At 36.7% G+C, this 222,387-nt stretch overlaps 17 protein-coding genes across 23 annotated transcripts; 9 read left to right on the top strand and 8 right to left on the bottom strand.

Annotated features, from left to right (window-relative positions):
• Window positions 1-2,121: 2,121 nt before the first annotated feature.
• LOC146167606 (E3 ubiquitin-protein ligase RNF25-like) lies at window positions 2,122-5,673 on the bottom strand. Of its 2 annotated transcripts, none has more exons than XM_083389319.1 (7): window positions 5,449-5,673; window positions 5,306-5,377; window positions 5,126-5,228; window positions 4,827-5,036; window positions 3,905-4,144; window positions 2,997-3,125; window positions 2,122-2,764 (listed from the first exon to the last, which is right to left on the bottom strand). In XM_083389319.1, exons 1-7 carry the CDS (start codon window positions 5,475-5,477, stop codon window positions 2,258-2,260), a joined length of 1,290 nt encoding a protein of 429 aa, XP_083245445.1. In that variant the 5' UTR covers window positions 5,478-5,673; the 3' UTR covers window positions 2,122-2,257. The 2 variants fall into 2 exon arrangements, with proteins under 2 accessions (XP_083245445.1, XP_083245446.1); XM_083389320.1 differs by having other exon boundaries at window positions 4,944-5,036.
• Window positions 5,674-29,102: 23,429 nt separating this feature from the next.
• LOC146167604 (sodium channel protein type 4 subunit alpha B-like) lies at window positions 29,103-72,721 on the bottom strand. Its single transcript, XM_083386113.1, has 32 exons — window positions 72,647-72,721; window positions 70,662-70,778; window positions 69,403-69,521; window positions 68,417-68,515; window positions 67,505-67,633; window positions 66,298-66,410; window positions 65,554-65,746; window positions 64,374-64,520; window positions 60,887-61,198; window positions 59,166-59,323; window positions 58,259-58,416; window positions 57,568-57,701; window positions 56,875-57,058; window positions 55,935-56,129; window positions 55,197-55,373; window positions 41,720-41,908; window positions 40,314-40,439; window positions 39,828-39,962; window positions 39,244-39,411; window positions 38,471-38,692; window positions 37,919-38,092; window positions 37,560-37,688; window positions 37,054-37,229; window positions 36,564-36,723; window positions 35,318-35,551; window positions 34,850-35,045; window positions 33,132-33,281; window positions 32,259-32,578; window positions 31,648-31,793; window positions 31,135-31,297; window positions 30,587-30,749; window positions 29,103-29,980 (listed from the first exon to the last, which is right to left on the bottom strand). Exons 1-32 carry the CDS (start codon window positions 72,719-72,721, stop codon window positions 29,103-29,105), a joined length of 6,039 nt encoding a protein of 2,012 aa, XP_083242239.1.
• Window positions 42,981-53,209, top strand: LOC146167605 (DC-STAMP domain-containing protein 2-like). Its single transcript, XM_083391327.1, has 11 exons — window positions 42,981-43,165; window positions 43,604-43,891; window positions 44,241-44,454; window positions 45,631-45,837; window positions 46,557-46,756; window positions 47,720-47,866; window positions 48,350-48,649; window positions 48,981-49,243; window positions 50,901-51,010; window positions 51,554-51,714; window positions 52,861-53,209. Exons 1-11 carry the CDS (start codon window positions 42,981-42,983, stop codon window positions 53,207-53,209), a joined length of 2,424 nt encoding a protein of 807 aa, XP_083247453.1.
• Window positions 72,722-80,263: 7,542 nt separating the features above from the next.
• On the bottom strand, window positions 80,264-88,958 carry LOC146167603 (netrin-G1-like). Its single transcript, XM_083390749.1, has 10 exons — window positions 88,911-88,958; window positions 87,922-88,046; window positions 87,180-87,360; window positions 86,681-86,816; window positions 86,135-86,288; window positions 84,481-84,677; window positions 83,392-83,567; window positions 81,860-82,120; window positions 80,752-80,889; window positions 80,264-80,628 (listed from the first exon to the last, which is right to left on the bottom strand). Exons 2-10 carry the CDS (start codon window positions 88,042-88,044, stop codon window positions 80,354-80,356), a joined length of 1,641 nt encoding a protein of 546 aa, XP_083246875.1. The 5' UTR covers window positions 88,045-88,046; window positions 88,911-88,958; the 3' UTR covers window positions 80,264-80,353.
• Window positions 88,959-93,585: 4,627 nt separating this feature from the next.
• On the bottom strand, window positions 93,586-103,733 carry LOC146167602 (phospholipase ABHD3-like). The gene is made up of 8 exons (XM_083384280.1): window positions 101,852-103,733; window positions 101,582-101,751; window positions 100,947-101,166; window positions 100,388-100,500; window positions 99,816-99,989; window positions 98,592-98,681; window positions 95,726-95,853; window positions 93,586-94,178 (listed from the first exon to the last, which is right to left on the bottom strand). The coding sequence occupies exons 1-8, from the start codon at window positions 101,927-101,929 to the stop codon at window positions 94,006-94,008; spliced, it is 1,146 nt and encodes a 381-aa protein (XP_083240406.1). The 5' UTR covers window positions 101,930-103,733; the 3' UTR covers window positions 93,586-94,005.
• A 4,343-nt stretch (window positions 103,734-108,076) lies between these two features.
• Window positions 108,077-111,614, top strand: LOC146167601 (uncharacterized). The gene is made up of 3 exons (XM_083389126.1): window positions 108,077-108,320; window positions 108,967-109,143; window positions 110,235-111,614. Exons 1-3 carry the CDS (start codon window positions 108,230-108,232, stop codon window positions 110,537-110,539), a joined length of 573 nt encoding a protein of 190 aa, XP_083245252.1. The 5' UTR covers window positions 108,077-108,229; the 3' UTR covers window positions 110,540-111,614.
• Window positions 111,615-114,459: 2,845 nt separating this feature from the next.
• Window positions 114,460-120,239, top strand: LOC146167600 (uncharacterized). Its single transcript, XM_083389125.1, has 5 exons — window positions 114,460-114,629; window positions 116,119-116,295; window positions 116,371-116,465; window positions 116,726-116,842; window positions 118,815-120,239. The coding sequence occupies exons 1-5, from the start codon at window positions 114,548-114,550 to the stop codon at window positions 118,926-118,928; spliced, it is 585 nt and encodes a 194-aa protein (XP_083245251.1). The 5' UTR covers window positions 114,460-114,547; the 3' UTR covers window positions 118,929-120,239.
• Window positions 120,240-120,313: 74 nt separating this feature from the next.
• Window positions 120,314-128,242, bottom strand: LOC146167599 (tubulin-specific chaperone E-like). Its single transcript, XM_083388778.1, has 13 exons — window positions 128,223-128,242; window positions 127,046-127,133; window positions 126,637-126,721; window positions 126,153-126,344; window positions 126,003-126,091; window positions 125,510-125,712; window positions 125,121-125,296; window positions 124,731-124,839; window positions 124,206-124,355; window positions 123,554-123,707; window positions 122,938-123,003; window positions 122,010-122,161; window positions 120,314-121,413 (listed from the first exon to the last, which is right to left on the bottom strand). Exons 2-13 carry the CDS (start codon window positions 127,131-127,133, stop codon window positions 121,213-121,215), a joined length of 1,665 nt encoding a protein of 554 aa, XP_083244904.1. The 5' UTR covers window positions 128,223-128,242; the 3' UTR covers window positions 120,314-121,212.
• An 18,121-nt stretch (window positions 128,243-146,363) lies between these two features.
• On the top strand, window positions 146,364-147,968 carry LOC146167598 (ciliary microtubule inner protein 6-like). The gene is made up of 5 exons (XM_083388813.1): window positions 146,364-146,462; window positions 146,573-146,749; window positions 147,161-147,372; window positions 147,450-147,565; window positions 147,635-147,968. Exons 1-5 carry the CDS (start codon window positions 146,404-146,406, stop codon window positions 147,857-147,859), a joined length of 789 nt encoding a protein of 262 aa, XP_083244939.1. The 5' UTR covers window positions 146,364-146,403; the 3' UTR covers window positions 147,860-147,968.
• A 5-nt stretch (window positions 147,969-147,973) lies between these two features.
• On the bottom strand, window positions 147,974-149,939 carry LOC146167597 (NADP-dependent oxidoreductase domain-containing protein 1-like). Its single transcript, XM_083388812.1, has 6 exons — window positions 149,628-149,939; window positions 149,374-149,573; window positions 149,132-149,312; window positions 148,866-149,029; window positions 148,353-148,554; window positions 147,974-148,220 (listed from the first exon to the last, which is right to left on the bottom strand). Exons 1-6 carry the CDS (start codon window positions 149,837-149,839, stop codon window positions 148,082-148,084), a joined length of 1,098 nt encoding a protein of 365 aa, XP_083244938.1. The 5' UTR covers window positions 149,840-149,939; the 3' UTR covers window positions 147,974-148,081.
• Window positions 149,940-154,139: 4,200 nt separating this feature from the next.
• On the top strand, window positions 154,140-158,292 carry LOC146167596 (ceramide kinase-like). Its single transcript, XM_083380607.1, has 3 exons — window positions 154,140-154,661; window positions 155,220-156,617; window positions 157,044-158,292. Exons 2-3 carry the CDS (start codon window positions 155,220-155,222, stop codon window positions 157,479-157,481), a joined length of 1,836 nt encoding a protein of 611 aa, XP_083236733.1. The 5' UTR covers window positions 154,140-154,661; the 3' UTR covers window positions 157,482-158,292.
• Window positions 158,293-162,182: 3,890 nt separating this feature from the next.
• LOC146167595 (uncharacterized) lies at window positions 162,183-177,271 on the bottom strand. Of its 3 annotated transcripts, none has more exons than XM_083381335.1 (16): window positions 177,138-177,271; window positions 176,295-176,543; window positions 175,445-175,604; window positions 173,720-174,884; window positions 173,107-173,291; window positions 171,100-171,905; window positions 170,840-170,887; window positions 170,482-170,543; window positions 169,732-170,136; window positions 168,491-168,605; window positions 168,213-168,355; window positions 166,162-167,182; window positions 165,661-165,980; window positions 165,266-165,400; window positions 164,129-164,751; window positions 162,183-164,015 (listed from the first exon to the last, which is right to left on the bottom strand). In XM_083381335.1, the coding sequence occupies exons 2-16, from the start codon at window positions 176,518-176,520 to the stop codon at window positions 163,781-163,783; spliced, it is 5,649 nt and encodes a 1,882-aa protein (XP_083237461.1). In that variant the 5' UTR covers window positions 176,521-176,543; window positions 177,138-177,271; the 3' UTR covers window positions 162,183-163,780. The 3 variants fall into 3 exon arrangements, with proteins under 3 accessions (XP_083237461.1, XP_083237474.1, XP_083237469.1); XM_083381348.1 differs by having other exon boundaries at window positions 168,273-168,355; XM_083381343.1 differs by having other exon boundaries at window positions 176,295-176,559; window positions 177,138-177,222.
• Window positions 177,272-187,291: 10,020 nt separating this feature from the next.
• LOC146167594 (structural maintenance of chromosomes protein 6-like) lies at window positions 187,292-190,538 on the top strand. The gene has a single exon (XM_083380870.1). The coding sequence runs from the start codon at window positions 187,333-187,335 to the stop codon at window positions 190,525-190,527; it is 3,195 nt and encodes a 1,064-aa protein (XP_083236996.1). The 5' UTR covers window positions 187,292-187,332; the 3' UTR covers window positions 190,528-190,538.
• Window positions 190,539-190,891: 353 nt separating this feature from the next.
• LOC146167593 (EF-hand calcium-binding domain-containing protein 11-like) lies at window positions 190,892-191,399 on the top strand. The gene has a single exon (XM_083380899.1). The coding sequence runs from the start codon at window positions 190,909-190,911 to the stop codon at window positions 191,386-191,388; it is 480 nt and encodes a 159-aa protein (XP_083237025.1). The 5' UTR covers window positions 190,892-190,908; the 3' UTR covers window positions 191,389-191,399.
• A 261-nt stretch (window positions 191,400-191,660) lies between these two features.
• On the top strand, window positions 191,661-197,103 carry LOC146167592 (UPF0764 protein C16orf89 homolog). Of its 2 annotated transcripts, XM_083380881.1 has the most exons (8): window positions 191,661-191,916; window positions 192,179-192,332; window positions 192,390-192,493; window positions 192,877-193,046; window positions 193,133-193,295; window positions 193,716-193,872; window positions 193,955-194,001; window positions 196,550-197,103. In XM_083380881.1, exons 1-8 carry the CDS (start codon window positions 191,661-191,663, stop codon window positions 196,813-196,815), a joined length of 1,317 nt encoding a protein of 438 aa, XP_083237007.1. In that variant the 3' UTR covers window positions 196,816-197,103. The 2 variants fall into 2 exon arrangements, with proteins under 2 accessions (XP_083237007.1, XP_083237015.1); XM_083380889.1 differs by lacking the exon at window positions 191,661-191,916 and having other exon boundaries at window positions 191,985-192,332.
• Window positions 197,104-200,067: 2,964 nt separating this feature from the next.
• LOC146167591 (FERM domain-containing protein 8-like) lies at window positions 200,068-209,714 on the bottom strand. Of its 3 annotated transcripts, XM_083388773.1 has the most exons (11): window positions 208,572-209,714; window positions 208,349-208,450; window positions 207,847-207,966; window positions 207,588-207,687; window positions 205,467-205,643; window positions 205,010-205,145; window positions 204,410-204,565; window positions 203,694-203,784; window positions 203,153-203,296; window positions 202,435-202,461; window positions 201,169-201,304 (listed from the first exon to the last, which is right to left on the bottom strand). In XM_083388773.1, exons 1-10 carry the CDS (start codon window positions 208,738-208,740, stop codon window positions 202,448-202,450), a joined length of 1,209 nt encoding a protein of 402 aa, XP_083244899.1. In that variant the 5' UTR covers window positions 208,741-209,714; the 3' UTR covers window positions 201,169-201,304; window positions 202,435-202,447. The 3 variants fall into 3 exon arrangements, with proteins under 3 accessions (XP_083244897.1, XP_083244898.1, XP_083244899.1); XM_083388771.1 differs by lacking the exon at window positions 202,435-202,461 and having other exon boundaries at window positions 200,068-201,304; XM_083388772.1 differs by lacking the exon at window positions 202,435-202,461 and having other exon boundaries at window positions 200,068-201,304; window positions 203,153-203,293.
• A 3,175-nt stretch (window positions 209,715-212,889) lies between these two features.
• LOC146167590 (D-glutamate cyclase, mitochondrial-like) lies at window positions 212,890-220,366 on the top strand. The gene is made up of 6 exons (XM_083388885.1): window positions 212,890-213,234; window positions 213,782-214,063; window positions 214,930-215,400; window positions 218,514-218,984; window positions 219,047-219,195; window positions 219,786-220,366. Exons 1-6 carry the CDS (start codon window positions 212,922-212,924, stop codon window positions 219,945-219,947), a joined length of 1,848 nt encoding a protein of 615 aa, XP_083245011.1. The 5' UTR covers window positions 212,890-212,921; the 3' UTR covers window positions 219,948-220,366.
• The last annotated feature ends 2,021 nt before the right edge of the window (window positions 220,367-222,387 follow it).

Raw genomic sequence — 222,387 nt, 5'->3', positions numbered from 1 at the left:
CTAAATTGCTGCAAAACAATGCATATATTCGTCAAACAGTCCTCAAACAGTCCAAAGGCCAAACGGCTCGACTCCCTGCTTTTACTACGATTCCGTTAATTTAAAACGTGCATGGAACTTTCTAAATCTAAAGTGTAGGCCTAAGGCATGCCCCACATACACATTGCACAGTACCAAATTTTGATACTGTTAAGGCGACAAAATGTAAGTTGTAAAAGGGTAATAGCAAATAGTGAAATATGTATTGCGGGTGGATCAAATTATGACCCCCATATGAGTGGATTACAGAATAATTACCTTAATTTACTTGCGTAAATAGGTAAATTACAAGCTGTAGAGTAGGAGCCGGGCTCGGGACTCGACAAAGTTTAATATTTGGCCGGAGTCGGACTAGGTTGTTTTAAGCGACTCCGCGGCCCTGATTTTTAAACGCAACCTAACAATTCCAGGGGTTACAACCATGTGCGCCCGCACGGGGGGCAAGGGGGGAACTTGCCCCCCCCCCCCCTAGAATTTCCAAATTCGTTTATTAGTATTATATATAGGTGTAATATGTATTACTTCTGAAGGTTAAAAGTATTAGACATTATCCATTGCCCCCAGTGGCGTATCCAGGTGGGCGGGAGTTCTTACCCCATTTTTGTAAGTGATATTATTGTTTTTTGTTCGTTTTTGTCATGGTTTAACAAACTGTTCGAGGCGGCGTGCTTTTTAAGTAACTGGGTCACGCGTCTTAATCTAATGCGAAACCAAAATCTAGCGCAAAACGCCGTTTTTCGTCTTTTGTTTGGTCGACCGTAAACGCTGGAAGTTTTTCTCTTTCGTTATTTGTTTAGGTTGACTATGATTAGCAAGTGTGTAATCGACAATTGACAACGCTAAGTCAAACCTTCTTTCTTATTTTCTCGCTAAAAATCGAGTTATACGCAGTATGTTCCTCGCTGTTCGGTCTCTGCGCTAATATCCGATGTTGGTGTAACATGGACATTTGTTTAACTGAAGCAGATTCTTAAAAGGAGGTATAATGGTGACTGTCATGCGCGTTTCAAAGTCTCCATTTTTAAGTAATGATGGTTAACGCAAAAGTATGCTCTCTAGGCATACTCTAAGACCACGTGCTAAGTTTGCAATGGACACAACTATTTCCCCTCAACCGCAGCTTGTAATTTAGCTGACTTGGCACACAGCTCGGCGCAGATGTTGCGCTAATCGTGGCATAATAACACCCGGAAAAAACGATCTTCGTTTAGTATTGCAGGTGGTGAAAGACGTGCTTGTAATTTAGCGCTCGTTCCGTTCATGGAACTTGAAACCTGCGCTGCTGGAAAAGTCGAATTACGTGTGATTCTACCACAATTAATCACACATATTTCACTGTCTTGGTTGTTTTTTTGCCTGAAGTTAATTATTGTACACCGTGATTTCGCAGCTGACGCCTGACAGGATTGTCGACGACGCACGTGGTCGCTTTTGCTGGACGCATTTCGCGGTTTGTGATTAGTTTTTTTTATCACGTCTTGCAATTACCATTGTATAACGTCATACTGTCACTGTTTTATGACGTCATTTTTGATTAACGTCAGACGAAAAATAGGGGAATTCCCTAAGTTGAAAATTATGGATCCCCCTTTTTGATTTTTTGGTTACGCCCCTGATTGCCCCCCCTCGAAAATTTTCTGCGGGCGCCCCTGAGTACTACTGAAGTTCGACAAAAAGGTGTTTTCTTAAAAAAACCTAATGTATATGCTTACTGCTTATTCGTATAGTGCAGGGCTATTCAACTGGCGGAAAACGGTCCGAATGCGGGCCTTTTTAATGTTGAATCCAGACCTTATCTGTCTCAGTATTCGGCTTAGCACTGCGTTTTAATCAGTTTTTTCTTAGCATACTATTGCTGCTGTTTATTGAAATCCCCCAGAGCCATCTAGCCTTTTCGGCAAACGTATTGCTAAATTTTCTTGTTTTGCCTGTTACCGGTTGGATTGTGTAGTGCGCCTTAAACTTATGTGAGAAACTTTGTAGAAGTCACAGCCAATTTTACTCTTAAAATTGCGTTTCTATTTTGTGTTAAGTTTTGTTTTGTTATTGGTGTTTTTTTTTTAAATAAATACAGAATTCACTTGAATAGTAACATTTAATTAATTAAATCTAGCATATCCACTCAAAAAATATAAATCATTTTTTGCCACAGGTAGTAGACATTTGCGCAATTCACCAAAATAATAAATAAATCACCAAAAAAGAACAAAAACATTTATCATCTAGGTGTGCTTCGATGTTCGAATTTATTTTCTGTTAATCCCTTGTGAGAATTAGATTTAGGGGACTGGCAGTTTGTTAAATTTACGCCATCTTTTGAAGTAGTTTGGCTCTTTGCGTGGGACGACTTAAAATGAAAGCGCGGTTTAGCGATAACCGCTCCACCATTGGATGGACCGCGTGAGGTCTCGCCTTGCGAATTGTCCATCTCTGTCTGTTGATCGCGTGGTTGACCTCTATACCTCGGTCGCCGATTGTAATTTCTGGGCGGCCTGGTATTAGTTCTGCTGTTGTGGTAATTGGGTTTTGCACTAGGCAAATAATGCGGATGTCGCCTTGAGCCACTATTTGTGGCTGCGTTTGTCGATTGGGGCTCTAGCCCGCTTTTCGATGGTAATTGTTTTGTCGTAGAGGTGTTTCTGTGATCTTGCTTCGCCGCTCTCGCTTGTTCCTGTTTAGCTTTTTCTAATTCTTTCTGGCTGGAAGCGGCATATGCTTGTTCAATCTGCAATACCGATAGTAAAATTTTACGTACCTGATTTAAATTTAGAAAAGCAAATATTTTAGATTAGAACCTAGATTACGTTTGCTCGTATTAAACAAAACAGAACAGAACATGCCGCAATCTTTGGCATTACTTTTGGCCTTTGGACGTTTATAGAATAGGAAACATTAAAGAGAAAAATGACCAAACTGCAGGATTTTTATAGTGCGACATTTAGTGCCTCATCACCCACAGAGGAAAGAAGGTGCTTGTTTTTCTCTGCTTCTTGATCTATTAAGCCTCCATGTTTTTTTTGGTGTCTGAAGATTTGGCGCATCCTGTCTACTTCCCTTTTTAATGTGGACCAGTTGATGTCAATTGGCTAAAACAAAACACAAAAAGAGATTAATATTGCACAGATTTTGCCTGTGTTTTCAAAAGTAAGACGAATCAGTAGAAAACATTAACACATTGAACAGTGACCTAAAATATAAAAATAACTTAAAATTTGTACAATTAATTTATAACTTAATTTAAAATAAGTTTAATATAAATACATGGTCGCCAAGTTTTGGGTGCTCCGAGCACCACTGGCAAAAACTTGGAAGTGCTTAGCCCCCCTTTTAATATATTTTGCTGTAAAATACTTTATATATTAATTTGATGCTTGCAATTAGTCATTTTACCATTGTTTATCTGACACAATTCAACAAAATATGATCTTAGAAAATACAAGTAGTTTGGGTTATTAATTCAAACATTTAAAGTTACACACCACTGGCAAAAACTTGGAAGTGCTTAGCCCCCCTTTTAATATCTTTTGCTGTAAAATACTTTATATATTAATTTGATGCTTGCAATTAGTCATTTTACCATTGTTTATCTGACACAATTCAACAAAATATGATCTTAGAAAATACAAGTAGTTTGGGTTATTAATTCAAACATTTAAAGTTACATAATAAAGCCTATTGTGTCAAAATACAACAATGAGACCATCCAGTAGTGAAACTATTTCATACAACAGTTGAATAGGTAACTCATTTTTTCAGCGGGCATTTCATGACATACTTATTGAAAATTTTGAGCACACTTATGAAAAACTAAAGTCGGTATCTACGTAAATATATAAACTGTTCATGCTGACAAAACACAACCTACCTCTGAATCCAGTGGTTCCTGTGCTTGTTTTAAAGCATCCATATCAAATCCAATTTGTAATCTACACACAGGACATGGTACCTCCTTGACAACCATTGTATTGTTGGCAGGCTTTTGAATATGATGTTGAACTCCCCCAGGAGTTTGCTTATTTTGTTTCAAGAAGTTCTGCACATACTGATACATGCAGTACGAATGCATATAGTGAAAACATTCCGTTTTTACAAAGTCATCAAGTTCCTGAAGATTTAAATTTGATATATTATAAATACTTGCATGAGTCTGTATGAAATAATGTATGCCATGGTAATGTAGCCAATCTAATTATCACCACCATTATTTTGTTTAAATGAGTAAAATTTTAATATGGAAATGTAGTGTTTTTCAAGGTGCTAGGCTTCTTCTGCATTGGAAATGCCTACTAAGTAAGTTAACTATTTTAAGGAAAAACTTGGTAGTACTGCACGGCATAGCTGAATTTTCTCCCTTTGGTATACGATTTGTGACAATACTATGTGGTATTGGCTCCCATGTCAATATAAAACAATCCTTTCCGAAATGATTACTAGAGATAGACCGATATATCGGTATCGGTAAATGTAGGCCGATACTTTTTCCAATATTTTAGTACAAAAATATGATATAATTTTTGTACAACAAACAACTTCAAATTTTTTGTCAAAAACATTTTGGTTTTTAGCATTACACCAAGTTAATATGCAAAATAATTGTTTAATAATTAATAAAGGTATATAAATTAAAACAGTAATAGGAATTTATTTTCAATTAATTCAAGTTTTAAACATTTCCCAGGTATACAAAAAAAACGGTATCGGTATCGGGTATCGGTTGAAAAATTGTAGAAAATCGGGTATCGGCATCGGCCAAAAAATGGATATTTCGGTTGATCTCTAATCATTACCATGAATGATGAAAGGCATATTGGACAAGGCGTGCAAGGCAAATTATTGCTTGTGAGATCGTCTTGCACCATTTGAATTAAGTTATACAGAACAGTATCTCCCTGTGACTCGCTCACATAGTCTTCCATTTCTGTTTTCAATTTGACCAATCTTGCATCTGACAAGCCACGAGATGTTACAAAAACGATGTTTAATGGGTGCAATGGGTACTAAACAAAATTTATTTGATTAGTCATTGTACATAGAAAATTTATGGTAGATTACTACATCTAATATTTCAGCTAATTCATAATTTTACCTCTAAGGGAATGTCAAATCGTAGTTGAAGCTTAACATATTGAATGTTCACATCGTTAGCTGTTGCAGGAAATAGAGTAATTTGAACTGAATCAATGTTACCACTGAAAATAGAACCAAACACACACATTTCCTGTGATTTTGATTTGTTGCATCGTTGTTTTTGTCAACAAAAACTCACCTCAGATTTCTTTCAGCTAGAATCTCTTCTTCAAATATAGATTTTAAAACCATAAATTCGTCTTCAATGGGTCTGTAAAATATGAATTTTTGTTTATTATATAAAATGAGGTATAAATTCAAAATCTTGTAAACGAGACTAACCGTTCTTCTTCTTCTTCCATATTAATCATGCCAAGTTTACCAAGAGGCTTACAAATAGTTGACTGACCATTCGTTAAAAAAAAACAATTAGCTTTGTTCAACGAAGAATAAATGGTCCAATGGATCAGATAAAATCATGTTGACCAGTAACATGATGAGCAAGTACTACAGCAGTGTACATGCACCAAATGCAAAGCGGGACATAACATTATATTTAAGTGTTAACAAAACCCTGTTATAAAAGATAAGAACTTGTTTTATCCCTGGCATCTCATGTGTATTGTTTTTAACATCTGTTTGGCATAAAGATATATATCATAGTCAAACATCTAATCTAAAAAACTATTATTCTATTTCTTCGTTTAATATTCGTTTTTTACAGTCGGTTTGCATTTCATGGCACTTCACACTGAGATCTCAGGTGTGTAGCACCAAATTTTGGTCTTAGGGTAAAAATCCTCCCACAATTTAGCTTTTTTACAATTAATTAAGTGCGCAATACGAATGCAGATGTGCAAACAAATTTTTTTGGTAAAAATATTGGGTGAGCAGCAACTGCCACGGAGACTGGTTCTACTGTAAGTGTATGTATTCTATTTTAAACAACTAACTAATGCTCATAACAAAATAATTCCTTTTGTGACCAATCTCAAGAATCTTCAAATGTTTTATTTTAAGTAAACAATATTTGTGGTAATATTAAACCCCCCAATTTTGAGTGCCACATTAAATAATGTAATTATTGTAAATAAGTAGTCCCATGTTTAATAAAGGGGCACTGGTTTGGAAGACTACCACAGATTTGAAACAAATTAATAAATCAATGCAGATTATTTGGGTTAGGGTAACGATTAGTGTTTACATGAGTGTGGGTATTATTATTTAATAATATTGCTTAATCTACCAAATAATGTTCATTGTGGTAGGATTCTAGACCAGCGCCATTCAAGGTATTTATTAGGGAATTAATTTCTGTTGGCTCTAATGTTTATTAAAATAAATTCTGCCTCAGAGTTGTGATATCATCATTGGCAAAAAGTAATTTGGTTTTAAAGTTTTAGTACATTAATGATAATGTTAAACAAATTTGGTGTCATTAGTGGGAAATGTATTTTTTGTTGGTTTGCACAGAGGCAGAGGAGCAACTCTGATTGAAAACTATTGTTCTTCATGTTAAATCGAAGAAATGGTATGTTGTCGTCACTGTTGCTATACGCTCAAGCAACTAGCTGTGCAAAGCAATAAAACAAACACACCAACTAAATATTTAAAAGTGTTTGGACCACTTTCAGAAATGTTGTCAATGCATCACGTTGCAAAATACGCTGTAAGAAGTATATGTGGTTTTAATAAAACATTTCTCAAGTTTTATTAACTAACACACTTCTGTTAATAGTCGTTGGGTTTAAACGAACATGACATCTTTAACATGTCCGTCCTAGGACCAACTTCAATATAAAGTGAAACACTTAACTTCAGAAAATGAGAAAAGCGACGTATAACCATAGAATACTAATAACAGTAAAAGTAATTTACGGAATATGGAAGAAGTGGAAAAAGAGGTAAAAAAATGCATTGGTATTTTACTTAATTAAAAATGATTGAGTTGATATAAAACAAATTGAAACAATTCAATTATGCCACGTTTCTACTTGTATTTGTTTTGTGTGAAAAAAACTTGAAACCGGCATTAAAATAGTACATTAAACACAAACTGACATATTCTGTATATATAATATAATATTGGAATAAATACCACATCAGGTAATTCAATTTTTTTTTAAATAATTTTTTTAATCCAAGTATAGACTGTCGCTGCTGGACGATAGCGAATCTTGAAAGAAGATATCGTCGTTCAAAATATATTAAAACTAAGCAAAACTTTTAATGTAGTTAGAGAACTTACGAATCATCGGTTATAGTGTAGAGATGTGTTACCATTATTGTAAACAAGTCGTTTTAAAATGACTGAAGTTCCAGTCATGTCGTTCGTTAAGTAACTAAAGTCAAATCTTTTGAATAAATCACACGTCAAGTCCCTATCAAGTCATAGTTATAGCAATTCAATTCCAAGTCAAGCCCTTGTCATTAAAATAAACTTTAAACTATCAAAATTATTGAACTTGCTCGATGACGAGCAAGATCTCAACTAAAAAATGCCAAAGACGCAACATATATAGTACACAGATTGCATTTCAAGCAAGTTGGTTGATTATCAGTTCTCATTAATGTATTTGCCTGATGAATCACCTACTTCTCCAATGGGGATTGTCGGGTTCTGAATACAAGTCCACGCAGTTTGGTTGGCTGGCCGCCAGCATGCCGGCAAGCACAACCGCTCACTGTATTAACTAGACAAGACTGGTGTATATTCGCATAACGCTTTTGCCTATACAAGTGAGAATTTGCATGAACAACAAAAGGGCGACACGGAAAAGCGGAAATGATCCAGAACCCGGAGCCTTTCTGTCAGCCGGGAACTGTGACAGCAACTTGTTCACACAGGTGAATTACTTTTATCTGTAACGGAAATATGTGTCACGATATAACATTAATCATGGGTGAAACAGCCAAATGCTTTCAACATCAAAAAATATTTTATCACATTTTTTTAAATATAAGTAGGCCTAGGAGTTAGATTTTGCAATAAAAATATGCAGTTTTGGATGTTGTGAACATGCATTATGTAACTCATATGGGCCGCGATTCGTATTTTGCCCAAGTCAACTCTATATTTGATTGTGGATTGTCCCAAGGTTGCAACACACCTAGATGTTGTTTCAGGATTATGGTACAAGCTTTCCCAAATTTATTCGAACAGCTTTTTTTCATGTCACATCAAGTGATATGCTTGGTCTGTTTTTATAGCGTCATAAACTTTAACCGCGTATATCTAGCTATTGATTAACATATAGTGGTAACAGACCAACGTGGAGAGGTGCAGGGGTCTAACGTTTCAAGAAAGATAATAATATAATAAACAGAATAAAAAAACATGATGAAGTTGTTATTGAAGAAGCGCCGAAGTCCGACCTTCTTCAGATTTGCAAACTTCAGTATGATTCAACAGCTAAAATTGCACAGGACATTTTTCGAGAAGAGATCGTGAAAAGTTTAGCTCATCAGGTGATTTTACAGTAAAGTAGCGAGACAATAAAAATATTCGCAGAAATCGAGATAAAATATCACGTTTATTCAGTATGTGGCAAAACGTCATGGAACTTTGATGTTATGTGGCAATATAAATAGAGTAAAAAAAAGTTCAAAAAATGTTTTAAGCGTAAGTTTACGGTAAATCAAAACAAATACAGCCAAATGAATTGCATATGCAATACTCTAGTTTATCAACTGAAAAGTAAATTGCTATTTGTTGAGATATCTTAAAATAATTAAAGCTATATAGTGGTATGAGATTTACTTTAATTTTAACCATAAACTTTATTTTTAGTAGGAATGTCAAATATTATGGAAAACAAGGCAATACCTCATTTCAAGTGGTAATATCAGTACTCGTCTGACACTTTGGCAAACTTTGGCTTACATACAAGGATAACTTTGAAGTTTTCAGTTCACAAATTTTAATTATTTAACGATATTTTTGACGTGATTTGTAAAATATCGGGTATCGCTATAGGAACAAATACTGTATCGGATGTCTCTAATTAAGAGCGATAAATTTTCAAAGAAAGTGCATTTTTGAAAAGTTGAGCAATTAATTGCCATGTCTGTCTTTTAAAAGGCAATATTTCGTATTTCTTTATAGGTTGCGTTTGTAGCTGTATCTACTGCAGCGACGTGTTGCATTAAGTGCAACAACATCTTAGCATATTGCTCGTGTTTCGCATCAATTTCTGTGTTCTTATGGCTGTCCACTTACATTGTTCGTAAGCTAAGTTCTTTAAGTGTTCTCAAAGGTTTAAGTCTTTAAGTGTTATTCTCTCAAGGTATGTATAGTGATAACTGTCAACCTAACTTTTGACGTATTTGGTCTAATAAGACGCAATGATTAAAAAGTATTGATGAAAAAACAATTTTCAGGTTAGTTTATGTAGTGCTTTATAATAGTTAAATCAAGACTCGAAATTTACCCCCTCCTCTCATCAAAAAAACGCATTCTCCAAATTTGACCAAAGTTTACACTTAAGCTGTTTCGACGCTCTCTCCTGTGTTATGATTATTTTAGTATAAAAACACTACCTGTATACACTTCAGATAAATTCTATAATAAAAAACAGTGAATTACATGAGCTTTATTATGGCTATGAATTTTATAATTCGGGGAGGGGGTGATAGTTTCGATAAATTGTACCAAGGGGTGTGGCCAAAAAAGTTTAAGAGCCCGCGATTTAGCATATCTGGTTTGTATATTTCTCCTTTTGCCAATTAATAACTCTATCGTTTATAAGACTGTGGCTACATACTAATACAAATTAAAGCCAATGAAACACCAGCAGGTGAATGAATCTTATGTTTATGTCAGTTCGTCTTGACTTCTGTCATTTTCTAAACAAGGACTTGGTACTGTTCTTGTATTACCGGTACGCAAACTTTTGACGAAGATATATTGTTTCGAAGCACTGTCGGTTTTGGTTGGCGATGGTAAAAACAAATACGGAGAAAGAACAGTTGAAGGTTGTGCCGGGTTGGGATTTCACAGGTCTGAAAAGGTCGGCGTTTCGATCGAGGATGAGTTTGACACTAGTCTCGAAATTAAGGTAAGACTCCCCCACGCATGTAGTCATTGTGATATAATTTTTTGGACATATTTTCTGTAATGCAAAGATAGAAACAGTTTAGGTGATTTAACAAACTTTATGGTTTCTGAACAACGAAACTTTGTCACGTCGGGGGCTTCAAAAAATATTATTTTGCAGAAACTTGTGGTCAGAAAAGTCTACAGAAGAAAGGGTATCGCAAAACGCCTCACAAAAACTGCCTTTAAATTTACTTAACAGCAGTACTGCAGCAGTCAGGACATCAAGGGAGTTCTGCTATATTGGTACTACTACATTTCCACTTTCATTGCTGGCTTCTATAAAGGCTTGGGATTTAAACCCAACCGCTGTATCGAAGCCACTAGGCGTACACGCCTCTACACTTATCGTGTTGTTTCAGCTTTCAAATTGTTTCCTAATTCCAACTAAGGTATTGTGCTGTTGGTCACGGCTCCTAAAATTTCCAATATTGCCTCGTGGCTTCCCCCTAGATTAGGGTTGCCATTTTTAAACGGGTTAAATCCCTGATACATTCAGAACAGATTAGATAACCTAAGTCAATGACTTGATTTAAATGCACTTAAGTTACTGTTTTCAAATGACATGACTTGACTTAAGTCGTCTAGGTAAAATGACTAGACGACCTAACTCAGGGTTCGGGAACCTTTTCAGCTCAAGGAGCCATATAAGGCAAATATTCGTGGTTGTATTTTCATGAGAGCCATATAATACTTTTTAACATCTAGTTATAAGTTTGGCAAGTAATTTCTTCATTAAGTTAGTTAAACCATAGCAAAAAATAAATTTTGGGGGGGAAGTATGGCTTCGTGCCACTGGAGCTAAATGACGTAATATTTTACTTGTTTGTCAATTAGGACAAGCTTTTAGGACGGTATCTTGAAATACGATTGCTAGCATATAAAACAAACGAACACAGTCTTCCTGATTGCAACGGCATATTCCGAAGAATAGGAATCGCTAAACCTAACGGAAACCGCTATTGAGTTTGCACAGCAGCAGAACAGCATCAAGGGGATTGCCATCAAAAAGGGACCTAATATTTGATGATCTTAAGGGTGAGAGGCTGTAACGCCCAAAAAGGCTAGCTAACATAAGGGCATGATGCTATTGCCACCAATCAAAGGACATACAAAACATTTCTGTGGGTGTTTGTGTCTCACTACAAACTGTCATCCTTAATGTAACACCGATATAAACTCATAAACGAATACCACGTTGTGTTTGGGGCAATATTCCTTGAATTTAACCTTCAGATCTTCTGGAAAAGGTTCATAAATCAAAAAAGTCAGCAGTAACTTTACCTTTTAGTCTAGTTTTAAAAATTCGAGTTGTTCAAAAATACCTCCTCACTCAGACACCAATATAATGTTTGATATATGTTATTACTTTTAACGTTATTAAGCTTTATTTAGAATAGCATGAGTTCTGACGGTATTGTTCTGCTCAGCTAAAGTTCTGTTAATCTTGAATATATTATAAAACTGTATTATTAATTTGTACATTTATGGCTAACCAAACAAGTTAGCGAATAAACTTGCAGACAACAGAACAATGCGGTACAGTATAGTAGCTTAAGTAGTAAAATTTCCAGGCTTTTGTAAAGCGCAATTTGCCTTTGGGCCACACCAGTCGTCGGAGTCGCAATACGTTCAGGAAAACGTGGCTGACAGAGATTAGAAGTGCTAACGCTGTTTTACCCCCGGCCGGCGCCTTACGACGTCTAAACATTTCGCACGAGAATGAACTTTATTTTAACGTATTTTGATTTTACATTGTAGCGTTAAAAAATATTGGAAAATACGCTACAGGCATCAATATATAGGGCAGAAAATTAGCAAATGCTCGCCCCCCAAAAAAATTAATTGATTAAAAATTTAGAGGAGTGGTTTTCAAACTTCTCCCTATAAAGTTAGAGTTTTATTTAGATAATTTAAGTCTAATTCCGTTGACGTAGATATTTTTACGTATTTGGCTTTATTAACTCGTTGTCTTAAATAATTAGCCTAGCTAAAACTAAAAAAAAGAAAACACACAGTTTATAAAAAAAATCAGCATATTTTTCACTTTTTAGAAAGGACAACCTTGTCGAAAATCAAGAGGTGCTGTTGCTTAATTTATGACAAACATTAGGAAAAGGTTTTTAATTGTAGTTTATTTCCTGAAATATTCCGCCGCGATACCCTCTTTCGATGACACGCAAATATTTTTGTGTGTGTACAAAAAAACACCGTAGGGGTATATCTAAGTTCTAATTAGACTTAAAGTGGAAAATAGATTAACCATGTTTTCTCTCAACATGCAAACATAAAAATGGAAGTCTTTAGTACTGTAATAGTTGTGTATGTAGCGGGCCCAGGCATCGATTCGCTTATTTTCTTATCACATACTTTCCTTGGAGCAAATTATACCTCTAGATTTCCCTTGGCTTTTAAGCGAGATTCTTCGTTCGAATTTGTTATGTAGAGAATCCACAATGAGACAATTATTTGTCCACGCTAATTAAATAGTATTCAGCATTACGCTTTATTTACAACAGATTCCACTAAAACAACTCCCTAACCAAACCAGATCTGACCTAATGGCTACGGTATTTAACAAAGTTTCATAACTAATTTATGTAAAAGGCAGTGTGGTTTGTTTAATTATAAACTTTATATAGTGCCACCTGATTACCCTAGAACTAATTTGTGAATTCCTAAAGCTCAATTTTTTAGCCCCTGCAAAACAATGATATATCCTCATGCAAAATACTTTACATTTCTGTTGATGTGTACGATTTCAGGTAGTATTTCCACATAAATTCCAACAGTCAGTTACCGTAACTGAAAAACATTTTATCTTTCCCCCCAATCTGTATACAAACTTATCTTTTCAGTGGGTATTTTGTGTAGCCACACTTAGCTCCGAATTTCTAGAACCTCTGTCAGCAGTCGACCAACTTTTAGCGTTCTATTTTATTTTATATACAAAAGCGCTTTAAACAAAAGCAGAAAATTTATACCAAGACCCATCTTATTTGTACTTTATCGGGTTAGTTTATTGAACACATAAATTCAATACTAATTAAATTAACTATTGCAAAATTTGGTGTACCAGTCACCCAGTATCTGCCATGATTGACTTATTTCTGCAATAAACAAGAAACATATCGGAGCAATTTATTTATCCATTAAACTTAAAGCATTGAAAGAAAGCCTTTAGGTCAGATGTGCAATGAGAAACACAAACAAAATTTGCGTTTTTTATTAAAAATGATCTGTTTACTTGGTAAGCTCATAAAACATGGTTAAATCACAAAAGCATGAAGTGTATGTCAATAAAAAAACTTAAAATCGGTTGTTTAGTTGACATAAAGGAGTTAAGCTAAAACATAGCGTTGTTTTAATAGCAAGTGCAAAAATTTGCACATTTTATTGAAGTGAGATTTGCTCGCTCGTTAATCCCTCGCTAAAACGAGCTCGTTAATTTAGCGTGCGAGTTCATAATGGCGCCCCAGATGGCGAAGGTTAATCTTTCGTGGCGTAGCTCTAGAACATTTTACTTTAAACAAGCAAATTTATAAAACGGCGGGAAGTCTATTGACAGCTTGAGCGACATACGACCGCAGGCAAAGCTTGAGCGGCGCAAACCTTTGATAACACACAACAAAACAAATTCCAGGAACTCTACAAATTTGTAGTACATTTTGATATGTGATGTGCTCAATAGAATACAAGTCAATTTCCGGTCCGACGTGAGGGAATTAATTATAGCAGTTTGGCGATGCACATATTTTACTATGGCTCGGGCGGTGTCGTACTGAACATTTTGATTACAGCAGTGAAATGTATTTTATACTATTTGTTCAGTTTAAATATTCCTGAACAACTGGCAGTGTCGCGATCGTGACCAGTGGTATTATAGGTGTACTTTCTGCCCGAATTCCATTTTGAAATGAATTGTTCGTTTTGTATAAAAGGCTTTAGCTGTTTAATCGCATACATTCCAACTTTTTTGAAAAGTTCCAGGCCCCATTATTAATTAATATTTTGTTCGCGCTGCTAGGAAAATAAAAGAGCCTTGTGTCTTTTGTTCTGCATATTTATTCGTGCTTGATACTAACACAAACAAAAATATTGCGCCAAGCTATATTGTTATCAGTCAGTGCTTGCCAACGAATGCTTCGCTACTCAAACAAGGCGCAAAATGTTAAAACATTGGCGGTGCACAGACAATTTCAATGCCGTAAATATCGCTGTTTTTAAATTTAATGCTTTTTTGACAATTTAATGCTTTTTTGGCATTTTATTAAGTTTTTTGTTTTTGCATTTTTTCAAGTTGTTTTTTCTCATCAAATAAAACGAGCGTAAATTGGTTCTACAATTGGGAAGCGGAACTCGAGAAACATTCAATACATGCGCGCCTGAAATGTCCTTCGCAGTGAACAGTACCCGAGAATCCTTAATTAATAAATCGAATCTCAATCTCTTCTAAAGGCTTTCGTTGTACTTCTTTTGTACTATTCAACATTAAAAACTAAAGCATAGTGGGTCGTAAGATGTTCACCAACTTGCGATTAGGGTCGCACTCAAAAATAATTTAAGCCACTGTCATAAATTAATGCACATGACATTTAAGCTGTCAATAACCGAGGTAAGGAAATACGTAACGCAGCTAAACACAAACATATTTCAGCAAACCGAAAAAGGAAGTGATCGATACGAAGGAAAATATAAAATAATTTTTAACAGCACTCACATTATTGCATTACCTTTTAACAATATTATGAAAACGGGATATAAGTCTATGATGTAACAGTGATAGCAAAGCATAGCCATAGGCGAACATAATGTAGCGTGCAAATAGGAAAGCTGGAACTCGGTTCTATTGAAGGCAATTTATTTTCGTGCGTTGGTTAAATTGTTGTTAAAAGTGACTAAAATCAAATTTTGACAAATATTATAACTAAAAATAACATGAGACTACTTCAATTAAATAAAACCAAATTGGACTATTAAACCTCGTCTCAGGGAATAAAACCAGTGACTATAAAAAAATAAAACAATGAAACAGTTTAACGTGGTTATTGAAGAAGCAAAGAAGTCCGACCTTCCACAGATTTACACATTGCATTATGATTCAACAATTGAAATTGCGAAGGATATTTTTCAAAAAGTTTTAATCAAAAATGTGGCTTATCAGGTAATTTATAAATCAAAATAGAAGGTAAGATGAACTTCAATCGGAAAGCTGAAAACATATCTAGTTTATTTTTTTGAAATTATCTTTATGGCTCGTATCATCTCGATGCTTTTATCCAAACGCTGTACTAAACCATTCGGCCTCGCAATTTTTTAACATTGATAATTTGCACCCAAACGGAAGTTGGCTTGGATTTGACTTGCTTCAATATTGAATTGACCAAGTCTTGACTTGTTATTTATTTAAAAAAATTGATATTTAAAAAGACTTGACCTGGACTTAAAAAGATGGATGATTTTGGCCACAGATTTATATAAAACTCTGGTTTTCTCTGTAACGTTAAGTTCGAGAGTTAAAACATTTCCAAAAGTCAACAAAAATAAAAATAACGATCATTCAATCAACAAGTACATAATGGGCAATCAATCAAGAGTAGTCAAAAATAATCCAACAAGAAAATAGAAAGAAATCGAATCGTTTAAAGGTATTTTTCACTGGTAGTTATGCCAAAATTTGCTTAGCGTTAATTATTACCTTCAGTTTGTTCTTAACATGCTATTTTTTAATAAATTTACGTTTCAAGATAGAAAAATATCTTTGATCATAAATCATGACTGAAATTCCAATACCAATTGGCATCGGATCGGCACAGATACCGCCCTCGTATCGCAGTAGTTTTTCTTAGAAAAGCCACTTACTTAGAACGTAGCTTTACTGGATGTGTTAGTAAAAATAATGGGCAACACCTGGTAGAGTTTACGTTGGGGCATCAACTGACGACGTTTGCCCTGTGAGCAAAAATAGCAAAAAGGCGTTTTTCGTTTTTTGTGCATCCTGATCATTATTATTCGATTCTAAAAATACTAATGCTCCTTTACTTATTTGGCAGGAATTTTATGAACATTTGCGCCAACTGTTACAAAATAGTTGTTTGACTACGCCAAACATATATAGGCCTATGCCATAATCGCAAAATGTTTTTTGAATTTTAGTTGTGGAATGCAACTCTTTCATAATATACATTTTGCCACTTATCCCAATCCATGTAAATTATCCTGACCTCCGAACTCTTTCGTGCTCTCCACTATATAGGCATTTTAAGTTCTTTTTTTTTCAGAGATGTGTAAGCCTAATCGGTATCAAATTTTGCCTCCTAACAAATAAAATAATTATTTTATTCATGTATAGGTTGCGGTTGCGGTTATGTCTACTGCAGGGACGTGGTACTTTGGAACAAACAACGTCTTCCAACAATGCCTGTGTTTTGCAGCGATTTTCATGCTGTTATGGATGTCCATTTACTTTCTTTGTAAGTGTACCTTTTTTAATTGTGATTACCTTACGCATCGTAACACGACATGTTGGGTAGTTATTACTACTACTCTGCAGAATTCTACAGAATTCTAGAGATCAAGGAAACGATTTGTAAAAATCGATTTCCACGGTTGATATATATTGGTTAGGGTTGTTCAGATTTGGAAAATTTGAAAAGTTTACCTAATCGAAGTTTTTCCCATGGTTTGGACATTCAAAATAGGATTGATAAAAAAAAATTAAATTTGGGTCATGATTTCGCCCTCCTCAAAGCCCCCAAAGTTTAGTAGTCAAATCATCAAAATATGGGAATTCCCCTATAGCGAAAACTTGCTAAAGTGGCTCTATTGTAACTAAACGATGACAAATAGTATTGTAAAATGTTATTTGTGCTATATTAATGACGAATGTACATATACAACTCAATAAAGCTTTGCAAATTAGCTAAATAAAAACATTATTTTTTGCAATGATTGATTTTTTTTAAGTCTGAAAATTATCACCGGTGTTCTACGACTTGCAGGAGGCTAGCGTGCTGCTGTGCATCATCAGTGATGTTTGCTGAGTAATCAGTGTTTAACTTGACCGTTCTCTCAGTAACATCATTAACAACTTGATATTTTTTAAGTTTTCCTCAACTTGGCAGTCTTTATCTTGCGTCCAGTTACAAACTGGATGCCTCAGCAAGTTGCAATTAACGCCCAGAAAGAAAAACAAGAAACCAGGACTTCTAGCTGACTAATTTTTTATTTCTGGTGCGGCCTGTTTCTTTTCAACGCATCACTGGCAACCCCAGGCGAAATTTCCTTTGCTTTGGTGAATCCAAAGTTTTCTTGCCAATGCCGCTTTTTTTTCGTCCATAGTAGGGTGTTAACTGAACGCAGAAAACAATACAGTTTCTTCATTTAGGTACCAATGATCAACTTCAGCAGCTTTGTTGTAGGCAACTTATTGAATGCTCTTTCATGGTTTGCCAAAATTTTGATCATTTATTAGAGCATCGGAACCAATACCTGTTTTTACCAAAGCTGAAACATAAAACAAGGCAATGTACCGGTTGATGCGCTGGAGCTGGTTTACAAAATCTCGTTCGTAGCTTATCTGTTCCATCCACATATTTTGGCAGTATAGGAGCTGGCTCACTTATCGAGCACTACGTGTAGCACCAGGTTTGCCAAACAATGTTCATGTGGACGTAGCATATAGGCTACGAACGAGATTTTGTAAACCAGCTGCCGCGCATCAACCAGTTTATTGCCTTGTTTTATGTTTCAGCTTTGGTAAAAACAGGTATTGGTTCCGATGCTTTAATAAATACCTGATAATTTGCAAACCATGAAAGAGTGTTCAAAATATGACAACCAGGCGGCATAGGTTGCCTACAACAAGCTACTGAAGTTCATCATTGGTACATAAATGAATAAACTGTATTATTTTCTATGTTCAGTTAACACCTTACTATGGACGAAGATAGGAAAGCGGCATTGGCAAGAAAAACTTTGGATAGCCAAGTAAATATCGCCTGAGTTCAAAACGAAACAGGAAGAACCAGAATTGAAAAAATTAGTCAGCTAGAAGTCCTGGTTTCTTGTTTCTTTTCTGGGCGTTGATTGCAACTTGCTGAGGCATCCAGTTTGTAACTGGACGCAACATAAAGACTGCCAAGTTGCGGAATACTTTGAAAATACCAAATTGTTAATGATGTTACTGAGAGAACGGTCAAGTTAAACACTGATTACTCAGCAAACATCACTGATGATGCACAGCAGCACGCTAGCCTCCTGCAAGTCGTAGAACACCGGTGATAGTTTTCAGACTTTAAAAAATCAATCATTGCAAAAAAAATGTTTTTATTTAGCCAATTTGCAATGCTTTATTGTGTTGTATGTGCATATTCGTCATTAATATAGTACAAATAACATTTTACAATACTATTTGTCATCGTTTGGTTACAATAGAGCCAATTTAGCAAGTTTTCGCAATAGGGGAATTCCCATATTTTGATGATTTAACTGCTAAACTTTGGGGGCTTTGAGGAGGGCGAAATCATAACCCAAATTTAATTTTTTTGTCAATCGTATTTTTAAGGTCCAAACCATGGGAAAAACTTCGATTAGCAAAACTTTTCAAAACTTTTCAAAATCTGAACACCAATATTATTGGTGCATTAAACATTATTTCTCCAGAGGTTAAGGTAATTAATTTCAGGTCCCGTCGCCTAAAATTCTACTCTCTTTATAACAGGGGTTCTCAATCTTTTTTATACCGTGGCCCCCTTTGAAAATTCTGAGAAATCAATGGCCCCCTATTTTTTTGTCAAACTTTTGAAAAAATTAAGAAAGGTCATTATAATTAAAAACTGGTTTATACAGTAACCGGTAGTTAGAGTGATAAAATGAATAATGTGGTACTTGGTTGTGATTTCCAAGAATAAATCTCAAAATTATAACAGGAAAACTTGCCCACAAAGTTTATCGCTGGCCGCCAAACTACATCTGTTGTTTTTTCATTTTGCTGTTCTGCAACGCTATAGTAGTTTGTTCAAATTACTCTTTCTGTATTAGTTCGTCTTGATATCTATCATTTCCTATACGACGACTTGTTGATCTTCATGAAATATCGAAACTTTAAACAAGCGTACATTGCGCCCAAGCAATGTCGGTTTTGGGTGGCAGTTGTGAAGTCCGATACGGGAGAAAGAACAGTGGTTGGCACAGCAGGGTTGGGTTTTCACTGGTCAGGAATAGTGGATGTTTTGACCAAGGACCAGTTTGATACCAGTATCGAATTCAAAGTAAGACACAATTGGCGTAAAATTTCGATGGATTTAAGTCCACGTTTAGTAAAATTTTTGTTTAATATGTTGCGTGAAACTTCAAAAAAGCTGTGTATAATTGTTTTTTCTTATGTCGGAAATGAGAAAGTAGAATTGATTAAACAGAATAAAGTAATTAACAACAGGGCTGCGGAGTCGGATAAAAATAACCCGACTTCCGAGTCGGACTCCGGCCATAAATTACACCCGAGTCCGACTCCCGAGTCCCAAATCCGACTCCGGCCAAATGTCAGATTTCGTCGAGTCCCGAGTCCAGCTCTTATTCTACAGCCTGTACTTTACCCATTTACGCAACTAAATTAAGGTGGATTTTCTGCAATCCACACATATTGGTGTCATAAATGATCCACCCGCATTACATGGTTTAAAAATATTTCACCATTTGCTATCACACTTTTACAACTTACATTTTGCCGCCTTAACATTTTTAAAATTTTATACTGCGCATGCGCACGTCGGACTCGGGACTTGGGTAGTTTTACGCGGTCTTATCGAGTCCCGAATCCGATTCCAGCAAAATAAACCAACTCCGTCGAGTCCCCAGTCCCGAGTCCGACTCCGACTCCGCAGCCCTGATTAACAATATGGAACAATATAACGATAAGGGATGTCTGATAAATGACATTTTATTCCGATAGGGATATTCTAGATAAGCGATCCGGTTCAATGCCAAATAACGTCATTACTGTGCTACATTAAGCAAAACAGGGGAAATTAGAACGCTCAAGGCAAATTTTGGATAATTTTATCACAATTTGCTTGGACTTTAAAAATTTTGAATAACTAATATTTTCAACAAATTAGCCTTTTAAGGTCGACATTACTCTTACACATCATTGCCGAAATTGTCATATTCATTTTATATAGGACCACCCTAGTATCGAGTAACGATACTGCCACTTGACATCAGAAAACGTATTCGATAATATTATCAGGCATCCCTATTAATATTAAAACTAAACATATTTTTCGTGGTGTCCCTACGGTTTTAAATTTAATTGTTTGTGAACATCAAAAAATCATTGTGGCGGGAATACCAGTATAACAAAGCTATTGTCTTACAGAAACTTGTGGTTAGACAAGATCACAGGAGAATGGGAATCGCTAAACTCCTCACCGAAACCGCCATTGAGTTTGCACTGCAGAACAGCAACGAATTGGGCATAAAAAGCGTTGTGCTAAACTGGTACTGTGTTTCCCCTTTTATGGCTCGCTTCTACCATGACTTAGGCTTTGAGCCAATCGGAATAGTGGATGCTTATGGTCCGACTCGCCTCTTTTCTTATCGTTTGGTATCGGCCTTAAAGCTGATTTCATATAATTCGGATTAAAGCGGTATGTTTTCGCACCTGAAACCAAATCGAACTGAGCAAGTAATGAAAGTTCGTTGTTTCGCTATTAAAATGATATTATTCACGAGGAAACTTACACAACAAATATAAAACATTGTTAAAACATTTTAAGTTGTCATTGAAGACGCCCAGAAGTCCGACCTGCAAATTACTGCGTTATGACGCAACAGTTGAAGTAGCGCGCGAAATGTTTTGAAAAGAAATTGTCAAAAATGTGTCTTATCAGGAGATTTTAAAGCTTGATGGTCATTACAGCACTTTTCTATAATTGGTCTCGAAAATCCGACAGTATGTAGGCTACTAGTTTTTAAACTTTTATTTCCTGTAACTTTGCTTAGATTCAAACATAATGCCAAAGGCATTCCCTCAAAGGTCTAACTGTTTCGAGTTTTTTAGTGTCACGTAGTTTGTATTAAACTGCCATACGTCGTTTTTTGTCAAATAATCGTACGGATGTCATAATTACGGCAATTAGGGGTCGCGTTAAACTGCATTCTATTTTTTATGATATGTAATAGGCAATTAATGGTAAATGAATATTGTCAATTGCCAATAACACATTTACGAACACTTGTATATGCGGTGCTCCTAAAATTTCCGTTTTTCTGTCTTGTTTGCAAATGGCGGAGGGCCTATTAGCCGTGGGTCCCGTGGGTCCGGTGGCATCAATAAACTAAATACCAGTGTTGTAATGACTTAAGTCAATGACTTGACTTAAGTGCACTTAAGTCACTGTTTTTAAATGACTTGACTTGACTTGACTGGACTTGACTTGACTTGACTTGACTTGACTTGACTGGACTGGACTTGACTTGACTTGACTTAAGTCTTTTGGGCAAAATGACTTGACTTGATTTAAGTCTTTTGGGCAAATGACTTGACTTGACTTAGTCATTTGGACAAATGACTTGGGTTAAAATAAATTGTTTTCATTAAGCAATTACTCGTAAAATTGCGTTATTTGTTCTAATCTTTGCACATAAAACAATTTGCTTGCTATGTGTTCCGTTTATGTTATTTTTTACTTGAGTTATTGCTCATAATCGAAGGAGTTTGCCAGTTTTCATAATTTAAAGTTTTATTTTTGTGACAAGGGCTTGACTTGAAGTTGACTTGCTCTCACTTTGACTTGACTGGGACTTGACTTGTTATTTATTCAAAAAGACTTGACTTGGACTTGAGTTATTTTACGAATAACTTGACTGGGGCTTAAGTCATTTCAAAATGACTTGTTTACAACACTGGTTTACGTCACAATGGCCTAAAATCGATGTGATCTTTAGTGCGATAAAGCAGGGAAATGGGCATTCTATATTACAAGTAAGCACGTGTGTTTATGTGCGACTGAGAAACCAAGCTAAAAGCGAAACTTATGGTTAACACTTCTAGGTATCGGCTGAAACGCGTCCAAGTATATTCCAAAATAGGGAACACAGTTTTGTGTGTTCGTGACAGTTCATTTTTTACATAGGGTTATTTCGAAACTGATAACTGTAAACTGTTAAGGTGGAATAGCATATGTTGGCATATTTTCCATGACCCCTATGAGTGGATTGTGAATATCCATCTTATTATAGTTACGTAAGTCGGTGAAATACAGGTTGTAGAGTCTGAGCCGGACTCGCGACTAGATGAAATTACACACTTTTAGAGTCGGGTTGCTTTTATCCGACTCCGGAGGTTGCTAGTGCAAAACCAAACATAGAAAAATGTTTGGCACGCGAGTTGTTGATATTTTGACATTATTCATAAACTGGCACACTGCATACGAAAGGTTGCCGACCCCAGGTATATGTCGTGTATCCATCATCCATAAATATATCAGATTTTTTTTACATTTTTTTATCTCTGAAAAGTGCTTAAAACCAAAATTAACAAAAAATGACAGTTTTGCCCCCCTAAAAACTACCCCTTAGAACCTAGGCAAAATTGTTTATATTAGAAACAACTTTGGGAGGGTATTTAACAGTTGTGAAAATTTCATGTTCCAACTATGTTTTTTTCCTTGTCAAAAGTGAGCCACAAAAAAATTGACTGAAAAAAAAATAAACTAGATAGGGTGTGCGGTTTTTGTATATTTTTCCAGGGGGTATAGCGCGGCTCTACTATATTATATCAGGGGGTATAGTGCGGTTGTACTATATTATACCAGGGGGGTATAGCGCAGTTCCACTATACTTTAGCAGGGTGTTATTCTTTGGTTATTCTATATTCTTTCAATGGGTCTTATTTGTCAGTGTCCATATACTCCCAATGTTGTGCTTCCAGTTTCGGTGCTTTAGCAGGCAAAAGCGGATGTGGCCCGAAGTTGCGTGTTATAGGTTGGACATGGTGCACTTTTACAAGATTGATTGCCAGTGGTCTATATATAAATTTGGCTGCGAAGCAAACCTATAAACTTGTCTTTATAATTGAAAATATTTGACAATTTTTTCTTGCACCCCTATACGCCTCTAATTGGGGACAAAAATCAATAGTGTGATGTGTTCGATTTAGTTCTTTACAGCTATCTACTCTAATCTAGCGGCAGAAAACCTTCAATACAGAATTTGTTCATATCGCTTGCCTTATTCTGGCCGCGAAGCGGCTGGCTCCCTGCTGTGCTTTTTTTGTCCAGCGCGTGCAACATCCATTGTGCAAAGTGTCTCGTCTTAGTAATTAACTTATTGCTCTTACAAAACAACATATTTTACCGCCGCAAGTCTAAATAAAAAATCTGCCAGGCGGTGTACACCACTTTGTTTGCAATTTTTTTTCCATCAAAAAATCACTTTAATTTCTATATTTTTGGTTAATTATTTTCCCCCATGGGTTAATTATTTTGAGTTGAAGGTCAAAATTTTGCTGTTAAGCAACCTATAATTTGTCTTTATAATTGAAAACTATTTAACAATGTTTTCTTTAGTTTTTTAGACACCTCTAAACACAAAAATGGCCGAATTTTAATTTTGCCCCCCTAAAATACTCCCCTATTTTCAAGAGGTAAAATGTTTATTTTAACATCAGCTTTAAATGGTTCTCTAACATTTGTGAAATTTTCAGATTTTTATGTCATTTCCTTCTTGTGTAAATATATTATTGAAATTTCCTAAAGTGTTGTGCATTTTGACCCCCCGGATAAACAGTTCAGGGCTAATGTTTAAAATTTTGTTCTTTAGCATTGTATCCTTCATCCATATATATATCAGATTTTTTTTACATTTTTTCATCTCTGAAAAGTGCCGAAAACCAAAATTAACAAAAAATGACAGTTTTACCCCCCTAAAAACCACCCCTTAGAACCTAGGCAATATTTTTTTTTCGGGCCACATAATAATTCGGACAAAAACAACATGTGTCCAAAAAAAATTTTTTTTTTTCGGGCCACATAATAATTCAGACAAAAACAACATGTGTCCAAAAAAAAATTTTTTTTTTCGGGCCACATAATAATTCGGACAAAAACAACATGTGTCCAAAAAAAATTTTTTTTTTTCGGGCCACATAACAATGCTTGTCGGCCAACAATTTAACGTTGTCGTCAATTTACATTCAAAAATTAAATTGTTACTGCCTGCAACATAAAAAATATTAAATTGTTACTGCCTGCAACGAGAGAAATTTTGTAACTTTTTAGTTTAAAGAGCAAAGTAAACCTTTCCTTGCAAAACACTGTTCTAAATTAGGGAAATCATGCTGGCCAAGAAAACAGTAAACGTAGCAATGATTTACACTTAAGCGAGGCGGCGACTGTTACGTTAGGACAACTTTCCCGGCATCTGTACAGCATATTGATAAGTAAACAGGAGGCGAAAAATCTAACACGTGTCGCAGTGTCAGCAAATTTGAGCGTACTTTGCAGATTACCTATGTTTGATAAAGCAATTTTTATTGCAATATAATATGCTTTAGATTTATTACAGCGGGCCGCATCAGAGCATTTAGAAAAAAAATCCAGGTAATTTGTCTATAGAATCTTAAAACATCGGATAATGTTAGCATATGGAACGATAGATGTTGGCTTCAGGGTTTCTAGAGAAGGGTTGTCCTATAGATCAGGGGTCGGGAGCCTTCCGACTTAGGGGACAAAAAAAGCCGAAAGTTTTCGGTTGTAAGTTTCATGTTTTCTATTTTTCAATATCTATACTTTAGGTTGGCAAAAATAGTAATTTAAATTTAACGCTTTAAAAATAAGCGCAAAAAATGCACTGGCCAAGTTTGCTAAAGTTTGATTTCGTGGCGCAAAGGTACGAACAGGGCCTTTTGTATGCAAAAGGCTTTCATCATACGGCTAACAGCCAAGAAAAGACAAACAGGATTCGCGCGAAGCCAGGAAAATTTTACTATTATACTTAAAAAGTAGAGTTTTAATGGGGTCATGGCTGCGTGCAGTTTTATTATATGATAGCGTATATATGTATCTGCGAGCAAGACTAAAACATGAAAAGAGCCATATAGGCTATGGCTCGCGAGCCATAGGCTCCCGACCCCTGTCCTAGATGGAACGTTGCCTGAGTCGGGGCATCCGATTACATCGACGTGCCATTATGAATAGCGGCAAAAGATGCTTATAATTTGGCGGTTGGCGTAAAATTGGACAAGTTTTTCTCCTTTTATTTTTTTTTATTTTTATGCTTTTTAGTTTTTGTTAAAGTTGTATAAAATTCTATTTTTAGTAATATATGGCTAATTTACTACGTTTAATTATACAAGTTATTTTATTAGTGTGTCTTCTACCTATGAACAACAACCAGTATGTGTTATTTATATAGTGATGAATACTGCGTAAGATAAATTAAATGCTTGGCATTTTTTATGCATGATTTATTCCCTCGGAAGATTTCGCCCAGCTTAATATCATTCGAATTTGTCTGTTCGTCGGCGTGAATAATAAATTATAACATGTGCAAAAAAATAAATTATGTCGGTCGCCCCGCAAACTGTACCAAATCAGGTTTGACGGTAAATCACAGTAAACTGTAAATATTGAGATACGTTTCAGTTGTTTTATATTCGCGTCGTATTTTTCATATTATGTTCAAAGGCAAGCGCGTGCAATGTTGCCCACTTTATTTTCGAACCTTATTAAATGTTTAATTAGGTACCTAATACGAATTATTCCTGTTATCAACTCTTCTGTTTTTTGAAAAGGAATGTATATTTTAGCGTTGTACTGACAGGATAAAAAACAGTTTAAAATGTCGATGACGTCTTAATATAACAGTGGCAAAACTCGAAAAATCCCAGTCAAAATTTGTGGGTGCCCCTTTATTAGGGATAGTTTAGCCTTATGAAATTTCGAAAGGACCACAAAGCGCACTCGAGCCAGTGTACTTTCCGGCGTATACACGGCGACAATGGAACCGCTTCGCTGCCTGAACCTCGCGACGTCGGTGAGAGGCGGCGCTCAATTGTGGCCAGGACACTCGCGGTCAATCTAAACTAACTCGTCCAACGGCCCAAGGCTCCTGGATCAAAGTCGCCCGCCGCCCGTCGAGTGGCGCTCGATCACTGCTCGCGAGTCTTTTGTGTCGCCGGGGAATGTTGTTTTAACTGGACGCCGTATTTCGGTGAGCGGTACCAAAGTCAAATGCCAAGTCGGGACTGTTCCAGTCGGAACGAAACAATCCGTTCCTGGTGGCTGTAAATGGTCATAGGATTTAGATTTGATTTTTTTACGAATAGATGACGAGGAAAACGCAGACAAACTGTCGTGAGAAAAATAAGCGCAAAGCCAATGGCACTGGACGTGTCACTCGAGGTCGGTTATATATCGCCGCACAAAGGAGTGGCAGCCGATCAGACCGAGGCAATAATGCTTGTGTAAACAGATAATATGGTTCCGGATCACACCTGCGGATCAATAGACCGGCAACAATACACGACGTTGTGTGGGTTTTTTCGACTTTAATAACATTTGGATTACGTGCGAATAGCGTCCTGTTTATGGTGTGCGATTTCTAAATAGAGGAAGCATTCGGACAAGTTTCTAACAGTCTTAGTGGCCTATATAAATATAAGTGTATTGCTTCTGACAGGTTGTGTATTTTAAAACAAAAGCCATGTTTCCTCCCATAAAACCTCCACCCAGGATATCGATAAAAAAGGAAAGAACTGAGGCTAGAAGTGATTCAAACTGCGAATTTAAAAAGTTGCATTTCACACTCAAGCACAACAAACGGGATTTAAGGTAAACGTAATTTAATTAACTTAAACCTATTTTATCAAAATAGATAATTTACTGTATTTCCTTTATTGGGTATACATCATGCGATGTTTTTTATTGGTGCAAAAGTAGCTAGCAGCTATCATAAAGCTTCACCATACCCGTGAAACTACTTGCGAATTGGGTGGTTCGATTAGAGGAGCATCGTAGTATGCACTACTAAGATGTGTAACCTCGGTTTATCTAATTTTTCGAATGAGTTACTTGAAAACATGAACGCAAGTATAGAGAAAGAAACCTAAATTTACGCCACTAAAAGATATACGTCCAAGGATGACGCATACAATAAAACTGTCCAGATCATAGTTATATGATTTCGAAAAACAATTTTCTTATAGAGGTATTGGAAGTTCAAGCGTTTTAAAAGCTTCATCTAACCAAAAAATTACATTAAAAGGCAAAGCAGTTTATTAAACACCCGAAATACTATTTTATATCTTCACAATGGTGGGCGTATCCATTCCGTCGCCGACTGATAACGTTAGCAACAGCAAGCAATGTACCATTTTGCATCGTCAGGTTTTTTCAGCCGAAGCAAATCGTCGAGTGCGACATGTTCCTGAGCGACCACACGGTGGCGCACAACGACCCGCGCGTCCTGGAAGCGTTCGAGGCGATGACGCGCGTCCGCCAGCGGACTGGCTTCGACTCGACCCTGGTTCGGGACAAGGTCTGGGCCAGCAAGACCGCGAAAGACCTGAGCGCCGGCCTGGCCAACCTAGATCGCATCGACAGCCATCGTAAGCTGTTCGACAGCGAGTACAAGAGGAAAATAAACGCGGAGCGCTCGTCAATGCAACAACGAATGGACCGCGCTCGTTCCCTTCCCTCGCTTAGCAGAAAGCAGCGCTCGAAGAGTCCATCAGCAACTGGACCGCTGGCGAGAGAGCAAAGCCGCTTGCGACAGTGCTTCAGCAACCTGGATGCGTACGTGTCATCGCTGGAAAGCCAGGGTGGGTTTTTGAATTGCGAATTACAGGAGAAAGCCGACTGTCCGTTCGAGGATCAGGTAACGCCGGAATGTTCGTCAGATCAGAAAGGCGACGATGATGGAATAACGTTTCAATGCAGTCCGGAGGCGGGCAACGTGATTGAAATGCACAGAAAACGTTTCGTCAGAAGGCACAGCATACACACCTCTATAAATCTAACGTTGCCCACCAGAAAAACGTCATTCAAGGTTCGACATTCGTCCGACAATGAGTTTCCGACTTTACACGAGGAAACAATGGAAGATCTTTTCTAACTGTACTTTAAATAGACGGCCGATTTTATTTTTTGACTTAAATATATACTTTGACATGATTTATTATTGTTTTCTGTTGACCATTTATTGAAAAAATAAACTTTTATCCTGTGTAATTTAAAAAACTAAATCGCATTTCATTGACTGCCGTGAAACCACAGATTTGTTTTATTGATTTGAAAAGTGTTAATTTGCTGTTTTACACTTACGTCAGCTCGCGATTTTGGCAGCCTTAAAGTCAAGTCAACCTAGAAGTTGTCGAAGATTATTACCAGTTGATTTGGGGAAATAACCATTTCTGAGATCTTTTAAACCAAAAATGTGATTGGCAATTGCTTACATTTCTTATTGTAATATATATCCAGTTCTAGAACAAAATGCGAAAATTTCAATAAAAATACTAAAGCCATTTTATTAGATAAAAATAAAAAAATAAATAACTTGTATTCTTACACTGATGATGGCATGAGGTAGCTATTGATGAAACTTTTGTAAACAATGTCGATCTTATCGAATATAATGGCTTTATTATTTTTACTGAAATTACTAAAAAAAAAGAAAATATATATTATACGTGTTTTGTGTTCCAAACTCTTTAAAGTTATATATAGGAACTGATCTCCAGCTTTAATGCAGAGAGTACACGAACCACCGCGTTTGTCGGAGGTAAGGAACAAATCGTTCTTATTAAGAGCGCAAGGTGAACGGGACACAACGAAGAGGCCATTTGATTTGAGTAATAAAAAGTAAAAGGTATATACGAATCGCTGCGAAGGGGACGTCATTATCTGACGGCGTCGGTGGCATGCGGGTGCTCGGCGTCGGAGGTCGGCATTTCGATTACCACGTCGCCAGAAATGGAGCGCGGACTCGCGGCAAATTTGTGCCGTTTGTTTGGGAGCAAACCAGTCCTTGGCGAACCGCAACGCGCAAGCGGCCGATGCGACCGAATTGCTAGCAGCGGTGATTTGGGCGATGGCGGATTCGTTGAGTTCGCCTTGTTTTCCGACTCGACTTTAGAAAAGTCGGCGCTCAGCGATAACGAGTCCTGCTGGTTGCTGTTAACCGGCTCACCTATCGGGAGAGGGCGTCTGCTGTTTAGCTCCGATAGTTCGCCAACTCTCGTAACGCCCGCTGCGCGTCTTTTGCTGAACTTGCACCTGTCCAGCGAATTCGTGTACAACTCGCCACCAAGGAAGGGGTTGTCCTCGCTCGCAAAGGCGATGCTTTCCGAGTCGCGAGACGACGTTATAACGAGCGTGGCTCGACGACAGAGTCCGCTGTTTGAGGAGAGCGTCACCTCTGGCTCTCTCTCGTGATGAACGTCGGCCCTGGTTATATTGCAGCTATTGTTTTCGGCCTTATCCACGCCAATTTCATCCGAGTTATGTAGCGACGGTTCGTTTGTCGCCAGCCCGGTTTGCGAAAGGTTCAACATCAACGGAACGTTGAACAGGTTGTCCTTGACCAGTTTGGCGAGCCGACGCACGCCAACAGCAACGCCCAGGCCTTCCAAGTATCCGTCGTTTTTCTGCTTCAGACGCTCTATGTACTCGTGGGTGTCCGTCACCCAGTTCGTGTTGTAGGGCTCCTTCATTTTGCTTTTGCGGCTGTAGTACGCCTTCAGGTCTTCCTCCATATCGCTGGAGCAACCATCCGACCCTTCAATAAAAAGCAAATAAGGAAATAGAACTGTGATAGGTCACGCAAACCATGATTTTCATTTGTTTTTCATTTTTTTTACAATCGCGATTTTTACTGCAAACTTGCCATAAGCAAAATTCATAATAAGAACCGGCCTATCAGACTCCACCATTAATAAAAATAAAAAATAAATGTAATAATATGTAGAAGTTTCGATATTATTGCTTTTAAAAAGAACATTGACATGTTAACCAACTAATTTGGGGTCGTAAAAAAACAAAATTTTGTTTTTTTTAGAATATTTTTTAAATATTTTCTATAACAGGCAATGGAATGTGTATAGCTAATTTTAAAGTAGTTCTCAAATTTATTGTTTTTATTGTTCATGAAAAACCTGGTAGGCCTATATGTGAGCTGTGTATTGTAGACAAACGCTGCTGCGTTGGAGTTGTTTATAAATATGCTGTTGCTACCAGGCATAGTATATTTAAAATAGGTTCTTCTGGCATATATTTCTTCAACCAAAGTTGCAGTTGTTCATCGTTTATTTGAATTTTTCACGAAACTTAAAAATATCGTGCCCGAAAGCGGGGCCACGAATACTCAAAGTAAAGTGCAGCGTACCAAGTATTTTCTTGATAAGGGCAGACGCGACGTCGACCAATTGCAACTCGTGTCCCTCGCACATAGGAATCCGCATCGAGGCGATTTGAGTCTTGTTGGGTTTGCGCATTTGAATCGGTCGGTCGATTATATGCAAGAGGTTGCTCAATTGGTCGACGGTGAGCTGCAAATACAATATGATTAAAGTTAAGCAAAGAAGCAACACGGCTGGAGTAAGACGAGTAAAATATAGTAACCGCTTTTGGTAACTACAAAGATATTTTTGTTCAACACCTGTTTGGTTGGCAGTTGGCAATTTCAAAACATGATTTTAAAACAGCAACGTTTGGATTGAAAAATCTTAAATTAAGGAAACTTGAAAAGCAAATGTAGCATTAAGGCCCGTTTACACTACAGCTGCGCTGGGCTTATAGAAAAGCGTAATTTGCATTTAATTTCTATTGTGGCGAGCGTTTTACGCTATAACTATGCCTTAAATTGTCGTGCTCTCGAAAATTTGCAGCACAATCAATTTTTAAACGTTGTTGATTTTTTTGGCATCCCACTACCTTTCCGTTTCCGCTTTTATCAAATCGTTGCCACATATCGAAGAAATGCTCGAAGTCGTCGGCGGTCAGAGCCTCTTCGTTGTCTTTCGTTGCAAGGTCAAAGTTTTCCAGGATGATCGCGATGTACATATTCGTGACGATCACAAATGTTATCAGCAAATAGCTGCAAAGTTATATTTTAGTTATACAATATTGATAACTACTGTCTGTCGTAAAACTCAATCTTAACAGGAAAGGTTTTCTTGAGGTAAGTGAAATTAGTGAACAACTATAAGGATCAATTGAGTTAAAATGATAAACATTATTCACACATGTCGTTTTTTGTTGATGTAAAAAAAAATCTCTTCTTAAACTACTCAATGAAAGATACACACACATATATGTGTTCAACAACTGTAATCCAGCCCTTCTGAATCCCTTTTTAACCATCGATTACGGCTTGCGTGTCATTACGGCGATGTCTTTCGGTGTACACATCTTAATCTAGGTATAAGTTTTGCTATAGTTTACCACCTTATAAAATAGAAGTAACCGACGAAGGTGGAGTTCATGCAAGTTCGTTTCTCCCCGGGCAGTAATCCTGGGTTACATTCCGGGTCCGGACCATCAGTGTACAAAGTAGGCTCCATAAAGCCGTCCCACCCGGCAGAAGTCGACATCTGAACTCAAGGAGATTGGAAATTAACATAAAAAAAGGTTTCGATGTTATTTAGACAAACAGAAGGATAAATTCTTGGCGAGTAGCATTTCTTGACACGGGTGGTGGTTTTGTCGTTTTTTGCTGCCTTCTGCACGTGTTTTAAGCAAATCGACACTCTTTGTAGTTTAAAGCAGCACCTCAAAGACTTTTTAGCCTAAAACCTTTTGTCAAGCCTTTCACTTTACGTAACCTGAAATTTGACAGTGATAAACAAAACATTAATCGTTGTCTTTCTTGTGATGTTCATCTTAAGGTAATGCTTAACTCAATGATGAGGATTTGTGTTTTGCATAGGTTTGCCATCAGTATATACTCAAAAGTGTTCAATTCTTAAAGATGTATCTCTATATAGATGTTTTCACAAACAAACTGCAACCAAATGGTTAAGGTCACACGAAAACCATATTATTACCATATGCCATACCTGGAATAAAAGCAGAAACGTGTTCGGGAAGGTTTCGAAGTTAAGCACGTCGTTCAGTGCTCCCTTCTTCTCCACGTTACTGAACTGCGACATGCCGAAGATGGCGTATATGAACATAAAGAGGAACAGAAGGCTTCCAACATTGAAGAGAGCCGGAGCGGAGAGCATGAGAGCGAAGAGCAACGTCCGGATGCCGCTCGCTACTCTTGCGATGCGCAGGATCCTGGCGATACGGATCATCCGCAGCATCGGTAACCATGGCGACGTAGGCACGCTGACCGGGCCGTCGGTCTGCTGGATCGCGAGGGTGATGACGTTCGCTATTGAACAAAGTTCAACGCTATTTTACATCACAGATCACAAATAAAGAAATTATTGTTATTGTAAATATATAAACACGAAAATTTATTTTTAAAATAAACAATTGGATGACAGGAACATCCAGGGAATTTTTTACAGCAAGTTACATTTAAAATTGGAATTATTTATGTTGCCCAGCTCCCTTAGGTAGGCCTAAGGCATACAGTACATACATTGGCTATTGGACATTGGGCTATGAATTTTCGCTCAGTGTTCATAGAATTCTTAAATTGCACCACTCTCAAGTGAAGGTTGCGGGTAGCGTTTGGGCTCGGCTGGTTACGGTTCTAGTAATATTGAAAGTAATTTCCTCGGATTTGCGTTGTTGCAATGATGTATCACTATTTAATTTAATATGTTAGCCTGGTAAATATTCTCCTAAAACTATGTTTTGAAATTACAATTCCGTTAGAAACTATAAACAGTTTAACTAAGACTTATAGCTTTATTTAAGACCAAGACTTTATGCAGAAAAACACATCCATTAAAAGCTAAAAAAACATTTTGTCGTACCAAGAAGCGACCCAAAGATAACAAGAAAGTCAAAGATATTCCATGCCACGAAGAAGTAAGACATCCCCATGGCGACAATGCGCAGAAGAATCTCTATCGTGAATATTCCAAGGAACACATAGCTTATAATTTGCAAGGCATCGATCTCTTCTGCAGACACAAGGACACATATTAACATCAGCGTCAAAATATATATATTAAAAGTTAACTCTATAAAGTTTATAGTTTATAGTATAAGCGATATGTGGTGTTCCTAAGGCGACTTCTTATGAAATCACGTATTGACGTAACTGTGTGACGTCGCGTTATGAATCAACCATGACGTCATCCTTGAAAAAAATGTTATGCCCTTCCCAGAAAAAAATCTTCAATATCCACCTGCCGCCTATTTTGTAATACCCCCTATAGTAAATAGATCTTTCAAAACGTATCCCTATAATCCAACGGTGTCCAACCTGCGGCCGTCGATGAATAATGGTGCGGCCGTTAACACGTATTTTAATAAGCAAGTGTTGGCGGCCGTGACCGTGCTGGCATGCGGTAATGGTTGATATGCTGAATGCAGATTATAATTTTTTACGGCTTTAGGGATTGGGGGTAAATCAGTGAGCTAAGCTCTTTCGCTGTGCGCTAAAAAACTTGATTTCATTGATTAATTGATGCACAAAGAAATCAGTGTATGACAGGGGTCGGCAACCTACGGCCCGCCGACCGGATCGGCTAGCCAATGCAATTTATCCGGCCCGCGGCTTATTTGGACAAACTAGACACGAGTCCATTACAAATACTTTTTGACTATTTTAACTAGTCAAGTGCGTAAAATTTTTCGCGCTTCGCGCGAATCATATTTCTACGTACGGTTCGTTTACGTTTTGAAGCTGTCTTTCAAAGTACATCAGCGCTTCTTTACCGTTGAACAGTGGAAAGCTGACAAGTGGGTTGCGGACAAACGGAAAACGTATTCAAAAATATTGGGCATATAAGCTATGAGCATTAGAGCAGGGTGGATCCAGAGAGGGCACCTAACCATGCCCCCTAAAAATATTATTTTTGACAAATTTCAATGCAAACACTATTTTTCGCGCTTTGCGCGAACTTCTTCTATCTGTCTTTATGGTATTTTAGTCCCTTTGAAGTAAATTCGTTAATATCAAAAGTGCTATTTATATCATGGCATATTCCGCTGCATTACAAATAAAATCAAATTCTTACATAAATGCTTGATTGCTTGTGTTTATAGCAATATGCGATTATTTTATGTGCCTAAGCTCATTTCGATTAAATTAAAAGTTTTGCCAAATCTAAACGTAATAAACTGCCAAATCAAAACGTAATAAACGCATTTTTTTCGCGCTTCGCGCGATTAATCTGCATTTAGGTTCCATATTTTCCTACCTTTATTAGACTACAAAACGTCTTTTTAAGATTAATTATGTTATGACGTCGCGATTTGACAACTGTTTGAGTCGTCCCTAAAAAAATTTAACTTGCGGCCGTGAGGAAAAGAAGACTGTCAATGCGGCCGTCAAGAGCTGAAAGGTTGACACCCCTGCCCTATACAATCAGTAGTTTACATGTTCAAAGAAGAATAGTTAACGTAAATATTCCAGCCGTGGAGTTTATTACACAATTGCTGAGTGCTTAAAACAATAAAAAAACACAAAAATTGTTCTACCATGAAGGCAAGTTTTTAGGTTTCCGTTTCTAAACCTACTTACTTGCAGACATTCCTTCGTACTCCAAAGCCATGGCCACCAAATTAAGAATGGTGATGACCATGACGCCAAGTTCAAACTTGTCACTGGTGACGTGCAAGTACAGTTTCTCCCTCCATTGGGCTTTAGGCACCGGGATAAGCTTCTTGGGAAGCTTCGCCTTCAACTTCTTCATGGCGCTGTAGAACTTCTTCTGATTCTGTATTAAAAAGTACGTTTAGAAGAATGGTTATAGATCGTATTAGGAATTAGGTTGTACTAAACATATTGCTGCAAAACATAAATAATCAGAACACAATTGAAAGTTTAGTGGCAACAGCAACATTTCTTGTTTCTTTGGTCGTCAACTAATTCTTGACAACAAAAGGCCAGATAATTCGACCTAACAAGATTTGGTAAAGTTAAGTGTTACAGGGTAGGTTTTGAAATGCACGTAAATTCCCACTTCAAAGCACCTTTGGCAAAACTTACGTCAGTAAGGAAAAGCTCTGCGCCGGCGTATTTAAACTTGTTTTTTTGCTGGTTGAAGTTATCGATTACGACCGAGATGAACAGGTTGAGAGTGAAGAAGGCGCCGAAGATGATAAAGGCCACAAAGAAGTAGTACATGGCAACGTTGTTGTCTCTGATTGGTTGCTCGCCGATATTGCTTGGCGAGTCGACGGCGGCGTACATTATCGGCATCCAACCTTTGAACGTTGCCACCTGGTGGTAAACAACACAATATAGTGTTGTAAACAAGTCATTTTAAAATGACTTAAGTCCCAGTGAAGTGATATGTGAAATAACTCAAGTCCAAGTCAAGTCTTTTTACAGCAATTCATCTCCAAGTCAAACCACTAATATAATAATAAAACGATAACCCAATAAGTAGGTAAACTGAACCGATTATATAAGCAATAATTCAACTAAAAAATAACAAAAAACAACATGTAGCAATTTAATCGTTTTATGTGCAAAAATTCAATTTTATAATTAAATGCTAATTGAAAACCCTTAATTTCAAACCAAGTTATTTGACTCAATGACTTAAGTCCGAGTAAAGTTATTTGTCCAAAAGAATTAATTCAACTAAAGTCATTTTACCAAAACGACTTAAGTCAAGTCAGGTCATTTGAAAACAGTGACCTAAGTACACTTAAGTCAAGTCATTCACTTAAGTCAACACTGCAACACAAAACATAAGAGTAATGAAACATCGAATCCAAAAAATTTTCGTCTATACAAAACTGTTAGCAGCAAATATTCGCCAATTTATCGTCGATGAACAATCCAATACTATACGAACGTCTTGAAAACACATCTACGAAAACTGCAAGATCAACCGATTAAAATGTTAAATTAATGTCATGTATTGGTTTAATACAGTGGTTCTCAACCGGGGTGCCGCGGCACCCTGGGGTGCCATTTCTAATGCCCAAGGGTGCCGAAAGATATTTAAGATTCTTTAAGAATCTGATTTTTGCTCAACTCTTACAAATTTTAGTGTAAGATTGGAGTGGAATAAATCTAATTCTAACTTCCTATGCTGTGCAGAGTTAATGTGTGTTGTTCCAGTTCCGTTTGTTGTGACATTCTAGTGATTTACCTACGGAAAGATCTTGTAGAGGTGCCGCAATCTATTTATGATTTCTGAGGGGTGCCGCAAGCCATAAAAGGCTGAGAACCACTGGTTTAGTGTCAATTCATGAGGAATTGTTTAAAAAAATAAATTTACCTGAAGAAGAGACACATATGCGATGAACACGTTGTCGAAATTGACTTCCAGGTTTTTCCAGTGAACTTTATTCCCAGTGAGCTGAGCCAGGCACTCGCAGTCCTGTCTGTTGGTGACGTTTATTGGAGGCATCTCATAGTGCTTTTTTAGGTCTGGCCAGCTGTGGAAAATTTTCAGATATTCGTAATATTTTTAGTAGTTTAAGTGGATTTCCCGAGAGATTTAAGTGACATTCCCGGTTTTAAAGTGGCTTTCCCGAAAAAAGGGGCCCTAATCGTTTAGTATAGTGATAGTCCCTGGTTATGCATTCATTGTGTGCGAACATTTCTTTAATATCCCAAGTAGAATAACATAAACGTTTAAGGGCTGCTCTATTTTAAAATTCCACAATATTAAAACTGTCGCCTATATGTTTCGTTTTTCATTCCAGAAAAACATTAAATTGGTAGCCTACATCTTTATCGGTGATTGTTTTGGCTCGTTTACTAACGTTTCAAAGTCTTTGGGGTGCCAGACTTTTTCGCCGGTCTCTCGCCACTGACACGATGACATCTTGCCAGCGAAGAAGTTTACCCCCATGATGGCAAATATAAGCCAGAAGATGAGACAAATCACGAACACGTTCACGATAGACGGGATAGAACGGAACAAGGCATCGGTGACAACCTGTCAGATAACAAATCATTGCCAGATCATTATGAAAACTATTAGCATATTTCAAAAAAATATGGTCAAAGTCAAGCTACTTTACCAAAACAACTTAAGTCAAGACAAGTCATTTGAAAACAGTGACTTAAGTGCACTTAGTCAAGTCATTGACTTAAGTCATTACAGCACTGTCAATTGCAATTTTTTTGATAGGTTAAGTCCTTAAGAGAAAGTAAAAACGTAAAATGAGGTCCAGTTGGGATATGAAAACGGCTTTATATAGGTCCAGTAATTACTTCATCGCGCAACAAATAACTTAGCCACAAGACTAAACAGCAACGGCTGTACCTTTATTCCTTGGAACCGTGACATTGCACGAAGAGGCCGAAAGGCGCGCAAACTTCGCAGCACACGGAGAAATGAAAGATCAGCTGGACTTGTCGCTACTATTTCGAGCGATAACGAAATCAAGGAGACCTGTATACAAAGGAATTGGTTCTACGATTCAATACACATCATTAAAAACCCATAAAGGTTCACCGGCAAAGGGCATGCAAATTGAAAATGTGAGATGTTCAAGAAGCTATTTCTTTGTGTGTTTTTATAATTTAGAAAAAGCATATAGCGGCTTTTGTTTCAACATAATAAAACTTGGTATTAATAAAATATATATTTATTATTTTTAGTTTCAGATAGAAGAATCTTACCAGCACAATAAAAAAGTCCAGAAGACACCAGCCGTTGGTGAAATACTTCTTGAAACCCAATCCGATCCATTTCATTATCATTTCGATAAAGAAGATTGCAGTGAAAATCCGATCAAAAATCATTAGCACAAATTTCAAGGTCGGTTTAGTTGGCAAATAGACGTCATCAAAAACCTTGAAATTTAAAATAAAAGTTTTTTTGGTAGATTTTTGTTTTAATTCGAAGTAACACAACTTAACATCTCCATGACCTAAACGAGAAACCTTCTAGAACTATTGAAGCGTCTGCTCTTATATTGAATGTTTTGGTGTATACGTATAGCTTTAATATATAATTATTTCGTAAAAAGTTCTTTTTTCCAATCAATTATTCTTTTTTTTTCACATTAAAAAACAGGCTATTAATGTTTAAGTTGGAACATTTGTGCCTGTCTAGTTGTCATTTTAAAAATAATGTGTCACTGAAGAGAAAAACAACCCTCAAATCCTACATGGGCCAGATCTTACACTACAACCACTCTTGTGATTTGATTGACCAAGCACGCCACCTACCAGTGCACCGCTGCTGAGGAAAATTACGAAAATGATGAAGGTCTCAAAGACGGTGTGCTGCACTACCATGTTCATAGTGGCGCGGACAGCTTTCCACCTTCTGGCAAAGGCGCCGCAGGGTTGACGCCGGCAAAACTTGCCTAGTAGGGACGCCCATGCCACGTTGCCTGAATGCTTGGCGCTGCTCGTGCTCTCCGTCCGCGTCGACACGGTATTCGAGTGCTAAAGTAAGAAGCATGACAGCATGTATGAAAAATAAAAGCGCCAGAAAATAAATATTAAATATTTGAAAACCTATTAAAGCTCTTGTTTACTTAAAAACATATTTAAAAAAAAATTTTCTAAAAAAAAATTTAGGAAATTAACTGATGTAAGCCAAATTTTTATCTAATAACTTCTTCCCGTGCCAAAGTTTCGCAACCATTTTTCTTTCTAATTTTAAAAGCGCTTTTATACAAAAAAATAAAAACAGTATAGTGTTATAATAAGTAATTGTTTGTTGTCGTAATTGCTGGGATTGTTTTATATTGTGAATAAACAATGACAATAGCTGACAACTTGAACCAGACCCGCGCAACCACTGTAATAAAATTTGGGTAAAACTGAAAAACGAGTGGCACAATACACAAGTTATAATTTAATGTGGATGTAATGCAGAATTTCAACAATTTATTGGTGGTACATTTCTGATACATTCCTTACTTGAACCGTATATATAAGCATTTATATGTTTATAAATGGAATCCGGCACATTGTTTTACTGAGTAACTTACGTTGTTGGCGCCATTGTCCACTTGTGTAGTCGGGCCTTTTTCGAAGTCAGACGAGGTTCCGTTCGTATGACTTCGCTCTACTTCACTCTCTTTCCGCGAGTCGCAGCCATCGCCAAGGATGTCTTCCAGGCCTCCCAAAGATGAATGCCTTTTCCGCGGTATCTTGGTCTGCAAATAGCAGTCGTTAAAGCCTAAGTGTGTTATGCAGTTAACATAGCTGATCGAAAAGCTTAAACGAGACTATAAAAGTTTGGTTTTTCATACATTGAACCAAGATAGTTGACAATACGTTAATTATTACGGGATACCATATGGAAATGTACTATCATTCTCAGACCTTACAGATATGCAGAATTACGTGTTGTATTTAGGCTACATGTAATTTCTAACTAAATTATTTTAAGTGCTTTCAAAATAGGTAAATTTGTTTTTAGGACATATATTGTACAAAATTACGCATTTCTTCTCCTTTCTGTGAAAGTGTTGGCTGCCCATATTGATAATAATATTGGCTTTTAATAGTAGTGATTATAAGCTGAGTAATATTGGTTTACAAATAACAAACAAATCATTCTTAGAGGTACCGAGTTTGAGTTGCTGTTTTTGTCGCTTTGGTGATTTCCATTTGATGGTTTTACTTCGGAATGAACTTTGACGGATTCGCTCTTCACCGGCGCCACTTTACTACTTTTCTTGTTTGACGCCATTTTTGGAAGTGCCTGTAGGTTTTGGTATTTCAGTAAATGATAAATCAGCTTATTTTTTCACACAATGTTTAATTTTTTGCGGCTGCAGGTAGTTTTCTTTTTTTTTTCTTCGTCGAATAGGACTTTAATCTACATATCTGCCGCTATATAAGGCTGGTAGTGAGGTTGTTTTAATTTATATTATTACTTAAATAAACATAAGTAAATTTGAGTAAAACGGTTTATATTATAATTTTTTGAGCTGCTGGTATACGCGGCTAAAAAGGCTCAGATAATTACAGGCTATAGTGTAACATATCGTTAAGTTGTAACCCTTTTACATGGTTAATCAGCAATACGAAGTCGCAGGCGTTCAACACTCACCTTCTTGCCCACGTGTTTAATCGACGAAAGAAATTGCTTGGCACTCTTTCGCTTTTTGCTGCTGCCACTGTTTAACGCTTCGCTACTGAACGAGTTCAAAAGCAAGGCAAGGAAAAGGTTAAGAACCTGTAACACCGCAACTTTGTTAGTTCTTCAACTCTCACATGGACTGACGAACGCGCAAATACCCAACAGCATCTTTATTCGCAATAATAGTGAGTTCAGTTGGTCAAAAATCATTAAAACGGTAAAGTTTGGACAACGGAAAGTAAACTACCTATCGCCATCGGTCAGAACGCTTTATATTAGAATCGTCCAAGTTTTTAAACATTTAGGCATACGACCTTATAATATTTCAACCCTGTACTTTAAATTTTCTAGATAAAGTTGGGACCCAAATTTAAACGCTTAGGAATAACTGATTTAAACAGGTGCATGGGTCAAGGTCTGGGCCAATTTGACTGTTTCATACGAGAGCGTTATTATCGAACGATGTCAATGGAACATCGATTGCGGATCGTTTTAGTTAAATTAGGCAGGACGCCAGCCATAAGTCAGAAAACCCGGGGACTGATAGCAGGGGCGGATCCAAAATTTTATGCAAAAGGACCATCGATATTTTTGGAGATATCATACAATTTCGTTATCACCTAACGTAATTTAAAAATAGTGGCCCTCAACATTTGTGTCCGTTAGGACTCAAAAAAGCAACTAAAATCGAATAAAAATTTAGGATACATTAATAGAACGCGCCAAAGCGGAAAAAATAGTTTGTTTGGTTTAAATAGAATTATTTTAACTTTTAGGATGCGACACGCTGACACAAAAAAAAGAATTCTCCATTTTTCGTATTGTAATAGATTTTTTCCTAAACTTGCCTTGATTCTCTCAAAAACATAGACTCCGTCGTAAGTCGAAACACTGCTGAAAAGTTTTTTTCTTGACCTACTGTTTGCGCGACCTCATAATTTCTTTGCGATTTCTTGGCGGTGTTTTGCTTCGGGCATTGCGATTCCCTTTTATTATAGCTGTTTTTCTTTTGCAATTTTAACTTCACTATTGGTTTACACCTGGACTGTACTGCATTGCAATTCTGTTATTGGTTTTTTAGACTTGTTAGTAGTTTTATATTCATATATATCTTCGGTATTTTCGTTGTGTTTGCAGAAATTAGCAGAACTGATGATGCGTTTTTGCGTAACTATATAGTATTATGCTTTTGTTGAATAAAGTTGTTTTAGATCTTTTTTACAACCTTTGTGGTTTTGTTCGGACTGCTGAAAAGTCTAACAAAATATAACATGGAACGATGGCTATTTGTTGGTAAGTAAAAATTTAATCGAAAACTCATAATTCGTACTATAATTTTCCATAGGTAATTGTGCCTGTGTTAAAAATGTACCTACCACCAAGTTTCCCACGATAACAACGCCGAGGAAAATGAAGATGCAGACTGGAAATAAGCCCACGCTTCCCTCCTCGGTAACCGAATGCATACAACGCCACATGCTCTGAATCCACTCACCGCATTGAATACGGAAAACCACTAGAAATGCGTGGGCGAAGTCGTTCATGTGCCATCTCAAGGGTATTCCCTGAGCAAAAATAAAAGCATACTTTAAGGCAAGCCAACGGTTGTTATCAAAGGGTCCACAGGCCACCATATGCGTGACCGTATAACTATACAATCTGTTCAGTAAGTGCTCTGCACTTGGGGGGCCCAGAACAGAAGCGCTCACGTATTACTAGATTTCAATGTAAAATTATAAGGTTAAAAGTTTGGTAACTTGTTAATATTGCATTTAGAATATACACGTAGAATTTCAAACTCTTTCGCACCCGTTTCAAACTATTTTGCCCAAATGAAACTTCAATGTAAATATTGAAAATATCAGTTTTACTATTCGTAATTATTACTTTTTCACGGTTTTGTTGCAATATATCTTTTTCAAGTCTTACTAAATATTATTAAACTTGGGCGACCCCAGTGCCAGCACCAGGCGAGCCAACCTCCAAACCATATTTTTTGCCAAATTTAATAGTATGTTAAAACTTTCTTTTCTACAATTTTTTTCATCATTTTAAGAACTCGTTCTTTCTCGCTTAGAGCGATTAACCTGGGATTTACTTTAAATTGGCGGACGAATTTTGTCAGAAAGCCCGTTTTTTAAAGGATCCGTGTCGAAAAACGGGGCTTCCAATATAAAAATAAATTTTACTGCATTACAGTAGTTTGAAACTTTTAAGCAACGACTACAAAGCTAAAAATTAATCAAAAAAACACCTCCGAAGTAACGTCGGTATTATTTTACGAAGTATAATTTGAGTTTAAATAACTTACTTTATTAAAATGGTTGCGTAACAAACATAAAATTGGCTTTTTCTACTCTTACTGACAACAATCTGACAAAACGTTAAGGTGAAACTCGACGAGAAACAAAAGTCATTGTTTACCAGTCATTCCTATATTTATGGCGTCACATAAACAATAGGGGTTGTTTGGTTGTACAATAGCAGTATAGTTAGTACTTAGTAGTATAGTATAATATAGTTTGCATTTTTCTTTTATCGTAAAACAACTGAGCTAACAATACGATTATTAATATAATAGTGATAAGTTTTGGGCCGAGCATTTAAAGTTGTAAGTTACTGTTGAACAGACAAGTAATGCAAAATTTTCACAACGCTTTGCTTGATGGACACGAAAAAGTATCTGATGTACTGGGTACAATTGGAACTGCAAAAGGCAACACTGATGAAGTTTTGCACCATTACCGTGGGGGCCAGCTGGGTGTACCTGAAGACTCGACCTCTTCTACATGGTCTACTGACAGCGATAAAGAAATTAAAAAGTTTGAAAAATTCATTATTTCGGAAGTTAAGCTATATATTGCTTCTTGTATAGTTCTTCAATTAGGCTGTTTTACGTTAAGCTATTTAACACTTTTTGTATAGTTGTGCAATATCTAAGGTATGTTTGTCAGACTTTTGATGCTTTGCAAACATACACAACCTATCACGGCCGCAGGGTTTCTCCACCAAGTCCCTAGGCCCCACGGGTGCCAGAGCGGCCATTAACCGGACCACAAGCAAAAAATATTGTAATAGTTTTATCATGACTTCCGGTTGACCTTCATTGTGGCGTTCAGTAATGCATTTTTATGAAACGTGAATAGCAGGTCCTTAAATTTAGAAAACTAAGAAAAGGGTTTAAAAACAATCTTCATTGTCTATTTCTAATCTCCTAAAACTGTTCCAATACCTTATTTGGAACTTGAACAGTTTTGCAGGCGCCTTTTGCTGAAGAAAAGGTCATGGGGCGAGCAGACTGAAGAAGAAGACCACGATGCGAAACACAACGAACATCTCCTAACGCTGTTTAGCCGCTTTATGGTCGGCCTGGCCTTGAGTCAGGGCTTCTACTTGTTGCTGACATTTCACAGCAAATGGAAGCCTGAAAAGGCTATTTGGTCGACCGGCATTATTGGCTTTCCAATAGCACTTGGAATGGCCTTCTCAAAAACCGTCCGTGTTATCGTCTACTTGCTCTTGCCTTCGTTCTGCACTGCCAAAGGCAGGTGGGTCAGTCAGTCGTATTACTTGACTCGTTTGTATGCTAGTTGTGTTAATAACTAAGTCCTCCCAATACCAAACAACACCTCCAGAACGGCTCGGATAAAGAGAAAGTCGGAAATATTAAAGTTAAGTTGTTACATTTTTTTGGTAGAAGGAAAACTCATGGCTAAATAAAGCAGCGTGTTTTTAGGCTAAATTTGCCACTGTAAGGGCTAAAATCCAAACTCACATCCAGATGATTTGTTAGGCCAGTGTCTTTCTCTGAAGCGCTGCGCGAAACCTAATGCCGCCGGTTGATTCAAAGCCTCAATATGCATAACTGCGCCTATCAACAACAATATTTTTTCGCAGGACAGTGATTCTGGCCTTCTGCCTGATGCTGGTGCTGACCGGGCCGAGCGAGAACATCGCGCACAACTACCGACAGATCTCCAGTTCGCTAACCTGCGGCGATGAGCTGGGTTACAATATGACCCAAGGCCTGCGCGCCCTGGTCCACGATGGCCAGAACGCCATTCTGTCAACCATGGAAGACACCGTCGACGCGATTATCGACGCGGTCGAGGTAGGGAGCTGTCTCGACCCAGAATTTACCCTACGACAGGGTTTTTTAAACTGGGGACCATGGACCCCTTGGGGGTACATTAACTAGTATTAGGGGGTACATGAAGGCCTAATGGAACTATTAGAGTACTATTTAAGCAATCAATTGTTTAAAGAAAAGAGTAGGCTATAGTCAAAAATATAACGCTTTTGCACTGAATATAAAACTGAAATATACTAAGACTTCATTTGATTTCACAATTTTTGACCGGAAACAGCAAACACTAGTTTGCCTATTTGTATTATGACGTAAATTTACGACGTCATCTCCGGTAAAAAAAGTTTAAGAACCCCTGCCCTACAACAATAAGCGCCATTGGTGCACAGGACCTTTCTTTTCAAGTTCTCCCGCCTCGTATTAATGTTTAACACAGCGTGATTTAAGATTGCCAACATCTGGGACAACAGTAGCCTATAGCTTACGAATTGTTTGCGGGATACCCAAAGAAGAAACTCTACGCCAAACTCCAAAACCTCCCAATAGTACGCCAACTTAAAAAAATTGAAATCCCTAAAAATAAATACATTTCTCGTGTCACAGATTACGACGTGACGAGCCACATTCGACCTGTAGGCCTGTTTCCAACGAACTTTGTTTCAAATTATTAGGTTTCAGTCACCGCACTTTTTTTTCATAAATGGCCGGATAACTGTAAGGATTGACGATCGTTGGACGGGTATAAAATGTTGTGGCTTTAATAATAAACGTAAATGTAAAAAAAAGATTGGCCAAAATTACCCGTATAGGTAATCGAAACGTCGGCGCTGAATACGTATTTGTCAGAAGAACCCCTTCATAATTATTATAAAATCGTCGTTTCGTTTAAAAAATTTAATAAAAATTTAGCTTGCATAAATCATTTTCCGTTTAATAAACGACTTTTTACATTGGAAACAAAGCCGCAGGCAGGATAAATCTAACTGCTGGCTGGCCGGATGAGGCCGTGGGTCGTAATTTGGTAATCTCTGCCGTAAAGGAAAGTTTATTAGATTGCTTGAGAAAGGCCTACGGAAACATGTCGCGTTGACCAATTACTAGTTAAACAAATCTGCACAAGATTTAGGCCTGTAAAGTTTATAGTATTTTGTGGCTAGGGGTTCGTAATGCTAATGACGCGCTTCTTCTGTGATCTCACAGACCGCCCAGGACGCGTTTAAGTATTTCGCCAAGAAGCTGCAATCTCTCGCCGGAGTCGTCAAACGTTTCAACAAGTTCATCCGGAACATGGGCAGTGTGTGTAACGACAAGCTGGGCGCCTTTCTGTGCATCGTGCCCAACTTTGTTTCAAAGCAGGCGAAAAAGCTTATTACAGATCCGCTAAAGAACGCAATGAAACGCATCAGGGTAAGCCCAGTGCTATATATATTCTATTCCACTATTGCGAAACGATTTGAAAAGTGATTTTTTCAAGAAGAAAAGTGGAAGTATTTTATACTTGAGATTGTTCCATTTCTCTGGCTTTGGCAGTAAACGCGCTAAGGTTTTGTTTAGTTCAGTACTGTAGGTCCGCAAATCAGTTATTTATTTTAGGCAACTTTTGTGTAAAGTCTAAGTCAAAACGAAAACCTTACCCACAGTTTTGTCTGCTTCTTAACGAATAAGCGCCTTTTTTACGTTTCCAGCGGCAATGTAATAAAAACAAAAGCAAGCGAAATGTTTGCGGTATAGTTGGTAATAAACCTCCCAAAAGGTAATTTGCCATTTTTATGGCGGTGTTATTATCATTATATGATGTTGTCTTCGAAGAAGCAAATTGTGGTATCCATCCCTCTTTTGCTTTAATTTTTTAATGCTTAATTAAATTCAAATTACTAGATTATTCTTATGTTTTATGCTTATTAATTGATTGCAGGTCATAACTAAAAAATACAAATTGATAAGTTGAAAGCTGAAGAGTTCTTAGGGATAACGACCGTATAAACTATGAAGGGTAAACACTGTGGGCGTATAGAAGAAACAATAAGCCCATTCACAACTTTGCGTAATGTTCTGTTGAGGTTTTAAACAAATTCCTATCAACATTTACGTGCTGTCTGCGTCACGGCAAATACTTCCTGGCGTAGGAAGAATTCAATTTCACCATGAGCTACTCCCACGAGTTCAAGTACGACGTGAACGCTTCAAAAACATCACAGCAGATCACGGACGACATCATGAGAGAAGTGAAGGCAAGCGTTTCCGGTATCACGGACTTTTTCAATTGGGTGCGCTTTGCGATGGCCTTCTCGACTCTTTTTGTCATTTTGAAGGCGGCCAAGTACAGGTTGGTACCGATGTGTATGTGTCACTGCTTACGTTAACCTTTTTAGCAAGGAAAGACAAAACTATGATTGTGATCATATTTATTGATTGTCTATTTTTTCTAATATTATGGCGTAACTGTTTCCACAGTTCTATGCGTTTCCAGCAACTATAATATTTCGCAGGGTTGCGGTTGTGCCTGTGTAAAGTTTCTCCTTTTTTGCAAAACCAATATCAAATTGCTTGACGTCCAAAACACGATAAAATAAAAACTTCAAAATCGAAAACAACAACTTAGTTCAACAACCAAGCCTTGCCCTTTCCGAAATATTGCGTTATGTCCGTTATATAAACAATGCTATTTTACAACAAAACTCAAATGTACAAAATTACGAATATATACACAACACTCCGCAACACAATGTACAATACTAAAACACTAGACGTTTCATCCGCAGGTTTTCCCTTGGGATTTGTCGTCTTTTAATCGAAATTTAAGGCGCGACCGTAATTAAGGGCGACGGGCATTCCGGCATGCCAATTTGTGCCTGTCACACTTAGGGATGTCCGTTTTTTGTACCCACGCCAGGTATTTCGGGATAAAATTACGACCGTTCGATCTGATACCGAATATGTAACCTACTGTAATAAATATCAAAATTGATTAATTTAATACGTGAAAGTGCAATATTTCAGGTTGTTAAGTCGAAAGTTGTTTTAACGGAAGAAACCTTTTCTTAAAAAGAAGAAAACCTTGCGTTATTTCGCAAACCATGGTTGAAATAAACAAATAAATTTGCTACCGGGTCGGCACCGATACCAGCCTGGTATCGGACAAGAACCAATTCCACCACCTGGCATCAGGTATCGGATATGATCCGACATAATTGGACCTACCAAGCCACCAACCCCATATTTGAACAACACGTTTGAAGACTGTCTTAAATTAGACGGACAAAAAAGATCGCTTGTTGATTTACGTAAGGTACAAGTACCTGACGAAGATCGAGTTCGACAACTGCTACATCACCGAAGAGTTCGATAAGCTGGACAACCGGCGAAGGAGAAGGGGCAAGTTAGGGGTTCTTCCGCTCAGAGCACGAGAAAACTCAATATACGTCAAGCCCACCAGGTTAGACCGTAAATTCGGATAGAAATCCAGTTGGCAGTCTCGACCCTACTATTTCTAATTGCTATCTCGACAGAACGTGTATAGTTGCCTAATAAAAGCTCACTAGAATTTTAGGTACCTTTTATGTTATTAATTTCCTAATTTTATTTCCTATAATTTTTAATTTCCTATAAGTTTACATTTAAGGTAGAAATCGCCGCGATGAATCACTAAATGGCTAAAAATCTTTTGTTATTATATTCTCGAACCAGTTAATCTTAATACCTTATTTTTGTAAATTCTCCTAATTGTGGCGGAGGGCGTATACCGTACAAAAAGTGACAATTTGAGATTCGAGTAAAACTAATCCTGAAAAAAATGTGGAAAATTGCACAGGAAAAGTATATCTGATAACTAAAAAAATAAACTTTCGCACAAAAGACTGGTTATTAATAAGATAAGACTATAGATTATAGGTGTTTTTCCTGTATTGTTTTCGCGCAGAATCTGGATGTCACGGCCCGAGTTGAAGAAATTTACCAAGGGCCTGGTGTCAATCACCTTCAACCTCGGCTACACGCTGGCCGTTATCTTCGTCGATTATAACCTGTGGTGGTTGCTGCGCGAAGTAACAGTGACCCTCTCACTGCGAAGACAGGCGCGCTCAGTAATAGGCCAGGCGTTGGGCGACGGTTTTTCCAAAGTGGTTGGTTCGGTGGCCGGCAGCGAGCAGGCCGGTGAAATAGCGGCCACCATAGTCGGACTCTCGGTGAGCGGCTTCGGCTTCGTAACGCTCATTTACAGGTGAGAGCTGATGTTACTTTTTGGGTGTTGTTTGTTTTATTTCTTGATGCCTGGCGGTTATGTTGCAACTGTTCAATGTAGTGATGCCCAGAAGAAACATCAAGCTCATACAGAAGTATATGTAATGGAGTGGTGTAACATTGCATCAAGATTTCAACAAATTCTGTTTCGACATTTACGTATAACCCCGTTTTAAATTCCTTGTTTAAAGCAGATAATTAGAAAACCTAAACGACCGAGCGAAGTTTTTCGAACTCAAGTTGCTCCATGCCGACGCCTATACAACGCTGGATAAGCTTTTGTCCTCATGTCGGCGGTTTTGTATTACCAGGGCGATCGCGTCCGGCATCCAGCGACTGGCCAACGCAGAAGGCTACGACTTCTCGATCGACAAGTGCCTGCCAAAGCCGCGCGCACCCGACTACGCCATGTACCTCTTCATCCTCGCCCTGTACCTGCTGTTGTACGTCATATGCCTGACTGAGGCTTACATCCTGCGGAGTCGGAGACGCATCATGGCCACTTTCCATCCGAGGAGGGAGCGAGCGAGGATTCTGTTCCTACGCACCAAGATCCTGGCGAAACGCGGCATAGGTAGGTCGAAGGAAGAACGCGAAGGCCACGGGTGGAGACAGTGTTCCCTCTAGGGAAGGGGTTCTTAACCTTGGTGGTACGACGCACCAAAGCAGGGGGTCCGACATGCAGTGTGAACTTATATAGTAAGACTACCCGAGTCTCGAGTCCGACAGTCTCTTTCGCAGTACCCAATTAGGAACCGATAAAGCCGCACACTGTTTATCATAAATGTGGAATATTTTCAACCCACGCCATGTTGTTTTTGTGTAAAACTCTTATAAGTGGATTGCTGTATATCAACCCCGTTTTTTTCATCCACCCGATGTTTTAATAGTGTAATACAGGTATGTACAGTCGACGAATTTGGCCATTTTGTGTTTGACAAGTTTGTATTTTCACCCGGAGAGTTGTTTTTATCCGACTCCGCAGATCCGGTTTCCTAAGTGAGCAACTGCGAAAAATTAAAAATCGTAAAACTTTTTTTAAACTTTGAACGTTTGATTAGTTAACCTTTCTGCTTAATCGGCGTCTTTGCTTTTAGGATTCTTATATAACAAACGTTAAATGCGTTTTATTTCTGTGAACATGCAGAATATATGTGATTGGTGGAATCATTCCTGCGTTTACACACTTGAACGTTTGGGTTTTAAATACAAAGCGCATATTGTGTAATTTCACATTTGCCGCGGCTCATCTTTTGAATGGGTCAAAGAAAAAAGTCGTAAGTCGTAAGGAACTTTTCCGGGTCGCAGTTCAGTTTAAACTTTAGGCCGAACGCGGATCGATTGCATCTCGCCGTTCATTCATATTTCATTGAGGCCCGAAAGCAGCAGCGGATTTTGTGTCGCCGATTTCTGATACACCCTAAGGAGGAAGGTGTATAGTTCAACTTTTGTCTTTATTTTTTGTTTAAAAACAGTGTAGTTCTCAAACAAGGTTCATTTGAATGCATTTTGAAAGGTCAAGCATATAAAGTATTTTTTGGGACTCCCTTTTCACTTCAGTTCAAAAAATAGGAATGGTTAAAAACAGAAACAAATTTTTAATATGATTTTAAATAATTGCTGAGGCTATCACGATTCGCGCTTTTATTGCGATAGTAACATTTTCTAATGAAATTACTGTATGTGTTTGGGTGGGGCTGGATTTTCTCTAGGAATCCTTTTTTATTTCTGTCTTACATAATAGCTTGGAAAAATTACTAAATTATCCATTTATCGAGCACGTGTATCTTTTTTGCACTGTGAGTCACGTAATAAATCATTAAGGTATATTTATTTTAAAAACTTTCAAAAACATTACTTACTTGTTTTAAAAAAAATCGTGAGATCAATTCAAACAAAAAAGAGCACATTTTATTTAGGGGTGAAATTTTAACCAGTTCGAAAACTACATATTCATATAAATAACTCAAAGTAAGCAATGTGGGTTTCTTAAACGTACGACACAACTTATTACTAAAATGTACTTATGATTACGTCACAATGAATTGACTTTTCATGGCTGCTAAAATGCTTGCAATTTCAAAGCGGTTATACTCTCTTCGTATTGACAAGTTTACAGGTTATGTTTTTCTAAAAGGCGAATTAAGTATTAACAGCCGTTAAAGTTGTAACCGAGACAAAAAAAGGTCGAGAACCACTGCACTATTATCCGACTATTATCATTTTTACAGTGGGTGAAAGCGGAATTATGAATGCTGTAAAACAAGCTGCTCTCAAGATGCAGAAAAGCAAGGCTGAAGACGAATATCGTTTTCTTGCGCACTACGCCAATAGTCAAGGGGTACGTTAAATATTAAGTGCCTTAGATATATGTTAGGCGGATAAGCGCGGCTAGTTTAAATTTGATCAGGATAATTTGATTTGTATGTCTTGACTTTTATTTAAAAAATAGTTCTCGACACATTTATTTTTTTGCTGCAGTATGTTCTTAAAACATAACCCGAAAAACCTTAAAACATCAATATTTACTTGACCGTGCTTTAAAAGAATATTTCAAAAATGAGTTTTGACGTTTTAGGCAGTGGTTCTCCAGTGTGCAGCGAAACTTTGTAAGTCACTTTTTGTGTTACAAAAAAGCATGTATACAAGCGTGCAAGACTAAACGCACACTATCCTTTATAAAAACTGATCATGTTATGGTATTTACCTATTTCCTAGCCGTGTATTAGTGACGATGGTCATGTTATGATATTATGGTTTAGGAAGTAGGAACTTTGCCGCGATGCCAAAAACGTTCTTGAACTACTGCTCTACGCAATCGTGGAAGTTTAGAAGTAGACTATAGTAAAGTGATACAATGTACAATTATTTGTAACTTGGACAGGTCTGCGGCTTCATCGCTCGCATTCTGACCGGACGGACCAAGTACCGATGCGACATATGCAAGTTGGCCGGCGGAGTCAAGCACAGGAACTTATTCAAACGATGCCCCACCTTCGGCTGCACCGGCGTCTACTGCATCGAGTGCTACAGTGACTTGCATAAGTGGGTGATGCAATTTTTATTTTGCAATTTTAGTGTGTTTATGTGTAACATAAATCACGTAAATTTGATCAAATTACATAGCAAGCGTTTTGTCGTAAAAGGTTGTCATCACAGCTTCGATGATATTTTACGTGAAATGACACTATAGGAAACATCGCGCAGATTTTTTTACCGAAATTTCTCGTTAATGCCGGTAAACATCTGCAATAAGTAATATACCTTCACAGCACAACTTATCTGCCAGTAACTTGCTTGCTTTTTAAAAAAATATTTAGATGCAACGTTTAGCCTCAGTCTATAGCAGAGGCGTAGTTAAGGGGGGCGGTGGGGTACGTATGTCCCCGGGCGCCAAGGTACAGGGGCGCCAAAATGAGGCTTACAAATGCCAAAATGAGGTTGCTCCTTCTTGAAACAAGGTTCTATTAAAATATGAATTGTTTTGACGTATAAAGTGAGATAAAATATGTTAATGTAATAGTAAATGTTATTAAACATTTAGGAGGGGTGCCCATTTTATATTTTGCCCCAGGGCGCAAATTACGCTGGCTACTCCGCTGGTCTATAGACTTTCATTTTATTCTCAATTAAGACTAGTCCAAACACGCGTCTCTGCCCGCTATTTCGACTCCTGCCTTATATATACTGCAGGACTGCAGGGGTGTCCAACTCAAACATGCCTGCGTGCCAATTTTAATCCTATAAATTCTTCCTGTGCCCAAGTTTATTGACTAATTCTTTCTAATAATAAAAGCGTTTTTTTACTAATAATAATAACGTGTAGTAGCAGTGCGCATCACTGCATCTAAGTGTCCGTCGGTGAGTTGAATTTTGCTTTTTGTTTTTTTCACACCAAACCTAATAGTTATGTGAATGCTAGCCTTCGCTACAATATGATTTTATAGTATTACAAGTAATTGTTGTTTATCGTGATTGCCGCGATTGTTTTATATTGTGAATAAACAATGACAATTTACTGTATAAAAATTGAAGTATTTTTTGACAATTGGCTGAATAACAAAATAAGTATTTTAGAGGGGCTTGCGTGCCATTTTTAGGTCGCATGCCACATTTGGCACGCGTGTCGCTTGTTGCACACCCCTGATATAGTGTTACGCGTCCCAAGCAAAAAAACACTGCTCTTCGCAGGTTCTGCATCAAATGCCTGATAAAAGAGAGCGTCGTGATCAAGGAGCGTCGTCGCGCGAGCAAAGACGCGGGAAGAGCGACTGGTGAGAGGAGAGGATCGGTTGCCGAGGCGCTGATCGACTCGAGCGGCATCTCCGACTCTTCCGAAGACAGATCATCTTCCTCGGAGGAAGAAGAAGAAGAACAAGGTGGTGATGAGGAGGCGAGGGTCGGGCGCAGATCGAGAAGGGTGAGGTTTCGCGACAAAGTAGAAACTAGGTACTTGTCGTTGACGGGAAGTGGCTCGGAAGAGGAAGAGGAGGTAAATGATATGGAGGAGGAATCCAGCGTTTCCCTGGACAGCATGTGAGTCAAGGGAATTACTCGCGCCCCATATAAGCGGTAGATCGCGATTGTTTTCGAGAAAAATAATCGTTTCGATGCCGAACGTCATGTTTTAATTATTAATTGATGCTGTACTCGCTCGTCTTTTAAAAGCCTTTTGAAATCGCACCCATCTTAATTCATGTTATATTTTAGTCCTTTCAACTGAGTGGTTCTCTAACTTTGTCTGATCGCGTACCACTTAATGGCTGTTTACTTTCGCTGGTATATATTAATTGGTATGAAAAAAAACATTTTGCTTTTTCCAGCGTTTAGTAAAGCTTGACGATTTTACATTATAAATTTTTTAAAGTTGCAAAGTGACAAAATATTCTGCCCAAATATATCCCAACCTGCCATTTTGCTCAAAAAGCTGCTCGAATTCCATCTGTAAAGCCCTAGTGTACCACCATACATGTACGATAGTTTAAGAACCACTCGTCAAATACCCAAACCTTACGGATGAAAACTACAGCGTCGCATGTAGACACCGAATAACCATTTACAATATTCTTTTCATTATTCTATTTGTTTACGTAGTTTGGGTCAAATATATGGCGATGTACAAATAAACAATCAATGCGTTCTATTTGCAACTTTCTTTATTTAGGAGGACTTTTTAAGAGGAGAAGTCAGAATTTACCAAATCGACAAAACTTTTTTTAACATAGACTGGTTGGTCGGTCTTTGGCGCAACCGTATTTGAACACTGCTATCTTTTTTAAAATAGCCTAATTTTCTTTACCGATATAATTGGTTTTGTCTCCACCGTTGCAAAGAGAGGCGAATGATAAAAAAGCGAAACACTTTATTCAATATTATACTTATGTAAAAATTGATTATAAACATCCTAAGCTGTATGCAAGTGATATTTCATTCAGTCCTCTGTCTAAAAGTATCACGCCCTATCTATAATGTACAACTATTGGTTTAGACACTCACGTTCTACGAAACACTTAATAATACATCAAGTTATAACCCTAAAATAACGGGACATCGCCAGCTATTTATGTTGGCTTCAAAGTTCCTGCTGGCAACCTCGAAGGCATTTACTGGAGCAAAGTCAAGCAAGCGATTCGCTTAACGGCCTTCTTCGTCCGTCAATTATTAACAGGCGTCCTCGGCCGGCCAAACTCGTGGTAGAAGGGGCGGAGAAGTCATCAATATTCAGTAGGCGCGCTAAGGGGGCCAATCGTGCTTTTAGGGTATCGTTTGTCGTGAATACGATACAACTGGAATTAGATGCGCCCGCGGTGGATTTCACGCGCGTTTTAACGTTTTTAGATCACGGGCAGTTCGCTTAACCTTCTAAAAGAGCTATTCTTCTTTAGCACATGCGCAGAAATTTGGATTACTTTTTTTCAACATTTGGACCAGCGAGTATATTTTTGGAGTATCATATTGTAACCAGGCCAATGCAAATACATAGCTGTATTCTAAAAAACTAACATAACAACAAACAAAGCAATCTTTCTACCACACATTGTAGACCTAACCCACGCACTAGAATTTGAATTAAAAAACTATTGATGACTTATCGAATTGTAATTACGAAAAGGTACACAGGCGTAGAATGTCGCAACCTGCTGACGTCATTACCAAAGTCTATTCAAAGGTTAATAATTTTATGGTAGTATAGATACAAACAATCATGGCATGTTAACTTTAACAACGTGGATTATGGCTTTAGCACGGACGAAAGAAGGCACGTAAATCCAGTGTAAAGCTTACACTTGATGATACACGCTACGTTGCGTGACAAAACAAACAAATTTAAACTTGAAAAAAGTACACAGGCTGCAAAAGTTAAGTCCAATTGTGGAGGCTTGCTAAAAGTCTTACAATTAAAGAGTTCTGGCAATACGAGCTCGATTGTTAATTTTCCATTATGCAGTTTCATTATTTATAAGAAGGGTGCGAGGTCGTGCGTTAACGGCCTGATGCATGAATCACAGCCATAAGCGAGGACTCACCTGGTGCCTGTCCATGTAGAACTGCGGGCCAACGGTTTGCATTCCGGCCAGTGCAAATATAACCAGGACGATAAGCAGCACCAAGGTCAAATATCCGACCTTGCTCAGCGAGTCGCCGATCATCTGCATCAGTTTGCTCAGTGTTGGCCACGATCTTGCCAGTTTCAGGATACGAACCTGGCCAAAGGGACAAGCATAGTGTTTGTACACAACACAACGGAGCGGTAAATTACAGTGACATTGCGATTCTAAGGAAATTTCCCACGATAACTGGGCTATCGCGGCGGCCACCTTGCTTTACACAACAAACAACTATTTGATGCAGTTCGACGGCTTTCGTCGATATCAACTTTCCAATGTAGGCAAAATTGTCTTCAAAGTTGAAAAGCGTTTTTCCAAATAAGAGCAGCTCATGAATTCGACTTTTCAAATGTGTTATACCATTAAGTTATAACACAGTTCGACGGATTTGCATTAACAACTTGCCATTTGGCTACCAAACACGGCATGGGCAAGGTACGTGACCGATTGAAACTATGCACTCCAAATTGCTAAACACTTTGTATTTAGATGTACAATGAACAATATATTAATGTTATCACATTAAAAACTAAGGATTTATACGCGCCATTTTTTTTTTCTTAATGCAAGCACAAATCGACCTTAGATTTTTAGTATGCAGTAGCACTAAGCTGTATAATGGGAACATTAGTTTTTCAAGCACATCTTCAGGCTTACCAGTCGAATAAGGCGAAATGTTCTGAGCACCGATAACCCTTGCATGCCGGGAAGATTGTCAAAAATGAAGACCTCCATCAGGCTAAGTGTGACCACTACGAAGTCAAAGATGTTCCAGCTCACGTTGAAATAGTTGTACGGGGACAAGGCGAAGATTTTAAGTACCATTTCGACGGTGAAAAGCATCGTGAATACCTACACAAGCAGGGATTTTATTAATGCAAACATAATAATACTTACATTTTTAATTCTTATGCGGTAAAACTGCGTTTTGAAACTTTTACTGTCGAACCGTTTGATTTGTGTTTAGGTGTAGCCCAATACTACGCATGCAGGTAAACAGAAGTAAAGTCCAAGTCTCACAGCCCAAACCTAAGCTACTCAATTAGTTTAAGCAAATTACTTCCGTTTGTTATTTTACAATAATGCAAATGCAAATCTTTAAAGCTAAAACCAATTTGTTTTTCTTCAATCAGCGTGGTTCTGTTTGGGGGAAGGTCTAATAACTTTATACTATGTCTTATAAAATTTCGTTATTATCAACGCGTAAGTAACACAAACATTTTTGTTGTAGGTACGGTAACTATAGTCTCTTTATGGCTTATTGCAAAAATATGTAGGCTATGGCTTATTGCCAAAAAAGTACCCCTAAAGTTCCATTCAACTACAAGTTATGTTTAAAATTATTCATCTACTTTTGAAACAAAGGTCGCTTTCAGTTTATGAATGGACACAATATTTACACAATGTCGAGTTATCTTTATTAAAAAAAAAAGTTTTTTTTATCTTAAAACAAAGAAAACAAACGTGCAAATGTCATGGTGCTCATTAGTTTTTAGGGTGGCCGTTTCTGATGAAGATGTGCATTTTTTAAAGACGTTTCTACCACCATAGGTAAAACAAAGTGCATATATATATATATAGGTTTATATTTACGTACGATGTTGGAAGTGGCGAGAACGTTTTGCCAGGCTTCGTCGATTGGTTGACGGTCTAGCGCCATAAAAAGCGTGTTGAGCACCACCAAGGTGACCGTGATCATCTCCGATACTGAATTGGCGAAAAACTCCTGCAACTTCTCACGTATTCTGCACACAAGACTGCCGCCCACACAACATGACCACCTGGGTGAGAGGTGAAATCATAAAAATCCTGGTATGGAATATCAGAATAAATAAATTTCTAAGACTAGAAATTTGCTTTCATGGTGTTCATTGAAAGTGTATAGGATTATTTCACTCGTATTTGATATTCACGTTTTGCTCCAGATATTTCTGTTTTGTTGAGAAGAAAAGACAATACCAAACGAAACAGGAATATTTTATACCTTATTTAGTTACCGGTGTGTTTTTCATTTACCTCTGGTCGAATAAAGCATTTAAAAAATCCAATACAGCAATTCATAACAAGCAAAAAAAACATCTCTGCTTTTTGCGCAAAAGTGTTGCCTTTTTTCTCACGCAAGTATGTTTGACAAATGCCATTAGACAGAAAACAACGGAGATTATGATTTGGGGACAAATACCTTATCAATTGTGAAACGGAAAGTCCGTGAAAATATTGATTTGGAAGCAACGCAAATTTAACACAGCTAGCAAAATTATTGCCGAAAGCAAAAGACCGCAAAACTCACTGAAGGAAAATCTCCCGAAATGAATCGTAGCAAGTGCAACTGTCGAAACAGCTTTTGGCTCTTTGCATTCTCTGCGACTGCTTTGTGATGTCACTGGTGGTGCGCGCAGCATTTCTACGTTTTGTAAGAATTTCCTGAAAAAAGCACGCAATGAATTATATGATTTCATCCATCAAAATTATCACATTTTCTCGTTTGCTTGATCGACCGAATGTGGCACAATGTTTACCTATCACTTGAAATCCACTTTCGACGTGTGGCAAATCGGATGCGATACACTATTTGTGGTTTTGTACGATGGCCAATATTCGTCCAAGCATGAAACGCAACCAGGAAAAAATATTTCGCCAATGTTTTATTTCCCCTTATCTAGAACCAATCCCTTTTAATTTTAACAGATTAATTGACCAATATTGGTTTGTTCGCGGTATTGTAGACTATATACTGCAGTTTCCATCAAACCATGCAATATCAGCTTACATTTCCGTCACACAACCTTTTTCAACAACAAGTTTTCTTTAAACATCTAAAAATACTTACAAAAATACGCATTTGAGTTTAGCAAGCCCGCTGTGTTCTATTAAGCAGTATAAACATACAAAAGTCATTGTTGAGATTTTTATAGCGCACCTTGTTCCCCTTTGAACACAATTCATCCTATAAAAAGAATAAAAGTTGGAAGTTAACTTACTTTTTCACTAAGCAATTCTCTCTTTTCCTCTTCCAACGCGTCGGCAACGTCTTTGCGTTGGCTGTCGTAGGCCGATGCGACCACGGCGAGAATAAGGTTGACGAGGTAGTAGGAGCCGAGAAAAATTACCACGATAAAAAAGAAAAACGCGGCTTGACCTGCCAAAATTTTGTTGCAAACATGACTGGTATTATTGTCAGGTAGTTGTATGGCATACAACACGCAAGTTCGGGGTTCAGGAATTATTGAAAATTCAGTCACTATACGTCTGCGATATGTCGTTGCTTTATTTGCAAAATTTTGCACCGAATTTTGCAACCTAATTGAACGCATGAACTATGGCAGTGGTCGGCAAACTGTGGACCGCGGCCTAAATGTGGGCCGCAGAGCCATTTCTAGTGGGCCGCGAGCTACTATCGTTAAGTTTTATCATGTAGTCGTGGGACCTTTGACTGATAGCCGAACATTTATTGTACCGTACTAAATTTTATAAGTAAGTGCGTGTTGCGTAACTTTGTGACGTAATTCAAAAATTTTCTATGCCGCAAACCCGAACAAAAATCCTGAATCATCCCCTGTTTTCGTTGTGGTTTTACGTAGTGGGCCTATAATAGCCCTGGAAAGAGTATTTTGGGCCGTGACGAAAAAAGTTTGCCGACCACTGATCTATGGCGACCATCCTTTGGGAAACTTCTTGTGTTTGCAACTCTACCATTGGCAAAATGGATGATTGTTAATTAGAAAATCTACCAGGACACGACCAAGCCCATACCTTCCAAAAAAAATATTAACATGACTATATGCGAAGACCCCCCTAACGTCGTTTGATTTATCACATCTACCGCCTAGGATGTTTCCACCACTTAGAAGACAAGCGGAGCGGCAATGACCAAACGACCCGACTCACCATTGGTTTCCATGATTTGTAGATAGAGCTCCTCCCAGTTGTCCTGCAGCGAAAGGCGAAACACGGAGAGAAAGGCGTAGAGAAAATTGTCGAAACTCGTGTAGCCGAAATTGGGGTTGCTGCCGGCGCGAATACACGTGGTGTACGATGGGCATTTTCTGCGGATCAAATTGAATGAATGCAACGTAAAATAACTGCTAGAACAACGCTAACATTATATTTCTTGAGGGAAAGGTAGTGAAAGACAAGAAATAACATGCAGTGCGCAACTTCTCTAATACTTTTCCAACTGTTTTCTTTTTTTCTGTTTTGTGACACGCCAATACTAACGTTTAAAATAACTTAAACTTTATAAACCTTTGAAACGTAAATAAAAGTGCTGATCAATGCGATCCTCCTTTTCGGGTCACACAATGTAATTTTAAGAATAAATACAAAGTCCACTGTTTCATGTTGTAAAGGAGGGATAGGCAATTAATTTTTTACCATGAGACGCATGACAAGCATAAAATGTTGTGGCGGGCCGTGTAAAAAAGAGAACCGTAAATGCACACAATATGACGTCATACTGTAAGGCTGTAAAACGATTAAACTTAAATAACCTCTAAATGAGTTGGAAGTTGTCCGTAAAGGTGCAACTAGTGTTTAATTATCAAAAAGGCGACAAGGCGTCGCACGAAGCGTTAAGCCAAAGCGGCCACAAAAAACACAAATGCGTTTCGCGTATTTCGGGTTTGTTCGGATGTGTGACTTACGATGCAATCGCCATACTGCAAAGACGGTATGTATCGGGCGAAACACGAAAAGTTACATTATGAAAATTAGATTAAAAGTTGTAAATCACGATGTTATAAGAGATTGGAAAATGGGTCGTTTTACTGAGTTTTGTTTGTATTGTAAGGACGGATTACATTTGATCGAAGCGCAAAAAATACATTTAATAACATTAATTTTTTTTTAATTTTGTTTGAAACAATGCCACGGTACAGGGTCGCTTTTTGTCTGTAAAAATGCCAAAAATACCACCAAAAATGTATAATTCGCGCGAAGCTCGATAACAATTCCCACGTAAATATTTCGAAAAGGCAAAAAGTAGAGTTTAACGGGTTCATGACTGGATCAACAACTGACAAGAGTGGCGTATATATATGTTACAAGCAAACCAATAAAATGTCGCGGTTATGTCAACGTATGTGCCTTACTAATTTTATGATGCCATGTTTCTGAATAGTGAACATAGTGAACAATTTTTCGATAGTTTTGGAAAAACTAAAATTTACAGACGTGTTTCACAAAATTAGAGCAGAAACTACAAAAAATTTGTTTAAGGAAAACAACCCGCGGGCAGCATGAAATTCCTTGCGTGCCTATGTTGCCCAGGTCTGTTCTAGAGATTAATTTTTTTTTCCAGCCCTAATTTCATTTCTAAAGCATTACAAAATGTCTAATTCGGGCAGCGAAGTTATATAGAATAATGATGGGAGAAAAGTCGTGAGTTTGTTTGTATCTCTACTCACACGAGTTTATGCTCTGCCTTCCATGCAATGAAATGGACCAACTGTTTTGGTAAGCACTCTCGAACTAGCCGATGTACATTTTAATGTGAAGTAGAAGGGCTTTAATTCGATGGCTCTTATCACTAGTCTATACGACATCAAGGGGAACGGTGATTATAACGTGCGCTTAAACGGTTTTAAAGTAAAAAGAAGCACTCCACTCACACGGCAGTGCTTCTGTTGCCGCACAAGCGATAGATGTCGCCCATCTTGAGGAAGTGGCCAGCTTCCTGCGAAATCCAACTCGTCCACAAGAACTCGTATCCTGTCGGGCGGAATCGGGAAAATTCGTGGACCCGAAATGTCCAGTCCGAGCGGTTTCTAGCTTGACCGTCGCAACCGGGTTCGTCCAATGGCGTTGGAGTTTCGTCATTGCGAGATGCGTTGCCGGCCGATATTCGGGTGGGGGGCGCCACCCTTACACCCCTGGCCACGATCGAGTCACTGCCTCCATGGATAGGAACACTCCACGGCTCACTAAAAAAAAACACCAAATACCCAATTAAGGTCACAGCTATTAATTGATATCGCATTCCCCTAATTGTGAAACAAAAGATAATTATATGTATTAATCCCCTTCTTTCGGACCGGGAATAATACTTGGAATTAGATGGGGAAAGTATCAGATATCGACTATATATATGTGTCTCGGGTAAACACACCCTGTCGGTATCTTAAGCAAACAGTTAGCGCTTTTTTTAATCGACCAAAATGAATTTAACATTTTTAAGCCGGCAGCGACGCGAAATAATTAGGTCAAACGAAAATCAACATGAAATCCGGGGAAATCACGAGGTGGATATGTATACTGACATTTTCTGTATGCCAATGTGAACTCCCAGTATGCTCAAAATATCGGTTTACATCCGCTTGAAACATAGATAAACAAGGGTCACTAATAGCGACACTCCAAAATTGGATAAAGCAATTCTCCAGCGTTCTTGTGAATACAAACCAGCGCTGATTGCCTGTTGCATCAGATCAAAATTTACCGAAACACAGAAACCAAAACTGAAGTGCAAGAAATCCCTAAAAAATTCTATATAAGCTTCCTACACCGTAACGGCGACATGACATTCTTTAATTTCCAATTAACGGTATCAAGCAAGTTTAAGAAGAAAATTGAAACAGCACTAATCTATTGCCGGATCAACCAAGAAAAATATTAACAAGAAAAGCAAAAATGAATTCAACAGTTTTAGGTGCATTTTTGATCGTCACAACTGTATTCTACCTAACGTTTGCAGCTCCGGCCGGTTGCCCAATACGAGGTGTTCATCTAAAGGCAACCCGAAGAAGTACATACAAAAGAAATATAAGGAATTCGCTGAGAGAAATGATGAAAGAAATCGGATACAAGGAGGGCGTCACCACGGTAAACTAAAAGAGAGTACATATAATAGAGAATCTATCACTCTTTAATATTTAATTATTTTAACGCATTCGACATGAGTGTTAGACACGAAAGGGGACTTGCCTCTGCTGTATTGTTTTGCGAGAACCCATAGAGACAAACTTTATTTCTAGTAAAACAAATAAACGAAGTAATTAGAAAGCAGGGACTACTTCTGAAACATAACATTTTTGACTAAACTAGAAAGTAGTTCTAAACAAATTTTTAAATATTAATCTATTTTTTATTTAAAAACTATATTGTGTCAATGGTAAGCGCTAAAGTTTAACCATAAACAGACAAGTTCAACTTTTTTGCAACAAATAAAAAATACAGAACAATATGTCACTAGAATCTTAAAACGACGATTGTGTAATGTTTTTTAGTGGAAGTAGTCGATTTTATACGCGGTTTTAACGCTAACAAAGAAGAACAAAAAAGAAAACCGCAGGTTTACATATTTTTGCAGCAAATTCCCCATGACGCTTCTCAATCAATCTCCGATCTGTGGTTAGACGCAGAAGAAAAGAAATTAATAAGACGATGTGGAAATGTGGCAGTGAAAGCTGTGGAATTGTACAGACTTATCCTTTGGTTCCAAGCGGCTGGTAACAATACTAAGGTATAATTACAAGTTTTTTCTTTATTTCATTGAAAACTCTAGCACTGAAACAAAAGCTGCCGTGAAACAATTCCTCCGCTAATTTTGTACTTGGTATCCTAGAGTGAATTCACGTGCTTATCTATAGATTTCAGGATCGACAAGCTAAAATTACTAAACTGTTACAGCAACACTCTTTTTTACTTTCAGGGCACAGTCATTACTTGCTCAGGACACCAACCACAAGGCAGTCATTCAGGAATGCCGGTAAGTTTTAATTCCAGTTATAGAAACAGATATAAGCAAAAAATATACTTTACACAGCCATTCCTTTTGGCAGATTTGTGATCCAGCAAATCTTCAACTCGACTGTACGACAAAACTAGAAGCTGTAGTGTTTGAGATGCTTCGATCGGTTGCGTTTCACAGAATGTATATAACCAATGACGTAAGTACAGTTAAAAAGACAGTAATCCAATGACGCAAGTCAATGAAATTAAGTCACAGTTTTTAAATGTACGAACTTGACTTAAGTCTTTTGGCAAAATTACTTGACTAAAGTTAAGTCGTTTAGACAAATGATATGACCTGGACCGCAAATAAATAAATTTTGCCATAAAAGTGTTATTAATCTTGTGCTTTATGTATGGTCCAGATGACAAAATAAGTATCATAGGAAAAAAAATTCTATAATGTTTGAAGTTCTTTTGTGCGCTTTATCTGAACAGCTTTCCTTAGACGGAAAAGCAGCGATCGCCTAAAACCATGCCCCTGAGTTCGATTCAAACTTAAACACCTGATTTTAAATGACTGTAGTTTCTAAATTGTGGGAAGTTTAAAGACAGCAGGTCCGAGTATACGAAGGTTAACAGCATCTGTGACTATAATATTATCTACGTATTTTTCGCACGCTGCAGACAATATTAGGCTGTGAACACATATGGATGTTAGTGTTTAATAGATCTTTAATTTGTGAAAATACGCAGTTATTTTAAAAGTTTTATTGATATAGTTTTGGCGAACAGGATATCGGTAGAGGCTGTACGAAACTTATGTATTAGGGGAATATCTAAACGTTTAAGGTTCACTAGATTAAACAATACAATATATCCGCGGGTCACCGGAAAGGATGACGCTAAACACAGGCTATGGACCACTTATACCAGGTAATCTTGGTGATAAATAAAAATGCATCATTTATTTGTTTTAGGAAATTGCGATGATAATGAAACAATCTTTTGGAAGTTACTTGTATATTCAAGTTCCCAGCGCTCCAACACTTGGATGCGCCATGTTTGATGACCGAATACTTAACCATATTCAAGAATGGTAAATGTGAAAAAAGTGTTTAATATTATTTATTGGAATACAACTTTTTTTTCTTCTTTTATTTATTTTCTCATTCTTATTTATGTATTTATTTGTAACCATTTAGATATAGCAGAAAGCTTTCGTTATCTTGATTCATGCTTTTATATCTTCTGTGATTTTCGCATTGTTGCAGATTTTGCTGTTAATTTGCAATAAAAATGCATAGATGGCCAAGGTATTCTTGTTATAAAAAGTTGGTTTTATACTTTGAATTCAACAAAATTTAAAAATATACTTAAAATGCGGTATTTTAGGGTATCCAAGTATAGGTTTAGACTTTGACTTACTTTAAAAGTGTGTCGTTGGGTTTATCTTTAGGCAGCTGCGAAAACAAAAAAAGCATTTCCTCGCGAACAGTTTCGCCAAAGTTTTCAGAAATCACGTTGTCGTAGTGTTGTAAAGAACACAGAATTTGCTCGGATTTGGTCCAATTTCTACAAGAAGAAATACAATAACAAATAAGCTCGGTAAATCTTTGTTGACTTAATTTAAACATTAGGTCAAAATTTGTCAAACTTTTTCAAAATCAAAATCGTTTACAAAATTAACAAAAACTGTAGTGAAGATTGTAAAAATGTCGTTCAGTTTAATCTTTATCAAATTTGATTTCGAATTACACCAAACAACATTTTAACATAAATGTATCTTTATTGGAATATAGCCTATAACTGTATACACAAGCCTGCAGAATTAACCACACACGCCTGGTTTATCGCATTATTAGGTTCAGTTCGAACATCGGTTTGGCTTCAGATAGTTTGTTATTTCAACAAATGCTTTGAACAGTATTTGCCGCGTCTTTTGCGATTCTTTTTAGCTTGTATTTTAACGAAAATGTTTGCTCAACAATTTTCAAAAAATATCAACTAAGCATTTTTAAGAGTTTTGCGTAAACCCTACAAAATAACTGGTGTGCACCGGTCGTCAGAAACATTAGAAACAAATGCCTGGCGATGCTGAGACATTAATGTAGTACTTAAAACAGCAATACGTCGTTTAAATTAATGTATTCTTAATAGGACAAAATGTTTCAAAAATAAAATTTAGGTCTAAAATTGTCTAAATTTTTACAGGTAGAAGGTTATCAAATTTTGGTCAGAAATAATCGCTCTAATAATAAAAGTTTGTCAACACCACCAAAACAATGAGTCGCGCAAACGTTCTGCAATTTTAATGGAAAATAAACATTTAGCACCAAATTAATAAAACAAAAGCAAGCACTTTAATTGTCTCTATAGCAAACTGCAAGGTGCAATAACAATAACGTCGCTTTATAAGCCTGTAAAAGGGTCTACGTTTTTAGAAAAGAAATAGGGTTTGTCATTCTAACTCTAGGATCGCATAGTTTCGTATTTCGAAATAGATCAGACCTCGGTTTACAGCTGCACACCGCTGATTCAGTCAACGCACTTATCGTGATTTACACGTCGTTGTATATATGCCCTTTACAAGGGGCGTTTAAATCACCTGGCGTGCTGGATGCATTTGGGCGGCGGCGGCAGTTCCCAGGGCGGCAGCAAGACGCACTTGTGCTGCAGCGTGCCGCGGAACACCTGGATCCCGATGAGCGAAAACATTGAGAAGCCGAGAAGGCTGAGCAGCATTACGTCCTTTAGCGCTTTGGTCGATGCCACCAGAGCTGAGACGATCGTACGGAGACCTCAGTCGAAATAAAACGATCCAGGTAATTTACGGGTGAACCGCGCACCATATTGTAGCCGGTTTATCACCGAAGTTGCGTCTTATTGTTGCCAGTTTATCACCGAAGTTCCGTCTTATTGTTGCCAGTTTATCACCGAAGTTTTATAATAGCTTCACTCCCAAAGCGTTTTTTTTGGGTGCTATAAACGGACCAACTCTATATGCCTGGCGGATGGGATTCCTTTCACATCGACGTTTTAATGATTTGCCGGTCGCGCGCTAAGTTCTGTTAAAGTCGCGTCACGAATTATTGTTTGTGTTAAATCCAGGGACACATCTGGTTTATATTTTGGACAACATGTTGACGTTTAAAGACATATATTTCACTAAAAACGCAATAAATGTTTTATACACCAAACAGGCTTGTTTAGAAAGTTTCCCACTCCATCTGTTCAACAAGTGGAATACCAACAATTATTAAAATAAATTTAATTTACCAGGCTAGTAATGACGCCCTGTGTTTGGGTGCATACCGGCATACGTACGTTAAACACAGTCTCTCAGAATTACCTGGTATAACAGAAACAGTCTTGAACACTCGCAGAACTCTTATCGCACGTAAAAACGTCAGGCTGCTCAGTTTCCCTGAGTTTTCAGTCTGCGCCATAACGATCAGGACGTACCTAAAAAATCATGTGTTTCAAAACTTGGTCATAGGCAAGGTTTTGTCAGGGGGGAATTTCAAGATACTTATGATTTAAATTTGAACAAACAATGTTGTGTTTTACAGTTTTCCGCCCGATACGAAGTTTAAAAAAAATCTTGTGTTTTGACACTTTGCCGCCTGATACGAAATTTGAAAAAGATGTTGTGTTTTTACCATTTTGCCGCCTGATACGTATGGCATAAAGCTAACGGGCTGCAACGATAGTTCTTCGGAGCATTTGCGCTCAGATCGTGCGCACTTAAAGTCGAGAGGCTGAAATAGATTCGGCAAGAGTCGGCGGAAAGCGGCAGCGACCGAAAAGTGAGAAATAAATTATTAACGTTTCTCCAAATCGCTCTGGGCAAAGAATCGGACAAGACGCCCGCGAGCGCAATCGACGTTTGTACGCGACTATATCCGCGCGGTGTCGTGTTCCCAAAGTTCGAGCCGGAGCGAGTCGAAAACTGTGACAAACGAGTATCAATATTTCATCAAGACAAAGGTTACTCTTGTGGCATGTATTCGATGCCGTTTGCTTAAAGATATGCGCGAAAGCTGCAAAACGTTTTTTGGCTGATTTTTCTGTCCTTTGCGCGTGGTGTCGAGGCAATGGGTGTAATAGCTTCCTGCAATATTAGCAGTTTTGCTGTTTTATAGGAATTTAGTGTCCACAAATGACAGCCAGGACCCTAAAATGCGAACGACTAACTGAGTGATAGTTTAAAATTAAATAAACTTGTACATGTTTACTTTTAAACCTGACAACTCACATTTAAACAACAGGTTATTGCTTTATTGAAATAACAAAAAGCAAGTACAATCTTTTTGGCCTTGAGCCATGAATATGCCTAATATCAATTGGCGTAACGTAAGGTCCCCATTATTCTATTAAGATAATTGAACAAAAATATTTAAAAAAAATGTTAATAAACCTACACAAAGATTGCACAATTCATAAACAAGGTTTTTCCAACGTCTACTTTCTATGTTTTTTAACCAAATCAGTGAAATTTCCAGTGCAACATTACAAGTTCACCCAAAATAAAGCCCCTCGAGTATACTATTACTCACGCTGCGACAATAACAACAAAGTCGATCCAGTTCCAAGGGTCCCGTAAATAGCTGAAGGAGTGCATGACAAAACCGCGGCCAGCTATTTTTACGACCATTTCCACTGTGTAGATAGCTGTGAAGACGTTTCTGCAAAGACCAGAGAGAGTTAAAACACGCGCACCTGCTGATATGCGTAAGTTTACTCCGATTTAGTTTAATTCTTTGAAAGCGTTATCAACAGCAAAGTCGGCATTTAATTTAACCATTTACCGAAACTGACATGCCCAAAAGGTTGATGTATATACCTGAAAGCAGTTATTCATTCAAGACATATTGAAGGTAGTGTGATAATGTGCGATTTTAATTGTGTCCATTTGAGTTTAAATCAAGGATTAAGTAATTCTTATTAACGTTTTGACGTTGTTTTGCTTATGGAAAGCTTGACTCTAAAGTCATATTTAAGATACCGTATGTTAACCTTTGTAAAATTGTTTCATACAAACAATGCCAAAGTTCTGAACGTTTTTAGATTATTTTTGTTTTCAGGAAATATAGGGCCTTTGTATCCCGAATCATTTCAGCGTTCTTTACGAAAAAATACCGATAAAGTTATAAGTAAATCAACAATAACAGCTAACAGTTCTACGATACGCTATAGCATTACTCCGATGTTGAATATTTCTTTCAAAACATTTGCAATGTGTAAAAAGGTAAAAACTACACAAATTTGTCTTAAAACTATATTCAAACAAAGCCAAATGCAAAACATTAAAAATACTATATTTTTTATATATGAACTAACAAATATGTCTCTGGTTGTTGGAAAAGGTTTCCTAACTGCCCCTGATAAAAACTTCATTTAGCATTGTATTTACAGTTAGTTAGCAAATAAATAATCATTAACTTAAATCAAGTAAAAAATCTACTCACTCGACATAATCTTCAGACCATTTGTATTTGTTATTCCCGTTGATGATCATGACAAGGCAATTGAGAAGAATTGTGATGATCACAATTCCGTTAAACCACGTAAAAGTCAGGTATAGGAAAGACAAAATTCTCACATTAAAGAAAAATAATATCGAAAGTTCCAAAAGCCAGTGTTGTAAACAAGTCATTTTGAAATGACTAAGGTCGAAGTTAAGTCATTTGTAAAATAGTTTTAATATTGTTTAAAACCCGTCTTATTTGAAACAGAGCAAGTCAATTCCCAGTCCAAGTCATCAGTGGTTCAAGTCAAGTTCCAGTCTACACATTAATAGAGCAAGTCAATTCCAAGTCAAGTCATTGACATGAAATTACCGTTAAACTATTATTACATTTGGTAAAATCATCCCATTATTTGCAATTACCAATTAAAAACACCATGACTTAACATGTAGCGAGCAAATTGTTTTACCTGCAAAAATTAGGATTCATAATCCGACAAAAATAATGAAAACACTTACTTTTTATTTGACTAAATGACTTTAGTCCAAGAAAAGTCTTTCGTTTAACAGACTATATTAAGTTAATTCGTTCTACCCAAAATATTTAAGTCAAGTCATTTGAAAACAGTGGTTTAAGTTCACCAATTTCAGGTCAATGACTTAAGTTAATACAACACTGCCAACAATCATTAGGTCCTGTTTGGCCATATTTAAATTTTTGGTTTTCATTACTGAAAAATTAATATAAATAAAACACTTAGTCTAACAGCCAGTTGCCTCTAATACCTAAACCATGTCAAATAATTTGCTAAAGTTTTAAGATAATTAAAATAATTTTGCCCAGAAAACGTAAGTCAGTCAAGTAATGTGATACCACTGATTTAAAAGCACTTGATTAGATTCATTGTCTTAAGTCACTACAACACTACAATGATGTTAATTTGTGCCCTAATCAGAAAATGTTGTTTGAAACAGACGAAAGGATATTTGTTAATGAGCAGTTTGATGAAGCCCATCCGTAATTTGCTGTTGCGGCCGAACAAAAACAAGGATTTTTCATCGCTAAAACGGTAAATTAGTCGGTCACTGTTGAGTACCAGGAACGTCTAGAAACAGAGTAATGTTAAGATAGAGTTAATTTAAAATAAAAAAGTAAAAATATAATAACACGCCATTTGTAAGTTTCACATAGACGTTGAAACTTAACTATGCAGAACTACCGCGGCAATGACAAAAAACGGTTGTTTACAGCTTGCAAAGGGTGCAGGCAAGGCAAAGTATACCTATACTATACAATATTCCATTTACTGCAGCTTTCAGGAAACAAAGGAAATGTTATCTATAGTGCCCAATCAGGCGATAAATAATGCAGTATGACGGTGCCAGCGACCAATCGTCTAGTTGGGAAACGCCTTTACTATCCTTCATTGCAATTCCAATTTAAAAACCAACACACGCAATGTCAAGAAGCTTTTTACGGGATTGCAAGGTAGCCGTGAGACAATAGCAGGGACGCCGGAGAGGGGGGCGCGGGGGGCCCCCTCCTGCCCTTTGCTAAGGGGGCAGGCAAGGGGGGGAGTGCCCTTTTCATGAAAAATGATATATTGCTTTCACAACGTAAAATATTATTCGACGGAAATCATAAAGCAGTGTTGTACATGCATTTTTTTATAAGAAACTTGGCCCAAGCCGAGAACTAAAAGTTTCTTAAATTTTCTATTGTTGTCTATTTTTGGTACCATTTTAAGCCAATCTAGAGGGCGTGGCCGCCAAAATTTTTCCGGGAGAGTACCCCCGGACTCCCCAATATTTCGGCTCGCTACGCTCGCCTGCGGTCTATGTTGCCCTTACCAAAAAAGTCGCCCCCCTTGCCCTGAAATCGCTCCGGCGTACCTGGACAATAGGGCGACTTTAATGAAATAGTAAACGAATTACGACTAAAAACTGAACCCGTCTTTTTACGGCGAGACACATATCTTGTGGTTTGCGGAGACTTAAAATTGGGACGTAGTAATCTAAAATTCTAAACGACCGTTAAATGCACCTTTGTCATATTTATTAAACAGTTCTTCATTAAACTTTCATTATCTAGTGGGAAAGAAACTGTACGAATCACAAATTATGGGCCTATAGCTAATTTTTACAACTGATTGAAAAACGATAAGAGTTAATATTTTTGTAAATATTACAAATTGAATTTTTATAAGTTACCATCATTTGACTACACAGATAAGGTAGAAACGTGCCTTTTTGTCTTTGTAGAAGGGGTCGGGATCGTTGATGGCTGTCAGGACCTTCTCTGGGGAACTGGAATAACCGATTGTGAGCCGTCGTTGCTCCTTAAGTCTTGCCAACGGCATCAGCTGAAAGAAAACAAACACTCTTCTTTCTAAGTCTGAACAGTCTTAACACGAAAGGCCATCGAAATCAATCGAACGGCAGCAAGCGCATTCGGGTGTTCACACACAGCCAAAGTGTATCGTAAATTGGGTAAATTGAAATTTTCCGGGCTTGTATGTGAGCCGTAATAACATTAAAAACAGTGTAAGATAAAAACCAGTGTAAAAAAAGTCGGAACTGTCTGAAAAGGTAAAGGAATTCACTTGCGGTAAACCGTTCCGCTAAAAAATGTTGTTTCTTCGTCTGCTTATCTAATTATTTCGCAGCCAGTATATATTTTTGTTATCAATTCGTTAGTCGCAACCTTCAAGAATGTATTTAGACTAAAATTTCAGTGGCATATTAGACGAATTTTTTATGTGTTTTAAGGCAAGAAAATTTTGATACGTTCACCCCAGCGAAAAACAGGTATAACTTTATAACAAAACAGCAATGAAGGAAAATACTTTGAACATGAGTCACAAACAGCAAGAAACATCACGGCATGCTACAACACTATAAAGGTTGCAAAAGTCAAAGTCCTCAATAATCTTCGCATGCCATAACATGAAATGTAACTATAGTTCTAATTGGTGAAAGCATAAACCAGTGGTTCTTAACCTTTTTTCGCTGCGACACACGTACGAAGCGCTGCGAAACACGTACGAAAAGTATAAATTTCATGATATGGGCCATGTCTCCGCAATGCTTACTTATTTTTTTATTTGGGAGAAATTCCGCTCATAACCAATCGTAATAAGTCCAACCATGTGACTCACTGCAGTCGGTGACCATATTAGGGTCGCGCCCTATGGATTGAGAAACACTGCCATAAACTTTTCATACAAAATTTCATCATCGATTATTCAAACTCATCAACTACCGGATATCTCAAACTGTTGAAGCAGTCAAAACTATCGTTTTTTCACGTCTTTGCAGGACACAAACAAACGCCGATTCGTTGCGGTTTTAAAATCGAGAAACGAAATTTCTGTGCGAAAAATCGCGCGCGAAAGTCGCAGTGACGGTAATATGGATTAGTCGTCAGGGCAGCGCCAAAGCAGCGGGCCGGCTGATCGAAACTACTTTGCTATTGCCGAAACAAATAACGATCCCTGTACGATTTCGTCCGAGGCTCCAAATGCAGCTTGCCGCTTTCGTGTTTAACGAGGGACTGACGCGCAATATTGGCTAATTAGCCGACCCTTTGGGTCAGACACATTGGGATATAGCTTAAACACGAGGAAAGGCGGATTGTACGGTTCCGGTTCTACAAATTTATTTCCATGTTGGGTTAAAATCAAAATAACGGTATGCCCAAATCTTAAAGGCCGGTTCGAATCATTGTCGCCTTATGTTAGTGATATTATTTAGCGCACCAATGCAGCTAAGAACTGTTAAAAATATTATAATACCATGCCGCAATCGGTCATTTAACTGTATCTTTCTATCGCCGAAAACCTTCAGTTGGTAAGTTAACTCAGCACGACCATGGTAAGAGGCGGATACCAGATCGAAACAGATTTCGGATATGAATTATCTGTTCAGCTAACTCGAAGTAATGCCAATTAACTCACGATGACGTGTTGCACGACGTTCACAACTGGCTTATACCACGTAAGATATACAGAAAACAACTTGCTTGGTGTCGTCACAACAACTATACAGACGCCGCTCAGTGCCATGCAAATTTTGTGTTTGTGAAATCAATAAAATATCGCGATAAGCGACAGCGTCCAGTTTGGAAAAGGTCCTTGATGAACACTTCCCTTCGCATTATGCATTTAGCCTAAATTCCCGTTGACGTAAACAGCAAGTCTGTGGCGGTTTCATTGTGCACCTAAAAGTATACCTTTCCAGATGTAGAAACGTCAGTCTGCTGCACTTTCACTTCTGCTTGCATCTTTCTTCCTCTGATCATCGCCATTTTGAGATCTTCTTGATATCAGTACACGTGAAATTTAGTACAAAATAGTTTACGATCCGAAATTAGGCAAGTTTACAGTCAGACGTCACTGACTTGAAGTTGGCAGTCTCTTCGATTGACTTAGGCATAACGTTTCTTGACTCTTTAATGGCCTAGACTTTTTTAGAACCAGCTGTGTAAAACGTGTATTACGTGGAAAATAGAAAAGTTTATCGCCTCAACATTAGCGAATGGTGGCCATGGTAAGCATTGTTGAGCAGTAACTTTATACCAAACTATAAGAGTAACAAGGCAGCCTGTCAATGGATAAAACACGTTGTTCATCAGACGTTTGACGAAAATGTAATAAATACTTTAAGCCATATAAAAATAAATAATTTAAGCTGTGCAGAGTATATTGACAGTGTAATGGCATCTGCAAAAATCAGACAGTGTTTTTAAAGATAGGTATGTGTCTTATACGACCCACGAAAATGTAAGGGTTGAACTTTGTAGTTTTTGCTGGACTATACATTTATTAAGCTACAAGACAAGACACTTCTACCCGATTGACGGATATTTAGAAATGACACAGACGACAAATCAAATCGAATTGCATCGAGGCCGCTTATCAAAAGCATTTGACAATGCGCAATGCAACGGCCGAATACTTTTCCCAGCAGCAGAACAAATCGAGGGCTGCTTCCGTACGGTAAATGGCCCCGGGGTCGAGTGGAAGCGTTCAGTTTTCACTCAAGAGTTTTCGTTTTATTTGATTTCCATCGATCGCGTCCCAATACTTTTTCCGTCCAACGCGCGGGGGCCCCCCGTACGAATTATAAAAAAAGCTTTTCGCCGCCCGGACAACAACAACAGCAGCCATCATATCCCGTATACGGCAAGTTGCTTTTAAGCAAACTTTCCTGGTCCGTTAGTGTGTTGGCCGTTGCGAGTCGACAAACAGGTTAACGCAGCGATTCAAAACCTTTTATGGCTTACGGCACCCCTAAAAAATAATAAATAGATTTTCGGCACCCCGACTGGAATTTTCGTTTAGTATTTTACTGAAATGTCACTATAATGTGAACTAAAACAACACAATTAACTGGGAAAATGTTATTTAACATCACGGTCTCTAATCGTATACAAAGAGTTGTAACAAGAAGCTTACCAGTTAAACAAAAATCAGATTCCTAAAAATTCACAAAGACCTATCGGCACCCTTGAGCATTAGAAATGGCACGCCAGCAGGGCGCCGTGGCACCCCGGTTGAGAACCACTGGGTTAACGTCTTGCACCGGTCGGGTACACACAACGGTGAATTCGTCGGTTTTCAAAAAGTAATATCATACGCGATATGCGCGATTAAGGGGCGCTCTTACAATCGCGTCCAGCGTCAGCGCGGCAGTCGTCAATCGAGTTTCTATCGATTGGGATGTCGGCCGACCAGCAATCGAACTTCATGCTAAACGACTCGGTTTTTCAGGCCGCCGACCCCGTTGCTTATTCCGACAATGGACATTATAAGCAATAAACCATAAGTAACAACCGCGACTTGAACGTAGCAAGCGACCGCTGCTAGTTTGCACCCACAGGATTTTTTAGCTCGCGTTATATTTATAAGTTTTCATGCATTTCTACAGAACGAAATGTATTTTTTTCCAAACATTATGTACATAGTTAGTCAATTAACGACCGAGACGGCTTCATTATTATCCACACAAAACAACCACAAAATAAAAGTATAATAAATAACTGTCTGACAATTTTATATTCGGAAAACGTACTCTTGATTAAAAATCAATCGCCACATTAAAATAGCCCACAGAATAATAAAACAACGAACATTAATAACCAAGTATTTCAGTTAAGTCAAGTGTAAATTTTGGGGTGAACTCACCAAATCTTAGAATGATAATGTTTAATGATTTCGTAGTACTATAAAAATTGGCTTTTGTATCGAAAGAAAGTTTTAAAAAGAACATTCTTCCCTCGGCTATAATATCACAAAACGCTGCGCCACACTAATCTAATAAAACACGTAACAAAATATCAGGAGAGCGATTAACAAACGTATGAATTAACAGCTTGTAACTGAAGAAACATATTGAACTTGGGATTTCAAATTAAAACCGTCTTATCAAATAGAAACAAAAGCAGCAAAGCGCTAGGTAGTACATCGGTAACCAGCAGTGCATGTCTTTATACCAAAGGGTTAGTAAAATATTGTTGTATTAGGTTAGGTTTTGTTTACCAAAAAACAATTTAGGGAGTGGCGTATCGTCTATGATTACCAGAAGCCCAAACTGCAACATAACTACCAACTATATAAACACTTTCGCCATGTCCTTAAAACACTCAAACCCTAATAAAAAGAGCGTTTTCGGTTTTTTTGAAGAACATTTACACTTTCGGTATAAACTTAGTCGCGGGAGCACAAAATAATGCAAAGATCTTATAAAACATTAAGTAACTCTGAAAGTCTGTCAACTTTGAACATAAACTCATTGGAGACACCTCAATTATTTTATTCAGAATTACTTACTATACAAAGCGTAATTTGTGAATTCATTTAAACAATAGTAACATCTGTCTACTAAACTATACAATAAATTTATTTACCAAATATTGTAACACATAACTAAAATACCAAAAAACGCACATAACGCAAGGAGTGTTGGCGACACTTTTTTGTCGAAATTTCGGCCCAGACGCACACAAGTGTTCGAAAATAATTCACAGCTCGCTTGCCTAGTCTCGCGAAAGTTTCTCCTGGTTAAACATCACAAATCCAAAAACTGAACTGGGACACACGGAACTAGGAATACGCGCTGCTAAGAAACGGAAGGCGCAAATCGCTCCGTCGCTATTCGGCTACCTTCAGACACGATGCGCAACGAAAATTCGACGCTCTGCACTGTCGCTCACTGCACACTGCTTGGACAGTCTTTGAGACGGGCGTCTGGCGTTGATACGCCGCCGCAGCAGCCAACGACAAAGCGCCTTTCAAGCACTTCGAGGCAACAGCATAAAAAATTGATATCGCGACATACCTGCTCCTGAATATTTCACGCAAGGCGACAATTCACGGGAAAAAGTAAAAATCACAAAACGGTCGCACGTACAGTACTTGAGGCGGCAACCTGAAAGCAAGCCAACTCCTTTTTAACAAATGACCAAGTCGATTCTTATCTGCAAATGCAACCCAAAATTTGGCCACAACTGCTGGGAAATTCTACGTTGAAGGCGCGAGTGCCGAATTACACCTGCAGCTTTCTAAATACCTAAATTACTTTTCGTCTGCGTCGTGCGCCAAGGCGTCGTGCAACAGTTTGCCATCGGGGAATTGCGGTCGATAAGTTCGTTCATTTACTAACAGCGATGAATAGATAATCCTGACGCATTAGCAAAGAATAGCTTCCTGCAATAACAGCCGTATTACCGGACTCGGTTGTTCTTAAAAACGATATGCCACCTGCCATCTAAAAATGTTAGTACCATCGCAAACATTGGGTACATTAAAATGATGCAAGTGAAAAGTACGTCATTTTACTCTCCGAAGTCTGTCAGTAGGAGACAGCTGATGTATTATTCTTGTTTAATTAGAAATCCACGATAAAACAATTTGTGCCAAAAGAGATTTACTTGGGAAGTTACGCAAAAATCTTATGATGAAAAACCTTTTCAATCGGTCCGAAGTTGTATATGCGAACATTTTGTGCACAACATTTTTAAATAGTAAATCATCTCTTCTAGTCCCATGTTATTTCGTATGTGTAGGCTAATAGCAAAGAAAAAAAAATGGATTGCCAAGGTCTGAAAAATGGATGGCCAAGGCAGCCAAATAAGTAAAACACCAAATATTACAGAGCATAACATCATGAATGTAATGTAATAACGATTTGCGGAATGAATATGTGATTAATCTTTACAGAATGTGTTTTTTTGCCTATTGGCCTTTTATCTGGCAATAATTCTACTACCCTAGGAATTATTTTCATGATTTAATTTTATTCTAATTTCAGGTTGAGACTATTGTTTTAAAGGCTTAAAGCATCTCCTAAAAACGGAATGTTTTAGAAGATAAGATTGGCTTTTTTGCGTTGAGCTGCGCTGCCTGCTATAGATCCACCGCAACAAATTCTCAACGAATGAACAACCGTTGCAAATAAGATAGCGTCTCTTCAAAAAACTATATTTTGTTTTATACGAAAGTCAATATCTGTAAAAATCCTTTTTATACAGATTTATGTAGAATATCTAATAGTCATCTCGCTTTTTTATTCCTAGTTTAACTCTATGATTCACCGCTAAGTTACTTCGTATAGAAAGCAACTTTGAACGCCTTCAGTCCAACTTACAACAATAAACGGGTTTCACCTCCTTAAAAAGTGCTTTGTGGAGTTTTACAAGCCTGGCACAAAACACTGACTCACATCTGCCAGAACAACCACTGCATTTTTCTCCGATAGTCGCGTTACCGATAGTCCCGTCCAAGTTCATTTTACGATAAACATGTTGGCCAGTGTCAGATGGGTTTACAATTTTGTTTAAGAAGGGCTTATAATAATATCTATACGTTACGTCAAAAACGAGAACCTGGATTGTTTTAAAGTAGAACCGGTTCTACAGAAATGCACTGTTTCAAGTTAACCTCACCAAATTGTTTTTGTACAAAAAGATTGCCAACAAGCGTAAAATATTATTCTAAATAGAGTAAAGGAAAATTAACCTTAGGAAGGAACATTTGTTTGACAAATGCATGTTTTATAATTTAAATCGTAATTTGACAAGACATTGTTTGCAGACGATAGCCAGGGAGTTATAACGTTGTTCAGGGGATAACAAAACTCAACTTAAGAAACAAAAAAAACATGGTAATGGTCGTAGTGTTTCCTGTTATTTATAAGCACCAGGGTGAAAGTAGAATTTTTTTCTTATATTTTTTTATATCAAATTTTCAATGCATGAAAAAGGTTCAGAAATGTCGTTACAAAGTTGGCCTCAATCAAGTATAAGTCTGGGAAACCTGAGATAATCGTTAAAAGTCGTGCACGAATATGTAACTAAAATCGTTGTTTAAATAAAATCAAGGATTTTACGGGATAGCATAGTAAAAAGCAACATTTTTTGAAACATTTTAAAATTTTATTGCCGGGGCGGCGTACCTGAAAAATTATTTTTACCAGAACGGCCGTTGTGGATTGTTCTGGCTTACTCTCACTACTGATAGGCACGTTTTCCTTTTAAATACGCTAAATTTTGTGTAGACTACACTGAACAACATCTGTAGTAGTTCTATCAATTTCACGTTTTCCCTTTAAATAAGCTATATTTTGTATAGACTACACTGAACAGCATCTGTAGTAGATCCATAAATTTCACGTTTTCCTTTTAAATACGCTATATTTTGTGTAGACTACACTGAACAGCATCTGTAGTAAATCCATAAATTTCACGTTTTCCTGTTAAACGCTATATTTTGTGTAGACTACACTGAACAGCATCTGTAGTAGTTTCATAAATTTGTAGGCTTTTACAGAGTTTAATATTGAAAGTTCAGATAATGGTTAGAGAAACATATTGCAACTGCGTTATACCGTCGTAATATTATACGAAGTTTATTTGGTTATAAAAAAACTTCACTGGATTTAGAGTTGTATTCCAAACTCACATTTTACCACTGGAAAGTGTAAACATGTTCGAGGATTACAGCATGCACTTAAAATAGTTTTTACTATGTTGTTAATTAATATAAAGTCTAACAAAGTTGCAACAGAGATTGCCTATTATTTTGTATAGTGTCTTGTCCAAAATCCTCATTTTTTAGATTTAAGGGGTACAACACATTCACATTATTTAAACATGCTTTAACATAACTTTTCGAATCAGTACACTGCCATGCAATTTACTCCCTATAGTAAACAGAATAATTTTGTGTTTGGATTTCGCCAGAGAACGTGTTTTTGAGGTTATTATAAATTCGACTCACACTTCCGTTGATACAGTGGGTTTAAGTTTGAACCCACAGAAATGTGACTAAACTTTTTAAACCAACAAAAAATATGATTCTAACATACCAGGATAAACTTTTAGTAATTATGTTTAAAATTAAGGCCTTACCTTTGCAAACAAATCACTTGAACTTCAGGTACTTCACTGCAGAATTCCGCTATATCTTTGCTTTGAACCAATTTAATAGTTAATATAGAAAACATTTCAGTGCAATGCAAGTTTAGAATTATAAACGGTCGGCGTGGCCGTCGAAATCAAAAAGAATGCAAGGCCTAAATCATCAATTTGCCCTTTGGAAGAAAGTGCTTTGTCTATACCATGACGAGTTTATAGATCGTTGTAATAAGCCACGACTAACGCGGACCCCACACAAGACTAAACAAGCGTGTCGCAAGTTTTGAAACGGATGGCTTCCACAATTCGGGGCGCAGGTATTTTGAGGGTTGCAGAAGATAAAAGTGTTAGTATCGCAACCTGGCAAGAACATGGCTGATGACGTTATTCGTTGTATAAGTGACACTTAATGGACTGGGATCAGGCGTGTCAGAAACGAATTCTTTGTTAAAATTATACTTTTCCTAAAAGCCTTAAAAAAATATGTAACTCAAAAAAATATGTTACGGATATAACGACGAATTTTTCCTTGTTGTGATCGCTTGGTAATCTACGTTAAAACACGAACGTTTCCCTGTGATTTAATTGGGGTCAGTTACATAACCATGTGCAACAAAAATATATTTTTTTAAAAGGAAACCGTCAGCTAAAACGACCAATCAGCTATTGCGTTATATGTCATTAAATTACGATCGATCTAATTTCGCTAATTGTTTGATACGTTCGTATTTAACCCCATTAGAGCGGTGCATTACTGGGAAATCCCGATTTTCCTGAGAAAATTAGTGGTTTGGCATGATGTAACACGGTGGGTTTACAATGATGTAACGTGTAATTTAACGTGACTTCTATACAGGAACTTGATTTAAAGATTTTTGGTGAATGATATAAAAAACTGAGATTTTGCATCCCGATTTCGTGTTACGCCTCTTAAACTTAGATATAATTATTTTTATACCCGCAAGCTGGATCATGGTTGGTGATATTTTCTAAATCCTTGGATTCACTATACTGGTTAAACTAAAAATAGCTGTTAGCCCAGAAACGATAAATATCTATTATAAAAAGAAGCACATAATAGATTAATCTATTATCTTAATTGTTGTGGTTGCGGAATGTTTTCCATGAAGTACTTAATCGATTACCATATATTAACTTTCTTGAGAAGAATGTAGGCTATACCTCCAATACACACTTACCTTTATTTTCTTAGTGAAAAATATAACGCATTCATATTAAGCGAAAGCTTCAACAGTCTGCTGGTCGGTATGAATTTCTTTCCATTGTCATCCAGAGAAAAGGCAAATAAATATAAATTATTGGTTACAGGTTCAATGACACTTTAACGAATTTAATAAAGTAACAACATACATATGAAAAAAATACGCTAATAGAACGCGATAAACATTAGTAGACCACAGGTTCCAGAAACGAAATAAAAAAAATCAGGACTGAACTAGCGTAGGCACATAGCGACGTAAAGCGGCGACAAGCAATATGAAAAACAAGTCGGTGAAATCAGTGTCAGTGGACAAACAAAAAAATGTGGAGCAAAGTCAAGAGACAAAGCGGACAAATGTTTAACGGCAAAAGGATATTTGTCCCACCACCTGGGGGATCTACATCATCTTTCATTCGTTTAGACGTTCCTTGCACGTTTGTATCCATAAAGGTGCAATTTCCCCGTTTATACTTGGAGCAGATGCACCACTGGGTGGCAGTTACGCTACACATCGTTTCCTTGAAGGGAAATTCCCTACAGCGCTCAACAAACGTTTCCAAGCATTCGCGCTCCAAAGCTGCAAGTAACAAATAATATTATGGAGAAATGGTCTGCATATAAGTAGTATAAACAAGTCCGTTTAACCTAAAATCGAGCAAAAAAACACATATAACTGGGCTCGCCAAACATTCGAACTTACGGAAGCAAATATTGTCGACCATATAAAGTCCCTCCACACACTGATCGCACATCTTTCCTCTGAAGCCGACCTTGCAGTGACATTGACCGTTGGCGCTGCACCAGCGACTGTACGAACCGAATTTGCTACAGTTGCAGGCTGTACAGTAAATAATAGCGCAATTAAGATTCTACAATCGTATAATATACATAACTGAATATCAGCTACATTAACAACTGAAATATAGGGTAGTATAAGCTTTAACATGGAAGCTTTATGTTTGTAAAATTTAGACATAAATCCAAACCAGGTTAGTTCCTAAACTGACGGTATCTCGTCTGAAGATTGCACCAAACGTGAACCGATGTTAATTCTCTTATCGGCCGTTGGAAATTATATAATTACTGTTATTGTAGTTAAAGTAAAAGTGATTTTAAGACAAAATAGTTTTAACAATTTGTTTAAAAATCTACATTAGTTTTTACAGTTTTGCCAGGTGTGGTAAACAAATATCGTTTTTTTCTTAAAGGCTGCTTAAAAGGGTAAACAAAAAATTAAGTGTCGAGAACCACTGATATGGCATATTTTGTGCGGTAGCAGTGAAAAAACATCTTGTAGTGTTGCAAAATAAATATCGAAAAAATTTCGAGGTCGCCAAGTCAACATACATTGCGTTAAACACATAAAATACGTATAGGCCTGGTTGATGTGCCAGGAAGAATAGTCGATATTGTAAATAAGTTGTTCTTTAACCTGGTACATGTACACCTATAGTCACCGAGCAACGCGAATGGCCTATAACGCTCTTGTGGTGAGGTTTAAATAACTTTATTTTACATTGCAACACTAAATCCATCTATAATTATGGATTATACCTCGGATTGGTTTATTTAATGTATTGCGTCTAAAGCGCAAACATGGGATCCTCCTGACACTAGGTGGTACTTATTGGTAGCAATAAAACACTATAGGTGGTACGCGGGCGGAAAAGGTTAAGAACCAATGTTTTATATCAAGGATCCGCAAAACGGGGTTCTTAGATTAATTTCTCATAATTATACTCAAAAAATACTGTAATTCGGCAAAACAAAATTAGTGCCGACTGGCAAGTCTTCACGTTTTCACTGGCCTTTGCAAACTTTGGGGCTGTCCAAGCTCAGCGTCGGGTCCTTGTAGTAAGTCTGTCGACAGCTGTGGCAGTTCTGTCCCTCGGTGTTGTGCCGGCAGTCGACGCACGCTATCCCAAAACCCGGGATGGCCTCACATCGGTCGCTGTGGCGATTGCAGCGACACGGTTCCGGGAAGGTGGTGGACGGTATCCTGTCGTTCGGGTAGTGACGCCCCTCGCGTAAAACCTTGTCGCGATACCACTTGGAGTAGTAGGAAAGGCCTGCGAGGATAAGCGACATTGCGTAATTATGTCATTGTCGAGATATTGGTAAAATAACCCATGTCGAATTTTATTCATTTTAAGAAAATAGTGAGACAATTTCCAGTCCAAAACGTTACTTACTTAAAACAAGCCTAAGTCAGTGTCATAACAAGTAAGGACAGAATATTAATATACTACATTTATATTTTTTATTTGGAAAACCGATGTAATCTTTTAATTAACAGCGTTATTTTACATCGTAATAACAATAAAGAAAGTAAATATCAAGCGAATTGTATTATGCGTAAAAATTATTAGTCAATTCTCCCGTTTTACCAGAAAGACTTACGTCAAGTCCTCTCATATTAAATCAGTGATTAAAGAGCATCTAAGCAAAGCTATTAGGCGAAGTAGAGATGTACTATTCTAAATTGTAAATTGATCTTCCGACAAAAATTATTATTGAGAATTTTACTTGATTTTTACTTTGTTTTTTTTTATTTGCCTGATATATATATATATATTTCATTTGCCCATAGTTGCAATAATATTGCCCCTGAAGTTGGTACTTAAAATTTTGTCGGAAGAACAATTTTACAATTAAATCAATGCCTGGCAGCAACTATATATTCATTCCTACTATATTCTAAAACATTGCGATCTAAAGAACATGGCACCCTTGACTTTCGAGTTTCTTTCGACCCTAGCCTCCTATAGTAAAAAACTGAACCATCAGCCCGTTTACCTTTATTACATCTGGGGCATGAAAATAACTTATTTCTAAAGACGTTTTATAGTTTTGTCGCAATCGAAATATTTCTCACAAATGAGAGAAATTTATATCGAAACGTCTCATTTAATATAATATATAATAGGCCCGGCTTTATTCAAAATATATTACGAATGTTTTAAGCTGAAACACTTTTCGGGAGTAAGGAATCGCAGACAGTAAAATGTAAAACAAAGATTTTTGCTTTCGTATCAGATGATCTTATTACTGTTTATAAAGACAGGTATAAAACATAAAATCATTTCCTTTTCCAGAAATATATATTTCGCCTTATAAATGGGCATCATCAGTTTCTTAACTCGAATGAGATTAAATTAATTATTTTATGTTTTATACCTGTTTTTTATAAATAGTCTTACGATCACGATAGTTTTAATTTTTTTTAAATATTGATTTTTGACAAGAGTCATTGTTAGAATATAAATTAAAGAACGACCACTTCATAAAGCAAATACCGGTACGGTTGGAAGGTAATTGCGCAATTGATCGAAACACCTACATGGGTTAGCATCGCCGAGGACTCTGTTAGCCGAGTATATACCGGGCTTCCACTTCTCGATCCAGAAGAGCGGTTGGCACTTCTGACATTCGCTGCCGAACGTGTTGTGTTCGCATTTGCACTTGGCCGTTTTCTTGCCGTACTTGCACGAGCTCGCATGCCCGTTGCATTGGCATCTGATAACAATAACATACGTCAAAGGTTTTGCCAAGGTATAGCTTTTATTGCTTAAATGATATTTTATGAAGTAGGACTACTTTGTTTATCGCTAGCGTTTTTGACGAACGTTTGTTAATATTTTATTACCTTTGTTCTATTTCTTAAAAGGAATTTCGAGTCACACTTATGATCATGCATCTATATTCAGGATCACTAAATCACCGAGATCGCATGACTCACACCAAAACTCAACCCTATTTAGTCCCACCCCTAATCCAACCCGCTAATCCACGTCTATCTTCACCCTTCACCCCAACTCATTTCAGTGATAACAACACTATAATTATGGTATGCATAATTTACTGTTTGTCACGTGGAGCAAGTAACTGCCGGCTAAAAAAAGCTCTTACGTAGATGTTTTATTCACAACACCTCTACATATCAGACTCTGCCTGCGGTCCGTTGCATTAAAAATCAACTATACGTTCACGTAAAAGTAACCATATATCTTAATAAACACATCACGACCGTTCTTCGGAAAACTTGTTTTAGAGAAACTGTTTTTCATCAGAAAACAATTTAACCTATCGGCATACTTTACTACATAGGTTGTCAAACTGTGCCTCGATTCAATTTTCCAATTACGGCAATTAAGTTCAAACCGACGTGCTGCATTTGATTGTGGTGCGTCGCAAGTCCAAAAAACTTTGATAATGAATTGCAAAGCCAAAAAAGTCGCGTAGATCGAAATCATCTTAAATAAGACGTTTAGATACGAGCTCGTACCACCTTCAGTTAATATATTAATTTATGTGTGAATTCAGGTAATTCACTATCAAGCCACCATACAGATCTGTGCGTAATGTACCCAACTACCCATATAAAAAACTGCTTTAATATACATAGATATTACGGCAGAAAGTAATATACCTCGCTGATATTTCGATCTTCCTTATTCCGTAGTGTTCGGATCTGCGAATGTACTGCGCAGCCAAGAGGTCCTCGGATAAGGACGAAGATGAAGTGTTGATGATGGCGGGACTGAGGAGTCGGATACGAAGGTTAGTGATCTCAAGAAAGCTCTTCAGTCCGTTCGTGTCGTTCCACAGATCCGTGCACATCTCTTTCTGCAAATTTGAAAGCGCTAGTTAGTTCTTGCTGGTAATTTTAATGAATATACTCATATGAACTTGTTTTGTTAAATTGTTTTCAAAGTTGTTTATATCTCAACTCGCTTATAAAGTGTGACGTTCGGAGGTATCTTTTAATGAACTTTTGGTGGTGCATTTTAACTTGTCCCTGGAAAAGTACACGTTGTTCACATACATCCATAATTTATGCCGTGTGAATAGAACATAAGTATAGTCGCATTTAGACAAAATAATTCGACATACACAACATATATTAAAAAGTTCAATCCAAATTTAAGCGATGGTAATTTTAATAATAAGACCAAACGTTTTTTCAGAGTTGTTATAGGATTGCACCTGATATTTTAACCTACTGCCTGATTTGTAATTTCTTTCGTGACGTCTGCTGTAAATTGCCGGCGTGAAATATTGATTGGCTTTGCGTATCATTTTACTTCGTACTTTATTGTATGTTTTTTTCTGGTGCGAACTTGACTAAACTACGCTCGTAGATAAGAAGATCAATTTACGAAATTGCGGTTCAACCCACGACACTTACCTCATCAACACAATGTAAAAGTGTCGAAGCACGCAATACTACTATTCGTTTTTACCGAGCAAAATGGCTCTTGGCAAATCGGATTTAGTAATTTTGTTTTGTTTTAACCATGAAGCCATAAAAACCCTACAAAACTAGTTTTTCGTGAAAAAACATACACAAAACATTTTCTGGTTTAGCTTGCCAAACTTTCAATATTTGCAAAAGCTTCTTCATTTGTTAATTTTTTATTTGTTGCACTTAATTTTGTTATTAGGGATATGACGTGGCAACTAATAAAGTCGGAAAAACACAGCATTTGCACAGTTTATTACAAGACAAGATCAGTTTTGGTCAGGGCTGCGGAGTCGGTTTCACGAGTCCGACGCCAAAAAAATAAAGCGGAAGGCCGGAGGCATAGAAAGACCTAGGTAAAATATTGTGCATAAATTTTTTTTTTTTGCAAAACTGATGTATTTCTATTTTCATTTCGTGTTGAGACTCAGTCCAACACATGCATGTCGTTTAAACCTCGTTAGGTTAGAAGTTGGTCTACCTCGTTTTCCAGCGTTGCAAAAATGTTATTTTGAATTACCTCAATTTTCCGAGCAACACTTTACATCGCAACACTGAAAACTAAACAAGTATAGCAAGTAAACTGTTTTAGTCGTGAAATGTATGCAAATAATTTAATTTACATAAATTTATTTCATTAAACAATAGATTTCACCCCAAGTCATTTGCCAAAATGCATTAAATCCGAATAAATCCGCAACTTGACGTGTTATTTAAAACAGTATATTAAGTACACTTATGAATGGAGTCATTACAACTGTAGTCTACGCAAGAGCCTGATTTCTACTCCTTTTTTGCGGCCAGTTATTGTATTGACGAGTTTTGGATGCAGCCATCTTACCTTTCGCATTCCGATAGACGTGAGTGCGTTGAGTCGCCGAACGACCGCCACCGGGAGCATACCGCTCATGTCCCACCGAAAGTTAGAGCTGTAATCCTCGGAGCAGAAAGGAGAAAGGGCTTCCTTGACAGTCGTGAACACCTTGTTAATCGGCCTAAATAACAATAGGTTCCTTCAGAATATTACCAAACATTACGACAAAAATAAGGTAAAAACTTTATGCTGGAAAACGTTTTGACGCATCAATCAGATAGTTGGGCATGCGATATAACCAATGATACTTTGCAACGAAAAATGTAGGATTGCAATGTAGTTTTATTCTACACGTCATGGGTTCAAAACAATAAAATTCCTTTATAGAAAACAAATACCGTACCTTATGTTACAAGGCCTGTCCGTTAGTATGAATATTATCCAAGTTTAAGGCATATGGCTGGTTTATGTCCCGCTTCTAATTATAATATTTTCCTGAGTATATTTGTCATTTCAAATGTCAATGTTCGTGTTGTGAAACAAAACTGAACAAAGTGCAACAAGCCCACTCACGTTTTTGGCATTCCGAAGCGGCGCCGGCAGTCATCAGCGAAGTATTCCATCGGGGTCCAGGTCTTTCCGAAGTCCGCGGACTTCTCAACGAGTGTCACCTGAGGTCGCCCGTCGAAAAAGTCGATCTTGATGTCATCTGCGTCAAACAAATCTCGACAGGTTTTAATTTTTAATGCGGCCCGACGATGGGGCGCGACGTACTATACGTGTGTATCAGAAATCTGCAAGTGCAAATGTGGGAGGCTTGTTAACGCAGAATATAGTGTAGCCACATATCAACTGTCATGTTTTGCACTAAGCCGATTTATTTTTTCTATTTTAAAAGATTGATAGTTGCATAAGACTGCTGATAACTTATAATTAGTTTCAGACCATATTTTTCAAATTTGATAGAAGTTGCTTTTTGATCTTTGGTTTATCAAGAATAGAATAACAACCCCTTTAGATACTCTAAAAAAAAGAAAAAATCCCATTTCAATAGAAGTTTCGTGAAACGTACCTGTAAGTAAAAACACCTTGGGCAACGTCAGTGTAATGTTGACTGACAGTGGTTCATTTGGCGGTCCAGGCCACGGAACACTCTGCCACCAGGTCCATTTGATTCCGTCGATCATGTGACTTGGCTCGTGGCTCATATCTTCACGCTCGGCGTCACACGTCATGCATGAGAAGCGATTCTTCTGCGGAAAAGTGTTCGTTTAGTTGGATTTCTTCACTGAGGTGTTATTAAACTCATTTGATATATGTGTGTTTGTTATGTGAGTTTACAGTTTTAACTTGCTATACAGTCACTTACACATCCTCGTTTGTTATATTGAGATTCATTTCAACCACAAACAAGTGCAGTTATTAAATACATAAACGATAAACTTTAAACAATGCCAAAATAATAAACTATTATAAGTTGGTTTTGTTTACTCTCATATTCCAAACTAAAAACAGGATAATTTGTTAAAGGAAAAACAAGGGTTATATGCTTTAAATAAACCCAAACAGTAAAGAGTTAGAAATCGGATGCGTAAACGTCTGAGAATGGAATAAAATCGACTTGCTATTTCTGATAAAATTATTATGTGATTTATAATGAAAGTGTTAGGTATTAATAAGCAAAAGTTGAAGCAATTTATTTTTCCCGAAATAATTATAGTTAAAACGAGCATACAGCGACCCGTAAAACAACAACGGGTTATTGATTATAATCAAAGGTCATTAGGTAAGTAGGCTAACACAACATGCATCACCAGACTGCAAAACTGGACTTCAGGCGATCGGCAAGTCGCGTTCACAGGGGATACCGCGATTGTACCCAGGGGCGCCACGTCACGACCATCATTTCGAGGCTCGCAAGCCACCGGTCGTAACATATCTATGGAAATAAAACACCGCTTGAATTTTGGTTAACGTTTATAACTAAATTAGTAATAACATAAGCCTAAGCAGAGCGCATACAACATTTCTTTCAATTGTACAGAAATTAAGTCGAAGGCTTCTGTTAAAATTCTAAACGTTAACACAACACCGAATACCGATTTTACACAAAAGTTTGATTACTGTTACGGTCACCAATGGAACACAGTTAAATTTAAAGAAGTGCATTTCAAAGAACACATTGGTCCTTTCAACTTTCTTGTATTTATTATCTGTGATTTTTTCTACGTGAATAAACATGTTGCCTAGCAAAGTTAGCTCACATTTAATAGAGGTCGATAAATAAGAAGTCTAGTCCATGGGTTCTCAACGGGTGGGCCATGGCCCACTGGTGGGCCACAGAGCTTTTGGAAAATTGTAAAGTTTGTGAAAATTTTAGTTTTATTTGTTTAATTCGTTAGTTCGTTTTACAGCAGACTCTAAAGCTTCGCTTTGACAGCGTTATGTGTAGGTTATTATAAAATATTCTACATTGTTGATATTTTATAAGTTATTCTTGATTTCTAACACACTTCAGTTATGTAACCAATTTAAGCAGAACTTTAGGAAGTGAGCCACGAACAATTTTCAAAACAAAAGTGGACCACGACAATAAAAAGGTTGAGAACCCCTGGTCTAGTCGAAGTACATATCATCGTTACAGCACAAAATATGTGTTTAGATTGGAGAAATCGGCTGTACAAAATAAAAATGTGAACCACTGTAACAGCGCCGGATATCAATTTTATAAAGTCTATTATTATTTTATGTTAACATTCACCATTACTTCGCATGCAGTGCAACGAGCAGTCGTTAAACATACCAGAGTTTGTGCTTTTCCCAGCTCGTGGGTCGTGGCATTTGTGGTGAAGGCATTGAACAAGCTGTGCATCAGATAAATAATAAGGATAGGTAACACACGCAACAAGCACTAACGCCAACATTTTTTTAAACAGGGGATAGGTTATCCGCCTCTAACAATAACGTAAAATTTTTTTGTTGCAATGCTGTAAACACAAATTATTACACCGTTAAAATAATTATTTAGCTTTCAAAATAGGGTTGACTATTTCAACAGCAAAATTCTATTTAAGATAACTCAAAAGCACAAATTATACAATCACTGCAAAGTCGAACAACAAGAGAGCCATTGGCTCATCATATTGGGCGGATAACGGAATCATTTTTATGATATTATGTGTGGTCAACCACATGGATTTTACATTTAGGCTTCATTGAACTGCTTTACGGATTACACATAATAAACCATAAGGTACCTATAAACTTTATTTGGTGAATAAATTAAAACATGGGTTGGATAGGACTTGGTGCGGTAATCTTCGGGGATTCAAAAGTTGGATAACATTTATTTTAACTGTAGTGATCAGCACCGTGCGACTACCCACTAGCGCCAACTTAAAAATGTATAGAGCTCGTGGGTCCGAATATCTTTCCGGTTTAAATGCATGTTGTGCCATGAGTACGTATTCTGTAAGCATTAGTCAGTGCGATAATAACTCGACAAGATAGATGTTAAACAATACACGCGTAAGCCATGACATCTGGAGCACGACGGTGAGGCACGTTTGCATTTATATACAATGAAATTGGATCGGCGATAATAACCTTCTTTATATGGCAAAAATAGACAAAACGTAAAACATATATACTGCAATGCCATAAATCAATGTTCGTAAGTTCAATAACTTGTAAAACGGTATAAATGGCTTATACCCTTTCGTCGACCATTATAGGTAGGTAGGCTATAACTGAATGGAATTGGAGACTCTTGTTTTACAGAAAAATCGCACAGGATATACGACTGTGCGACATTATTGTCTTAAATTTAGATAACTGTTTCCATAGTTATTTTTATAAATCACAAACATATAAGGTCGGCGACTCTCTGTTCATGCTCTATCCGGGTCTATTCACCATATTCATTTCTACCTATGGCTTGGCTTATAGGGCGGACGACGCAGCAAGGTGCCGTAATCCTTTTCCAATTTTGACCGGCCCACTATTCGCGCCGCATGTATGCCTACATATGTTCGTCGCCGTATATGTTCGGGAATGTTATAGATGCGATCTCCTGGCGCCAGTATCAATAATTCACGAGTCGAAAGAGGGGCGAACAACAAGCAACAAAGGCGGCACCCCTCTACCACAGCCGCGGGCAACGCATTACTAATTTATCACAATATAAACATCGTCGTAATGATAAAACAACGACGTGTGCCTGAGCGGCCTCGGTCGCTTTCTGGGGATGCACAGATACGCGGACGAGCATTCCTAATCCGATTTGGACCCTATTATCTTTGCCGCTTGATCGCCTGCGCTAAATCCAACCAGAAAGGCAAAAAGAACAAAAAAGCCCTTTAGGCTAAGCGAAATCCCGAGAATCAGCTAACTGTAAGGCAAACTTTCCTTCATGAGAGCCGTATATTCACAGCGGATATCTGGCGAAATTTTCATACTGCCGGATGCTTAAGAGCCTTTCCGGATGTTAAAATACGAATCACATAAATATTTTCACATCTTATCAATTTTAATTCCGCTCACGTCATTAATATTGAAGCTGTTCTTTTTTCTATAGGTTTTTCTTCCGTGTCTGTGCTCCCTTAACTTTTATAACCGCGAAAACCTGTGACAATGTGTAACAAGCAATTCTTAGGTATTTATACTGGTGGGCGTATTGTGGACTTGTTAACGCAAGCCTAAAAAAGGCAATTGAACTACGTCTTACATTTAATGGCGCTTCGTGTATTCAAGGAATAAACTTTAAAATCATTACATTTTGCGGGATTCACTTTAACAAATTTGGTTTGATAATGGAAAATATCCTTTATTTTGGTGCATGGCTATTTTCGGTATTACAGGCTTGTAAAATATTTATCGTTTTCTTATCACTAACAATTAAACAGGCTTGCCAAGAAACATGGTTTAATTTCTGAATTAGATATGAAAGAGATATCGTTGGACATATATCCATTGCATGACGGCCTGCGCTATACCATTAAGTAATTTGTTCAACGTATAGGTTTTGTCTATTCTTACACATTCAGCGACAAACAAACAAATTGGTAAATGGACATACTAAATAAAGTGGTGATGCAAACTGTAATATACGAAATCTTCAGAAATTACAACAGTAGATTTTTTTGTAACTGAGTTGCTTAACAAAATGCGTTGTGAATATTTTTATTCGGATTTTTAATCACAAAACCGTATAGTTTTAAATTTAGTTTTTAAACGTTGGAACAGACAGAAGAGTAGTGTGGGCTACCAAACGAGTACCTCCGTATCATGTTGATGATACCGGTGATTGTCAAACTTTTTGAACCAGGCCTTACTTCCGTTTTCAAAAAAAGTCAGGCTCTATATAACTTATACACGCCATGCATAGGAACTTGTTTTTGCTCAGTCACTACAAAAACATATATGTCCACCAAAATGTTGCCAGGCCCTACCGGTCTCCCAATTTGGGAACCACTGTTTAAGACTGAATTCCGCATAACTTTAAGTTTGTAATTATACAGAATGGGGCAAAACAACCATTGTTAGACTTGATAGACAGCGCCATCTTTTACAATGGGACAACTCTAATGTGCTAACCTGTATTGGACAACTCTAATGTGCTAACCTGTTTATCAGACACCCTTTTTTTACTTTAACCATAAAACAACAAAAGAGCGATATACGAACTTTGCAAATCCTTCTAAATAGGAACGTAATTAATTTGCGAGCACCTATAAAACCTAGCGTTTGATTAAATATTTCTACATCACCTTTCTTGTGTTTCTACGTAACCTTTCTTGACTGACTAAACTTTGCGTTTAAACAAACACGAAATTAAGTCGTTTTTGAGCAGAAAACATTCCCGAATATATACGAAAGGCATAAATTCCTTCGATAGGCAGACTGTCGCTGACTCGCACAGCCTTGTTCTCCAGAAGGGCACCATGTCGTAAAGCGGCCTGCACAATTTGACGACGTCAGATGCCCTGATTTATTGTAGCTGACGAACTTTCAGCGTTCCACGGGGAAATACGTACGGCGCCCATTGCGGGGCTCCCGCTGGGTTAATTTAGCCAGCCGCATAATTACGATTCTTTCAGGGCAATTGGGACAGCGATGATGTTACAGGTTTCCTATAATTTATTAATATGAGGGGACAACGGCGGCGAGCGGCGTGAATCTTGATCCGCTATGAAAAAAACTCCCCGTAACATTTGTTTCGAGCATTGAAATGAAATTGCCATACTTGCGATTCGGGAATACCGCCTACACATCACGTTATGAATAATACGTGACGCAAAGCGGTAAAATAACCAGTCGGCAACGTCAGAATTTTTAATGTGCCGTAAATGATAAATACATCATAGAATAACAATTGCTAATGTCACAGAAGAAAAATTCTCTTCTGTCATGAGATAGCGGCCTATACATTGAGTTTGAGTTTCGAACTATAATTAATTTGTCAGAAAGTGTCCAATTTTTTTCATTATTACGGAAGTAGTCTTTTCTAAGCAGGATAGAAAAATGAGGCAAGCGATACTTTTTTTTGAAAAATCACTTGCCTTAGTCCAATGTTAAATGTAGCATTCACCACCACACACTATATGAGGGCTTGAAAATCTTCTCGTTTTTTACGTTGACTATCTATTTTACTGTGATAAAAAATAAGCGTAGTTTAGGTGTCTTTTTTAGCTCAGGGGTCCGCCCAAAAGTTTCACAGCCATAAAGCCAATGTTTATTGTTCCTTTTTATAGAATGTTATGCTAGAGCTAGACAATGTTTCAGATTAATAGAACCATCGCACAGACAGCGCTTGCACATTATGCAAAAGTTGTTTGATATCTTATCAGCATCCATAACACATTAAAGTTGTTCGGTATCTCACAATTACAAATTGGATTAGGGTAAGATAAAATATATGTGCAAAATCTACACAAACTATCAGGTGAAAAATAAGTCGTCATAACGAACGGCCACGGTCCTGAAGCTGCAAATATCGTGAGCCCGATGAACAAAACAGCAAGACATTGAAAGTTTTGATTTGAGTGAGAAGTATTTATATCTAGCCTATGTTAATTGCAGCTTTGGGACAAAAAAGATGAAAATTTCACAGATACGCCACTATGCAAAACGTAAAGTCGTAACTTAACATAACCAATCTTAACGACACCTAATGTTCTCGAACGAACTTGTGCGCCAAAAAGTACTTGGAAAGAATATATTTTTCGTGTCGGCACAACTTAATACTAAATAAGCTAATACAGTGTTTTAGTAAGTCTTCGCGTCCCCTTGGTATCCCTTTCTGTGCGACGACATTTAAGAACCCCTGTTGTAGCCTTTGTATAGGACGCTTTATTATAAAATTAAAGTGTATATTGTTGCAGGAGAACAGAGATTTTATATACATTACACTAGCTAACCTAAATTTCAATCAGATTACTAGGTGAGGTATATGCAAATGGGAAAACAGTCTGGTTATAAAGTACTTTATTTGGCATAAACGGATAAATTATTGAAGCAAGAAGCAAATTTTAACGGCAAGGAATTACTCCAACACGTCATATAACAATAACACTGCACTGAAACAAACCAAAGAAAGCAAGAAGAAATAAGTGTCAATTGTGAGGAACTTAAGAATGGCTAAATTATAAATTTAGTGGATGTAGTGCTTAACACAAAACATACACAGCTGAACAGAGAGCAAGTTACGCTTCATTTATAGGGTACAACTTACAAGCAATTCATAACTACTGCAGAGATTGAGACAATCAAAGCTTGGGCAAAATGCACCAAAAGCGATAATTTGAATCACCTACGTGGTGGCTATTACGTAACTAATTTCAGTCGGCCATAGAAAGAAAACCCAATAAAAACGAGTGAAAAAAAACAAAAATAAAAAACTATGGTAACTCATCAGCATGCGAAAAAACGGCCTGCATGTAGTCCCCCATGACGTCAACAAAGTAGGGATTTGCAAAGGGGTTGAGTCCTTGCAGATGACCCACGTGGCCCCCGCCGTGGGTGACCCCAAGTGCTACGTAGTCGGTTTGTGCGATCGCTTCGGCAGGAACACCTGAATTTTTGAAAAGGTTTTCGTGGGATCAAAACGATGCGAGTTTATTTTTTTTTAAATTTAGCTCTAAACATAAAACGTATACCTATAGCAGTGGTCAGCAAACTGTGGGCCGCGGTCCCAAATGTGGGCCGCAAAGCCATTTTTAGTGGGCCGCGGGTTACTTTTGAATAGCTTAGTGTTATAATGTAGTTGCGGGCCGCGTAATAGTCGTATATTCATTGCACTTTATTTTACAAATTGGTGTGGCATAGAATTTTTGAACTCGCTCAGCTTGGAAAGGCCCACGTGCCAAATGTGGTCCTGGGAGCCTGTCGAACTATATTTGGGCCAAGTTAAACTGTATGTAATTGAAAAAGTTTTGGCGCTTCGCGCGTATATTTTTCGTTTTTTGTCTATTTTACATTATGATATGGCAGTGTTTTGGGCACCAAGACACCGTGTTTTATTTAACCTTAAAATCAAATATCCTGAATCCGCCACTTTTTTGTAGTGTTTTACGTAGTGGGCCTTCAATATCGATGTCTAAACGTTTTCAACAAGTTAGATGCCTAACGTTTCAACAAGTTATCAAGTTGAAAATAAAAAAATGAAATAGGCTGCTAAACTGAGTACTGCCATCAATGCATCTAAGTTGCAATGACCCTAAATCAAAAAGCGACTTTAAGACCAACGCAGTTCATTTCAAAAGACCATTTGTTTAATTTATTATTTAGTAAACTTGCACATGTAACCATCTAGGCTTCGAGAAGGGTCTCATAGCACAAGTTAACCCTTTTGCCATGTCTCACTCCTGCTTAAAACCTGGGGTTATTTTTTCTGTGCAAACACCAACTCCATTCGACAATTACTTTCCTAATCGTAATAAATGTGCATTTTGAAGCAGAAGCGAAATGAAATAAGGGTGCAAAATCCCCTCAATAATTCATCGCAAGCCATCTTTTAAAAATAAACTTCCTGTTTGGCAACGCTGGCCACCAGGTGTCAAATGTCAATCAATCCGTGATAGCCACGATAAAGTCCTAATGGGGTCAAGCGAGGGACATAGTCAACCTACAATTCAATACAAAATATGTGGGATTAAAAAACAACAAAAAATAGTGTTGCTTAACATGACGGTACTTAGAGAAAGTAAAAGCAAATAGCGAAAATTGGTTCCATGCGAATTGGAAGCTATTAAGGTAAGCTGATTTTCTATGTAACCGTTGTTCTGCTGACTTTTGCAATTTACAGCCGGTTAACAAAGGAAAACGAGTATAGTACTTTTAAATGATTAGCATTTTACGATTAATTTTAAAAATAAAACACGGTATTTCAAATAAAAAATCAAGTGAAATGTGACGTAAGATATATAACACTTTTCGTTGTTGCGCTACTGTTAATTGACATAACTAATTTTATGTATCGAGTATGTTCTGTTCTAAAGAGCTACAATATCTACAGTACTCAAATAAGTTATAAAATCGTCACGCCCTGGCATTGGATAATTCTCCCCTTCTGTTACAAGTGTCCTACCTATGTAGACCTAAAATGATTAAAATGCTTACTCTCGATCGGTATAAAGGCGTCGTCGTCGGCGCAAAGGCAGAGCGTTGGAGTTCGAAAGGAGTGCAGGAACTTAGGTGTAATAACACTGTCGCTGTAGTAGTGGTCCACTGTCTCGTACCCGAACACTCTAAAAGGCAATTGGAACAGTTTCGTGAAAAAATTAAGAAATGCATGTGCTTCTACAGGGTTGTATGGCAGATAAGTGAGACTAAGGTAAAATCCGATTATGTGGTTGACAATTTTATATAATACATATATATATATATATAATGTTATGCTCTTCATCTGTATGTTAGTTAAAACAAACCACCTGTCAAAATCATAAATCGTCTTTATTGGGAGGGTGTGTCACACGAAAACCCTCGGTATAACAAATTTGCTTGTGTCTTCTTTTTAAAGATTAACAGTAAATACTTTACTTTTGCCGGTAAACCGACATACTTTCAGTTTGCCAGATTTGATCATATCACTTTTTTGGCTAAATATATATTTTAAATCGGCCACTTTATACATAAAAACCCTATTTAGCCCGGGTAACGCGGCACATTTCGTCTATAGCTATGGATAAATTAAATTGAAATAGACGGTAATTTTCGGCAAAGCGCATTAGAGAATACGGAGGCCTTCCCCGGGGTTTCAACTTTTCGCCGAAAGGTTTCCATCGGTCACAGGGACACTGGCAGGGGGCAAACAAAAGTGCTTGTTCCGCGAACAGAATGAAATATGCAGCAACGATCGGCGACAGAAATCGGCGTCGGTAGTCTGGGGGGTCGGACGCTCGCGAAACGTGACTAACGGCTTAATTACATGCATAATTCAGGCGGCTGGGTTAGAATTGCCGCACTTGCGACCGTCTAGTCAGGTTTTTTTAAAGGTTTTAACGCGATTTTTGCCCAGCGCAACGGGGACCGGGTTCGGGGTTCGGGGTTCGGGGTTCGGGGTTCGGGGTTCGGGGTTCGGGGTTCGGGGTTCGGGGTTAACGGCAAGGGTTGACGCCTTTGTAAAGGTAAGGGTAAAGAGTCCGCCTTGGACTACTTCCAGAGGCGGACACAAAATATAGTCCAGGCTAACAGATATGGGCCGTATGCACGGTTGTACTACAGAGCATGGGCATTAACCCCTATCTAAACTGACTCAATAAACTCCATTTACCTTGATTATTCGGTTAACAAAGGAAACACTAAGGCGGTAAATTCGGGAAAACATTCACCATATTATTGGCATTTTGTGATTTTTTTATTTTGTATAAAATTTAGTCTTGGCAAGTAAAAAAGTAAAAAGCACGAATGTCCGTTTTTGTTTTTTCGAATGCTATTCAACAAAGCCCTCTGTTCTCTTATCAGCTATTGCAAGAGGGTACTATTTTTAGGTCTTCGACCGGCTTTAGAAATTTTAGGAAGTCAGCAAAACCGCAAAATCAGACGATAAGGGAATGTAACACAAAAAGAAAAGTCGCTTCTTTTTCTCTTGTCTGCCTAGGATATTTGCTGATGTTTCTATTGTCGATCGACATAAATTTCGTAGGTGTGCCGCCGAATTGTTTTAGCTCTCTTGGTGTGCCGCAAGTGGAAAAAGATTGCGGAGCACTGGCCTACATCAATGAGTTAAAATCGAATGTTCAACAAAATTAGAAACAAATTAAATCGATTTATTTATATGTGCTTCAGTGCTTGTACTGTATCTTAGTAGCAGCCCATAATGTATTCGATTTTAAAAAGTTAAATTAACATAGAAGATCCTCGATTAAAACATAAACGAAGTTATGGGGACAAATAAATGTACAGATTAGCGAAACGTAGTCGTAAAGAGTCGTACTAAATGCGTATAGTTATAGATTCTTTCGACAGAAACATAATTCTACGTACACAACTGCTATAGGTAAAAAAAGATCGTTAATTGTCTGATAGTATGGCACGATCTCAACACGGTCGATTTTAGTAAGAAATTAATGGAGTTTTCTCAGGTGAGCCTTGGAACAGATTAGGTCTAATCTAATATCCCAACACCCGGCATCTAGTTCTACAACGCGCCACAGACAGGGTAACCTTCGGTTAAACGCAATAAACTCGGCGGTGGAACGAACTTCGTAATGCGATTGTCAAGCGTAACTCGTTAGCCCTAACGGAATCGCGGGATCGATAATTAAATACGAGTTTTGTGTCACGATTCAATTCGTTCGGGTCGGGGTTACTCCGACATGACATCACACAACCTGTCACCTACGCGTGTTCGCGGGTCGAAAGTCATAGGCCCTCGTCAGGTAAGACTAATATTACGTAATCTGATAAACGAGATAAATACGGATTGTTAAAAATTTACGCTTTTTCAATGCTAATGCCTAGCCTCTTATAATACGGAGCTCAGACGAGGTAAAATTTGCAACATTATCTATTTCACGGTTTTACCCGTCTTATGTAAGGTCGTATTTTAGGGTAAAATGTTACTTTTGAGAAGTTGGAGTTAACATTTCAAAAACCAAACAAATTTAAAATACTTACTTAAGTGAAAAACAGCAAACGTTTTTCACTTAACACGCATGAGAATGGGTGTTAGACTAACCGAAAATTCTAAGCAGAAGAAGTCACAAATACAGTGGAACACTAAACTTAGGTTTACATCCGCTAAAATTAATTAGGTACATTGCGCTATGCAGGATACCAAAATGGAGTTATGAATCATGCTTAGACTAAAAAGTCAAGTCAAGTCGATGGTACTTTATCCCATTAGAAAACAAGGTTTTTCCAGTTTCTTGAATATTGTCTAAGCTTACAACCCCTGATCGCCATTTTAACGCGTTTTCCGGCATAGGTAAAACATCAAGGCAGTTATGGGTGAAAAATCGTGGCTCATAGTACGAGCGCTTACTTAGACGTGAAATGCATGTCAAACTCTCTGATGCTACTTGAACGTCTCAATCTCGGACCGTCAACCACACCGGTGAACTTGTCAGCCGATCTGTAAAAAGAACAAATATAAGTTACAGAAATATCAGTGAGGGTCTACAATCGAAAAATTGTCATGCAGTGACTATAGTGTGTTTGTAAGGTCGGGGCTAAGGTGCGTACCTTAGACAAAATTCCTTTAGCAAATATTAGACATGTCGTTTGTTTTGGTGTCGACAAATACAAGTCCCAAGCGTTTGGACTTCGAACGACGAAATGCGTCATAATCCTAACCACAGGTAGGAAAAATACAAAGGTTAAACCAGTGGTTCTCAACCGGAGTGCCATTTTTAATGCTAAAGGGTGCCAGGAGATATTTGAGAATATTTAATAATCTGATTTATTATTTCTTACAACTTTTTTGTAAAGATTAAAGTGGAATAAATCCAATTATATCAAATGCTTTTAAAAAATTATTACACAGTATAGCTCGAAGTGCACGAATATGATTACACAGTATAGCTCAAGTGCACGAATATGACCTACAGGAAACATCCGATGTTTGCTCAGTCAACAGAAAGAATATCGCTACGTCTCTACTATTTGCTGCCTAATCGTGACTAAGGGTTGTTAGCGACACAGAGTAAATTCCTATTGTTACTTACACAGAAAAATTTTTCACAGAAATATAAAATAAATACAAGCCACTTTTTCAAAATACGCTTAATATATATATATGAATATATATAGTGGCTAAAATGTTTATTCCCAAATCCCAATAGAACAGAGAAAAAACAGGGGTTTGAAAAAAATCATTTCTGTGACACTATTCGTCGACTTTAAGACATCAAAAAATATGTTTCACAGATTATCTGGGAGCGAAGGTCATGACTTTAATTCAGAATCGATTCGTCAGAAAGAAGAATTATTTAAAGCGTACGAACACATTCAAAAAAGAAAAAAAAAAATTTCGATCAAGGTAAAACTGCGTCGAAAGCCGTGACAAGATTCCGTCGAATCGTTCAGCGGCCAAGGTCAAAAGGTTACATAACATTAGCAGCAGGATATTTCGTTCGCGTCAGTCTATTGTACAGCGCGATAATGCACGGTTATTAATCGATTTGCTGTCGCTCGCGTTCGCCCCAACTCCCCGATATCAACAAACCGAGCAACCAACGGCGGCAGTTGTGGCGCTTGGCTCACTTACCGGCTATAAATCCTCTTCAGCTCCTTGGTGATGGAGATGTTGTAGAGAAGCCAGGAGTCCCACTTTTCGAGGTTGGCCGAGCTGTTGACCGTGTCGAAAGGGCACGCGTAAATGAAGGCTGCGTGTAGCTTGCTTTGTGCGCCGCTGAGCGCCAGGTAACGACTCAAGATCAGGCTGCAATGTTGGATTGCGCCATTACACGATAATAATTGCCTCGGTGAAACTAAATAATTTAAGTTACCGAATAGGAGGCAAATACTTTACTTACACTAAGATATTCATCCAGTTAAAATTCCTATTTATCCTGTTAGGGAAAATGCCAGGTAAACAACCGCCAACGCATACTGTTTGTAATCGTTAGGTTTCATTGATTAAACCTTAGCTGCTTGCCTGTAGGGTTCAATGGTTTACAATATATGTAATGTTTTAGTGATAATTTCATCAAAACATTGTTGCTTTGATAGTGGTCAAGTTCAAATAAATCGAGTTATTATATTTAAATATTTCCAATTTTGCAACAGCCGACGTTATCTAGTTTAAACATTTAAGTTCAGGCAGTATATTTTACCGACCTTCCCATTGAAACAGATGCAGCAGCTATGGGGCGATTGGGAAATCTCTCTCGTAGCGTGCTAATGGTCAGCGCAAAATCGTTGCAATCAGCAGCGCAGAAAGCTTTGGCGGTCTAAACAAGAAAAGGGGCAATGTTGGATAGGTAATATAGTTCTCTAGTCTAGGATTTTACAGACGTAGGCTAAAAAAAAAATTAAAAAAAACTACGTACGATAAAAAATGAACTTTTTATACTCTTGGTAATATTTCGACTTGATCCGTCGTTTTTTGCAGCAGAATTCTTACGTTTATTTTTTTCTATTAGGTTTTATCAATAAAAATAATATGCCTTTTCGCATTAAATTAGGTAATATTCTACACTGTAACTTTAAAAGTTCGGTCTCACAGGTACATAGTCCGCATAAAACACGTGGGGTGTTGGTAATATTCCAAAGGTATAAGTTTAAAACTTCAGTCTCACAAGTACATAGTCCGCAAAAAACATGTGGGGTGACTGCATGCACAACTCGTAGCCCTGGACTTTCTACAAGGTTACGTGGGCTCGTTGACAGAACGTACCAAGCACGGCACGTCGATGCCACGATTCACCATCACCACTGCGTCAAAGCCACGTTCCAGCAGCTCGGCCACCATCTTTTGTATGTAGCCAGAGTCGGAATGTGATGTCAGACCTGGAAATATGATCACTAGCGGCTGCGTGTCTTTGTCTCTTGACTGGTCCGGCGAAAAAGCCCAATGCAGGGAAAACTGTCCGCCATCAGGGGTCGCTATTGACTCTCTGGAGCAATACAAAAAAGGCGGTTGCTTTGTAGAGCACAACGATTAAGACACAAATACGTAAACCGCTAAAAACGCTGTTAAATAAATAATAGTTTGATTAAATTTGCTGTTGCCGCCAGGCTTAATATATTAAAGAGATGATATTCGCCCTTGTGTTTAATTCCTGATAAAAAAATTCTGTACTTTCCTGATAAATAATTTCTGTTCAGAAATTCTGTACATCAGAAATTAAACAGGAAATTGAACTTCTTATCAGTAAACAAAAGTTTTTCTAATAGTGCTTTAATTTTCACCACAATTATAGCAAAATTTAAAAACATGAGTATTAGAAATAGCTATGGCAATTAAATTGGATATTGAAAAACAGCTTAACATTTTGAAAACCAAAATTGAACATATATATTATATAATACCTTTTGGCATATGCAACCTTTTCATAATGGGGCATTAATGCTGCGAAAATGGTTTGAAATCTTCCCCCTGGGATAGGAAAAAATGACCAAAAACGCTCATCTAAAGATGAAACATGTGCTTCAAGAAATGAAGAAAATTTGGAATTTTTCTTTTTGTAGACAAGTGGCTTCTGTTGTTTAAAAAAATAAAGCATAATGAAAACAAAGGTAAACTAAAATAATGCCATTACTATTCAAAGAAAAAAACAAAAATTACATATCATGTCTTACCTTTCCATAGCTCATGAAATAGTATCCACAGTAAATAATGAATGAAGACAACAGAGTTATAGAAACTGATAAAGCCATTTTATTCCACTGTCAAGCAAATAGCCAACACCATATATAAAGCCCTATACGCACTCGCACAACACCAACTTTCTGTTAAAGGAAATGCAGTTACAGCATGATTTCAGGGTTTGCACATACTGTTCCAGTGTTTGGTAAAACAAGAAAACCAACTTTTGGTTGGGGGTATAACACATATTATGTTAAATTTAAAAGATTGCATCTGTCAATGCCTTGGCACTTTATTCAGGTTTATTTTGGCAACAATGTAAATTTTTTGGTTAAATATATAACACGTCTTTAAATGCAGGTATCACATGGATCAAATAACAAACTTGAGGTTAAATGGTTCTTGAACTGTTACTAGTTATTTAGTAAAATCAGTTACATATTCATTTAAAATAGAGAAAACCCAAAGCACAATTTAGGTTGGCTATAAATCTACATTAGTCAACCAAAGGCTCCACTTGAGAGTTAACAGTCACGTTTTTTGAAATAGGAGACGTATTTAAAGCAATTGGTGGACTTTGGTATTTAGAAGAGCCATCAATTTCAAGCTTTAACTTTTTCGGAGGTTTTACATTGATGTCTTTTGGGGTGATTGATCTTCTTCTGAAGGACTTAAAATCTAATAAACCAGAGTCACTCTTGTCATCTAGCAAAAACTTGAGTTTTGCCGATTTGAATTTGTCACCGTGGAAATGCAGTTTGTTCAAAAGAACTTGACGCTTGCGTAGCTGCCGTTTTATGACCTTGTCTAGTTGCAGAATATGTTCTGTTGTATTTTGGTTTTCCAGCTGGAGCTCTCCACACTTCTTTTGTAATAAGCTGCATTTTAGTTCAAAATACTTTTCCCTTGTTTCCTGGTCCATTGAGGCTGATTAAGCACCTATTAACAATAAAATTGTGGTGAATTATAACCATTACACGCTTTTCAATTTTTTATAAATTCTAAAAATTAAGGTTTTAATGGCACCAGTATAACATGGACCCTGATTGCATTCCACTGGCTTTCCGCCAGAGATCTTTTGTGTGGAATGCTTGCCCAAAATCATGCCAGTGACGTCATTTTGGAGAGGAATATCACCAGTCTAGTGAATTTACCAAACAAATTACCGTTTTTGGCGTAGGATTTTAGCGGAAGAATTTGGCGCAAATCTTTGTGGGCGCAAATTATGGAATGCAGTCAGGGCATGGAGTAAATTTAATGAATTGCTAAGTTTAGTTACTGGGTATGATGTTTACTATGTTAAAGGTAAAAAACACTATGAAAACGATCCATTCCAGATATTAACTTTAGAATTGTTCGTTAAACTTGGTTATTGGGTGGTTGAACTTTGTGTTGTGTAAAAATTTTATGAGCATCGGTCAAAAAGTCTCCTAGATTTTACCAAAACTGTAAATCATAAACTTGACGTTTAACCTCAACAAACAAAACTACAATTTGATTATGGGCGCTGGTCTAGAATCCTGCCACAGCGCTGAAACGATTATTAAAGCAATCCACAATATTTGGGTTCGGGTGGATCAAGTTATATTATTTAATATTATTGCTTAACTTACCCAAACGCTAACCTGCACCCCAACTTAAGTAATTTTCGATGTTGATCGGATTCTAGACAATTGCCCGCAATATTGTAAACGTTAACGAGAGCAGAACAGAGCTAAGTTAATCTTTTTGACACTCCGAATCACCTAATTTACTCTTCTTCATGTTATGAAACACGATTACTAACTACTGTATTTACAATCATACCACAAATGTTGATTACTACAAAGTATAAACTTTGTACTCGCAACAGGGTCCAGCTTTAAAATTTAGATTGCCAGAAAATGTGTTAAATTGTTTGCCTCTGTTGTTTCTCGGGGCACTTGTGCAATGACCCATAACTAGATTGGCAATCTCATAATTTATATTTACACGAGCGTGATTCAACTATATCTTGTCGCGGGCCAAGAAAAACAATTCGTTTTATGTTATGAAGCGTAGAGGGATAGTTGGGAGCTATAAGAAGGCTGCTGACCCTATAGACGAGGGCCGACGGCTGCCTAAGTCTCTTACAAGTTCTTAATCCGACTCCAAAGGAGCAGGCCGCTAGAATACCTGTCCTTAACTTCTTGTACTCTAAGCAAAGACAATCCACTCAGTAGATAGTTGCTCATAGAGTATATTCACAAATCTCAGAAACACACGATAAACAGAGCGGTGATTCAAGCCGCTATTAGTAAGACGTATAAAATAGAATGAATTGTCAAATGCGGAAAAGCAATTCGCTAGGTGCGGCGGTCACACGTCAGTGGACAATGGTCACGTGTATAGTGACGTAAAAGTAGGCTATATGCTACAGAATTCCCCTTCCAATGAACAAGCCAGACGTAGGAAGGGTTGTTCATTAATTGGAAAAGAGATCTGGAAGATTGATATTAGGATTTGGTTTGGGTGCATGTCCAAAAGCTGTGGGACATGAAGAGAAATAGCATGTAAAAATGGCGAGCGAAAAACAAGCGTGGCGTTGTAAGAAAACAACACGAAGCCGGTTCCGTTCCTCCAAAATAATCCTTTGACGCTAGGTCGTCTTTAAGGTCGCACGCTGCCGGTGCGGGGAATGTGAAGGAATCCTGGGCTGTTCGTACGAGAGGATCTTTCCGGGGGCCGTTGAAAGGGCGATGTATCTTATTCGGGGAGAGACGATTGACTGTCGTCTCTCTAATTGTCGAGATTTTTAGTCCGTTTTTTCTGAGACTTGCCTGCTTTTGATTGCAATGTTCTGTCTTCAGATATCTTCCGAAGAACAAGGAGGTCACCAGTGAAGCGTAGAGGGATAGTTGGGAGCTATAAGAAGGCTGCTGACCCTATAGACGAGGGCCGACGGCTGCCTAAGTCTCTTACAAGTTCTTAATCCGACTCCAAAGGAGCAGGCCGCTAGAATACCTGTCCTTAACTTCTTGTACTCTAAGCAAAGACAATCCACTCAGTAGATAGTTGCTCATAGAGTATATTCACAAATCTCAGAAACACACGATAAACAGAGCGGTGATTCAAGCCGCTATTAGTAAGACGTATAAAATAGAATGAATTGTCAAATGCGGAAAAGCAATTCGCTAGGTGCGGCGGTCACACGTCAGTGGACAATGGTCACGTGTATAGTGACGTAAAAGTAGGCTATATGCTACAGTTAAGGGCCAATGATGCAAGGACGAAATCACGATTTTGATTTGAAGGGCTTGAGGGCATCAAAATTAGGGAGTCGAACCGTTTGACCTTTCCAGTTCAGTTCGGTTCGGGTTCAAGGAGTTTTCCAGAATACGCTTTAATTCCGGTTTCGGTTCGGAGCAAATCAAGAGTTTCGGTTCAGCTCCGGTTGACCATTGTTATTTAAAAATTGGATCATAAGTTCCGATTCGGATAAAACAGAAGTTTCGTTAAATCTATAAAAAATTAGAATAATAAATTGTAGGGTTTCGTGAAGTGCCGTATTAAAAGCAAGCAGCTTATTATCAAAATATCTGTAAAAAATAAAAGCAACGTTTTATTTATTAAATATTTATTTTTTTTATGGAATTTCGAACATGTCATAACTTGACTTTGCCAATACAACTTGTGACGTCATGTTGAAGTGAAACGCTTTTTTGAAAGGTTCGAGTTCGGTTAAGGTTCATGTCCTTTCAAAATATTTGGTTCAGTGCCGGTTCGGCTCTTTAAAATATTATAAAAAACGGTTCAGGTTCGGTTACGGTTTGGGAAAATATCGAAGTTCTGGTTTGGATTTAGTTCGACTCTTGCGCAACAACGGGGGGTGGTGGGCATCAACCTTGGGCGGCATTATGAACAGTTCCTCGCTCGCAAAGTTAAAGAGCTCATTTCAGCGAGAGATTAACGAGCGATTTTACAAGGTTGAACAGGGTGCCGAAAAATATTTTAAATTGTTGGCTCTATTAGTAATTTTCTTGACACAATTTTCGGTGTACAATAAAAGTGTCAAAAATTAAACAATGTTTTGTCAACCTTGTCGCACAGCTAATGTGCTGTTTCAATCTCGCTATTGTAACGTTACAGTTAACCACTCAGCAAAAATATGAGCAAGGGTGCTGCGAACTATTTATCATTTCTGTACGATACCCCAAGTCAAAAAGGTTGCGAAACACTGGCTTAAGCCAATATAAGGTTTGCCCTAAAATATCAGCGTTGGTACGGTTTAACTTCCCAAGATAGAAAACTTTGGAAATCTTAGCGCGCAAAGTTCAATGAGGTTAAATTGTTCAAGTCCAGAATACGACAAGACGCACAGCGTTTCTTAATTTGGTAGAAAAGATATTTTTCACGTCATCTGCAGGTTAATATCAGACTATAGCTTACATTTTATCAAAAATTAATACATCAGTGAACCAAACGTAGCCTATAGTTTTTGCCACCTTGGCTTAAATGATGTACTTATACGCCTTACGTCACGTGCATAGATTCTGGTAAAGGGATGGCCTATTTCGATTTTTTAATTTGAGTAATATGGTTTATGCTTAATATTGAACTTCAGTTAAAACAGTCAGCGTTTGTAAACAAAGTAACACATACGGATTCCATGAAATGACAAACTTGGTCACGTTTCTTTTTCCGCCACGCCAACGTACGTCATAGGCACGAATTTGGAGAGTGTCGCATATCCATTCCAGTCGTTCAAAAATGAAAAAAAAACACCAGTTAATACAGGAAGTCAGTGCGCAAACTCGCTTAGCCCTCATAACCGTGTGACAATTGCCATAACGTGTAAGCCAAAAATTACAATAACGTTCACGCATATACGCCGTTTGTACCTGGCATCGTCTGCATTAAACAGTCGAGAAACTCAGGACTGGGAAAGATAGCGATATAATTTCGTAAAATTAAAACTGAAATTTGTCAAAACATGGCGTTACTTTAATTTTTACGTTCCTCATTCTAAGGCAACAGTGTGACGCTAGGCAGGTACGATAAACAAGGAAAAAATGAAAATAAAGCTTAACTGCGCGCGCGCCAAAAGAGGGATTAAAGAAAAACGTAATAACGCATAGTGCCCGAGGATATGTGTATTCTTTTCATTGCGAGGTCCATGGTATGAACTGTTTCTATTTGCATGCGCTAATTGCAAGTAGCACTGACAATCAATAGCAGGTGGACTGAGTCAGAGCGTGCGTAAGCAATATTCGCCATGCTGCCCAGGACAGTAGGCCTACCTAATTCGGTTACTGTAGAAAGTTTGATGAATCTCACTTTCAGACAGTTTAGCGAGTTCCTTATTACTAGGAACTTGAAAAAACTTTATTGTCAGTTCGAATTCAGTGTAGCCTACTATACCGTATAGTGTCCCGCTGAACATTCACGTAAAATTTTAAAGACTTTACATTTGCAAATGTTGGTAAATAGAATACTGCATACACGTTTCTGGTGCTGCGTTGAGTGGGGGTAGATTTATGGCGGCATGCCAACTCATATTTACCACTTTACGTAGGACAATATGCAGTGGTGCAATGGAAGGTTGTTGGTTTCTGTTTATATATTGGCTTCTATTGCGTTCGCCAACGGTCGAGCACTTCGACAGCAAAACACTTATCGAAGTTGATTCAGGTATATGCTGTCTGATTTTGTGGTTAGTAAACTTGTTCTGGCGTATGTTGTACACGGCCGGGTATTTGCAGACGAAAAGTAGTTTGAAAGCAATGAGATAAATTTTTTAGCTCGATGGCGCATAAGGAATGTTGAGCTCCAGCGGTATGAGCCAAAGCAAAAGCGAAACATCATGTTATGTTAATCAAAAAATAGAGTTGTGTCCAACGGCCATAGTTATATATGATGTATATTAAATTAACAATAATTAGGAATGTCAATTTTAAGTGGAATTAGAAATAAAGACAGATAAAGTGGCAGAAATATTAAAGCTTGCTTACAACTATTGCCATTTAAGAAATGTCGCGTGTACCTCAATATTATGCAGTGCGTGTCTTATTGAATGCTACAGCACAAACAACTAATAAATGACTAATAAATGTTGTTGTCGCATTGTTGTAGGTCGACGACTGAAGTGACGTATGGTGCGCTCAAAAGATTGTTAATGTGACGCAACAAAACAAGACGTAAACAAATTTGGGCATTTGCAAGTATTGCAAAAAATATATCTAAGTTATTTATAGGTTTTCTCAAAGATTATTAGGCAATACAATTTCTTGTGTTTCAAGGCGACATATAGCTGCATTCAGCTTTAATTTATCCGTGTCAGTATAAAGCAGTCTTCATTGACGGTTAACCAGACTGCAACGAAAAGAATTAGCCAGTGGCCTCTGTCTGCAGCCATGGGGGCGATAGCCACCAAACTGGAGAAACTGTTTAAAAGCTTCGACGCGGAACCCGTGAGAGTTCTTATGCTTGGACTGGACGCAGCAGGTGACCAGCACGTAAACGCAGTGTTTTCATATCAATAGAAAAATGTAGGTCGGAGAATCTATTAAAGGTAAAATAAATTGATCAATTCCGACCCGAACTGGTATGGCGCGTAGACAATTACATTTAAGGACTTGTCGTACGTAGCCTAACTGTGGAATAATCGAGTGGGTGAAAGAGTTTATTATTATTTAATAAACCATTTCCAAAAACATATATCTGGTTCCCAAATTTTCATTCTAATGTACAGTTCAAAAAAAACTTATTGAATGCATTGTTATACCTGATGACCCCATTTGTCTTACAATGAAATATACGCGTCCTTCAACTAAAAAGTTTAGACTTTAGTATTTGGTTTTAGTTTGAAAGCGCACCACTTTGCGAAAAACTGATTTCATGGCCCAAACATTTAAGTATGAAGAAAACATATAAAGAAATCGATGTTGGTTTCAGTTTGTTACAAAATAAAACATTTTTTAATGTGTAGGCCTACATGTAACTATTTGCAGTAATGCCTCTACTTAATGTAGGCAGTATTATTTACCCATTTGCATTATTTATTTCAGTTTTTAAGGGGTTTTGCGTGGTAAACAACTTTAGGCGAAACCATATTTCGCATTCAAACGTAAAAAATATAATTCCGTTGCAGGTAAAACTACCATACTCTACAAACTAAAGCTTAACCAAGTTGTGAAGACCATTCCAACGATCGGCTTCAACGTTGAAACGATCAGTCCTTGTAAGGGCCTCACCTTCACTGTGTGGGACGTGGGAGGCCAGACCAAGCTACGGCAGCTATGGAGGCATTATTATCAAGGAGCCGGAGGTAGGGTGGGATCACGAGTTGTGAAATAAATACGTCGTTGAGTTAATGTTGATTGTAATTTTGCATATCGAATTGGCGCCGGCCAAATTAAATATGGCCGAAGAATATTTCTCTAAAAATGTTTTCGCCTTATCATACTTGATTTACAACAAACAAATCAAAATAGAACCACTGCTGGCGGTGTACCACACCATTTGAGACTACAGGCCAGATTTTAAGGTAATAGTTTGCGCATCATAGACGCCATGGGAAATATCTGAAACTTTCTATTGGCAATTTTTTTATGCTCCTGAGGATAGTGACCTCTGCATTGATAAACTAATAGTTCGACGTTTTAGCTATTCTAATTTAAAATGACATTACCACATTTTTACTTAGTAGAGGACAGATTTAAAATGTACTCGCTGCAACAAGTTTAAGTTAACTTAACAATGCAAGGTATATTTGCAAAAAACAGACAACAGGTAACCCGTTCGTATCCGGACGTGTTGAGTGTAACCTTTCTGGCTTAAAAAGTGACTCATTTTTAGATCGGAAACTTCTGTAGGTAATTTATTTCTTTTTTAGGTGTGGTTTTAAGCTAAATCGTTTTTCAGGATACATAACATTATACGTTCAGCGGTAAAATATTATTTTCGATGCAATGTTTACCTAATTGTGTTTTAATATGGTTACCAGTTTAAAATAATTTCTCAAAATATTTTAAGAGAATGTGAACATTGGGCAGCCTGTAGGCTAATCCTTAACGTAAATCCTTTAACAACAGATTGGGTATGTTTACCATTAGGCTCGAATCCTCCATTAGTGTGGAGCTGATGATGAACGCTTTTAGCAAGGGCATTTAATATTATCCCTAGTGGTGACAATGCATAAACAACACACAACACATATTTTTATAATTCGGTTCAAACAATATGTTCGAACTGAGAAAAGTTGCCATTCGGGTCTACCGATCAAAATTAATAAGACGTTAAATGGTGTTCGAACAACCACGGCTAAAAACATTAGCAAAGCCTATAATTTATACTAACGTACTGCCACCAAGACCTGGACAGCTAACTACACCGGATATATCTGTGTTTACCTATCAGGTCTCATCTTCGTAGTTGACAGCGCCGACCAGTCGCGCTTTTGTGAGGCCAAGGACGAGTTATTCAGCATAATCTCCAACACCGAGATGGCCCGCATCCCGATTCTAGTGCTGGCCAACAAGCAGGACATGGAAATTGCGTCGCCAATCGATTCACTCATTCACCAGTTGCAACTGGGGGACATACCCGCATGGCAAAAATGGAACATTCAGGGTTGTTCTGCCAAGAAAGGCGAGGGCATCATGGAAGGTCTTCAGTCCTTCTCAAGGATGGTGAAAGAGTATCAAAAACAGAACAAAACATAGTCGCCCTGCTTTTTTCTTGTTGTCACTGCACCGCGCATAAAAGATAAATTCTGGCGTTTTGAGTTAAAGGGGCGCGAGGCTGTTTTAACGGTTCTTTAAAACATAAGTAATGGTTACACAGTAATTTATGTAAATATAAGTCAATCAGTTTTGTGCAAGTAACCTTGTTGTAGCAGAACTGTGTGACGGGGAGAAAGATAACCAGCACCGATGGCATTAAACAAGTAACGAAAACGACTTAAATATGACACAAACGACATATATAGGCTTACATTGTACCCCTTACAGGCCTACAAAAAAAACTCTTCTCGCCATAAAAGTTGATGCCATACTATCGCTACTGGTAAACGAGACTACAAAGTTGTTACGGCCTTAAAATAAGCTTACTATTATACTTTAATAATAATTGGTATTATTGCTGTTTGCCGTTGAAGAAAACTTGTTTTGTAATGACGACTGTTTATCGTATTGTAAAAACTTATTTATGTTTTTATGCTCAATTGATTGATTATATGTACGTGGAAATAGGCACTTTTGCGATTAGGGTCTGATATTTGAGGTGTAACAGAAAAAAATATAAGAAGGAAACCCACCCCGTGTCGTAATATTCGCTGCAATCTGCTTAACTGGCAGCATGAGTTGTTAACTACTGGAACTGCTTTTGATAAAACGTTTGTTGAATTTTTGTCTAACACGTTCTTACTCGACGTTTCATATGGATGGAACTTTTAAAAACCAAAAATCTTTGCCTATACCTGATTTTAATAACTAAGGTGTCGATACATAGTTAAAAACCCAAAGTTCATTTTACCTATACGTTACATTTATTATAGTTATTAATAGAAAACTGTACCAAGCGTTATATTTTGTACAAATGTCGTTCACTCTTTATAATGCCCAATATTTGTTAATATTGTTTTTATTTATTGTTTTAATTGTCTTTAATGGCAACTGGATTTTTAAAATTTAGACTGAGTATTTATTCATAGAGCATTGCATCCATGGGGAAAGCAATGTCTGCGTTTATGAAATATTTATTCATTATGAAATATTTTACGTTTAAATGCGATGTCATGTGGAGTTTAAACCACACTCTGCGGTAAAACATATTAGCTTAACAAAATTACGTTTAATCCTTTTGGCCTCATTTAACATAATGTTTAGGTTGGCGTAGTTTAAGTTAGCCTAATTCGGTCAATAGAACAACTTTAGAACAAGGGTGTTCACACAATAAGGTAGTGCCTGTCGAATATGCACCCATTTATCGCCGTTGCACCATTTTATTAGCTGACAATGCACGACGTCACAACAGTGTGACGCATTTGAACTGCCAGAAACCGTTCACAACGAGACGTAACTTCACAGTAATGTAAAGACGGAAGATTTTTAGAGGGGTTCTTCTGTACTATGACGTTTGCCCATTGAGGAAAGCGCACCAGCAACACAAGGAAGTTTGTCTACTCCAAGCTATAGTTTATTTAGTGAGGTTATATTTAAGTAAATTGAGATATGTGGAAAGAAAAATAACCAGCAACTGCGTACATAAAAAGTAATTTGTGCATCAGAAATGTTGCGGTTCATAACCTTAATACGCGATTGCATTATTTAGGCAGAACTTTGTATCCTAAAAAAAAGGAAATTACCAGAAAAAACTTATAAGCGATTTGTAGTTGCCATAGTTAATTTTTTTTCAATAAAATATTAGTAATCATCGTCAAAAATCAATAGAATGCAAACAAACGGCCAGAGCGATAAAAATGCTACAAAAAAGTATGTCATTAAGCAATCAGTAGGCCTACTGTGGAACTGTGTATTGTAGTGGTTCGCAAACTTTCTTACACGGTACAGCGTCGGTACACCAAGGTGCCTTAAGAGATTTTTAGGTATGCCACGCATTTTTTCGGTAATACATACGAGCCTATCAGTATTGCACGCAACAGGCGAGACTTATAACCGCAGTTTCGAACCGTTCCGGCTTACTTTCACTATCGGTTTTAATATGGGTAAGAGAAAAATGTTTATATTAAAAAAATACAATAAGAGGAAAATCATAGACGACCTCCCTTTACAAGTTTACAACAATATATATCCGTACATTGTTGCCTTCGGAAATACAAGCATGTATCTTAACTTCGGCTACCGTACACTTCGTTTGGAACAAAGCAAGTGAAAGTTTATTCAATTTTTTATCTAATTTAAAATAAAGCAATTCTTATTTGCCAAATCCGTTTTGGAAAGTTAGAATTGCCTAACTTGATAATTATAAATACATATCCTATTTTAAATAGATGTTAAGTAAACAATATTTTAAGCTTTGTTTGCTTAATAAGAAAAAAACAAGGACGCCAAACTATAAATGTTTATTCTTTCAAACAATAATAATTAAAATTTTTACCTCTGTATAGAAAACAATTAACAAAATAAAGAAATTTGGAGTAGATTTTTAGATCAGAAAAAGGTTATTTCGTTGAAATTTATTATAGGAAGTTTCCAGAAGTGTCAAATGTTATCTATTGGCGCGGTAAACCTTTTTAAATAAAAACGGACTTTGTTGTGCAAATGTGTTTTGGATTGATTGCAAACTAAAGTTTTTGAAATAAACTAAGCAATAGTTTATAAAGCTGGCGTGATTTTAATTTTTTTTTCAGGCCTTTCCCGGTACAACAGACTGAAACATAATTGACCCTGGCAAAGTTTATCTGGATATGTTATAATTCGTCGCGTAAACCTAACATCAGCGTTTCAAAAAAATAAATGTCCCTACTAAAGCCACTCAGTGTGTGCGCTACCGTGTCTCCCAGTTTATTTCTCGGCCGTTGTTGATGGTGCTTTAGCTTAGCGTGACGTGCCCAATCGAACACTAGAAGAAGCCTGATTGCGCCTTAGTCATTGGATTACTGCAAGCGTCCAGATGAATATGAGGTACCGGCATAGACGTAGCCCGACTTGCGGTGTAGATGGCAGTTTTGCGAATGGATGACTGAACGTATTATTGCGTTTCCGGTACGAACGTTTGTTCTGTCATCAATAAAGCCAGTCGTGTCCTTTGCACCTAAATAGATATGTTGATTATTTGTCGCGTGGTGGTCGCATTCTGTTGTCAATTACATGTGAAAGTGAGGAAGTGCATTATTACAAAGCTTAAAATATCTTTGAAATAGGATAAGTTATCTAACAGTAAAAATTAACGATAGATAGAAACCTATTAAGACCATCAATACAAAACCAGTGTGTAACCAACGACGTTAAGCTTGGAAGAATGGGCCATATTCATTTGATTTACGCAAGTATTTTAAAGAAGTGCTATAGGATCCAACATCGTGCGAAACTATGTCATAACGACTCATGTCACAAACAGTACGCATTCGTGGAGCATTTTGCTTTTGTGACGGTGGGTCCTGAACAGTCCCTACACGTTTTGTTCACAGAAAAGGCATTGTAAATCGAAAGAGTTCGAAACTAAGACTCCTGCTGTTACACATAGTCAATAGCTTGGTGTCGAACTGGTGCACAGCATTCGGTCAATCGACGGATGTCAAGTTCTTTTGTTGTCGCTTCCGCCTCATAAGAGACAAATAACTTTGAACCCTTGGCGATTTTGTTTAGCTTTCAGAAAGAAGCGTGGAAGCCTAATTCTTTAGATGAGGTTTTCCAAATACTATACGCTATCATAACACGCTTTTACCGTAAACTAATTGGTGCTTAGAAATTTCCACGGCGATAATACAAATGGTAGACGTATTAAGTTATCTAACGCTTCGTTTTTAGTGGTACAGCCGTCAGTCCTGTAAATATATTGCAAGGATAATTTTTATAAGTTATAATAACTTATGCAAGTTTTCGTAATAGTTTTCTGTCAGACCAAGGCCAAGGAATTTTTGAAACATTAGATATCTACTGTTTTCACAGGTAAATAGGAAGTATAAAATAAGTGGAAAGTCCATAATTTCTTCTTATTGCTGAAATCTGTCTGCTGAATTAGGCTATTACGGATAAAACACTTGGAACATGGGTGCTCTACTCGGAAAACTGCTTCCAACGAATAAGGGTGAACCAATACGAGTCTGTATGCTGGGACTTGACGCAGCAGGTATTTACTAAAACGTTATTAGCGCGTTCATTTCTCTCAATATGACCATTTTGCCTAACCAACTATAACCCAGATTTGGTTTTCCGAACCACGATGCAGGTTACAAATCGGACAGAAAAGTAGCTAGCCTACCCTACATATTATGATGCTAATTTTGTTGTCCGGACATCACGCTAATTCCCGTCAAGTATTCCTTTCCTTGGAGAGCGGAAATCTGTGTGTTTACAGCAAGGAAAAAGAAATATATACAATGTAAAGAAGTCTTAACAAATAATATTCAAAATTCGCCGGTATTATTTGTTTGCTAATCTTGACAGAGGCTTCCGCACCGCAGTCATATTTTTCGTGAAAGTATAATGCTTTTGTGGTTACACATAATTATTCCGTTAGTCACGACGCCTACTCATATTCTATTATTTGCGGAATGCTTTAGCCAATTTAACAAAAAGGGGTATCAAATATAATAACGTATAAAACGGTGACTTTAAAATATTGTCTAAAGAAAAACTTGGTGCAACCATCTTCCCAATTTGTATATTAATAACAATGTGTTGTCATTCCGCTTGATAAACCAGCTTTCGTAATTCGTACATTTTAATACGTCTATTAACTTGATGAAGCCTACTAAACACACAGATGCCATCGTATAGGGGGCGTAAGCCGTGGTCATGCTCTTAGCACTAACATAGTAAGTTTACGATTGGTAGACAACCCCTTGTCACTGATAACGTCAGTAGGTCACTATATAGTACTCGCTGCGCAAATGCATTGTGGTGTGAAAGCGTCGCATAAACATCCGACCGACGCAATTCGTGAATAATTCACATAACGATGTCATCTAATCCACGGCCAATTTTAACAGATAACTGTGCAAAGATATGAACACCTTTGTTTCACTCTCGTTTAATCCTAAATTAATCGACTTTTAAAAGATGGAGTGACTTCATTTTATCATCATATTTATTAAACGCACTTGACGAACTATAAAAGTTACTGTTTTAAAAATTACATTTCACAGCAAATTTTTACATTCGAAGTTAATCAATTTGAAATTCACGTGTAAATTTCCGATGTTCACCTGCAATTGGGGATGTTCGATACTTAACAATTTTAATCCGATACCGATACCCGATAAATTGGACAAAAACTTTCAGGATGAGATACCAAATGATGTCTTCGATATAATAAAACAAGCAAAATGGATAAAATTAAATTGTTTAAAGGCGATGTTATTAGGTTAGTTACCTCTATAGTTGTTAACCTGATATTATTTAAAAAAATGTGTGTTTCAAGATAAAAATCGCTGATTGGATGACAAAACCAGGTTGAATTTTTTATGTTCATTTGGTAGCGGATTGGTACCGACACCACCCTAGTATCGGACGAGAATCGATACTACAACTTAGCGGGTGTCGGCTCCTATCAGACATTAAAATATCCGTAAAACTTATAATCATTTTAGCCTAAATTCTGTTTTGCACCGTGACAGGCAAGACCACAGTTCTACAGCGGCTCAAGCTAAAGGAATGTACTCGTACGCTTCCCACCATCGGCTTCAACGTTGAGACGGTGACGCCCTGCAAGGGTCTTACACTCACCATTTGGGATATTGGCGGTCAGGACAAGATCCGGCAACTCTGGAAACATTACTACACGACGACCGAAGGTGAAAAGCTCGCATAACCACGACATTGATGCTTTTCAACCTTTTGCATATATTCGTTGCTTTTTCGTTTTGTAGGTATAATATACGTCGTCGACAGCGCCGATTCGAGTCGTTTTGGAGAAGCGGCGAGTGAACTTAACGCAATCTTAAACGAGGAGGGAATGAAGAAGGTATTGCGAATCACAATTCTACTTTTCATTATTTTTAAGTTAGCATTTGCAAGTCTAGTTGTGTGTTAAAATCGTTCATACCGGCATTCGCTAACTTTAAAGTTAAGTATCACTAGAAAGGGTATAGTCAAATTAAAGTAGGTTGTGTCGTATTGAATATAATAGGCTTCGTGAGAATTTAGAAAGCGTCAGCTAAATATAAACCAATAGAACCTCTACTTAAACGTTGACACGTAAAACTGATTTTTGCGCTTGGTTAGATACCGATCGTGGTGCTTGCGAACAAGCAAGACCTTCCCGGCGCCATTAGCGTGAAGGAAATGGAAGGCGTTTTACAGCTCAACGATCTCCCGCCTGAGCACAACTGGCATATACAGGTGTGGACATTGGAACTTTCAGCTGTTTTTGTTTGCAAACAGGCTGTAGCTATGCTTAATGTTCGAAAGTCGATGTTAAATTTATTTGAAACAATACCTTTTTAAAAATGAAGGGTTAACGTTAAACAACATTAGTCAAACTTCATATCTTACTAAAGATATTGATTATAATCATCATTTTAATTTTTTTAACACCATGTAATCTAAGAAATCGCTTAATTTTCATTAGACCTAAATAACTATTTTTTTCAAAACTAATGAAAATTATGAATAACAAATATAAAAACTGCAAGTATTTTACCGGACATTCAAAACACTTATTCTGCAGTGGTACAATTGTTGGCATAATTGCATGTCAAGCCAATTCGGAAATGTCACATCAAGATAAACAGAGCATGAATTTTTAACAGCGTTTACACACACTTAAACATCAATTAGGTTTTGTTTGAAAATACTGGGACAAAATTTGTGCTATGTTTTATCTATACAGTAACATTTAAGTTAAGTTCGCACAAGTTTAAGTTCGCAAAAAATTATCTCATAATCCATAGGTTCATATTTGTAGCAATTTACTAAAAGGCTATTTACAATTAGTAAAATGTGTCAATGAAAGTTATTCCGATTTGAACCTAATGCACCGAAAGCCATCCCAGACTTACCGAATCTGTCGATCAATGCAAGCAATTCGCAGGCTATAAAAACAACTACCCTGCAGTGCGGTTCGAACTCACGACCTCCGGTCACACCTGGACTGCGCTCTACCAACGATTTGAATCTACCTGACTTAAATATACCAATTAAGTAAAACTTTTCTGATTTGAGGAACTTGTCAGTCAATTAAATTCATCTCATTGAGGTTGTTTATCAGGTTACTTCAAAGTTTCACAACGGTGGCCCCCCGCCCCGGTACCCTGTGGGACACAGAGCAGCTTTTGGAGGCCACTAGCGTATACTATTTTAATTATTAGCCAGTTAAACTCTAATTTATGGTTTTCATTTTGACCTTAGAGGGACTCCAGCCATACGACAGAAATTAGAAACAGCAACGTCGAAATAAATCAGAATTCGAAAAAATACCAAAACGGCCCAAAAGGGCCTAGACAACCTATTACCTAACTTCAAACCCAACCCTTAACTTCATCAATAACTGCCCTTTAATAACTTCGACACTAACGAAAATTCTCACACCCCACCCACCAATGAATAACCCCAAAATGGGTAAACCTACCGGTGCCCCAACGGCGCCTCCAAAACGAGGGCGTAGCCTACCTATGGTTTCTGTCCATTTAAGCCTTATTTAGATGAATTTATACTATAGGTTTATTTCGACATGTTTAGGTCTTATTCAAACGATTTCGGATCTTATTCTGTCGTTGATATATTACTGCGTTGGTTTAAATACTGTGTTAATATAGATTATTATACTTTAGTTGCTTTGTAGGTTTATTGTGTATTCTCCCCTTAGACACTTGTCTTGTTACATTCTATAACATATTTTTCTGAAAGGTAAACAGGGGGGAACAGAGCAGATAAAAAGGGCCACTACTCATGAACGGTTAATAACCACTAGTTTACAGTATCAATCTCGTTAAATTAGCCCCAATCAAATAAGCGTTTTTGATATGTGTCTTAAGTTACGTAATGAAACGCATTACACTGTAGTTATAACGCAGAACCATTAAGTTCGCTATCACCGGAAGCAGTGTTGCTGTAACTTATCGTCATATAGTATAGTTACTGTAAATGGCGAGTGGCTATAGTAAAATTTATATTTTCTAAATTTCTAGTTGGCAAGTGTATATAAACTATATGACAAACATATTTTATTTCAGGAAAATGAGTATCAAATTATACATTCGTCACCAGGCATAAAAGATTAGGTTATGCTTGCCTGGTCATTACGACTGCTATATAGTTGTGTATGTTTTTGGAAAGAGTTTACTGAATTGATAAGCGATTAACTTACTTATAGGCCTGCTGTGCCATCAAGGGTGTCGGGATTTTCGAAGCCATGACGACGCTATCAAAGTTCATCAAAAAGCACAACGTAACGAACGGCAAAAAGCAAACAGACGCTGGGACGTGAAGTTTCCAACGAGATGTTTTACAAGGATGTTTTTTTGAGGAACTGGGGGCGGATAGAATCAGATCAGAAGCGATACAGCCTAAACTTTAAGTAGTAAATTCCCCTTATTCGTTTACTATTCCCTCCTTTTTAACTATTTGTTCGAAAGGATTTTTTCAGATTATAAATATTTTAATATTATATATTTGTTATATAAACTGTTGCTACCAGGCATAGTAATATAAATCAGAAAACAGCTCTAGAGGCAAAACGTTATCGCTAATTATTTTCCTATCGTTTCTTCGCGTGTTTTCCGTTTACTGTACGAGCGTTCAGTGTCATTCACCCTGACGAAGGCGGCTTGCATAGGTTGCCGAAACGTTGGTAAAGAATTAAAATTACCAGAGGAGCTGTTTTTTGATTTGTATTATATATTTGTTGTTATGTACTCATTCCGTAAACGTTTCACTGTATTGTGTTCGACAATTGATGTGTCTATTAAACTACGTTTAATCGTGAAGTGCAACATATAAACGCATAAGAAGTATGCCTACGCGTCCTGGTTTTGGAACCGAATCCTGATGGTGTGACGTTTAACCTATGCGTCACACAAAACAAGAGACAAGTATTTTAACTTTCAAAGAGCACGGGACTGCTGTTTCGACACCGAAGCACTGTCAACAGTTTCTTCCGTTTGGCAAAGGGCCATATATTGCCTGAGGACAGTTGGTGTTAGCGGAAAACTGAAGGAAGCATCGACGCACGTGCGTTTACTTTCCAGTTTCGCCACAACAACAGATTACTTGCACAACGATTCCAGGCACAAACGCGAGTCCTGCGTGTCAGCACATACCACGTTGCATCACGAGACGCGTAACACACGGGGGAAGCCTGAATCAACCCGGGCTGAGTCACAAGTGAATTGGAGCTTTGCCTATGCTGGTGGTGCGAGAGTTCATGCGTTCTACGCTGACGTGCTCCCAACCACGCACCTTACCACCGGCAGTCATCGACATGCAGTTATTGACAACTGTGCCAACAGTGAGTAAACAGCGCCTAAGAAGAAAATGCGTAAGCCACAGTTTTTAATTGAGGTCGCCGTATTTAAAATGCCATTTTGCGTGTTCTAATAGCTACTATATGTTGTACAAATCTAACCTACTTCAAATGCACGACCCTCACGCTTGTTATTCTCTAGCAAATCCCAACATTTCGCTTTTTTGCTAGCTTTTTGTCCAAATGAGAAAACTATATTGTTGTCATACGTAAAACTTTGTTAACACGGAATAATATTCTATCATTTGTTGTAATCAGTAAAAGTTGTCACAAAAACAGCCAAGTAAGCTGAGAAAGCTTGACGCGCAAGCCTGCCAAGTAAAACGCGATATTTTTTTAGATTGATTTTATTAAAAATGTAATTGCATTGGCTACAATAGAATTACCAATCAATCTTCGCACAGAAGAGTATTGTATTCGATAGGGGAAATATTGGCTAAAAAAGTAGGACCAACATTGGTTAAAATGCAAGTACGACAAAATAGAAAGCAAACACGCATATGAAGAGATGGCGATCAAGGTTTGTCCGATTCAGGGCTGGTGTGATTACTAATTTTGATTACCTAAATGAACAGTATAAGCGGTATATGTATCTGATAATGGAAGATATCCGTAAAGCACTTAAACTGCAGAGCAGCAGCGTTCGAATTACAGTTTACAGCTGGAAGGGGATAAACAATTATATTTGTCAACAAACGACAAGGCGAAAGAAACACCGAAAACCATAAGTTGGGCCATATATACAATTTTTACAAAACTCTCCAGCGCAATACAAGAGTAATGAAAATCAAACACAGCCCTCCTCTGAATTAATCTAGAACAGTGCTTCTCAACCGTTTCAACGTGTCGACCCACTTTGACAAACCTTTTGAGTCACGGCCCACTTTCACCAGCCTTTCTTAAATTGCGTTCCACTTTCATTAAAAATTTAATTTAGGCCTACAATGTAAGATGTGTAGAAGGAAACAATAAAACCACAGATACAAACGGTGAATTTTTAACACTAAAACGGCTTTCAGTATGAAGGAATTGATGAAACTTATAATAACCAGTAACAACAAAATAAATTATATTTTTGACCAAGATGTGTTCTATATGATGCAACAAAAATAGAAATAGTTGCACGGCTCACCTATATGAGCTTCACATTACACCGGTTGAAAAGTACAAGTCTACTAGACTGTTCGACGTTTGCTTTGCAAGGTCATTTTATCATTTGTGAGCATGAGAAAACCGCAACAATTATTGCCTAAACATTAGAAAGCAGCTTTTTTACGATGACTTGGCGACGTTGTTCTGCGGGAAACATTCGCAGGTTGCGTTGGTGCGCGATGTACTGCATGCGATCGAACTTGGTGAGCTCCATAATTTCGATCGTGTCTCCCGGCTCGATCGAAATGTCGTGCAGAGTCTCGAAGTCGCGGTCCATCGAAATCACGTGGTCGGGGATCTAAGGGCGATTGGCGGTTTACAAAAACACGGTCCGCGGCATTCGAGAAAACAATAGTTTTGTAATGTGCATCTTTTATCCAAGACTTTCGAAACCCTTAATTTTTTTATCGTTTAAAACTATTTTGAGCTAAAAAATGCTGTCTTGGCAAGCTTTGATTTGTCCGTAATATAAATTGTCATGTCAAGTGATTTCTCAACTGTACTGGAGCATAAAATATTTGGTGGAACTTGGGTGCAAGAGGCGGCACAAAACGTGAAAGTTTAAGTGTCGCCGTAACGATTTGTTCATTTTGTTTCTTAAATTTCATGTATGAGGCAGCACTGATTGATTGCACAATCTTATATTTGTAAATATATTTCAGCATAAAAACGCAATAAAAACAACGTTACCGCTTTTTTAATAGTCTTTAACTTTCATATTTGCGAAGCGGCGACACGCAATAACACAAATCCTGTAGTTAGCGGCCATCGGTCTGATAATAACAGACTTTCATGTGGACAATAGGCAACCAATCTCGCGAAGACGCTTTTTTTATCAGTCAACTAATCAGAGCAATACCGGCATCAAGAACGTGATCGAAAAACCTCACTCACGAGTTTGCTGATGTATACAAGTTTCATCTTTCGCACGTCAACTTTGGCAATGCGTTGCGCAAGCATCTTGACGTTACCAACGGTCATCGTGAGTGGAAGACGTCGAGAGACCGGCTTAAAGTCCGGTCTGTCCGCCACTCTGAAGCTGACCTCTACAAAAACAACATCATTGCTAGGGTTGTCCTACTGTTATAGCATCGGCTCTCGTCGGTGCCGAACTGATAGGCAATATAGCCATTTGCGATTAAACGCATCGAAAATAGCTAATTGTAAATACAGGTCCCGGCTTGACCGGAGGTCATGAGTTCGAACCTCACTGCAGGCTAGTTGTTTTTCTGGTCTGCTCTGCTTGCATCATTGATCGGTGAGTCTGCAATGGCTTTTCGGTGTAAATACAGTATGTCAATTATATACTTAAGTCTAACCGAACCTTTAGAGCAAAATTACAAGTTGGCCTAATAAAACAAAAGAAAAAAAGTGACCTTTGTACCTGTTAATTTTTTTGATTTTGCTATTTTGACTATACCCTTGCCTTACGTCAGTTTTTCCATTTTCCGCGCCTTGAACATTAATACTCGCATAACTATAAAATTATAGATTCACTTACAGTCTTACAGCATATCAAGTACACTCGTGGATAAATACACAACATACCAGGTTTGAAACGAAGTCTCTATATCTGTTATAATACTGTTTACTGGTGTTGATTACAGTTTACTACACAAAACAATAAGTAAGTAGTACTCGAATTTGTTAAACTTGACTTTTGTTAAACTTTGTTTGGTCCCTAAAGAACACAACAGTTCTATAGGTTAAAGCCTTTAATGAATTTACGGCCTTGATACTGTACAACGTGTTACGTATACCTTTGACTATCGGTTTCAGTTTTAAAAAACTAAAGACACAATCACTTTAGCAAGCTTCTTACCAACAAGGTTGCCTTTGAGCGCCGTCGATTTACGAATGAGTTCGTGGTCCGCTGGAGCACCGTACTCTGCAAAGACACGAATCTAGAGATGGTAATTTTGGGCTGAATAAGGGGTTTATTCTATCATAAGGGTAATATTTTAAATATATTGTGACAAACCTATTTTAAAATAAATACACTGTTGCTGCCAGGCATTGTATTAATTATAAGCGGTTCTTCTGTTACATAGTTTTAAAACACGTGCCGACCATGACATTTTTTGGCTGCATAATTTTTTTCGTTAAGTTGCCAATTCTTTTCCGTGATGGAAGATACCTGAACAGGATTTTAACAAGTCGGCATGTGGAACAAAATATGTTTGTCAAAGGAATCATTTCTATTTGATATGTTGAAAGTTCTATGTTTTTTTTTTTTGCAAGCCAAAAATCCAAAGGAGCGCTACTATAAAATACTTAAATATGGAAGTGGCTGTTCAAAATGAAATATTATCCAAGTACGGGTTTCTCTTTTCTTTCCAGAAACTTTTGATAATTTTTGTTACCGTTATTTATTTTTACCTGCAGACGCGACGAGATAACATATATTGGTATTTTAGCGAATTGAAAACCTAACGCACCGGCCACAAGTTCCATGTAGCGCGGATGCTGGAGGAGAAATTCCTCCGACGGATTGTTTTTCTCGGGATCTTGATCTCCCCCGGCATCCTTCCACTGGAGTCCGTACTTCTTGAGGTAGTCCAGCTCGCAACTGCAGCGCTCTCTCTCCGTCACCTTCAAAAAGACAGTTTTGGGACACTTAGATACGAATTATAAACATATCTTCTTTTGGGCAAAGTAAACGAGTTGCAGCAGCGAAGAGCGCATCGCCGATAAAACAAAGAACCGATGAAAAATGTAACAAAATAAAATGCACTTATAGTTTAGAGTAAACAAAATCTGAACTATAAAATCTAAAGGACATTCAATGGATTCTGTGTTTTTTTCGGTAGGTTTTCTATTTTTTAGTTTTTTTTTTGAAAAATGTAATTTCATTTTTATTGAGAATGTCATTTTTGGTTTTGGTGTTTGGTTTTAATTTCCCTTCGCTTACTCTGTGTCGCTAGTGTAATTGGACGATTAAAGAAAACCAGTCCTACTTTCCATTAGCTGCTATTTGCAGGAGAAAAGTAAAGATAGAAAGAGAGAATGTGTACTCTACTTATACGACAACCTTTAGTTGCCTCAAACGCAAGCGTATTAAAGAACAAGCAAAGGGGCTGATATAAAAACCTCGTTGGCGTTGAAGCGAGCAAGGCGCCCGATTTTGCCGATAGCGGCCTCGCGAATGTCTTCCAACGATTCTTTCTTGTGAATCAGGTTGTTGCGGAACCTTAGCTCATTCAGGCTGGGCAGCTTGTTGAGCTCGTCGAAAACCCGATGCTACAAAGAGGGAACAGTGTAAAATGGAAATCCGCCGTCGGGCGACTTTGGCAAAAAAGAAACAATGCTCTAGCTTTGCAAAATCAGGTCGAGTGGTTCTCGGCTTGCAAATAACGCGTTCGGTTCACTTTTGGGCGAATTTGATCCTTCTATTGATTTTTTGTGAGTTTTTTAGCGACATAAATTCACGCACGTGGCATTTAACGCGTTGTCTCTTTTCGGACGGAACCCTGCTGTCTTGCGATGTTTTTTAATTATTTTCGCATTAAAATTTGTCCGCGTAATAAAGGTTGGTCCATATTCGGGGGTATTTAAATTATATACATTTTCGGATGTTTGTTCCCAAAAATTTCAACTCATAAATGTTTTGCTTACCGTTTCGAACAGATTTTCGGCCAGTGCGATGTACTTCAGTGTGACAAATTCATCACTCACGAGTTCTACTTTCGATAAACCGCATTGAGAAAGATGGAGTTCTGTTAAACTGTCAAAAATACACAGATATGTGTGGTATTAAAATCAGTTTGAGTGGCTATCTAATGTAATACCTCTTGTGGAAAAAGCATTAGGAAAATCAGATGGTGGTCTAAACAACGTCAGACGAATAGTATTTAGTAGTGCAGTGATACAAATTACTAGTTTAGACATTTTCATGAACTTCTTGACCTCTGTTAAATGACTGTTCTTGCATTTACAGCATTCATAAAACGTGATAACTTGTTTCAATTAGAGTAAATTTATGATCCAAACTTATTTTACTCTTACTTTGGTAGCCCTGAAATACATCTTATATGTTCCCAATGTTTAATATTATTTCCACATAAATTTAAAAACTGTAATTTTCGAAAGATTGTCTCAGGTGGGACTCTCATGTCCGTGATGTTGTTCTGTTCCAAATGCAGCTGTTCAATGTTTGGCCATAGCTCAGCACATTTTAACACCTGAAATAATAAGATACATGAAAGTTTATCGGTAATGTTCCGTGAAAGTCTGTTTAAAATATCGCTTTAAAAACTTTAACTTTACATCTTTAAAAATAATAATTTGAAATTTCGTTTAAAAGGCCAAAATGTGTATTATATATAATAATTTTATGTTCATGTATCAAACCAAATTGTTCTTTTAAAAATTAGACACAGTGCTACTGCACTAACCTCATTCCATGTTAGATCACATTTATTGAGAACTAAAGTTTTGACGGAGGAAAAGGCTTTTACATATTGAAGGCAATCCTTGCTAAATGCCAACATGTTTTCTCCAATATTAAGAATTTGCAAATGCGGCAACTCATCGGCAATATGGCATACAGTCAACCAAGATGACAGTAAATTTTTGGAAAGGTTCAGTTCAACAATGTCTAAAATATAAAAATTCAAGTTTTGTTTTTAATGCAAAACCTTAAAAAATATAGCAAATTAACAAAACAAGGCCAGAGCATTTGCCATTGTTCTTAATTCTTTGTGGTTATAGTTTATGCTTCCTACGTTTGGTAAACATGTGTTATTACATCACTGAACACCATTCATGTTAAAAATAGACTTATTTTGTAACCTTACTATTTTACCAATCATATAACTCTAGCATAGTAAATAATTGAACTTCGGTATATTTAAATTGAATATTTGTACACAACTAAAATAAACATACTTGGCGTCATTTGGTTTAGCTCTCCGGGAGGCCCCATTGAAGATATTGATTGACCTCTTAAAATGACATCGCGGAGCTTAATAAGTTCGCTTAAAAACATACAAAATTAGTACTAAAGACCAACAGTAACATATTTCAGTAAATCTTTACCTGGCCTGCAGCAAGTTTTTCTCCAATGCTATTGCCTCAACCTTTTTCTGACCAGATTGTGTTGCAATATACATATAATCGTCCCCAGAAGACACATTGTACGATGCAAGGTACTTATCCTTAATAGCCTCACAAAGTGATATTCCAAGATTAATTTTAGTTCTTCTTACAAAAGATCCTCCAGTAGGATGTCTACAGATAATACTCAATATGTCAAAAGTACATTATTTTTGATTGTTTTTTTTTTGTAATCAAAGAGTGTTGTTTTAATGTTACATATTATCCTGTGAGTTATTATTTTTGGATTTTAAATGCTACCTTTTCATTAAAATTGATAGATGGTATTTCACATCAAAAAGTTCTCTTTAATACTAAAATATTAATAAATAATGGGAACAGTCTAGACTCTAGAAGCAAGATGTCATTAGATGTCCCCTACTACAAAAACTAAAGATCTAATTTTAAAGTATGCTTAAAGCCACACCTGCAGGTAAAGTATGTTATGCCATTTTTCGATCCATCATGCTTTCCACGATCCTCTTCATCCCACTCTAAGCCAATCCATTCCCCTTTAGCAACAAATAATTAATTTGTGTTGTAGAACAGTAGTTCTTAACTTGGGGTCTGTATTTCTCATACCTATTTAACCAACTGTATAAAACATTATGTTCCATTTAGAGACATAACACTAAAAAATAGGTTAAAAATTTTTTTTTTTTTGATCTGGTTACTGTTAAAAGGGCACCAAAAGATATTTAGGGCCAGGAGTCTTATTTCTTACTTTGTCAATCACAAAAAAAACACACAAAAAAAAATAATTAAATTTCTCTATTTCTTTCCCCTAAAGGTTTTTGCATAGAACATAAACATTTGCATAGAACATACACAATTACCTTGGCTTGGAGGAACTAGACCAATGAACTTCACTGTCCCAATTGAATAGTCTACTACAACACGAGTTCCAACATTGAATTCTGCCATCTAAAACAAGTCTTGATTTGTTAATCCACTAAATATGCAACAATTGAAATTAGGCTTGAAAAAGAGCAGATACCGCTCGCCAAGATTGACAACTTTGGATATTGTGCAAAAATGTGTGGCTATATAAAGCTACTGCTAAATTCTGTGTTGCTGTAAAAAGTTATTTCTAAAACTGTGCAGCGGTTAATAAAGTACTACTGAAAACCTTAAACTAGAATCAATTTTTGCACGCTTAATCAACTTTGGGGCCTGAAAGCTTTCAACAGTACAATTTTTGGCAGTGGTCCAGAATCCTTTTTACATGTACGAATCAATTAATCAAAAAACACAATTGCAATAAATAAATAAATATGGTAGAATAATAATACTTGACCCATGCAAACACAAACCCTAAAATACACCCTAACCCAAAAAATGTTAGCAATACAAACCCCTGGAAAAAAGGTGGTAGGATTCTACACCAGTGTCCAATCTTTTAACAAATTGCGCCTCCGCAGAAATTTCCAATCTGTCAACTTACTACAAGTCCGCGTTTTTTTTTAGGAAGAAACAATATTTATCTTTTTTTTTTGTTAATATAATGCTAAAAATCAACTCCTTTGTGGGCCATGGTGGTTACGACTTGTGCTTTAATTTTGTAGCTTAGTTTGACTTTTATTTCATTAAACTTGGCCTCGTTTAAGTGGATAATCAGGCGCTCTTTAACTATGTACGTGAAAAGTTATGCAAAAAACAAAACAAAAGAATACCGCATACCACAACGCATGTTGTTTGGGTTAGGGTGCGGGTTAGCGTTTGGTTGAGGGTGGGTCAAGTATTATTATGTTTATTATTAATAATAACTTGACCCACCCTCAACCAAACGCTAACCCGCACCCTAACCCAAACAATATGCGTTGTGGTTTGCAGAATTTGAAGGAAGTTTTTTTTTTATTAATTTTTACGTACAATAGTGAAAGAGCGCCGATAATCAATCCATGGTTAAAATTGAAATATTGTTAAAGTGTTTTATCATAACTCGATAAGTTTAGATACTTTTTTAAATATTTACGGAATCTGTCACACAAATCGTGGATCTTCAGACATTACCTTCGGTTTGTTACACTTGACAAGGACACCCGATCCGACTCGTTTAGGTCGCTTCAAGCCGTCTTATAATTTCACTTCTGCGGCCTTAAAGCAGTCCCGTGGATGTCCACTGACCCACTGGTGGGTAAACTTGCCTGCTTTATGCAAAGAGCTTATTCCACTCGGTTCATAGCACTCACGAATCTTCGTGAATGTGATTTACTGGCAAGCGGCTATAGAGAAACGCAATATTTTGCTTTTTTATTACACAAAGGTAACGATTTCACCCGAGAATGATGCAAAGATGAACTACTTAAGTAATAATGAATAAAAACAGCAAAAATATATTTAGTTTACGAATAACTAGGAAATACGAAAATGTAGAATTTTTAATATTTTTTTAAAACTTATACTCTCGTATAAGGGGACTCCCCATTGTAGCGACCGTAAAGCTAAAAAACTTCAATTCAGCTTAAAAAGTTGTCTTTCTGTCAGCACGGTTTTAAAAATTATGAAAAAAGGCAAAAAGTAATTACCTGATCAGTTAACATTTCCTGTCAGCTATGTTTTAGTCATGATAAAGTGTATTATATTCGGCCCTGAGGGTGTCATGTAGCCTGCAGAGCCACTGTCTGTACAAGTAGCTTTCCCTGTTATTGCATTGCAGCAATAATATATTGTTGAAAATGTTAGGCGCAATCTAACCTATACAAGATGGTTGCTTACTAGTCTTTACTACCGTTTTGGGCAGCCTAATGTATAGTAAAGGGCTTTGTTACTCAAATAACGCTATACCTGCAGAACGAGTCTGTGACCCGACTACCGCCAACATTCGGTCACATTTTTATTAGTATTAAACTGTTTTCACTAGTCTGGACCTATCACTTATCAAGAAACACAGCCGTTTAAGCAATCATTTTTTGTGGCTTGTCTAGTTGCCCAGGTCTAAACATGTAGCGAGCCAACATATTTGTAATTGTAACTTGTGCGCTGTGCGTAAATAGACCAAATCTTAGTTTAAAACTGTCCTGGCATATTTCGTTTTCCCCCGAACCAAAGTCAGCAACTGACTAGCTTACCCGCCATCGCCCTTGTCCCGTATGAAAAATATGACAGATTTTGATGAAATCTTGCGATTGCACTGCCAGAAAATTTGGGGTGACCTGATGCAACTAAGGTCAAAACTGCACCCGCCAATATAATTTGTTGAAAAACTGCTATTATATTCATTTTCAAGGGTTGAAGGTCTAGTCCAGTGTTTCTTAACCTTTTGACTTGGTGGCACACCTAAAGACGTATGAAAACGTGGCGGCGCACCTTGTGAGCGAAGCGAGCGAGAATTTTTTTAGGTGTACCCGGTATTTCTCTTACTGCTATTTTTCAAATATTGTTTAATAGTTGCATATCTTTAAAGGGACTCCAGTGTTTAAGACTGAAAACGTTATTTTGTCCATTTAAGTCTTATTCCGATTAATTTTGAACTTATTTTGACATGTTTAGGTCTTATCTAGACTATTTTAGATCTTATTCTGTTGTGGTTATTACTGCGAATATGGCGTTATTTTTTCGGGGTTTTAATAGGCCAACTATGGAAGCCTGTTATAGATTAATTATATGATTTAGATATTGCTGCTTTGTAGGCTTATTGAGTTTTCCACTTGAAAGCCTTGTGAAATCAATGAGCTAAGTTAATTGGAAAGTAAAAAATATGTTTTATATAATAGGACCTACATTATTTTTTCTTTTTGCTTGTGGCGCACCTGGCAGCCTTCCATGGCGCACCAGTGCGCCGGGCGCACCGGTTGAGAAACGCTGGTCTAGTCTGTTAAAAATAATTGTGGGTGCACTTGTCATACTTTCCATGATGGACTCTTGTGCTATAATATAGTTTAACACAGCTACTGGAAATACACCCAACCATACACAACAATCATATTGCAATACTTGCGAGACATGTTCTTGCTGCACTGTGAACTGTATTTATTAAAAGCAGAGCTATGCTGAATTTTTTGAATTTACATATTTTCAAGAACCTGACTATCGCTACACTGACAATATGCACTTTAAAACACTGAGGCAGTTTCTTCAGTTTTGATCTTTTTTGTGTTGGCTCATGGACTGCCTCCTTAAACGACTCTTGATAACTTTCACATTCACTGTAATGTGTTTTAAAAAATGGTGTGCTTAGGAGTATTTTTTTACTTTTGCTCATTGTAGCATCATAGTGCCACCATGCTATACATCCCCCAAAATCTATACTGCATTAAACTGTTTATGCCCCAAATGCTGTGCATACTATCGTATGTTGAGCTGTGTGACTTATAAATGCTACAAAGTAAATTTTTATTAAATGAAACTATAAACTTTTTGCACTAAACGTCTAATTATTAGTATTAAGTGTTTTATGACAAAAACTCTGTGATATAATTCGCTTCATGTACTGGGCCTTTAAAAGCTCTTGAAAGAGCATTTTGGGCAGCGACAAAAAAGTTTGTAGGCCACTGCTTAAAGAACATTGTACCCAAGTTGGAAAGTTTGCCTTATCTTATGCAGTTGCACTTTGTGCATTTTATGGAAATTTACTGTGGAATCAGATTAACTCCACAATCACAATATAAAACCCCTAGTACAGTTTTCAGTTGAACTTTATCTAAACTAGACAAATTGCATTTGTAAGGTTATTACAGCCTATTCTGTTCTCCAGGACAGGTGCACACCCCAATTAGTAAATTATAGAAAAAGATTTAGTTGAGGTTGGATTCCAAACTATAATAAACATTAAACCAGGGGTGTCCAACTCAAACATGCCGGCGTGCCAATTTTTATCTTATAACTTCTTCCCGTGCCAAAGTATCGTAACCGAACCAATTCTTTTAAATCATAAAAGCGTTTTTTTACCAATAATCAGAACGTTTATTTAAACATGAAAAATAACTATCTAGTAGAAAGGCGCAGCCCTACATCAAAGTGTCTCTCGGTGAGCTGACTTTTGTTTCTTTACACCAAGCTATATAATATATGTGAATGCTAGCCTCCACACAGTATAATGTTACTATATCAAAAGTAATTGTTGGTTGTTGTGATTGCCGCGATTGTTTTATATTGTGAACAAACAATGGCAATTGGTTGTATAACAAACTTAGTATTTTCTGAAAATTGGCTCTATAACTTTGGAGCATAATGGTTGGAGGTTGTAGTAAGACGTAATAAGAATATCAAAGGCCATACAGAAGTAGGTATCATTTTGGACGTTTCGAATAACTCTTTATTCATTTTCAACATCATAACAAATTGAGCATAACAAATTGAGGCTCTATAACAAATTGAGCTTTTTTGTCAATTGGCTAAATAACAATTTTAGTGTTTTTTGGGCAGGGCCATGAAATGCTGACTGAAAACAACACATTTAACGGTTACTAATACTATTTTACCTTGCCAATCCTGTCTTCGACATGTAACTTGGTGTCATTACAATTTTATTTTAATCACATGTGATAACTATGCAGTGCAAAGCAATTTAGTAGAGTCAGAGCTTTATTATTCATGATATACTTTTAAAAAGGCAATACAGCAATCAACCGCAAAACTATTTGCTAACATTTATATTAATATCATGAAATTAAAACAAATATTCAACATTATAAACAACTGACATTTCAAAAAGTTGTATAAATTGTAGTCCATAACTACCAACAAAAAATATCATAACAGAAACACCTGGTTGTTGCCCAAACTTATTTTTTTGTTTATTTAATGAGTGCGGTGCAGCACAATGAGCTCTTTACAAAGGGGGGGAACTGTTGTATTGTATTTAAGTTTTGCTACAGCTGATCTGGTTAATCAGCTGAATATGATGCTGAAAAGAACATGTTTCTATTTGCCATTAATATCTTATTATCACTGGGTAAATACACTGTAAAGTAACCTTTGTTAACCTCGAGTAACCCCACGCAAATATTATTATTAGGCGAAGATTAACAGCAAATAATTAGAAAAATGCTGGTGTCGCAGTACATGGCTACCTTTATAGCAAGTACAGTAATTGTTTCGCCACTGCTACAGACCTTTATTCAAACTTGCCATTTGCGTATGTACAATTAGGAGCAACTCTTTGCACTCCAAGCTCAACCTATACTTCAAGCTAAAAACTATATTGGTTCCAACCATCAAATACAGCAAAATTAGATACAATATAAGCTTAAAGATTCTCTATTAAATATTGAATATCCCTATGTTTAACCCACTCTTCAGCTAAGCATAATGGGTGCAACAAATTCAGTATGCAATTTCATTAATATTTTAAATTGCGTATGTACAATTGAGGCAATTCTTTGCTGTAAAACTTGAACTATATTGGTTTCAACATCCAAAACAGAGAAATTAGATACAATATAAATTTGGATTTGAATCTTAAGATCCTTTCCAACTGTTTAGATAATCGTAATAGGTGCAACAAATGCCCATCAACAATTTCATTAATATTTTAATTACTTTTTGATAAACTGTCCAATACAAATCAGTTATTTTTTCGGGTTTACAAATCTCTTTAATGCATAGGTGATATTTTAGTTATATCTAAATAACAAACAGCTATGAAAATGCCTCAGAAAAACAAGACGCTGGTTATTTTAGAAAAATGTTGTTGGAAATATCTCTTATTGCAAGACAGAATCACAATTAGGTTTAATGTTACTTTATACCACTGGATTCTAAATAAAAAATTATATGTAATTTTTTGTACTGACATTATTTGAGACTACTAAATTATTTTCCCTGGATTTTTACACATTTTCAGCAAAGATGTACAGTGTAATTTATACTTATGTCTTATCGATAGAGAAGTATTTCAACCAGCACCTCTGCTAAACTATATATTGCCCTTCAAACTTCATGAGCATTTTAAGGCATTTTGCTAATAAAGTGTATCTGTACTGGTACGACATTCTCGATTACTAGATAATATTGGTATTTTGGAGTTCTAACAACCTGTTTATATTTGTGTCATTAATTGGAAAATACCAATCAAATTTTAACTACACTTCTGTTTTAATTTTTACATATTTTTAATAAACAAATCCTATTAGAATGTTGACTAAAAAAACAACATGACTAGGCATTTGTTTAAAGAATTGCTTTGCCTGTATTAAAATTGGGGTTTGAAGGCATAGATAGATTTAAACAAAAAAATCAGCTTCCAGACATTTTGTTAGATAACAGGAATCCTAGTTCCTTTTTTCATCTTTAGGAAAAATTAATTACAAATTGGTCACTTGCTTAAATCCTATAGATGACATGTGGAACAGTTTAACATTAGTTTTTTAATCAGGATTGTTTTTCTTTAATTTGTTTTTTAGAATTCAGCAATAGTCTATCAAAATGTAAAGTTGCTTTTCTCTGAAGAACTGATACCAAATGATAAACATGATATTATTATGCTACATGTTATGATAAACCAGATGAGATGAATATTGAGGATACATCATTGTAAAATAATTGATCAATCAATACAAACAGGTGTTTAAAATTAAAATGACTAAGTTTCATATTTCATAAAACTGTGAATTTCAGTGTTGAAATTATAATGCCTAAAATAAAGCTAATGATGTTTTCTAACTACCTATTCTGTTTATATATTTGCATATACATTCAATGGGTATCTTACAATCCTACAGTTTGTTGTAACTTAGTAATGCTAAGAGGGATTTTGCTACCAATAGCACTTTCACAATTTATTTTTCAGTTTTAGTCAGATATTGACGTTAAAGTTTGCCCACCATATACTTTAATATTTACTGCCAGATAATAACAACTTCTGTATATATGTATGTACAGAGCAACTTGAGGGATTCCAATGTCAGCTTAACAAAGACAACCGATTTCAAGTTAAGCACAACACGCTTTCTCGCAAACTAATGTTGCTTGATTAAAGATTTATTCAAGCGTTTCAAGAATGTTACATGGTTCTCTATGGGCTTTGATTTTGTTTAAGCCAACTACAACCTCTAGTTTGTGTTCCAAGCTCATAGACTAATTTGTTAAAAAACTAATATGTTTCAAAAAAGGAATAATTTGTCACTCGCATTACAAGTGCATGTATGTTTAGTTTATGCGTTTATTTTTGTACATTATTTTTCATTTTTGCTACATGACGTTAATTAATTAATATTTTCAATAGTGCATGATGTTTTTAAGGGGTTAAATAGCAATTGTACGAATTCGTCAACGGTTTGTTAAGTTGAACAAAGCTTAACTACCACTTATTTACCCAAATTGACATCCCTATTCCAACCCTCAACCTAACCCTTATAGTTTTATAAACAAACAGATCAGTGCCCAATCTTCCCATTGCTCTCTAAGCTAAATATTTTGATGTTTTGATTTCAACGTAAGGGTATTTTGGTTGGTATTATTTGTTTTTATTGCTATTTTTGGGCTAATGGTGCTTGTTCTTGCTTTTCTATTACGCTGTGGAATAAGCTTAACTGCCATATGTATTTCTTCTTCCATTTGTGTCTCTTACTCACTAATTGGCTCACACTTTTGTTAAGAATTGCAACTTTCTCATTGACAATTTAGAACAAACTACTATGCCATGTAAAAAGTATCTGTTTTGTGTTGCTTTTGGGTGATATTGTTTATTTTTTTCCGTATTAATCTGTTTTGTAACGTTCTACTCTGAAACGGTTATCAATTTGGGGCGGCCTTCATTTTAAACGTCATTTTGAATATGCTTCCGTGTAAAAAAACAAATACTTTTCAAGTTATTCACTAACTTGATCGATTAATATTGTCATAAATCGTCATCTCTTGTCGTATAACGTGCCAAGAGTAAAATTTGATTGTGCTTAATAATATGAAATAAACAAAACAGTTGTTAATGAAAGGCGATTTTAATGCTGTTAACAAGTCATTTAGAAATGTAGTCCCAGTCAAATCAAGAAAACCATTACGTGGTAAATAACGTGGTATTACAAAAAAATATTTCAAGAATGTTCTTAAATAAAAAAGTCTGGTATTTTTGACTAAAACGCTAAAATGTCAAGTCTTCAAAAACTAAAACTTGAGTGCATTTTATCATAGGAATACAATGTTGAGGAAAAAACAGCTGTTGTGTTATGTAGTAATCAAGTGACCTTGCGGGCAACAATTAAGTTTTGCGAGCCAAGTTTAAAAACGACTTGGATAACTTATTGTTATCTAATATACTTTTAAGAAAAGCAAAGAATTTAGTGTAAAGCAGGTTTAGTTACGTTATTTTGAAATAGAAGGTAAAAATGTAACAAATCACATGTTTTTTTCCGCTTTTGTGTAACGTGCACGACGGAAAAATTTTATCTATCTGCATCTATGCTTATTCCTTACATATTTGTGTTGGTGTTTTACCAATTTTTATTAAGAATGGTTTAATCTTGCTTTAAAATAAATCCGTCGTATGCTTGGTCAGCTGTGTTGTAGTGTTTCAGTGCAGACGACGTTTAATACGCCCTCGCAAATTGTACAAACGACCTTGTTATTGCGGTGAATTCTATCGCTACCTTGCGGATTACATAATTCTGTGATTTTGTCAATTTATATAAAATGTTTAAATCGAATTTTATGCCTAAGCCTCGACAGATATAATTAAGACAGATGTACAACGTGCTAAAATATCAAAATTTTTATCGATTAGGCCTAAATTTTACCTCAGTAAATATTGTAAGGTTTTATAACAACAGGAGCCTAAAATGCATAGCTCTGCTGTATTACTTGGGTTATCTCGACATTTTTTTTAAATAAGATAATCTTAGTGGTACAACAGTGAGAAAAATGATTGAGATGAACTTTCACAAGAGATACAAACATTTTGAGACCGAGATAAACACTTAATTAGTATTAACGTATTTGAAAATCGACGCATTATTTTTATGATCAAAATATAGATTCCGAGTTTAAATCATTTACTTCCGAAACAAGGTGAACATTTTAAGATCGACACTGATCAGAAAATAAGTTTTGATATCCACCTACTATAACTTCATAATCGAAATACAGATTTCGAGTTTAAATCATTTACTTCACAAGCGAGATGAATATTTCAAGATCGACACTGATCGAAATATAAGTTTTGATGTCGACTTATTAACTCCACAAACGAGATGAATATTTCAAGATCGACACTGATCGAAATATAAGTTTTGATGTCGAATTATTACTTACTCCGCGATCGAAATATAGATTTCGAGTTTGACTTATTTACTTCACAAACGAGACGAATGTTTCAAGATCGTCACTGATCGAAATATAAGTTTTGATATCGACTTATTAACTCCACAAACGAGATGAATATTTCAAGATCGACACTGATCGAAATATAAGTTTTGATATCGGCTTATCAACGTTGCAATAGAAAAATATATTTCGAGTTTGCTTCATAATCGAGATAGCAATTTTGAGTTTGACTTATTAGCTCCACGATCGGGACCAACCTTCGAACGATTACATTAAGAATAAGATCAACATGTTTACTTTATGATCGAGATGTTTTAATATCGTCATACATACTAAGTAGCGGTAAATATTAAAGAACAATCTGTTTTTTTCCTGTAAAAATAGTTATATTTTCATAAAAAAATGAAATGTTTAAGATGATTGTTTTAGAAGATGGCACAAACTCGTAATCTGTATTTCGATTATGAAGTTAATAGGTGAATATCAAAACTTATATTCCGATCAGTGTCGATCTTGAAATGTTAGTCTCATTTCGGAAGTAAATGAGTCAAACACGAAATCTGCATTTCGATCGCGAAGTTCTAAGTCGATATCGAAGCTTATATTCCGATCAGTGTCGATCTTGAAATATCCATCAAGTTTCTGAAGGAAATAAGTCAAACACGAAATCTGTATTTCGATTATGAAGTTAATAGGTGGATATCAAAACTTATATTCCGATCAGTGTCGATCTTGAAATGTTAGTCTCATTTCGGTAGTAAATGAGTCAAACACGAAATCTGCATTTCGATCGCGAAGTTCTAAGTCGATATCGAAGCTTATATTCCGATCAGTGTCGATCTTGAAATATCCATCAAGTTGTTTCTGAAGGAAATAAGTCAAACACGAAATCTGCATTTCGATCGCGAAGTTCTAAGTCGATATCGAAGCTTATATTCCGATCAGTGTCGATCTTGAAATATCCATCAAGTTTCTGAAGGAAATAAGTCAAACACGAAATCTGTATTTCGATTATGAAGTTAATAGGTGGATATCAAAACTTATATTCCGATCAGTGTCGATCTTGAAATGTTAGTCTCATTTCGGTAGTAAATAAGTCAAACCCGAAATCTGTATTTTGATCGCGAAGTTCTAAGTCGATATCGAAGCTTATATTCCGATCAGTGTCGATCTTGAAATATCCATCAAGTTTCTGAAGGAAATAAGTCAAACACGAAATCTGCATTTCGATCGCGAAGTTCTAAGTCGATATCGAAGCTTATATTCCGATCAGTGTCGATCTTGAAATATCCATCAAGTTTCTGAAGGAAATAAGTCAAACACGAAATCTGCATTTCGATCGCGAAGTTCTAAGTCGATATCGAAGCTTATATTCCGATCAGTGTCGATCTTGAAATGTCCATCTAGTTTCTGAAGTAAATAAGTCAAACCCGAAATCTGTATTTTGATTGCGAAGTTACTAAGTCGATATCGAAGCTTATATTCCGATCAGTGTCGATCTTGAAATATCCATCTACTTTCCAAAGGAAATGAATCAAACACGAAATCTGTTTTCCGATCAATGTCGATATTGAAATGTTCCTCTCGTTTCGGAAGTAAATGATTTAAACTCGGAATCTATATTTCGATCGTGAAAACAATGCGTCGATTTTTAAATGTTTGTCACGTTTGCGAAGTAAATATTCAACCCTTTAATAGTGAATCAAATGAAATGACCTTAATTGTTCGGGCCGTTTTTAATGCAATAAACTAAACTTACAATCTGTATCACGATTCAAGAATTGGATATTGAGATTAAAATATTATATGTCCATTGTAAAGCGAACACGTTAATACTAATTAAGTGTTTATCTCGGTCTCAAAATGTTTGTATCTCTTGTGATAGTTCATCTCAATCATTTTTTCCACTAATGTAACACTTAGATTATCTTATTTAAAAAAAAATGTCGAGATAAACCAAGCAATACAGCAGAGCTATACATTTTAGGCTCCTGTTGTTATAAAACCTTACAATATTTTTTGTTATAAAACGGAACCTAGAACATTTTTGAGGTAAAATTTAGGCCTAATCGATAAAAACTTCGATATTTTAGGACGTTGTACATCTGTCCTAATTATATCTGTTGGAGCTTAGGCATAAAATTCCACTAAAATATTTTATATAAATTGACGAAATCGCAGAATTATGTAATCCGCAAGGTGGCGATAGAATTCACCGCAATAACAAGGTCGTTTGTACAATTGGCAAAGGCGAATTAAACGTCGTCTGCACTGAAACACCACAACCCAGCTGACCGGATTTGTTTCAAAACAAGATTAAACCATTCTTAATAAAAATTGGTAAAACACCAGTGCAAATATCCAAATTAATAGGCATAGATGTAGAGTGATGAATTTTTTCCATCGTGTACGTTAAACAAAAGCGGAAAAAATATGTGATATGTTAAATTTTAACACTATATTTTAAAAGAACGTGACTAAACCTGCTTTACACTGAATTCTTTGCTTTTATTAAAAGTGAATTAGATAACAATAAGTTATCGAAGTCGTTTTTAAACTTGGCTCGCACAACTTAATTGTTGCCCACAAGGTCACAAGATCACTACACTACACAACATGGAGCTGTTTTTTCCTCAACAATGTATTTCTATGATAAAGTGCACTTAAATTTTAGTTTTTTTGTAATAACACGTTATTTAGTAATATTTTGTAATAACACGTTATTTACCACGTAATAGTTTTCTTGATTTAACTAGCACTACATTTCTAAATAACTTGGTAACAGCATTAAAATCGTATTTTATTAACAACTGTTTTGTTTATTTCATATTATTAGGCACAATCAAATTTTACTCTTGGCAAGTTATACTACGCAGGAGATGACGATTTATGACAATATTAATCGATCAAGTTAATGACTACGGTCAAAAGTATTTGTTTTTTTGCACAGAAGCATATTCAAAACAATGTTAAAAAGAAGGCCGCCCTACATTGATAACTGTTTTTTACCATTTCAGAGTAGAACGTTAAAAACACAGACAAATACGGAAAAAATAAACAATATTACCCAAAAGCAACACAAAACAGATACTTTTCACATGGCATAGTAGTTTGTTCTAAATTGACGAAAAGAAAGTTGCAATTCTTAACAAAAGTGTGAGCCAATTAGTGAGTAAGAGTCACAAATCTAAGTAGAAAAACATAAACCAATGACAGATGAGCTTATTATTACACAGCGTAATAGAAAAGCGTAACGAGAATAAGCACCATTAGCGCAAAATAGCAATAAAATAACGTTTTTATGAAACCCAAATGTAATCCTACGACGGAGTAGACCGTGGCCAACCGGAATACCCTTACATTGAAATCAAAACATCAAAATATTTAGCTTAGAGAGCAATGGAACGATTGGGCACTGGTCTGTTTGTTTATCAAACTAAGGGTTAGGTTAAAGTGTCGTTTGGAATAGGGATATCGGGGTAAATAAGTGGTGGTTAACCTTTGTTCAACTTAACAAACCGTTAACGAATTCGTACAATTGCTATTTAACCCCTTAAAAACATCATGCACTATTGGAAATTTTAATTAATTAACGTCATGTAGCAAAAATGAAAAACAATGTATAAAAACAAACGCATAACTAAACATACTTGCACTTGTAATAGGAGTGACAAATTATGGCGGTTTTAAACAAATTAGTTTTTTTAACAAATTGGCCAATGAGTTTGGAACACAAACTAGAGGTTGTAGTTGGCTTTAAACAAAATCAAAGCCCATAGAGAACTATGTAGCATTCTTGGAACGTTTGAGTAAATCTTTAATCAAGCAACATTAGTGTTGAAAATCCTGTTGTGTTTAACTTACAAGCAGTTGTCTTTGTGTAGTTGACTTTGGAAAGTAGCTCTGTGTATATATATACATAAGTTGTTAATATCTGACAGTAAATATCAAAGTATATAGTGTGCAAAGGTTTCAATATCTGACTAAAACTGTAAAATAAATAGTTCAAGTGCTAGTCGTAGCAAAATCCCTCTTACCGTTACTAAGTTACAACAAACTGTAGGACTGTAAGATACCCATTGAATGTATATGTAAATTTATAAACAGAATAGGTAGTTTGAAAATACCATTTGCTTTATTTTAGTCAACACTGAAATTCCCTGTTTTATGAAATATGAAATTTGTCATTTTAATTTTAAAATACCTGTTTACATTGATCAATCAATTCTTTTACAATGATGTATCCTCAATATTCATCTCATCTGTTTTTTTATAACATGTAGTATAATAATAGCATGTTCATCATTTGGTATCATTCTTTTCAGAGAAAAGCAACTGTACATTTTGATAGACTATTGCTGAAATCTAAAAAACAAATTAAAGAAAAACAATCCTAATTAAAAAACTAATGTTAAACTGTTCCACATGTCATCTATAGGATTTAAGCAAGTAACCAATTTGTAATTAATTTTTCCTAAAGCTAAAAAAATGAACTAGGATTCCTGTTATCTAACAAAATGTCTGGAAGCTGATTTTTTTGTTTAAATCTATGCCTTCAAACCCAAATTTTAATACAGGCAAAGCAATTCTTTAAACAAATGCCTAGTCATGTTGTTTTTTTTAGTCAACATTCTAATAGGATTTGTTTATTAAAAATATGTATAAATTAAAACAGAAGTGTAGTTAAAATTTGATTGGTATTTTCCAATTAATGACACAAATATAAACAGGTTGTTAGAACTCCAAAATACCTATATTATCTAGTAATTGAGAATGTTGTACCAGTACAGATACACTTTATTAGCAAAATGCCTCAAAATGCTCATGAAGTTTGAAGGACAATACATAGTTTAGCAGAAGTGCTGGTTGAAATACTTAAAGTTATCTATCGATAAGAAATAAGTATAAAGTACACTGTACATCTTTGCTGATAATGTGTAAAAATCCAGGGAAAATAATTTAGTAGTCTCAAATATTGTCAGTACAAAAAATTACATATAATTTTTTATTTAGAATCCAGCGGTATAAAGTAACATTAAACATAATTGTGATTCTGTCTTGCAATAAGAGATATTTCCAACAACATTTTTCTAAAATAACCAGCGTCTTGTTTTTCTGAGGCATTTTCATAGCTGTTTGTTATTTAGATATAACTAAAATATCACCTATGCATTAAAGAGATCTGTAAACCCGAAAAAATAACTGATTTGTAATGGACATTTTATCAAAAAGTAATCGCCCTACATATAACTAATACCAAAAAATGTATTAAATCCTATGGAATGTAATCAAATACTAATCATTCTTATAATAATTTGTTTAATTTTAGTATATTTAAAATATTAATGAAATTGCTGATGGACATTTGTTGCACCTATTACGATTATCTGAACAGTTGGTTAAACAAAGGGATATTCAATATTTAATAAAGGATCTTAAGATTCAAATCCAAATTTATATTGTATCTAATTTCGCTGTTTTGGATTGTTGAAACCAATATAGTTCAAGTTTTACAGCAAAAAATTGCCTCAATTGTACATACGCAATTTAAAATATTAATGAAATTGCAGACTGAATTTGTTGCACCCATTATGCTTAGCTGAAGAGTGGGTTAAACATAGGGATATTCAATATTTAATAGAGAATCTTTAAGCTTATATTGTATCTAATTTTGCTGTATTTGATGGTTGGAACCAATATAGTTTTTAGCTTGAAGTATAGGTTGAGTTTGGAGTGCAAAGAGTTGCTCCTAATTGTACATACGCAAGTGGCAAGTTTGAATAAAGGTCTGTAGCAGTGGCGAAACAATTACTGTACTTGCTATAAAGGTAGCCATGTACTGCGACACCAGCGTTTTTCTAATTATTTGCTGTTAACCTTCGCCTAATAATAATATTTGCGTGGGGTTACTCGAGGTTAACAAAGGTTACTTTACCCAGTGATAATAAGATATTAATGGCAAATAGTAACATGTTCTTTTCAGCATCATATTCAGCTGATTAACCAGATCAGTTGTAGCAAAACTTAAATACAATACAACAGTTCCCCCCCTTTGTAAAGAGCTCATTGTGTTGCACCGCACTCATTAAATAAACAAAAAATTAAGTTTGGGCAACAACCAGGTGTTTCTGTTATGATATTTTTTGTTGGTAGTTATGGACTACAATTTATACAACTTTTTGAAATGTCAGTTGTTTATAATGTTGAATATTTGTTTTAATTTCATGATATTAATATAAATGTTAGCAAATAGTTTTGCGGTTGAATGCTGTATTGCCTTTTTAAAAGTATATCGTGAATAATAAAGCTCTGACTCTACTATATTGCTAGTATTAGTAACCGTTAAATGTGTTGTTTTCAGTCAGCATTTCATGGCACATTTGGTCAAGACCTCAGGTGAGTGGCATCAAATTTTCAGTTGGGCCAAGGTTTAATGCAGGGGTGTCCAGCAAGCGGCACTCAGGCCAAATGTGGCACGTGACCTAATAAAAAATGGCACGCAAGCCCTGCCCAAAAAACACTAAAATTGTTATTTAGCCAATTGACAAAAAAGCTCAATTTGTTATAGAGCCAATTTTCAGAAAATATTAAGTTTGTTATACAACCAATTGCCATTGTTTGTTCACAATATAAAACAATCGCGGCAATCACGACAACCAACAATTACTTTTGATATAGTAACATTATACTGTGTGGAGGCTAGCATTCACATAATATTATATAGCTTGGTGTAAAGAAACAAAAGTCAGCTCACCGAGAGACACTTTGATGTAGGGATGCGCCTTTCTACTAGATAGTTATTTTCAAGTTTAAATAAACGTTCTGATTATTGGTAAAAAAGCGCTTTTATGATTAAAAAGAATTGGTTCGGTTACGATACTTTGGCACGGGAAGAAGTTATAAGATAAAAATTGGCACGCTTTGGCACGGGAAGAAGTTATAAGATAAAAATTTGGCATGTTTGAGTTGGACACCCCTGGTTTAATGTTTATTAAAGTTCTGAATCCAACCACAACTAAATCTTTTTCTATAATTCACTAATTTGGGTGTGCACCTGTCCTGGAGAACAGAATAGGCTGTAATAACCTTACAAATGCAATTTGTCTAGTTTAGATAAAGTTCAACTGAAAACTGTACTAGGGGTTTTATATTGTGATTGTGGAGTTAATCTGATTCCACAGTAAATTTCCATAAAATGCACAAAGTGCAACTGCATAAGATAAGGCAAACTTTCCAACTTGGGTACAATGTTCTTTAAGCAGTGGCCTACAAACTTTTTTGTCGCTGCCCAAAATGCTCTTTCAAGAGCTTTTAAAGGCCCAGCACATTAAGCGAATTATATCACAGAGTTTTTGTCATAAAACACTTAATACTAATAATTAGACATTTAGTGCAAAAAGTTTATAGTTTCATTTAATAAAAATTTACTTTGTAGCATTTATAAGTCACACAGCTCAACATACGATAGTATGCACAGCATTTGGGGCATAAACAGTTTAATGCAGTATAGATTTTGGGGGATGTATAGCACGGTGGCACTATGATGCTACAATGAGCAAAAGTAAAAAAATACTCCTAAGCACACCATTTTTTAAAACATTACAAGCACACCATTTTTTTTAAACATTACAGATTACAGTGTAAGCACACCATTTTTTAAAACATTACAGTGAATGTGAAAGTTATCAAGAGTCGTTTAAGGAGGCAGTCCATGAGCCAACACAAAAAAGATCAAAACGGAAGAAACTGCCTCAGTGTTTTAAAGTGCATATTGTCAGTGTAGCGATAGTCAGGTTCTTGAAAATATGTAAATTTAAAAAATTCAGCATAGCTCTGCTTTTAATAAATACAGTTCACAGTGCAGCAAGAACATGTCTCGCAAGTATTGCAATATGATTGTTGTGTATGGTTGGGTGTATTTCCAGTAGCTGTGTTAAACTATATTATAGCACAAGAGTCCATCATGGAAAGTATGACAAGTGCACCCACAATTATTTTTAACAGACTAGACCAGTGTTTCTCAACCGGTGCGCCCGGCGTTTTCAGTCTTAAACACTGGAGTCCCTTTAAAGATATGCAACTATTAAACAATATTTGAAAAATTGCAGTAAAAGAAATACCGGGTACACCTAAAAAAATTCTCGCACGCTTCGCTCACAAGGTGCGCCGCCACGTTTTCATATAGGTGTGCCACCAAGTCAAAAGGTTAAGAAACACTGGACTAGACCTTCAACCCTTGAAAATGAATATAATAGCATAATAGCAGTTTTTCAACAAATTATATTGGCGAGTGCAGTTTTGACCTTAGTTGCATCAGGTCACCCCAAATTTTCTGGCAGTGCAATCGCACGATTTCATCACAATCTGTCATATTTTCCATACGGGACAAGGGCGATGGCGGGTAAGCTAGTCAGTTGCTGACTTTGGTTCGGGGGAAAACGAAATATGCCAGGACAGTTTTAAACTAAGATTTGGTCTATTTACGCACAGCGCACAAGTTATAATTACAAATATGTTGGCTCGCTACATGTTTAGACCTGGGCAACTAGACAAGCCACAAAAAATGATTGCTTAAACGACTGTGTTTCTTGATAAGTGATAGGTCCAGACTAGTGAAAACAGTTAAATACTAATAAAAATGTGACCGAATGTTAGCGGTAGTCGGGTCACAGACTCGTTCTGCAGGTATAGCGTTATTTGAGTAACAAAGCCCTTTACTATACGTTAGGCTGCCCAAAACGGTAGTAAAGACTAGTAAGCAACCATCTTCTATAGGTTAGATTGCGCCTAACATTTTCAACAATATATTATTGCTGCAATGCAATAACAGGGAAAGCTACGTGTACAGGCAGTGGCTCTGCAGGCTACATGACACCCTCAGGGCCGAATATAATACACTTTATCATGACTAAAACATAGCTGACAGGAAATGTTAACTGATCAGGTAATTACTTTTTGCCTTTTTTCATAATTTTTAAAACCGTGCTGACAGAAAGACAACTTTTTAAGCTGAATTGAAGTTTTTTAGTGTTACGGTCGCTACAATGGGGAGTCCCCTTATACGAGAGTATAAGTTTTAAAAAAAATATTAAAAATTCTACATTTTCGTATTTCCTAGTTATTCGTAAACTAAATATATTTTTGCTGTTTTTATTCGTTATTACTTAAGCAGTTCATCTTTGCATCATTCTCGGGTGAAATCGTTACCTTTGTGTAATAAAAAAGCAAAATATTGCGTTTCTCTATAGCCGCTTGCCAGTAAATCACATTCACGAAGATTCGTGAGTGCTGTGAACCGAGTGGAATAAGCTGTTGGCATAAAGCAGGCAAGTTTACCCACCAGTGGGTCAGTGGACATCCACGGGACTGCTTTAAGGCCGAAGAAGTGAAATTATAAGACGGCTTGAAGCGACCCAAACGAGTCGGATCGGGTGACAAGGAGGTGCTTCATCAGTATCACAAAAAAGTAAACAAATAAAAAACCCAGGGTTTCTCAAGCGTATCAATATTTCGCGTAAAACGTAATACTTGTAAAATATAAAGGTAAAAGATAATCTCTTTGGGTAAAACCAAAGATAATTTACAGTACACTATAGTATAGTATCCTTGGTAAAGCTATAATAAACAGCGTAAATAAATACGGATATGTCAGCATTTTGACTGTTTTACAACCAAATTTAATTGTATTGTTATTTATTTATTATGCTTAAGCTTTGGCTTAAGTAAAGGATTCCGTGAAACTCACCAAAATAATATGCGAAAACTTAAACACTATATAGTACAATTCAACTAGAATAGCAACTTGAATTTTTTGTTATAATTTTATCTGCATTTAAAAATAACGTCATAAATCGAGCAAAAAAACTTTTTCGTTTAAGAAAAACCTTTTTCATTTCGCCACAAGGGGACTTTACCACTTTGTATCCAATGGATACAGAGAAGCGTCTCCTTGAGCGTGGACTGCCGCCACATATAAAGATACTCGATACGCAATATGAATCAAACAATGGAAATCTACATGGCAAGGAAAAAGCGCGTCCCAGGGTACTACAAGTAAGTTACCGTTTACTCGATCAAAGTTGTATTTAGAGAATTTTAGAATAGGCCTAATATTTGGGAGGTTGATACTTGATAGTACATTGAACAGAAACATAATATTTCAGTCCTGATTCAAACCGAATTTTTGACTGTGGTGTAACCGATGACTCTCTGGGTGATTCTCGCTTAAACAAGGCCCACATCGAGAGGAAGAGAGACCCTCCACCGCCCCATCCCAGAGAGCCAGAAAGAAGAAACTGTCCGCATCCCTGGCATAGCCGCTTTTTGCGTCATAATGTACGGTAAGTTCTTTTCCTATTTTGGTCATCGATAAAATTGACCATATTTAGTAAAATTCAAATAAAATCAAACAAATAACGAAACAGAATAGTCTAGCAATTCAGGTCGGACACTATCAAAATATCTTAAAAAATATGTATATAAATATATATATGCTTTGCGACGTTGTCAGAAGCCTTTATCTTAATTTGAATCATTAGTTTTGCTAGACTATTCTGCTGTTACTGATTTATCAGGAATTAAGTTACACATTAATATTGCAAGGGTCAAGGTGATTTCCAATATACCATATTCAGTGTAACAAACAAATAACAGCAAATAAATTGATAACCTATTAATTAACTATGTTGTATAAATGAATTTTCATCTTTTTTTCTGTTTTGATTAATCTAATATTTTCTACATTGATAAAGAATTTTGAATGAACCAATCTGTTCCATTGCAACAACTGAGACTGATACAGAGCAAAATGATTGGTGGCCATCTGACGTTGGTGAGGCACCATTGGTGAAACCCCCATTCACTAAATGCACTACCCAAAGATCTGACTACCAAGCTAGTAAACCACTAAAAAGAACTTCCAGGCACACAAGCAATCCAAAAGTTAACCCTGCCTCTGGAATATGTAAGTACTGGATGGTGTGTTAATACAAAAACAAACAAATTAGCCTGAAATTAACACCTGCTTTAATTTAACTCCAGTACCAGTCACCACACCTAAAAAAGAAAAAGATCCTGGTGACATTTTGTTGGAAAAAATATCATACACACACAACTTTGATAGTCGTTCTGATCCCAGTGAGCCTATCAGAGGAAAGGTGAGTTAGATTTTTAGGGAAAAAAACACTACTTTTTACATTCAATGAACTATTTATTTTAAATTTTAGCTTCACGGAAGTTTTGTATGGGACAATGTAATAACAAATCCAGCTGGAAAGCAAGTCATTGCTTCACCATGGACAAAACGTGACATTACAAATTCTGGAACCTTAGTAACATGTCCTTCAAATAAAGAAAACAATATTGATACAACAGATGCTCCTATAAAGAATACTTCAACAGCAGAACCCAGTACCATTCCAGCTATCAATGGGCTTCCACCTCCTCAATAAAATCAATTGCATTTTTTGTTTATATAATGTGTGCAATTAATATTAAAATTACCTGCATATTTTTTTATCACAAATCCTTCCAAAAGTAACATTTCGTTTTTTTCCTTCTTTTTTTATACCAAATAAACATTTGCACCCCTTACAGTGATACAGAGCAATAAAAACATCTTTAGGAAAAAAGAATTTAAAAAAAGAATTCAGCGAAAAATAAAAACACAGCAGTTATTGTAGGGTGTTAAATGTTGCAAGGTACTTTTTAATCAGCATCGCATGTAAAGCTCCCTCTGTTGTTGATTGTAAAAATGTAGTAAATGGAGTGTCTTGAGTTGCAATGTGAAATAAGTCAAAGACTGGAAGGTTGCTAAAAAAGCAAAATCAGTTACTATAAATTTGTAACGTAACATAATATGCAATTTTTAAGATACCAACCTAAATTTTGCTATTACGACAAAAGTTACACAATACAAGATGGAAAAAACTAAGCTTGTCCTACCCCTTTTCCACATAGTTTGCAGATTCTTCATCAAGGAAATGTTTCCAAGAAAAACTTGACTTGTCAGCATTAGACTTTGCAAGAAAAACAATGTTTAAAAGCTCTAAAGTTTCTTCAACGGTGACACCCAATGATGGGCACATATTAAGTGCAGCATAAACTACTGTTTCAAAAGTTTTTAAACTTGACCATACTGGACTACCTGAAACACAAATAAGTTAAACTGTAATGAATATTAATATTCAACCACAAAGAGCTGAGAAGAATAAACTAAAAATAAATCTAAAGTAAAAGGGTTGAAGAAATATGATATAGAACAGTGGTTTCCAACCTTTGATGGCTAAGGGCACTGCCATAAACAATAAAAAATAGTGTGAAGAATGTACTTTAAGTGATTTACCGTAATTTTACTTTAAGCGATACTGAAACAACGCAATCAACTCCATAAGGAAACAACATCCTGGTTGGGAAACACCAATATATAATATACCAAAGTAATAATGCTTAACATACCTATTTTTGATTCCGGGCTAAGAGGACATGTAAGCAATGCAATGTTGGGCATCTTAAGTGAATTAACTACATCATTTCCAATGCACCACAGTTTTGTTGAGTTCTTTAATGACCATGTGAAGTCCATTTTTGCAATGTTGGTGTGTTGTAAAGTTTGGCGAAGTCTTAAAAGACCAAAAACAGGTCAATAAACATACTTATAAACAATCATATTGTATTAAAAAAGACACACACTTTAATGTAAGTTTATGTTTAAGAATGATTACCTAGAAATCGATAAGCCAGTAACAAAGCTATACAACAGGCAATCAGCTGATATATATCCAGCTATTTCTTCAGCAATAGAAGGTACATGTGATGGAAGGCAGCAAAGAAACACAATGTTTGATGTTGCTACCACCTCCTTATTGTCATGTAAACAAACCAACCCTGCCTTTTGAAAATGTTCTACAACAAAAAATATATAATTAATCAAGTGGGGTCCAATGTTGTTAATGTAAACTTGTACCTAGAACATGTGGTCTTCGAGTTGAAATGATAATTTCCTGTGGTCTGATGTCAGCAAATGTTAGGAGAGAAGTAACTATCTGTTTTCCCAGCCTTCCACACCCAATAAAACCCACTTTGATAGGGTTTCTTGGAGCTGATTGATTTAAAAATTTGATTGTTTTTTGATTTATAGGATTTCGAATTTGAGAAAGAACTTGTCTGTAAAACCAAGCTTTGTTTTTAGGTTTTAAATAAATTAAAGATTTATCTTACCTTAATTCATTAAGTGCTGCAACAATAAAAGTGGCATGTGCACATGAGGACACTGTGAATGCATGATATCGTGTCCGTAGTGCAAGGTAATGTTTTTCCTGTGTTGACAAGGCGTGCTCAAAACTCAAGGTTGACAAATTTTCTGTGATATCATTGGCGTTTTTGTTGGGTGAAGAAAGCTCATGTATGCTTAGTCTGCGGTGTAAACTCATTATGTACGTCAACTTAAACTTGTTATATTGTCGTTAACAACTCTCAGTTCACAACAGGATAATAACATTTAATAACCGGTAATAAGATAACTTCTTTAGTTAGCTAGGTAAAGTTTCGATGTCCATAAAAATACGTCAAGCTTGCGATCATATAATAAAAAAGATTTCGTCCGTAATAGTTATATCTAAGATCACAAAAATAGTTTAAACCTTTATTAAAAATAACCAATTAAAATGTTTTCTTTTTCGATTTTTGTTTAGTAAATAAATTTTTACAACATAAGAATAGAAGTATTCTTATTTAGTGCTTTTAAAATCCTTGCTGTGGTGATGTAAATTTATTATCTGCCAAGTAGATCTGCGCTGTTACATTCCACTCGTTGCTTTGGCAACTAAGTAGATCATTACTGTTTCAAAAATAGATGTAATTTCTTGGTATTCTACTCCCAATTTTCACAATAATATATATGTTTTGTACGTCGCAAGCTGACAAAGTGTAACTCGATTTTAACTTATTTACTTATCTATAGTTTATTTTGTTATTTCATTATTGTACTGTGTATTCAGTATTAATAAGCTCTTAGGAGTAGATTTACATTTAAATATCGTAAGTTATAAAAACTTTATTTTTATGGATTACACAGCCGTTGCAAGTTGGATCCCGTTCCACTGCAATAGTCTAACACGTAATGTTTACTCATCTGTGAAGAAACCTATTCAACCTTGTCGAATCATTAAAAACAAGAAAAAAACAAAGAGTAGCTCCAATGAATGTTGACGACCTTACTGCATGCCTATTGTTAGGTTAGTAGTTCTAGCGAGGCCTTTTCTTGGTGTCTGACTGGTTAAGGATGTGTAGTTAAATTGTTTAAAAATGGCACAAGTTAAACATCAGGCGCTTGTCTAGATCCTACCACACATTCAAATAAATAATAGTGCAACGCACAATATTTGGGTTAGGGTGTCGGTTATTGTTTGGGTCCGGGTTGGTGAATTAAATTACGTTTTTTATTACACTGGTCTAAAATCCTACCACAGCGTCCAAACAATTATTTTGGAGGTTAGGATTAGGGTTCCTCTTTTTTTTACCGGATTTTTTCACTCCCGGGAAACGGGATTGAAAAATGAAACTTCCCGGGAATCCCGGGATCCCGACGAAAAAATTATGCATAAAATTACGTCATTTTAAGGTTTGTATTTTTTTTATTTTAGCTCCAAACATTTAATTAAGCTCATTTATGGGCGTTCTTTCACTTATGTACGTGGAAAGTTATGCAAAAGAAAGAAATACCGCTTACCACAACGCATATTGTTTGGGTTAAGGTGCGGGTTAGCGTTGGGTGAGGGTGGGTCAAGTAATATCATGTTTATTATTAATAATAACGCTTGACCCACCCTCACCCAAACGCTAACCCACATTCTAACCTAAATAATTTGCGTTGTGGTAAGCGGTATTTAAAGACCGTTTTTTTTTATTAATTTATACGCGCCAGACCTCCTCTAATACGAGTCAGGACCCTTATTTGTGCATGCATGACGCATTTTGTTGTTAGAATAAATTGAATTAGGTTTTTCCGCTGGTAAGCGCAAATAATACTACTCAGGCAACGAATTATAATTATTGTTTAATAATTATGATAAACCCAAACGCTAACTTGCGCAACCCCAATAATGTGCATTGTAGTAGGATTTTAAAACAGTGCCAAATATTTGTTTAAACTATCTATGTAAATGGCCGTATTTGTCTAACTCTAAATAGAGGAATGAGGTGGCACTGTGTAAAGACAAATTGTATTGAGTTATAGACAAGCTTCCACACAACCCTGCTTCATCATGTCAAAGTATAAATGAAGCACGGTTATGCGAAAGCTTGTCGATAACTCAATACAATTTGTCTTCATGCTAGGGTTCCTCTTGTTCCTGGATTTTTCCACTCCGGGAAACGGGATTGAAAAATAAAAATTCCTGGGAATCCCCGTATTACCGACAAAAAAAAATATTCCTAAAATTATGTCATTATGACGTTTAAAATTATTTTATATTAGCTTCAAAGATTTAATTAAGCTCATTTATGTTCTGTAGTCTTGCTTCTGCAATCTTACAAGACCTTCTCGTATTAAAGTCAGCACCCTTGTTTGTTTTTATTTAAAAAAAACACTATTTTTTGGTAGAATGAATTTAATCAATTTTTTTTCCGCTGATAAGCGCAAATAAAGCAAGTTTTGCTATGTTGCCAAATACACTGGATTAAAACAAAAATATTCCGGGATTCGGGATGATTAATTCGCAGGAAATCCCGGGAATTTCCTGTTGCAACATTCCTGGAGAGGAACCCTAAGTGCAACCTCATTCTCTTTGGTTTAAAAACTAGTGGACTTTATATGAGACTGGTGGTTAAATAGCATGATATCTAAGAAATATGTTATATTTTTTGCGATAGTTTACCCAGAATCTATTTGAGTGATGTTTGTATGGTATCCACTAATTGTAAAAACTAGAATATATTTTTTAACCTATATACTAATTTATGACAAACTAAACTAGAAGACCGTTGCATACGTTTTGATTTCAAAACAACAATTAAATGCAAATTTTTTGTCAAGATATTTATATGTTATAAAAGGGGCAATTATGTTTTGACCCATTAGAAATACATTGATTTAAAAAGCATATTGTTGTTTGAAATATATACTGCATTAATGTCTTAGCGTCATCAACCACACGTTTTTATGTAGGTCAAACATAAATCAGTTATTTTTGGGGGTTTATACAAAACTCATGAAAATGCTGAGTTGGTATTTTTGTTATTTGAAAAAGACAAATAAACAAGACGCTTTTTTTTAGAAAAAATGTTGTGTAAGCAGTTGAAATGCAACGTAAAAGCAAGTTCAGAAAATTAACAAAGACTTAGTTATCGAAATAGGAAATGTGATAATTGCAAATCACAAACGAAAAAAGACAGCAAATGCTGTTCAATACATTTGTTCAAATCAGAGATAAACAAAAATGCAAAAACGAAATTCGAGCTCAATCTAATGTGATAAATTAGGCCTGGGTGGTTAATTTGACAAGGTTGTGTAAACTGTATATTGCTCTAGAGCAGGGATAGGGTTGTAAAGGGGTGGAAAGTTTCCGGGAATTTTGGAAACTTTCCGGGAATTTAGAAGGACCCGGGAATAATGGGAATATTGGAAATTTTTAAATTTGGCAGTTATTATGTTTAAAACATTTGTTAAATATTTTATTAATTATTAAAAACCTATCTTGAGCATTTCTAGACGAGCAGAAGGAGATGCTATCCGGCAGCAACTAGTACAGGGGTCGGCAACCTTTTTCTAGTCGCGGGCCTAAACCAAACTAGAAAGATCTCTGCGGACCGCACAATAAGTTAACTAAGAAATGTGTTATTAAAATGTTAGAACAACTGTAAATCAGGCGGGTATCGTGTTTTTGCACTTAAAGACATGTTTAATTACATTTAAGGAGGCAGTAAAGTGTTGGCGCAAAGCGCTAAAAGAAAAAAGCGTTTGTTTGGTTAAAATTAGAGTCCACACGTCGTCATCCATACTACTAATGAAAAGTGTAATGAAACTACTTTGAAGAAACGCGATAACTTTATTGGTTAGTCTAATTCAATATTTGCTAAGTTTTTAAAAGTCTGGGCCTGGCGAGCCAAGTGAGCACGTTTTTTTTGGTATACCGGTATTTCTTTCCAGTTTTTATTACGCTGCCGAAAATAATAAAATGTTTAAAAAAAGACAAAAAAATGTAAATACGTTTTCCGTTTGTTCGTGACGCACTTGTCAGCTTTCCACGCCGCAACGATAAAGAAGCTTTAATCTATTGAAATGACATTACAAAATGTAAACCAACCGGATGTATGAAGATCATTTGGAAAATTTTTCGAACTTACGTAGTTAAAATAGTCAAAAAGTATGTGAAATAGACTCGTGTCTATTTTGTCAAATAGGCGGCGGGCCGGATGAATTACTTTGACGGGCCGTAGGTTGCCGACTCCTGAACTAGTACAACGACTTTGTAACTCACAAAACAACAAATGTTAAAGATTTAGCTACCGTAAGCTGGGGATATTTTGGCCCAAACTGGTCAGTGTTGTTTTCACAGTATAAGGCCATTATTTTCCTGTTTCAATATTAAACTAAGATTGTTTTAAAAGTTTCCGAAAATTTCCCAAAATCTCTGTTAATTCCCAAAATTTCCATGGAAAGTTTCCGCTCTGAAAATTCCCGGTAATTTTGCAACCCTAAGCAGGGATGTCGAACACGCGACCCGCCTGATGTTTATGTGCGGCCCACCACTCAATCTCACTTTCAGTAGCCTTTATTTAAAACAATTGTTTCTACTAACATCAAAAGGTCTAGTAGAACGCGCAGTATTTGAATTAGGCCTAATCTTATATTCCCAGCATTGTTAAGCAAGATGTTTGTTTTTGCGGACCATTTTAAGGAAATATATCAGCACAAAGATGTTGTACCATGGTATGATACAGCATGTAAATGTAAACTCAAGTTTTTCGCGCCATAAGGCCGAGATTTACTTGGATATTTGCCATAAAGCTGAGATTTACTTAGATATTTACGTAGCAGCTTAGAAATGACAAAATAACCATAAGTTGCACATTTTATGAAAAATGTTCCATAAGTTGCACATTTTATGAAAAATGTTCAAGTACTTTCTGAGATATTGCACTTTGAAATTGTTTTTTTGACACTAGGTGGCGATATGTATTTTGTGTTTTTGGTAATATCTCACCCATTTCCTATTCGATTTCTACAGTTTTAGGCCATTTTTGAAGCTTAAGGTAAAGCTAAACTATTTATACTTGTAATTTACAGAATTACCCAATAAATTTGTATTTAGAATGTAGTAAACAAAATTATATCTTTTAAGGTTTATAACAAAAAAATCACATCTTAAATAAATGACAAAATAACCATAAGTTTCACATTTTATAAAAATTGTTCAAGTACTTTCTGACATATCGCACTTTAAATTGGCATGATTTGTCACTAGGTGGCGATATGTATTTTATGTTTTTGGTAATATCTCACCCATTTTCTGTTCGATTTCTACAATCCTACCAAATGTTACTACAAAACAAAAATGCTCTTACATTTTAAAAAAGATTTTTTTTAAGATGAGATTTTTGTGTTATGGACCCTTAAAATGTAACAAATGTTTATTGTGTTGTTTTACACAACTTTTGTTTTTATTATGGTCCTAAATTTTTGGTTTACCTAGATCATGAATTGTGTGTAAAGGTTTTTGTCATTCATTATATTGTTAAATTTAGAGAAAAAGGTAATGTTTCCATTGGTGATTTTTTGGTAAAATATTCTTTACAATCTTTGCTTTTTAGATGAATGAAGTTTTTACTTTACCCCAACCTGATGGTTCAATAGAATTCCTAGGAAGCAAAGGTGTCTTCACATTGTCTGTAAAAGATGACCATTTTTATATTACCTGCCTCAAGAAGCTAAACCCACTCAACCCAAGGCCAATTGTATCATTCAATCAAACTTTTCATCTTAAAAATGTCATTTCATCAACGGTGTATACTTCTGAGTGGCGGGTAGCCAGCAAAACAGAATCACTCAGTTCAGCAAACCTTACAAGTTTGCTGCATTCTGTAACTGCCAAATGTCATCTTCTCAAAATTAATTTTGGGCTGAAAACAAAAGGTCATTTGTGGAAGCTACAGTATTTAAAACTACGTTCCATAAGTTTTTTTGATTGCCGCAAGTGGTCAGAATATCTCAATCAAACATTAGAATTGTACCTTAAAAAGCAAAAATGTCAACGACCAAAATGTTTACTTGTTTTTGTCAATCCATTTGGTGGAAGGCACAAAGCAAAGCAAGTACACAAGGAAACTGTTACTCCAATTTTCGACATTGCAAATGTTAAGCAACATGTTATAATCACAAAATTCCAAAACCATGCTAAAGAGTACATTGAGAATGAAGACATTTCACAATATGATGGTATAATAGCAGTTGGGGGTGATGGCATGATTAATGAAATATTTAATGGTGTAGTTATTCAAGCCCAAAAGCAGGAAGGAATCCAAATGGACAAAGCTGTAGATCTTGCAGAGTTGCCCACCTTTGTAAAACCTAATATAAAGATTGGGGTCATACCAGCTGGTTCTACAAATTGTTTGAGCTATGTGACCCAAGGAATTGATGATGCCGAAACTGCTGCACTGCACATAGTTTTAGGTGATGACAACCCTTTGGATCTCTGTTCCATCTACGACAGCCAGGGCATGTTTCAGAGATTTTCATGTTCAATGACTTCCTTTGGGTTCTATGGCAACGTTTTAAAGGTCAGTGAACGAATGCGACAACTTGGTCCAAGTAGGTATGACGTGGCAGGAATCCATGCCTTCATGAACTTGCAGTCATACAACATGGAAGTGAACTATCTGCCCACTTATGAACACAACTTTATGGATGTGTCTACTGCAGATCGTGCATGTTGTCGATTTCCCTGCAAGACCTGTAACCAGAAAGATGATGAGTGTTCTTTAAATAGAGCAAATGATTTGTCTTCTGTTGAAAGTAGGTCACAGCCAGATTTCCATTCAGAATCAGCCTTCACTATTGAGGTCAACTCTAACAACATGTGCAGTGAAGGATTTGTATCCAGTACCAACTCTAATGGTGATCAATTGGGCTCAGAGGGATTAACATGTGACCAACTAAGCATGCCAACAACAAGTACCCAGTTTTCGGAAACCTCCAAAGGCTGGAAGGTAGAAATAAATTAATTTAAACTAAATTTAGAAATAGGTAAAAAATCATCACTATTTTTTTGCATAACTGATAGTCATATTGGTAGGCTACAAACATGGCTTAAAATAACGAAAAATGTTGTGTTTCGAAAATGTTTGCTTAACATGAATCATAACAGGATTAAAAAATGGTTTGCTAATACAAAATTTGCTGTCCTTTTGGAGGCTTGTTTGGATCAATAGTTCACTTCCATTCTGCTATTTATAGACATGCCAGCAGTAGAAAATGTCTTAATGAGCCTTAGTGCTGTTATGAATAATAAGGGCTGCTGAGTCAGTAAATAGTATCAAACCAGGGTATAGCACGCCACATCCTTTGTTTTGCACTCTGATCAGCACTGCGCGCGCAACTTGCAAATAACAAACATCGTCTTTTGTTTGACGCAGGTCGCAAGGGGCAAGTTCATCATGCTCAACTCGGCGCTCATGTCGTGCTCGTGCGCCAAGTGCCCGCGCGGACTTTCGCCGAGCGCGCATCTGGCCGACGGCAACATAGACCTAATCATGGTGCGCGATTGCCCCAGGGCCGACTTCATCCGCTACATGCTAGCGCACGTAGGTAAGGCCGACCGCTTCCAGTTCCCCTTCGTCGAAGCCCACCGGGTCAAGGCCTTCCGGTGCGTTGCGTTGCCAGATCCACCCACAACCGTCGCCAGTGGCGACTGCAGTTCGCCCAAGTCTGCCGACCAGTCGCAGCCCAGCGACGCCGGTGATTCTGCAGGCTGCTGGAATACGGACGGCGAGCTGGTCAGCGATCCCAACATTTCACTTTTCGTTCACCGGGGCTTGGTTCGCTTGTTTGCTCGAGGCGTGGAGCCTAAGTGATTGTGACAGACCTCGTTTGTTGTTTGGCTGCTGGTGTAGCGTCGAAAAATAGCCTAGAAATCTGTTTGCTTTACCTGGAGAGGAGAAAACTCCGCTTACTTGTTGTTTTGCCCTTCAATCCGCGTCCTGATCAAACGACCAGCGCGCGTTCAAGCCAGCATCATTCCTCGGCCAATTCAAAATTACATAAAGCGTTTTTTTATATTGTGCGGCATCATGTAAATGTTCAGCATTTTAAAAGTCGTTGGTGCTTCTTTTGCGTTGTACAAAGAACGATTTGTTTACTACAGCAGACTACCACATCGTAAGTTCAAACATTCCGATTTTCCGATCAACCAAAACACATTACTGTACTGTAAATTTAACAAAAGCAAAAAAACAAAGGGCAATAAGACATTCAGAACGTGAGACTTGCTTTAATCGTTAACTAATCGCAATACAGAATGCAAATGTTTTGTGCCCGTGCGTAGAAATGCAATTTGAATGTGTTTGACCTTTTTTCAGTTTCTACTGTGTAAAATGCGCGTGTTGTACCTTGTTTTGAGTTTACCAGTAATTCCATTGTAACTGTGGCCTATCAATGCACTGCCTGGGCAGTCGCACTTGTTGTGTGATGCCCGTGGCTTTTATCGTGATACTATAGTTTCCATATTACCCTGCGTATATTACCGTCAAGTTTAGTTTTGTTGTTCACGTTTCACAGAACCGTGTGTATAGCGTGGCAGTCTACTGCGTTTGCCTAACCGTCCTATTGCAATCGACCGCTCACACGTTTATTGCACTTTGATTTACCAGAACACGATGGGATATACATGCACTTTCTGTTTGCAAATGGCGAAAGAGTTAACTGTGCCACCTTACGAAGCAAGAGTTGAGTGTTTGCCTTTAGAGGCGTGTGTAGGTTTGTGTCGCAATTATACAACGAGTCGCATTTACTAACTGGCATGTTAGACCGTTGACCCAGGACCGCATAAACCAGATTGCCACATAAGGGATACGTTATCGAGTTTGGCCTTGAAACATTAAGTATAGGTAAATCGACGATCCTCATATCAGAACAGGTAATGGTAGTCACATTTGACTGAAAGGTCAATTAAAAGAGGTGGCCTCAGGCAACATAGCGTCATAACCTAATTTGATTCTAACTCAACTAACGTAAGCGACAAGTGTGTCTATTTTTGTTTAGGTGATAATTCTCAGGTGATTAAGTACTGATTGGATAAGCAATGTTGTAACGAATGAAAGTTACCTCCCATAAGATATATAAACCAACATTAAGAGGCTCGATCTACGTATTTCAGTAGTTATGTCTTAACTCCGTTCTACAGTTAAATCACACATTGCCAAATAAGGGTATCTAAACGTGTCACTGTTGCGTGTGTTTAATCCGACCGACAGCTGCTGCTGAACAGCGATTGTAATATTTTTCATCGACCAAGCCAAACCAACCTACTTGAAATAGGAACCAACGTAAATGCCATTTTAGGATTATGTTTTGACTGACACAAAAAATATTGCCCAGGGAATCCTAGTATCAGTATAGAAACAAAGAATTGTGCTCTGTATTTCTTTCTGTTAACATGCTATAATCCTTACCCGGGACGGCCCTCACAGCAGTAGGTTACTTTGTTAAGGACACATGATTGCTTTATTGGCGTTTTGTTGCCGATCCTACACCAAATTAATACACGGATCAAGATGTGATTTGCGATTAATCACAACGATTTTTCAGGGTGTCGAACCGGAACTTTATGAACCGGTTTTGGGTCAATTCTTTCCGAACCATTACCGAACCTGAACCGGTTTTTATAAGATTTTAAGGAGCCGAACCGGAACTGAACCGAATAATTTGAAAGTATCTGAACCTTAACCGAACCCGAACCTGTAAACAAAAGCGGTACGCTCCAGCATGACGTCACAACTTTTACAAAGTCAAGTTACGCCATGTTCGAAATTTTATGAAAAAAATATGAATATTGAATAAAAAAATCGTTCATTTTTTATTTTTTAGATATTTCAATATTGAGCTTCTGTTTTTTTAATAAGTCACGGAACTTATTAAATGACTTACAATTCAAAGATTGTTCCCTACATTTATCGACCCACATTTTGAGATTTAACGCAAATTATATTGTATCTGAACCGGAACTTTATGAACCGGTTTCGAAATAACGATGTTAGAACCGGAGCTGAACCGGAACTTTTAAATTACTCCGAACCGAAACCGGAACTGAACCGGATTCCGAAAAAATCCTTGAACCCGAACCGAACCTGAACCAGAAAAGTCAAACGGTTCGACTCCCTGCGATTTTTCATTGAAAGATATTTTTTCAAATATACAGTAGTAGGTTAACAACCGCAGGCTATCTAAATTTCTTAGGACTAATGGAAATTGTGACTTAATAACCGGATCATTTTTTCAAACGTTTTAATTTAATATATTGCGCTTATTTTATAATAACGCCGTTGAGGATCGTACAGGAACGCGATACTTTTTGTCCCAAATACTCGGTATAGGTATCGAAATAAAATGTCAAGTATCAGACATCTCTAATATAGGCTCAAGCTTTTGAACCAAAATCAAGACAGCTTTTGTATTAAAAGTAACGTCCCTCCAACCTTAAACTAACAAAATTAACGAAATGTATGATGCTCTGCAGGTTACTTTTTATGACGTCACACTTAGATATAACTTTGTGACGTCACATTTTGACGTAACTTTGTTTCTTCACGTTATGACGTAACTTAATTCATGCCCCCAAAACAGAAATCCTAGATCCGCGCCTGGTGATTGGCATTAGAAATGTAGCCTCTGTTAATTCGTCAGTGACATTATTGACCTCTAACCAAGAGAGAAATTCGAATGTTTTTCTTTTTGGAACGCATGAACATTTTAGTTATGACGTGCCTTTATATATGGATTCGATTAGAACTGTCGATTTGAACACATGGGACTGGTGGACTGGAATGACTCTTTAAACCAGGGGTGGGCAACCGCGGGCCGCATGAGAAACTTGAATTTTGTGGCGGGCCGTGTCTAAATAGGATCTCAAATGAACGCAATATGACCTCATTTTTGGCTTTTGAGGCTTTAAGCTACCGATGTGTTACTTGCGGTACATTAGCCATATTGCAAAGACGGAATACACTCGACCGATGCGCAAAAAATATATAAAAGGTTAAGTTTGTTAGACTTTAGTTGGATAGAGTGCCACAGTGCAGAATACGCTTTTTGTCAGTAAAGATTGCAAAAAAATGTTTTTCAAGCAATTCGACTTCGACAAAGTTTTATAAACCTTTTATAAACCAATATCTCATTCCATAAATTCAGTACCCTACACTTATTATGAAAAACAATTTACACAGTTAGTGGGCTGGAGGGGCAGTTTGAAGTTAGTCGAACTACCAAGATTATCTGTACCCAGAAAGACTCATTGAGGTTGTGAGCACGAAATAAATTTCTTATATGCAAATTTGTTGCAAAATGAACCAAAACTAAGTAGCCTAACCGTGCTTTGCTTTCCGTTCACCCGTTTCAAATCGTGCAAATCTGTCCAAAAACACAATGCTGATTGATTCAAATAGCATTAGGTCACATTGTGTGACTGTGAATGTTTAAAATGTATTTAAAGTTTTCATATGATGAAACATACACTAAAAAAAACTTTTGATATTCCTAAACCTGTCCTATATCATCTAAATTATAGCTTAGACACATTATACCAGACTAGTCATAGCCAATGGCGGATCCCAGGGAAATCATGGCCATACCCTCCAAACTGTTTTTTAGCCGATTTTAACTACGTAAATGCAAAAATTTATATTTTTAACTACGCAAATGCTAAATTTTGCGAACATGGATTACGTTTCTAGTAGGCCTATGTATAAGCCAATTTTATAAAGTCCGTGTAGCACAAAGACGCCGTGTGCCTTAAAAAAAGTTTGGGCAACCTAAACCATATAAAGGTGCTTTGCATTTTATGTGATTCGACAACATTTTTGTACTAGCAGAATTGAAACGTCATATTTTAAATGAAGGGATTGGACCCTTAACTTGTTTCTATATACTTAATTTGTTGCACACCAACGTTTTTAATTTTCTAAATCTAGTTCGTATTTTTAGGGTTGTACATCCCAAGATTAAAACGGAAAAGCTTGTCAAGAAAAAAATATTTAGTAAGTCGTATAAATAAATATTTTATTCTTTGGCATGATTTTGTAAGAGTTTTCCAGCTATTTAAAAAAATGGGAGACATGCGTCTTACTAAATGCGCACAATTTCCTATGACGACACAAAAAGTAATAAAGCGATGCGCGCCAATTAAATCACATCCGGTAATTAGTTTTGTTAATGTTTAACTTACCTTTTTATCGATTGGCCGCCACTACACAATGACCAATAATGCAAAGATACAGCCGAAGTGTCAACTACTGCTATCAGTAACACAGCGACACTTGTTTTTTTGCGCGGTTTAAGTGCCAATCATTGATTTGTCGTTTATTGTGCTTTTCTTATGCATGGGAACAACTGTCAGGATGAAATGACATAACTATCCCACGATTTCTGCAGAGAAAAAACAACCAGTCTTAGGATCATCTTTTTGAAACAGGTATGTTGAACGATGAACAGAATACCTGATATCAACATCTGCTAAACTATTATTTTCCACAAAAAAGAGCGTTCTATATACTGCTCACGCGCATCGCAGATTTATTTTAAGACATAGTCTCTGAAAAAACGCAAAAACGAACGAAGAACCGGGCGGACATGTTACAAGGGACTGCGTTTGCATTTAATAATATAACGTGGTTTGGCTGAATGAACTTAAATATAAGCACCTGGTCGAAAGACGACATTTGCTGGAAGGCAAGAGGTTAAACAGTCACGGTGGATAGCCGATGATTTGCAATAGATGCTAAATAGTATGGAAACGACATGATATATATGACGGGGGTATTTTATCAGTCAGTGGCCGGTGACAACCGGAAAGGACTCTTCCTTCGTCTCTGTCGAGTTGTTTGCACCGAATTTTATAAACGCTTGTAGAAAAACGACGCAGCAAAAAACAGCGGCACGTAGAATATATAAAAAGGAGAGAAACGTTTCGTTCGAGGTGTGCTCCGTGGCACCGTGAGGCGGAACACTTTGGACAGACAGCGGCCGACGCAAAGGCGCAAGGTCCAGAAAGACAACAGCAACGGCGGGCGAGAAAACAGTTCGTGTGCTCATTTGCGAAAAAGCTCCGCGCAAAGGGAAGATACAAAAACGGAAAAGCGGTAATCGCCGCTTTTCGCGCAAACGTACAAACGAAAGAAGTGGAGAACACTAAGGAAAAAATAGCGATGCAACTGATGACGCGCTTTCTGTCGAAAAGAAACGACGAGAAACACTTTATCGCTGAACGTTCAGTAAGTACATAATAGGTTAGTGCAAGAAAAACGACTTCGACGGCTTTATAGCAGGGAGAGAAAAAGGCGAGCACCAAAAAAAAAGAAAACAACCAGGAAAAAAACAACACGACTCTTTTTGCTCAGGCGAGATGCGCGCGGTAACAATGTGGGGCGGGGGCGCAGTGGAAACGGCGAAGACGATTTATTATAGAATAATAGAATAAGTAATAATAATAATAGTAATAATAATAATATGTATAAAAAAGTTGAAAGGGCGACAGCAACGATTGGGAAACAAGGATGATGCTGCTGTTGTGAGATAGAAAGGAACGTGTGCGCGATGCGATGCGTCTCTTCGAAAATACAGCGCGACAAACGGATGTGCACCATGACGCAATAAGGGAGGAGTAGAAGGACTCGACAGCAACAGTGGATGACAGCGGATCGCTCAACCGGTGGAGGAATATCGATAAATGGCGGACGACGCCCGCTACGTGTGACAACCGACAGCGGGTTTGTAAAAAAGGAAACGGTGCGATGCAATACTCATTTTTACTGCGGTAGAATTAAGAAACGGTTATAAGTTTCCTGGTCGCATTCTGAGACACACAGAAGGCGCGGTGATTTTCAATCAGGTTTGTTTTTAGAGATATCTAATTTTAAAGTTCTACCTTTGTCAACAAAAATCGAAATGCAATAGCCTCGTAGTTCAACGATGTATATCGTACGAGCAGGGAGTAATGATTGACAACCAACGCCTTAAGTGTTATGCAGGCGTGTTTGGCATACGCCGACCAGAGAACGAATACGTCAACAGATCACCAAAAAAAGACTTTGTGAAAATGAACGAGACACATGGAACTAAATTTCTTGCCTCCGGGCGACGTATTTTTCTGCAGTCGACCGAATCACATCAACGTCCGGCCGCCTGAGTAGCCCGAATGCATACCAGGACCAGGGCCACTGTTCATCATGGGCGGCCTGCCAGACATGTGGTACATGTAGGACTCCGGGGGGTAGTTCGGGGGATTCGACGGCCCGAAGTTTCCCGGAACACCCATGGGGCGCATGGAGGGGTTTCCGGGATACGCGCCGCTGCCGGGCGTCGCTGGTCTATGACTCATTCCACTGCTATTAGGATACCTGCAATAAAGTATTTTGATATTTTTAGATGTGATTAAACAATGCCAAGTCTGATACTTTAAGTAGGAAAGGGGTATTGTTAATTATGCTTTAAAAATCGAACTTAGACCAACCTTGGCATTGGAGGTTGCATCGCAGTTGGACTCCTGCCAGGTTGCGGCTGATTACTTGCACCAGGGTCAGCCTGGCTTGTTTCCTGGCCACCCCGGTCATTCGGCGGGAAATACGACAAAGTTTCCGAGGGTTTTTCCCTTGGAATTATATGAGTCAGATCGAATTCGGGAATCCTTCGTATTCCGCCGGGCATCATTTGCATATTGCCCGGCGGACCGGCCATCGCGCTATTGTGCGGCATGTAATTCCGCATGTCCATTTCGGGATTAGGCCCCATCATGCCTTGTTGGGAAGGCTGCATCGAAGGCGACATACAAATGGATGGATGTGATGGAGGTCTGTGATAATCACCCATGTAACCGTCGCCAGGGTGAGGACCCATTTGCCTCGGACCCGCTGATCTGGGACCTGCTATACCGGGATCGTACCCTGGCGGGGCACCCCCGGGGGGCATTTGGGACATCATTTGCCGAGCAGGCGTCCGGATCATGGTTGGACCCATTGTACTCGGCATCATTGCCCCAGGGTCAGCGTTGGGGTTGTGCGTGAGTGGGGGAGGCTCATGGGAGAGAATCGTGTTTCCATTCAAGTGTGACAGTGGTGGTGGACTGGTGTCTTTTATCTGCAGATGTATACTTATCATTAGGCAGGGTGGTTAAGCTAAAATCTTCACTACTTATTGATACAGGTGTTTAGGTGGGCAATGACTTCATTTTATGTGCAAAAATACTTTAGATTTGTTAATATAAAAACAAATATCTCTGTAATGATGCTTATTTCAAGTTACAATCTTCATATTAGCATCAATTTCGTTTTTGTTGGGCTATTTAAAAGGTCTGCCCATGAAGACCAAAAAGTAGAGAAAAAATTAATTGTTAATGAATTTAGTAATTGTTTGTGATATTACTGTGACAATCTCGTCTACTTGAAAATACAGTTAGTCTACACAGTGTCACTTGTTTTTAGTTTTTTAAAAAATTGTGTTTTATTTGTCGAATTTCGTATTTTCTAAGACTTGACTCTCTCGTTAATAAGGACGCATTTTATATTGCTCCTAAAAATGATTGCATGTTTTTAGTGTTATAAAATTGTACTTTGTTCACTGTTCAGCAATGGTATTTAATTTAATGACTTACGGCATCCTGATAGAGCGGCGAGGGCATAGAAAGTGGAAAGGAACTCATTTTATGCATCATCTCAGTAATGGCAGACTGTGGCCTTGGACCTTGATTAGGCATCATAACTCCAGCGCTAGATGGTGTTCTTGGGGGCTGTAACAAAATAATTTTTTTTTTTTTTTTAAACCAGACAAAGATTTCTAACTGAACGCAATGTCTACATTTGACATAATGCATTTCCAACTAAATTAAATACCCCAGTATGTTGAGAAACCTTGATGGTTTATCAGGTAAATTGGGTTAATTTTTGCATAATATAATACCAACAAATGACTGCCTTTCCTGAAATAAAACTTCGATTGAGTTTACGTATATTAAATATATATCAATTTTATACAGCAATAAAAACTTACAGCCATAGATGCTGGAGGAACCCAGTCAGGATTTGGGCCTTGTTCTGAGGATAGCGGGCCACTAGGTGGCATCATATTGGGATGATCAACACTCAATTGATGTTGCATGGGCCCAGGCCCGGGTCCACCAGGCCCCATTCCCAAGAACTGCGCCCCGCCAGGAGAATTGTTGTTCATGGGTGATCGGGGCACCGAGTTGGGGTGAGGTGAAACCTGAGGTAGACTGGCCGGTCCGAACTCGTTGTGCATGAATGGCGGCTGGGACCCAGGGCCCATAATGGCGGGGTTGGCCATTCCGGGTGACAAAAGGGGGTGACGGGCTGCGGGAAATATGTTCAACATGTAAATCACTGCTTTGATGAATGTTTGAGGGAATAGAATATAGAATAATTTGACATTAACACCAATAAAGCAAAATCAAGTAAAGCAAATATGTAAATACATTTATTCAGCAATTAAGTTTAAAACAACCTACTAAGCAAGAAAATTGTATTAGTTTACCTCCGGCATATGACAATGGAGACCTTGGAACAGTCGAGGCATTTATTTTAAGGTCAGGCGGTCTTGGTTCACCTCTTCTTTCCATGGCATCCACCATATTGCCAGTGGGTCGCTCTTGTGGCATGCTGCCCAATGGATTGCTCGGTGGCCTCATTTCTTGCGACACATAGGTAGAAGCCATGGAGTGGGGTGCCATACCAGGAATAGGGGAGTCTGTGTAGTTTGGCAAGGGGTGGGGGAAATTGGGACCAGCCATGGCGGGGTTGGCCATCCGCAGTCCCGGGTCCATGCCTGGGGTCAACCGAGACTCCTCCATGGGCGGGCCGCCAGGTACTGGACCACCTGATGACATCATCATCCCAGGTCCAATAGGCATGTGCGACGGGGAAACAGTTTCAGACATGTGTGACAGTCTACCCCCAGGGCCGGGTGGAACGGGTCCAATGCCACTGTATTGGGACCATTCGGGACCCATTGGCACATCAGGATTATTCATGTCAAAAGGAACATTTCCGCCTTGCCCTGCGTGCATTCCGTCAGTTCGATATAGGCTGGCTTTTTCCTTAAGCTTCTCCGAAAACGGGTAGGCCTCATTGGAATGACTCATGTGTTGCGGCATCCTGGTCACCGGTGGCCGTTGTCCTTTTGACCCAACCATTACACCACCAGGTGGCATTCCACCACCTGGATACATTGGCATTCTCACACCAGCTCCACCTGGGCCTATGTAACCGCGGGGCGTTCGCACATAGCGAGGTACAGGAGCACCACCATCATAGGGCATGCGCACGGGGTTGTTTGGACGTATTGCCATGTGGTGGGGAAAACGCGGATTGATCATCTCGTGACCAGGGCCCATGGGCATATTCGGGTCCCTCATGCCCGGCCCTGGCCCAGGACCCATCCACATGGGGTTGTTGCCACCTGGGTGGTATGGTGGTGGTGAAGCCAGATCCACACCTTGACCATCTGGCTTCATGTGATGAATGTGGCGGATTTGCTTCTTGTGTTCATTGTACGCCTGCAAAAAAAGAAAGTCAGAAATATTTTAAATTGTTTACACCATTAAAATTAACAGCATGCATTCCTTAGTTTTTTTTATTATTAAAATCCAGTTGTTTGTAGCACGATAGCAGGTTTTTAAACTTGTATTACCAGAACAAAATCTTTATAAAATAAACCTAGCTATTTTTTGTCTGCAATTAATACTGTTAGACAGGTATAATGGCCAGAAACACTTTAAATCAAGCAGCTGGTTAATAAAGACTGACGATTGCGGGCCTATAACCGCAAGGATTACAGATAACGCCCTACATTACAACATTTGGTTTTGACCCTATTTAACTTACTTATAAAACACAAAAATGCTAAAAAAATGATTTACAAAGTTGTCATCAAAATTTATCTTGGATTTAAATGTAAAGAATTAAGTTCTCTAATTGGGCGAATTGTGGTAACAAACTATGCCGATGGTCGGAGCAATGGAACTGATGGACTGTATCTGGGCAGCAGGCCAGTTTTGGTGACCTTAAAATTTTTTGCCAGAAAATTTTGGGCCAACCCAATTTAGAAAACGATGGAGTATAATACAATACAACCATTCAGTAAAACAACACTTGTTAGCACATCAACATGCATTACAAACAAAATCCAAGGAGTTGAGTTAGTTGTAAAGAATTTCATTGACAGCTATTAATGAAGGAAAGAGGATGCACAATATTAAAAATGCCATTCATGTTTAACATGAATTATGAGAAATTGAATTTTTTTTACAGTACCAACAGCTAACAAAACAAATGTTTTGTTAGTGACTAAAGAATTTAAAACAAGGAATTTTTTATCATACCATTCTTACATGGCAAACATTTATATTTATACATATATATTTGAATACAATAAATTCAAATATATAGCAAATGAAGTATGAAGAAGTAAAATATTTTGTGATATTTTCATGTAAAACGTCAGTTTTCCCAAATTATTATTGTGCACCTCAGAATGGGGTTATGGGGTTAATTTGTGGCTTGTACGTGAGCATTTAACCCACGTACTTGGACAAGTCGTAACCACTCCTTGGAGGGGTCCTGAGGCCCCACTGATTGGGCACTCACTGGGTTATTTTTCTGGAACTCTTGTAGATGGCGCGTCATTTCATAATGATCCTGTCCACGGTTGTTTGCTGGTGGCATTTGAGCTAAAGAATAAATATATATATTTGAACAATCAAGATGGGCAAATGGTACATATGGCTTGCTATCAGCAGTAAACTTAAGTTACTGGGAAATATTGTATTTTATTTAATGTAATTCACATTTAGTTAGTTTTTTACCAGGATTGGGGATTGAGTCTTGGCCAAGAAATATATTTCCGATTGTCTTGATTTTATTAAGGGAATCTTGTCTATGTCGCATCTGTTCTTCCGTTAGGGTTTCTTCTGTTGCGTTCTATTTGAAATAGTAAAGCGGTAAAGACATAGTGTTAAAACACCTAACACAATGTAAATCCGTGAAAAAAGAGCAGTTGACATGATATATACTTTGCCATGGACATAAATATTTTCTTACTAAATTAGTTGAAGTTAAATGAATCGGTAAAAGAAGGTGCAAAACAATGAGCCGGGCGCCCATTTTTTAAATCTATGGCAAGAGTTGATTCTTTATAACTAGGGCGAATATTTTTTGACCTAAAAAATAGGACATTTTGACCTGTTAGAAATACATTGATTTAAATCAGCTAGGCGACATTAATCACGCGTTTTTTATACCATATATTGCTCTAATAAAGATATAATACGGTTAAAATGACTTTGAACACAAATCAAAACTAAATTTTTTTGATAAAATTGTACGATAAATTTCAAAACAACTGAACGACGAATTTCAAAAAGCTGACTATATATTTTTTTTAGGCATGGTAAGTTTTTTACTTTAATAGGAAGGTGACAATGTATATATATATTACAATGTAAATTAATCCTTTAAAGGCAAACTTAATACGTTTGTAAAAAAACGTTTATCAACATTTAGTATGGATAGGCACAAATATAAAAAATAGGATATTGCTATCAGTTCAAAAAATTGATAATGGTCGCTCTCTAATTTTAAACCCCTTACATTTGCATTCAAACTTTTTTTAATGTAATAAAATAAATATATTGGCGATGGTGTATTAATTTTAATGAAAATTTGTGAAGCCCTTTTGCTTTGTGCAATACAAGTCCAACAAACTTTTGCAAAGGCATTGCAAAAAAATTTGGGAACAAAGCATAACTAACGATCTAGGCTATTTTTAGAGGTGGCCAAGTCGTAACGCTCAACAAATCATGAAACAAACTAGTACAATTATGTTAGACAATTTTTATATGGTAATTGAAAGACATATTAATGATTATGTTAAAATCTGAGCAAATAAGAACAGTCAAAATTATTATTATTTTACCAAAAGGTGATAAGTATATATACCAAAAGGTGATAAGTATATACTTTTCACTGGATTTAAAAATTGCCAATATAAATGATTCAGCTAAAGTCTCACGTTTTAGATTTTCACCAAATAAGTAAAAATACTAACTTGTTTAGAAACAGGGGGTGATGGCTTGGCAATATTAGAATCGCCTGAAGCTTCAAATTCAGCCTTGTTTTGAGTTGAATCTTTGCTTTTTCCATTTTCTCTTGCAGAACGAGGACTAGTAAGGTTGGCTTCAGACTTCAGATGGTGCCCAGGCATTTGAGGGTTTTGTGGATGTCCCATGAATGCTTGAGAGTTTCCTCTTGCCACACCAGAGCGTGTTGGATGTCCATCTTGAGGTTGCATCTTGGTATTTGGAAGACTTGAAATGTTCGATGGCATTAGGCGGCAATTTCGTTGAGACGTTTGGTGATATGAGACCATGGTTGGGGCCTTGCCCTGCGATATCATTGAAGCTGCTGCATTGGCAACTTCCGAATTGAAAATGTAGACTAGTTGGTTGTTTGCCTGAAAAGTGTTGTATATAACGGAAATTACAAAAATGAGGACATTTGTTACATTAGATAAATGCTTAGAATTTGTGGATTTTTATTAACAATTACCCAATGAAAAGATAGTGAAAAAGACTTGGCACTATGTACAATCTACTTATAGGCTAAAGACGGTGATTTTTAAATGTTATACTAAATTTATATAGTATTTGTAAAACAGAATTCCTTCAGTAATTTTGGTTTTTAATCAGTAGCCTGCAAATCAACATAAAATCATATATTATTTTGAGAGATTGTTTCTAATTGGTTGATGCACATAAAGAATACATTAAATTACATTGACATGCTTTAATATATTTACCTGTGTTTCATTTACACTGTTGGATCTTGAATTTGATTTTGATTCTGTAGATGTCTTTTTACCTGTGTTGAATTTTGTGATTAACTGAATATAGGCAAAAATGTTGAATATGTTAATTTAGTTGCAATCCACACTGATTTATTTTCACAGCAGACACCTATATTTATACAAGGCATTGGTATCACTGGTATTTTAGTCACAGACAAGAAGTTGGGCAGTATGATAAATCCAATCACTGGTACCCTAAGGCTAGCAATTACATGGCTTGCGCAGGGCTTTTGGTTATTTTTACAAGCCAATAATTTTGTGGGCGTGGATAATTGAAATTTCTTCACCATTCTAAAAAAGTGCCACTTACTGTCATCCTTGGACCTGCTTTTCCTACGTTTCGACTTGGGACCAGATTCTGTAAAAATGGTACACATAAGTCATGGAACTTCTTTAAGTTTAATTAGTGAAGAAAAGGATAAGTTAGATATGTGAACTAAAGAGGATTTGGATATTTAAAAGCTAGCTTTCATTTATTAATTTATCATCAAAGGTTTTTCACAGAGTCAGACTATTAATAGTTAAAAAACACATATAATTTTTTTCAATTAGAAATAAAATTTGTCTTACGTTTTTCACCGTCTTTAGAATCAACAGATTGTCCTCTTTCCCTTTTATTGCTTCTTTTTAATGAAGTAGTAGTATTGCTAGCAGAGCTATCTGCACTTACAGAGCGCATTTTGTCGGATTGGATTGAAGGTGACTGCGGAGGTAACATAGTTCTTGACATTGGCGACAAAGATACAGGAAAGTCATTATTGGACATTTGTGGCATTCCCTGGTATGAGTTGGGTGGGCCCATGTTGTTATTGTTATTTTTTGTCATGGAGCCTATTCCGTGGCTAGTTGGAAAGGCTTCTGGAATGGAATTTACAGTGCTCTGAAGACCTGTCATGGGGTTCATTGGTCTATGAGCGTACGATGGGCCCATTTGGCCTCTGGGGCTTTTGTTTCCCTCAGGTGGGGGCATCATACTACCAGGTGACGGCCCCTGCCATGGTGGACCCTGTCCAAATGGAACATTGCCAGGACCGGGGTGGTGATGTGGGGACATTCTTGGGTCATATGGCATATTTGTTCTGGGCCCATCCATAAACGCTCCCGGGTGCATGCCTGGGTGATCATAGCCCATCATAGGGTGGGGTTGGCCACCGTATGGGTGATTCCTTGGATGAAATACGGGACTTCGTTGGTACATGTTGCTGTTGTTGCCTGTGGGAGAGGTAAGTCGATTGAATTGGGAGGAGGGTAAGTTTTGGACTGGGCCTGTGGAGCTGTTGGGCATCACTTGGCCAGGTTGTGGGATGTTGGGGTTGAATGAGGTAGTTGTCGCAACATATTGGGAAGAATCTACAGGCTGCCCCATCTTCTTTAACCTTCATAAAAGAGAAGATACAATTTAACTATAATATAAATAAAAACAAATAGCAATCATGATTGGCTTTGTATTATAAACAATTTAGCCAATACAGAAATGTTATAGTTTTGTATATATACTGTAAAAAACACATTCTATGCCTTGTTTTTAAATTTGAATATTTACTCAAAATAATGAGCGGTCATTGGGGGGCCACGGGCATAACTCTCTAGCTAGGTTGTAGTGTTGCAAAACCCAACTATCCAAGTGTCATTATTTTCAAACTTTGCCAGTTTCAAATAGAAATGGAATCCAATTCTAACTGTTTATATATCTGAAAATTATTATGGAAAGTTTACGCTTAATTTTACATACGCAAGTGGCAAGTTTGGATTAATGCTGCCTATCGTTGTGCTGGTGAAATAATTACTGTGCCACTTTGTGTAGCCATATAGTTAGCACTTTTTGTGGGGTTAGTGTTTTATAGGGTGACCAAATACTTGTCAATACCCCTTGCCAAATTATTAAATATCTATCAAATGCTATTGGGCGAGTAACTAATTTGAAATGCCAGGTGCATAAATTTTTTTATTTTTTTAAAGGGCGTTAAGTTACAAAAGAAACTTTCCATCGTAAAATTGCACAAAGTGCGCTACAGTGTTACTCAAGGTTAACTTTAGGCCAATATTCAGCAAGATAATACCTCACGTAATTGTAATAGTAACGCATTACTGGCAGTGGTATAGCTTTCTATTCTTTGCAGCACATTATTTGACTGCCAATTAACATATCAAATTTATAATGAAGTAGAACTAAAAAATAACATTGTTTAGCATTGCACTCACTATATGGGAAAAAATAGGTTTGGCAACAATGTGGCAGTTGTTTATAATGTTAATAATTTGTAATTTAAATTTTCGATTACATTATACATATGTTTGATACCAGTACACAAAACATATATGTTAATTAGAAACGAAGAATTGCTTTTAATCCCACAAAAAATAAATGTCAAACAATTATTTCAAAAATATTAGGATTTAATATTCTGGATTCGTTACAATGCTAGGCATTTTTATTAGCTGGGGACACAAGGGTTGAGAGACTTTTTAAGGTGGCCACATAGTATAAAAAGTTAAGAATCAGTGGCCATGTGTTTTTAATATATATGTTTGTTGCGATTCAATCCAAAAGTTGAAAATTTAGAAGCTATCTTTTACCTATCAGTGTCTGTAACACCAAGGATGTCTTGAAGATGTGATCTCATCCCAGATCCAGGTGCACCGGCTCCAGAAAATGACACCGATGTCGAAGACATGGTCGAGGAGTTTTGGGTTGACTGAAAAGATTGCCCGCTGCTACCAGATGGAAATACATCGCTTCCAAATGATCCAGCGTTAGGAGCCTACAGGAGACATTTTGTCAGTGTCTGCATCCTGTTTACCAAGTTATGGATATATATATATATATCCTAAATGTTGAGAAAATATTTAACCAATATGCTTTGTTGTTCTATTAAATAACTATAGCAGAACTTTGAACCTCGCACAAAATCTATAAATTTTCCAAAACTTAATATCTTATTTAGTTAAAAAAATATTTTAGTTTAGTTTAGTTAAGACTGTACATTTTGGTAGTCCACAACATATAACATCATTATAGTTAATCTGGTGTAATAACTAGTTTTAGAATGAACTTGCATTCAAAATCCAGTATTATAAAACTTCATGAATTCTTATTTTTTAACAGATAATTGGAAACAGATTTTTGAAAACTTGTATTCGTTTTACTTTACTACATAGTAGAAAGCTTGGAAAACCCAACAGTCCTTACCAGGGTGGAAGAAGTGGATGGTAGTGTTGTGGGAACAGAGTTTACAGCAGTGGTTACAATACTGGTGGTAGGTGAGGTAGAGACTGCAACAGAAACAGCTGTTGATGGAGATATTACTCTGCTAGCATCCCCTGTAGAAAAACTCTCACTTGATGCATTAAAATCCGTGCTGTTGCTCATCAGCATTGCTGAATTGTCCTCGAACACGTTTGCATCGGTGCCCAGGTCTGGCAAGTCTGATTCTGCCGAAACAGAGTTCAAGGTCTGTCTGACGTCTTCTGCAGATAGATTAAGAGCCTTTTGGCCAATGTCTGCGGGTCCATTGTCATCATCGGGAAACTGGAAGTCTCCATCTAGGTTAAGCTCCAATTTCTCTGTTGGAATACTTTCCCCAGCATTTATGGCAGTAGGATTTTCTGTCTTGTCGATATGACTTTGCTCTGTGACATCTGTTAGCGTACCAAGGGCATCAACAATGGCTCGATCGTCATCAAATTGCGTAAAATGCATTGTGCTTTCTATGTTCATCTGACAGACGCTCCTTCCAGGTGAAGTTGTAGTCCGTGCGCTTTGACTGTCCCCTGGCAGTGATGTTGTTCCATCAGTATGTGTAACATCGTCAGCAACTTCACTACAGCGGCTCAAGTCGGAAATGCTATTGCTTGATGATGTTCGACTCAGGTGATTACTTATATGGGATGGTGCAATGCTAGAGGCAGGAGTGGCAGGCCCAATGTCTTGAGCTAGGCCTGTTTTGTTTTTACCTCTGCTGATCGCACCTGGGGTAAGTGCGTTTTCACTTGAGGATGGTGATGGGTAAGACAGTGATGGCGATTGATAACCCGCCTGGTTTCTCCCACTTGAATCACTAAAAAAATCCCCTCTTGGACTTTGATGGAGGTTGGATTTTTCTGGACCCTTCATGTTTTTGAAAGAATTTGTTGGGCTGAAGCCGCCAGGACATTCAACTGAGTTGTGCCGTCGCGCCATAAAGGTATTTCTTTTGTTAGGATTTCTTAGGCTTTGGTTTCTATCGCCTGATGCAACATGGTTAGCTGGTAAAGACTTCTCAGAACGATTAGCCAAAATTTCCTTCCTTGAGGAAGGGGTGTTTCCTTTCATTTCATTTGGACTGGGCAATCGCAAATAAGGGCTGTTTGTGTGCCTAAAAGAAATACATAGTTGTAAAACAATCAATTTTTCTATTTGTTGAAACATAATTTAACAGAGTAATAAAACAGATAGCTGTTAAAAATGCAAAAAAAAAGCTAGATTTGTCAATAAATGTAATTTTTGCATGTCAATGTATTTAATGGAAAGGGAAACTTTCTTATTAGTTTTGAGACATTTTTAGCAAATTATTTTTTCATTTATAATAAAATTATTTATTCAACAATCAGTTTTATATTTAAACTGTATAAAAACATTAAATTCAACGAGAGCCTCTTGTTCCATCCTGATTTACTTAAATTTGCAGTAAAAGTAGAAAAAATATAGAAAGCAATTTTGAAGCAACTATAACAAAGTTACACTATATAAGTACAGCAAATCAAATGTAAATATGACAATATTTAATATATTATAGCTTCAAGTCAGGTTTGAACAACAAACAATTTTATCATGTAAATCGGTGGTTTCATTAATTTCTAGAAATTAATGTTTGCTACATTAAAAAACTATTGAACCTCTACCAAAATAATTTTTGGAGCAAAATATGCTCTGTACCTTGTTTCACTTGGTACATTTGTATTGGGTTTACTACCATCGCGCTTTGAAAGGACAGCGTTGCTCAGGGGTGGAATACATGGTGCCGTGCTGATAGGTGGGGAAGATGATAGAGCAGGAAAGCCACTTGCGTGAATACTTGGAATGCTTGCCGATTGACCTTTGGCACAAATAAACACAATTGCATTCCATCCTGTGGCGGTTGGATTAATATTGTTAGACAACCATGCAGGGTATTATAAACAAACATTTCTTAATGGCAATAAAGAAGAAAATGACTTTTACAGATTTGATCCTGTTGATCAGGGTTGTGGTAGGAAATAAACTGAACCCTAGAGATAGACATCGGTAAATGTAGGCCACTACTTTTGCTGATATTTTAGTACGAAAATATGATATACTTTTACTGTACAACAAACAACTTGCCCATCTTTTGATTAAAAAAATTTGGGTGTAGCATCGCGCCAAGTTAATTTGCTCAATAATACTTTAATAGGTAATAAAGATATATAAACTAAAACATTATTCGGATTTTATTTTTAATTAATTCAAGTTTATATAAAAAAAAAAAAAAACGGTCCAAAAAAGTGATATCGGTCGCTCTCTCTTGAACACAAAAATAAATATGTTATTATATAAAAATAAGTCCATTTAAAAGTTTATTTTAAGTGAAAATATTACATTTCAGCAACTTGTAGTAAAATGGTTAATTTCTATTAAGACAAAGTCATCAGTCACTTCTAACATCCACTGAGTCATTGTATGGCCATTAGTCACTAAAACTCTACCATATAAAAATAACACTAATATTCCACTATTAGTATTTCAACATAGTTCAGTAATTTCTAACCTTTCTTTGACAGTAACTCGTCTGATTTCGAATCTGCACTATAAAATGGAGATGCGCTTCTTCTGCCATTGTTGTTAATCATAGAATGGGTACTTTTTGTGCAATTGTTAAAGTTGGTGTTCCCTGGAGAAGATCCTAAAGAGTTACCACCTTTTAACTTCGACCCAGATCCAGTGTTAGCCTTTCCAATTACAGAAGACACAGATTTCAAGTGGTTTGTATCCATAGCAGATTACTTTGTCCCTCCACCTGTGAAAGAAAACAACTGCCATATAAATAAAACAGAAAGTCTGTGGAGAATGTTTTTTTTCCATTTTGTGAATTAGGTTCATGATATAAATAGTGGGTCATAATAAATATTTGATTTGTGTCATGGAAAATTTAGGCACAGGTATAATTTAAACTGTGCTTTTGAAAAATAAATAATCAAAAATATTGTAGGAATATTTTCATGGTGTATACATCTTATAAAAAGTTTTCGAGGACTACCTTGCCCTTACGTTTGTTACCTCAGCTTTACATGCTATTATAGTACAACTAACAATTTGGATTAAGCATTTATTAAACCACTGACAATTAGGGAGTTTAAATCTAATGGTTGTATGTACAACAAGCCAAGATGTGTTAGTTTTACATGCTAGAAACCGTTAAACAATCCCTATAGGCAACAAAAGAAAATGTTTACTGAAAAATGCCAGAAAAGAAAAGTATGATATATTGTTTATAATGGACAAATTTTTAATTTCTATATACAGCAATACTCTCAGTGTGAATAAATACACAATATAAAATTAAGTTAAATTTAATTTAAAAACGTAGACAAACATAAGATAAAATATTTACTTTTTACAAGGCCTGTGATGTTTGCCACGACCATGCAACTGAATGGAAGTTTTGTTCATCCATGGTAAATGCTAAATAGTTCAACATAACACAATGGGTCATTTCTTATTTAATCTACCATGATCAGCAAAAACCTGCAAAATAAATTTTAAAACTTGTCTTCTAGACCTAATGAAATTACCTATGCCAACAATAAATTAATCCTCAAAGCGGCTAGGCTGGTACAGTAAACAACACTTAATGCGGCATGTCTTTCGCATGGAAACTAATTTTTTAAAGCCAATATTGGACAGAAGTCCTTGTTTCTCGCGCCGTTGTACCACGGCCACTACCTCTGCTTTATACACGCCTCTTGGCCGAACGAAACACGCGACGAATCGCTTGGCAGCGATCAGATATTCGCCAAGACCGAACGTAAGTCGTGGTGTCCCTCGCGCCAGAACAAAACAACAGCTCTAACAGTGTCCAATTCGCTTAACACAATGGACAGCGAAGCGTTTTCAACCAGCGAGCGAGCGAGCGAGCGGCGGCGGCGACTCTATGCTGGCGCGCGCACTCGATCGCACACACACACGCGAATGAGCGCGATTTGCCGCCGCGAGAAAGGCAAGTAAGGCGAGAGCGACCTGTGCGCTGCTGTGTGTGCAGACGACGGGAGGGCGAGAGCATGGAGAGAGAGGGGGGAGAGTCGCTGGATGACAATAGCAAAGACAAAAGACGGCAGAGGGAAAAACGCGCAAGGTACAACTCTCGGCGACCGACCGAAAACGGCGGGTAACACGTTCGCGAAGAGCAAGTACATCGGCAATCAACCGAGCAGCACACGGCGACAGCATTTTTTTCGCAACTTTTTCCCGAAAAGTTACATCACCTTGGCACGATGCCGTCTCTTGCCTGAAAACAGTGCAATCGAATCGGACCCTAAGCTTCGCACTGACTTAGCGGCAGCGCCTCAGTGAACAAAAAACACACATCCCTGTCGTGAGGGAAACACAACAGAAGGTGACCGATGTGGATTTCCAAATTTAGAAAGGCTAACTTGGGAATTGGAGGGACGGAGGGCGTGCGTCACACTAGCATCACGTCGCATATCGAAAACAGCTTTTCTTCATCGAGTAACGTCGCGCCTCTAACTGTGACGTCTTGTGACGAGGAAGGGAGTTTTAAATTGCGCAACGACTAAACTTGGAAATTAACCTATTAACACATTTGTTGTTTGGATAAATTTTAAAAATCAATCACTGAGTAAATATATCATTGAGTCGTTTGGTTCAGTTATGGGTGACCGTTTTTCTAAACCTGAATAAGTAAGAAGCGCTTTTTTATTATTTGTTCAAAAAATCATAAAAATGTCATTCGGGCGTGTCTAAACTTTGTAGCACGTTATAAAATCACAATATTCGTTCAAGGTATACTAAATAGTCTTGTCACTTGTCTATAATAAAAAATAGTAACATGGAAATAAACATTTATAAAAAAAATGTAAGTTACATTGCACATCGTTATTTATTGCACCCTTGGATCAATAAACAATTCCTGTGTATTTAAAAGTGTACTAGCAGAAATTAGATTGGTGCCAATAGTTTGACGAGCTGCAAAATACTCAAACAACATCAAAGTGTGCTAATCACCAATCACTTTCCGTAAGCGAGTCGAGAAGGGAATGAAGAAGCCAGACAATCATTGAATATTGAGGCTAATCACATCCGACGACACAAATCGGATAAGTCTCTTACCAGCTACTTGATGCTGCAACCCGGGCCTGTCCCATTATCGCACCTCGGCGAAATATTGGGCTATTAATTTAAACATCGTTTACCTTGGCGGCATCGACGTGCTTCTGTTTTATGGCAGTTTCCAAACCGGGCGTAAAACGTTTTTGGCACGTCAGAACATTGCGCGCCTATCTTTCGCAGCGCCGGTTAATAATTGACTGTCTCGGGATTCCTTGGACAAGGCAAATATCTATTATATTGCCTGACATTCCTCCAACATGGAAAGTACATAATTATTATAACGAGAAAAACAAACAGTACTGCAGCGAGTGACAAAGCGCGCGGTATTTGCTTTGCGCAGGGCAAACGTGATATGGTGGGCTATGGGCTGGGGGCAAGCAACCTAACGACGAAGAAAAGTAAGACCCGGCCTGGCTCCCCGTTACAAACTCTGCAAACACTTTGTCCACTTTTAAACACCACGAGGTAGAAAACTAACGGTTATCATGCGCCCTGTTCGATCGCTGTTTGTCGACCGCCCCTTTCCTTGGCTGCACCCATTCAAAAGGTAAATAATTTGCTGCTCAGGGGGGACGGGCCACCGGTTTAAAGTCGACAGAAACTTTTCACGGCTAGACATTTCAACTGTCGCCAATACACTTCCGAAATTTTGCGCGGCAACAAAACAGCGCGAAAACGACATCCCAATAAAGCAAAATACGCCAGTTAAACACTTTTACGACTTAACAAACGCTGCCATATTAAGAATAACTGCGAGTTTTCTGTAGCGCGTCACCAAGAACCTGCCCGTCGCATCCCGGGAGAATTATATCACAAGAAAAATCAATACCAATGTAAAGAAAGCAAAGACATTTGTGTTGCATAAAACATTAGGTCCAGTGGCGACCACGCCGTCGACGTCACAGAGTGAGTTGTGCTTCCGCGCTCATTTTTAATTCCTCATTACTTTCAAGCGTTTAAAAAACGACAAACATCGACATTTTCTTTGGTTTTGTGTATTCTGTTGCGAATGTGGAGTAATGTCACAGAATACCTTTCTAACTATTACTTTTACAACTATGTGGTAAAACGAAAGTCTGAATTGTTATAAACCACTTTGGAGAACAAATTAATAAAATTGTTTTCAAATCAACATTTGAGTGTACCACGTGTTCTTATATATCTCAGATACACAACTACAATTAAGATCGCTTATTACTTGATCCGACAACATTCCAGTTTGCAACCGTGCTAATTAAACACGCGGTTATGGAAAGACACCAACTCGAATCTGACACATCTCGGGGGAAACATTTATCTTTACCGATCTGCTGATTAAGCTTGCCGTGAAGCGACTGCTATTGCCCTGCTAGCAAGCACTAGACGCGCCAACTGCTCGTCTCCTTTGATTGACGGCGTCAATCAGGTTCGATATGTGTACGCCGGCCTCTCCAGGCATCAATCGGCACCCATTATTGCGAAGCAGTCCAAAGCTCTGGCGGCACGCGCGCCTCGATTTTTGCCGCTTTGAATCGCAGCGATAGCAAACTGCCCAAACACAAATCAAGATTCGCTAACACACCCTGAGCACAACGCTAACAACGAGGCGTTCCAAATCATTACGATCTGATGTTTCATGTCTGCTTACGACAACACACGCCTCTCGGGGACACCTTTTAAAAGACGACTATCGGCAAAGACAAAACAGGTTGCGCGTGTTAAAGCGACACAAAACTTACATAGCGAGAAACCTAGGCCGTGTCGCCGACGTCGCTGAGGCGTGACCGGACAGCAAACGGACGGCAGCTATTCAAAAAGGCGAAAAAAATCTTTTGCTAATAACGCGCGGCCCGCGAGAGCGAACCGACGATGCGTGCATAGTAAGTAAACCTGGCGGCGGGCGGGAGGGCATAATTGTAATCAAAAGAATGAAGTCGACATAAAGAGGTAGACGACAGCAGGAATCGAGCGCGGTCGCGCCTGGGAAAAAGAAACGGGCAAGTCAAAAAAGTTCGAGTCGCATCGCAGGAGCAAGTCGCCGCACGCATCCATACGCGCACATATACAACCATTCTTGCCCGCCGTCGTCGCCGCCGCCGGTGGCTCGCGCGCCCCAGAAAGGCACACACAAGCGCCTGGGAAAGAGAGAGAGAGCGCGCGCGCGTGCGAGGAATCAAGCTAAGACTTGCTCCCCAAAGCGGTAGCAAAAACAATCAATGCTAGAAGAGCGGAGTCAACCCTCGCGCCGGCCTTTCTCTCGCTGAGGGCAAACCCGACCGAATGGGAACACACCGGCCTTGGACAGTTGCTTGCGAATGCGTAACTGGTTTCAATGAGGCATCTCCCCTCCCGAGCGCCGCGCCACCGAGCTCCTTGCCCTTTTTTCGACGGCATTGCTCAGCGGCGTTGGAGACAGTCGCGCTTTGTTGGCCATTCCATTCTCGCTAGTTTCGTTTCTTTTCCCTTAGCGGGTTTTGCGCGTGTCTCTCCCTCTGCTTGGAAATCGAAGATAATTTCAACAATCACGGCGTGAAAAGACCGTAATCCGTAATTCGACACCCCTCTTTAAAAAGGAAAACGCGTTGTTTTGCGGGAGAAAACCGAGGTACAAGGGTATTTGGCTGAAATTTTCGGTTTTCGCAATCGACTTGCATTTAAACATTTCTTTCCAAAAGATCTAAATTTTGTCGCCTCAGAAATGTGGAAAGGTTGCAAGCGAGAAATGCGGCGCCTCACCTAGCAACCGCAAAATTCGAATTTCTGCATGTGTTTTGATGGCGCTCCTGCAATAACCACCGCGCGTAGCCTGAAGCAACGCCGCCAGTTAGCAGACAGCCTGAAGCCCACTCATGCGGTTCGCGCTACGTTAATGTGGAAACACCGCGAAAAGAAGCAGTGTGCGCAAGACAAGCACGATAGACAGGACTGTGGCGTCCTTTCGCAATAAAACGTCTTGGAAGAAATGTCTGTGGCGCCGCACTCTATCCATGTACACTTTTCTCTGCCGACAATGCTGCCAGCCCCCTAACCAGCAGCATCGATTTGTACTAAGCGAGTGGGCACAGTATTTAAATCGGATACACAACACACGTGATCAGGAATCAACGCTCAAACAAAGCGGATTTGATTGTAACACTGTAACTGAAGTATCCAGGCGATCATACAGAGGACAAGCGTTCTGGGAGTGTTACACATTGTTTTAACAGCCAGTCAAAAGAAAGGTTGTGTTTTGAGCGGGTGCCCATAGAAAACACTTTGCCAGGATGCCAATACATCTTACAAGTACTACAACTAACACATGTACTGAATTAATACAATTTCAGAATTGTTGTTATAAAAATTTCTTCAACATTCAAACAATCAATTTATTAAAAAAAAATAACATCATCAATGAAGAAAGTATTACACAATATTAATTTATTAAAAAAAATAACAGCATCAATGAATTGTGTCCACTTAATATAGCAATTTTTATCCCACATTATTAACCTTAATATTATGCAATACTTTCCTTTTAAAATTGGACATGGGCCTTTTTTATAGAAGCAGGAAATATTTAAATACCATATATACAAAAGTTTCTATAGCCAAATAAATATTCCTTTTGTCAAAAATAATATGTTTTAAGGAAATTTTCTTTCAAATATATATATTTCAAAGAATTACAGCACGCTACAAAAGCAGTTACCTGCAAACTGTAGATTGTAATCAATATTAATTTACTTATGGAGCGCCATCCAACCAAACATTTAAATGATGCCATCATTTCAGTAATTAATAATTCATTGTAACATTTAGAAAATCCAGTGGCGCAAAATAATTCTTGTTTGCTGCAGCAGCAATACTGCATATTACCTAAGCTTAAAAAGAATAAAAGCTTAAACAATCTTAACATGGACCTTAAAACGTATAAAGGAACCATGCGGTAAGGGAAACCTGCAAAATGCAGCCTCTCAAACCTGTGAAGCATTCACAAGTCCAACTCTGTTACACCTGATAAAGCATGACCAGACAACATAGCGCAGTAAGACCTGTAGGCTACTGCAGAAAGTTCAACTTTTTAAAAACATTAGTAATACTACATGCTGCCATAAACATTGATTGGTTTTTAATTAAAAATCAATAACAAAGGTCTCCAAAAAAACAAGAGCAAAGCAATACTAACAATATTTTACTTTTTTCACCTAAACTTAAAATTAATAGAAAGTAAAGTAAATATGATAACTTTCCTTTGCCAGGTTTGTACGATGGCTTTTTGTTATATAAATTCTGATTTCAAAATCAATAAAACGTATTTGCAAATTAAAATTTATAAAAAAAAAGAAAAATTAAACCAGTAGGATGGTCACAATATTATTGTACTGTTTCATAGAATTATTCTTCATATATTATAGTTAAAAAAGGTTGAATAATTTTTAATATGTTATTCATATTTAATTATAAAATCTTTTAGTTTGTCACAGTGAAAAATATGGAGTTTCATTGTAATGACGGAAGATTTTCTTTTCTTTTTTTTAAGCTTTTTTTCATTCAATTTACTTTTTTGAAATAAAACATGAGAAAATATACAGTGTTAAAGCATATTTAAATAGAAAATACATTTTTTTCTAAATTTCAGTAAATTTTAAGAAGAGTGCATGGGCCCCACAAAAAATTGACATTAGTTGTCCACCAGGGCAGATATACACTTTACAGTGTCTTGTCAACTTAGCAATAACAGTTAATATTTTTATATACCTATTAATTACCACATTTTGCCAGTGTTACGTACTCATAATTCACATAAAAATGCTATAAAGTTTACCAAAACGCTTCATTTGGTTTTGTCCATTTTATTTGAACCAACATAGGTTATTAATTTAAACAATGTCTGTCTAAGTACCCAGGGAACAGTCAGGTGTAACCTACATTTTATATATGGTGGCAGCCAAAGATATACTCAAACATTTGTTTTGTTGGTATACTGCACTAAAATACTGAAATATATATAACAGAAAGGGTATTTTTCATTGTAAACTTACTTGGCCTGGCGTGTTTTGAGCAAACATTAAATGCCAAAGAATTTTGGAGGTGAAGTTCTATGCAAGAAAGTACCAGTAAACAAATAGAAATGTGAACTTTGCAATCAAGTCAATCAAATATGATTTGCAATTAAAAAAATATTGATATAACAAAAAAAACAAGAAAGTTGATGTATAGTAATCAATCATTTATTAATTTTTACAAATTTATTTTTTAAATTAAATCAAAGCTCTATGCTCGCATCGACGGTGGTGCATTTGAAAAAAAATTAAAAAAAAAATGCTTAACGTTAAAATTAAGCCATTTAAAACATTACAAAGTTGTAAGTTGTAAAATATCAGGATAAATCTTCCATACTATATAAATATCTTACAGTATTACAAAACATGGTTAACATATAATTCCACAAATGCAATTAAAATTTGTGGCAAATGTGTATTAAAATAAATCCAAGTCTTTTAAATATTTGTGACATAAGTTATCTGAGAACAATTAATTACTAAAGGTGTAAGAACAATATGTTAATAATTTAAAAAACTGCTAACTCTTAGGGTATGTTTGAAAATGATAAAGCTTTAAGCAAGAACATTATCATGAAATACAAGTAATAATTCTCCACAATTTGAAAAGCACAATTGCATTTATTTATCAGATTTTGAGGTTGTACAACTAGAAATAATTAACTAAAATATTGGACTGGTTTATTTATCAACAGCACTACATGCATCCTACATATTGTCAGTACCCAATGAGTACCCAAATCCAATGGATTTTCTCAAACAAGCTGTATGCTGAACTGTCCAGTTAAAAACAACATTACAACCAGAGTACACCTATTTTGTATAGATGTTAACTTCTAATATAGCATGCCACATAATACAAAGAATAAGGTCTAGAATCCTACCACATTTCTGTCCAGGCGTTTACATTGCTAACATTATTTGAGTTAGTTAGTGTTTGATTTGGTAAAGGTTATTATTATATTTTTCTCCAATGTTTATTTATTTCTAGCAATTTCAATGTTGACTCATTTTGGTATTCTAATAGGATTCTAAATCAGCGCCACAAAACGTACAGTAAAAAAATCGGCGCTCTTTCACTATTGTACATGAAAAGTTATGCAAAAACAAAAAATAATAATACCGCATGCCACAACGCATATTGTTTGGGTTAGGGTGCGGGTTAGCGTTTGGGTGAGGGTGGGTCAAGTAATTTTATGTTTATTATTGATAATAACTTGACCCACCCTCAACCAAACGCTAACCCGCACCCTAACCCAAGTTATATGTGTTGTGGTATGCGGCATTTGAAGAAAAAAATTTTTTTATTAATTTTTACGTACAATAGTGAAAGAGCGCCAAAAAATCCTATATTTTTCCTATGCTAAAGAACAAAATCTGATCCTGGTCTAGAATCCTACCACATTTTCGTCCAAGGGTTTATATTGTTGACAATATTTGAGTTAGGGTTTAGGGTTCAACTTAACCTTTGAGTGGTTCAAGTATTAGTATTATATTTATTGTTACATATTTATGCCTTTCTTCAATTTCAACTTTGACGACTCGTTTCGTTACTGTTAAATGTGGTAGGATTGTAGACCAGCGCCCTACTAAAGCGCACTTACTTTTTAAATTTAAGTCAATCATTTTGGCAGAGAATGCAGCGATATATATGATTTCCTATCAGTTTTAACAGCGAAAAGTATGTCAGTTTTTAGAGCATAGTCTGTCATTTAAGTTTTGAAGCACCCTGTTTAGATATGCATGGATGGATGGGTTGTGCCCTCTGGTGCCAAACTTTTTAAGCAATGTTTAACTAAATAAAAAATTACCCAGTTTAAACGAAGTTCAGAAATTTTTATTTCCGAACTTATTTGATTTTGCTTATTTGTAATATTTATCAGTTAAAAATTAGGCAAAATTATTCATTGAAACATTGTTATATTTTACGACCTTTTAATATAAATTTGACTTTAAAAAAAAAGGAAAGCTCACACGTAAAAATAAAGAAAAGTTTCGAGATTACACTTTTTTATTACTTTTGTCAGCCGCCAGCCAGCAGATTCTCGCAAACGTTTCTATTTAACATCTCTGACCGCAACACACTGTCTGTGGTTCCTGTGATGTTTGTATTTGAGCTTTTAGCGCCAAGTACGACTAGCGTTCCTGGTTAAAGATAATTTTCGGCGCTATTTGGAAAAAGCACATGCATAATACGTACACCCCCCGTCGACTGCTTAAATGCAGCAACATCTACACCATACGTATGCTGGTTTGATTGCGTGGCTCTGGTATAGAACCGTACCACAGGCACAGCGTTGAAACAATAACTAAAGCAACGCACAATATTTCGGTTAGGATGTCGGTTAGTGGTTTACGTGGGGGTGGACCAAGTACTATTATATTTATTATTTAATAATATTGCCTTACCTACGCAAACCCAAATAATTATCGTTGTAGTAGGATTGTAGACCAGCACCGAGATATTTAAGCAGCTTGAAAATGCGCGGCTGTAATATGAACACTCTCAAGGTTTCGCCTGCACTGTAATAACGATACTTCTAAAGTTTGCGCAGCTCTAAGTAAATTACTACTGATGGTTTTAAAAAGACAAAAAAAAAGCTTTTCGTGTTTACTGCCCCCATAGTTTTTGTGACTGAACTAATTTCATAGCTGCGTCTGAGTTTGTCACTACAGATGTGTGTCAAAAAGAGATAAATCCCCGCGCATGTCAAACTTTTTAACCTGGGCAAGCAATAAACGCGACAGGCAGCAGCTAGCTTTTTGTTTATTATTTCAGATTATGGTCACGTTGACTTACTCTGATAGCTATTTCGGCATGCATGCTTAACGGATTGCAGATTGTTACTAAGTACTTTTTTATTTCTGATTGATGTTTTAGTTTTGCAATATAAAAATATACTGAAACAAGCTAAGTGTTGATTTTTCTGACAATAGGTATGCACACAAATTTCTCTTAAAATATGTCAAATATACATCTGTCGCAGAATGCAGACTGGTCATACAGTTTTTTCAATGCTGCCCCTGACACCCAGTCTGCAAAGTATGGAAGATCTTGCAAGTGCCCTGCCAATAAAATTAAACACACAAAATTTTTGGCACTAACAGTTTTCAGTTAAGGACTTCATTTTCTGAAAACATTAAAAATAATGTTATTGCAGCCGCACAATTTTAGACTACAAAACCCTCTCCCCAGTGTAATATCAAAAGTTTCAAATTTTGAAGAATTAGGGTGCAAATTCAACATTTAAATATCTGTTAAAAGAATACATGCACATGCCTTACTTTCTACATTAGTTTGTGATAAAATTGGTTGGTGACAAACTTTGTGTTTAAAGTTAATTTTTATTAATTGATAATAATTGTTTATGTTCTTGAAAATAATTTAGGTTTATAAATGACTTGAATGCTAACCACCTGTAATATCGGGAACTGACAATGGCATCCAAACGAAAAGCATCAACCCCGCTTTCTGGAACATCCACCCCAAAAAGGTCCAATAAGGAAAATGAAACCAATGGTTTCGGTATTATTGAAAGCATTTCTTTAAAAAACTTTATGTGCCACGGTAGACTGACAATGCGTTTTACCAGCAGCGTAAATTTTGTAGTTGGGCACAATGGCAGCGGAAAAAGTGCAGTTTTAACTGCACTCATTGTTGGATTGGGTGGAAAAACTAGTAATACCAGTAGGGGAACTTCCCTGAAGACCTTAATCAAAACAGGCAGCACTTCAGCCACCATCGAAATTGTGCTACGCAACAATGGAGCAGAACCTGTACGACCAGAAATTTATGGTTCCAAAATTATTGTGGAACGCCGAATTACTTGTGATGGCCAGTCTTCTTACAAGATTAAAAATGACAGCAACAAAGTCATATCAACAAAAAAGGATGATCTTCTCACGATATTGGATGAAATCAACCTACATGTCGATAATCCCCTTACTTGCCTTAACCAAGAAATGAGCAAAAATTTTTTACATTCAAAAAACGAATCTGACAAATACAAGTTCTTCCTAAAGGCAACGCAGCTTGAACAAATGAGCCATGATTATCGGTACATAAGGGACCATGGCGTTCTAATTAAAACAATCATAAACCGAAAGCAGAAAAATATCCCTGATTTGGAAAAAGAGGTTTTTGAGAAGGAACAGCAATTCAAAGATTTAGCCCAAATTCAAGATTTGAAAACTAAAATAAATGAACTAAAATCAGAATTAGCTTGGTCTCAGGTTATTCAGCTGCAACACTTTCTTAAGCCAACTAAACGAGAACTGGAGAGGGAAAACTTAAAAACTCCAAAATATGATGTTGCTTTGGAGAAATGTCGTGAAAAAGAAATGGCGGCTCAACATGATTTAGATGATCTCCAAAAGAAAGTCAAAGACTTTCAACGCCAAGTAAAACAGTTGGAACCTAAGAAACAAGAAGCAAAAAAAGCTTTTGATGAAGCCAAAATGGAGGAGAAGCGCTCTCAAAACGTCCTTGGTCGCACACAGCAACAAAAGAGGGAAACTATTAGAGATAGAAAAGAGCTGGAGACAAGGATTGAGGAGCTAAAGAATTCTGCAAAAACCGACATTGAAGATGAAAAGCAAAAAAGGGAAGAATCTCTTGCACAATTGCGGGAACAATACAAATCTTCAGAAGCACAGGTAAAAAACTTATCCCACCAAGTTGAGCAGTTTGCAATGGCTTCTCAACGCCTCAAGGAAAATATACACAATGAGAAACGGGAAGAACAAGAATTGCAACACGAGCAAAGAAGAGCTAAACACGCTATTAACAGTTTGTCTTTGGGTAGAAAAAATAGACTTCAGCTTTTTGGTTCCAAAATGCCAGATTTTGTACAAAAAATTGAAGATGCATGGAACAAAAAACGATTCTCAAAAAAACCACGAGGTCCTATCGGAACTTGTGTCACCGTTAAGGATGCAAACTTGGTTGTACCAGTTGAGTGTGCAATTAGGGGTTTTATGACCAGCTTTGTTGTGGATAACCATGGAGATGAAAAAATACTTGAAGCCTTGAGAAACTCAACATTCTCCATTTATGAGAGATCCAGAATTGTAATATACACAATGGAGTACAGCAGCCGAGTTTATGATGTCTCAAAAGGTCAAGTTGAACATCCACAGTTTAGTTCAGTTCTAAACCTATTGAAAATTGATGATCCTGTTATTGCTAACCTTCTAATTGATATGGCTGGCATAGAATGTATTCTTGTTATTCCTGATGTACAAGATGCCCTAAGAACAATTCAATGCAATCGTCCACCACCCAACTGCATTAAAGCATTTACAGGAAATGGCGATGAGGTATTAATTGACAGATTCTACTCCAACAAAAAAAATGCTGTATCAAAATTTCTTAAAGTTAATGTTGATGATGAAATTAAAAAAAACAAGGAAATATTGAAAATGTTGCAATCTAAGTTCACTAATATAAAGCAAAATCTAAATAAGGCTGAAAAGGAACTAAGGTCCAGCGATCAAGAACAACTCCGCTATGAAAGATCAAAAGCTGCTACCAAGGATAAACTGAGAAAGATTTCTGTTGAAATAAAGTCTTTGGAAGCTATTGAAGATCCACAACCATTGGATGTAAAGGACCTGGAAGATGAAGTTGCTCACTACACACAACAGCTTGGTTCACTGGATGTTCTTATCGAACAACAAACACAAGATAGCCAAAACCTTGCCAAGCATACAAAGGAGAAGCAACAAGCTTTGGCCAAGTGTGTTGGATCGGTAAAACACATTTGTGACAGTGCAGAGGACTTGACTGAAAAAATAAACAAGGCCTCCAGTGACCTAGAAACTGCTAAGGCAGAAAAAAAGCATTTCACAGAAAGAAAGAAAAAGCATTTGGAAAGTGTCGAAGCATTAAAACTTAGTATAAAGCACGAAACAGAGCGGATTGAAGAAGAATCCAAAAAGGCAGCTCAGATTTGTCCAGAAAAAATTAGCACCCGCAGAACCCCCAATAACATAGAAAATGAAATAAAACAAATCAATCGTCGTATCAGCCAAGAAGAAACAACACATGGTGATCATGAGGTCATTGTCAGGGAATACAATGAAGTGTTGGAGAAGTTTAAATACATAAAGAGACAAATCAAAATGTCAAGAAAACTTGCAGATGCAATTGAAAACTATTTGGAGGAAAGAGAAGCTGCCTTTTCTCAACTGCGACGTTTACTATCAGCACGTTGTGCTTTTGACTTTGATGTCCTGCTTCGAATGAGAGGTTTTGTGGGCAGTTTAACCTTTGATCATGAAAATAATACCCTTTCTATTTGTGTTAAACCACATGAGAATAGTGCGTCCCTGACAAAAGACCTAAAGGCACTGTCAGGCGGCGAGAGATCATTTTCTACAGTGTGCTTTGTGCTGGCACTTTGGGAGGCAATGCATTCCCCGTTGCGATGTCTTGATGAGTTTGATGTGTTCATGGACATGGCCAACCGGAGAGTTGCCATGGACATGATGGTGGATATTGCTTTGTTAAGAACTGACAAGCAATTCATATTCTTGACACCGCATGACATCAGTGCATTGCCTAAATCAAAATCCATTCATGTGTGGAAGATGGCTGACCCTGAAAGGGGTCAAACAACCCTACCTTTCTGAAATATATGTATTCTCTGTAAAAATGCAGTTTGACCCTAATTGTTTTGTGTTGGGGCTGTTATCAAAACCGATGCTTTTATGCGACATGTTATAAATGTGTTGCAGTACACAGTACAAGTATTTTCCAAAATTTAATGTGTTATTTCTAAATCATTTGTTTTGACAAATTAAAGTTCATACACTTGGCACAATAAAAAAAACATATAGCATGTTCAAGTTTTTTATTGTCAAATTACCACCCATTTATGTAATGTATTTTTAAGTTTTTGCTGTTCTACTCTCTTTCGCTTGCTATTGCCACTTTGTGATGCCATTTAAATAAAAAAAAACTTTTCTTTCCAGTTTTGTAGGTTTGTTCTATCTGTAAACAAATTCATAAATATGTCTGATAATGTTGAATTTCTCAAAAAAACATTTGGAATTTTTGATGAGACGCTGAAAGGCTATCTTTCTAAAGAGGACTTGAAAGTTGCAATGCTGTACATTTTTGGTTACAAACCATCAAGCTATGAAATAGACCAGCTATTGAATTATGAAAGCTCCCAGCAGGGCCCCGGCATGTCACTGCCAACATTTTTGAAAACAATGGCCAGCAAGTTGGAAGCAACAGATGTTCATCAAGAAATAAGGCATTTGTTTTACATGCTTGACATCCGGTGCCAAGGATTTCTTACTCTTGGCGACATCAAGCAAGTATTTAGGCTTGTGGCGCCACACATTGTTGAGTCAACTGTAATATCCTGCTTTCAGGAAATGTGCTCACCATATGGAATGGGCAGGATTAGTTATAGAGACTTTGAAGCTGCTATGATGCACAAGCTGGACTTGCAATCTTTTTGTATTATGAACAGTGTGTTTTAGAAATACATTTTATTTGTTTCCACCACTGAAACGCTTGCAACACTGTGGTTCTATTATTAGTGCTGTGAAATAGTTATTGACTTTTGAGGTCAATATCATTGGTTTTTTAATATTAGGCTTTTAGAGTTATATATTTTATTTCAGCTCATTGTTTGACTTTGTATTGTTCTTTTCATTTTTTGGTTTTCTGTTGCTAGATATAAAACAAAAATGTTGACCAACACATAATTAATAGTCAAGTGTACTACTTTCATAAATATATCATTGCTTTTATGTTTAAATCAACTGAAATTTTACAGTTTCTAAAAATGAATTTAATGTCAACATTAAAAGAAGCATATGTTATACTGTTTCTCGCTTTATTTACCACTGTCTTCAGTAAAACGACTTCGACAAGAAAACAGTTTGTTCAGCCATTTGTTACAGCCGAGGAAACACTAGCGGCCCTGGAAAACATTGTTTTATACTATTCAACTCATATGCAGGATATAACTTTAGACTTTAGTTTTGGTATCAGAGTTCTTCAAGGTGCTATACAAGTTTCTGCCTTTTTATTTATTAATTCTTTTTATAAGTACACTTTAGTTATACAAATGTAGCATTACCAAAACATGTTCTCCAAAGTTTTTTATAGGTTAGCTGAACATGTGTGCGAAAAGTCAATCTTCTAATATTAAATTAAAGATGGTTAATAACATTGTACAGTAAAATTTCACAGTAAAACAAATATGCTCAGTTTAGCAGTCATCAACAAAAATTGACATAGGTTCATTCTCTTTATATTTTACAGGTGAACTGGAAAGAACTTTGAGAATATCAAAAAACAATATGCAAACTAATGTATGGAAAAAACCTGAAATTCAATTAGGTTTTATGAGGCTGTTTAACATGACCAATGCAGCTATGAGCAAATCCGTGCCATTTCTTATAAAAGCCGACAAAGAGTATGTAAAATACAAGTGATTTGAACTTCTGAATTTTGTTTCTTTATTTTTCTCCAGATATTATGACAAACTCCACTTTGTGATTGATAGTCCATGGAACTCCTATGAAGTTCCACCACAGATATCAGATGTTAAACGGATAGAAGTGATTCCTGTAAAGAGTTGAGTATTTTGTTCTAAATTCATCTAAAATTTTCCTGATTCAGTTTTCTTAACAATTGAATTGCTCACTACAACAAAAAACTTTTCTAAAACAAAGCCTAAAAGGTCAAGTAGATCGACAGCATCTTAGATACTGTCGATCTACTCGACCTTTTTGGCTTTGTAATTTATTATCAAGCTACATTACAGATCCGTGCATAGTGTACCCAAAGCCTCACAACATTTGTTAATTAAATGATTGACTATCATTGCGATAGTTTACTCTTGTGTGGCTTTTACAAAAAGTACCATTGCTGTTTATTGCTTTAATAAAATTGGTATACATTCATTTTTTCGCATGCTTTATTTTGGAGATTATAGTTGGTTAATATAATTCAAACAGCTGGTGAAATGTTCAGTGAAGAATCCAGCGATTACTGCATGAAATCTTTACTTATTGCTGAAAGCAGCAATAGGTGCCCTTTGGATACTTGCTGGAAAAATATGACACAAAATGGCTACAGCTTATACACCCCAACTCATCAACTGATATGGCTGCAACTAGGTGTTAAAGTAAGTTTGAGATTATGACTTTTGTGGTCTGAGGTGCACTTAGACCCCCAGAAACTTTATATATTTATTTTTTGTTATATTACCAGATGGGTTGCCGACCTGCAATGAACAAGGCTGCAATAAAAGATGGGTACAAAGGTGGCTTTGACGAGTTAATTGAGCAAAAGTGTGCTGGAGTTGTTACAGAAATGGAGGCTTTAGCCAGAAATGGTGTGGATGAAACTGCACAAGATATATTTCTTGAACAAGGTCTTTTATTTAGCTATTATATGAATTACTAAACTATGGGCCTTAATTTTGTTCTCCATTCATTACAGCAATTATTTTATTACACCAATTACTAGCAAGTCAACATTTATTTAAAAATGAAAAACCTAAAAAAGCTATAACATTGTGGCCAACATTAAAAGGTTTTCATATGTAGTTGCAGGCCTGTTGTATAACTGTAGAATTATTCCTAAAATTATGGATAAGATAATGAACTGGCCTATATTAAACCAAACCAACAATAAACTGACCTGCAATATACATATATAAATAAAGGAAAAACTAACATAAATTTTAACATAACAAAATTAAAGGTATTACCCAGATCCCTTATAAGTCACATTTTGTTAAATATATATATTTTTTCTTTTCAATATGTAAATATAAATTGTGTTTTGTAAGGATTTGTTTGTGGGAGCATTGGAATTATGGATGCAGTAAGGCCAGAGTGGTTACGAGAGGCGCTACAGTGGATGGATAACAAAGTGGGATGTTTAATGGCAGATGATTCTGAATATAACTTTAACCCGGAATTTTTTAGGCAGCTCTCATTGACGAGGTATCTCTCTATTTTATTCAACAAATAGGAATTTAAAAAGATGTACAAAATGTCAACTCAATTTGTTTACTTGTGTTTCTAGAAGCCGGTGGATATCCAGAAAATTGCACATGGATTCTGTTTTAGAAGGTAATTGTTGCAGAGTTGAGATTTTTTGCAATTTGCTCCTGGCAAAAGCTAATTGACACCCACTTGACCAAGTGTCCTTAAGCAAATATTGTTGTTGTTTTCAAACGCTCTGGCAGTCGAAATTTGTTAAACGGTGACAAGGTTTGATTTTGTTTAATCGCTTATGATACACAATTGCACAGTATAGTAAGGACTTGACCAAACACATCATATGTGGCAAAAAGTCCTACGCATTCAATAGTCTGTCTGGTAAACGATCAAAGCAGTCTCCAGATTAGTCAAAAATACTTATTTTGCTAAGCATCTGTTTGTTGAATAATATTTGTTAGGAGAGATGTTGCGCTGTTGATATGTCATAATGTTGCTGAATAATAGTCGTTTGTAGGAACCAATTAAAATGAAACAGATGGCAACATGCTTATAACACACACTTTTTGTCAAAATGGAAACTCATCGTTGGCACAATTGCTCCACATAGCTGTCCATTTTATCCTGTTTCAGTTTTGAAGTTGGATTTAATTACAAAAGTAGAGATGGTTTGCTTGCTGCATTCAGTAACAGGCAGGGCTGCAGAACTGGATTTTGGTCTCAGCAAAGTAGGTTTATTTGGTTGAAGTGGACTTGGTAGTAAGACGATAAACTCCTATGTGCTGGCTCAGTACCATGTTTAGAACCTATTACGACACACTTTGTACATCAGAAAGGTAAAATATATGTGAGTGACGTATAAAACATATGTATCAGTGGATTGCTATATCCTTTTTCTATTCTAGTTACATCAGGGGTTCTTAAACTTTTTTTACTGCGAAACCCTAAAATTCTTTTTTGCTTCGCATGGACCACAGTAGGCAAAAAAATGAAAAAATGACGTTTTAAATTGACGTCACAATACAAATAGACTTCATAAATCTGCTGATTTCGGTCTTTGAATATAGACTAATATTTCAATTAGGCATTTATGGACCCAAAAAAACTAGTTCTCAGGACTGTTTTTTTTTTCTAGACCAGCGGTTCTCAACCAGTGGCCATGGCTCACTAGTGGGCCAAGGGAATATTTTGAGTGGGCCACAGACCAATTTTATCAAGCTAGATTTAATGAAGAATTAAGTTGTATTTGTGTCACTACACTTAATTTTACAGAAGTAATGGCTTGGGAAGGAATTTAGAAGGAATGTAAATTTATTGTTCAGCAGCTAATATCTTAATAATGCACGGTTAAAGAAATAATCTTTTTTGAAGCTTGTTGTGCTGTTTTTTGTTCTAAACCTATTTCATAGTTGTTTTTTTAAAAACATTTATTGGGCCACATAATTTTTGTGCAACAAAAATGGGCCACAAAAGAAAAAAGGTTGAGAACCACTGTTCTAGACGGAATTCAAATACAGCCCTGATCACAGGGGCAAATGTTTTTTTAAATACTGTTCACTCACAGAAAATGATTCAAAATTCATTCTTTATGTGTTCATTGTGTTCACGGCAGCTCTATAACCCAAACGGTCACAGAAAAAAAACTTTGTCCCGGCTGCCTGTAATGAATATTAATCTGTAAATTGATAACAAGGATAAATAAATAGTTCAAAATCCAGGTAATTTAGGAGACTTGTTGGTATGTGAAAATGGTTAGTTAGTGTTAACACTATCGGCAGACATATGTCCAACTAAAGAGTGTAAATTTTAGTTCAATTTCAAACCTGTATAAATTTCCTTAATTTGGTAAAATCATATAAAGGCCTTTTAAAATGTTGTACTAGAATGGAATCTTTATATATATAAAAACGAAGATTTGTGAGATTATTTGTGTGTAATATGTTTGCTGGCAGAGCAACGTCGTCGTCGACTAACAAAATAACCGGCGACTCCCCGTCGTGTGGGGAGTCTTGCGCGTGACAAATCGTAAATGTAACCGCGCAAAAGCTTTTTTTTAAGCGCAATTACCTGCGTCGACATAAAAAATCAAATTAAGTATATTGCACGAATAAAAAATAAATTTTAATGTTTTTAACTAAAAGATGTTTGCCATGCTTGCCGTTGGCTATTTAGTCCTTGCAGCGGTTTTAATGGTAACCAATTTTCAGTTTCAAGCGGGATTTTACTCATGTTCGAAGAAGTATGGTACTGGGATTACATAAAAAGCACATCACATGTTATAATTCATGTTAACGAATCCAAGTAAAGAATTAAGTTTAACAATTCCAAATTTAGGCAGAGTTCGCAAAATATCGCGTTTGTTGTCGCAGTTTCAACAGTAAGCAATTTATATTTTTCAATGGGTTATGGGTTTGTCTGACGTTGGACACAGCGTAATTTGGCGTTTAGAGCTAGGGTTTTATAGAAATTTTACCTTTTTTAAACATACTTTGAATAATCAACAGGAAACCTACAATATTGTGATGTTGTGGTGTAGTTAACTTTTACCCAGTTAAAATAACTGGAAAATATTCTATTTAACCTGGGCAACACCGGTTATTTCGTCTAGTAAACTATATTTGAAGTAAAATTTTTATTGTACAATTTAACAAAAAATTGTTTTATGTATTTCACCTCAAAGATGGCTGTAGTACTCACCAGACAGCAGTGGCAGCATGCTTCTATGGAACAGCTTTGCGACTTTTCTTTGATCCAGTATACAAAAGTAGAATGTTAGATCCAATGCAAAAAAGAGTATGGAGCCTGTATGCATTCCATGGTTACATACCGAAAGAACTTTTTGTGTATTTTGTTGCATTAAGCACAATTTCCTTGTTTGTATTGTTCCATAAAAGAATTATTTCAATCATTAGGTTAATTTTTCTCCATAGATGTTTTAAACAGTGACACAAACCTAATAGTGTGGTACACTCACTGTACAATCTCTACTGATGTTTACCTTTTATTGTGTTATTAAAGTTGCAATAATTTTATTTAAGCTGCCAAAGAAATTGTGTGCATTGCAAGCAATATTTCCATGTTTTTACACGCTTTATATTGTTTTTAGGTGTAAGTAGTGGTTAAAACCAAATTTGCCAAAATTAGAAACAGATTATTGGTCTTAGAATTGTATCTCACTGTTTTAGTTTCTCTCATCAAACTTGTGATTTTTTTTACTTGTGCATTGTTTTTTTGTGTGTGTATCATAGAAAAATAAATGTTAAGCTACCTACAGAATGGATGTTATGTTTTACATTATGACCAAAGGTAAAATGTTTGCTAAGTATCAACCAGCTAGAACCAAAAGACTTGTTTCCTACTAATATTTAGTGTCTGAACAACAGCGAGCCATATCTTCTTACACAAGGAAATAATTTTTATTACTGGTTTCTTCGTAACATGTATTGTACACATACTGTTGCTCACAAACAAAAATGAAAAGGCTATATAAAAACTAATGATTATTCACTGTGGAAAAAATCCAATGCCATCAAGCCTTAATGACCTAATGACTCGATTCTACAAGAGTAGTAAAAGATGTGAGTAAAGACAAAAAAGTAGGTGACCCAGGCAGCATATACTAACAAATGTATTTTTGAAAATGATGTGAATGAAAGTGCTGCGTAAAATTGGGTAATGTTGTTTTCGGTCATAGATTGACCACCCCAGTTTAGAATGATAATTGTATAGAAACAATCAGATTAGAATTAAAATGGCTGTTCTATAGTGCAGGGGTCGGCAACCTTTTTTGCACTGTGGACCGGTTTTAAATCTGAAATTTTGTCACTGGCCTTTAAAAAAAATAACATTTATTACAATGCGAACTTTATTTTTTGCGGAAACATGATGCTTGTATCTATAGGAGTTATTGAACTTAATGAAACCCGCATGCGGCTTTTTTTCAGCCCGTCAAGCAATTTAACCCAGGCTGCTGCTCATTTCAAGCCACTTTTATAGGCCTTAAAATGTTTTATTGAATAAGTTACACTTGTATACCATTATCACCTATTCCAACTCTTACCAGCTTATCAGAATAAGGATAATTAAAGCATTCATTTAAATTTTAAATGAAAGTCACACATTTCGGACCTATTTTTTGTACAGGCCCCACACAACACTTTTTGTTTCCATAGTAGACGAAAAGACTAAATATTAAAATATAATCACAGACTGACTCATGATAAGTATAGGATAGACATTCATAAAAAGCTTGCCAGATTTTTTACACCAAATTAAAAAAAAATCTTGCTTTTTCAACATGGTTAATGTCACAAAATTCATTCAGCATTTTGGCCGAGGTTTGCCAAAACTAATAAAAATACATACATGTTTTTTTTTATTTAACCTTTTCTGCTTAAATATCAAAATAATAAATCATTTCATTATGTGACATTGTTTGCATGAATTTATTCTATTTCACTTGAACATTCAAAAACATGATATTTTAGCTATGTAACTCATATGGCCACAGCACACTGGTTGTTTTGAACATCACGCGAATTTGATACTAATTGTTATTTTTCATCATACCAATCAACCATGGAGCATATTTAAACAAAAGTTAATGTATTTGGAATATAAAAATACTTTTAATTGTTTTTGACTTTTGTCCGGCTTTTTTTTTGCACAGTTCGTGTTTAAGTCAAAATTTTTTGATCTGGCAACCCTGCTACGAACTGGTAACAAACTCCTCGCTGACCGGCGGTTGCCGAGCCTTGCTATAGTGCACATTTTGTGTTTAACTAAAATTCTATTTTTATGCAGCATACTTGTAAGATCTTTTTCATTCAGCAAATATATCAACTAATCGAAGTTTTATTATGATTTTGCTAATAAAAGAATAACAACTGTAATATTTAAACACAAATCTGCCAAAGACAATGCTACACAGATGTTGTTTGTGATGCAAACATATTTTGGCCTTCAGCAATAAGTTTTTTAACTGTAGGTAATGCAAAATATTTGTTTTCTTCTGTATAAATTTTTTTTGTTTTTGGGAGACAAATACATAAAACAGACAAATACTATTTTCCTGTCATTTTTATGCAAACAACTAACAGATACCTTATAAGAGCACTTTTTCAGACTTACCAAAAGCCATGCCGTTTTTGGGGTTTTGCTTTCAACAAAACCAGTTGAGATTGGCAAAACAGTTTTTTGCTGTATGAATTTTTTTATAGTCAGTAGATTTTGTTGTTTTAGGGGTATAAAAATATGATTCTACAAAATTATTTTGCCTCAATTGTTGAGAAAAGTGAATATTTTTATACACTTGCATAAAACTGATAAATATTATATCTTTATCAAGATTGTAATAAAATCAATCTTCTATACTTTCTTTGTACAGTACAAATTGTTATAGAGATTTTGTTACCTAAGCACAAAATTAAAACATTCAGATAAATTATTGGGATGCACAACATCCAAAACAAAAAAGGCTATTGCCACCTTTTAATTTTTTCTCCTTAGAATTGATTCTAATCAAGTTATTTGGGATAAATCACTTGAGTAAAGCTTTAAAAATTAATAGTTTAGTCCTCATAAAAAGTCTAGCACTAAAAGTTGAAAGGTATCTGTATTTACCTTCAAAAATACTCTTAGGACTCTTCAGGACCCAATGAAAATTTAAAGAATAGCTTCCGGACACTGTAGGAGAAGCTACATGATAATTAAATACCAGTACAGTAAAACAATGAACCCTCTTGAGTAAATCAATTATTTTAAAGCTTGATTTATTTTAGTACATATCACATAGTATGCAAACATTTAGGAGGTACATCTGTGAAAATCGTATTTTTTGTTGGTTGTTATTTAAATTTTTCAGAAACAAAATTGAAAATAAATTTTATACAGGTTTTAACAGACAGCGATATTTCTTATTGCTAAGTACGACAAATTTGTTTCCAATTATGTAAATTTTTACAATTAGCAAGATTTGTCGTTCCGATTACCTACTTCTTCTAACTGAAAGAATACTGCAGTAGTTGGCTCCCATAAGCTTAAAAAGTTCTATTTATTGCTTTACTGTTCAACTCTAGAAAATAAATCACTTTTTCGAGTCAATGTAATCAAAACAAAATGTTTTGTTACTTGTTACCAAACTTTACTTATCTATTAAAAAAAATTGTTGTAATCTTACACATTTTATTGAATAACTTACAACAACTCAGGACACTCTATTAAATTTTTTTCTAATATACTGTTTCATAAAGTTCATGTGGTTTAGTGAACAAACCAGGTATAAAAAATCCAATAGTTTTGATTACATACAAAAGTATTACTTTGTGTGGAAATCGAAATGAAGTAGGTTTCCCTGTTGGAGAACAATATTTTGAAAATAATTAATCTATTGTTACACGAATGTGATGCAATGTTATTAGTGAAAAGCATTGTTCCTTTTACCATAACAAATATAAAATAAAGTTTTCAAACTGCAAATTTGTGAACATTCGCACAACAACATAAAGATTCATGAGAAAACACAAAATTAAAACATGTAAAAATGCTGGTAACCTAAATGTTTTTTATCTGTAAAAGTACAATAAATTTAGAGTTTAAAATGCGCTTACAGTACAACTCAGATTGACTTACAGTACAAACTCAGATTGACCAAGGGTTTGTTGTGTCTGCCATAGTTGTTATATAGTGTGATAGGACATAGCAAGGGTTCTTAATTTAGCAAAACTCACATTACACCCATCCTTTATGAATATTATGTTTTGGAGACACAAAACACATGTGCTCACACTGAGCCTACCACTTTAAGAACACCCTTGTAATATAGCTCTATATGCGGTTGCTGTGCAAAAGTTGTTAAATCAAACTCTTGTCAAATCAAGTCTAGGTAAGGTAATATTGTTTGAATATTGGCTTGTTTTTTTCAAGAGAATTATGTGATTGACAGAAACATAATCTATCAATGGAAATTATCAAGTACAAAAATAGCATAAAATTGGTATCAGTAAAAAATGTAGCACCATTAATATTTCATCACTTGAATAAACTAATATATAAAAAACTATACTATTGTCAGATTTAAAATGGTGGCAATGTAGAGTATTGCGTTGCCATTAACAAAAGTTATTTGTTGACATTAAAGGACAGTTATACACATGTTATGCTCTATAGGACAGTGGAATGATTAAAATATTTACTTTAAAGCACAATTGTTTGAGAATATAGATATATTAAAACACAACAAAATTTAACTAGCATCAAAAACAGGAATGAAGGAACAATAAAGTGCAAATAAAATGAAAAAAAAACTTTTAAATTAATCCATACTGCTCTTCTCTAGCTGTTTGGATTTTTGGTCGACTTCCAAACCTTTTTAGGATTCCTCGTTTTGTGGTTGAATGAGAAGATTTGTGGGTGGCGGAAGGTACAACATCTTTTTCTAAATGTACAAATTTAGGACTACAGTCACAGGTGAAGAAGTTATTTCTAAACATTCTTAGTTTTTGGTTAAGTGTTTTTTTTAACAGAAATAAAACTAACACAAAAACAACACAGGATTACAAACTAAATAAAACTCCATTGTTTGAATTGATTTTACTAAAAGATTAATAATTTTAAAATTTGTTAAAATCAAATACAAAACATGTAAATCAATGTACAAAAGTTAGTAAAAACATGGTTTATTCCTATTTTAAAGTAAGTAAAGTAAAATTTGGTTATAAATTAATCGAGGACTATTATGGTTTTACGAAATAATAACATGCATTTTGCTGTCATTTTTAAAGGTTATATATTGGCTTGTGTCATGCAATATAATGATAGTGGTAAAATTCTTTGATGTTTGCACATGCAAAATTACACCATTACAGGCTGGCCTCAAATGATGTCGGAAATGATTTTCACAATCTTTGTTGACCATATTAAACTTATTAACAAAGATGTATAAATAACTGAATCTGCTATATCAATCTACATCTTATTTAAACATAAACTTGTATTCTCATAACAGCTTTAACAAATGATTAACTAAAATTTTAAATGATTCAATATGGTTAATTAATTTATATTGCCAAATAAAAATAGGTTCTTACAGATATTTATATAAAAAAAACTATGAAATTCAAATGCTATTGATCCTAACATGTGTTATTTTAATTGAAATATGATAAAGTCCAAATACTGTACACAAAATTTAAACACTGTATATTTTTGGTTAAGGTAATAGTGCAGTGTAAACCATCAATGCTGTTTTTTTCTTTATAGGACATACATTACATTAACTCAGTTTTTTGGAAATCTTTTGCCTTCATTGTCAAAAATGCTATCACTTTCAGCCTTATAAAACCCCACCCAATTACATACAACTTTTGGCTTAAGGAAACCTAGAAAAGGGCTGACTAATGCACCAGCATATTTAAAAAAAAAACATTTTGCTGGTCACACAAGAACTCAGTGTACACTGATTACTAAGCTATTAAAACTTGTGTTGTCTAAGCATCATTTCTATTTTATGGGTATTTGCCATGCCACCTTGGAAGCCAAGTGGTGTCACCTCAAATCACATCTTACCTGTGTTGCTTGCTTAGGATTTCGCTGCTGTTAGAAAGCCAGTGAAAGTTGCTTATATATGTGGTATTTAAGATTTTAACTAATGCATGTTTTAGTAAAGCTGACATGTTTTAACTCAAATGCTACATTTCTACTATAGTATAAGAGGACAAGAAAATAAAAGTGCTGCTTTGTGAATGCAAGTGTTTAAAACATTATCCATACCATTGGGCATATATCAAAACTAAAAAGATTTATACACAGTTTCTTTTATGTATTTTCCAAGGAATATAATCTGTGATCTAATAACTTTCTTTAAAGACCTGCAAATAGTCGTAAAATTCCCAGTCTGATACTAAATTCTAAGCTGACAAAAGCATTGTTAAACATTATGACAAATTTTATGACATTATACAGGGGCATCAAAAGGCTTATATATAATTAGTGTGAGTGGTCAAACATTTTTAAGCTTGTGACGCACTTCAAAAAGTATAAATAAATCCTGGAACTTTTTTATCATTATATAACAATCCAAACTACTTATAATTTTACAAGCTCCTAATCAACAAAACAATAGGTAAATAAATTTTTTGCAAATTTTTAATTCAATATATTAGGGCAAATCAAATTTTATCTAGTTTGTAAATTGCTTGTGTGCTCTGAAGTGAATAGGCCCAGAAAAGGGTATTTAAAAGGCTTTCTGAAGGTTTGTTTCTTATTTCAACCATTACTGCAATACCTGCACAGCATGGTTCATCAATCTTTTTCAAGTTTAGCTTTTCCGTACGATTTGAAGTTACAGAGTTTTGACGCTGAAACAGGGGTCGCACTCGAGTGGAACTTTGACATGGAGTAGAGGTGTTACCACTGCTGCTGCCATCTACTGGATTTATGTAGTCATTGTGTTTACATGAAATGTGATGATTTGCGGGCTTGTAAAATAGGTGGGTAGGTTGCTAATACAAATTTATTCTTTAAATGAAAGATTGTTTTAGTTAAGTTAAAGACAGCATAAAAAAATATTTGTAAGGCCTGTACACAAAGAACTTAAAAAAGATAATTACTGTCATAAATTTTAAAGTTTCTAATTTTGTTCTTAAAATTTTTCATCAGAAGTACCAATGCAGATATAATAATGCAATATAGCCCTTGGCGCTGTTATACACCACATACAACACAGATCAGGCAATTATATTCCACAAAATTGGATGGGTAAACTGGTAAAAATAACAGACTGGCTCTTGCAAAGGTGCCTATTGTTGTAATATGAAACTTCTAACCTTCAGTTGTTGACGAACTGGAGACACTTGTGTCAGTTTTATCTCTTCTCATTGCAATGCATGTTTCTATCATAGAGTTCATCATTGGTGCCTATAACGTTTTAAGTAATTTTTGCTTTTTTTCATTAAGTTCAGTCTGAACAAAATAAATTTTAAAGACAAAAACTAGTCTTCAAAGTTATGCAGTTTGGCAGTGAAGTAATTAAAAGATGTTATAGAATGTGATTGCTCCAACTGACAAAGTAAAAAAACACCATATGTAGCGAAAAATAATCGGTTTGTTAATCTTCAGATTTACTTCACTCCGCTTCTGACTCAACTAGCCTTGCTTTGTCTTTAAAATGTATTTACCTTTCATACTCGGATGTAACTATCATTATTTTTTGTTCTTTACACTGATCCTCATAAAAAAACTTTTGGTACATTTTTTTTTTGTTTAACATCATGACAAGTTAGAAAAATAAGCGTTTAACATTAGGTAGATTAACTGAAAATTATATTGATTTTATTTCCAATTATTCCAATTTTTTACTACATTAAAGGTATATAAAAAAATCAGGATTGGTAGTAGTCTGAAAAAGTGATAGTGGTTAATCTCTAGTTTTTGCAAATAATGAAATCTAATTATTTTTTGTCTATTAAATTATTAATCTTTAGGATGAAGCTAAAAGAAACAAATATTAAAAGCAATTATCTTCACAAGGCATTAGATTTACCTCCTTGGAAATAATTCCTAGTAATTGATTTTCACCGGTCTTTGCATCATCAAACTCCAGGAACAAACTTGAAACTTTGGTTTCTTCTGTGTCATCTGCTTGAATGTCAGTTACTTGCCAGTTGAACTCATCATACAGCAAACCAATCAGCACATGCTGTAAAAAATTGATTCAGACCATTAAAAATTAAGTAGAAACAGCCTCCTAAAATATATTGCTTAAGCTTATCAAGGCTTTGATATACTTAAAAAAAACAGTCTACTATTTGACAGCCAGGCATACCAAAACCGCAGTTTAGGGGGTTAAATAATGGAAAAATCTGTGGGAGGCAACCCATTACTTAAAGAAAGCATGTTGTGTAACATTATACTTAATGCCTGAACATATATTTCATCTGCCAGTTGATATGCCCGAATAATTGGATTTAAAACATTGAGAGTTGGTGATGGCTGCAGCTTATTACAAGCAAGGGGTTAAAACTACCATTACAACTTTTTAATTGCTGAGTATCAGGAGCAAAAAGTACCTTCGATATGCAACAATAAAGTAGTAATTTTTGGTACAACTATAGTTACATAATGTAACATAACAACAGTTTACCTTTTTTTCTACATCAATTACCCACACTCCATTTGTATTAATGGCAACCCTGACTGGAATGTCTGTTTGGGCGTGAAACAAAGCAGTTAGGGTGCTGTTCTGAGCACGTTCCACCAGGCCATTAAAGATTACACTCCTGTGATAAAAAAAAAACAATTAGTTCAGCGACAGTACTGATTAATTTAAGTCACAGTTACTGATTTATTAATAAAAGGACCACTATTCACGACAAACCAAAAACAGTTCATTTAACATCTATTGCTTTTCTAATTTGAAAGAGTTTGTTTCTAGAGAACAGGGGCAAACTTGACGGCTAAAAAAATTAATACCCAGAAGTAACTGGCCCAACTAACTTCCCATTGAGGTGAAAAACTATATTTTTGTAGCCATATTAGTCAATATATTAGGTATATTTTGTTCTACATTTTATATCTTGAAATGTCGAAGAGAGTCTTACCCATAATAAGGGAGCTGCCAGCAAATTTTCATGAATTCCAGAACAGGGTTCACTGCTTCTTCTTGAGAGACCTTTTTGGCACATTGAATTATTCTTTCCTCTATTGAGTGTTGACGAGTTATGAAACTGCGCTTGGTCTTGGCCATGTGATTGGGTACAAGAGTTGGCATGCTTTCTCTGAACAACAGGAAGTAAGGTCTTGTATAAATCTTGTAATGCAGTAGAAAACATTGCACTAGTACAGGGGTGTCCAACTCAAACATGCCGGCATGCCAATTTTTATCTTATAACTTCTTCCCGTGCCAAAGTTTCGTAACCGAACCAATTCTTTTTAATCCTAAAAGCTTTTTTACCAAAAATAAGAACGTTTATTTAAACTTGAAAAAAAACTGTTTAGTAGAAATGCGCATCACTACATCAAATTGTCTCTCGGTGAGCTGACTTTTGTTTCTTCACACCAAGCTATGTAATATTATATGAATGCTACCTTCACACAGTATAATGTTACAATATCAAAAGTAATTGTTGGTTGTCGTGATTGCCGCGATTGTTTTATATTGTGAACAAACAATGGCAATTGGCTGTATAACAAAGTTAGTACTTTCTGACAATTGCATGAATAACAAATTGAGCTTTTCTGGCAATTGGCTAAATAACATTGGAGCATAATGGTTGGAGGTTGTAGTAAGACGTAATAAGAATATCAAAGCCCATACAGAAGTAGGTATCATTTTGAACGTTTCGAATAACTCTTTATTCATTTTCAACATCGGCTAAATAACAATTTTAGTATTTTTTTGGGGGAGGGGGCTTGCTACCATTTTTTATTAGGTCGCATGCCACTTGTTGGACACCCCTGCACTAGTACAACAAAAGTCCTTTTTACTGGTTGTTTTTTTAGATTACCTACCTGCACAAAAAATAGTAAAGTTTATTAATTATTTTAAGTAATAAGATAAGTCATTACAGAAAGTTTAACATTTTTAATTTAAACATAGCTAGACGAAATACCCAGCGTTGCCCAGGTTAAAAAGAATATTTACCGGTTATTCGTAAGATCTTCGTAAATGACAAAAATAATGCAAACATATTTTTTTAAATGTCATAACAAATTTGCTTATGCCTAAACGTTTGAACTGAGTGTCACTAAATAGAAATTTCAAATCATGTGATGTGAAGTCGGTTAACTATGGCGCACAACACTTCGCTAAGCATGCAATACATATTTTAAGTAACAAAAACCTGTGAGATTTGTCAATTGAGAATAACTCCCAAATGTAAAACTTTAGGTTGCAGCAGCAATTGCTTAGACTTGCTTGATAGCGTCATGTTTAAGCAAATACATAATCCCGGTGCTAAACTGCGTCAAACTGTTAAACCACTGCAATAAAGCTTTTTACGCGAACTCTGCTAAGTATTTCGTGGGTAAACACATTGTAAGAAGTCATTAGGCTTTGGCCTCAATCACTATCGCTAACAAACGACTTAAAAATAAAAATTCAATTCTTCGTAAATTTGCGAACTCTACCTAAATTTTATGCGGTAACAGGCATCAATAAGTTCCTAAACATAATAGTCTTAGTTGGAAACATTAAAATTTTACTTTACTAAGGAAATATACTTACTTTTATTTTTTTTATTTCCCGGCAGGTAATTGCGCTTGAAAAAAAGTTTTGCGCGGATACGTTAAACTTGGACTATCTTTTACTTAAACTCTGCCTAACACAAAAACTTCTAAATATACCTATATTAAATTAACTAACGCTGGGCCTGGGATACGTGCTTAAACACAATCTTGGTCACGTTGTAACATTTTGTAAATCGCATTGCGTGTGACGTAACATTGTGATGCAACATATTGTAAATTGAAAGTGAGCACTACAACAGTTTTCCACCAGTGAGGTTTGAACACACGACCCCCTGGGACCAGTTTTCTACCACTGAGCTAAAGCGGCGCAATGTCAATGCTGCTCGAATTTCATATTATAATCATCACCGACTGGGCGAATATTTTGCCACACACAAACATCTCACAAACTTTTTTTTTTTATTATGTAGATGTATTCAGCAAAAATGAACACCATATATACCACAAGCTAATATACAAATAATATATCATACCTAACAATTTTCTGAATGCCTTGATGTTGATCTTCTTGTTCATCCATGCACATCAGAGCCCCCAGTTGTTCAATATCTTCTTCATCACAAGGGTAGATGCCTTAGCAATTAGCAAAAACAAGGTTTCTTCAAAAATGTAAAACTTTTGCTATATTTTTAAAAAACATTAGGTCATAACACCAATAGACTTTACTAAAACATAACAATCATCATGCCATAAATACAAATTAGCCCAAATTTATGGTGAATTCAGCAGTACCCTGCTGTATGTTGTATTTTGCTTCTAGCTGCAAGACTTTTAATACTCCCTCATCTGTAATTTGGGATTCATCTTCCAAGGTCAGAAATGCATTTCTTCTAAACAGCAAAGCTGGTTCATCTAATCACATGTGAATTAGATATAATTACATATTTTGTTATTGTTATGATATTTATTTAAACCTATTCTCATACTCCAGGTCGGACACTGAAAATAAATTAAATTTCAATAGAAATAGGTTTGGGCACTTGAATAATAAAAAATAAAACTTTGAGGGTTCATTAAAACATATTTTTGATTTAAAAATAAACTAGTTAATTAAAAACCTAGCATTTTTAACACTAAGCAGTATACAAAGAGGGGTAAGAGTACAATTATGTAACTAATTTCAACTTTTTAAATGATTGGCCTTTGATTTTTACACGTTTATACAATTTTGGGCTGTAACTGGGTTGTCTCAAGTTTAATAATTTAGCATAAAATTCTATGTCAATTTGCCCACCAAGTGACTTTTCCAGAGGTGTTCCCATGGAAAACCGTTCAATAAGCATCGGCCACTGCTTAACCATTCGAAAGGGAATATGTTGCGGTTTGAGTTGCACATCTTTAAAATAAAAGACCATTTGGCATGTTAGTTATATAAAAACTGATTTAAATTGCAGACTTAACATTGGCTAAAAACAATTCTTCTAGGCTTTTTAAAACACTGTATAATCAAGTTTTACCCAAAAGTGGAGACTTCAACCAAAGTGAAAAACACTTCTTTGCCAGAACATCAGGAAGCTTTAAAGTAGCTATCATTATTTGAAGAAGCTGAGAGGTTGGCGTAGACTTTCCATTGTGCAATGTGAATTGGTGACCAGAGTTGTCCGATAAATATATGACAACATCCATTAAACAGACAGATTAATCGTTCCCCTTATTTCACAGAAACTTTTAAAGAGTATCACGTCTAAAGCTATAGTATATTAGGTATTAATCAGCTTTCCTTACTTATTATTATGATAATACAAAACAGACAAAACACAAGAAACAATATACAAAGCTTTTTTCCTACTGGTTATAAAGAATTTACAAATTCCAATGTCCAGGACAATGTCGTTCACTATTGAAATCAACCCAACTTATTGGAAAGTAAAATAATAATTTATTGTCTTCTGTAACTTAGTCTGACCAATGAGTATCTATTAAAACACTTTGATCTGGCAAAATAGCAGTCAAAAACCATTGCAGCCATAGTGGAATAAAAATATTTGGTTGGAGCCATTGTCAATTTAAAGTGATATCATTATTGTGAAAGCAATTTTCATGTGCAAATTTTAGGACAAACATTGAGTTTTGATTTTTGTAGGGCCTACACGTGTTTCTATGTCACTGTCTTGTCTTCTAATGATAAAGATTAAACTAAGTATAGAACTTAGCAAACCGAAAATCAGTTTGTTTGTATGTAATAAAAAGATAAATATATTTCGCTATAAAGCATCTTCAGTATCTTAATTCGAATGATTCATGGGCAACCAGAATCGTTTGTTTTCACCATTCGGATTCAGGCAGATTTTGTTATTCGAAAGAATACTTTGATTATTTGTCTTCTAATGTTAACAAAGTAGCTACTTCTCCCTAGCAACTGTCCCCTTAGGATTGTAAGCTTTGCAGATAAGCTTATAGTTATGTATTCGTTTACTCGTAGTCGTATACCGTACAGTGGGGATACACCGGTTTATTCGAATAGCAACCCACTCAATAACAAAACATAAAAACAACCTCATTTGTTTTTCCTATGTAACGTTTTGGAACCTAACACAGATGCATAAAAAAACTGGTCTATACTGTCCTTCGTTTAAAGTAATCTTACCTAGGATACGACAGATACGGTACACATTGTATGTTGGATGACATAAACATTATATAACGTCACTAAAACTCACACGTGACTTTTGTTATGAATGTTAGGAGAAATGAAGAACAACATTCAATTTCTCGGCTACAGAGCAGTGAGTCGAACCGAACCGTTTTCCTAATTTTAGCCGGTTTTGGCCCATTTTTTTCAAACCTGAACAGGTTATGTTTAGTCTTTAAGGAGCCGAACCGGAACTGAACCGAATATTTTAAAAGAATCTGAAGCATAACCTAATAACACGATCCTTTCAATCCAGTAGACGTTACAAATTGTATTTTACAGAGTCAAGTTATGCTATATTCGAAAAAAATAATCAATATTTACCAAGAAATGATTTAACGTAAAAAGTGTATATCAGTAATATGTTACCGCGAAACTTTTAGTAAGGCGTCACGCATTATTGGTCACCAGTGTGCTGCTTGCTGCTAAGATCACAGAGATTTTTAACCGGTTTAAATCTCTTTGCTGAGATATAGTGCTGAGGTTGTTTTAGTTCGAGACTTCGAGGTGCGTGTTGCGCGAGAAAGTTTTACAATTTTTCTACAAAAGAAAGTTGAATGTATTATTTTTTAATTTGTCCTATTCGCATAATTCACAGTGACTATAGCTAGCAATGCAAGTCGTCTATTAATCTTTTAAATCTAGGGCGAAACTTAGAGGGTAGTAAATTTAACAGTGTTGTAATGACTTGGCTTAGGTACGCTCAAGTCACTGCTTATAAATGAAATGCTTTTTTGTTTTCGAATGCTAATAGCAGTGATTTTCATGTAGGCCCAGGTCACGTTCTTCCTGACACGTACGATTCTTTGTCCAAACGGGACACATAATTTCGAATGGTATCGTGCTAACACAGTAAACACTTGGCTATTATTATTCGTTAGACCAGTGGTTCTTAAACTGGGGGGCGTGTGAGGTTCACAAGGGGGGGCGCAAGAAATTTACAAACTCTGAATGAAATATGACTAAACATTAAGGCGAAGTGATATATACCTGCTACTAACCTCGAATTAAACATTTGGTACGGTATCCAAAAAACAGTTATATATCCTTCGCATTAATGCAGTGGTCGGCAAACTGTGGGCCGCAGAGCCATTTTTAGTGGACCGCGAGTGAATAGTTTAGTATTATCATGTAGTTGTGGGTCGTGTGATAGCCGTACTTTCATTGCACTTTATTTCGTGTGGCCTAGAATTTTTATGTCTTAGCGTGTTTGTTTTCATATGTCTCCCACGTGCCAAATATGGTCCTGAGAACCTATAGAACTATAGGCCTAATTTTTTCCAACTTTATGTTAGCGCAACATTTTTCGCGCTTCGCGCGTATATTCATAGTTTTCAACTAATATGTTTTACATTATGGCATGGCAGTGTTCTGGGCATCAAGGCGCCGTTTAAATAATTACAAATATCCTGATCCGCCACTTTTTTGTAGTTGTTTTACATAGTGGGCCTTCAATAGCACTGAAAAGAGTAACCTGAAAAGAGTGGGCAGCGACAAAAAAAGTTTGCCGACCACTGCAATAATGCAACTTATCTGGAAATAAATTGCTGTTCTGCCTTATGTTTTTTTATTTTGAAACAATGTGGGGCGCGAGTTTTGTTAAAATTGTAAAAGGGGGCGTGTCTCAAAAAGTTTAAGAACCACTGCGTTAGACCTGCTTCAACTGCAGGGCAGCTATAACAAGCCCTACTCTAATATTTAACTTTTTGAAATGATTTTATTAATTCCATGTTGCGTTAGTTGTTAATTCTGCCAATCACACATGTTTAGACAAGTATGAAGAAAAACGGTTCATATTTTGGGGGCTACATATGTTTTCATATAGTTTATCGTTTTTGGAACAATATTTGCTACTTATTACGAGTCGATTGGGGTTGTGTTTACTCAGAACAGCATGATATGGTTAACGGAGATCTAAGTTGTGCCCAATGCCACGATCTTTATAAAGAGTGTTTTTGCCAATTTCAACAACAAAACTACGAAAAATTTTGCGCTTCGCCCGAAATTGTCATTTATATATCACAAATTGGGGGAAACTCACACATTTTTGGGCGAACTTTTAGTCATTTGTAGTATTTAGCTTTTGCATCGTGTGTCATCACACCTTTTAAAACACCAGTAGGGCAGTGTTTAATTTATTTAAAACATGTTTTTCAAAGGCGGTTTTAATTGCAAGTCTCATTAAACTAATTTGCCTCGACCAATCAACCACACTATTACAAGGTATTTGCTGTAGTCTGATTACAAATCCACACAGTTTTTGTTGGCTGGTGTTGAGCTGGCCAGCCAGAAGCCGGCAAGCAACACAACCGCTTACTGTATTAACTAGACAAAACTGGTTATATATTGATATAAGTTTCGCATATACAAGTTGAAAGTTTGCATGAAAGAGAGAAGGCGACACGAGAAAGCGTAAATGATTTATAACCCGAAGCCTTGTTGGCTGCCGGTAACTGCAACAATAACGCGTTCACACAGGTGAAATACTTTTATCTATAACGGAAATATGTGTCACGATATAACATTATATATGTGTGAAACAGCCGAATGCTTTGTTCTCAGTGTGACAGCGAGTGTTTGGTAAAAGGCGTGAAAAAGTGACAAATCATAAATCGTAACATATTTGAAAAATACACAATACAATAAATTCCAAATGATCCACTAATTATTACTTATGACGCTACAAATATCTAAGGGGTGCGCAAGGCACAGGACAATTACCAAAGGGGGTGCGGTAGAAAAAAGGTTATGAACCACTGCTTTAGCAGGTAAAAAATCATAGGTCACAGCAGCACATGTTCACGGATGTTACAGCGCTAAGAGCACTTGTAGACTCCCTGTTATGTTGGTCCGATTATATGTTGAGGAAAAGACACACGAACAAGCATATGTGCTACTTTCGTGCTTGCTAAGAGCTGCACAAACACAATCTTGTTAGCTTAGTCCACAGTGGATCGTACCGTGCTTGCATTCAACTGAAGCGTACGGCATTTAAAATACTCTTAACAGTTCAGACGTATATCATCACAAACAGTGCGAGTTTGGGTTTTGGATGAGTCAAATATTATTGTATTCCCCTATATTGATTTACTTCTATCAATTTCAATTTGACTACTCGTTTCGTTTCTGTTAAAAAGTGGTAGGGTTCTAGAGCAGCGCCACAGAAAGTGTGGAAATGGATTTATCCAGGGCCCTGCCAAGTTCGGTTCGTGCAATGATAAGAAGTGGAAAATTGAAAAGGCACGTGACCAAAAGCTTTTGCCAAGGTTATAAGCAGGCAAATATCGTCATACTTCCGCGCGAGCTCGCCACCGATTTTCAGAAGTTTGCCGAAGGAAATTTTGCCGCGCTACCCCTACTGGGCGTCAGCGGAGTTGGTGAAACATCCGCTGGTTCGCTGTGTGCCGATTCTGACATACGAACAGACGTCCCGCTTTACAATGTCATCAAGAACGGAAACATTACGGAAAAGACCGAAAATCTTACAGGTGGTTTAGCCTACTACCAGCCAATTTTACGTGTGCTATATGCAATAGGAATGAATATGTTTAGCCGTATAGGGTGGCCACGAAGAATGCAGGGATCTAGGCGATAATGTCTACCAAAACTATATTTTTCGAAATATAATTTATTTACCTGAATGCAAAACTGTGATATGTTTTATATCCCGTTTGTTGGGAATACTTTTAGTCACAAAGCGTGTGAACTTGTCTTATAACTTCTTTGTCACCTAATTTTGACAAGGTAAGCGCAGTGTGACCTACGTATTTTATAGTAGGAGTGATTTTTTGTAATTTTATGCGGCAATACAGCTCTTGGTAAATGGCCTTCTAGCTTGAAGGTTTTGAAAAATCATGTCCATCAATATCATTAAAGTGTATGTGTTTAAAGTAGTACATATAGACCCACCACTTAGAGAATATCGGAGCTAAAAATTTAGACTGCCATTGTGACGCACGGGAAATAACAGTTATTAAGCATTTAAGTAATGCTGTCTATAATGTTCTGGTACGATTAAAGTGTTTTTGTCATTAGAGTTTGACTGGTCAAAGATGGTAACTTTCTACATCGGGTGCAGTTTTTCTTTTGATAAACTGCTGATAGACAACAAAATCACTCAACGTCGCAGAAAAGAGGACAACGATAAAAATGTTTCCGTGTACAGAACAAATCTGGACTGTTTTCCGAGCGGACCGTTCCATTGCAAACTTTTAGTCAGCATGGTACCGATACCGGAAGACAAATTGAGCGACGTTGCAACCTTAACGAATTCTTGTAGCGATGTCCATGGAGCTCCAATACACTACGGTGACCCAGGTATAAAAAGCCTTTTTTTTTAATATAAATGTGAAAGTATTCGACGCAGAGGCGACCGACCGTGGAGGACGAAAGTGTATCTATGATTGCCACGATTATGTGACCAATGGTGCATTTATAAATTGAACACGATCGCCCGAAACAGTGCATCTAAGCAATAGGCCTACACTCATTTGCGACAAAACAATTGTTTCATAAAATAAAACCGTTTTGTATTATGTGTTTTTTATATTCTATTTTTTATCCCGCCCTTTAAATTGTTTTTTTTCATTTTTTTCATTTTGTTTTTTTATTCCTATGCGCCTTCTGTCAAAAAGAATTGTACACCCCTATCTCAGCCATCTAGGAGCTATAGGTGGTCCACGATCAAGTAATATTTTATTTGCGCTATTTAGATTGGACCATTTTTATTTTGTTAATTGGGAACTCCCAAAATATAACAAACGGAAGCGAAAACACTTATACATATCAAGGTCATTTGATTAATGAACAGCCCAGCCAATACTCACTAAAAACGAAAACTAACTAAATGTTAAATCACATCTATATTCATTGAATTCTAGTATAAGAATTGATTAAGGTAAATCCTAAATGAAGTTAAGAAAGGCAAAAGTAGACTGTGGTCTATTTAAATCTTACATAATGTGATGTTGGGTAAGATAAGCTAATTGTAAACGGATCAACATGCTGCAATTGGTCACCCTGGTTCTCACTTAAGAACAAGCTGACTGTACTGGTGAGACCTAATGAAATCTCGATCTTATACACTCTTTGTAACTATTTTATTTAAAAAGGTTTTTTGTTTAAAATTAGCATCGATTGATTATTTGTTCTCTTTTGGGCTTTAAACATACTATTTTATTTAGAATCTATCGGAATAAAAGACCTATCTCAAATTGATTTTGGAAATGTGACAGAGTTAAAAGATGGCCATATCCCAGTTTATTGGTCTTGCGGTGTTACTGGCCTGCAAAGTTTAATTACTTCCAATGTGGAACTTGGATTCACCCATGCCCCAGGAGGAATGTTCCTAACAGATGTGCAGCAAGAGGCTATTCATCTCGACAAAATACCTTCAGAAGATATAACCAAAGTAATACAATATAACCGCAACCCAGACATGTTTAGTGCGGTTATGCAGTCGACTTTCAACAAGATTAATAGCCTTTCTAAAATCCTGCTAAAAGATCCGGGTAAAAGAGGTATCAATAACTTGATTTGTGAGGAAGACTTTCTTAAAGGAGCACTGGCCCTTTCACATGCAAAAAGTGTAGCTTTGGTAACAGGGTTTCCTGTGCATGACTCTCAGCCACCTGATGAAACAGATGGCCTTCCAGGTATTTTTTCGTTAAAGTATGCAGTCCACTATAGGACTACAACAATAATAATAGGCTATATATGTGATATTAGAATTTTAAATTGGATTAGCTGAAATTTTGTCTGGTTAAAAAAGGCACAATCCATTATGCTGTGGGCTTTTTATCACTGGTGCACATTACGTTGTAACATGCTAGCCTCGTGTTATAGCCCATGATTATGAAAAATAAATGTGGCTATCAGCATATAACCAAAAAGTATTGTTATAGGTAGCGGAAGATCTTCGTCAGAGGCATAAATAATGCAAATATATTTTTGCAAATGCCATTTTACTTATGCCTAAGCGTTTGCACTACGTGTCGCTAAATATAAATTTTAAATCATGTGGTGCGTTTTTATGCTTCACGCGGTGATCGAAAAAGGGAAGACATACACTATAAAAAGCAAAGTCGCTGGTAGTCCCTATTCTGTTCAACGCTAAGTGTGTCTGAAATCGGTTAACAACCTAATGCTTCCCCACAATTAAAGTAACACCTTACAGTCTGTGTAAAAGCGGCATTAATAGATTGGCGTGTTTAATTATCATTTAACATAAAGCTCTAAACTTTGCGACATAAAATTTTATTTTTACCAATGCATAAACTTGACTTGAATTTTAAGGTCACGCAGGTTATTGCGCTATAAATGTTTGAAAACGTTTGACCCTATTACGTCAAGAGGTTTTGCAAGATGTCGCACGCGCGCCCAGAGGCGTAGCGAGGGTATTTTGCGCCCGGGGGCAAACTATAAATTTCGCGCCCCCTCCTCCATGTTTAATCACATTTTTTATTGAATTGACATAATATACCGTATTTTATAATATACCGTATATTTTTTATAAACAGATCAAATTTTAGTCGAACAATGTATTTGAAGCGTTTTGGTTATACAAACTACACGTATGACTCACTTAGTCACTGTCAAACATAAATGATTTACAACTATAGATTATTTTTCTTGATTTCACTGTCGCAAACTGGTCAATCACGCCATCGAAATCTGTTGTTTCCAATGTTTCTCCTTCAACTCTAAGAATAGCAAAATCTTTGAGACGATCCTGTCCCATTGATGCACGCAGCATCTCATGTTGAAGCCGATCAAATACATTCTTCATAACGCTCACAATTTCTTCTTATGAAAGTCCTGCATCTCTTGCCAGTTGTCCAGGCATTCTCTTACATCACCTGATTCTTTTGTCCTCAATCCAGATCGAGTATTTTGTTTTGGCCTGTTTAACAGCAGCTTGGCTCAAATCACCACGAAATGAGTCTTGGCTTTTAAAGTGATCTTAATGGTTTACACGTGTAGGTGACTGAAGACATAGTTCATGGATTTGCGATTTGCGAGCTTCGCAACTAATTTTGAATAGTTTTTCAGTTACTGGACTATAATTGCTACTTTTACGACCGATTAGGGCTATGTTTAGTCGGAGTTAACTTATAGATAAACGATAAAAGTTATCCCTTTTCCAAGTATTTTATACACTTCACTCTTTTTTATGTTGTCTAACTAATATGTAATTCCAAAATACCGAAATGCTTTTCGTAGACCAGCTGTATGCAGAATCAATATCTTGGCTGTTGTGATGGCTGGTAACAGCATCAGTCTGGGCGTGGGTGGCGTATCAGATGACGTCTGCCACAGCCGCTGCTGCGATCGTGCTTGTGATCGTTTTTTGCCCTTAATGTGAAAAATTTGTAAGCCTCATTTTGGCGCCTCTCTACCTTGGTGCCCGGGGACATATGTACCCCCGCACCCCCCTCTACGCCTCTGCGCGCGCCCTTTGGAGGCGAGTGAACAGTTTGACGTCGCCGCTCGTATTGTTCTGCGACGATTTACTCCTCAAAGTCCCAAGGCATGTAGCCCACTGAAGCGCATCAGAAGCGAGCTCAAACGTGAGAAAAATCCCTATTGAAAATAAAAATTGCTTTCTGTTAAACTGCTGCAATAAACGCAATATTTTGCGAAATCTATCTACATTTTGCGCTTTTAGGCCTATACATAAAACAATTCAATATGAAGTGGTCTCTTTTAACCACTATTGCATATTACCTTCTAACATGTCTGTTTAATTTGTTTGCTAGCGTCATACAAAAAATTGCTAATCCATAAAAGTGTGTTTCCTCGTGGATAGACCATGACTATGAAAGATAAATATGGCAATTCACATGCAACAAATAAGTAATGCGATTCGTCAAAGGACTAATAAATATGAAAATATATCTTTGAATGGCATACTCGTTTAATTGACTCCTAAACGTTGCATTACGTCGCACTTTTTTTCACGTTCGGTAAATCATAATATATTTGTTGTGTGTTTTTTATTTCGCCGTGATCGGAGAACATGTAACCTACATTGTAAAACAGAAAAGGCGATGATTGTCCTCTGACTGTTGACCGTTGATTCTCTGAAAGGGTTAACTATAATGCTTTCTCGACTATCGTGGTATGAAAGTTTACTCAAGCCGCGTGTTTCAGCCGATGGTTTATAAAATATAATGACAGTTTGACATGCAACCAAATTACAGCGTTGTGTGATTGACAAAATATTCGACTATATAGCCGACAACACTTGGCTAAGCGTCTCGAAAAACCCGTGACATTTATCGGTTCAGAATTACTTACAAACGTAAAACTTTAAGTGCTAACAGCAATTGTTTAGACATGCGTGATATTCAAGCAACTAATCCCGACACCAAAGTGCGTCATACGTAGAACAAACTTTCAAACTAAAAATGTGCGACGGCGCTCGCATGAGATGCGCGACTTTCTCTCTTATAAAGAGAATACCTTTTTCTCTCTGGGAGCACACGGGGTTCTTTATATTTTACCCTGTCGCCCGGCTTCTCTTTTAAGAGGGAGCAGTTGCTCTGTCTGTCTCTTTAAAATCACATGCCAGCGACCGACCGGCGAACGTCTGACATCGACAATACTCCAGCCGGCGAGCAAACTTTGCCATTTATTATAAGAGATAAAATTATATAAATTAAATTTTTATGGGATATGTATATATATATATTTGGACTTATATAGAATATATTTAAATAACTAAGCATATGCGATTAAGCTTAACACCAAGTTTAATTACTACCAGGAATAATCAGCTTGGCAGCAGTACTGCAATCATTGGGAAAAGCGGTCACATTGATTGTGGATAAGGGTACATGGAAACTCAATCACTCAATACTGGAATGCTGTCATGAAGTTGGAATCCTAAAAGATGAACTGAAAGTCAAAGAATTTTCAAACACAGAACCTTTAGAAAAGCAGTTGACTTGCAATGAAACTGACTCTTTTTATGATGTTTTGTTTTCTTCCGAAAGAGTTGGACGAGCCTTGGATGGAGGTTACTACAGCATGAGAGGAAAAAACCTGACTGACAAAGTTTCACCAATTGACGATTTGTTTCTCGAAGCAAAGAAACACCATAACATGTTAACGATTTCTGTTGGAGATGGTGGAAATGAAGTTGGAATGGGAAAGGTTTTGAAAAAAGTTCAGTGCTTCATTCCAAAAGGAGAACTTATCGCTTGTGCCACACCATCCGACTACTTAGTTGCCTCAGGTTTTAAGAACACATTTAGGTTTAATTGAGTTCTAACAAGATTACATTGCTCATTTGTTTAGGTGTTTCCAACTGGGGCTGCTATGGCTTTGGCCTTGCCCTGTTCACACTAATGTCTTGTCCAATACATGAACGCTACCTAAGAAAAGCGATAGGATTTCAGGTTGACCCAACAGAACTCATGCAAAATTGGATACCAACAGTAAAAAGGGTGAGTAACAGACTTTAGGCAAAAAAAGTATCAGGCTACTTTTAAGCAAAACAAATATATTAAGTATCATTTACTTTTAAATTTATTTTCATTATTCTTTCTTTGTAGGCCATCGCAGGGTCTCCAGTCATATTTTACAAAATCTTACTCCAGTCATATTTTACAAAATCTTATGATTTGTGCTTCCTAATTTTGCACATAAGTAATATGAGCAATTAATTATCATTATCGTGTAGGCCTATAGTTTTGTAAACAACTCGTTTATAAATTCTGTGAATCCCAGTCATGTCATTTACCAAATAACTCTAGTCAAGTCATTTTTTACTGACATTAAGTCAAGTGCGATTCAGAAATTTTGGTTACCTAGGTCAAACCTTGTCAAAGTCATTTGTAAAATTGTTTTTCTGGTAAATTTTTTTTCAAAGTGCCAACGTTCGACTACTCTTGTCAAACGTGTTTACCGGTATTTTTAGCATGGTTTACGTTATAAGTTTGGCTGTTTTCAGCCAGCGCATAAAACATCAAGTGTGTCATGCTCTAAAAAGGTATAAAGAACAGTACCACTGTTTTCAGACTTTTCATATTTTTAGGAACGCTTGATTCTTGAAATCGTTGAGAAATTTGGAATTAAAGATGGTGTTGCACCAACAAATAAAATGTCAGTGGATGGCATGTCGTTTAACAATGAACATGCAAATATTTTACGTGAAATGAGAGCTGCAGTTGAACTTGAAAAGGAAACAAACAGTTGAACTTGAAAAGGAAACAAAGTTTCTAATTGTATTTTTTGAAAAAGTCGATTTCTTTATAATTCTTTACAAAACACTTGCATTTAAACCAAGCGTCTGTATTAACTGAAAGCGTTAATATGGGCTATGCCTTTATTTTTTGAAACAGGATAAAAATTTAATAAAGATTCCTATATATTTTGATAAAAGATATGCAATAGTTGTGTTTGTGTGATTGTTTTCATTGTGTTGGATATGTTACCCTTTACTGTAACACTTTAAATGACATTTGACGTTATGTTGGTGTTTCTCAACACTTTTATTTTGCATATTCTTCATTGCAACGAATTTGTTTCCAGTATTATATTTTAGCTTTCTAAAATTTGTTTGTGGGCACCATTGTTTTTATTAATATTATTATTATGGGGTGCTTATCAACGGTCGAAAATAAACTAGAAAAAACAAAGAGAATATAACTGCAGCACTAACTTAAGCAACTTGCTTGCTATGCAAAAGCAGGAATAGAAAAATTAGGGAGTTGAATTTAACCGACACCGGACTTCGTTTACTGCTTTGCAGCTAATTGTGCCTGAACGAATATTTAGATAAGGATTGAACCGGATCTGAACCAAATATTTGAGGATCACTCGAACCCTTTTCCTTTCAACTTCCATCAAAGAATCAACAGATTTCATTGCTTTCCGAGTTATTGTTTCACCGCTTAACTAAGCTAAAAAAATTTATCCTGTTTTGCATTTATTATGCATGGGTCACTGGTGAGTGATTTCATATAAAAAGACTATAGATTAAAATTAATAAATCTAGACGTCGCTGAAGTATGTTAGAAGCTGTGACGCGACGGAGTCATCCGGTGCAGAACTGCAACGTCTGACAAAGAGCGTTTATCAGCCATGGCGTTAGCTACAACGACGAGTAGATAGCCGGATACCACGAATACTTTTTGTCCATGGTGTTACGTGGTTTGTCAATTCGGAATGATTCAATGAACAGTCTTTTGTAATAGTTCGGTTCCCAATGTAGAATTTTACAATTATCCCAATCAATTCCGTGTCGAAGTTCAACCGCATGCTATGCCAAAGCTAACAGGAATGCCCTTTTGTGGCGGGCATCACGCATATGTTCAAGTTTACTAGTATGAAAGGAACGTTAAGTCCCTCCTATGTATGTTGCTTAACAAACTCCACAGGGAATCTCATAAATAGCCCCTTGGCGTTTTTCCGGTTTAACTGGATCTTTAGGTGAAAGTAAATGTTTCAAATTTTCCTGGCCGGTTAAGCTGTTGAAATGTCGTGGCTTTTCAAAATACGTTTTATTTTTTCCCAGACCTGGAATATATCGAATCATGTCAGCAGACCTTTTGGTTCTGGTTTAGCTGTATTTGGTTAGTTTTGTTTTACGGTTTAACTTTAAACAACCAGTCGGGGTATTCGTTTTTACTCATGGGGAATCCAATATGTGGGGAATCTAATGAATGAAACAATAGGCCTAAGCAGGGGCGCCCGCAGAAAATTTTCCAGGGGTTGGGCAATCAGGGGCATAACCAGAAAATCAAAAAGGGGGCTCCTGAATTTTCAACTTAGGGATTTCCACTATTTTTCGTCTAACGTTAATAATAATGACGTCATCAAAAAGTGACAGTATAACGTCATAGAATGATGATTGCAAGACGTGATAAAAAAACTAATCAGAAACAGCCAATACGTCCAGCAAAAGCGACCACGTGCGTCGTCGACAATCCGTCAGGCGCCAGCTACGAAATCACGGTGTGCAATCGTTAACTTCAAGCAAAAAAAACAAACCAAGACCGTGAAATATTTGTGATTAATTGTGGTAGAATCACACCTAATTCGACTACCAGCAGCGCAGTTTTCAAGTTCCATGAAAGGAACGAGCGCTTAATTACAAGCACGTCTTTCACCACCTGCAATACTGAACGAAGATTGTTTTTTTCAGGTGTTATTTATGCCACGATTATCGCAACATCTGCACCGAGCCCGAGTCAATTGTCGAATACACACTTGCTAATCAGTCAACCTAAACAAATAACGAAAGAGAAAAAATTCCAGCGTTTACGGTCGACCAAACAAAAGACGAAAAACGGCGTTTTGTACTCGATTTTGGTTTCGCATTAGATTAAGACGCATGACCCAGTTACTTAGAAAGCACGCCGCCTCGAACAGTTTGTTAAACCATGACAAAAACGAACAAAAAACGATAATATCACTTACAAAAGGGGGAAGAAGTCCCGCCCCCCTGGATACACCACTTGGGGCAATGGATAATGTATAATATTTTTTAACCTTCATAAGTAATACATATTACACTTATATATAATAATAATAATCGCACTTTAAAATTCCAGGGTGGGCAAGTGCCCCTCCTTCCCCCCATCCCAACCGAGATGCAACGTCAGCTTTGTCTACGAAATATCAACAAGACGGAA

This window comes from Ascidiella aspersa, chromosome 1 (assembly GCF_963924565.1).
Source record: "Ascidiella aspersa chromosome 1, kaAscAspe10.2, whole genome shotgun sequence".
Lineage (NCBI taxonomy): Eukaryota > Metazoa > Chordata > Ascidiacea > Phlebobranchia > Ascidiidae > Ascidiella > Ascidiella aspersa.
This window is presented reverse-complemented; position numbering and strand designations above follow the sequence as displayed.

Excerpts from the sequence above, each read along its gene's own strand:
- LOC146167606 (XM_083389319.1), bottom strand. The coding sequence starts at position 5,477 with ATGATTAATATGGAAGAAGAAGAAGAACG. Across the intron at positions 4,145-4,826 it reads TATGCCTTTCATCATTCATG|GAACTTGATGACTTTGTAAA; the intron begins GTAATGATTAGA and ends TTAAATCTTCAG. Across the intron at positions 3,126-3,904 it reads AGGAACCACTGGATTCAGAG|CCAATTGACATCAACTGGTC; the intron begins GTAGGTTGTGTT and ends GTTTTGTTTTAG.
- LOC146167605 (XM_083391327.1), top strand. The coding sequence starts at position 42,981 with ATGCAAAATTTTCACAACGCTTTGCTTGATGGACACGAAAAAGTATCT. Across the intron at positions 48,650-48,980 it reads TTCGTAACGCTCATTTACAG|GGCGATCGCGTCCGGCATCC; the intron begins GTGAGAGCTGAT and ends TTGTATTACCAG. Across the intron at positions 51,715-52,860 it reads TGCTACAGTGACTTGCATAA|GTTCTGCATCAAATGCCTGA; the intron begins GTGGGTGATGCA and ends TGCTCTTCGCAG.
- LOC146167604 (XM_083386113.1), bottom strand. The coding sequence starts at position 72,721 with ATGGCGATGATCAGAGGAAGAAAGATGCAAGCAGAAGTGAAAGTGCAG. Across the intron at positions 39,963-40,313 it reads TTAAACACGTGGGCAAGAAG|GCACTTCCAAAAATGGCGTC; the intron begins GTGAGTGTTGAA and ends CAAAACCTACAG. Across the intron at positions 33,282-34,849 it reads GTACGAAGGAATGTCTGCAA|AAGAGATCGATGCCTTGCAA; the intron begins GTAAGTAGGTTT and ends TTGTGTCTGCAG.
- LOC146167603 (XM_083390749.1), bottom strand. The coding sequence starts at position 88,044 with ATGTTACGACCGGTGGCTTGCGAGCCTCGAAATGATGGTCGTGACGTG. Across the intron at positions 83,568-84,480 it reads AAGATCGAAATATCAGCGAG|ATGCCAATGCAACGGGCATG; the intron begins GTATATTACTTT and ends TATTGTTATCAG. Across the intron at positions 80,890-81,859 it reads CAGCCCCAAAGTTTGCAAAG|CCTGCAACTGTAGCAAATTC; the intron begins GCCAGTGAAAAC and ends TTTACTGTACAG.
- LOC146167602 (XM_083384280.1), bottom strand. The coding sequence starts at position 101,929 with ATGGCTTTATCAGTTTCTATAACTCTGTTGTCTTCATTCATTATTTAC. Across the intron at positions 101,167-101,581 it reads AAGGTTGCATATGCCAAAAG|AGAGTCAATAGCGACCCCTG; the intron begins GTATTATATAAT and ends GTATTGCTCCAG. Across the intron at positions 94,179-95,725 it reads CGCCTTTATACCGATCGAGA|GTGTTCCTGCCGAAGCGATC; the intron begins GTAAGCATTTTA and ends TCAAAAATTCAG.
- LOC146167601 (XM_083389126.1), top strand. The coding sequence starts at position 108,230 with ATGGGGGCGATAGCCACCAAACTGGAGAAACTGTTTAAAAGCTTCGAC. Across the intron at positions 108,321-108,966 it reads GCTTGGACTGGACGCAGCAG|GTAAAACTACCATACTCTAC; the intron begins GTGACCAGCACG and ends ATTCCGTTGCAG. Across the intron at positions 109,144-110,234 it reads TTATTATCAAGGAGCCGGAG|GTCTCATCTTCGTAGTTGAC; the intron begins GTAGGGTGGGAT and ends TTTACCTATCAG.
- LOC146167600 (XM_083389125.1), top strand. The coding sequence starts at position 114,548 with ATGGGTGCTCTACTCGGAAAACTGCTTCCAACGAATAAGGGTGAACCA. Across the intron at positions 114,630-116,118 it reads GCTGGGACTTGACGCAGCAG|GCAAGACCACAGTTCTACAG; the intron begins GTATTTACTAAA and ends GCACCGTGACAG. Across the intron at positions 116,296-116,370 it reads TTACTACACGACGACCGAAG|GTATAATATACGTCGTCGAC; the intron begins GTGAAAAGCTCG and ends TTCGTTTTGTAG.
- LOC146167599 (XM_083388778.1), bottom strand. The coding sequence starts at position 127,133 with ATGGCAGAATTCAATGTTGGAACTCGTGTTGTAGTAGACTATTCAATT. Across the intron at positions 126,722-127,045 it reads TCTAGTTCCTCCAAGCCAAG|GGGAATGGATTGGCTTAGAG; the intron begins GTAATTGTGTAT and ends TTGTTGCTAAAG. Across the intron at positions 125,297-125,509 it reads GTGATCTAACATGGAATGAG|GTGTTAAAATGTGCTGAGCT; the intron begins GTTAGTGCAGTA and ends TTATTATTTCAG.
- LOC146167598 (XM_083388813.1), top strand. The coding sequence starts at position 146,404 with ATGAATCAAACAATGGAAATCTACATGGCAAGGAAAAAGCGCGTCCCA. Across the intron at positions 146,463-146,572 it reads CGCGTCCCAGGGTACTACAA|TCCTGATTCAAACCGAATTT; the intron begins GTAAGTTACCGT and ends ATAATATTTCAG. Across the intron at positions 147,566-147,634 it reads GTGAGCCTATCAGAGGAAAG|CTTCACGGAAGTTTTGTATG; the intron begins GTGAGTTAGATT and ends TTTAAATTTTAG.
- LOC146167597 (XM_083388812.1), bottom strand. The coding sequence starts at position 149,839 with ATGAGTTTACACCGCAGACTAAGCATACATGAGCTTTCTTCACCCAAC. Across the intron at positions 149,030-149,131 it reads ACTGGCTTATCGATTTCTAG|ACTTCGCCAAACTTTACAAC; the intron begins GTAATCATTCTT and ends TGGTCTTTTAAG. Across the intron at positions 148,221-148,352 it reads GCAAACTATGTGGAAAAGGG|CAACCTTCCAGTCTTTGACT; the intron begins GTAGGACAAGCT and ends TTGCTTTTTTAG.
- LOC146167596 (XM_083380607.1), top strand. The coding sequence starts at position 155,220 with ATGAATGAAGTTTTTACTTTACCCCAACCTGATGGTTCAATAGAATTC. Across the intron at positions 156,618-157,043 it reads AAACCTCCAAAGGCTGGAAG|GTCGCAAGGGGCAAGTTCAT; the intron begins GTAGAAATAAAT and ends TGTTTGACGCAG.
- LOC146167595 (XM_083381335.1), bottom strand. The coding sequence starts at position 176,520 with ATGGATACAAACCACTTGAAATCTGTGTCTTCTGTAATTGGAAAGGCT. Across the intron at positions 170,137-170,481 it reads ACAGTGTAAATGAAACACAG|GCAAACAACCAACTAGTCTA; the intron begins GTAAATATATTA and ends AACACTTTTCAG. Across the intron at positions 165,981-166,161 it reads TCCATTGTCATATGCCGGAG|CCCGTCACCCCCTTTTGTCA; the intron begins GTAAACTAATAC and ends TATTTCCCGCAG.
- LOC146167594 (XM_083380870.1), top strand. The coding sequence starts at position 187,333 with ATGGCATCCAAACGAAAAGCATCAACCCCGCTTTCTGGAACATCCACC.
- LOC146167593 (XM_083380899.1), top strand. The coding sequence starts at position 190,909 with ATGTCTGATAATGTTGAATTTCTCAAAAAAACATTTGGAATTTTTGAT.
- LOC146167592 (XM_083380881.1), top strand. The coding sequence starts at position 191,661 with ATGTTTAAATCAACTGAAATTTTACAGTTTCTAAAAATGAATTTAATG. Across the intron at positions 191,917-192,178 it reads TGGTATCAGAGTTCTTCAAG|GTGAACTGGAAAGAACTTTG; the intron begins GTGCTATACAAG and ends TATATTTTACAG. Across the intron at positions 192,333-192,389 it reads CTTATAAAAGCCGACAAAGA|ATATTATGACAAACTCCACT; the intron begins GTATGTAAAATA and ends ATTTTTCTCCAG.
- LOC146167591 (XM_083388771.1), bottom strand. The coding sequence starts at position 208,740 with ATGGATGTTGTCATATATTTATCGGACAACTCTGGTCACCAATTCACA. Across the intron at positions 208,451-208,571 it reads GTTGAAGTCTCCACTTTTGG|ATGTGCAACTCAAACCGCAA; the intron begins GTAAAACTTGAT and ends TTTATTTTAAAG. Across the intron at positions 207,967-208,348 it reads ACCTCTGGAAAAGTCACTTG|ATGAACCAGCTTTGCTGTTT; the intron begins GTGGGCAAATTG and ends ACATGTGATTAG.
- LOC146167590 (XM_083388885.1), top strand. The coding sequence starts at position 212,922 with ATGGATTTATCCAGGGCCCTGCCAAGTTCGGTTCGTGCAATGATAAGA. Across the intron at positions 215,401-218,513 it reads TGAAACAGATGGCCTTCCAG|GAATAATCAGCTTGGCAGCA; the intron begins GTATTTTTTCGT and ends AATTACTACCAG. Across the intron at positions 219,196-219,785 it reads GGATACCAACAGTAAAAAGG|GAACGCTTGATTCTTGAAAT; the intron begins GTGAGTAACAGA and ends TCATATTTTTAG.